The sequence below is a fragment of the Cynocephalus volans genome, chromosome 3, assembly GCF_027409185.1.
Source record: "Cynocephalus volans isolate mCynVol1 chromosome 3, mCynVol1.pri, whole genome shotgun sequence".
Lineage (NCBI taxonomy): Eukaryota > Metazoa > Chordata > Mammalia > Dermoptera > Cynocephalidae > Cynocephalus > Cynocephalus volans.
Window position 1 is genome coordinate 116460716 of NC_084462.1, and position 288358 is coordinate 116749073.

The 288358-nt window shown below is 36.8% G+C and overlaps 2 protein-coding genes and 1 non-coding gene across 6 annotated transcripts; 1 reads left to right on the forward strand and 2 right to left on the reverse strand.

The window, feature by feature from the left end:
* Positions 1-2076: 2076 nt before the first annotated feature.
* On the forward strand, positions 2077-229877 carry NUBPL (NUBP iron-sulfur cluster assembly factor, mitochondrial). Of its 4 annotated transcripts, XM_063090628.1 has the most exons (13): positions 2112-2184; positions 2757-2904; positions 6616-6650; positions 45732-45822; positions 98583-98622; positions 98714-98804; positions 99519-99545; positions 181387-181480; positions 198278-198363; positions 217322-217442; positions 220736-220818; positions 221612-221679; positions 227955-227980. In XM_063090628.1, exons 2-12 carry the CDS (start codon positions 2805-2807, stop codon positions 221633-221635), a joined length of 792 nt encoding a protein of 263 aa, XP_062946698.1. In that variant the 5' UTR covers positions 2112-2184; positions 2757-2804; the 3' UTR covers positions 221636-221679; positions 227955-227980. The 4 variants fall into 4 exon arrangements, with proteins under 4 accessions (XP_062946695.1, XP_062946698.1, XP_062946697.1 ...); XM_063090627.1 differs by lacking the exon at positions 221612-221679 and having other exon boundaries at positions 227955-229877; XM_063090625.1 differs by lacking the exons at positions 99519-99545; positions 221612-221679 and having other exon boundaries at positions 2077-2184; positions 227955-229877.
* LOC134374088 (proteasome maturation protein-like) lies at positions 25295-25738 on the reverse strand. The gene has a single exon (XM_063092288.1). The coding sequence runs from the start codon at positions 25718-25720 to the stop codon at positions 25295-25297; it is 426 nt and encodes a 141-aa protein (XP_062948358.1). The 5' UTR covers positions 25721-25738.
* Positions 80775-80881, reverse strand: LOC134374202 (U6 spliceosomal RNA). The gene has a single exon (XR_010023075.1). It is a non-coding gene; the product is annotated as a U6 spliceosomal RNA (small nuclear RNA).
* Positions 229878-288358: the final 58481 nt, after the last annotated feature.

Consider the following 288358-nt stretch of genomic DNA (forward strand, 5'->3'; position numbering starts at 1 on the left):
CAGACCAGGACTGGTAGAGTAGCATACCTATCCCACCAAGAATTTGTCTTTCTGCTATGCTTCCACTATCTTTAGCTGTTGTCTTTTGTCATCGTGTTTGCCACCATTGTGCTTTTCAGGTTCACAAGATGACTGCCACATCTCCAGGTGTCATACCCATGGTCAAGGTGAGAAAAAGGAGTAGCATCAACTATATTCCACCCCAGCACAAAAGCAAAAGCTTTTTCAGAAGCCCCTCAGAAAATTTTTCCTGCACTACATTACCCAGTAATCATAGTGGTATTTCTAAAACACGAATCTGATCATATTACGTTCCTTCTGTGGTTCCCTCAGGATAAAGTCCAAATTCTCTTACATGATGTATAAAGCCTTTCATGGTCTGGGCAACCTCCATCTTTACAAACCTCCATACTCATCTCTTTCACTCTATCCTCAAACCACACAGATTATTTGCAGTTATTAACAGTCCATTTCTTATCTCTGTACAACAACCCCCTAGCCATTCTCTCAGCTAACTCCTACAAGTTACCCACACTCAAGATTCAACTTAGATGTTACCCCATTCAGAAAACTTCCCTAGTTGAATTGGGTGCCCCATATTTGTACTCCTGTATCACTCAGCACTTTTCTCCTATACTTATCACACTATACTGTAATTATTTGTTAAACTATTCTGTCTTTTGCACTGGATAATAAAGTTCTTGAGTGGAAGGATTATGTCTGGTACCCTAACACTAGTGTGTAGTGCTTGGCACATAGTAGTTGCTCAATAAATATTTGTTAAATGAATGAACTGTAAGTGGAAGTCTGGAAGAACTTGCAAAGCTACCTGGAGAAAAACAGATATTCAGCATTTCTTGTCAAGTGAATGAATTATTTTGACAGTCGTTACCCTTATCCCTATGCTTTGGCTTACAATTTATAAAAACTGAGCAGGAAAAAAATCTAAAAATTAATAAAATTGAGATAACATGCTATAAAGTAACATAAGAAGGTGATATAAAATAATAAGCTAAAAGTGTCAAGCCTACTGTAAGACAAAGAAAACTGATGAAACAATAAGGTTGTGGGACTGGGAGAGAAAAAGCAAGGAACTGAATGCTTTTCAGAGCTTATTAAATGAAATGTATTTTGTCGGTAATATCTCATTTAATCCTTACAATAATTTTTCGTGGTTGATATGTTATGCCTGTATAAAAGATAAGAAAATTAAAGACCAGATCAGAGCAAAATAACTTGTATCTTTGATATATCAAACAACCTACAAATAAGAAGCAAATGAAAGAATTTAAAATCAAACCTAGAAAGTACTATGGAGAACATGAGAGGGTAAACCATCCCACATTCCAAATGATGCTTTTGCTGGGTTTGGCTTCCTATATCAGCTTTTGAGCTTTTTCTCCTAAAGTGATTTCTTTCACGCTCTCATCCGCTTTGGATGTAGAAATACTTCCTTTCTTTCACCAGGATAAATTCCACTTCCTCCCTCAAGCTCTGTCTCACTCAAGTTTTTTCTTGAGCAAAACCTACTTCATTAGACCTGCTTTCTGACTTAACTGGACTTTTTCCAGTCAGGTAAAGCACCCCCACCTCTCTTTCAGGGAACTGTCAGCAATACAAGCAGTGAATACCAGCACAAAGCAGACTACTATTATTGTAGATCACGCAGGAAAAAATAAAATAAAAAGGTAAAGTCCTTAACAGTGGCAGTGTTTAAGTGGCCATATACTGCGCAGTAACAAAACCTGGAGTTCAGGTTCCACCGTTTGAACTTTCTAGGTCTCAGTTTTCTTACTAATGAGAAGGGGATACTAGTAAGAGTCTTCTGCCTACTCCAGGACTTCTGTAAGGATTAAATGAGATGTTGCATGTGAAAACGCTTCGCGAACAGATGGTAAAACGCTGCAAAATGTTTGTAGCTGGCTACAAACAGGACAACGACAAGTTGTGTTTCTGGGCTGAAGGTACCCAAAGGCCGGTCGCTAGGGAGAGGAAGCCGAGCGTTGCCACGTGACGTCATCACCCCGCGCCCGCCGCGACGGTTTCCCAGCAGGACTCAGGGATTCGTTCCGCGCCATGGGGACTTGGCAGCGTCTGCTGCTTTTTGGTGGGGTGTCTCCCGGGAGTGGTGGTGGGGCTGCTGCTCCGCTTGGGGGAATCCGAGCATTGGTTTGCAGGCGCCAGGTCCGTGGTGACACAGGGCAGGGGGAGGAGGGCGGGACGGCCGATGTCGGGCGGCAGATGCGCAGGTGCCCTGGCGTTGCCTCTTCCCGAGGACTGACCTCAGTTTCTCATGGGCCCCGGTCACTTGGCTTAGTGAGACCGCAGTCGGCTAGACGTCCCCGCTTTCCAGGCATACCCCCAGTAGGACCAGGCTGAGGCGTGGCGAGACATGAAACGCATGGTCGGAACGTGGATGTGCGCATTGCACATTGCTTTCTTGGTTTTGGGTTATTTAACAAATAGGTTAAAAAGAAGGAAAACACGTGGAGGATGTAACTCCGTAGAGAGCCATCTTATTTACTTTCCATTTTTCAACGTCAGCGTATTTTGGAAGATAAATTTCAGTTTAAAAATGTGTCTTTATAATTGTGATCAGTAGCAGTGGGTATATTATCACCAAAGGCTGAACTAGTGAAGAGCAGAATTAGAAAAGAAAAAAAGCCCTTGTAATCGCAACCCCCTAATTGTTTTTCCTTTTACAGAGTGACAGTGAAGATGGCTTATTTAAAACGCTTTTTTTTTTTTTTTTAAAGTTATCTGGCGCTGAGAGTGAGTCCCTAAAACAAAGAAGAACACAGATCATGTCCCGAGGACTTCCAAAGCAGAAACCGATAGAAGGTGTTAAACAAACTGTAGTTGTGGCTTCTGGAAAGGGTGGAGTTGGAAAATCAACTACAGCAGGTATTATGGGATATTAATTCTTATCCTGATTAAGAACTTAGGCCAACTGGCAAGTGCACCCTATTAAAATTATAGTTTTGTTTTTAAATAATGTTTAGTATTTGTTAGTTCCTAAAAGCTGGTTCCTTAATTCAGGTATTAGGAGTTGGTAGTGGGTAGGAGCTTAGATTTTGGAGTTAGACAAAACTATGTAGTAACCAGGTCTTCTACAACTTAACTGAAGAAAAGGTGGTGAGATTGCCCAGCAGTTCTTCAGTTTTCTTCGTTGTAAAAAGGGGATGATGACAACCTCTTTCCAAGCATGATTATGCAAATTTAAAAAGTTAACCACTTAGCCCAGTGCCTCTTACATAGTAAGTGCTCAGTAATTGGTTATTATTTTTAAAACATATAGTAACTTTAATACTGAATTATTTTCATTCTTTGATGTTCTTTTCCAGTCTTTATCAATATACATATAGCTATATATTTGCAATGAGGTTGTTTGCGTTGTTGTGCCTTTTTCATTTAACCATAATATAATTTTCACCATTTATAAAGTCAACATGATGTAATATTTGAAAATGCTTGAAAAGATGTAATATTATTTTATTTATTTGAAATGCCATTTAATTTTTGTATCTTTTATATTAATATATTATGAGCAGAAAATTTTCTTGGTGGTGCTTTTTATTGATTATAGATTTCATTAACACTGAAATGCTGCTTTCAGAACCGATAAAAGATGTGCCACCAGAATTAGAAGAGTTAACAGCTTAGACTGATAACCAGATATTCTCTAAAATTTTCAAAAGTAAATTTTGACTTCTGAAAAAATTGTTTCAGTGTAATAATATAAAAGGGAAATTTTTTTCCTCCCAATTCAATCACCACAGGTAACGTGTTATTTTATTTCAGTTTTGTTGAGTTATGATTGACAAATAAAAATTATATATATTCAGGGTATAGAGTATGATGTTTTGATATATGTATACATGGTGAAATGATTTTCACAATCAAGTTAATTAACATATCCATCATCACATACCTTTTGTGTGTGTGTGTTCGTGTGTGTGTTCATGTGTGTGTGTGTTCGTGTGTGTGTGTGTGTGTGTGTGTGTGTGTGTGTGTGGTGAGCAAGAATAGTAAAGATCTATTCTCTTAGAGAATTTCAAATGCACAATATGTTAACTCTAGTCACTTAGCTGTACATTAGGCCTACAGAGCTTATTCATCTTATTACTGAAAGTTTGTACCCTTTGACTTGTGTTATACCCTTGTAACTTGTATTATTAATTTGGAATCATAAAGCACTCATGTCGTATTGTTGCCTCATATTGAATTTTCAATCATTTCACTAGGAGTGGCTGCTAATTCAGATTTTACCCAATCTTTTGTTTTTAAAAGTTGATACTTAAAAAATGATTATCCTTATTATATTTCATTGTGTTAATTTTGGCATAGTTCTAGACTGACAAAAGAGATCTTTTAAATTTTGAGATTTTTTTTCAAACTGTTAACCTAAAATTGGGGCATATATTTATCTTAAAATTTTTTCATTCCATTGAAGTCAATGACATTTTGAAATAAGAAGAGCCAGATACAGAGTTCTGTGAATATCACTAGAGATCTTGTTTGTTGACTTAAAGCCATATTTGGCTCCTTCTCGGTATTTTCAGTTTTATAGCTGTACAACTAGCTACAGTGTTGTTAGCTGCATTTATTCTCATTTTGACTTGAAGGGAATTGTGGAATAGTTTGTCAGATGTTTTGAAGAAATTAAGATTTACCAAATATTATATTTGTGATAAACCCCTAATCTATTACTATTTGACACTATATTATTATTAAAAAATGATTAGTTAATGGTTCTTAATGAATTCATGTGATATCCTATACATTTTTGCTTTCTTTCCTAAGTGCCTACAATCTGTTTGATGTTTTATTTTTAAAATTTAGAACCTCTGAGTCTTTGGTTCTAGAATCTACCTCTTACTGTTTTTTGAAAATTTGGAGTACTCACATGTGTTTTAAGTGGTGTGAATTCTTTTGCATGCTCTGTGATTACTTGGACTGGATAAAGAAGGAAGGTGTTTTTATGGTCATAGCCGTAAGTTCTTTCAGTTTTGTGCAGTGTAATTTGTTGGGTCTCTAGGCTAGCACTTGTTAAAACAGATTGTTTATTGTTTTTAGTTGGAAGATGATCTGTTGCCATGGAATGCACAAGCATTTAATTAGGAAAATGTATGAGAAGGTGTACAGTGTATGACACATAGTAGGTGCTTCAGTAAATGGTCCTTCCTCACTTTTTTTCTCTGTTAACATTATACCATCTGTCCCAAACAGCTACCCCTTGCTTTTCATGACGGCTCTGTCCTCACACCTAAGCCTAAGAAATAGGTTATTTCTATGTACACTCTGTTGATACTGTATTTTCTTTCTCTTATATGTATTGATTCCTGTCCCAAATTATTTCAAAATACTTCTCTTTTGAATATTTATGCTAGAGATATTGTGGATTAGAGACATTTGACTAACATGAACATGCTCTGTGATTCTATTGCATAAATGTAGGAAGAACCTAACATTTTTTGGGGGTAGGGGGTAGGGGGCAGTTGGCCTGTACGGGGATCTGATTCTTTGACCTTATTACCAGTATCATGCTCTGACCAGCAAGCTAACTGCACAGCCCAGGAAGAACCTAACTCTAAGCTGAATTATTTTTTGAAAATTTCTGCTTAAAATTTGGATTATGTTTGAATTTTCCTGTACCTGATATTCAAAGTTATTTTATAATTTATAAAAATGAATTTCTCAAGTTCCATGCCCTAGGCTAAGTACTTTACATACAGTATTTCATTTAAAACTCCCAACAGTTATGAAGTAGGAATTATCCTCATTTTATAGATGAGGAAACAGACTTACTGGATAAAATAACCTACTCAGGGTTATACAATAGAAGGTAATGGAGCTGGGTTGCACCAGATCTACCTTAAAAAGGTGTGCTCTTAACTACTTGACAGGAAACACCCCTGACATAATTCATAATGTTGCTCTGTAAGGAAATGTGATTCACATTATGAGGGTCTGTTTATTTATCAGTCTTGGAAATGTGTTACTTTCGGACCTCTCTTCTCAGATGTAGCATATCCTTTTTGGTGGGCTAAAGCTGGTTTTGGGATTACTGCTTTCCTCCTTTATGTTTCTGGAATTCACTGGCAAAGGCAGTTTTGGGAACACATTTTACCCCCTTATTCTTCCCTTCTCTCTGTGCACAGTGGTCCAGGCTTTCATATACATGAATATTTATGAGTTAGATACTTGGAACTCCTGCAATACCAGCATTTATTTTTAAGACAATTGGATCATATTCACTTTTATTTATCAAAAGATAGAAATTTTTTCTACAGAATATGCTTTTGAAAATAATTAAAGTATATATTCTATTAACATTGTTTTTTAAAAACTAAGTGGATTATTTAAACAAAATTATAACATTATTAATGGATTGTTTAAAATGTTACTTTGGGGGCACTTATCTATTGCTTATGTTAGAAAATTACTTTCTTTTTTACTTTACTTTTTACTTTCTGTGTTCTATCTGTGTCCTTGTTCTTTACAAGTAAGGGAGATATGTTAAGAGTTTTTGTGCATAGGTTATTACATTAAAAGGCAAATTAAATTTGATAGAAGAAAAGTTACTAAATTTAATTATTTTTTTATTTTTTACAGTGAACCTTGCGCTTGCACTAGCAGCGAATGATTCGGTAGGTGTTTATTAACAGAAATATTAATTTATTAGAATGTTATTTAACGTAATGATAAAGAGCATATTCATGTTTTCCATTTACTCTGTCAGAAGCTACGTAGTGTAGTTTTAATCATTTTCATGGCTTTAAGGAACTCGAAATACTGCCAGTGGTACTGGTTACTTTTAATAGTAGTGATGCATTTAAATAGTAACCATATATTGTTTGCAGTATATCCCACAGAAGGCTTTCGTGTTCTTGAACAGAGGTCATATCCTAAACCAGTTTTCCCACTTATGATCTATTATGATCCCATTAATAATTCTAGAGAAGAATTATTCTGAGTTCAACTTTTAAGTGTTAATTTTTTTTCTTTAAAGGTAAAAAATATTCTGAAAGTAGTGTATAGCCATTGAAATAAAATTCAAACAGAAGATGTGTAACATAAAACTAAGGTTCTTACACTCCTTTTCTTCAATAGGATTAACTGTAGCTGTGAATTTATATATATCCTTTCAGTTCTTCCTTTCTCCATACAAAATTGAAAAATAATACATATGTATATACATGCATCTTTCTATACTATACCTCATTCTTAATGGCTGCTGCATTAATGGCGAACCATAATATATTTAATCAATTCCCATTTGATGTAATATTTAGGTTGGGTTGGTTCCCATTATTTCCCCTTATTTTAAATGATGTTGTGGTGTAATTCTTATATAGTATTCCTACGCATTAACTGTTGATATTTTTGTAGGATAGATTCCTGGAAATAAAACTATTAGGTAAAAAGGTATACATACTTTAAATTATACTCCTAAAAGTTTGCTTAATTTTTAATTTCAGGTGTAGTCTATGGGAGTACACCTTTATCATACTTCATTAATGTTAGATGTTATCTATCTTTTTAGATATTTAAAATAAAACTAAAATTTAACATTAAAGATATGCAACTCCATAAATTAATCAGCTAGTTAACAAAAATGCACATACATATTTCAGAGCTGATTTTAATTTCTCCTTCATACCTATTTTATAAAATACAAGAATCATTTAATATGTTTAGCTGTGACTGTGCTTCTAACTTATTTTCTACCATTACTATGCAATTTCAGTTCTTAATAGATAGCACATATGGAAAAATAATATGTGGTATGGTATTAACGTATGGAATCCAGAATCTCCCAGAAATCAGAACTGGGCACATGAAGTTTGTCTTCTGATGCTTGGTTCTATGTTTATTTCTGAAAACTTGAAACTAATAAACAACATTTGTAATATGTTGGTTATGTGAATTTTATTCATTGTAGAACCAAGTGGTGTAAATGAACTTTTAGAGAAGAAAATGTAGTCATGTTTCTCTAAAGTTGTGCTTCTAGAAGGAGAAGATTCCAATGTCAAGGCCAAGTTTTTTCTTTGAAAATTTTTTTCAAGTCTTTTCCTTTTATGGAAGACTTATTTTTTTTGTATCCCATCTTGTCGTCTTTCTTGAATTCTTTTTTTGTTTCTCTGGAGGGCATGTTGAGTCCTTGTGTGGTTTGATGAGCAGAATAACAGCCCACCAAAACGTCCACATTGTAATTCCTGGATCCTGTGCATATGTTACCTTTCATGGCAAAAGGAACTTTGCTGATGTGATTAAATTAACAGTCTTGAGTTGGGAAGATTATCCTGGATTATCTGGTTAGGTCCAGTGTGATCATAAGGATCCTTATAAGTGAAAGAGGGAGGCAGCAGAGTCAGAGTCAGAGTGATTCTATGTAAAGTAGCAATCTATTATTGCTGGCCTTGAAGATGAAAAGGGACCACTGGTCAAGGAATGTTATGTAGGCTCTAGAAGCTAAAAAAGGCAAGGAAGTGGATTCTTCCCTAGAGCCTCTAGAAGGTATTTAATTTCGCCGACACCTTAATTTTAGCTCATTAAGACCCATTTGGACTTCGGTGATAATTTCTTAACAGAGTAAGTAGGAAACTAATACATATAGGTAGTTAATTTGCTTAGTTCATTAATTTCCAAAGTTGCTTTCATATTTTATAGTTTAACTAGGTATACAATTCAAGGTTCAAAATAATTTTCTCTCTTAACTTTGAAATCAACATTCCATTTTTTTCTAGAATGCTAATGAAATGTCTGATGCTAGTCTGATTCATGTTCCTTTGTATTAACATGTGTTTTTTTCCCCCAAAGCTTTTAAGGTTTTCTTTAAGTCTTAAGTTTTAAAGTATCACAAATATGTATCTAGTTGTTGGCTTTAAAAATTTTTAACTGCTTGGAAAATTGGCTCTGCAGTATCGTGGCTTGAGTCTTTTTCAGCTTAGGGAAAATTTCTACTATTAATTGAATACTTTTTTGTGGTGTGTTTCTTCTCCGTACAGAAACCTATTAGGTAGATGTCAACTCTTTATACTTGGTAATTTTTCCTCTCATATTCTCTATCTCTTTGTTTTTTGCTCTGTGTTTTGAAAGATTTCTTAGACTTTTTCACACTGCTATATTAGATTTTAGTTGTTTTTTAGTCCTGAAAAATTTTTTTATTTAGAAATTATATTTTTTCCAATTTTTCAGAACTGCTATTTGTTTACAACTTGCTGTCCCTTAAAAAAAAAGTTTGTACCATTCTCTTGAGTCTCTCTGAGGATGCCAATTAAAAGTAACAAAAAATGTCTATCTTAAACACCTCTGTTGACTTAGGATGATAGTTCCAGTAATGTGGCCCTCTGACCAGCATAATCAGTATTACCTGGGAACTTGTAAAATATATAAAAATCTCAAGCCCTACCCCATCTACTGAATCAGAAACACTCTTTTTTTTTTCTTTTTTCAGGTGGTAGGAATGAGGACAGCTTCATCTTTAATGCTTATGTGTATGACAGGGAAAGTGGCAACAGGAAAGAAACAGCAGTTAGACTACTCTTGAATCACTTCCTTAGAAAGCATTTAGTATCTTAAAGTTTAGTGTTTTTAAACATGTTTGTAAAATCTCCCATAAGAAGATCTGTAGTATTCTGTAGAGGGTGTTTTTTTTTCTTTCATTTTTTGATATTTTGTAGCAAAGTTAGTGCAGAAATCAGGAAGAAAAAAGCCAAGAAATTTGAGCAGCATGTTGTGATAATGCTAAGATAATATGACTTACTACAGTATTTTATGATTGGCTACTATCTTGTCCTCTTTAATAAATATATAATACTTAAGAAAGAGAAATTTAATATAGCATATGTACTTGATTAGTAGTGTTTTTGATTAGGGAGCAGCATGCTTGTCTTAAATGATTTTTCTGAAATATGGTCTGCCAGAGGACTGTCTGAAAATGGAAAAGAGCTATACCAGTTCTGTATGATTTGTGTGTGTCTGGCATGATCCTGTGCTCTGTATTTCCCAACTTACGGTTTTATTATTATATTTATGTAGAGGACATGCCTGGCCTTTGGGAGAAGCTTAGGATTCCTCCTAGCCCTTCTTTTTGCCTGTGCTGATATAGATGGCTTAGGTTCATGGACATTTATAGGGAAGTGGTGCTAGGATGTGATACTTTTAAGGTGTTAATCTCAAGTAAGGGGGGTGTCTTTGGAGGTCTCTAGTGATTCATTACTATGTGAAGTCTTAATTATTCCATGGACCTCCTATTGTGAGAGGGATCTCTGACCTGTTTCTGCTTAAGCCAGTTTTGCTCAAGGCCTTGCTAACTATTTTCTCTCATCTTTTCTATGGGTTGGTGTCTTTTTCAGCATTGGAGTGGGAAGATCTAAGATAAGGCTGTAGGCCTAGGGGAAGCAGGTCCAGGAAGCTATTCATTTTGCTTTTCATGTTGGCCTTAGTAATCTCTGAAGAGGATTGTGTAAACCCCAGGGGGTATGTAAGCCAGTCCATTGGGATTTAGGAGAAATTTTTTTTTTCTATTTGTATTTTTATCTTATCTTTTTATGTTTTTTATGTATGCTTTATAATTTATACAATATTAGTATAGTAGCACTAATATAATTTATAAACAAATAAATGTATTAACATATATTGAGGATGTATGCTCAGATTTTTTTTTTTTTGACCTATTGGGTAAGATCAGAAAAGTGAGTGTCACTGGCCTCAGTAAAGAATTTCTGGGCTGTACGATATACCCAGTTCAGAAGAAGACTACTTTGTGGATTGAGGTAAAGGCCTTATTGGAATAGGGTGCAGATTTCCTCTGCCTTTTGTACTTTCCATTGGGATCATAGCTGGGTAGTATTGCAGATCAGAATTTGGGGATTCTGTGTGCTATGCACCTAAATGTTGCATCTGGTGGTGTGCGGGAGGCAGCTTATACTGGCTTGTGAGAGCTGATTGTTAAATTTTTAGGAAAATTGCAAAACAATTCATATTATGTTATTAGCTTGAAATAGGCCATGGTGGGACTATTTAAACCATGGAAGTTGGCAAACACTGAAAATCAAGCACCCAACCTCATCCTGAGCCAGTTGGTAAAAATTTACTGGTGCTCCACTGATCATACATATTGACAATCATATTTTTTGATTTTTCGTTTTTCTAAACCACCCTTATTATGGAACTCACTGTTTTGCAGTATAATTTGATGCACAGTGTGGAAGAGCACTGAGACTGGGAGAGGGAAACAAAGCCCATCAGAAACTGTTGATAAAAAAAAAAGAAACTGTTGATAAGCTCTGTGAGATTTCTAAGTCAATTCATTTCATTTTAGTTCAACAGATATTTATTGAGCACCTATAACATTCACTGCCAGACATCCTGGGACTAAAAAGAAAAATAAACATGCACTGTGAAAGCTTATAGTCTAAGACTACATTCACAAAAGTGTTTTGTATATATAAATGTGTGTATATATTTATATAAGTGTATTTACATCTGTGTCTATCAATTTCTACCTAACTTTTTTTGGTGGTATATAGCTGAAATTGGTTCAGAAGTATTGTTGGGCTAGGGCCCACAGACCCTTCAAACCTGTTGTATAGACTGGGTCACCAGATCCCTCACATGCCAGGCTGGGTCACCAGACCCCTCACATTGCAGGTCGCAAGCTAGGTAGTTGGGAATATCCTGGGAGCCGTTGGCAGGGTTGACAGGTTCATTTCAACATGAGCTCAGTCTTCAGTCCTCAGCTTCCTCAGCAGCAGCAGCTGCTGCCGCCTCCCTGGGGCCCTCCTGCCCCTCTGCCCTGGGGCATCTCGGGGGTGAGGGGAGTGAGAGGGCACTGTCATCAGAGCTACTCATCTTTTATACTTAAGGCCGATAACCCAGGAACACCTGGGTGCCCACGTGCATCCACAGACAATGGCTAAGGAACACCTGGGCGCACATGCACAGTTATCATTTACATCAAATGCTCGGCAAGATTCTGAACCCCCTGAGGGAGCCTGACCATTTACCTTCACTTTCCCTACAAGTAGTTTCTTCTGTGTTAATTAAAGCAACATTTAATAAGGTTTTATTATGCTTCATAACAGAGTAGACACACTTAGTACTCTTAAAGGTTTTGTGTTAGTGAAGAAAAAATGTGTTAAAATGATGAAATATATCCACGGTCAAATGCAGTAGTAAATCTACCCAAGATGACTAGCTTTTATTCCACAGAAAAAGTCTTTTTTTTTTTTTTCAGAGAGCATTTTTGTGAACATAATTGTATTTGATTTTCAAAGAAACATGTAATGCAATCCACATGGTATTTATCAGTTTTACAGTCTTTATTGATTCTGCCATATCCTTGCTACATTTCATCAGCCAGCAAATGTCCTTGTTTCTATCTCTGCAATATTTTTCTATTATGCATCATTCTATTTCCACTATTCCCACTTTAATAAAGGCTCACATTGCTTCTTTTTGGCTCATTTATTCATTTATACCTCAAATATTTATTGAGTGCCTACTCTGTTTCAAGCACTATGTTAATTTGGAGGATACAGAAATGAATGGGACATACAGTCCCTGCCTGTGAGGAACTCACAGACTAGCAGACTACTGCAATGTCCTCTTACCTACCCATGCTCAGATACTTTCAGTACTTAATGCCAGATTATTCTTACTGTTGGAATCACCTTACTTCTGACTTATCAGAGTCACAGCTGAATGCCTTTGTGGTATTCAAGATCCTCTATCACCTGGCTCCAATTTACTTCTCTAGGTTTATCTTCAGCTATTCTAAATCGTTCCTGTGCTCTAGCTAATCTGGGTTACTTGCCAAAGCCAGCTGGATATGCTACATTCTTGATTACTTACAGTCTTTTTTCTATATTTTTACTGGAATGTCCTCATCACCTTTCTTTGGCTTTTTATATGTTCTGTCTTCCAGGCTGCTCTGTATGGCTGTACTGGTTACATTCTGCACAAGTCGAGGTGCTCGAGTGATGACAGATATCCAGACTACCCTCCTCTTGATGTGCACCTGTGGTCTGCTTTCTGTTTCACACAAAGGCGCTGTATGAGTTAGTCTTGCCCTGAGGGGCAGCTCAGTGAAGTATTCCCTGAAATCCCCTCAAGTGAGAATCCTTCTGTGTTTATTGAAGTCCTGTAGCACTGTTTATTTGTGTTATTGCACTCATCCAGCCATTCTGGTAATTTTTATAACAACAAATAACTAACATTTATTGACCATTTATTATATGTCAAACACTGTTACAAGTGCTCTACCTTGATTATTTTAATCCTCATGACATGGTTCTTAGCTCATTTACTCTCCATAGCAACCATATGGGAATAAGTACTATTATGATCCTCATTGTAGGTGAGGAAGCAGAAGCATCTAGAGGTTAAGTAATTTGCCCATGGTCACCCGGGAAGTAAATGGCATTGCTAAGATTTGAATGCCAACCTAGATACTGTGCTGTTAACCTGCTTGCTATATTGCTCCTATTTTAGCAAGATTCTTATGATTAAGAACTGGGTTCTCTTCATCCTTGACTACCCTCAGCAGCTAGCACAGTGCCTTATGACTTAAGAAATACACAGTAAATGTTTGCTTTGTGGATGAATTGAGTGCATAGACAGATTACACAGTATGTAAGTGCAAAGTTTTATTTTGTTTTGCTTTGTTTTTTGAGGAGTGGTGTGATGGGAAGGGAGCATTTATTGTGATCTTGTGGCCTACACACTTCTTTTCCTGCTTCTTAAAGGATAGTGTGCTCCATGGTTCTACTTGGTGCTCTTCTCATTTTATAGTCTACCAAGTAATCTCATCTTTTGCCATTGCCTCGGTTACTACTCACGTGTCCTTGACTCCAAATGCATCACCAGCCTGATATCTCTCCTGGGTACCAGTCGTGTCTAGTTTTCTGCTGTAGATGTCCACTTAAACACTTTACAAGCACTTCAAACTCAGCATGTGTAAAACCAAACTCTTCTATAACTGTCTTTGTCTTATGGGTGTAGTACAGTTCCCTCCCTTCCCCACTTCAATCACCTGTTACTGCTGCTGCTACCACTTGAAGCTTTATAGAATATGTCCTCTCATTTCGTTCCTTAATGACACTGCCTTATTTGGGCCCTTATTATGGATCTTCTGTGATGCCTTCTCTCACTGTTCTGGCATTAGTTGATCCCTATTTTCTATTTTCTCTGCTATGATGCTTCAAGGAAAGGAATAACACATATTATTTTAGAAGGGATTTTTTATTTATCTCCTCTGCTGGTTTGTGAACCTTTTGGGGACAATGCTTTTGATCTTGTTTTTTTTTTGTTGTTGTTGTTGTTTTTTAATCCTCAGTGCGTAGTCTAGTGATAGCACATAGTAGGCTCATGATAAGTACTGATAAAAAGAGTGGAACATGTTAAGTGAAGAGTGCTTGTGAATAAGTAAATATTTACATATATAAATAATATATACAGCAAATTCCAAGTTTTGGATTAGTTGTGTACAGTTCAGTGTACTTCATGCTTTTTTCCCTGAGCGAATGAAATAATAAAAATCTAAATGGGATAATGTATGTGAAGTGCTCAGCACAATGGTTGACCCATATTAAGTTCTAAGTAAACATTTAGTATTGGTAGCTAAATAAAAGCTTTTGGAAAGTAATATTTCAAAATAAAAGTTGATGTGCATTTATTTAGCAAAACTTACAAGTTCTTGCTTATTTTCTATTGCTAGTATGAATCACTTCCTAGAATTTTAATTGAACTTAATGATGGAAAAGGAAAGCAATATTATCTTCAAAGAGTTTGTTTCTTTGGTTATTTATTTTTTTATTGATGTTTAGCTCAAAATATTTATTTTTTCCCTTGATCACATGTCTTTACACTTATTTTTTCCAGATGTACTGCTTTTTTAACAAATTATTATGAGTGGTACTTTGAACATAATTAAGATTATCTTAAGCCTTTCAAGTTCTGTGATTATGTTAGGGCAGATTAGGAAGTTTTAGTTCAGTATTTAGGTTTTGGTTTTGAGAAGTTCAACAATCTTGGAACAGAGCATATTATGTACTACCACTTATAACACTATGATTTTCTTCATTAGTGGATATGAGTATAGCAGTTAACAGTCTGGCTTTTTGGTATCATACAGATCTGGGCTTGATCTTGGCTCTGCCTTTTGTGAAATGTGTGACTTTTGCTTGTAGCTACCTCATAAGGTTATGAGTATTAAAGGAGATGCTACATATAAAGGGCTTAGCATGGTGTCTTGCATATAGTAAATGCTAATGAGAGCTGTTCTTATTAGCTATTATAGTACTCCAAATGCCAGAGTGTACATATTATTATTACCTGGAATATTATTATGTGAATTTGGACTAAATATGAATGAAACTGTTTCTCACAATTATAAATGGGAAGTCCTGATGTATACCATTTGGTTTAAGTTCATAAGATTGGGGCCTCATCCTTTCTTTAATGCCAGTCTTGTAAAGGCATTATGCTTTGTTAAATTAACCTGTTCTGAATGTATTTTACTATAACTTGGAAGTATAAACAACAGGTATTTCTTATGAAACAACAATTTGTTTCATTATTATGGTTAGCCTTTTTGAAGGAAGGGTACACTATTTGTGTTGAAAATATAGTTATTTAAAAAAAAAATATATATATATATAGTTATTTAAAGCCACATGAGGACTGGGGCAAAAATTCAGATCCAGAAGGAAAAATAGCAAATTCATTATATTTTGCTTTTCGTTTTTCAATTCAAAGATAATTCTTGATAAGAAATGTGTTTTATATTTATGAGTGCATTCAAATGCACAAATTTTTACATATACTGATAGACTCTGAAAATATGTTTGTAATTATAGAGCAAAAAGTCTGTACTGAAAGTAACAATTTCTTTTAGGATAAGAAATGGGAATATTTTATCATCGTTGATGAATTTTCTTATAAATTTTTGATAATTGTGATATCTGCACATACATATTCATACATACAGTCACTGAATGTTTATTGAGGGCCTGTCATCTCCTAGGTGCTCTGCTTGGCATGGGGGATACAAAGTTGAAAAAGCTCTGTGCCTGTCCTCATTTAGTTAATTTATAGCTCTAGTGATTGTTTGAGAGATCGTCATTTCCAGTTTGTGCCAGGCTCTTTGTATGACTTGATTCATTGATTGTCTCCATTCTACTTCTCATTTATCACAGATGTGCTTCCAAATCATTCGAACTCCTCAAAAGTCTTCTATCCTGTTCCAGTTTCTTCATACCCAACACATGGTCTTGCTTCCTATTCCACATGAAAAATGGGCTTTTCATTGGTAGCTTCTTTAACATTCTTTCCCTCTTTCAAGTGTGTCTCTTTCTGTAGTCATCATTACTTCCTTTCTCTCCTGCCTCAGAGAAAGAGATGTCCAGTCCTGAGCCCTATCCAGGGCTCTTGATCCTTTGTTTCCTGCCTCTTCTAGGACTTTGACTCATTAATTCCTTTTTATCTTTGGTTTCTCTTTACTAATTTCTTCCCCTTGGTTTATAGACCTACTCATCTTACTCATACACACTGAGAAATATAAATATGTATTTGCTGGGTGAGTGAGTGGATAAGCAGAACTTCTTTAACCCTGCTTCCCTCTCAAGCTTCTACCCTCTCTGTTACTTTCCTATTTCAGCCATACTTGAGAGCATAGTCTACACTGGCTGTGTCAGTTTACCCAGTTCTTATTCATTTTTCACCTTCTGTAATTTGACTTCTTATCACCATGCTATTGAATTTCTTCTCTCCTAGTTACCAGCAGTCTGCCAAATATATTTGTTCCCTTTCTCTCTTGATTCTGCCTGATTTCCTGCTACATTTGATACTGTCGACCAGCAGTGCTGACACCTTAGAGAATCTTTATCTGCCTGGTTTTCAGATTCTTTCTTGATTCTTCTCTCTCTGACCCACTCAGTTTCCTCTCTAACTTTCCTATTACTCTATACCTATACCTTCTTATTTTTCTCCATCATGCACCCTTTTTTTGTTTTCATATACTGCTTCTTCAGCTTCTACCTCTTTTTAAAATTCCAGACCCTTGATCCTAAGATGGTGGTGGCTGCGGTGGTTGGCGCGGAGTAGCTGAGGTGGAAAAGGCGGCCACTGGGCCTTAGGCAGCCGGGAAACTTGTGGACCTTCCTCTTGCCGTCTCTTAAGGGAGGACCGCTGCTGGTGGCCGGTCGTCGGGGCTGACCGCCACTTTGCCCTTGGCAGGAGAGGCTGCCTCATTTACAGGCAACAGCTTTGAAGTATGGAGCAGGAAAAGAACTGTTTCTTAGCTGCAAAAGCGAGTCTCTAAACAGGGAACACGGTGCCGGGGCTGCTGTTGTCGCTGGCAGGATCCCGGAGGCCAGGGCTGCGCTGAAGGCGGCCAGCTGCCCTATTCAGGATTCGAGGTTTCAGGCCAGCATAAAAGAAGATTCCTGGGAGCTCCCGAGCAGCGCCGCGGGACCGAGTGAGCAGCCCGAGGCAGAGGTGGCCGAGCACGGGGATGGTGATGACGCAGAGGCAGAGAGGGAGCTGCCCGACCCGGCACAGCCCTGTGAGTGATCCCCGGCCCGGCCCGGCCCTGTTCAGGGGGCGGGTGCCTGCCCGGCTTCCGCCTGCCCCACCGGGCCACTCACTTCCCCGGGGCTGCCTCCATTTTCTCAGGTGGTGGCAGTTCTGGCCCAGCTAGGCCAAGCCTGTCCTCCTTGCCCGGCTCGGCTCCTCACTGAGCCTTCCCACTTGCTTGCCCCGGCACGGGGCTTCCCGGGGCCTGCGGGCCGGCCTCCCCTCCCACTCCCTCCGCGGTTCTCTGGCGGGGCTGGTGGTGTGGGGCGTCCCCGGCCAGTGTCGGGAGGGCAAGGAAGTACGGGCTGGGCCGACTGTCACTCCACCGCACCCTGGGCTCCGGCCCCCGGTAAACTTCCTGTTACCGGGAGGCAGATACCATCTCTGCGGCCACCAGTTCGGAAAAACACCTAACCGATTTCTGGTTAGGAATAGTGTGGTCGGAGAGTTCCAGAGTTCGCTTGAACCTGCCGGAGAGCTGACTGCGGGCGGGCACCGGACTCGGTCCACGCCAGGGGGATTCAGAGGTGAACCGTGTGCTGCAGGCTCCTCCCCTGAGGAGCTCACGCTCTGGTGTGGGAGATAAGACAAGTACACAAATAACCGCGATACCAGGAGGAAGGTGATAAGTCCCAAGAAAGATCTACACAGTGCTACAAAGGCACCCAGAGCGACCGGTCGTCTGCGCCTAGCAGAAACCTGGTAGACTTCCTGGGCAAGGCGGTGCCAAGCAGGGTCTTGAAGGCCCAGCTGATAGATGAGGGCTGCAGAAGACACGTCCCAGCCCAGCCCAGTGCGCACAGAGCGGGGAGACGTCCGGCTAGGGAGGCAGAGACTCGACAGAAACCACACACCCTGTGGGGTCGCCACTGCGTGATCCAACAGCCCGGGCCAGAGTGCAGGGAACAGGGAGAAGTCCTGCATGGGAAGTGGAAGCTCAGCAGAGACCACACACCCTGCGGTACCGCCCCGTGATCCAGCAGCCCAGCAGAGTCCAAGCTGACCAGAGAGGTGGCTCCCCGGAGAGGCCCAAGACCCGAGGCAACCACACACACAAGGCACTAGAGGCCAACTGAGCAGTCATGGAGGTAGCCATACCAAATTGGCAACCACAGCAACATCTTAGTTAGTCAGTAGTCTCAAAACGGTGGACTGTGAAACCCCCTGCCACAATGAATAAACATCAAAAAAAAGATACCAGAAATACAAAAAATCAAGAAAGTATACCACCAAAAGTTAATAAATCTCAAACTCTAGATCCTGTAGAACAAGAAGCCCTTGAAATGACTGACAAGGAATTTCGACTGGTAATTCTAAGGAAACTGAATGAGATACAAGAAAACTCAGCTAGATATCTTGATGAAATGAGGAAAAGTATACAGGACCTGAAAGAGGAAATGTAAAAGGGAATCAATGTCCTGAAAAAAAATGTAGCAGAACTTGCTGAACTGAAGAAGTTATTCAGCGAAATAAAAAACACAACAGAGAGTTTGACCAGCAGGCTTGTCGAAGTTGAAGAGAGAACCTCTGAACTTGAAGATGGGCTGTTTGAAATAACACAAGCAGACAAAAAAAAGAAAAAAGAATCAAAGACAATGAAGAAAATCTGAGAGAGATATCAGACAACCTTAAGCACTCAAATATCCAAGTCATGGGTATCCCAGAAGGGGAGGAAAATGGAGATTCCATGGAAAACATATTCAACAAAATAGTGGCAGAAAACTTCCCAGGTATAGGAAAAATCACAGATCTTCAGATCCAGGAAGCTCAACGGTCTCCAAACGTATTCAAACCAAAAGGCCCTCTCCAAGACATGTTATAGTGAAATTGACAAAACTCAGAGACAAAGAGAGAATCTTAAAAGCTGCAAGAGAGAAGCGTCAAATCACCTATAAGGGAGCCCCAATCAGGCTAACATCAGACTTTTCATCACAAACCCTAAAAGCTAGAAAGGAATGGGATGATATATTCAAAATACTAAAAGACAAAGATTGCCAGCCAAGAATACTCTACCCTGCAAGGCTATCCTTCCGAAATGAAGGGCAAATAGTATATTTCTCAGACAAACAAAAACTGCGGGAGTTCACTACCACACGACCACCCTTACAAGAAATCCTCAAGAGAGTACTCGGTTTGGTTCCTGAAAAATAACTACCACTGCCATAAAAACCCAAGAAAAATCAATACCCACTAGTATAATAAAAATGGAATTCATGAAGAGAAAGCAAACAAACAAAAACGCTATCTACAACCTGAGAAAACAACAAACACAGAAACCAAACAGTAAATCAGAAAGCAAGGAACAAAAGACACCTAAGAAAACCAAACAACCAATAAAATGCTAGGAATAAATCAACACCTTTCAATAGCAACTCTTAATGTAAAAGGCTTAAATTCCCCAATCAAAAGACACAGACTGGCTGACTGGATTAAAAAGGAGGACCGAACTATATGCTGCCTACACGAGACCCACCTCACCCATAAAGATTCACATAGACTTAAGAGTGAAAGGATGGAAAAAGATTTACCATGCAAACAGAAAAGAAAAACGAGCTGGATTAGCTATTCTTATATCTGACAAAATAGACTTTAAACTAAAAACCCTAAAAAGAGACAATGAGGGACACTACTTAATGATAAAAGGACTGATCCATCAAGAAGACATAACAATCATAAATATGTACGCACCCAATGTTGGAGCAGCCAGATTTATAAAACAAACTCTATTAGACCTAAAGAAGGAAATAGACACTAATACCATAATAGCAGGGGACCTGAACACCCCACTGTCAATATTAGACAGATCATCTAGGCAAAGAATCAGTAGAGAAACACAAGATCTAAACAAGACTCTAGACCAGTTGGAATTGGCAGATATCTACAGAGCATTCCATCCAACAACCTGAGAATATTCATTCTTCTCATCAGCACATGGATCATTCTCCAGGATAGATCACATATTAGGTCACAAATCAAGTCTCAATAAATTCAAAAGAATTGGAATTATCCCATGTATTTTCTCAGACCACAATGGATTAAAACTAGAAATTAATAACAAACGAAACTCTGGAAACTATACAAACACATGGAAATTAAACAGCATTCTACTTAATGATATATGGGTCCAAGAAGAAATCAAGCAGGAAATCAAAAAATTTCTTGAAACTAATGAAAATAATGATACATCATACCAAAACCTGTGGGATACTGCAAAAGCAGTACTGAGGGGGAAATTTATTGCTTAAATGCTCACCTCAGAAGAATGGAAAGATGGCAAGTGAACAACCTAACACTTCACCTTAAAGAACTAGAAAATCAAGAACAATCCAAACCTAAAGTTAGCAGACAGAAAGAAATCATTAAGATCAGAGCAGAAATGAATGAAATTGAAACCCAAAAGACAATACAAAAGATCAATGAATCAAAAAGTTGGTTTTTTGAAAAGATAAATAAAATTGACAAACCATTAGCATGGCTAACAAAAAAAAAGAAGAGAGAAGATTCAAATAACAAAATTAGAAATGAAAAAGGCGATGTTACAGCTGTTTCATCTGAAATACAAGGAATCATTCGAGACTACTATAAACAACTCTACGCCAACAAATTTGAAAATCTGGAGGAAATGGATAAATTTCTGGACACACACAAGCTCCCAAAACTGAACCATGAAGATGTAGAAAATCTGAACAGACTAATAAAAATAAAGGAGATTGAAGCTGTTATCAGAAGGCTCCCAACAAAGAAAAGCCCAGGACCAGATGGATTCACAGCAGAATTTTACCAAACATTCAAAGAGGAATTGACACCGATTCTTTACAAAGTAGTCCAAAAGATTGAAACAGACGCAAATCTACCAAACTCATTCTATGAAGCAAACATCATCCTGATACCAAAACCAGGTAAAGATATAACCAAAAAAGAAAACTACAGGCCGATATCCTTGATGAATATAGATGCAAAAATCCTCACTAAAATACTAGCAAACAGAATACAGCAACACATACGTAAAATTATTCACCACGATCAAGTGGGATTCATCCCAGGGATGCAAGGTTGGTTCAACATACGCTAATCAATAAATGTGATACACCATATTAATAAAGTCAAACACAAGGACCATATGATCATCTCTATAGATGCTGAAAAAGCATTTGATAAAATTCAGCACTCATTCATGACAAAGACCCTCTATAAGTTAGGTATAGAGGGAAAGTATCTCAACATAATTAAAGCCATATGTGACAAACCCACTGCCAATATCATCCTGAATGGGGAAAAGCTGAAAGCTTTTCCTTTAAGAACAGGAACTAGACAAGGATGCCCACTCTCACCACTCCTATTCAACATATTTTTGGAAGTACTAGCCAGAGCAATCAGAGAAGAGAAGGAAATAAAGGGCATCCAGATTGGGAAAGATGAAGTCAAACTGTTCCTGTTTGCAGATGACATGATCCTATATATCGAACAGCCTAAATCCTCTACAAAAAAACTCTTGGAATTGATAAATGATTTCAGCACAGTAGCAGGATACAAAATCAACACACAAAAATCAGTAGCATTTCTTTTCTCCAATAGTGAACATGCAGAAAGAGAAATCAAGAAAGCCTGCCCATTTACAATAGCCACCAAAAAAATAAAATACTTAGGAATTGAGTTAACCAAGGAGGTGAAAAATCTCTATAATGAGAACTACAAACCACTGCTGAGAGAAATTAGAGAGGATACAAGAAGATGGAAAGATATCCCATGCTCTTGGATTGGAAGAATCAACATTGTGAAAATGTCCATACTACCCAAAGTGATATACAAATTCAGTGCAATCCCCATCAGAATTCCAAAATCATTTTTCTCAGAAATGGAAAGAACTATTCAGACATTTATATGGAACAATAAAAGACCACGAATAGCCAAAGCAATGTTCAGCAAAAAAAATAAAGCTGGAGGCATAACACTACCTGACTTTAAGCTATACTACAAAGCTATAATAACCAAAACAGTATGGTACTGGCATAAAAACAGACACACTGACCAATGGAATAGAATAGAGAATCCAGAAATCAACCCACACACTTACTGCCATCTGATCTTTGACAAAGGCACCAAGCCTGTTCACTGGGGAAGGGACTGCCTCTTCAGCAAATGGTGCTGGGATAACTGGATATCCATATGCAGGAGAATGAAACTAGACCCATACCTCTCACCATATACTAAAATCAACTCAAAATGGATTAAGGATTTAAATATATACCCTGAAACAATAAAACTTCTTAAAACATAGAAGAAACACTTCAGGAAATAGGACTGGACACAGACTTCATGAATACGACCCCAAAAGCATGGGCAACCAAAGGAAAAATAAACAAATGGGATTATATCAAACTAAAAAGCTTCTGCACAGCAAAAGAAACAATTAACAGAGTTAAAAGACAACCAACAGAGTGGGAGAAAATATTTGCAAAATATACATCTGACAAAGGATTAATATCCAGAATATATAAGGAACTCAAACAACTTTACAAGAAAAAAACAAGCAACCCAATTAATAAATGGACAAAAGAGCTAAGTAGGCATTTCTCTAAGGAAGATATACAAATGGCCAACAGACATATGAAAAAATGCTCAACATCACTCAGCATCCGGGAAATGCAAATCAAAACCACACTGAGATACCATCTAACCCCAGTTAGGATGGCTAAAATCCAAAAGACTCTGAAAGATAAATGCTGGTGAGGTTGCGGAGAAAAAGGAACTCTCATACATTGTTGGTGGGACTGCAAAATGGTGCAGCCTCTATGGGAAATGGTATGGAGGTTTCTCAAACAATTGCAGATAGATCTACCATATGACCCAGCTATCCCACTGCTGGGAATATACCCAGAGGAATGGAAATCATCAAGTCGAAGGTATACCTGTTCCCCAATGTTCATTGCATCACTCTTTACAATAGCCAAGAGTTGGAACCAGCCCAAATGTCCATCATCAGATGAGTGGATACGGAAAATGTGGTACATCTACACAATGGAATACTACTCAGGTATAAAAACGAATGAGTTACTGCCTTTTGCAACAAAATGGATGGACCTTGAGAGAATTATATTAAGTGAGACGAGTCAGGCACAGAAAGAGAAATACCACATGTTCTCACTTATTGGTGGGAGCTAAAAATTAATATATAAATTCACACACACAAAAAACCGGGGGTGGGGGGTGGGGAAGAAGATATAACAACCACAATTACTTGAAGTTGATATGACAAGCAAACAGAAAGGACATTGTTGAGGGGGTGGGAGGAGAGGGAGGAGGGAGGGAGGTTTTGGTAAGGGGCAACAATAATCAACCACAATGTATATTGACAAAATAAAAGTTAAAAAAAAAATAAATAAAATTAAAAAAAATAAATAAATAAAATTACAACTGAGAAGGCCCCCGCCCTGGGGAGGATATAAATTCATTTTGTAAGGTCAAATAAAAAAAAAAAAAAAAATCCAGACCCTTATTTTCAGTAGTTTATTCAACATCTCCATTTGGTGTTCTACAGATATGTCAGATTTAAATGATCTAAATGGAACCAGCATAATTTTCTTCCTCTCTAAAGTCTCGTGTTCCTGTATTCCTTAATTGTTCACTTATGTGTTACTACCACCTGTTTCAGTTATTGATAGATGTATAACAGATCCTTAACTTAGTGATGTAAAGCAATAATCATTTTATCATGCTCACAGATTCTGTGGGACAGGAATTTGGCCAGAGCACAGCAGGGATATCTTACCTTTGTTCTGTGATGTTTGGGGCTTCAGTTGGGAAGACTCAAATGGCTAGGGGCTGGAATTAATCTGGAGGCTCTTCACTCACATGCTTGTCACCTGGACTGGGATGACTTGAAGGCTGAGTTCAGCTGGGATTGTGGATTGGAGTACCTTTACATGGCTGCTACATGTTGCATAGGCTTCCTCACAGCATCACAACCTCAATATAGTTGGACTTCTCACTTGGTGGCTGAGATCTCCAAGAGTTAGTGTTCCAGTGAATAAGGAGGAAACTGTATAGCCTTTTGTAAACTAGCGTTGGTAGCCAGGCTGGATTCTTGGTTGAAGTAGTCATGTGCTTTTCCAGATACAAGGAGAAGGGACATAGAGCTCACTACTGATGGGAAGGGTATCAAAAACTTTGAAAGGTTGACATCATCGTTGTCTTTCATCTCTCCCATTCCATTTCACTTCTGTATGTCACCAAGTGCTGGCCTTTTTTATTCAAGAAATATTTTTTTCCCTCCATTATGAGATTTTTATCATCTTTCACTTGAGAGTTTTCTGTAACCTCTTAATTGGCCTATTTAACCTCTCCTGCCTTGAATTAAATGATTGCTCATATTGATTGTAACATAGCTCCTACTGAATACAGGTCTCTGCCCAAATTGTTTAGCTTACTTCTAAAAGGCTGGTGCTACCCAGCTTTCTACTCTGTACATGACTTTGCTGGTGCTGCTCCTTTGCATTGACTGTCCTCTTTGCCTTCTTCACCAGTTCCTCCTCAGGTCTCAGATTGGATGTCACTTCCTCTGTGAAGCCTTCTTAGTGGCCTCAAGTAATGTCACTTCCTTTTCTATTAGTTCATATATTTATTTATTTTTGTTTTTTTTTCATGTGTAAAGTACTTTTAATGTTGAGTACATAAAATGCTGTCCCTCTATATTCATGAACCACACACTGTATTACAGTAAACCGAGTTTATATTCCACCATCAAGTGTGGTTCTCCCATTAGTTCACATTGTGATGGATCATTAAGAATATCTTCAAACCCAATAGTCTCATCATTACCCCTCAAAATATCCAGGGAAAGGTTTGAGCTTGAAAGAAACGGAAGATGCTGAACCTGCTCTCCTGCCTTGAATTCCATTTGTAATTTTAGTGGAGCAGACAGACCCTGGATGTTTCTCAGTGTGGAAAAATTCATTTTATCTTGGTTGAGCTGGAAATTTTTTTCTGATAATTCAAGAGGATGACTAGGCAAAAGTTCATTTTTCATACAAGAAAAACCTTTCTGAAGAAGATTATGACTTTCAAAAGGTCCACTTGCTGAAAGTTCAGTAACTGGAATACTGTCCTTCAGCTGAGATCCAAGTCCTCTGGCATTCATCTTCAACCCTGCTCTGCAAACAGCTTCTCCGTGTGGTTCTTGGTTCATATATTTATAACCTGCCATTGGAGTGACCATGACTTCCATGAAGTCAGAGATTGCGTCTTAAATCATCTGCCACTATTTCTTGGCCCATCATTACATATTCAATAAATGCTTGCTAAGTGATTGAAAACAGATTACACTTTGGTGGAATTTCCCAAAGGTTTGAATGAGTTACTGGGTTTTTAAAAAATGTCCATAAAATTACCAAGGAGTCATTTTTGCCTTGGGAGGATTATGCTTAGAGAAGATTTTTAAATAATAGAGTTTACATGCTATGCTTTAACATTTTTATTTCAGTTAAAACATATACAGCAAAACCCAAAAACTTATGTTTGAAATGTTATTCTTATGTGCAAAAAAATTTAGGGAAGTGGACACGTATCAGACTTACAACAAGCTTTGATAAGATTAAAGGCTATGAGAAAAAAATTGAAATCAGAACAGTATTGCTTTTGGTTGTGACATTTTAAAGCTTTAATTTTGGCCATGAAATATATTTCACATGATAGATTTCATTCCAGCCTTTTTCCTTCTGGTCAGGAACGTGTGATAGTTCACTTTTGGCAGTTACACTGTGTGAAAGGGCTGGGGTCAGCATGGCTGTGCAGAAATGGGTCAATGAGTGTTCAGATGAAAGAGAAAAAACACTTTTAAAGAGCCTTTGTTTATTGTTGGTGTAATAAAACAAAATAATTATAAGCTTGAACCTCTTACCATGTTCTTGCTTCTTCCATCTCTCAAATGCTTTGCCAAATTAACCACATCAACCAATTTAGCGGAAAATGGATTGCTGTTTTAAATAGTTCTTTAGCAATTATTCTTAAGAAGCTTCTTCAGAAAGTCTCTCTCTCTCTTCTTATCTTCCCCAAAGGACATAAGTCTCCCTGGTACTTCTGTAAAAATCTTCAGTGGCTACTTAAAGAGAGCAGGCAGCATGTTCTACTTCAGGGAGTGATAAAGTACAACCACCTATTTTTCAGCGGAGCTGGAAGGAAGAACTCTATCTACTGTTACTTTAAAAGATGATTTTATTACTGTCAGGACAGATAACAAGCTAGGATTTGCTTAGAGCAATAAATGACAAGTTGGATTACTGCCTGTGGCTCTTAAACAATGTCACATTCTTGAATTAAGGGAGGAAATTACTCAGGTAGGTTTTGAAGGCAGTGTAGATCTCCAGCATGGAGATAGGGTTGCTCTCTTTAGATTTTTCTTAATTAGAACAGGAAACACACGCTTTTCAAACTTTGGAACAGCCTTTGCTGTTTGGAACACCCTTTGCCAGTCAGCCCTGGAAATTGACCAACGCACTTCTCCTATCCTTTGGACTGTTTGGGGTGACTTAAATACAAGATGGCTAATGTGTCTAATCCTATTCTCCACATATGCATTTTCTTTAAAAATTATTTAAAATACAGCTAACTTAAGGGAGAATAGGATATTGTATCATGTTTCCATAAGGCTATTTAAAACAGTCTATGCAACTGAAGAGTATCCTGGCCAAGAAACATTAATGCAGATTCTCCTTCCTGATGGACTTAATTCCACTGGTTTGTGATTTTGTTGGTCGGCCTCTGTGCTTATATGCATGCATATTTATACATTATAAATATATTTAGTATTTAGAATAACAAATGCTAAATTTCCATTTACCTTCTTAGTGACGGAGAGGGACTTGTCATAAAAATAAAGGCATGGGAATTATTTTATCATACCATTGCCAAGTGAAATGTGGTCTAAGTGATGGTGTCAAGAGACATAAAGTTAAAAGCATCTGTGAGCAGTTAGGGTAATTAAATATTCAGATATTGCAGACATACTAGCACATCTTTCGAAATGACCAGTCTATGGCTAAAAAGTTCAGGAAGTTTTTATATTTATGGTAATCTTCAGATGTCTGAACCTTGACAGTTCCTCCTCTTCCCTTAGTGAGGAACTAGTGAACAGAGGAGAAAGATCTGAGCAGAAACTATCAGGGGAGTTACCTGGTGCTGATAGAAGAGTGTTTTTTAATTAGTTAATTTAAAAATTGAGGTGAAATTCATATTGGTAGAAGTGTTTTTGTGTTGTGAATGACACCTATTGCATTGTGAAGGGTTTGTTCCACTTTCAAGGTGTGACCATGATTGAAAAGGCAAAATGGGAACTTGGATGATGGAGGTTTCCTCTTGGTTGTTTCAAATAACATGCTTTCCTTTGATGTCCAATAAAGTCTATTTGTATGAAATGAAAATGTGGGCTATAATACTCAGTTCTTCTACACATAAAAGTAATTTTATTCAATCATTACAGAATTTTCTGAGTACTTAGCATGTGCTAGGCACTTTTCTGGATCCTGGAGATGTAGTGATAACAAAAGTCAGTTTCTGTCTTTATAGAGTTTGCAGTCTAGTGGAAGTGATATAATAAACATATACTTTGAAGTAGTAATAAGAGTTATGAAAAATAATAAAGCATTGAGAGGTGCTATTTTAGATAGGGTTGTCAGGGAGGGGATCTCTTGAAGACTTGCTGTTTGAGCAGAGGTCTGAATGCATTGGGAAACTAGGCCATGGGAAGGACAAAAGCCCTGAGGTGGAATCCTTTTGGATTGTTTGAAGAACGGGAGGAAGGTCAGTGGACAAGACTGGACTAGGGGAGAGGTAGGCAGAGGCATGTCATACAGAGCCTTATAAACCATGGTGGAAATGTAGATTTTTTTTTCTGAGTACAGCATAGTGGATTTTTGACCAGGGTAGTGACGTGGTCTAATTTACTCCTTAAAAGGATCCAGCTGTCATGTAGAGATTAGATTATAAGGGAATAGGAATGGAAGCAGAGATTAGCGAGTAGCTAATGCAGGAATCTAGGCTAAAGATGATGGTTTGGACGGCAGTGGTAGAGGGAGTGATAAGTATTTGGGTTCCAAGAATATTTTGAAGATAGAGCCAGTAGGATTTGCTGATGAATTGGATGTGGATGGTGAAGGAAAGAGATAGTTTTGTTTTGTTTTTTGTATAGTAAAATATACATAACAGAAAATTGACCATTTTAACCATTTTTAAGTGAACAGGTCAGTGGCATTAAGTACATTCCTACTGTTGTGTAACCATCACCGCCATCTGTCCTCAGAACTACCCATTCCCCTAACCCCAGCCCCTGGTAACCACCAATCGACTTTCTGTGTCTATAATTTGACTTTTCTAGATACCTCATATAAGTGGAATCATACGAAATTTGTCCTTTTGTGCCTTATTTCACTTAGCAAAATGTTTTTAGGGTTCATTATGTAGCATATATCAGAATTTCATTTGTTTTTGTGTTCTTTGGTTTTGGTTTTAGCAGCTGTGTGAATGGTAGTGAAATTTCCTGAGATGAAGGTTTTTGAAGGAGAGTTGGGTGTTAAAATCAGTTCTTGTACACATGTTACATTTAAAATGCCCAGTAGACACCCAAATGGATATGTTGAGTAAGTCCAAAGCTCAGTGGAGATGTTGGGGCTGGAGATTTAAATTTGGGTGTTGTCAGAGTGGGTATTTAAAGCTATGGAACTGAGTAACATCACCTCAGAAGTAAGAGTAGATTTGAGAAAATGGTCTTTTAACTAGTGATACAGTTGAAAATTGTGGGCCGGCCCTGTGGCTCACTCGGGAGAGTGCAGCGCTTGCAGTGCCGAGGCCACGGGTTCGGATCCTAAATGGGGATGGCCGATGCACTCAGTGGTTGAGTGTGGTGCAGACCACACCAAGCCAAGGGTTATGATCCCCTTACCGGTCAAAAAACAAACAAACAAAAAACCCCAAAACAAACAAAGAAGAAAATTGAAAAATTGACATTGGTTTAAAATGTTCTGATTCGTATAGCACATTGGTCTGAGGCAGTTGTTTGCTTGTTATTTCATTAGCCAATTCCATTATTTTCTTTGGCTTAAAATAGTGGTAACACAGGAGTTTTCTGAGGAATTAAAAAAAAATTTGTGTCAGGGTGAATTGAGTACTGGCTAAAATGTTATTTTCCAAAGCTACACAGAATAGCAACTTTATCATAGTAGGAACAATTTGAAAATTAATAGATGCTGGTGATGATAAGATAGAGGGGATTTGTTTATGAACAGAGTATTTTAGAGAGCAAACAACACCTGCGCATGACTAAGGGTGGCACTTATCCAGGGGAAGGACATTTGGGGGAAAATTTGTGTACTTTTTTTTTTTTTTTTAACTTCAGAGAGGCTTTTTTTTTTTTTTTTTTTTTTTTTTTTTTTTTTTTGTCTTTTTCGTGACCAGCACTCAGCCAGTGAGTGCACTGGTCATTCCTATATAGGATCTGAACCCGCGGCGGGAGCGTCACCGCGCTCCCAGCGCAGCACTCTACTGACTGCGCCACGGGCTCGGCCCAGAGAGGCTTTTTAGTTAGAATACTGATCTCTTTTCTTCTCCAAAGGATTAAGTTCAAAAGAAGGATCAGACCACTTGGTGGGGTGAGGTGGGGGTGGAGGAAATATCTGGAACAAGAGGGATGTTTGCAACGATAATGGGGAAGAACTTTTCCTAGGCACTGTGGTTCATGGGCATTTGACCAAGTACTTCAGAGGCAAATCTTAGTATTACTTGTTTTTTCTCCATTTAATGAGAATTGCTCAGCTTGATTAAATCCCCATTATGTCTTTGCAGTGGACACACCACAGAGCTTGTGAATACCAATTCTTTTAAAAGAATTTTTCCCATTATAGGTACTATTTACACGTTTTGAGTATCAAAAGTAGTGTGATAGTAGGAATTTTTTTTATAATGGAGATTAAATGGGTTTGGTTTCATGTTACTAAAGGATGTTATAATTAATGAAAAGAAAAAGGAAAAGCTGAGAATCTAGAGAGTCTATCAAATGTCATTTTTAAAGGAGGAAATTGAAGTCAGGAAAGAATAGACTTGCTTGGAAGCAAGTCCTATAAATGGAACGTAAGTAGCTGACATCTGCCTCTGACAAAATCCCCTGCAAGGCTGCTACTTTTCCTGATAGTCCTTGAGTTAGAGCTCTGAGATTTTCAAATTTATCACGGAAATGATTGTGATAATATAAATGACGTTTTATTTTTATACATGATTAGATAAGGAAGATGGAATTCAGCTGTTGTTGAAGTGCATGTCTTATGAAACACCACAGGAAATACAACATAGGCAGTAGTAAATCAAAGATGGCAGAGAGGGTATTGCTGAGCCTCATGGAGCAGGGATGGGACAGATAACCTTTCTTGTTTCTTTTGGTGACTGGGTTTTGGCTCTGGAAGAGTTGGGTAGGTAAGCTGATTACATCACATAGCTTGTGGTTTTATAATTTAGTTTGTAAAACTGGAGAACCCAAGACATTCCTTTCAAGTGTGTTTATTAACTACCTAATGGTAGGAATTTTGGATAGAGTGGTGAATAAGACAGTCCAAGTTATTTATTTACATTTGTTAGAAGTGCCACAAAGGAGGAATCCTGTTGTCAGGAGAGCATGTAACAGGATGTTGATCCTAATTTGAGGATTGAGAGAAGACTTTCCCAAGGTAGTAATATTAATTACATCTGCCGTCCTACAACCACCATTACTCTCTATCACATTGCTGTGTTTTTTTAATGGTAATAATTGTTATTGTTCCAAATTCTTATTTACTTATTATTCATCTCCTTCCATGTCTCTTCCTTCCTCCCATTAGAATGAAAGCTGGCAGAGCTGGGACCTTTGTGCCCAGAAAACTGCGTGTAAAGGAGCATGGGGAGGTGCAGGTACCAAAAGAAGACCAATGGGGTAGCAATCAGTGTGAGAGGGAGAGTAGCAGCCTTGGAAGCCATGTCAAGCGTTTTGGAATTTATCCTAAGGGCAATGGGAAGGAATTTTAAAAAGGATTTAGACTTGATCAGATTTGCTTAAAAATTGCTTCGCTATTGCATGGAGAGTGGAGAGGAGATTAGAATGGACACAGGAGACCAGTTTAGGCTATTACAGTAACCTAAGCAGGAGAGCATGGTGATGTCTTGGACTGGGCTGTTGTCACAGGAAATGGGGAAGGACATAAAATTGGTAGGTCTTGGTTATGGATTGGATATGAGAGAGGAGAAGGGTTCAAGGATGACCTCCATTCCAGGTTCTTGATTGTACAACTGAGTTGATGTCAGTTGGATACATTTCCCCAAAACATTTGAAAAATAATATGCATATCTTCAATTTTGATAAACAGAATTGCTTCTGCTTATGAAAATTCACATGTTGAACTTTTTCAGTTATCTTTTGGTCATGTTGGAAAAGCACAATACTTTTCAGCCTGTACTGTTTTACCTGCTAATAAGCAATTTATATCGTTGATCAAGGCTTGCTAATTGTCATAACTGACTGGAGTCCTAGCAGTTTTTTAAAATCATCTTTATTGAGATATAGTTCACACATCATACAATTCATCCATTTGGAGTATACAATTCAGTGGTTTTTAGTATACTTACATTGTTTTGCATCCATCACCATCAATTTCAGAACAATTTTATTACCCCAGAAAGAAACCTCACACTCCTTAGCTGTCACTGCTTAAATCCCCCATGTACCAAGCACTATGCAACTGCTTATCTCCTTTCTGTCTCTATAGATTTGCCTGTTTTGGACATTTCATATAAATAGAATTATATTAGGTTGAGCTGCTATAGCACATTACCGTAGTCTGGGTGGTTTAAACAACAAACATTTATTTCTTACAGTTCTGGAGGCTGGGAAGTCCAAGATCAAGGTGTCTGATTGAGTGCCTGCTTCCTGGTTTGCAGATTGCCTTTCATTGTGTCATCACGTGGTGGAAAGCGAGTGAGAGAGAGCTCTCTGGGGTCCCTTTTGTAAGGTCTCTAATCCTTCTTATGAGGGCTCCACCCTCATGGCCTAATTATATTCCAAAGGCCCTGCATCCTAATAACTTTCACATTGGGGGTTACTATTTCAGCATATGAATTTTTGGGGACACAAATATTCAATCCATAACAGGAATCATATGTGTCTTTTGTGATGGGTTTCTTTCACTTAGCATAATGTTTTCAAGGTTTATCCATGTTATAGTATATTTCAGTATGTCATCTCTTTTGATTGTTGAATAATATTCCATTGTATGGATATACACATTGTATTTATCCATTTCATCATTTGATGGGCATTTGGATTGTTTCCACTTTTTGGCTATTCTGAATAATGCTGTTATGAATACTTGTGTACTAGTTTTTGTATGTATGTATGTTTCAGTTCTCTTGGGTATATACCTAGCAGTGGAAGTGCTTGGTCATATGAAAACTGTATGTTTAACTGTTTGGGGAATTACCAGACTGTTCTCCAAAGTGGCTGCACAACTTCTCATTCCCACTATCCTTGTAGGAGGATTCTAATTTCTCTGCATCCCTGCCAGTACTAATTTTCTGTGTTTTTGGTTATAGTCATCCTCATGGATCCAAAGTGGTATTTTGTATGGCTTTGGTTTACATATCCTAACAGTGTTTCTATTGGACGAACATGATAATGAAATTGAAGCTGGGTCATTTACCGGTTGACAAAGGATTTAAGAAGTCATTTTAACCATGAGGGAGTGGAGATGAATTGACATATTTTAAGCATTTTGTAAGGTTTTACATTGTCTTTGTGGTTCTCATTCGGCAACTAACAAAATATTGTATTTTGTACCTTAAGTTTAGCAAGATTTGAGGTATTGCAAAAATAATTTTCCCAAAACCCCCAAATATTTTTTGTTACAGTTTTTCTTTCCCTTTAAAATACAATGGTCATCCCTTTGACCCCTAAACAACATAGTTTTGAGAATATCTGAGTGATTATGGACAAATTCACTTAACAATCCAAAGATAATCTGTACTATACACTGTGTTTACCCATGGGTGATACTTTCACAAAACCTCCACACTTGTGGGGAAGACAGATATACATATTTATTTACATTTAAGGAAGAATGTGGGCTGCTCGGTTTGCTCAGTTGGTTAGAGCGCAGCCTTGTAACACCAAGGTCAAGGGTTTGGTTCTCCTTATAGGACAGCCACCAAAAAAAAAAAAAAAAACAAAAAAAGGAAGAAATGTGGCAAGTGCAGCAGTTAATGGGTATAAACAGAATATGCTAATACCAGAACAGAAAAATTAATTCTGGTTCTTTAAAGGCAATACTCTGAAGGCTAGGTAGAATTTTGGCAGGAAGAAAAATAGAAAAGAAGAGAATACTAGGTTGAAGGATCTATGTGAATAAAGTCATAGAAGCAGGAACTTATAAGGTGTTTGGAATGAGAAGTAATCTGTATAGCGTATAGGGTATGGTATGTGGGCTAGTGGGGAATCTAGCTGAAGAGTTGGATGCATATGACACGTAAAGGAGTTTGGATTTTGTGCTGTGATCGGTGAGATACCTTAGAAAGTTTTTCAGTAGCGTACAACTCATGATAAAAATGTGCGCTCTTCAAATATAAGATTTATAGTGATGTTGAAGAACAAATTAATCAGATTGGAGGCACGGGAGGCTGTTGAAATAGCCAGAGTGAGAGTTGAATTATTAACTAAAATTAAAATTAAAATAGGGGTTTATTATTTCACATCAAGAACTCTGGAAGTTACAGAGTTGTTTAAAAAGCGGCTCAGCTACATCAGGGCTTTGGGGTGACATTTCTGCATTTCCCTTGGCTTAGTCCTCATGGTCACAAGATAGCTACCTCCCCCAATTGAAAATGGAAAGTGGACGGGTGTGTTCCCTTCCCTTACCTTTTTTTTTTGTTAGGGAAGAAAACTTTCACCAGGCACTCCCTAGCTTCATTGATCAGGATTGGATCTCATGACCATGTTTTAGCTGCAAAGGGAGGCTGGGAAGGTGGAGATTTTCTACTTTTATCGTGCAAAGTGAGCACTGCCTATGAAAATAAGGGGTGGGGAGACGGGTTACTGTTGGGTGGCAACCAACAGTGTCCACAGATGATGTCTTCTAGTTAGTAGTAAAAAAGGCAAAGGAAGAGATAGATTTAAGAGACAGATTAGGAGGGAGGTATTGATTATGACTCCAAGTTTTGGTGGTGAATGAAAAAATGGTAATGCCATTTACCAAAATAACTTTCTAATCTAAAATTGAATTGGGTCCTTACTCAATCATTACCACTTTCTAAACACTAAACCTCATGGAACGTTGAGGAAGGAGTTGGAAGTATGTAGAACAGTGTTTTTAAAATGCTACGCCTAGGACCAGTGCCAGCTTGCTGCATAAAAATCACTTGGGAGCTTGTTCAATCACAATGTCTGGGAATTACTATTCTTAGGTCTGGGATTCGACCTTCAATTTTGTTAACAAGCTCCCCAGGTGATTCTGATACACAGCTAGGTTTGAGTACTTTTGGTAGAAAATACGTGGGTTTTGGATTCAGACAAACCTGAAGTTGATCGCAACTCTTCACATATAAACTGTGTGAACTTGGGCAAGACACTTGACCTCTCAGAGCTCAGGTCCCTCATCTGTTAAATGTGTAGTAATAATAATAACGATAATGGCTGTTTTACAGAGCTTTGTGAAATATAGAGATATTATATATATAATGCCACTAGCATAATGCCTGACATCTAGTTAGGATTCATTAACTGGCTATCACCATGTGTGTTAGCCTTCAGTAAGTACCATGCATTTGATTTAGCATAGAAACACAGATTTCTATACAACTACAGCAAAAAGAAAATTAGCAGGATATAATGAATTGCTTCTCTTGTTGCTTAGTATTCATTGTAATCAATAATTGGTATCCTTTTGGCCCAGCCAAATATTTTCTAGAATTGAGCATATGAGTCTATTTTCCTAACGGCGTATTTGGCTATAACTATTCTGTGTAATCTATGTAAGTATATAACTTAAAAATTGATTAATACACCAAAAACTCTAAATCCTATTTCTGTGAAATATGCTACTTAATACTTAGGAGAGGCTATTTTTCACAGTGATCTCATATGAACCCTTAAACTAGACATGGTTCCTGCTCTTAAAACAGAGAAAAAAGTGTCAATTCAGATAAAAGTAATAAGTGCACGTTAAGATTCATTTTGTTATTCTCAAAGTTTATGTTATGTAGTTGCCTGGGTTAATCATTAGAATGTTATTTTGGATGATTATTTTGTGTTGTAAGTAGCTACTTGTAGACTGTGAAGGTATACTGCCTGGGTTCCTATCCCTTTTCCTGAACTTAAGCTGCTTGAGCTTGGGCAAGTTACTAACCTTTGTGTGCTTTGGTGTCTTCATTGAGAGTTACAGTACACCTACCTCATAGGGTTATTGTGAGGATTAAATAAGTTAACATATGTAATGTGTTTAGAAAGCGCCTGGCACGTAGTACTATGAGGGTACTTCAAAAAGTTCATGGAAATGTTTGTATTGTCTTTTAATTCTATTTTTCCATGAACTTTTTTTTTGAAGTACCCTCACATATAACTGTTAGCTATTCTTTAAGTTTCACAAATTTACACTGCTATATAATTTTCACAAAAGTCCTGTGAAGTAGATTTTTAAAATTTTTGTCTGAAAATGTCTTTTTTTTTTTTTTTTAAGTAGATACCATCTTAATCTTTATTTACAGGTAAGAAAACTGAGGCTTGATGAGATAACTTATCCATTACCACCTGTCTATAAGTGATACAAATACTAGTTTGTCTTCATGAATTCTACTATGCTTTTAATATTATTAAAAAAAAAAATCCTAAAAATAGTAATCACTTATGTGATTCATATGGTATAAAGTAACAATGATTTTCATTTATCAAAAACATTTTTTTTACTACTTGTCAATAGAATTAATAGATTAACTGTTTTTAAACTTCGAGTAAAGTGCTAGTATTTTTTAAAAGTTCTATTATTGACACTTAATTTAAAATATTGCATTAAAGTGTAATTAACAGATATTTAAAAACATACCATATATTGCAATAGCAATTTAATTGAAATTAATTACATAAATATCACTTACCTCGGCTTAAGTAATGATATTTTTATAGCATTATTTTGTGGGTAGTAATCATTATGGTGCTTTGAGGTTTTTTTTAAAATAGTTTTTGAACTTATTTTTAGTTTGATATAGTTGTATAGTTATGTATATATTTGAATACAGTACAGGTTTTTTTTTACTCATGATCTAGATGCCATCTGTGATCAAATAGATTATCAAAATCCTCAAGTTTCATACATTTTATAGAAAACATAAGCAGTATGCTTGCTAATGGAAAACCACTAACATATATTGATAGAATTAATTGACTTGAGATGTGTGTACTTCTATAATGTCTTTTATATAGAATAATTCAGTATACTGAATAAGGAACTTAACATCAAATATTAAGATGAAATATAGTTTTTTAAAAATTAAATGTGTAATAGAGGGATAAGTGTATTAAAATAGATCCTAAAGCCAGTCTTTATGAGGAATTTTTTCTTACCTGCTCTTCCTCCTCCTCCACAAGCACACAGATACACACACCATGTTCACCCAACACCATAAAATAAAATACTGTTAAGATAATCTTCAGATAGGTAAAAATCCCCAAACTGCTTTTCCCCCATATTTTCTGTATGGTTTTAAGTAGAAAGTATTATGCACAACATGCTTTGAGGTTTCTAATTAGAAGCAGTAGTAATTTTGTTTAGAATAGGTCTAAAGAAGCTGTTGGCTGGATGTTTCTTTCTCTGTACCCTTTGGCCTACCTTTTAAATTTCTTTTGGTAAAGTGCAGCTTACTGCCTGTAATTTATTCTCTTACTTTGTTCAAGGAAGTTGCTGAATTTGCTTATGAGTTAGAAAGAAAGCAGTTACCCTAATTTTACATTTAATATATTCTGCCTTAGTTTCCTTTCATTTATAACATATAGGTGGCACAACTATTGTACATCCTTTGAATTTCATTATCTAATTTTAATAAGAATTTATATAGATCTTTCTCACAGAACAATCTCTCTTTTTAAAATTATTCTCCCTCCTTCCTCCCTAAATTGGCTCTCACCAGTTCATTTTTCCTCTCATTTTTTTTTTTTCCCCTCAGTAATTTACTTCCCTTCATCCCATCTCCTTGAATAAGAAGTGCCCTTAATCCTCAGCAGGGCAGTGTTGGAAGGGTCACTGAGAGGAAGAGAACACAGCACATGGAGCCATGGGTTTCAAAACCAGCTGCTTGGCTGCTGTGATTTTGAGTCTGGAGATTGGATCAAGTTCTCTGTTCAAGTCTGATTCCTGTGATTGCTTTTCTTTGGAAGAGCTGCTATCAGAATTGTAAATATTCTTCTCTGCATTGCAGTTTAGTTAAGGACATTCTTAGGAACTGATGATTTTTCAGTGCCTTTGCTGCAATACTTTATCTGTTTTGGGAAAGATTCTTGTTGAGTTAGTTTTCTAGGTCCCCAGGCTTAGATTCTGGCAGCAAAATGACTAGTTGATGTCACAAATAAGTTAACTGTTATTTTTAGGGCTTAGTGTCTATGAGCATCTTTTTCTGTATTTTTCTGAATATCACCATGGTGATAGAAGGCTTTCTAATTATCTCTGTTATTGAAGACTTTATTTACTAAGAGCATCAATGCTTTTATTTGTTTGTTTTTTTTATTATACAGGCCAAGAATTTAAGGTTTTTCTTTTCTCAGTCTTAGGTGTTTTATTCCTAATTTACTTTTCCCTGTTACTTACTAAATTAAAATGTGGTACTTTTGGCAGTTGCTTCTTGTTAAAGAAGATGTTGCTTAGCCTGCTCTCGAAAGAAAAAATAAAAACTAACCAAAACTCTTATGCAGCCTTTTTATATTTGAAACCCTGTTGTACCTAATCTTGCTAGTGAGCAGATTTAAAGTTACTCTTTTTTTCCATTGGCTTTCGTACAATGTTGTGGTTTTAGTTTGCAAGATTTACACAGTTTATCATATTTTTTTTTATAGCAGCCCACCATAGTCATTGTTTGCCCTAGATTTTCTTCCAAGAAGTCCCATTTTTTTGGAGTTGATATCAATAAGAAAATGAAGATGATATTAGATTTTCTTGGGGAAAAGTGTGTTCAGGAATGGACTGCAAGGAAATTTATGACTCCTTCTTTAACACTAGAATAATTTTAAGCTTTCATATATTATTTAATTTTGAGTCCTATAACATAAAAAGTGTAGAAGTATTAGGTGAAGGAATTACTAAAAATCATAGAATGTTAAACCTTAGGGATCATATAGTCACCAATCCTGATACACTACAGAGGAACAAATGGAGGTTTGTTTGTTCATTTATTCATTCATTCATTCAACACATATTTATTTAATTCTTACTGTTCTAGGTGCTTCAGGATATCCCTGCCCTTATGGAGCTTACAGTAAATAGATAATAAATATAGTAAGTAAGTTAAATAGTATGTTAGAAGGTGATAAAGTAGACTGGTATAAGGGGGTGGTGAAGTGCTTGAGAGGGTGAGTGTGGGTTTGCAATGTGAAATAGAATAGGCCCTATTGAGCAAAGACAAGGAGGTGAGAGAGAAGGTTGTGTGACTATCTGAGCGAAGAGTATGTCAGGGACAAGGAAAAGCCAGGACAAAGGTCAGTAGGTGGGAGCCTGCTTCGCTTACTCTTTAAGGGAGAGTAAGAAGGCTAATGTGCTTTTGGAGGAAGAAGTGGAATGAAGTAAAAGGTGATAAAAATTAATAGGGGTGGGAATCAGAAGTTGGTTGGGGGGGCCGGCTCGTGGCTCACTCAGGAGAGTGTGGTGCTGATAACACCAAGGCCATGGGTTCGGATCCCAGGTAGGGATGGCCGGTTCGCTCACTTTGGAGAGTGTGGTGCTGACAACACCAAGTCAAGGGTTAAAATCCCCTTACCGGTCATCTTTAAAAAAAAAAAAAAAAAGAAGGTGGTTGGGGAACTGGCTAGATTATATGGGGTGAGTGGTTGTAACGACTTTGGCTTTTACCGAATGAATTGGGGGAGGTGGCAACGAAGGGTTTTGAAAAGAGGAATAATATGATCTGACTTATGTTTCAGCTGAATCATTTGGCTGCTGTGCTGAGAAGAAATGCTGGGGTAGGGTTACCAGATTTAGCAAATAAAAATATAGGATACTCATTTAAATTTGAATTTCAGATAAACAACAAATAAATTTTTGCGTTCAGATTTATATCCCATGCAGTATTTATTGACTACCCGTATTCACTACCTTTTTTTTTGTTTTAAATCACTTAAAAAAGAACCTCTTCAGTGTTACTGTTGATTACTTATTATTATTGTAACCATGATCCTGCTGGTCCTAAGGTTTTAGGCCCTTATAGCAAATTTTTATCTCTCTTTTCTGTATTATCTTTATTTCTGTTTTTCATATTGTGGTTATCTTATACCCTAGATTATTACACATGTAGTTTGTTGGCCTCAAGCTGAAGCTTAATGAATCAGAATTTCTGCGATGGAAAAAGGAATCTTCATGACTGCTTACTGTTCTAGGTTCTGGGTATACAGTAGTAAACAAAGCATACAAAAATCTTTACCCTTATAGAATTTCCATCCTAGTGGGAAAGACACAATAATCAAATAAGTAAATACATAGTGTCTTGAATACTGATGTAGATTTTAAGAAGAAAGGAAAAGCAGGAAGAGGAATAGGAGATGTGTAGTGTACTGGTGACGGGGTTGTGATTTTAGATAGGTTGGCCAGTGGAGGCCTTACTACATGGTTATGTTTGAGTCAAGACCTGAAGAAAGTGAGGGAGAGATCAGATGAATACTTAGGGGAACAGAATTCAAGATGGAAGGAACAGAACTGCAATAGTCCTAAGGCCAGAGCATGTCTGGTGTGTTTACGAAACTGCAAGGGGCAGTATGTCTGGAGAGGCGTGAAAAGGGGGAGAGTAGGAGATGAGATGATTGTTAGTGTTTAGACTTTATGGTACATTCGAGAGAGAATTAGATTGTAGGCCCACCTGTGGCATTATCTCTGAGCCTCAGTTTTTTCAACACTAAAAAGTGGAGGGAAGGCTAAGATGATTTCTTAGGTTTCTTCCTGCTCTAAAATAGAGTCTTTAATTTGAAATCTATTATTTCTTTCATTTCTTTTTCGGCTCTTTTTCAGACAATTAGTTTATCAATTAGAATTCTTCTATACTTTTTATGAGCTCATTTCTGGTTGTTTTCTGACCAGCCAGGTGAACTTTTTCCTTCATACTGCCCTTGCTCCTCTTTCTTTTCTGACTGAACTTGAAGATTTAGACAGTTCTTTAATAAACAGTAGGAAATTGTTCTCTTACCTTGTTCAACCATTAGTTTTTCTATCAGTCAGATTCTTATTTAATCCTAGCTAATAGAATTAGGAAGCACATATTTTTCTCTACTAAGAGACTGAAATTCTTGTGAATGGCAGCTTGATTTACAGCTAGGCAGAAAGAGAAGAAAGAAGAGGCTTGATTCAGCTCTAAATTGAATAAATATCAATTGCCAGTCCAAGATTAAAATGAATATAATGTGCAGGGAATCATGGGAATCTTGGCTGGGTACTTCTATGGAAAGGATAACCTTTAGGTAGGTCTTAAAGGAGTGTTTACTTAGAAATAATAGGGTGGGAGCACTCTAAGATGTTGTTTTGATGGGTTCTATTAGCAGACAAATGTATAAAAGGAACATGACATGAAACTTTACAGTCCTTTAGCATGAATTCTGTTGGAAGAACAAAGCAGTATCAAAACTGTTGTTGGTGCCTTTGAAAGCCAACACAAAAAAATGGGACTTGCAGGCTCTCAAATTGCAGCTTTCATGTGGTAGTAATGAAACAGTATAATCACTCTGAATCATTCTGCCACCTTTTACAGCTTTCACAGAGTGTTATAAATTATAAAGAAACAAATCCAAAAATCTAAATAGTATCTTAGGGTTATATGTATCTTTTTTTGTCATCTGCTAGGTTTTGAGTACCGTAGGAAAGTCAGAAAAGGAATGTATTGTTAGATACCAACACATTAGGTTAAGTTTATGGTGACATTAAAGATGACAATCACACTTTACAATAATAAGTTTACAGTTATTTTTGCTAGTTATTTTATCTGTTGTGTATTTGGTAAAGCATTTATAGTGATTACTCTTTTGAGCCTGGTTGAAATTAAAGAAAATCCTAATTGTAGCTGTCTTGACTGAATATAATTAAGGGAGGATTGAGGTGGAAAGGATTCATAAACATAGCTAGTTAGACACCCAGATGCATACATTTAATTTAGGCGCCTACCTCACTCATTTACTTTCCTACATTATAAAACTGTTTGGAAGTTTAAATTGAAAGACTTTTTATACACTTAAAATAGGAGCCTATTTAAAAATAATGGAGTAGATTTTGAAAAACAAATTAAGTTTATTTGGCATCTTTTGAAAATTATTGAATTTTAGACATGAAAATCTATTTAAGCTTATTTTTATAGCAGTGGTAATTGTACAGGTCCAATAGCTGTGCCAATTCTAAGTACAATAAGCTTTAATTAATGTAGGATTTGGCTTATCTGTTAATGGACACTGATTTTATTTACAACATATAAAATCTAAGCAAGACATGCTAACTTAGTTCCGGTGAAATAGTATGAAAAGTGTGCTCTTTTTTATTTTAAAAAATTAGCTAATTAAGTATGAGGAAGTAAATCTTTACTGAAATAGCTCTCTGACACTAAAAGTGATGACTATGTCCTGCCCACTTTTGGCTTGACCAAGATTATATTTTTGGATGATTGAATAACTTGGTTATGGAAAAGCTTATTCTCTAAATTGGATGTTGGAAAACTATACCTGTGGACCAAATCCTGTGTGTTATTGTAAAGTTTTATGGGAACACATGCATGCCAATTCACTTACCATTTGTTTATGGATGCTTTGATGCTACAGTGTTAGTGTTGAGTAGTTGTCACAGAGATCATATGATCCCCAAGGCCTAAAATATTTTATGTTTGCCCATTTAAGAAAAAGTGTGCTCTATATCTAAGTCTTTTGTAGTTAGGTCCTGTTAAAATTCTGGTGGAGGTTTATGAGTTTAGTGTTTTCGTGTTTAATTTTCCGTTCTGCTACATTCTAAAATAGAATACTTAAAAAAAAAAAAAAAAACTAGAATTTCGTGAGTTAGTTTCCAGCTTTCTCATCCATAAGTAAGGATAATACCACCTTGCAGTGTTGCTGTGAGGATTAAGTGAGAAATGTAAAATGTTTAGCTGAGTGCTTGGCCCCCAGGAGGAATTCAGGCAATGGGGAAATATCAGGGAAAGTCGGTGTCTGGGTGTTTTAGGATGATATGTTTTTAGAGATTCTGATTTGTCCATAGAACTGGCTGTAGAGGCCTAGTTTATCTGGGGTCTTAATGTAGTATTACTGATTAATTTTCCTGTATCATTTCCTTCCTCCCTTCTTCCCTCCCTTTGCCTTTCTCTCCCTTCCTCTTTCCTCTCTTTCTCTGGATCTTCAAACTTTCCTTCTCTCCATTAGCTTTTTTTTTTTTTTTAAAGATGACCGGTAAGGGGGTCTTAACCCTTGACTTGGTGTTGTCAGCACCACGCTCACCCAGTGAGCTAACCGGTCATCACTGTATAGGGATCCGAACCCATGGCCTTGCTGTTATCAGCACCACACTCTGCCAAGTGAGCCACGGGCTGGCCCTCTGTTTGCTTTTTGATATATGCAAGCGGTGGGACTAAATTTAGGTCAGTTGGAAACTACTCCTAGAGAGAGTATGCGCAGAACCTAAAATGTAGAAGATTCTCAGTTATTGTTAGTTCCATTCTCTAGGAAGCAGAGGAACTCTATAATCTTGTAATCTCCTTTTCATCATGAAAGTATCAAATAACAATCACATATTTTTAGGTGATAATGGGTATTGGAAGCCATTACGTATATGTAAAATCCACTCCTACAACAACAAATGTTAGGGCAGATCTTCAGTTTTTTTTGGCGGGGGGAACCGTGGTGCCAAGGGTGCATCTTTAGGCAGACGTGGTTCTCTTCTAGAAGGCAGGATAGATGATAGATACTCCCTAAAATTTTGAAGGAAACTTGAAAATCTAGTAATGATGAAGTTGAGCCTAGCAGTCTTGTAGTGGTTAGAACACTTAGTTATGTTCTTGTTTCATGAAAAAATAAACTTGCAAGGCTAAATTATTTTATTTGACAGGTATTGTTAGAAGATTAAGTTTGAAACTTGGGAGCTAATCTTTTCAAGTTATTGTAAAATCAACATTGATATAAATGAGAGAACAAGGAAAAAGAATCTTAAAATTTTTTTGTTTTTATTTATTTTGTTTTATTTTGTGGTAGTTTTTAGTTCTTGTAGGTGTCACAAAAGATACAGAAAAGCTAGGATGATAGTTACATCTTTAACAGACCCTTAGTTAATAATGGTAACAACCAGCCACATTTCTAAAGGTTTTAGGCCCCCTCATTTGAGAATCTTGTTATCCATAGTAAATTTAATTCTATTTTAATTCAACTAAGTTCTTTTGTCTGTGGTTTACAAAAAGGGCTAAATGGGTCAAAATTTCTCATTGAATGTTTTCACCTTCTTAAAGCTAATACTTCAATGCATTAAATCTAAATTTTGTATACCACCATTCTATTAAAAGTAAAGTATGCTTCCTGTTTTCTCATTTATTTTACAGTAAGCTGAAATTTTGGTAGAGGCAGATATCAAGCCCATTTTTTTCTTTGAAGGCACTGAGTTACATAGGGATATTAAATGGTTTTCTTAGAACTGTAATTTGATTTAGTATAAAGTTAGGAACATAAATGTTGAATTTATTTTATGTGTTTATAGGAACCAGAAAGCAGGTTTAAAAAGTAATTTTGTATCTGAAACTAGGTAGATGAGGGATTATTTCAGTTTTTAAAAAATTTTTGTTGAGAGGTTAAGTGTTTTATCTTGCCTAGGATATGGGGAGAGTGGTAGGAGAGTTGTAAGATTTGGTGAATTATGACTCTAGGATGTATAGTTAATATTAGCATTCAGTTTACTTGTAGACGAGAAAAACCAATAAGAGTTTGACTTCATCTATTAAAGGAGAGAGAGGAGAGGGGGAGAAGAACAAAAAAAGAGACATATTGGGCCAGCCCGTGGCTCACTTGGGAGAGTGTGGTGCTGATAACACCAAGGCCATGGGTTCGGATCCCTATATAGGTATGGCTGGTTGGCTCACTTGGGGGAGCGTGCTGCTGACAACACCAAGTCAAGGGTTAAGATCCCCTTACCGGTCATCTTAAAAAAAAAGGTGGGGGGTCGTATTTGGGAATAGTGAATTTTGTTTTCCTTTTCTTGGCTAAGCTGCTGATTAAGTAGCAGCTAGCAACGAGGCTGGTGAAGATGTTCTATTCTTTGGTAGCTGGATGGATCATCAAATAAAACAGTTTTAGTTGTTTATAAATCCTCCAGGAGACACTGGGTGTTTAGCTGTGACTTGCATGTAAGACTTTGTCTCTGTATTATGTCTGTCAGTGTCCTTGTTAGCATTTCCATCTCATTTATGCCAGATCTGCATCACAATTTCTCACTTGTTTATTGTGGTCATATTTCCACAATCTTTTTTCATTTTGCATTGTTTGATGTGTTAGATGCGCTTTCCAAAAAATTAATGCTCCATCTTCCTGGTATTTTGTTTGCCATTGTAAGTCATTATTTTAACATTGTTTGCATGTCATTTGTTAGTTCTCAGAATCGCATTCAGAGCAAAAAGTTCTTGGTGTATTTGAGGCTACGTATATGGGAGACCTGAGCATATGTAAAGCACATGAGTGGATTTCTCTAGTTAGTTATCCAGAAGATATTAGTAAATCAATAAAAAGTACTTACCTTAAGTAATTTTTGCTGTTTTATTTACTGTTGCTTTGAAAGTTTAGGATATGATTTTGGGATATTTAGTGAATGTTGTTTTCTGTAGTCAAATTGCTGTTGCTATGTGCTTTATCTTTGACGAAGAGTGGGAATAATCTTATGGTAAATTCTGTTTTCTTACAGTCAAAGGCCATTGGTTTGTTAGATGTAGATGTGTATGGCCCTTCAATTCCAAAGATGATGAATCTGAAAGGAAATCCAGAATTATCACAAAGTAAGTAAAGAAGAGATAAATATTATCATAGTAGTTGCACTTTTATTTAGTACCTACTGTATGTTAGACATTGTGCCAAGTACCATGTGTACTTTATACACAGTGTAGTGTAGTGATTCAGAAATCAGATCGGGTGTCAGACTGTCTGGGTTTGAATCTCAGTTCTGTGTGGTTTTGAGTAAATTGTTTAAATTCCAGTTAATGGGGGGGTGCCTTTGCCCCCTATTTGTAAAATAGGATTACATTTGCTGTGAGGATTAATATAAGTGTAATGCATTTAGCACAGTTCCTGGCACATAGTAAGTGATTAGAAATGTTGGCTCATCTGCATTTTCTCTTTACATTAAATGCATAGATGTTTGGGAATATTTGAATAGAAAATATTTTTGTATTAGTTGAAAATAATTTTCTCTAATCAATTTTTGTCAGATTTGTCTTAAAGTGTTTTAAAAAACCCCAAAACATTAATTTCACTCCCTTCTACCATCAATAGGAAGAAGTGATTTTAAAAAAATTTTTAAAATTTTTATTAAATCAAAATTGATTATACATATATTGGGGGTTCAGCATTGACATATGTTGATTAAATCAATATTACTAGCATATAAATTGTTACAAATCATACTTATTCTTTATGCCTCTTGTCCAATCTCACCCCATTTCCCCTCACCCTTCCCCCCTCTAATTACCCGAGATTTCTTTTCTCCTCCTGAAAGAATAATGGTTACTCTGCTGATTTGTTGCCTAGATGATCTGTCCAATGCTGAGAGGTATGATCAGGTCCCCCAATATTATTGTAGAGCAGATGCTTCTTCTGTCACTCTGGAATGGGCATTGTGGAGAGAAACATCCTCTTCTTTATCTCTGCTGGTGACTCTCCTTGTGTCAATGCACTCCAATGGCTGGCAGACCATCTGCATGGTGGTTGTGGCATCTGGCTGCTTTCACGGCAGCCATGGTTATTGTGGTGGCTGTGGTGGGCCACCCACATGGAGGTGATGTTTTTGGCATGCTCCTTGGCACAGGCAGTGTGCCTGGTTGAGGGAGGGGAGTCCAGTCCCCAGATCCATGCCTCGGGTCCCGGGCGGCCCCCAAGGTGCTGGCGTGGTATGCCTATTTGTGGGAGGATGGTATGGTCCTCTTCTCCATGCCTCAGATCCCCAGGTGGGCCCTGAGGCACTGGTGCGGTGTGCTAGGTTGTGGGAAGGGGGTCCAGTCCTTGGCTCCAAGCCTCAGGTCCCTGGGTGACTCCCCAGGGTCCCTGGGCAGCCCCCCAGGTGCTGGCACAGTGTGCCTGGTTGTGGGAGGTGGATCTGGTACCTGGCTCCATGCCTCATGTCCCAAGGTGGACCTGAGGTGCTGGCGGTGTCTCTGAACCAGAACTAATTCTTTTGTCCTTTGCTTTCTTCTAAAGTGGGGGAACTTCCTGTTGGGACCAGTACTTGAGCTTTGTGGTTTAGCTAAATTGCTGTTTTGCTGCTCCTTCCCTAAGGAAGGCTTTTTGTGCACCGCAGGTTATAATGGTTGATTTTATTTGTACTTCAGGCTCTCCAGAGACTTGGTGCATCAGGGTTGTGTAGAAACTCTGATCTGGGCCCAAGTCTTTTCATCAAACTGCACCCCGTGCAATTCTGTATTCCTGACCAGTCTCCTCTGAGTGGTCCTTTGCTGATTGGGGTTCAGATCAGCTGTCCTTGCTGTGCCCCAATGTTCCCCCGGTGGGCATGTCTCTCCCATTTCCTGTGCTCCAAACACTTCCTGTGGGATGGGGTGTGCACCAGTCCCTTACCATGACTCACTGGCCTCTGAGTGGCTCCATTTTTTTCAGTTCTTGTGGCTCCTCACTCCTGTGTGGGTCCACGGGAACCTTATTAGTGGTCTTGCTGGCCTGGGGGCCCTCTTCTGCCCTTCTGCCTCCAAGCAACTCCATCTGAAGGGCACAGCTGCCGCTTTTGCCGGCTCCTGCTCCATGTACTCAGCAGTTCCAGTCTTAAAGCGGCTGTGGCACGAAATGCTCAGAGCAGTTTTTTCTCTCATCATGGCTTTTCCCACCTACATGAACTCTGTAGATCTCTCGTCCTCTTCCCCTGAGCTCCAGTGTGGTTGTTGTTGCTTTTTTATATAGTTGTAAATTGGTTGATTTCTGGGAGAGAGTGACTCTGGGGACTGTCTATTCTGCCATCTTGACTGGAAGTCAGAAGTAATTTTTTTGAATAAGTCTTTAGTATTTACTGCTCTTGTTACATTTTCTTGTAAAGCTATCTAATATAAAGCTTTAAGAACAAGGAAATGCTATGATCAAAAAATGAAGAATTGGAAGAACTGGTAATTTCTCTTGAAAAATGGTTTTAAGTGAAACTGGTTTATTAAAATTGATTTCTAATTATAGGAGTATAAAAGTAAATAATTTTTTTATGTTTCTTATTGGGTTTTTTACTTTCCATGGGTCTAGGACAAAATGACTTTATTTGCTGATGGATATTTATTGAATTATCTATGTAGGTGATAGAAGTATTATTTTTTGTTGCCATTAAAAGTTAATTAGGCATTGTTTGCTATTTAAGTTGCTTTTGTTTGTGGTTTAGTTGCTGGAGTCAGTTATAATGTTGAGTTCTGGATAATTCTTTATGATACAGTGTTCTCCCTACCGTTTTGAAGAAAACTTGAAGATCTAGTGATATTAAAATTGACCCTGGCAGTTTTATATTGCAGGCACTTATGTAGTTTTCTTGTTTGATGAAAATGTAAACTTAAAAAGCTGTCATTCTATTTTCTTTGTTTTTGTCATTTTAATGGAATACGTACTCAGTTTACAAATACATGACATGAGCCAAGATGTCAAACTTTCACAGAGAAAGAATAATGAATTTGTGTACTTAAATGATAGGTTCATTATGTCTGTCTCTTGATTAAAGTAATGTGAAAACTGGTGCGTGCGGCACATGAATGATGGCAAACTCGAGCCCTCAGTTTCAGTCTTTTCTTAAGTAGTCTCTTCAGTCTCTGCCAACATAAATACTTGAAGTGAACTTTAATTTCTTTCTTCTTGTTTTACTGAAGCTGTAATTTAAAATTTGATGTTTGCAAATTGACTGCCATTAGATAGGCTTTCTGGTAAAGATGAGATACTGAAAATCTTGGAAAGCCTGAAAAAAACCACTTTTTTTTATGTGTTGACAAGCCGATCTGAAGTCTCCCAAGAAATAAACTGAATGATTAAGGCATTCATTTAAAAGAATGTGGATTCTTAAAAACCCAACTTATAAATTGTTTTTTGAATCTTAGAAAAACCTGCCACCATTATACTAATTGGCATCATTTTGACATTTCTACATTTTATCATGTTAATTTATCCTTTTGTACTCTCTATTACAGAAAACACAGTGCAATATAAAATTATCTAATTAACAATAAAGAAATACTATAAAAGACTTGTTTTCAGCAATTCAGGTTTTGGGAGATGGTCCAGTGAACTGAATCCCAACTTTATAGGCTTTCCTCCATTCTTGGACTAAGCTGGACAATGATGGGGGCATTGGGACCTCAGGATTGCCTCTTTCTCTTCAATAGTTAAACAGATGTATGGTAATATAGTTTTCGTCAATTTGTTCATTTTAAAACTCCATGTTAGAGTTGGCAGATCATACATTTGTCCACATTGTTTTCATATCTTTTTTCTTTTAGGGGGAATTATAAAAAAAACCATACTTTTTGCAGTTGTGACATTATAGCCTTGATTATCAAGAAAAATTTTATATTCGATTTTAGAAAAATGAATTCAGTAATTGAAGAAAAATTTAAGGTAGTTTCCAAGTTTCTTAGGCTGAGAATGTTCCTATCTGCTTAAAATGATAAGTGTTTTTCTATGTTATCATGCAAAATTATGGTAATGGGAGTCTAGCCAGTTTGTAGAAGGGTATTATACAAAAACATCAACAAGTTGACATTGTAATAACTGCAAATGGCCAGTTGCTTTGGAAACCTAATGGAATCTGGAATAAAATCTATGTATAGTTGGAGAAATTAGTATCTAAGCACTCTAAGCAGGAATATAATTTTTTTTTAAAAGACCAAATACCAGGTATTTTTCTCCATTTTAACTTTCCAAGTAACATAATACTCAAATTTCATATTTTAGGTATCCAAATTATAGTTCTAGAAATTATTGCCTAGAAGGTTCTCAATTGAAATGGCAAATAAATGTGTTGCTACATTTCACAAATGTGATATTCTTTTTTTGTAACTATGCTGATGGTTCTCAATAAGCTTTCTAAAGTGACTGTTATTGGTAGAAATATCTGCTTTCTTTCATAGTTTTGTGATGATAAATCACTTTCAGAATAGTTGTGAATTTATTCCTATTTAGTTTTACTCAAGACTGTCTTTTAGTGTACTGATTAATAAAGTAGGACATTTTTTAAAATCTGTGGAGAGAGGTTATGAAATGGAAATGGCAAGTATTTTATTGAGGTTGATACAGTATTTATTAATGACTAAAGGTGAGACTGTTTTGAGTAGGATCCACTTGTCTTTTCTATGGTTGTGGGGTAGTAATTTTGTACTCATGTTACAGTTTTCTTCTCTGTCTTATGGTATTAAGCTTTTTTCAAGTTTAGGAATGAGTGTGTGAGTTTATGAGAGAGAAACTGTGGAAATGCAAATCAAAACCACATTGAGATACCATCTCACCCCAGTTAGGATGGCTAATATCCGAAAGACTGTGAACGATAAATTCTGGTGAGGTTGCGGAGAAAAAGGAACTCTCATACATTGTTGGTGGGACTGCAAAATGGTGCAGCCTCTATGGAAAATGGTATGGAGGTTCCTCAAACAATTGCAGATAGATCTACCATATGACCCAGCTATCCCACTGCTGGGAATATACCCAGAGGAATGGAAATCACCAAGTGGAAGGTATACCTGTTCTCTAATGTTCATAGCACCACTCTTTACAATAGCTAAGAGATGGAACCAGCCCAAATGTCCATCATCAGATGAGTGGATACGGAAAATGTGGTACATCTACACAATGGAATACTACTCAGCTATAAAAAAGAATGAAATACTGCCATTTGCAACAACATGGATGGACCTAGAAAGAATTATATTAAGTGAAACAAGTCAGGCAGAGAAAGAGAAATATCACATGTTCTCACTTATTTGTGGGAGCTAAAAATAAATAAATAAATACACACAAAAAACCGGGTCGGGGGGGGGGGGGGGAAGAAGACATAACAATCACAATTCCTTGAAATTGATACGACAAGCAAACAGAAAGGAGATTGTTGGGAGGGAGCGGGGAGAGAGAGGAGGGAGGGAGGTTTCGGTAATGGGCCACAATAATCAACCACATTGTATTTTGACAAAATAAACTAAAATAAAATATATTAAAAAAAAAAATCAGCTTGAGCAAATAACATCTTATAATAGCTTCCATCTTTGGTAAAAACTACAAGGAAGGAACTAAGATTTCTTAAAGATAATTCAAGAGTATAGAGAATGAGAATGACCTTCAGTTATTCCTGAAGTCACCACCTTGCTTCCTTCTAGGGAAGAGATTTAGGGGTGTTGCTGAAATTGTTGACATGCATGGTCACATTCTGACCCAGCAGATGGAGCTTCCAAAGCTTCTTTTGGTTTGATTTATGATTTGCATCTTTTGGTCACTGTCTGTAGACTCTTGGATTTGATCTCATGCTAGATTTCCTCTGATTATCTTTGGGGAAAGTTCTGGAATGTATTACATAATCACAGTGTTACAGAAATAACTTTTTCCTTGCTTTCCTGGATTCTGTTTTATCTCCTCTTTTATACCTAGAATATAAAGATGAGATGATATTCTAATTGTAATGGGGGGTTAAAGGAATCTTAAAAAATTGTTTTGCTCAGACATTAGGCACTTTTACTTCTGAAAGATCTGAGATGAGGTCTATGTTCTTTGAAGAGCCCTCATTCTGGTTTACCAAAATGAAAGTCCATCCATCTCTCTACTTGGCTTGTAGTTTCTTGTATAATTCATTGAGAAGGCCTGAACTAAATACCTGCCTACTGTGGGAAAACCCGTTTCCTTTTTCCTCTGACATTCTTGAGCTGAAGAGGAGCCAACCCCGTTTTGGAGTTTTATTCGCTTTGCTGCGAGTCATCTTAGCTGGGGGTTACAGCAAATAAAGTCGGTGAAGAATGATTTGTTCAAGCACAGAACAACTCAATGTATTTTAGTAGCTACTATCTGTTTGACTGTTTATTTTGGTTTCCTTCATATGATGGCAGCAAATAGGGTTAATCAGATGTATCTGAATATATGTCAAACAGGTCGTACATCTTTGTGTTTATGATTAGCATGGCCACAAGAGAAGATTGGTGTTCTCCTATGCTTCTTTCACATTTTGCATCATATCAGAGGGTTATCCTTGAGGTGTATAGAGTAGTAGTACAGTACATTTGTGATGTTCCCTATTTGTTAAGGCTGTTTGTACTTTACATTTCTCTTTTCCAGTCTAGTCCCAGGTTTAGAAAACACTCCAACTTTTTTCCTTCTTATTTTTTAAACTTTTAATCATTTTTGTTTCTCAAAATCTCAAAATTATTACCAAATTTTCAGAATCTTAGATGAGAAAAACAAAAATGAGCAAATTGAAGGTAGGAGTGGGGGTGATCCATTTTCCTTCTTGACTCTTGCTCTTGATTTTATGTATGTGGTATGCATCCATGCAGGGTACTGGATGAAATGGGATCTTAACAATGTAGGGTTTCTTCAGTAGTATCAGTGGTATTGACCTAATGAATCAATCTGTTCTTTAAAAGGGCAATCATTACAGAACTGAGAGAAAATAGAATAGTGATGTTTCATCTGGAGACTTAGTAAGTTTAGCTATTAGCCTCTAATTTTCAGTTTGGAAACTTCACTGGCCTCCTAGTTGTTATAACTTGTAGCCTTAAATTATATTATCTTTTTTCATCTAATGAAAAGTGAGAGAATTAAAAATCCTAAATGTTATTGTTACCAGTATTACCATTTATAACATTATTCATATTACTAAGCCCCACATGATCTAGTTCTGGCTTCTGCCTACTTCTAGAGCTTCCATTCTGACAAACTTACCATGTTGCTCAGGAGCACCAGTCACAGTGACCTCTGTTTCTCTAACATGCCAACCTCTTGGCTGTTTGAGGACCTTCACATATTTTATTCCTCTGCCTGGAATGCCTTTCACCTCTAATGTCCTCAGCCTCTCTCCCCCCAACCCCCTCACCCAGATAATTTGTACTCAACAGGTCTCAATTTTAAAGTCTTCTTGCATGAGGACTTTTCTGACTTTTCAGTCTCCTATCACAATTGCAGGGATAGAGTTTTTGTGTTATTAATCTGTTTAATTTTTTTTCCTCTCTCTTACTAGATAATACAATGTTCATAGAATGCAGGTTTTTTTGCTTGGTTTATTTCTCTAATGCTTGGTATATAGTATATGTGCAATAAGTCTTAGTTGAAAAAATGAATAATATAGCAACCCCTGCTAAATTTCATGTATGTTACCCACATAATTAATTTTCTGCTTTCTTATATTAGATAATTTGAAACATTCTTTCATGAATAATAAAAGAAGTTTTAAGGCATTATCTTAGTAGTTAATCTTTGTGGTACATCTGAGTGACTGTCTTGTACTCCTTTCTCCCCTCCATTCTTTAAAAAAAAAAAAGGAAAAAAGAAAAATTCTATATGGTTAGTAATTTGACTTTTGAGAATTGAGTTATATGTAGTAAGATGATTTCTCAGATTGTTTCAATATGTTAGGACAGTGCCAACATTGATTTATATCTTAGCTTTGAAATATTCAGCATTGCTCTGCTTACTGATAAGGGGTAGAGTCTTTTGGAGCCTGAATTTGAGCCATGATAGAAAAGGCAGTGTTCAGAATCGCAGCTCTGGGAATACAAACAACCTGGAAAAAGGAAAAAGGAACTGGTGGGTCAGCATATACCTTCATTCTTTCCTCAGACCGTCCTCATTGCCAAGCTAAAATAGTACATGGACACTAATACAAAGACCTCATTTAAGACTTTTTATTCTGGAGACTGGCATTTGTGATAGGTTAGAAGAACTAATAAATGAGGAAGCAGTGACAGTAAGGTATTGATTTTATTCTGCTGTCTCTGAGGTTTTTCAGTTAAGGAAAAGAAAGCAGAAATAGCAACTTGCAATTAAATGGGCTTTGGGATCTCCCTTGCAGTGTACAAACCACAAACTTTTTTTGAGGTGGTACTGTGTCTTAAGCTGGCTTCCCAGAAAGCAGAATCCTAGGAACCACTGATTTATTGGGGAGTGCAAAACCAGAGTAAAGAAGGAAAGGAGAGAGAGCCAATACAAACAAGCCAGTTTGTTATCAAACTGGCTATCACTAAATGTGACAGATTGCTTGACTGCATAGGACTATATAATCTCCATGTCCTTTATGATAGAACACTAATTAATGGAGAAAAGAGAAAGACTTATCTAATAGTGTCTATCTCCTGCTGATCAAAGGCTCACCTCAGGAGATATTAACTTGCCTGCATTTCCAAACTATGTACGTGTGAGTGCCCTACAGGGCCCTATGATATCAGGTTGTGTCCTGTACTTTGGTGTCGACATAGAAGCTTTTGGCTGGGAGGTTAGAGACACATAATGTATAGGACTGAAGTGAGGTGCTGTCATGTAGCCAGCCCCCTCTGTGCAGTTGGTCAGAGCCCATGCAGAGTTTGTTGCCACAGTGGAGGCTGGAATGAGAGACCAGTGAGGCTAAGAGGGTCTGGAGTGGTGCATGTGGGGCTTCTGACACATGGGGATAGGGATGGGAAGCTGAGCTCTTCTAGAACCCAGGTAGCTGTTTAAGTGAATCCCTCTTATATTGACTGATGCTGGGACACAATGGCAGGGAACCAAGAAGATGCAGGATTCTTTCCAAATTTTGATATTCTGAATTTTTAAGAGAATATAGAATGATTTCCCTAATCTGTTAAACTAATACATCTCAAAATTTCATTTTTCAAGGGATTGCACACCTCAAAGGGACATTTGAATAATATTTAGAAATCCACTTTCAAAGTTTACTTCAATAAGATATATGTAAAATAAAATGGCTTGTATTTGATTTTATTCATTTTATTCTTTCAATTTGATAATTTTTGATTTATAAAATATAAAATTTGGTAGTATCAAAGTCTAAACTTGACTCCTTCATGAATGGGGCTTGGGCTTATGGGAGATATATAATGTGGTCAGTTTTAAGTACAGAAGTGTTGTAGGTTTTGGGACTCTAATACAAGGGCTAAGTTTTAACTGCTGGTCATTTGATCCTTCTGTAAACTGTTTTTTTATTTCAAACAAATGATTGCACAATATGATAGTGTATGTTGTTCATTTAACACCGAAGCCTCTCGATAGCAAGAATATTCTTACTGTCAGATTTGGACAAGAATAGTAACTAAAAATTGAAATACCAGTTTTAGTAATCAGGGGGAGCTGAGTTCAGAGGGCTCTGTTTGGATATATTAGTAGGCACCATAGTATTGGAGGAATATTTAGGGCTTTTTTCTTATGTTTTTCACAGATTCTGGGGCTAAAAAAGGCTGTATATATAGTGTGTGTGTGTATATATATATATATATATTTTAAATTTTGTTGTTTGCAGCTTAACACTGGCTTAAAATAAACATGGTTGCTCTTAAAAAGTTAGCTATATATATTTTAAACCTCGTTTTAAAATTTGCAGTTAGATCAAAAGTGAAATGTTGAAGGAGCCATTATTTTTGTTTATTTAGCAAACATTTATTGAATGTCTTCTATGTAGTTAGTAGGCATGAGAAATAGTTGGTTCTTTGGCTATCAGATCAAATAAGATTCGGTCCCTATACTCATGAACTTACAGTAGACACACTAACCAAGGATTATAAGCACCAGTAAATGCTGTAATAGAAATACTCAAATGAGCATGGATCTTTGTGAATCCAGAGATGTAACTCTAACTTAAACTGGAGCTTTGAGAAGATTTCTTGGAGGAAGTGATTCTTGAGATAAGCTTTGAAAAGTGGATAAGCCAGGAAGGAGTCTGTTGTCAGAGGAGTGGAGGATTGAAAGTGAGGAGAGCAGTCCAGGCAGTGAGAGGTGTTAAAGACTGCAGAATGCAAGTTGTTTGGCATGCTTGAAGTGAAAGTCTTTGTGGATGAGTTGCAATAGTGAGAGCAGGGCCAGAAAGGTCATTGAGGGTCCTGTCATAAATATCTTCTTGCACTTGTTTGAAGAATTGAAGTGTGATTTGAAGGCTATGAGAAGCTATCAGGGATTTTAGGTAGGAGAGTGACACTATCAGTTTTGAGTTCTAGGAGGATCACTTTGGTAGCATTGTGGAAGGAAGGTAATAGGATCAGATGGGAAGTAGGGGCCAGTTTAGATGTTATTATAGTGATCCAGGAGATGTGTAATAAGGCCTGACTTAAGTCTGTGGCTGTAGAAATGGAGAAGAGAGGACCTAATTGAGAGGTACTAAAGTGATTGAATGAATAGGGCTTGGTAATTCATTGAATATGTGTGAGAAAAAGGTCTCTAGGATGGCTCTTGGGTTTCTGGGTTGGAAGACTGTGTAAATAGTTGTATCATTCATTAAGATAGAGGAGATAGGAAATAGGAATAAATTTAAGGAAAACAGTGATGAGTTAAGGTTTAGTTAGATATGTTGAATTTGATGTCTACAGAGAGTTGTTAGTCAGCAAGTGGTTGGGTATGTGTTTAGGAGAGAAGTTTGGGCTAAAGATACAGATTTAGGAGTTAGCATTATATAGGTAATACTTGAAGTTGTTAGTTTAGATCAGTTGTTCTCAACCAGGGGGATCTCCCTCACAGATTTCTGTATAACTACAACAAAAAGAAAATTAGCAGGATATAATGAATTGCTTCTCTTGGTGCGTAGTACTCATTATAATCAGTAGCTGTTTTCATTTTGGCCCAGCTAAATATTTTCTGGGCTTGAGCAGATGAGTCTATTTTCTTAACTGCATATTTGGCTATGTGTATTCTGTGTAATCTATGTAGGTTTATAACTGCTATAAACATCTTACAATACACAAGATATCCCCCCAAAACAAATTATTATCTAGTCCAAAAGTGTTAGTTGTGCCAAGGTTGAGAAACCCTGATTTAGACAAGGTAACCCAAAAGAGTTTTAGAGGGAGTCAACTATAGGACTGAGGATAGAACTTTGGGAAATATCAACCTAAGGTAATCAGAGAAAGACTGAGAAGGGAAGACCAGAGAAGTAGAAAGAAGACAAGGAAAGAACTGCACCCTAGAAGCCAAGGAAGGAGGGAGTTTTGGGAAGAAATGGTCAATATTTTCTGAGTGGTGAAATAAGATTAGAATTGAAAATTATATTTTAGATTTGACAATATGTCCATAATTTCAGTTTATGTTACTACTATTTTAAAGACATCTGAGTACAACTTATATTGTGCTTCTTGCAGAGACATGTCTGACCCTTGGGAAATAAATCATTTGGGAATCATTTATTGATTACTGTGCTATCATGTATTATAGTACAATGCTATGCTATAGGGAAGAAAGATGACTAGGACATAAATTCTATTCTTGAAGAGTTCATGGTCCAGTGGGGGAGATGGAAAACATCAGTGCATTAAGTACCATAGTAAATACGAGGTATGAATGGAGGACCATGAAAACAGAGAGAAACTTACACTCTTTTCTGTGATGTAGATCAGTCAAGCCTGGACCCTAGTAAGGCTTGCAATCATAGTGCACAAAAAGGATAAAAACATGTGGGCATATGTTTAGAAAATAGAATAGTTTGGTCAGGGCCCTCGCCTTGGGTCCCACTGGGCGTGGTTCAGCATCCTTTGTATGCAAATTGTGTGTGTGTGTGGAGTTAGTGTGTGTGTGTGGAGTTAGCGCGTGTGCGCACTAATGTATCTTTTTAGTTTTGTTGCTATTCGTGTGTGCTTGAGAGACAGAGACAGAGAGAGAGAGAGAGAGAGGAGAGAAGTTTTAGTGAAGTAGGCCTTGGGCATCCGCCCCACACAGCCATGCTTTCCAACCTATGGCTCCAGGACCTTTTGGCCAGCATGGTTGTGTAGCTAGACAATTGGCATCATGAACAGGATTAAGAGTGCTACGGTTGGTGCTGTGAGTAGGATTCCAGACATTAGCCCAGGGCCTTAGCCTAGCCAGACAGCATATTTAAAAAATATACATATAATGAAAAGATCATGTTTATCTTTTTAACTTTGATGTTAAACAAAAAACTGACAATAAAACTGTGGGTGATATATTCCATCTGTCATGAACGAAATATTTCTGGTGTATTTTATGTCATTTTATACTACCTCCACCCCAAAATAGCCCTTTACCTTTAGAATGAGCTTGAGCTTGGTCATCTCTGTAACTGTCCTCCTTCCTCTCTACCCACTCCTGTTTCTTTGTCATCCCAGGCAGAGACTGGAAATGACAGTAAGTAACCGAGGGCTGTGGCAATCTGGGGTGTATCTGGAGAATCTGTAAATTTGTTTCACAGTTGGCTTTTCCTCTAACCTATCTCTTTCCTCCAAAGCACACCACACCCATCTACCACCTAATCCCAGGTTTGACCTAGAAGTGGGGAGTAAAACTTTATTTTACAAATTTGTATGTTTCTAGGGTTCATAATTTAGATTATAAATTGAGGTTAGTGACATAAAATATTAGAAATGGAGGTCCCTTTAGAGAGATCATCTAGTCCAGATGTGACTATTACCTGAGGCAATAATTTGCTTGGAGTCATCTAATGGTTAGTGACAGAATCAAAGTTGTCTCCTTGAGAACCACTGATGGAGTTTGGATGTGTTGTCCCCTCCAAAACTCATGTGGAAATTTGATCTCCAATGTGGCAGTGCTGGAAACTGATTGAGTCATGGGAGCGGATCCCTCATGAATGGATTAATGTTCTCCCTAGGGGAGGAGGGATAGTGAGTGAGTTCTTGGTCTATTACTTCCCACGAGACCTGATTATTTAAAGGACCCGGGCACCTCCTCTCTCTCTCTCTCCCTCTCCCTCTCTCCCTCCCTCTCCCCTCCCTCTCTCCCTTTCCTTCCCTCCCTCCCTCTCCCTCCCTCCCTCCCTCTCCCTCCCTCTCTCTCCCTCTCCCTCCCTCTCCCTCCCTCTCCCTCCCTCTCCCTCCCTCTCTCTCCCTCTCTCTCCCTCTCTCCCCCTCTCTCCCTCTCTCCCTTTTTTCCTCTCGCCATGTGATCTGCTTGTACCCACTGGCTGCCTGCCACTTTTCGCCATGAGTAGAAGCAGCCTGAGGCCCATGCCAGATGCAGCTGTCCCAGAATCGTAAGCCAAATACACCTCTATTCTTTATAAATCACCCAGTGTCAGGTATTCTGTTATAGCAACACAAAATGGACTAAAACAACCACCTTTCAAGGATGGTGGTTCACAAACATTGTGAAGGGCCTACGTCAGAATCATCCTCAGTGCTTGTTAAACATAACCAATTTCTAGGCTGACCCCAGAGCCACTAAATCAAAAATCTGATAGGAGCTACTGGTAGCTGTTATATAATTAGTAGATAATTCAGAATTGAGTTACACAATTATAAAAAATGTGTTTAGAACAGTATTTAGCCACCAGTCCGTGTTAGTTTTCATTAGTATTTATCAGTATTATTGTACAATCTAAAATGTGGGTGAGAAAAGGGGATTTAAATTGTTTTTTTTCTTCCTTAATTCCCGCCCCATTCCCCCTTTTTTAAACCTTCCCATAAGGGAAAACAAGTAAGTAAAGTTTAAGAGAAGGCATGTAGAAATAAAGAGTGTTACAGATTGATTTTTACTTGCTCAGGAAAAATTTGAATGCTAGTAAAAAGCCTTTCAAGAAAAAACTGCAGTGCATTTCTGCTTACTCTGCTCATCTTCAACTTTCACTGAGTATTTCATTATAGCATAATAGTCGTATACTGTAGTGGTTCTCAAACTCTTTGGACTCTTGCCTTTTATGCTTTTAAAAATTATCAAGGATCTCAAACAGTTTTTGTTAATGTAGTTTATATTTATTGGTATTTATCATATTAGCAATTAAAACTAAAATAAAAAATATTAATTTATTAAATGTAAACTTATAAACTTGTTAACATGAATAATATTTTAATGAAAAATAACTTTTCTGAAATAAAAATTAATGAGAGGAGTAACATTGTTTTATGTTTTTGTAAATCATTTAATGTCTGGTTTAATAGAAGACTGCAAGATTCTCATATCTACTTTTGCATTTCATCTGTTGCAATATGTTGTTTTGGCTAAAGCATATGAAGGAAATCCAGCCTCAAACAGACATGCAGTTGGAAAAAGGGAAGAATACTTTTAATAGTCTTTTCAAATAAGTGTGGATTTTCTTTTTTGATACTACACCAAATTTGACAAGTGGTGGTTTAAAGATTAGCTTCAATGTGAAACCTGAGACCATAATGGTGAACTTTTCAGTCTATTACATTAAAATCTTTTGGTATATCTTATACTTTGAATTAGATCTTATACTCCTGCATGATTTTGTAACATCATGCACTGGCCATGTAGTAATATTAGTTTATTGATTTATGCTGGTCTTCCAAATGTTAACACATCTTAGAAAGACCATAATAAAACATTGAACTTTCAGACGAAGACAACAGACCTATAGTTACTAGAGGTGGGAAAGGGGGAGGGGAAGGGGGGAGAGGGAGTAACTGAGTAAGGGACACAAAAAGTAATTGTGATTTGTAATGATGAACATGCTAATAATATTGATTTGATCATCACATACTGTACACAAATACTGATAGTCAACTCTGTATCCCATAAATATGTATACATAAAGATAATATAGAAAAAAACCCAAATGTTAACATATTTTATTATATAATATTTAAAAATCACATTCGTTAATACCATATTATTACTGATCTCATCTTTGAGATCACTGAAGTAATAGGTTCATTTCACTTTGAATGCCAGATACCCAAGTCTGAAAAGCCATTGTTTGTCTGTTAGTCTGTCTTTCAAGTAAATATGGTACTCTATGAAAAATGCATCTAGTTTGGCTGGCAACTCAAACAGTTGCACAGGTCTTTTTCTCAAGATAGCCATTGTAATTCAGCATGCAGAGGAGGTACTTTACGTTTACTTCCCATTTTGTCACATAGAACATTAAAAAGACCTGTGCTCAAGAGCTGAGATTTAATAAATTAAATAATTTTTACTACTTCATCAGCACATTCTTCAGTGAAACGGACATTTATTTTTACCGTGAATACATGGTGGTGAAAAATATGACTTCCAGTACAGTTTGGTGCTACTGCCTTGATTTATGCTAAGGTGCCAGCAGTTTTTACCTACCGTTGCTCTTGGATCATCAGTGAAAAAGGTCAGCCCAATGAAAAGCCAAATAATATCATCTTTTTTCCAAATAATATCTTAGTATTATTGTAAAAATAGTTTTACCCTCTTGGATCATCTGAAAGGTTCTTGGGGATCTCCAGAGGCCATACTTGCAGAACTGTTTAATGGAAAGGTCTGCAACCAAAAGAAAGAAGTCTTGGTTTGTAGTTTAGTATTGCTTGTTATAGATTTCAGGAAGTTATTGACCTCATTTTTGTTTCTTCTTCCTTTATTAAAGTGATGTGGAAGTGAGTGCTTAATGAAGATGATAGAATTAAATTAGACCTTAATAAAAATGAGGAAATGATAGATGCCAAGGTGCAAAGAGAACATGTCATACTTCTCAATTAATTGTTTCTCTTCGCAAACAAATATCTGTTTCTAATTTCTGTCTTCCTGTCATTCTGTGGTTCAGTACACAATTTTTCTGGTAGTTCTTTCTTTGAACCACTCTGAAGCCTATGATTTGTGCTGTTATTAAGACAGTGTAGGTGTGGTGGAAAGATGTTGGGCTTGGGTATCAGACTGACCAATACCCCAATTCTCAGGGCACATTCCAAAGGCAGTATGAAAATTAAGTGAAATAATACATTTAAAGGTTCTCAATAAATATTAAATGCCTTTTCCCATTACTACAAGTAATGAACAGCAACAGAGAGTGCATTAATTTAGATGATAGTGTGTTTTGATGAAATTTATGTTAGACTGGGAGACCAAAAGACCAAAAGATCAAAAGAGAGGCAATAGGTTTAGTGGTTACCGTGAGCTTTAGAATCAGAGAATCGCTGTCAAATCCTGATTTTCACCTGTATTATTACCATTATGTTTACTTTTGGGAAGTTGACTTAAACTTGTCAAGCTTTAATTTATTTATATAATAAATGGGAATGGTTTGGGGAAGATAGCAGGGTCCCCCCCAAATATTTGTTTCCTCTGTAATCAAATTATGATTTTGTTCAGTCCCGTGGGGGATTTTGATTAGACTAGGCTGATTAATGAATGTTGTTACAGTACTTGGTGACCTAGTCTTTGGTCTAAGAATGGACATTTCTTTTTGCTGACATTTATAGTTCATGAATATCTTGAGGTCCATCTCTATACCTCTTTCAAAGCCTAAAATATTTGCTATCTGGCCCTTTATCGAAAAAGTTTGCCAGTTTCTGTCACATGCAATTAAATGACCTGGAATCCATTTGAATCTTTTGAGGCTTACTTTTAAGCTTTGTTTGGGTGGGTCCAGAGCGGCCTTTAGTCGAGGGTTAATTTATCCCTCTATGAAGGCAATACCTTTCTGAGACTTTTCCTATTTAGCTGATGGGAACATAAACCATTCCCAGTTGTGTGTGATCTCTGGGACAGCTTACACTCTTCAGTGATTCTTTCCCCAGTCTTGGGTAGTTTCTCCTCACTCGTGCGAAAAGCTCAACAGGTTTCCTCTGCAGTTCTGGGGAGTTCTTGTTCTGTGTAGCTCCCTCCTCTCTGGTATTCTGTCCCATAAATTCTAGCTGCCTTGGCTTCTCTTAATTCTTATTTTCTTTTCTCAACTCAGCAAGGTTACTGGGCTGTGTTTGGATTCCCCCTCGCTGTGCTGTAGCCTGGAAGCTGCCTGTAAGGCCATAAACTGGGGTGGTCATAGGGCTCACCTCATTTGTTTCTCTTTTTTCAGGGATTATAGTCCTCCTGCCCATTGTCCTATGTCTGAGTACATAGTTTTACATGTTTTGTTCAGTTTTCTAGTTTTTTGAAGTGTGTGTGTGTGTGTGTGTGTGTGTGTGTGTGTTTGTGTGTGTAGGGGGGTTTAGGGTGCAAATCGTGTTCCTGTCACTCTTTTATGACCAGAAGCAAAGTTCTAGTCTTCGCTTTTACTTCTTCTTTTACCCCCCGTATACTCTCTAGGACACTAAGAAGTCAGATGACTTCATTACCTTTATAATCACCTTGTATTAGTCTGGGTTCTCCAGAGAAATAGAACCAGTAGGAGACACACACACACACACACACACACACACGCACGCACGCACGCACGCACGCACGCACGCACGCATGCAAGCTGGAGACCCAGGAGAGTCAATAGTGTACTTTGTAGTCTGATTTGAAGGCCTGAGAATCAGGAGGGCCTGTGGTGTAAGTTCTATTCTGTTTCTGTGTCCAAAGGCAGAAAACTGATGTCCTAGAAAGACAGGCAGAGAGAGTGAATTCTCCCTTACTCCACCTGTTTGTTTTATTCAGGACTTCAGCGGATTAGATGAAGCCTACCAACATTGGGGAGGCCAGTTTGCTTTACTTAGTCTACCAATTCAAATGTTAACCTCATCTGGAAACACCTTCACAGACATATCCAGAATGTTTAACCAGATATCTGGATACTCCATGGCCCAGTCAAGTTGACACACAAACTTAGCTATCATACCGCTTCATTTTCTAGACTGGCCCTTCATCTAATTTGTGTAATCATGAATCATGATAATGCTAAATACATTCATTACTTGTGGTCCCATTTCCTCAGATTATCTCTGAGTTTCTAGTGTAATCGCAATCGCATTTTGAGTATCAGTTTCCTGGGGCCACTTTTCAACCAAAACACATAGTACATTGAGAATAATTTGAGAGGGACTGTTTACTAAGATGTGGAAGAAGTGTAGGGAAACCACAAGAGATAGCATAGTAACTGGTGAGTAGCAGTGAAGCAGTTACTACCCCTAGGCCTGAAGAGGTGAGGGGAGGGAGCATATCCAGACTTGGAAGGAGATAGATAGTCCTGTAGAGATATCTGCCTTGGGAGGAACAGCAACAATTGGTGGAGGACGCAGAAAGCCAGAGGCCACCCTACGGAGAGGAAGCCGGGAAATTAAATGTTCTGACCTCCCTCTCCTTCCTTTTTCTGATGTCCTGCTTTTGAGGCTGTCCATTCAGGAACCACTGGGACAGAGGACAAGGTGAACTGGAGGGGCAGCTGGCAGATATTCAGCAAAGACAGAGGGCTATGTTGTAGTAGCTGCCTGACCCCTTTCCTTCAGAAACAGATGTTTCAATACACAAACCTAAGATTTGAAATGAGAAATGAAAGGAAATCCAACTTACAGATTGTCATTTTCTTGCCCTTCTTAAGTAGTCTTCTATGTATGCCCTGAAGCAGAGAGAAATAATGTTAGTTTATCCAGAATCAAGTAAACTCATCAGCAGGTTGCTGTTATTTTATGGATAAGGAGAGTAATGTAAAAAAATTAATAAAGTTTGCCCGGGGTAGTAGTAGGACAGTATCTAGGTACTCCACAATCTGCAATGTATTTTAAGAAAATTATCCAGAAGAAAAGAGAAGAAAATATTCATGTATTTCAAAGTGGTTTATTCAAATCTGAAGCATAGTAGTGGCAATTATTTATATGTAAGCTGAATGCCTCTTCTACTTTTAACTTATTAATAGACATGAATAAGCAATTTCAGGTTTAATTCAGTCTTTCTATAAGTCATTAAGAACAAGCTTGGTGTAAGTGAGGCATTCCTTGTTAAAAACAGAGACTTCAATCTTTTAATGAGTGTTATTTGGTAATTATCAACAAATTTGGAACATTAGGGAAAGGTGCTGCTGCTTTGCATCTTTGGCTGTATGTGAAACTCTGGTTGTGGAAGCTCAATCCTGTCTTTTGGTGCATAGTGCATGGCTTTTGGCCTATCTCTGTGTAGCAGTAGCTCTAAGCCACCTCCACCTCTTGCAACTGTGAACTGAGAAAGGTTGCATGGTGCAGTGGTGCTGTTACCACATATTATAACCACAAAGTTATTCTAAAAATAAAGTATTCTAAAAATAAAAGGCTTATTTAATTTTTTATTTCACAAACATATTTGAGCATTTTAAGAACCCTGAGTAGCAGTCATAGTTTCTTAACATTTTAGAGATGGGAGAGATCTTTACAAGTTTATTTTACTGATGAGATTTAGATACAGTTACATTGTTTATTACTGAAGTGCCAACATAAGAACTCAGATCTGCGGATTACTGTCAGTGTTCTTATTATGCTTTGCTGCTCCTCCTTGTAGGTATACAGACTTATGAAATTATAGAACCCACAAGTGCATGGTAAGTGTTGGTCTGGCTTCTGCCTAAACAGTGGTAGTGAGGGAGATTTTGCTGTCTCATGGCAGCTGTCTTTATTAACTGGTTCTTTCTTATTTTGAACAAAAAATTGCTTCCTTATAACTTTCACATGTTCGGTCCTCATGAGAACCACCTAGTCTATTTTTCCTTTGATAACCTCTGGAATATTTGTTCACTATGATCATGGCCTTAAGTTATCTTTCAGTTAAATATCTTCAGGTCTTCAGCTTTTTCTCATATAATGCAGTTTTCAGTACACTTACCATTCTGGTTGTCTTCCTGGCCATGGGTCACTTTGTCAGTATGCCACTTAAATAGGGTTGCCCAGATTTGAGCATTATTTCTGGGCACATTCTGAAGGGATGTAGTGAATGTACTTTTAATCACCCAATTACAAAACGATGAACAATACATTAAAAGAAGAAAAATGACATCATCAGTTCTTTAACTACATTATTTCTTTATGCTTATACTTACTTAACTCCCATAGTTATGAAAGAAAGGAAGGAAGCACCAATTGGGTTAATCTTTTGTTACCTTATTGCTTGTCTCTGATTTTTTTCTCCTAAAATCTGAGTTCCTCAGTTCCAAGGAACAGGCAAACTACAAATCTCTGTGAGTTAATTGAGTTTACACGTTGCAGCTTCATGTAGACATTTCATTTTAAAAAACCCTCACAGTTCTGGCAGTTTGACTATTGTGATACTTATGTTTCCTTTTTGCTACCTAGCTTACTGCTACCCTTTGAAAATGTGCACTGTTTCTTACTTAGCCTTACCAAGATTATCTGATCACCCTTTGAAAAAGATTACCTTTAACCTTTATGGTTAATAAGGCTGTACAAGTAGTCACCCATGAAAATTAAATAATAAATAATGGTAGACAGTTTAAGGTTCTGTTTTATAAACATGGTTTATGTCATACCTAATGGTTGGTTATCATTATGCAAAAGTAACAATAAACTACAAACTCATTTCTCTGTTATATCTTTGTTCTCAATAAAATGAATGTAGCATTGTGGCATTGAGCATGATGAGAGAGACACGGAAAGAAAGCAGAATCCAATTAGTAAAGAGATAAGTTGAATCTGAATATGGTATACAGAATATCATCAATTCAAGGTAGGCGATTAAAAGTTAAGAGGTTGAGTAAAAAATTAAAGGTATGGTTGCCAGAAAAGTCATGAGCTTGAGAAGTCTTAATAGCGTAAGAAGGAACTTCACACGCTTGTCAGGTAGAACTCTCCTGGCAGAAGCCCCTAAGTCCTGTGACCCTGTCTTGACTCACTGACTGATAGTGCACATCCCTACACTATATTTTTGTAAGCATAATACCTTTAGCTATGAAGTAAATCAAATCCATTAGTATTAGCATTTTGTATTGTTTAGGAATAGGTTTTATAATTATTGTGATAATATACTTGAATGTGTGTATTTGTTATTAAAGGTGTTTGAAGATATTAGGAGAAACATGTTAGACAATCTGACATGTTAGCTTTGTGATTTTAATTTGAAATGTTTAATTCAAATTAAACATAGATTATATATTTACTAGGATTATGTTTGGTTGTGAGTGAAAAAAACCCAACACAATAGTAGTTTAAAGAAGATAGTTTATTTTTCTCATACATAAGAGTTTGGAGGCAATTCATTCAGTACTGATAAAACAGTTCTATTCCTCAGGACCACAGGGTTTTTACAGTTCACTGTTACACCATGCCTAGGAAGATTTTAATATGAAATATATAAAATAATTTGGCTAAGTTTCTAAACAGTGTTAGAACATTTAAGATAATTGTATTTATTCCATTTATTAGTTTGACTTACTAAATTTACTAGAGTTGCTTATGTATTTAGAATGATTTTAATTGTTAGGTTTGCAAGGCTACCATGTCACACATTTGAAAGGCTTGAAAGAATCAGATTTATTTGATTTATAAATATAGTTTTAAATGTTTTAGGCAACTTAGTTTAACTAGATTTATTTATTTATTTATTTTTATTTTACTTCTCAAAATACATTGTAGTTGATTTTCATGCCCCTTTACCCATTCCCCCCCCATCATATCTGTTCACTTGACTTAAATAGTTCAAGGAATTTTTGAGGTTATTCTGTCTTCTTCCTCCCCCCCTTTATTTGTTTGTGTGTTTATTTATTTAGCTCCCACAAATAAGTGAGAACATGTGGTATTTCTCTTTCTGTGCCTGACTTGTTTCATTTAATATAATTTTCTCAAAGTCCATCCATGTTGCAAATAGTAGTATGCAATTTCATTCTTTTTTATTGCAGAGTAGTATTCCATTGTGTAGGTATACCACAGTTTCTTTATCCACTCATCAGATGATGGAGATTTGGGTTGGTTCCAGCTCTTGGCTATTGTAAATAGAGCTAGAATAAACATTGGAGTACAGGTATCCCTTCGGCATGATGATTTCCATTCCTCTGGGTATATTCCCAATAGTGGAATCACTGGGTCATATGGTAGATCTATCTGTAATTGTTTGATAGATCAATTGACCATTTTCCATAAAAGCTGCACCATTTTGCAGTCCCACCAACAGTGTATGAGAGTTCCTTTTTCTCTGCAACCTCTCCAGCACTTATCATTCTCAGTCTTTTGGATGTTAGCCATCCTAACTGGAGTGATATGGTATTTCGAAGTAGCCTGATTTGCATTGCCTGGATGCTGAGTGAGGTTAAGTATTTTTTCATGTGTCTGTTGGCTATTCGTATATTCTCCTTTGAGAAATGCCTATTCAGCTCCTTTGCCCATTTTTTAATTGGGTTACTTGTTTTTTGCTGTAAAGTTGTTTGAGTTCTTTGTATATTCTGGATATTAATCCTTTGTCAGATGTATATTTTGCAGATATTTTCCCCACTCTGTTGGTTGTCTTTTTACTCTGTTGATTGTTTCTTTTGCTGTGCAGAAGTTTTTTAGTTTGATATCCCATTTGTTTATTTTTCCTTTAGTTGCCTGTACTTTTTGGGTCCTATTCATGATGTCTGTACCCACTCCTACTTCCTGGAGTGTTTCCCCTATGTTTTCTTTAAGGATTTTTATTGTTTCAGGATGTATATTTAATTCTTTAATCCATTTTGAATTGATTTTGGTATATGGTGAAAGGTATGGGTCTAGTTTCATTCTCCTCCATATGAGTATCCGGTTTTCCCAGCACCACTTATTTTGAAAAGGCCGTCTCTTCCCCAGTATGTAGATGCTGCCTTTGTCAAAGATCATATGGCTGTAGGTGTATGGATTGATTTCTGGGTTCACTACTCTATTCAGTTGATCCATGTGACTATTTTTATGCCAGTACTATGCTGTTTTGGTTATTATAACTTTGTAATATGGTTTAAGGTCAGCTAGTGTTGTGCCTCCAGCTTTATTTTTTTTTGCTCAGGATTGCTTTGGCTATGCATGGTCTTTTGTTGTTCCATATAAATGTCTGGATAGCTTTTTCAACCTCAGAGAAAAATGTCATTAGAATTTTGATGGGTATTGCATTGAATCTGTAGATCACTTTGGGTAATATTGACATTTGCACAATGTTAATTCTTCCAATCCAAGAGCATGGGATATCATTCCATCTTCTTGTGTCCTCTTTAGTTTCTCTTAACAGTGTTTTGTAGTTCTCTTCATAGAGATTTTTTACGTCCTTGTCAGCTTTATTCCTACATATTTTATTTTTTTGGTGGCTATTGTAAATGGATTAGCTTTCTTGATTTCTTTTTCTGCATGTTCACTGTTGGAGTATAGAAATGCTACTGATTTTTGTGTGTTGATTTTGTATCTTGCAACTTTGCTGAAATCATTTATCAACTCTAGGAGTTTTTTTTATAGAGGGTTTAGGCTGTTTAATATATAGGATCATATCATCTGCAAAAAGGGACAGCTTGACTTCATCCTTTCCAATCTGGATGCCCTTTATTTCCCTTTCTTCTCTGATTGCTCTGGCTAGTACTTCCAACACTATGTTGAATAGGAGTGGTGAGAGTGAGCATCCTTGTCTAGTTCCTGTTTTATCCAGGATGATATTGGCAGTGGGCTTATCGTATATGGCTTTAATTATGTTGAGATACTTTCTGTCTATGCCTAACTTGTAGAGAGTCTTTTTCATGAAAGAATGTTGATTTTATCAAATGCTTTTTCAGTTTCTATGAGACAATCATATGGTTTTTGTCTTTGCTTTTATTGATGTGGTGTATCTCATTTATTGATTTGTTTATGTTAAAGCAACCTTGTATCCCTGGGATGAATCCCACTTGATCATGGTGTATAATTTTGTGTATGTGTTGCTGTGTTCTGTTAGCTAGTATTTTATTGAGGATTTTTGCATCTATATTCATCAAGGATATTGGCCTATAGTTTTCTATTTTTGATGCATCTTTGTCTGGTTTTGGTATCAGGGTGATGTTTGCCTTGTAGAATGAGTTTGGGAGAATGGCCGCTGTTTCAGTCTTTTGGAACAGTTTGTAGAGAATTGATATCAGTTCCTCTTTGAAGGTTTGGTAGAACACTGTAGTGAACCCATCTGGTCCTGAGCTTTTCTTTGTTGGGAGCCTTCTGATAACAGCTTCAATCTCCTTTATTGTTTTTGGTCTGTTCAGATTTTCTATATCTTCTTGGCTCAGTTTTGGTAGTTTGTATGCTTCCAGAAATTTATCCATTTCCTCCAGATTTTCAATTTTCTTGGCATATAGTTGTTTATACTAGTCTCTAGTGATTCCTTGTATTTCTGAGGTGTCAGTTGTAATATCACCTTTTTCGTTTCTAATTTTTGTCATTTGGGTCTTCTCACTTATTTTCTTAGTTAATCTTGCTAAAGGTTTGCTGATTTTATTTATCTTTTCAGAAAACCAACATTTTGTTTCATTGATCTTTTGTATCATTTTTCGGGTTTCTATTTCATTTAGTTCTGCTCTGATCTTAATTATTTCTTTCTGTCTACTAACTTTGCATTTGGATTGTTCCTGTTTTTCTAGTTCTTTAAGGTGAAGTGTTAGGTTGTTTATTTGCCATCTTTCCATTCTTCTAAAGTAAGGATTTAATGTGATAAATATCCCCCTTAGTACTGCTTTTGCAGTATCCCATAGGTTTTGGTATGATGTGTCATTATTTTCATTAGTTCAAGAAATTTTTTGATTTCCTGTTTAATTTTTTCTTGGACCCATATGTCATTAAGTAGAATGTTATTTAATTTCCATGTGTTTGTATAGTTTCCAGTGTTTTGTTTGTTATTGATTTCTAATTTTAATCCATTGTGATCTGAAAAAATACATGGAATAATTCTACTGTTTTTGAATTTGTTGAGACTTGCTTTGTGACCTAATACATGGTCTATCCTGTAGAATATTTCATGAGCTGATGAGAAGAATGAATATTCTGAGGTTGTTGGATGGAATGTTCTGTAGATATCTGCCAAGCTCAATAAGTCTAAAGTGTTGTTTAGATCTTGTGTTTCTCTAATGATTTCTTTTCTAGATGATCTGTCCAATGTTGAGAGTTGGGTGTTCAGGTCCCCTGCTATTATGGTGTGAGTGTCTGTCTCATACTTTAGATCTAATAGTGTTTGCTTTATAAATCTGGCTGCCCTAAAACGGGGTGCATATATATTTATGATTGTTACATCTTCTTGATGGATAGATCCTTTTATCATTATATAGTGGCCTTTTTTTATCTCTTTTTATGGTTTTTGCTTTAAAGTCTATTTTATCTGATATAAGAATAGCTACTCCAGCTCGTTTTTCATTTCTACTTGCACAAATTATCTTTTTTCATCCTTTCTCTCTTAGTCTTTGTGTGTCTTTACAGGTCAAGTGAGTCTCTTGAAAACAACATATTGTTGGGCCCATCTTTTTAATCCAGTCAGTCTGTGTCTTTTGAATGGTGAATTTAATCCCTTTATATTTAGAGTTATTATTGAAAGGTGTTGATTTACTCCTAGCATTTTACTGATTTTTGTTTAGATGTCTTAAGTACCTTTTGTTTCTTTCTTTCTAATTTTCTGTTTGTCTTCTGTATTTGTTGGTTTCTTGGGGTGATAGATAAAGTATTCTTTTTCTCTTTTGTTAGCATTTTTGTTTTGCTAGTAGGTATTGTTCTTTCTTGAGTATTCATGGCAGTGATGGTTGTTTTTGTGGTATCAAACTCTCTTCCTTGAGAATTTCTTGTAGATCTGCTTGTGTGGTAGTGAACTCCCACAGTTTTTGTTTGTCTGAGAAATATACTATTTGTCCTTCATTTTGGAAGGATACCCTTGCTGGGTAAAGTATTCTTGGCTGGCAATTGTTGTGCTTTAGTATTTTGAATATATCATCCCATTCTTTTCTGGCTTTTAGGTTTTCTGATGAAAAGTCTGATGTTATTCTGATTGGGGCTCCCTTATAGGTGAGTTGCTGCTTCTGTCTTGCAGCTTTTAAGATTCTCTCTTTGTCTTTGAGTTTTGCCAGTTTGATTATCCCATGTCTTGGAGAGGACCTTTTTGGGTTGAATGTGTTTAGGGATCTTCGAGCTTCCTGAATCTGGAGATCTGTGACTTTCCTATACCTGGGAAGTTTTCTGCTATTATTTTATTGAATATGTTTTCAATGATATTTCCTTTTTCCTCCCCTTCTGGAATGCCCATGATTCAGCTATTTGAGCGCTTAAGGTTGTCTGTTGTCTCTCTTAGATTTCTTCAACATTTTTGATTTTTTTTCTTTTTTCTGGTCTGCCTGTTGTAATTCAAACAGCCTGTCTTCAAGGTCAGAAATTCTCTCTTCTGCTTGTTCAAGTCTGCTGGTTAAACTCTGTGTTGTGTTTTTTATTTCGTTGAATGAATCCTTCAGCTCCACAAGCTCAGCTGCATTCTTTTTCAAGGCATTGATTTCTTTTTACATTTCTTCTTTCAGATCCATTGTATTTTTTCTCATTTCACTGTGTTGTCTAGCTGAGTTTTCTTGTATCTCATTTAGTTTCCTTAGAATTTTTACTCTAAATTCCTTGTCTGTCATTTGAGAGAGTTCCTGTTTATAGGATCTGGCACTTGAGAGTTATTATTTTCCTTTGGTGGTGATGTACTTTCTTGATTGTTCATATTTCTGGTATCTTTCTTTTGGTGTTTTGTCATTGTGGCCAGGGGTATCACAGTCCACTTGTTTCACCCTGATCTGGCTTGGATCCTGAAGGAACTGTCACTTCTGGACAGCAGGAACTAACCTGGGCTGGGGGTCACACTGTGCCTGCCTGTTCTGGGACAGCTGGCTTGGGGTGTGGGGGCCCCAAGGCTCTTAAGTCTTACCTGGGAGTGGGGATCCGCCTGGGCTGGAGGTCCTATCCTGTCTGTCTTCTCCGGCCTGGCTGGCTTGGGGTTAGGGGGTCTGGAGCCTCTTAAGTCTCTCCCAGCAGCAGAGATCGGCCTGACCCAGAAGTCCCGCCCTGCCTGCTTTCTCCGGGACAGCAGGCTTGGGGCGTGTGGGCCCAGAAGCTCTAAAGTCTGTCTATGCAGTGAGGAGCAATGTGAACTGGGGTCCCACGGCGTGTGGCTCGCGCCTGCTCCAGCGCAGATCTTGGGTCCTCCGTCGCTGCTCCTCAATAGCTGCAAATTGGTTGCTCTGTGGGAGAGAGCGATACCAGGAACTGACTACTCCGCCATATTGACTCTTAACTAGATTTATAACTAAAGGTAATTGTTGAAGGGGATTTAATCTCTAATGAGTTGACTGAACATGAATAAAAGAATATGTGGAAGTAATTGCTTTTATTTTTATAGTAAAATTGTAAGTTATATACAATATAGTAAGATTTGTAAGGTTAACTTGAGGGCCTGTAAAAAAAGTTTAAAAATGTACAACTTTCATACCAGCCAGCTGCCAAAAACAAAAGCAACCATACAACTTTAATTAATTAAATGTTAAATACAAATAATTGCATGTAACCATTTTGCATAATAAAGTCTTGCCTAAGTTGCCATGTCAGAAAGTAAACACAGGAGACAGGACATCATGCAGTTGATACTGCCGAAGTTATTTTTTTAATTTTTACGTGTACGTTTTTATGTTGTCAGGGATGGGAAAATATTCTTTTTAATAGTTGCATAATGTCTTTCATTAGACTTTGACAAGCTTAGATCTTTTTATTTAGGAGATTCAAATTATAGATCCACTCTTTCAGAAATGATCATGTTGTCAAAAATATTAGTCATATATGCAGAAGAAGTTAAGACATGAATTAGTTGACATCAGTGTAAGTCCAAATAATTGCATATTTGTGTAAAGATAAAACCTACCTAAGTAAGCTTTTTTTGGGAATGGATTTCATTGAAAAATGCTATCTTCATACTTCATGTTCATTTTCTACTTCTTTGAAGGCCAGATATCATAAAAATTCCTGTTTTTTTGGTGGCTAGTACTGGGAAAAAATGCCTATGTTTAAAAACTGTTTTTTAAATATCAGTACTATTCTAGATCTTTGCATATTTGTTTAAAAAGGTAGATTATTTGTCAAATTTTAACTTAGGTTTTTGTTTGTTTTTAGCGTGAGTGACATTTTTTAGGAAGGGGCTATCTCAGGTATTGAGTAGTAGTATACATTTAAAATTTCCTTCTCTTGTAACCTATGGAATGGGAGAAGATAATTGCATTGCAAACCATACATCTGGTAAGGGGTTAATATCCAAAATATATAAGGAACCCAACTCAGTAGCACTAAAACAAATACCCTGATTGAAAAATGGGCAAATAACCTGAATAGACATTTCTCAAAAAAAGACAAACAAATGGCCAAGAGGTGTATGAAAAAATTCTCAACATCACTAATCATCAGGGAAATGCAAATCAAAACCACGATGAGATATCACTTCACACCTATGAGAGTGGCTATTATTATTTTATTTTATTTTATTGGCGGCTGGCCAGTATGGGGGTTTGAACCCTTGACCTTGGTGGTAGTCAGCAACACTTTTTAATTGAGTGAGCTAACTGGCCAGCCCGAGAAAGCCTATTATTAAAAAGACAAAAGATAAGTGGTAGCAAGGATTTAGAGAAAAGGGAACCTTTGTACACTGTTGGTAGGAATGTAAATTGTACAGCCATTATGGAAAACAGTGTGGAGTTTCCTCAGACTAAAAATAGGATTGCCATGTGATCTGGCAATCCTACTTCTGGGTATGTATCCAAAGGAAATGAAATCAGTATGTTGAAGAGACACCTACCCTCCTGTGTTTATTACAGCACTATTCACAAAAGCCAAGATATGGAATCAACCGAAGTGTCCATCGATGGATGAATGGATGAAGAACACAATGGAATACCACTCAGTCTTAAAAAAGAAGGAAATTCTGTCATATGTGACAACATAGATGAACCTGGAGGACATTATACTGAGTGAAATAAGCGAGGCACAGACAGACAAATACTGCAAGATCTTGCTTATATATGGAATCTGAACATGTTGAACTCATAGCAGTAGAGAGTAGAATGGTGGTTACCAGGGATTGGGGGGCCGGGGGATGGGGGGATGTTGGTCACAAGGTACAAAATTTCAGTGAGACAGGAGAGCTATTGTATCCCATGGTAACTATAGTTAATAATAATGTATCGGATACTTAAAAATTGCTAAGAGCATAGATTTTAAATATTCTCACCACAAAAAATAAGTATGTGAGAAGATGCATATGTTAATTAGCTTGATTAAATTATTCTACAGTGTATACAGATATCAAAACATCACTTTGTATACCATAAATATATACAATTTTTATTTGTTTATTAAAATAAAATATAAAAAGACAGAATTGTTTTTTCTTTAGATAAATGATGGCATTTTTTTCTCTTCAGTAATAATATTTCCAATATCTGTTCCCTGATTTTAAAGACATCAGTGTATAAGAACCAACGTTTATAGACCTGTTAAATTTGCAGGGTGCTTTTTTGAATTATGAAGTTTTCCTTTGAACCAAAGACCGTCGTGATTAGGGCAAGTCCTGTTCTTTCCTTTGTAGGACTAGTTTTGGTTCAGGTTTACATTTGTCTAGTGATTGTGTGGTTAGTATTTGTCTCTCCCATAGACTTTATATTTTATGAGGAAAGATACTGTGTGTTTTTCTTTGTCGTTGTATCCCTAGCACCAAACCATGTGCTTGGTATATAGTAGGCACTCAATAAATATGTCTCATGAGTGAATGAATGGAAAGAATTCTCTTATGTGGTAAGTGTTCATTGAGCCTTTAAGACAAAATTTCATTTTACGGAAATATGATTTATATGTAGTCTATTTTGGGGGTACAGCTATTACATAAGTTGTTAATTAGCTATTATCTCAAAGGGCAAAGAATAGAATCTTTACAGCAGTTACTATTCTAGAAATGCTTTCATGGTAGCCTTGTAACCAAATTCACAAAACTCCCCAACATTCCAAGGTTTAATTACCCTTCTTGACAGCCTCCAGTTTACTGTGGTATCACAGACACCAGTGACTCTCTGCTTCCTATTTCTTCTTTCCTCTGATTTCTAATTTGTATACTCTAATATACGTGGCATTCATATAAGCTTCCAAACCTCTAGTATAACTAAATGGGTAGTATAGTAAAGCTTTTATTGTCTATACAAAACATTTATGGGAAGGAATTTGCATCTGAATATTTGTAAATAAATGTATTATCTTTCATAATTTTTATTATAATTTATGTTTATTTACATTCTGCAGCTTTAACTTTTATTTATTACCTTTTATTATATCATTTTTTGTTATGTTAGATAATTTTTTTTGGTAGTCTTCTTAAAATAATTTTTTAACTAAAATCCTTACTCCTTCTGTTGCTTGCTGTTTAACTTTGGGCAGATAAGTTTAATTTTCTGATCTTCAACTACTGTATGTATGTCGTATGAAGAGTTCATATAGTATATGAAGACTTGTCCTAGGTCACAGCTAGTAAGTGGCTAATTTTATAAAATACATAATATTTTACTGCAGTAAAAATGCCTGATGATTAAATATAGGTGTGGAGGTTTTTAATTTATTTACTTTTTTTTAAATTTATTTTTTGTAATTGAAACATAATTGATTATACATGTTTGTGGGATATAGAGTTGAATATCAATACCTATGTACAATATGTGGTGATCAAATCAGGATAATTAGTATAGTCATCATTATAAAATGTAATCATTCTTTGTGTCCATTAACCAATCTCTTGCTAACCTATCCTCTCCTTCCCCCTTTCCCACCTGTAGTAACCACAGTTCTGTTTTCCCTTTCTGAAAGTTCAGCATATTATTGTGATTGTTCTTTCTTTTTTTTTCTTTCTTTCTTATTTATTTATTTTTTAGCTCCCACTTATGAATGAGGACATGCAATATTTCTCTTTCCGTGCCTGACTTATTTCACTTACGTAATTTTCTCCAAGCCCATTCATGTTGCTGTGAATGGCAGAATTTCATTCTTTTTTTTATGGCTGAGTAGTATTCCATTGTGTGTGGTATGACTTCCATCCTGTCGTCCATTGATGAATGATTAGGTTGGTTCCATGTTTGGGTATTGTAAATAGAACTGCAATGAACATGGACGTGCAGGTATCCCTTTGACATGATAATTTCCATTCCTTTGGTATATACCCAGAAATGGGATTGCTGGATTGATGGTAGTTCTGTCTGTAGCTGTTTGAGAAATATCCATACTGTTTTCTGTAATGGCTGTACAGATTTACAGTTCCACCAATAGTATAGCAGGGTCTTTCTCCACATCCTCACCAGCATTTGTTATTCTCTGTCTTTTTGATAATAGCCAATGATTTGCTTTTCCTTGATATTTAGTGTTGCTGAGCATTTTCATGTTATCTGTTGGCCATTTGTATGTCTTCCTTTGAGATATGTCTGTTAAGCTCCTTTGCCCATTTTTTAATTGTGTTACTTGTTTAATTCGGTCATTCATGCTGCCAGGAGTTCCCAACATCAGGTGCATGGCCACAGAGGCAGCCCCTGAGAAAGGCATGTGGGTTTTCCTACTCCTCTTCAATAGCTATGAATATTGTATGGATGTCCCACCAATGTAGGCAGGGTCACCAGCTATGGGCACCAGACTTGAATAAGCTGCTTTCTGGGACTGGAGGGTGCATGCTCTGACCCCCTTTGTCCTGAGGGTAGCACTCTCACTGCACTGGTCCTTCTGTTGCCAGGGCATAGGGCCAAAGCCAAATCAAGAATGTTAGGACTGATCCTCATCCCAAATTTGCCTCAGCTGTGTGGGACCCAGGGGATGGGGCAGCTCTGTGTACATCCCTCCCCAGGTCAGCGCAGCTCTGTGTGTCTGCAGCAGTTCCTGACAACGAGTGCACTGCCTCAAGGGCAGCACAGAATCCCCTGTGGGTTGAGTTGCTGGTCCACTCACCTTCCTGTGGTCAGAAACTCTGCTCTGGGTTGGGGGATGGGATGGTGGTGGTTGAGAATGTTTCCGTTCTCTTTGTGACTGTGCTGAGTTTCTGCACTCACCAGTGTCTCCTCTGCTTGCTCTACATGTTCCTGCTCACTCCTTTAGTTTTTCTTGGCCAAGTGTAGCTGCACGTTAGATATATTCTCTGTCTTTGTGGGAGAGAAGAGCAATGCCTCCTTCTAGTTGGCCATGATGCTCCTATTTATTTTTGACCTTTAGTTATTTACAAAATTGTTTAGACCATTATGTAGACATATGTTTATAAGCACCTGCTATAGCAAGCAAGCGGAATATAGTATTTAGGTGGTGAGGCAGTATAGAAGCATAAAAAGATAAATAATCATGCAGGATAACATTTGTTAAATTTTAGGTGCTAGAGGAGATTAAAGGGGGGGAGAATTATGGAGAGCTAGATTGGAGGCTGCCATGGAATAAGTGGATTTAGATAAGCAGAGAGGAGGCTAAGGATAGTCTTTCAGTTTGCCCGATTCTAAAAGGGAGATATTACTTGCCTCAGAGGAAATTGTAAAGATTCAGTGAAATAAATTATCTAAAGTGTCTAAAATATCTGCAGTGCTTTGTGACACATAATGTCACTGTTATTATTGTTATTCTTCTGGACTGCGTATAAGTGATTCTTTCTGTTATCTTTTAAAATTTCCCTTCCCAAATGCCTGGCTACTCCTTTACTTTGGAGATGACGCATAGTTTTCATCTTAAATACCAACTGGTTACCTGGAACATAATGTTGAAAAAATTCTGAGACCATACCTGTTTCAGCAGGCAACAATGCTGCGATCAGTTAATGATGCCAGGGCAAATATAAAATAGGCTGGAGGCAGGGAATTGTGGTGTATGGGATGCTGGAGTAATAGTACATAAACCAAGTATTTATCATCCTTGCCTTATTACTATTATCTCCTATTTGTTTGTAGCCCTCCTTTCACTTCTTCCTGTTAAACTCTACAATATAAAATGGCAAGGTTTTAAAAGTAGAATAACAAGTTTATATCTGTACTTCTAGTCATTCCACAGATTAGCCCCAGAGTAGACAAGAATCCGAATATCACCCCTGCTCCAAAATATCCCTTATGCATTCCTCCATTTATATTCTAGTGTACTAACAGTTTCTATTTAGAAAATACTTATATCCTGTTCAAAGCTTAAGGTCTCAATGTGATTTACTTCAGTCAGATTGATTTTCCTAAGAAAACCATCTATGTGAGAAAATGAGTGTTTTGATTGAGGAAGGGATAGGTTGGAAAAGAGGGGCAATTTTTTTATTGTGAAAGAGGTTGGATTGTAAGAAAGATATGCCTGAATGGCCTTCAGCTTTTAGATGGTAGCGTGCCTGGGATGGGATAGTAGGGTTCCAAGGTGGTACAAAAAGGGAAAGTATGCTGAAGACAAGTGAAATTTTAATATTAAGAGTGATAGAAGATGTAAAATTATGAAAAGATTTAAGAATTTTCCCTGTAGTCTTACTTTCTGCTCCCTTCTCTAGTTTTCTACATCTTCCTGTTTTCCTCTTCTAGACACAGTATTATATTTCAGTATTGTATTTTGCATCTATTCCGGCACTCAAATTTTGAGTTTTGACCCATTCTATTCTCCCATGTTTACCTTCTCTCTCTAAAATTTTCTTCTTTTCTTTTAGGTAAACAGGTAGGGTTTTATAAACCTGTCCTGGGTACCGTTATTGAAATTCTCCTGAGAGAATAATAATGGATGTGACTCCTCTTTGCATCTGACTTCTCATAAGAAAGGATGTTGGTTAGTAAATAGTGAGAAAGTGAATTTGTAAAATGTGTACTAGATGCCCTCTTTTACTTTCTGAACATTCTTGTATTATCTTCTCAGTAACATGGATAAAGACTTGTTTTTATAAAACTTTTAATCTTTTTATTTTACTTTATGTTTAAAAATTCTTTAAAATTCATGAAATGAAGTTGTATATTCTTGGTTGTACTCTGTCCTCATTTTAAAAAATGGATTTAATGCCTCTAGTTATATGGCTTCAAATTACAATGTTTTTTCAAACATATATTTCTGAACCTTGGTGTTCAAATATATTTGAAAATTTTCCTTTGTTCCTAGAGTCAGAGAACAGAGTAGAAGGAACAGAGCTTTCTCAGGCTTGTTGCTAATACCAAGTAAATGGTAATGTCTACTACTTAGTTGATTCACGAACAATGGATCCCTACAGAAAGAAGATCTAATTTTAGATCAGAATTATCCTTGGAACATTTAATGATGTCAACTTTAATAGAAAGATTTAAAGCAGCCTTTCTTATGCCTATTTCCTTTTTACCTCGTTATCTGGTTTGACATGGTCACAGTGTCATTCATTCTAGCTTTACAATTAACTTATAAGATAAAAGTAGTCCCTAAATGTGTTTGAAACCCACTGATAACATGCAGTTGATTAATTAAATTCACACCTGTTAGAAATGATAGAAATTTGTTGTAATAGATTGAGGAGGATGTGACAGAATGTCATTCGTTCTATCAATGGCATTATGGCAATTGAAATAGTTTGACTTACAGTTAAAATCTTTCGTGCTTCAGTGCATGAGCTATCGTGAAGTTATGAGGAGGTAGGAAATAATGATTTGTGTCATGACAATTTCTGCTAATGATGGCCACTTCAAAAGGTATTATTCACAGGCAGTGGATTCCAAAGTTTCTGTGTAAACTTTAAACCAGTATTATTTTGTAAGTTTTTCTATTTATGTGGAAAAATTTCTGTACATATTTTAAAAAAGTAAAATTCTAAGGCAAAGAAACTAATTTGTACCTGTAATCACGAGTTCTTGTTCAGAGACTTTCACCATCAATTAATAAATACGGCTTCAGACTATGCCAACATTTCAATTCTGGTAATTTTATTAGCCAATTAAAGTGGAAAGCTTTTAGGCAGTATTGATTTTGTTTACTAATACCTAGGGAAAGATAATAAAGAATGTGCCTGTGACTTTCTTTTTAATGTATATGCTATATATTTTTAGGAGTCCACTGTACATATTCCTTTTTAAATTTTGCCTATCATCCTTGTGCGGGGGCCATGTTAATCTTCTCTTTATCATTCCAATTTTAGTATATATACCGTTGAAGTGAGCACCTAATAAGTTTTGAAGAATCATGGTAATGTAATCTTACATTATGGAGCTTTCGGTGTACAGCTTGTCATTCACTAACTAACAAGTACACATTTTCTCTGGTTTGGGATTTAACATATTGATAAAGTAAGTTAAAGCTTATTTCTGTAGTGTTAGAGATTTTGGTTTTCAATTTTACGAAAAGATTTTTTGACTGTCACAGTTTGAATTTCCAATCTCAGTTTCAACTTCAAGTGATGTTTTGAACAGAGTTAAACTATTTAGATCACCTACTTTACTTCAGATGGGGGTGGGTGGGTAAGTGAATAGGTGATATCTATATTCTCCTATTTTATTTTGGTGTAATTTTTGCCATGTAGTGTTCAGAAATAGATAAGGTTGCCATTGCTACTGCAGGTTTTAGCTAATGTACCTATAATAAGAAAAAGAAATAAGAGGTATTAATAGTGGAAAGGGAAAGACAGAATTGTCATTAATTCCATTTAATGTGTTTGTCTACCTAGAAAATCCAAATAAAATAATCAGAAAACTATTTGAAAAATTGGAAGAGTTCTAAAAGATGTCTCGGGGACTATATGTGTGATACAACATTACTGTATAAAAATCAGCAGCTTTCCACTTTTATTTCTGGCAATGTGGGCAGCTGGGTATTTAGAGAAACCCTTCATGCAATGCATACCTTAAAATATTAGATGAAATATTTTTAAAAAATTACTTTTTCAGTGCATGGCTGAGGTAGTAGGAAATGAAGGGAGTTTCTCAGAACTTAGAAATAACTAGAAAGTATGAGCTCATTGGTATAGGTGTACACTGGAATTGATGTTTGCCTAGGTGTTACCTATAGATGTTTTGTGGCTTACAGCCTATATGTATAGGTGTATGTATGAATGAATGGAGACAAAGTTTGGTGCCTAAGGAGGGAGGAAGGTTCAATGGGGGAATCACCATATAAAAGACGGGACACCCAAAGGGTGACATCCTTAGTAAATGATTTATGAAAGAAATCTTTCCTGCTCTGGTAGTTACTGGGAATATATGCCATACTTGGCTTTGGCTCTGTGTGGAGTGGTAAAATATGGTAAATTTTAAGGGAGACTTTTTAAAACTACAAACTGTGTTCCAATAGAACTTTATTTACAAAAGCAGGTGTTGGGAGGCAGTAGTTTGCCAACTTTTGGTATGAATGAATGAATGAATGAATGAAATTGCTAAACACATGAGCAAACAAGCAATTGTGAGTGAGAACAGTTGAAAAACAACTACTACATCATACTCCTCAAAGAACATACATATTAGAATTTTCAAATATTGAATGTGAAAAAAATATATTTAAAGAGATGGAGCTGGAAATTGAAAATATGTTAAGGAATAAAATACGATCAGAATATATTCAGCAGGTTTGAAAAAGAACCTAATATAACTTCTAGAAATGAAGGTGTAATAATTAAAATTAGAAACTCAGAAGATAGAGGTTTTCAAGATGGCGGCGGCTGCAGCGGCTGGCGCGGAGTAGCTGAGGTGGAAAAGGTGGCCACTGGGCCTCAGGCAGCCGGGAAACTTGTGGACCTTCCTCTGGCCATCTCTTAAGGGAGGACTGCTGCTGCTGGCCGGTCGTGGGGGGTGACTGCCACTTTGCCCCCGGAAGGAGAGGCTGCCTCATTTACAGGCAACAGCTTCGAAGTGTGGAGCCGGAAAAGAACTGATTCTTGGCTGCAAAAGTGAGTCTTGAAACAGGGAACACGGCGCCAGGGCTGCTGTGGATGAAGCCAGGATCCCGGAGGCTGGGGCCGCACTGAAGGCGGCCAGCTGCCCTATTCAGGATTCGAGGTTTCAGGCCGGCATTAAAGAAGATTCCTGGGAGCGCCCGAGCGGCGCCGCGACTGAACAGCCCGAGGCGGCAGCGCCGAGAACACGGAAGGCAACAAACCAGAGACAGAGCGAGCGCCCGACCTGGCACAGCACTGTGAGTGATCCCTGGCACAGCTCTGTTCGGGGGGTGAATGCCCACGCGGCTCCCGCCTGCACCACCAGGCCACTCACTGCCACGGTGCTGCCTCCATTTTCCCAGGTGCGGGCAGCTCTGCCCTGCTCGGCCATCACTGAGCCCATTTGCTTGGCCTGGCGCGGGGCTTTCCGGACCCTGCGGGCCGACCTCCTCTCCCACTCCCTCCGCGGTTCTCTGGCAGGGCTGGGGGTGTGGGGCGTCCCGACCAGTTTTGGGAGGGCTAGGAAGTACGGGCGGGCCGACTGTCACTCCACCACACCCTGGACTCCGGCCCCGGTAAACTTCCTGTTACTGGGAGGCAGATACCATCTCTGCGACCACCAGTTTGGAAAAAAGCCTAACGAATTTCTGGTTGGGAATAGTGTGGTAGGAGAGTTCCCAGGTCCGCTTGAACCTGCCGGAGAGCAGGCTGCAGGCGGGCACTAGACTCGGTTTATACCGGGGGGATACAAAGGTGAACAAGACCCGAGAAAGATCTACACAGTGCTACAAAGGCACCCAGAGAGACCGGTCGTCTGTGCCTAGCAGAAACCTGGTAGACTTCCTGGGCGAGGCGGTGCTGAGCAGGGTCTTGAAAGCCCAGCTGATAGACGAGGGGTGCAGAAGACACGCCCCAGCCCAGCACAGTGTGCACAGAGGGGGGAGACGTGCGGCCAGGGAGGCGGAGACTCGACAGAAACCACACACCCGGTGGGGTCGCCACTGCACGATCTAACAGCCTGGGCCAGAGCACACGGAACGGGGAGAAGTCCTGTACAGAAAGTGAAAGCTCAACAGAGATCACACACCCTGTGGTACGTGATCCACCAGCCCAGCAGAGTACAAGCTGACCAGAAAGGTGGATCCCCGGAGAAGCCCAAGACCCGAGGCAACCACACACACAAGACACTAGAGGCCAACTGAGCAGTCACGGCGGGAGCCATACCAAATTGGCAACCACAGCAACATCCTAGTTAGTCATTAGTCTTAAACCGGTGGACTGTGAAACCCCCTGCCACAATGAATAAACACCAAAAAAAAGACACCAGAAATACAAAAAATCAAGAAAGTACACCACCAAAAGTTAATAAATCTCATACTCTAGATCCTATAGAACAAGAAGCCCTTGAAATAACTGACAAGGAATTTCGAGTGATAATTCTAAGGAAACTGAATGAGATACAAGAAAACTCAGCTAGACATCATGATGAAATGAGGAAAAGTATACAGGATCTGAAAGAGGAAATATACAAGGAAATCAATGTCCTGAAAAAAAATGTAGCAGAACTTGCTGAACTGAAGAAGTTATTCAGCGAAATAAAAAACACAACGGAGAGTTTAACCAGCAGGCTTGTCGAAGTTGAAGAGAGAACCTCTGAACTTGAAGATGGGCTGTTTGAAATAACACAAGCAGACAAAAAGAAAGAAAAAAGAATCAAGGACATGGAAGAAAATCTGAGAGAGATATCAGACAACCTCAAGCGCTCAAATATCCGAGTCATGGGTATTCCAGAAGGGGAGGAAAATGGAGATTCCATTGAAAACATATTCAACAAAATAGTGGCAGAAAACTTCCCAGGTATAGGAAAAATCACAGATCTTCAGATCCAGGAAGCTCAACGATCTCCAAACGTATTCAACCCAAAAAGGCCTTCACCAAGACATGTCATAGTCAAATTGGCAAAACTCAGAGACAAAGAGAGAATCTTAAAAGCTGCAAGAGAGAAGCGTCAAATCACCTATAAGGGAGCCCCAATCAGGTTAACATCAGACTTTTCATCACAAACCCTAAAAGCTAGAAAGGAATGGGATGATATTTTCAAAATACTAAAAGACAAAGATTGCCAACCAAGAATACTCTACCCTGCAAGGCTATCCTTCCGAAATGAGGGGCAAATAGTATATTTCTCAGACAAACAAAAACTGCGGGAGTTCACTACCACACGACCACCCTTACAAGAAATCCTCAAGGGAGTACTGGGTTTGGTTCCTGAAAAATAACTACCACTGCCAGAAAAACCTAAGAAAAATCTAAACCCGCTAGTACAATAAAAATGGCATTCATGAAGAGAAAACAAGCTAACAAAAACACTATCTACAACCTAAGGAACCAACAAACAAAGAAACCAAACAGTAAATCAGAAAGCAAGGAAAAAAAGACACCTAAGACAACTAAACAACCAATAAAATGCTAGGAATAAATCAACACCTTTCAATAACAACTCTTAATGTTAAAGGCTTAAATTCCCCAATTAAAAGACACAGACTGGCTGACTGGATCAAAAAACAGGACCCAACTATATGCTGCCTACAAGAGACCCACCTCACCCATAAAGATTCACACAGACTAAGAGTGAAAGGATGGAAAAAGATTTACCATGCAAACAGAAAAGAAAAACGAGCTGGAGTGGCTATTCTTATATCTGACAAAATAGACTTTAAACTAAAAACCATAAAAAGAGACAATGAGGGACACTACTTAATGATAAAAGGACTGATCCATCAAGAAGACATAACAATCATAAATATGTACGCACCCAATGTTGGAGCAGCCAGATTTATAAAACAAACTCTATTAGACCTAAAGAAGGAAATAGACACTAATACCATAATAGCAGGGGACCTGAACACTCCACTGTCAATATTAGACAGATCATCTAGGCAAAGAATCAGTAGAGAAACACAAGATCTAAACAAGACTCTAGACCAATTGGAATTGGCAGATATCTACAGAACATTCCACCCAACAACCTCAGAATATTCATTCTTCTCAGCAGCACATGGATCATTCTCCAGGATAGATCACATATTAGGTCACAAATCAAGTCTCAATAAATTCAAAAAAATTGGAATTATCCCATGTATCTTCTCAGACCACAATGGATTAAAACTAGAAATTAATAACAAACGAAACTCTGGAAACTATACAAACACATGGAAATTAAACAGCATTCTACTTAATGACATATGGGTCCAAGAAGAAATCAAGCAGGAAATCAAAAAGTTTATTGAAACTAATGAAAACAATGATACATCATACCAAAACCTGTGGGATACTGCAAAAGCAGTATTGAGGGGAAAATTTATTGCATTAAATGCTCACTTCAGAAGAATGGAAAGATGGCAAGTGAACAACCTAACACTTCACCTTAAAGAACTAGAAAAACAAGAACAATCCAATCCTAAAGTTAGCAGACGGAAAGAAATCATTAAGATCAGAGCAGAACTGAATGAAATTGAAAACCAAAAAACAATTCAAAAGATCAACAAATCAAAAAGTTGGTTTTTTGAAAAGATGAATAAAATTGACAAACCATTAGCATGGCTAACAAAAAAAAGAAGAGAGAAGACTCAAATAACAAAAATTAGAAATGAAAAAGGCGATATTACAACTGATTCATCTGAAATACAAGGAATCATTCGAGACTCCTATAAACAACTATACGCCAACAAATTTGAAAATCTGGAGGAAATGGATAAATTTCTGGACACACACAAGCTCCCAAAACTGAACCGTGAAGACGTAGAAAATCTGAACAGACCAATAACAATAAAGGAGATTGAAGCTGTTATCAGAAGGCTCCCAACAAAGAAAAGCCCAGGACCAGATGGATTCACAGCAGAATTTTACCAAACATTCAAAGAGGAATTGACACCGATTCTTTACAAACTATTCCAAAAGATTGAAACGGACGAAAATCTCCCAAACTCATTCTATGAAGCAAACATCATCCTGATACCAAAACCAGGTAAAGATATAACCAAAAAAGAAAACTACAGGCCGATATCCTTGATGAATATAGATGCAAAAATCCTCACTAAAATACTAGCAAACAGAATACAGCAACACATACGAAAAATTATTCATCACGATCAAGTGGGATTCATCCCAGGGATGCAAGGTTGGTTCAACATACGCAAATCAATAAATGTGATACACCATATTAATAAACTCAAACACAAGGACCATATGATCATCTCTATAGATGCTGAAAAAGCATTTGATAAAGTTCAGCACTCATTCATGACAAAGACCCTCTATAAGTTAGGTATAGAGGGAAAGTATCTCAACATAATTAAAGCCATATATGACAAACCCACTGCCAATATCATCCTGAATGGGGAAAAGCTGAAAGCTTTTCCTTTAAGAACAGGCACTAGACAAGGATGCCCACTCTCACCACCCCTATTCAACATAGTGTTGGAAGTACTAGCCAGAGCAATCAGAGAAGAGAAGGAAATAAAGGGCATCCAGATTGGAAAAGATGAAGTCAAACTGTCCCTGTTTGCAGATGACATGATCCTATATATCGAACAGCCTAAAACCTCTACAAAAAAACTGTTGGAATTGATAAATGATTTCAGCACAGTAGCAGGATACAAAATCAACACACAAAAATCAGTAGCATTTCTTTTCTCCAATAGTGAACATGCAGAACGAGAAATCAAGAAAGCCTGCCCATTTACAATAGCCACCAAAAAAATAAAATACATAGGAATTGAGTTAACCAAGGAGGTGAAAAATCTCTATAATGAGAACTACAAACCACTGCTGAGAGAAATTAGAGAGGATACAAGAAGATGGAAAGATATTCCATGCTCTTGGATTGGAAGAATCAACATAGTGAAAATGTCCATACTACCCAAAGTGATATACAAATTCAATGCAATCCCCATCAAAATTCCAAAGACATTTTTCTCAGAAATGGAAAAAACTATTCAGACATTTATATGGAACAATAAAAGACCACGAATAGCCAAAGCAATGCTCAGCAAAAAAAATAAAGCTGGAGGCATAACACTACCTGACTTTAAGCTATACTACAAAGCTATAATAACCAAAACAGTATGGTACTGGCATAAAAACAGACACACTGACCAATGGAATAGAATAGAGAATCCAGAAATCAACCCACACACTTACTGCCATCTGATCTTTGACAAAGGCACCAAGCCTATTCACTGGGGAAGGGACTGCCTCTTCAGCAAGTGGTGCTGGGATAACTGGATATCGATATGCAGGAGAATGAAACTAGATCCATACCTCTCACCGTATACTAAAATCAACTCAAAATGGATTAAGGATTTAAATATACACCCTGAGACAATAAAACTTCTTAAAGAAAACATAGGGGAAACACTTCAGGAAATAGGACTGGGCACAGACTTCATGAATACGACCCCAAAAGCACGGGCAACCAAAGGAAAAATAAACAAATGGGATTATATCAAACTAAAAAGCTTCTGCACAGCAAAAGAAACAATTAAAAGAGTTAAAAGACAACCAACAGAGTGGGAGAAAATATTTGCAAAATATACATCTGACAAAGGATTAATATCCAGAATATATAAGGAACTCAAACAACTTTACAAGAAGAAAACAAGCAACCCAATTAAAAAATGGGCAAAAGAGCTAAGTAGGCATTTCTCTAAGGAAGATATCCAAATGGCCAACAGACATATGAAAAAATGCTCAACATCACTCAGCATCCGGGAAATGCAAATCAAAACCACATTGAGATACCATCTAACCCCAGTTAGGATGGCTAAAATCCAAAAGACTATGAACGATAAATGCTGGCGAGGCTGCGGAGAAAAAGGAACTCTCATACATTGTTGGTGGGACTGCAAAATGGTGCAGCCTCTATGGAAAATGGTATGGAGGTTCCTTAAACAATTGCAAATAGATCTACCATACGACCCAGCCATCCCACTGTTGGGAATATACCCAGAGGAATGGAAATCATCAAGTCGAAGGTATACCTGTTCCCCAATGTTCATCGCAGCACTCTTTACAATAGCCAAGAGTTGGAACCAGCCCAAATGCCCATCATCAGATGAGTGGATACGGAAAATGTGGTACATCTACACAATGGAATACTACTCAGCTATAAAAACGAATGAAATACTGCCATTTGCAACAACATGGATGGACCTTGAGAGAATTATATTAAGTGAAACAAGTCAGGCACAGAAAGAGAAATACCACATGTTCTCACTTATTGGAGGGAGCTAAAAATTAATATATAAATTCACACACACACATACATACATACACACACAAACCGGGGGGGGGGGAGGAAGAAGATATAACAACCACAATTATTTGAAGTTGATACAACAAACAAAAGAAAGGACATTGTTGGGGGGGAGGGGGGGGAGGGAGAAGGGAGGGAGGTTTTGGTGATGGGGAGCATTAATCAGCTACAATGTATATCGACAAAATAAAATTTAAAAAATAAAAAAATTAAAAATTAAAAATAAAAAAAAAATTAAAAAAAAAAAAAAAAAAAAAAAGAAACTCAGAGGATAGATAAAACAACAGTTTAGACATAACTGAGGAAGAAATTAGTTAACTAGAAGGAAGATGAAAAGAAAACACCCAAATGTAGTCCATAGAAAGAGTTCAGGAAAATAATGAAAGCTTGACAGGGCAAGGAGGAAAGCATGAGAAGTTCCCACAGGTCTGTTACAGAGTTCTAGAAGGAGATTATGGAGAAGATATGATGGAGGCAATATTTGAAGAGATAATAGTTGAGAATTATCCAAGAGAGAGCTAAAATTGAAGACAACAGTGGCATATAGGTTGGTCTAGGGTGGTTAGATTTGAAACATTCAAAGGGGAAGGAGGTAGAGGTATTGATAACTTTACACCTGAAATTCATAAATATGTTTTAAAAAATTACTGGGTAATCATTATAAGGGTAGATATGGACTTCATGATTTCCACGCTAAGAAGAAAAAATGTAATGAGAAGAAAAATCGCAATCAGAAAAGAAGGCTACAAAAAAAAAAAAAGGCAAAGAGAAAGTACGATGGTAGAAGTGAATCCAAATATATCATTAATATAAATATAAATATAAAGGTACTTCAAAAAGTTTCTGGAAAAATAGAATTAGAAGAATATGAATCTTCCCATGAACATTTTGAAGACCCTTCGTATATACATACAACTCTCCAGTTAAAACATTAAGATTGTAAGACAAGAGGGAACAAAAACAAAATAAAACAAAATCCAGATAAATAAAAATTAATTATAATAGATACACCCCAAACATAACAATATAGATAGGTTAAAAGTAAAAGGAATGGAAAAGATAAATCAGGCAAAATGGCAGTGGGTGCAGTTATATTACTGTCAGACAAAATAGACTTTAAAGACTTAAAAGCCAAATACTGAAGGTAGAAAGTCTCTCTTTATATAAACTAGCTTCATCTAATGGCTGTATATTGAACATATTTTTCCAGCACACCTGGAATATTTCCTAAAATTGGCCATGTACTAGGCCATAAAGCAAGTTTCAGTGTATTTCAAAGACTGGTGTCATTCAGACCACATTCCCTGAATACCATGCAATTAATTTAGAAATTTATAACAAAGCAGTAACTAAAAATCTACACACTTGGAATTAATAACAATTGAAAGAAGAAATAATATTGGACACGGAAACTTGAGGGATATAGCTAAATAATATTGAGTGATAAATGAATAGCCTTAAATATTTATATTACAAAAGAGGAAAGGCAGAAAATAAATGAGTTAACCACTTAAATTAGAACAATATAGTAAACCCAAAGAAAGTAAAAGGAAGGAAATGAGTAAGCAGAAATTAATAAACTTGAAAGCAAGATACAGTAGAGAAACAGATCAACAGAAGCAAAAATTGTATTTTTGAAAAGACTAATAAATTAGACAAATGCCAGACAAGGTAGATTTAAGAAAAAGGGGGTGGGGTGGGAAGGGAGGGAGGGGAAGAGAAGACCTAAATAAATATGTTGGTAATAAAAAAGGGGAATTTACAAAGCAACATGGATTCCAAATATAAGAAAATATTTGGACCACTCTATAATAATACATTTGAAAATTTTGTAATAGGCACTTCCTACAAAAATATATATCACCAGTGCAGAATTAGGAAGAAATAGAAAATCCAGGTTATTTCATACCTATTAAAGAAATGTAATCAATAGTTAAAAATCTTCCTACCACGAAAGTGCAAGCTAATGCACAAGGAACTATTGGGAATATTATAGTAGTATGCTTGGTATAATGCTTAAACTGTTGCAGACTGAGGTGAATTAGTTAGAAGTTAAATTACAGCAGCATAAGCAGACTATTTGTATTTTTAATTTGACATTCTTTGATAAGAGGCTGGAGGGTAGATGGGGAAAGGGGAGATGTCAGTCAAAGGGCACAAAGTTTCAGTTAGGAAGAATAAATAGGTTCTAGCACAGCATGGTAACTATTGTTAATAAGTGTATTGTGTATTTCAAAATTGCTAAAAGTAGATTTTTAAAAATTTTTTTAATTTTTAAATTTATTTTTTATTTTTTATTTTTATTTTTTAAAAAATTTATTTATTTTTTTATTTTCTTTTAAATTTTATTTTGTCGATATACATTGTGGCTGATTATTGCTCCCCATCACCAAAACCTCCCTCCCTTCTCCCTCCCCTCTCCCCCCCAACAATGTCCTTTCTGTTTGCTTGTCTATCAACTTCAAGTAATTGTGGTTGTTATATCTTCTCCCCCCCCCCCCGGTTTTTTTTTTTTGTGTGTGTGTGTGTGTGTGTGTGTGTGAATTTATATATTAATTTTTAGCTCCCACCAATAAGTGAGAACATGTGGTATTTCTCTTTCTGTGCCTGACTTGTTTCACTTAATATAATTCTCTCAAGGTCCATCCATGTTGTTGCAAATGGCAGTATTTCATTCGTTTTTATAGCTGAGTAGTATTCCATTGTGTAGATGTACCACATTTTCTGTATCCACTCATCTGATGATGGACATTTGGGCTGGTTCCAACTCTTGGCTATTGTAAAGAGTGCTGCGATGAACATTGGGGAACAGGTATACCTTCAACTTGATGATTTCCATTCCTCTGGGTATATTCCCAACAGTGGGATAGCTGGGTCGTATGGTAGATCTATCTGCAGTTGTTTGAGGAACCTCCATACCATTTTCCATAGAGGCTGCACCATTTTGCAGTTCCACCAACAATGTATGAGGGTTCCTTTTTCTCCGCAACCTCGCCAGCATTTATCATTCAGGGTCTTTTGGATTTTAGCCATCCTAACTGGGGTTAGATGGTATCTCAGTGTGGTTTTGATTTGCATTTCCCGGATGCTGAGTGATGTTGAGCATTTTTTCATATGTCTGTTGGCCATTTGTATATCTTCCTTAGAGAAATGCCTACTTAGCTCTTTTGCCCATTTTTTAATTGGGTTGCTTGTTTTCTTCTTGTAAAGTTGTTTGAGTTCCTTATATATTCTGGATATTAATCCTTTGTCAGATGTATATTTTGCAAATATTTTCTCCCACTCTGTTGGTTGACTTTTCACTCTGTTAATTGTTTCTTTTGCTGTGCAGATGCTTTTTAGTTTGATATAATCCCATTTGTTTATTTTTCCTTTGGTTGCCCGTGCTTTTGGGGTAGTATTCATGAAGTCTGTGCCCAGTCCTATTTCCTGAAGTGTTTCTCCTATGTTTTCTTTAAGAAGTTTTATTGTTTCAGGGTGTATATTTAAATCCTTAATCCATTTTGAGTTGATTTTTAAATTTTTTAATTTTTAAGATAATTTATTATACATGCATGTGGGGTACAATGTTGATATTCAGTAGTTGTGTTCAGTGTGTGATGGTTAGATCAGGATAGTTAGCCTATTCATCATTACAATATGCAATCATTCTTTGTGTCCGTTAACCAATTCCTCCTTAGCCCCCCTCCCTGTCCCCCTCCTCCTCCCTTTTCCACCTCTAGTGACAACAGTTCTTTTCTCTCTTTCTAAACGTTCACTGTATTACTGTATTTGTTGTTTCTTTCTCTGTCTCTCTTTATTGTTTACTTGTTTATTTATAGATTCAGCTCCTGGTTATGAGTGAGAACATGTGATATTTTTCTTTCTGTACCTGGTTCGTTTCACTTAGGATGATTTTCTCCAGGCTCATCCACCTTGCTGCAAATGGCAGAATTTTGTTCTTTTTTATGGCCGAGTAGTCTTCCATTGTGTTTATATACCACAATTTCCTTATCCAGTCATCCATCAATGGAAATTTAGGTTGGTTCCATCACCTGGCTATTGTAAATAGAGCTGCAATAACCATGGGAGTGCAGTTATCACTTTGACATGATGATTTCCAATCTTCTGGATACATCCCTGGTAGTGGGATTGCTGGATCACATGGGAGTTCTATCTTAGTTGTTTGAGGAACCTCCATATTGTTTTTCATAATAGCCGTACTAATTTATAGTCCCACCAACAGTGCAGAAGGGTTCCGTTTTCTCCACATCCTTCCCAGCATTTGTTGTTTTCTGTCTTTTTTAAAATAGCCAGTTTGACTGGGTGATATCTCAAAGTAGTTTTGATTTGCTTTTTCTTGATATTTAGTGATGTTGAGAGCTTTTTCATGTACCTGTTGGCTATTTGTATGTCTTCCTTTGAGAAATTTCTGTTCAGCTCCTTTGCCCATTTTTTAATTGGATTATTTTTTTTTTTGCTGTAAAGTTGTTTGAGCTCTTTGCATATTCTAGATATTAATCCCCTGTCAGATGTGTAGTTTGCAAATATTTTCTTCCATTCTGTAGGTTGTCTGTTCACTCTTTTGATTGTTTCCTTTGCTGTGCAGAAGGTTTTTAATTTGATATACTCCCATTTGTTTATTTTTTCTTTTTTTGTCTGTGCTTTTAGGGTGTTATTCATAAAGTTTTTGCCCAGTCCTAAGTCCTGGAATGTTTCCCTTATGCTTTCTTCTAGGAGTTTTAAATTTTCAAGTCTTATATTTAAATCTTTAATCCATTTTGAGTTGATTTTGGTATATGGTGAGAGGTACGAATCAAGTTTCATTCTTCTACGTATGGATATCCAGTTTTCCCAACACCATTTATTGAAGAGGCAGTCTTTTCCCCATTTATTTTCTTGGTGCCCTTGCCAAAGATCAGTTGTCTGTAAATACATGGGTTGATTTCTGGGTTTTCCATTTTGTCCTATTGGTCCATGTGTCTTTTTTTATGCCAGTACCATGCTGTTTTTGTTACTGTTGATTTGTAATATAGTTTGAAGTCAGGAAGTGTAATGCCTCCAACTTTACTTTTTTTGCTCAGAATTGCTTTGGCTATTTGGGGTCTTTCGCTGTGTTGATTCTTCCAATCCATGAACAAGGAATGTCTTTCCATCTTATGGTGTCCTCTTTAATTCCTTTAAGTAGTGATTTGTAATTCTCATTGTAGAGATCCTTCACATCCTTGGTTAGATTTATTCCTAGGTATTTTACCTTTTTGGTGACTATTGTAAATGGGTTTGCTTTCTTGATCTCTTTTTCTAGTAGTTCATGGTTGGAATATAAAAATGATACTGATTTTTGTATATTGATTTTGTATTCTGCAACCTTAGTGAATTTGTTTATCAGCTCAAGAGATTTTTGGAAGAATTAACATTGTGAAAATGTCTATGCTACCCAAAGCGATCTACAGATTCAATGCAATCACCATCAAAATACTGATGACATTCTTCACAGAAATGGAAAAAACAATCTTAACTTTCATATGGAACAGCAAAAGACCCCAAATAGCCAAAGCAATCCTGAGCAAAAAAAATAAAGCCAGTGACATAAAACTACCTGACTTCAAATTATACTACAAAGCTAATGTAACTAAAACAGCATGGTACTGGCATAAAAATATACACTCAGACCAGTGGAGCAGAATTGAGAAGCCAGAAGTCACCCTCAGGCTTATAGTCATCTGATATTGGACAAAGGCAACAAAAATCTACATTGGGGAAAAGAATGCCTCTTCAACAAATGGTGCTAGCCAAATTGGATATCCATATGCAGAGGAATGAAATTAGATAGCACTTCTCACCATATACTAAAATCAACTCAAAATGGATTAAAGACTTAAGTATAAGACCTGAAACTGTAAAATTACTAAGGGAAAATATAGGTGAAACACTTCAGGAATTAGATCTGGGCACAGACTTTATGAATATGAGCCCAAAAGCACAAGCAGCAAAAGAAAAAATAAACAAATGAGACTACATCAAACTAAAAAGATTCTGCACAGCAAAGGAAACAATCAACAGAGTGAAATGACAACCTACAGCATGGGAGAAAATTTTTGCTAACTATGCGTCTGACAGTGGACTAGTATCCATAATATACAAGGAAATCAAGCAATCACACAGTAAAAAAACAAATAACCTAATTAAAAAATGGACAAAGGAGCTGAATAGACATTTTTCAAAGGAAGATATACGAATGACCAATAGGTACATGGAAAAATGCTCAACATCACTAGTCATCAGGGAAATGCAAATTAAAACTGCATTGAGATACTATCTCACCCCAGTTAGACTGGCTATAATAAAAAAGACAGTGAATAACAAATGCTGGTGAGGATGTGGAGAGAAGGAAACACTCCTGCACTGTTGGTGGGACTGTAAATTAGTACAACCACTATGGAAAACAGTATAGAGTTTCCTCAAACAACAACAGATAGATCTTCCATATGATCCAGCAATCACTCTTCTGGGTATATACCCAGAGGAATGGAAATCATCATGTCGAAAGGATACCTGTACTCCCAAGTTCGTCACAGCTCTGTTTATAATAGTGAAGACATGGAACCAACCTAAATGGCTATCAGTGGATAATTGGATAAGGAAAATGTGGCATATATACACCATGGAATACTACTCTGCCGCAAAAAAGAATGAAATTCTCCCATTTGCAACAACATGGATGAGCCTGGAGATACTTACGTTGACTGAAATAAGCAAGGCACAGAGAGATAAATGCTGCCTGTACTCACTCATAAGTGGGAGCTAAGAGAGAAAGAAGGAAGGAGAGGAAGACCACAGTGGTGTGTTGGACTTCCAGAGGAGAGAACATACCTTGGGATACAAAATGGAGGAGGGGGGGAAGGGGGAGGGGAGTGGGGGATAATTGGGTGGGGGCCATGGGATACAAATACAATTTGTGGTAAGGTGCATGTTACCAGTATGGATCTGGCCTTCACATCTTGGGCATAAGGGTTGACAATCAGCTTTGTATCTCATGAATAGTCATAGCCAATTAAAAAAAAAGTTGTTTGGTGGAGTCTCTCAGGTTTTCTATATATAGAATCATGTCACCTGCAAGCAGGGAGAATTTGATTTCATCTTTTGCTATTTGGATGCCCTTTATTTCTTTCTGTTGTCTAATTGCTCTGGCAAGTACTTCCTTTTCAGAGCAGGCATCCTTGTCTTGTTCCTGATCATAAGAGGAAAGCTTTCAGCTTTTTTCCGTTCAGGATGATATTGGCAGTGTATTTATTGAATATGGCCTTTATTGTGTTGAGATACCTTCCTTCTATGCCTAATTTGTTGAGAGTCTTTATCATGAAGGAATGTTGAATTTTATCAAATGCTTTTTCTGTATCTATTGAGATGATCATATGGTTTTTGTTCTTGATTTTGTTGATGTGGTGTATTACATTTATTGATTTGTGTATGTTGAACCATCCTTGCATTCCTGGGATGAATCCCACTTGATCATGGTGTATAATCTTTCTGATGTGCAACTGTATTCTGTTTGCTGGTATTTTGTTGAGGATTTTTGTGTCTAAGTTCATCAAGGATATTGGCTTATAGTTTTTTTTTTGTATCTGTCTGGTTTTGTTATCAGGGTATAGAATGAGTTTGGGAAAATGGTTTCTGTTTAAATTTTTTGGTATAGTTTGGAAAGCATTGGTATTAATTCCGATTTAAAAGTTTGGTTCAATTCAGCAGTGAAGCCATCTGGTCCTGGGCTTTTCTTTGTTGGGAGACTACTGACTACTGCTTCAGTCTTGTTGCTCATTATTGATCTATTCAGTTTTTCTATGTTTTCTTGGTTCAGTCTTAGTAGTCTGTATATGTCCAGAAATTTATCCATTTCCTCCGTATTTGCAAATTTGTTGATGCATAGTTGTTCAGTAATCGCTAATGATTCTGTGTATTTCTGTGGTATCAGTTATGATATCTCCTTTTTCATTTCTGATTTTTGTTATTTAGGTCTTCTTTCTCCTTTTTTTAGTTAGTCTGGCTAGTGGTTTGTCTATTTTATTTATCTTCTCCAAAAAACCACCTTTTTGTCTTATTGATCTTTTGTATTGTATTTTTGATCTTTATTTCATTTAGTTCTGCTCTGATTTTAATTATATCTTTCCTTCTACTAACTTTGGGGTTAGGTTGTTCTTGTTTTTCAAGTTCTTTTGGGTGTAATGTTAGGTTGTTTATTTGAAGTCTTTCTTTTCTTTTGATTTAAGTATTTATTGCAGTAAGCTTTCCTCTTAGTACTGCTTTTGCAATATCACATAGGTTTTGGTATGATGTGTTGTTATTATTGTTAGTTTCAAGAAATTTTTAGATTTCCTGTTTGATTTTGGAGCATGTTGTTTAATTCCATGTGTTTGTGTGATTTCCAAAGTTTTTTTTATTGATTTCTAGTTTTAATTCATTGTGGTCTGATAAAATGGATGAAATGATTTCAGTTTTTAAAAATTTGTTGATACTCGATTTGTGACCTAATATGTCATCTGTCTTGGAGAATGTTCCATGTGCTGATGAGAAGAATGTATATTCTCTAGTTGTTGGGTGAAATGTTCTATATATATCCACCAAGTCCCATCGGTCTAAAGTATAGTTTAAATCCTGTGTTTCCTTTTGGTTTGTTGCCTAGATGATCTGTCCAGTGCTGAGAGGGGTGGGGCTCTTGGGGCTGGTGTAGAGGTGCTCAAGTTGCTCCTGGTGGGAGCTATGTGAGGCGGGGCTCCCGGGGCTCCTGCCTGGCTGCTGGGGCCTCCCCCTGGAAAGTGCTGAGGGGTGGGGTTCTTAGGGCTGGTACCAAGCTACTGAGGCCTTTCCCTGTGGGAGCTGTGAGGGACAGGGCACCCAGAGCATGTGCCGAGTTGCTCCAGTATCTACTGGTGAAAGCCTCAAGGGCAGGGCCTCCTGGGATTGCTGCCTACTGGCTCCAGCCTCCTGTGATAGAAGCTTTGTGGGGTGTTGGCTCTGGAGGCTGCAGCAGGCAGCACAGCATTCTGATGTTTGGGGCTGTTGGCTGCTCAGTGGACATGGCTAGATCTGCCTGGCCTGCAGTTCCAGTGGCTGTGGCTGTAGGTGGTGTGGGTTGTACAGCAGTGTGCACCAGTGGCTGCTGCAGGGAACAAGAGGAACTCCTGTAGGGGGAGAAGGATCCCTGCCCTGGGGCTAGACAATGGCACTGGCATCTTCTGTGGTGGTGAGGGAGGGCTGGGGCAGGAGCAATTGGGGGTTACCACTGGGAAGTGCTCCAGCTGAGTAGACTCTTCTTGTCACAAGGGAGAATTTCTCCTGAGCTGATTTCTGCTGTCCACTCTCTGCTCTGGATCTCTTCAGTGGGAGGACTGCATGCTGGGCACCTCTAGTCTGCCATCTTGACCCTTCTCAATGTAACAGTAGATTTTAAATATTCTTACTGCAAAGAAAGGATAAGTGTATGAGGTGGTAGATATGTTAATTAGCCTGGTTTAATCACTATAATATATATATGTATCATAGCATTACATTGTACCCAATAAACACATATAATTATTACTTGTCGATTAAAAATGATAATGAATAAATTTTTTTTAAAACCCCAAGTCAGTATGTTTATGTATATGTATAGTTATTTATTCTTCTATTTATTCTTCTAAAAGAGATTTTTATTTCTTGTTTCAGGCAACCTAATGAGGCCTCTTTTGAATTATGGCATTGCTTGGTGAGCATATCTTTTTTACTTCATGTTACTTTTTCAAATAATATTGATTAACTTATACAAATTATTTGTATTTTTGGATTACTGTTTTCAGTATGTCTATGGGCTTCCTGGTTGAAGAGACTGCACCAGTTGTTTGGAGAGGCCTTATGGTAATGTCAGCCATTGAGAAACTGTTGAGGCAGGTAAGAAAATTGCATTAAATATTATTTTATTATTGGCAAAGTTGTGGTTAATGTATTTGTTGATTGGAGAGTTGTTAAAATTTGCACTGAGATTTGAGATGTTTTACAAAGGAATCCAGTTGATGTGCTGAATGTATAATGAGTAATGTGGCACCTAATGAGATACGTGGTGCCGAGATCATATTGCACTGTTATATGATTTAATACTTTCTGTTGCTTATGAGTACTAAAAATCCTAGTGTCTTATTTTATATTGTTTTGTTGCTTTGTTGAGTCTACATTGAGAACAGAAGTATTTGATAAGTAATCTGTCCTCTTTAGATTTATGATTAATCTCATTGTAGTCAATATTGAGTTAAAAGGGAAGGGTAGAAATTCCTCATATGTAGAAAAAAATTATATAAACTATGGTACTTGTAGTTTCAAATAGCTTCAAAAAAAGTGAAATTTTGTTTTACTCTGAGTATATATGGTTGTATATTTGCATGTATATTATCTGTCTAATCAACTTTAATTTATCCTTAAGAAAGGAACAGAACATTTGATTGGAAAATCTAAAAATATTATATGGACTGTATGTTATTTATAGTCTCCTTGGAATAAATTTTATTTTTTTCTCAGTAGATGTGAGTTTAGAATTGTCTTCTAGGTAAATATTAAAAGTAATTTGCATTTACTCCTCCAACTTACAACAATTACTCCTTATTTATTCAGATTCTACTTTGGGGCAGGCACCATGCTGTAAGTTGACAAATATAATGATAGATATTCCTATATTCATTTTCAGATGCACAGGTAAATAGATGAAATATGTCTTGAATTCTGAAACTCTTCTTTCTTCATGATAACAGCTATCTTGTCTTTCTACTACTTCTGCTGCTTGAGTTCTGATAAAGATGCTTTTTGGTCTTTGGTCCCAGACTCTTCCTATTCCCTAGACATTTAAGTCTCTTGGCTGCATTTCTTCCTGTTCTATACTCAGATCCTATAGTTTGTTGTTTTAGTTATACTCCGCAAAACACTCCTTCCCCGCCAATTCCTTTGTGACCTTTGTTTGTCTTGATTAATCCAGCCTCTCTGTTCTCTACTGCTGAATACTGTAGGAGAATATAGAATAATTGTGTGAATTGCCTGCATTTTACATTGTTGAATTCTGAGTTTAGTTTAGTCAGCACTTCAGTCATCTGATTTTACTCATTGTTCTCAACATTTATCAAAAGCTCAGCTTAAGAAATATTTACGGAATTTGGTAGTTTGGCAGAGGACCAAGTGGAGATTTAGTGAAAATGAGCTCTCTGACACATAAATTATATAAAAGTCACGGTTTATTCTGGTTAGTGCTGAAGATAAATTTTCAGCAAACGCATTACAAAATATCAGGATGAAAGATGGGTTGAGAAAATGGATCCCTGTCTTATTTTATCAGGATGCTTAGAGGTTACACAGTAACCTGTAGGATGTGAATTAGACTGCATATCTACAGTCTTTTGTAAAGGTTTAATGGCGTTTTAATGGGGCACATTTTAATGCACGTTTTAATGGAGATGAAAAGCTGATATTTTAGGACTATGCTATGATTAGTGCCAGTCATCTGAGCCTGCTAGTATAGGAGTGTTTTTGCTTTTTTTTTTTTTGTTTTGCTTAGAAAGCAGACAAGCATTTGGTAAGTTTAACATCTTTTGTGAAAATTCAGTAGCTGCATAGAAGCTTTGTATAGCAATGGATAGTAGGGGGTACCTGATTTATAGGTTGATTTTAAAAAGAATTGTATATAATATTTATACAGAAGCATATACAGATGAATTACCCAATTAAAGACACCTATACAATGATCATTCAGAATAAGATAAATAAAACAACACAGTGATCCAGAGCCTCTTTTTGTGTCTCCTCCTAGTTACTATTTTTTGAGGAGAGGATAAATTCTGTTGTCAGTCTGCCATCTTGAATTAGAAATTTGGGTTCAAAGTTGTTTTGTTTTGTTTTGTTTTCCCTCTCCCTAACAATATTTTATTGGGCTAAAATTATGCATACAATAGCATGCGTAGAGTTTAAGTATATAGGTCAATGATTTTTTTTTTTTATATAAAGATGACCGGTAAGGGGCTCTTAACCCTTGGTTTGGTGTTATCAGCACCACACTCTCCCAAGTGAGCCACAGGCCGGCCCCTAGGTCAATGATTTTTGACAAATATATATACACCTATATAAATACACCCCAGTTAAGATAGAGAACATTTTCATCCCCCTAGAGAGTTTCCTTGACCCCTCTTCTATTAAATCCCACACCCATAGGCAATCTTTGTTGTGATTTCTATCACTGTGAACAAGTTTTATATGTTCTCAAACTTCAAATAAGTGGAATCATACAGAATGTATCTGGTTTCTTTCGCTTAGCCTAAGGCTTTTGAAATTTATCTTTGTTGTTGCATATAACAGTAGTTGGGTCCTTTTTGCTGCTAAGTAATATTCCATTGTATTAATATAACCAAATATTGTTTATCTGTTCTTCTGTTGATGGACATTGAGGTTGTCTGCAGCTTTTGACTATTAGGAATAATACTGCTGTAAATACTTTTTAGAAGTGTTCATTAGAGTCGCAGTTGCCTCTAATCTTTGTCAACATTTGGGGTTGTCAGTCCCTTTACTTTTAAACATTCCAGTGGGTGTAAAATGGTATCTTGTTAAGGTTTTAATTTGTGTTTCCTTGATGATCAATGACATTGAGCCCCTTTTTGTGTGTACCTTGCTGTATTTTTTTTTGTGAAATGTCTGAGTCTTTCATTTTTTTAATTGGTTAATTTTTCTTTTTATAATTAAGTTGTGGGAGTTTTTCTTTATTCTGGCTATGAGTGCATTGTCAGATATATTTATTGAGAGTATTTATCCCAGACTGTGGCTTGCCTTTTGATGAGCTAAAATTTTAAATTTTAATAAATTCTGATTTATTAATTTTTTTAATTTAATTTTTTAATACTTAGTGCTTTTTGTATCTTAAGAAATCTCTGCCTGACTACCTCAAGATTATCAAGATATTCTCAAGTATTTTTATCTTAAAGTTTTATAGTTTTGGCTTGTACATCTTAAATTAATTTTTATGTGTGAAGTGAGATAAGGGTCAAAGTTTATAATTTTTCATAATTTATTCAGTTCTAGCACCATTTTTAAAAGAGATTTCCCAGATGAAAATCAGTTGAACATATGTGGATGGTCTGTCTCTGGATACTGGATTTTGTTCCATTGATCTGTTTGTTTAATCCTTACAGTAAAACCATAATGTCTTGATTTTTTTGTATCTTAACATCAGGAAGTGTGAGTCTTCCAAATTTGTTCTTTTCAAAGATTGCTTTTGTTACTGGCATCAGGCTTGGTTCGCCCTCTCGCACTAAACAGATGATCCGAAAGTCCAAAAGTTGGTACAAGGACTGGAAGTTTTATTCAGATAACTGGCATCTGGGGGATGACCAGGCTAAAATCATCCTGCCTTCCGATGCCTATTCTGGGATTTATAAAGGGAAAGAGATGGGAAGGCGAGGTAAGGGTTTTGTCCTGCAGGCCAAGGGAAGGCTGGTCAAGGAGTCAGCAGGGGGTCTGAGTGAGATATTGGTGTCATGGAGTCTACAGTTGATGGACTGGTCAGCTTGAAACCCTTGATGTTATTTTGGGGTCAGAGTCCTTATCTCCTAGAGAGAGCTTAAAGACAATAACCTGTCAGGTATCACTGGAACATAAAAATACCTGACTCATACCTCTAACTAATGTGGATGCAATTTTCCTTTAATCAAGAAAGTGAGTTAATAATCAGCTAAGGGTGCTTTGCCTTTCTTTTGGAATTCATTTGCAGTTGATTAGGAAAGGAAAGAAAAACAAGAAAACTTAGTTTCAATTCTTCATTTTAAGTGCGCAACATCTAAAGTAAATCAATATAGAAGGGTATAATGGGAGACAAACAAGAATAAACTTTTGAGAAGAATCCTTTTAGGGCATGATTTAATCTCTGGGCAGTTTCAGCCATATGGTCAGTTTCTCAATTTCTCTGCTAACCTCAAGGAATTGATAATTGTCAGTTCTTAAGTTAATGGCTAACTGAAATTTTCTGGTTGGTCTTAGTTACCCCAAAGATGACCATTTTCTGGCTAAGATTCCTTTCATTTTGGCTACTCTAGGTTCTCTTACATTTCTGTATAAATTTTAGATTCAGCTCATCAATTTGTGCAGAAAAGCATGTTGATACTTTTATTAGGATGGTATTTAATGTATAGATCAATTTTTCGCGAATAAAGATCATGACAACATTGAGTCTTCTAATCCATGATCATAGTATATTTCCACATTTATTTAGATTTTCTTTAATTTCCTGGAGTAACATTTTATAGGTTTCAGTGTATAGGTCTTGTACTTCTTTTGTTAGATTTATCCTTTATGTATTTTATGTTCTTTGATGATCTTATAAGTGGTCTTTTTTGTATTTAATTTCAAATTGTTTGCAGCTGGCGTGTAGAGATATCAACTATTGATTTTTGTATATTAACTTTGAATTCTGTGACTTTGCAAAATTTTTGTATTCTAACAGTTCTTTAGTAGCTTGCCTTGTATCTTGTATGCACATGATTATGTTGTCTGCAAGTAAAACAGCATTTTAATTTCATTTTCTGGTCTTCTTGTTGCACTGGCTAGTACTGCCAAGTATAATGTTTAACAGGAAGGATGAGAGTAGACATCCCTGCTTTCATCCTGATTTTGGTGACGGTGGTGGGGGGAGCATTAAATTTTCATCATTAACAATGATGATAGCTGTGGGTTTTTTGCTGATGCCCTCTATCAGGTGGAGGAAAATCCTTCCTATTTCCTTGTTTGCTGAGGGGTTTTAGTGTGAATGGGTGTCGAATTTTATCAAATGCCCCCCCCTTTAATTGAAATAATCATATAGTTTTCCTTTTTTATTCTGTTAATATGGTGTTTTACATTGATTGCTTTTCTGTTGTTAGACCAACTTTGCGTTACTGGGATAAATTCTTCTTGGTCATAATATTTTAATTACATAAGTAATATTATAATTACTTTTAATATATTGTTGGATTCAGTTTGCCAGTATTTTGTTAAGGCCTTTTGCATCAACATTTATGAGGAATATTAGTTTAGAATCTTTTTTTCCTGTAAAGCCTTTTTCAAGTGTTGTATGAAAGCTATCCTGGCCTCAAAAAATGAGTTGGAAGTACTTCTCTCCTTTTCTATTTAGTGAAAGAGTTTGTGTAAAATTGTTATTAGCTTTGGTTTAAATGTTTAAATGTTTGTATTTGATGGAATTAATCAATGAAATCTGGGTCTGGAGTATTGTGTTTTCTGGGTTGGGAGAATGTTTTTGATGACTAATTCTTTTCAGATTTTAATTTCGTCTTGTTTCAGCTTTGTTAAGTTGTGTTTTGCAGGAATTTGTTTTTTTTACCTGTGTTTTATAATGTATACATGAAGTTTGTTTATAATGTTCCCTTATTACTTTTTAAAATAGGATATAGTATGTGGCAATGTTCCCTCTTTATTCTTTTTTTCTTTTTAATGGTGAAAAATGTATGTTTAGAATTAGCCAGCTGGACTGAGTTTAGATGATCCTAATATTGTTGGTAACATCCAGAGCATCATAATCAGGAGCCAGTCAAACAGATATGCCCTCCTCTATCTATCAGGCATGATCAGGGTGTTGACCTTGGTCACGTCAATGTCATAGAGCTTCTTCACAGCTCTGTTTGATTTGGTGCTTGTTGGCCTTGACATCCACAGTGAACACAAATATGTTGTTGTATTCCTCTTCGTGGCCAACTCAGTGATCAGGGGTTTTTGATGATGGTGTAGTGGTCAAGCTTGTTTCTCCTGGGGGTGCTCTCGTGAGGATATTTGGGGTGCCTCTGGAGCCATGGTGTGTTGGGTCGCCTGGCGATGGACAATGTGAGGGTCTTCTCCTTTTTATGGCTGTGGATGCCTTTCAGCACTGCCTTCTTGGCCTTCAAAGCCTTTGCTTTGGCTTAGGCGTCGCAGGGGAAGGAGGTTCCTTTTTTGCCTTTAATGCCCTCTTGTGAAAAGCTACTTTTTATTCTTTTTGTTTATTTCTCTCTTCTATTCTTAATTGTTCCTGCTAGATGTTTATCAATCTCATTAATTTTTTCAAAGAACAAGTTTTTGGCCTTAAAAATATTCTGTATCTTATGTCTATTTCCTATTTCATTATTTTCTGCATTTATCTTTATTATTTCCTTCCTTTTATTTATTTCAGGCTTAATTTATTCTTTTTTCCTTAGGTTCGTAGGGTAGAAACTTAGATTATTGATTTTAAGCATTTTTTCTTTTTTAGTATAAGTGGTTAAGTCTATAAATTTATCTCTAGGCATTACTTAGAATCCCACAAATTCTGATATGTTGTATTTTCACTGTCATTCAGTTCAAAATAATTTCTAATTTCCTTTTCTTCTTCTACCTATGTATATTTGTATTGTGTCATTTAATTTCCAAACATTTTGGGATCTTCTTAATAACTTAATGGCATTGATTTCTGGGGGTAATTTTGTTTTGGTTAGAGAATACACTTTGTAATATTTCAATGTAAAAAAATTTGTAGTTCCATTTAACACCTCTTGTACTTAGTAAATTGTTGTGATGTATTTTAAATATATATATTATAAATCTCACAACAAAGTGCTATAAAATTTATTTAGTGTTCTTTTAAACTAATTAAGAAAGCAGTCTTTTGTATTTATGCACACATTCGCTATTACAGTGCATTTCAACAGTGCATTTCATTTCTTCTTTAGATCTGAGTTTCATCTGATGTCATTTTTCTTTATCACAAAGAACCTCCTTTAGTATTTATTATGGTGTGGGTCTGCTGGTGATGAATTGTCTCAATTTTCATTTATTGGAAATGTCTTTATTTTTCCCTTATATTTTCACTGCATATAGAATTCTGAGTTGACATTTTTTTCTTTACCTCTTAAAAGATGTGCCTTTGTTTTCTGGCCTTCATTATTTCTGATAAGAGGTCTATTGTAATTTCTATAGTTGCTCCCCTGTAAGTAATGTGTCTTACTTACTTTGGAAGCTTTCATAATTTTCTTTATATCTTTTATTTATTTTTCTTGCATACCCCTTAAATATTGATGTTTTTCAGAATTATGTCTATAGGTTAGTCATTAAGGGCATGGACTCCAGAGCCACATCTGCCTGAGTTTGTTCCCTTCTCCATATCTAATGGCTGTGTGACCTTGGACAAAAAATTCTCTGAGATTTACTTTCCTCACCTGTAAATGGGGTTAATGGTAGCTACCTCATCATGAAGAGTATATGAGTTAATATGTAAAATATGCTTAGAAAACCTAATGTCATATAAATGTGCCCTGTTATTATTGTATTTTATCAATTCTAATACATTCCCCCCCCCCCCCCCCCCCACATTTTAACATTTCTCTAGTCAGGATGCATCTTACAAGTGACGGCTTCTTAAGAGTGCTTTATCCTTAGATTGAGGTGAGTTTCTTTCAGAGAGGTTTTGTGTTGTTTCTCCAGTTACCTGGGGCACTTTCAACCTTAGGCAACTTTCAGTTGAATTTTCTGTTATAGGTTTTTGGGACCACTCTCTTGGTATGAATTCAGGTTGGAAAGCTGCGTGGGTAACAACTTAAGGTTCATATTCTTTTTTTTTTTTTTTTCTAATTTTATTTATATTTATTTTTGTGGGGTACAGGTGTTGTTTCAATACATGTATATCCTGCACAATGATTCACTTGGAACCATAGACAGCATAGTTTTGTCCCCATTAATTCACCCCTCCTCCTTCCCCTCACCCCACCCCTCCTATCCTCTAGTAACCATTATTCTACTCTCTCTCTCTTTTTTTTTTTTCCAAATACACACAAAGATTGACATCCTTATTGCAAAAAGAACTCTTAACAATGAATTAGAAAAATCTAAGCAGAAATTTGGTGAAGGACATAAGCATACATAAGTCATACACTCCAAAGAAAAACACGTGGTTAATAAGTACATTCTAAGATCTGTTTGTAGGCCAGGGCGGGGCTGGCCCAGCCCCCATCTCAGGACCCCAGGCTTGACTGGCTCAGTTGCTTGCCTGGATGTGAGAGTGGGGCCAGTTCATGTTCCTAAAGAAGTGTTTTCACCCCTTTTGCCAAGGCCTAAGTTGAGAAATGCACATTTCCTCCCAATTTCTTTCTAAATTGTGGATTTATATTTCATTTACCTTTAGTTTTAGAGGGTACAGTCTTTTGGAGTTCCAGTTCTGTGCAGGGTTTTCCTATTAGAATCCAACTCAGTTTTTTATCTTTTAGTGCTGCATAAAATAATGAAGCTTTTTACAATCAGTGGGGTATTAGATTTGTTGTTATTAGGTATCATCGTAATTATCATCATCGTCACCACCACCCTCCCTGAGACATCTTTTCTGCTTTCATTGTTTGCATTAATATTGATTATAGTAAGGGAAAAGTGATGGAGTTTGGATGTGTTGTCCCCTCCAAAACTCGTGGAAATTTGATCTCTGATGTGGCAGTGTTGGAAACTGATTGAATCATGGGGGCAGATCCCTCATGAATGGATTAATGCTTTCCCTGGGGGAGGAGGGGTAGTGAGTGAGTTCTGGCTCTATTAGTTCCCGCGAGACCTGGTTGCTTAAAAAGACCCTGGCACCTTCTCTGTCTCTCTTGCTTCTCTCTCCTGCTTGCTCTTGCCATGTGATCTGCTTGTACCCACTGGCTGCCTGCCACTTTCCACCATGAGTAGAAGCAGCCTGAGGACCATGCCAGATGCAACTGTCCCAGAATCATAAGCCAAATAAACCTCTCTTTATAAATCACCCAGTCTCAGGTATCCTGTTATAGCAATACAAAATGGACTAAAACAAAAAGTAATGGGTTGAGGACTTCTCTTACGTTAATACTTGTAATTGGGAGTGGGTGATTTTGTGAGAGGAAAGGAGTAAAGAGAAAAAGAAGTAGTTCAAGAGGTAAGAAAAGAGCTAAGGGATACTAATGTTATTAAGATTGAGTGTTTGGAGCAATGGTTCTCCAACATATCTGCATATTAGAATCATCTAGGGATCTTTTAAAAATTTTAAATTTCAGGTCACACTCCAGGCCAATTAAGTCTCAAACTCTGGATATGTGACACAGGCATCAGCATTTTCGGAGCTCTCTACCTGATTCCAAACTGTAGTCAAGTTTGGGGATTACTGGTTTGGAGAATTTTAAGAATGATAGGTCAGAAAGAATGAAGATTGAGATAGGGCAAGGAGATAATAGGTGTTAGATGGCCATTTGTGAACCATTAGTAGAACAGGGAATGAAAAGAGTGAGATTATAGGGGTTTAAGAATAAATTTACAGCAAGACTATGGAGGTAGAAATGTATTCTGCTTATTAGATGAAATAGGCCATATATGGGTTGAAGGGTAGGTAGTGAGGAAAAAGAAAGGAAAATAGGGTGGTTGTTTAAGGAGGAATGGTATCAAATGAAAGTCCTTTTTGTTTGTTTTCCAAAAGCGGACATCTATACCTTTTCCAAGGTAATAGGATTCAATGAAGAGAGACTGGAGATTGTAGGAAATGAGAAAATTGTTGAAAAAGGAATATTATGAAAGAGGCAAAAGGGAATGATATTAAAGTTCAGATAGATGAATTATTTTTAGAAAGAAGTCTGTAGTTCCAAGTTCAAACTCGGAATAGAAAGAAGGGCAGATAAGGTGACCCCATTGCAACTACCACTAAAAAGAGGTTAACATAGAGGTTATTCTTTTCTTGATCTTTTCAGTGGAAGGAGAAAGCTGGTGAGTTTACTCAATTGGGCAAGAGTTTACAAATTTAAGTTTTCATAAAAATGACCTGGGGAGCTGGCTGAATTATAGTTTATAGTAATTCAGATTTATAGTTCCCCATTCCACACACCCCCCACTCGCCCTGTTCCCCCTCCCCCACCCCAGATTTTCATTCAGTAGGTCCCAGGTATGGCCAAGGAATTGCATTTTAATTGGATTATCCCAGGTGACTCTAAGAATGTTGGTGGTTCTGAGGTCAGGCTTAGGCATACAATGGTACAGAGGCAGGGCTTTTTTAAAACTGCTTTCAGAGGAATAATAATAAAAAAAGAGACGAAGAGATGAATAATAGGATTCCTACGTAGTAGCAAAAGCCTACTGGATGAAAATTTTTAGTTCTACCAAATTTTTGTGATTGTCTTCAGTAACTCGGCTGTCTTCAGTAACTCAGAGAAGCCTGCAAGCCTGCATGGGCAAACCTGTTGTTGGATCTAGGATTAGTAACTGCCATGGCAGAATGTCCAAAGAGGAAGAATATCCAAGGAATTAATGAGGGAAATATTGAAGTCAAGTCCTGGTTTTCAGAAGTACAGGTGGTCAGGAAGGATTAGGAGATGGGGTAAAATTGGAGGAATCAAATAGTTGAAAATCACTTGTGATGTGTAAGAAGTGATTGAGTAGTTGTGCGAGGAAAAGGTGTAAAAAATGACTGATAAGTTGGTTGTGTTCAGAGAAGGAGGGACATTAGAAAAGTTTGCCTTTATTATTTTTTTAAAATAGAATTTGAAAACGAGGTTATGTGAGAAAAATCAAGTCTCATAAAGTGAGAAGATTGTCAAAGATCAAGATATTTCACAGTGGGGTGGTAGTAGCGTTGCCAGATAAACTGTAGGATACCCAACTAAGTTTGAATATCAGATACACAATGAATAATTTGGGATTTACCCATACTAAAAATATATTCATTGTATATCTGATTTTCAGATGTTCTGAGTGAGTTTCCTGTACTTTTATTTGCTAACTCTGGTAGCCCTAGGTGGAAGTGATTTTCACAAGAAAAAGAGAAAAGTGGGTTAGAGTCATACTGGGAGAAGGTAGGCATGTTAGTGGAGTGAGGCTGAGTCGCTTGAGAGTAAGCGTCTGAGGCAATATGAAGGGAACATTATTTACCCCAGAGTAGCAGGCGTGAGTAATTGAAATGAGGAGCATCAGATGCGTGGTGGGGAGAAGAATTATACTGGGACGGATATGCCCCGCTAGGATCTTTCTTTGTAATTTAGTGAAAGAAGATGATTTGTCTACTACTTTGAACATCTTCAGACGGATAACTTATTTTTCTGTATACAGAAGCAGTAGTACAGGGAGTCTCTTGGTTTCTACTTGTGAATGTCTAGTTGATCTGAATAATTTCACCCCACCTCCTTCCAACCTCGTTTGCCAGAAGGAAAGGAAAAGATTGATGAATAAATATATGTTCATGAATGCATTTTACGATGCGTTGTGAAAAAGTGTGTCAGGACATAAAAGTAGAAGTTAAGCTTTAGGATCAAATAGGAAAACTAGGCAGATAAGTATTAGAATGTCATTTTGAGTACTGGATTTATCAGTATGTGTTCCTTTTTACTGTCCTGAGATTTGAAACAATTTTTCTTTATTTTTCATTTGACTTTCATAATTAAAGGCATAAACATCTAGTATATTTCACTCGATGAATAACTAATAGTTTAAAATTTTTCTGTAATTTGTTAAAGTTCTCAAGTAGTGTTTTTTTTCTCCTAAATTGTGTGCAACATAGATATCATTAGTTTAACTCAAATGAGGAAGTCATTTCTTAGAATCTTTGAGTTGGAAAATGTGGAATATTAAAAAAATAATTTTAGTTGTTAGAAAAAGAGTTTCAGAAAGGAAAACTTCAAAGGCTAGAGTGATGTCATCACCTGCTGTGGGCCACAGTGTAAACCCTGGAGATAGGGATTTTGGCAGCAATTTCAGTGCTTTTAGTTCAATCTCCAGTATCCCCAAATGTGAAGCAGATGCCAGTTCTCTTCTCTAGGGTTCTGATAATGGCGTATAATGAGTTGGTTGTTTCCTAGCAACTAAAGAAGCAGCTTCATGTTAGCTGATCCTGCAATAGGAATGAGACATTTTCCCTTGATAGTTGGTATTAGTGATTTCCCTGACAATGGAATTTCACTTTTGAGTAAGGAATGTTCTCAGCCTTTGGTTTCCTAAAGAATTTTGCTATTGAGTTGGGCTAAGCTCTGCTTAATCTTGTATAAAACAAAAAAGAAATCTGAGCACCCTAAATACCTCATATGGGAAGAGCCAAAGGAGTTTGATACCATGGTTTTTTAAGTGGCAAGTGATATATATATATATTACACAAGGAGCTTTAAAAGGTCTATTTTCCCCAGTGATTAACAGAATAATTAACCACCAAATTCTTTTCTGTATTTAATGTTTGCAGCATCAGGGGTTTATCAGGTAATGGCCAATGTATTATGGAAATAAATATGTATAAAATTTTATTGCCAGTACTATTTCAATATAATGTCAACATAACAAAAACATATTTTCTAAACTACAACCCATTTGATTTCAAACAGTATTCTATACTAAAAATCATTATTATACCCAAAGATTTTAAACAGGTTCTTATGGTTCATTTTAAAGTGAATTGTTAAACAATTCAGTGTTTAAATATTAGTAGTTGTAAGGCATCTGTACTTAACTGAATCATACCTAAATTCTTTTCTTATTTGACAATAGTAATAGATCTGGAGATCTTCTGACTCTTAAGTTATATAGAGGATGATAACATTACTTCAAATGGCTCTTTTGGTAGTCATTCATAGTTTAAACAGTTTCTAAGGAAATTATCCATATTTCTTCCTTTCACATTATGTAACTAACATAAATTACTTTCATCATTCAGATTTATAGTATCATATGTTAAGTTTCAGATGTTCCCAGACACTTAGGCAAAGAAATAAAATATTAAATGATGTTTTTAAGATAATTAAGTTAGCTATATCTAAATATACCAAGGAAATTTATTACCTTGCATGGTAAAGGTTCACAGACTGTGCATTAACTATAGGTGAAGTCACTGAATGTCTTTATTGTTAGTTTTGGGCATCTGACTTTATTCATTCCTCTTTGTGATTTTTGCATCATCAGGTACTTTAGCAGGTCTCATATTTAAAAATACTTTATTAGGTCTCCATGAGGCATTAAGGAATGAAGAACATTAATTAATTCAGTTGGACAGGGCAGTGGTCTTTTAGGCACCTAAGACATCATTTTTTTTTAAAAAAGCCTTTAAACATGAGTCAGATTTTTCTATGTAGTATAGCTCAATTACTGCTCTTAGATTTTGGGGGGGAGCTTAATCTGAAGCTAAAGAATTAAGTATGTTAAGCCTAGCTTTGAATTCTCCTCTCCCTTTAAAAATTATACATTAGTAAAGAAGGAAATAAAAATATAACTAAAGTCCAGTTCTTTGAAATATTTTTATAAGGCAGTATTATCTGGTAAGTAGATTAATTTGCTTAATCCAGCAGAAGTTCCTTTTGAGCACCATGCATTTATTCATTCATTTAAAAATTATTTATTGAGCTGGCATCAAATAATTACTGCTGTACTTTTAAAATGTCATTGGACTTTTTATCATGTTTAATAGTAGACACTTATTGGCTACTTACTGTGTTTGGGACATTGGTTAGATGCCGAGAATACAAGGTCATTTAAAACATAGTTCTAGACTTCAAAATTGTAAAATAAAGCTTTTATTTTCTTCGTCCATTTTGTGTTGCTATAATAGAATACCTGAAACTGGGTAATTTATAAAGAAAAGAACTTTATTTGGCTCATGATTCTGGAGAATGAGAAGTCCAAGATCAGGCAGCCCATGTGGTGAGGACCTCATGCTGCTTCAACTCATGGCAGAAAGTGGAAGGGTGAGCAGACCGAATATGAGAGGCAGCCTTGCTTTATAACAACCCATTCTCCCAGTAACCAATCCAGTCCTGCAAGAGTGAGAATTCACTCATTCCTGAGAGACTTCATTAATCCTGTCATGAGGACTCTTATGACCCAAATGGCTCCTAAAGGTTCCACTACCTCTCAACACTGTTACATTGGGCACCAAGCCTCAACATGAGTTTTAGTGGGGACAAAACATATCTAGACCATAGCAGTTACAAATCTGCTTTTGACTTGTAATCATAAGCAAGACATTTAGATATGCTAGAAATTTTGATGATTTTCAAATACTGTTGTACAGTGTTTTATTTAAGGCAGTCAAAGTTGGAACAAAGCTGAGTATCATATAGTGTTGACCATTCAAGTTGGTATTATTAGGATATCAGATTTTGCAGTCTCACGTAGGTTCCATGTCATAGAGGAAATCCTGCCGTCAGCATTGAAAGAGAACAAATTGTTAGAAGGAGTTAGAAACAGCCCATGAGTATTAATTACTGGTTATTTCCTCCTATTTAAAATGCCCTTCTTTTTTGCTAATTATCAGATGACTTACATGAATACCTCCAACTCACTGTAATTACAGACTGGGTACTTATATATGCAATTTTGAACATTATAATATAATGTTCTTTTTTTACATGTTGCTATTATAGATATTTAATACCAAAAGCTAATGCAGTTTTTTAGACAGGCACCAAATGTTCCTAGTTCCCCACCTGCAGTGGTGTGGGTGTTTGTCCCCTCGCAAACTCAGCTTTGAAACTTGGTCCCCAATGTTTGGAGGTAGGGACTAATGAGAGGTGATTGGGTTCTGAGGGTAGAGTTATCATGGGAGTGAGTTAATTATCTCGAAAGTGGATTGTAATTAAGTGAACCTGGTGCCTTGTGCTTTCTCTCTTTCACACATACTCGCTTGCCTTTCTGCCCTTTTGCAATGGGATGATACAGCAAGAAGGCCCTCACCAGATGCTGGCCCTTCAACATTGGACTTCTCAGCCACCAGAACCGTGAGCTAAATAAACATCTATTCTTTATAAATTACCCAGTTTGTGGTAACAGAAAATGGATGAAGACACCACCCAAGTCAGTTATGCCAAATTTTTCAGAGTAGAAATGATCAGTCTCGTTACTTCACCAACCTGCTTTTGTCTTCTGGTCCCTATTGATGCATGTGTAGAGACACTTTTCACTTGATAAAACTACTTAGTGATCTGAAGTTTTAAATGAGTAATTTTATCAAGAAAGCAACCGAAATAAAACAACCAAAGTGTAAAAAATGGAGAGTTATTCTTTTACAGTGTTAGCTAATGGTATTCTCACTTCTTGTTCTATGTAGTTTTGGATTGGAACAATTTGTAAGGCTGCGAGGACCCTGGCTCTTGGAGCTTTTTTTCTACCCAACATCCAGGGAAGTCCTCCTGCTGTAGCCCTCTGATTGTATGTAGTTGAGCTAGATTCTCTTCTGCTTTATATCAGTCATCTGCTTTCTTGGATCAGCCCTAGTTCTTGGCACCTTGGGAAGATGAAGGCACTTTACTCTTCTTGGCCATGAATTCCTTCCTTAGGTTCAAGACCTTTCAGACACGTGTTGCACTTTCCTAGATGCAGGAACTAGCATGTCATTTCCCTTTCTCCCATTCATTATATCACTGGCTGTTTCTTCACACTGGCTCTCTCCTTTGGCAAGGTTAGGCCTCTTTACTCACGTAGTTACATGGCTTTCTTCCCTGTAACTTTTCAATACACCACTAGGTTTCTCATCCCTGTTCTCCCCTTTGCGTCCCAGTTAAAAGTCTGTATTTACTTTGGATATATCCTTTTGCGTAAGTGAAAAACATGTTCTCACCTCATTTGTAGGCTAACCCAAGCCCTAGGAATGATTGAAGCTGTGGGCTCGGGTTACCAGCCTCTGTCATGACTCAGGTGCTTCCTAAGGAGAGAGGTGGACCTTGTTTTGATTTCATCTTTACATATTAATTTTTCATTCTCTGCAAGTGAATGCAGAAAATCAAAATTCTTATTTTCAGAACATAGAACGGGGGGTAAAATTTGACTGTTCAAATGTAAGAGTGTATCAACAGATTTCATTTATGAATTTTCTGACATCTAAATAAAGAAGTAAGGAAAATTAGAGAAAAACAGAGCATCTGGTCTGACTCCAGGCCTGATTCTGAAAAGAGAGCAGGAAAGAAAGTAAGAAGAAAGAGGAGGACAGAAAGGTACTGGGAAGTCAAAGCCATCATTGTGGTTTAAACTTGGGCAGTGTTTCAATGATAAAGCAAAGATGCTTGGCTATTCTTTTGTGTCTGATAACACAGAGAAACTTTTCCCATTTCCTTCTTTGTGTGTCTATCAGAGTGAAGTAATGACATAGAGATCCTGGGGCAGTCTGTTCATGTTAAGGGCAGGCTCTAACTGTGGTCCTGACATCGTGGGAGGCATACAAAATACTGGCTTGTTTATAAGGGAATTGGTAAAATGGCACTGTCTCATTCAGTTGAAAGCCAGCAATCAAAATTAGTGCAAAAGCGAGCACTGTTAGAAAAATGTTCCAGGCCAGTGAAATATATTGATCAAAGAGGGATGAAAGAGGTCAGACACAATTCATTAGCGGCAAAAACCAGGGAGGCTAAAGTAATTTGCCTTTGAAAATGAATAAATTTAAAGGAGGCTAATTGCCAGACCTTTACAATAACCTGTCTATACCTTGAACACTTCCAGAAGAATTCCTAACCTTTTCACTCTTTTCTGTTGTTGATACAGAGTTGGAAGAATAATCTACAATAGTTTGAACTGAGTCTAGGATGAGGATAATTATAAAAGATAGAGTCTTGTCTTCTGCAGTGATAATTAAGAAACCTTAATAAAGGTCATGTAAGATTACTTGCTGAACCTTTAGGAGAATTTCTTAGGGCTGTGGCATCTGTTGGATGGACAAGGGCTTACCCTCCCTATTTAGGTACAGATGGGTGTCCGTGGGGCCAGAGTCAGATGTCAGAAGCCTGCTGGAGCTGTTCAAGCTCCAAGAAGACTTGAAAAGATCCCAAGCAGGCTGTGAAGAGGGTTATGAACATTACTCAGGATTTCATAGGATTGTGATGTCTTTTTACTATTTAGGCAGATACTATATTTTATTGATTTTAGGATACATATTTTTCAAATTTTAATCTCTGAAAGTGGAGTGTATTTTATAATCAGTAACATCTTGGCATTGTGTTAATTTTTTAGCATTTTTTTTTTGCTTTCTTGGTGGTATATAAAATAAGATGTATCTTACAATCTATGGTGTTTTAGATGTAATGAAATACAGTAATTATTTTTCTTGTGATTATTTTAATGCTGATTCAGCTGTATTCATTTTTATCAAAATTAATTCAGAGTAATTTCATGTCATTCATTTGGTCAGTTTTTCTATTATTGAAAGACTGTTTGAAACTGCTGGTGGCAGTTTTGGTAACCTGAACATTCTCTTTCATCCCCTCCTGACTAACTTTGTTTGCCCTCTTACTGCTAACCTAGAGACTGGTAGATTATTCTTTCCAAAGAATAACTCTCATGATGTCAGTCTTTTCAAAGACTATCAGTCTCTCCCTGTTATTTATTTGTTTATTTATATTATACATACACGTGGGGTACAACGTTGATTTTCAGTAACTGTGTACAATGTGTGGTGCTTATTCATCATTACAATACGCCATCATTCTTTGTGTCTGTTGACCAATTCCTCATCAGCCCCTCTCTCTCCCCCTCGCCTTTTCCACCTCTAGTTTTCTAAAAGTTCAATGTATTACTGTGATTGTTTTTTGTTTCTTTCTTTCTCTCTGTCTCTCCTTACTGTTCATTTGTTTTCCCCGTTATTTTTTAAAGCAACCTGCCCCCTAATTTTATTCATTCTCTCAATAATTAGATTTTAGGGATATTGTTGTAAACAAGAAGGACATGAAACCGGCCCCCATAAATTCTTTTGTCCACTGTGAACCTTTACTTATTAGTGTTTTAAAAAATTGTCAGTGCTATGTGATTATTTATAGTTTGAGAATAATGCTATACTATTTATATTCATAGATATTTGTGTGTGTTTAATACTTGTTTTACCTAATATTATTAATTTGGTGTTGGTAAAAAGTCCACCAAAAGAAATGACTCATGGTAATTTAAACATCTTTTTTACTTTTATTTTTTTTTGGTATTTCTTTTTTTCTGTTTATGACAAGCATGTATAACCATAGAAACAAATATGTTAGACTGTATAGTTAGTTTATTTTGGTAAAGTCTAATTCTGGTATATTAGAAAGCATCTGAATATAGAAGCATCAAAGTAAATAGACTGAATTAATGTATTATCCCTAGATTATTCTGGACTACTGAAAATTGCCATCTATTATTGAGTATTTACTATGTGCTAAGCCTTATACTGTTTACCTGTATTATCTCATTTAATCCACATAATTCTGTATAATAGGTACTATTATTATTCTTATTTTACAAGAAACTGAAGCACAAAGAGTTTAAATAACTTGGGCAGGTCCCACAAGTAATTTCCAATTCTCTCGGCCAGGCTTTTAACCAAACTGTACAACTGAAGTTTTATAAGTTTTAAGTTTTTACTTAAAAGAGTGAATACTCTTTAATATCATCCCTGAAATGCTAATTGATATTAATGTATTAAGAGTCTTCCTTTGTAATTTGGCTGCAGAGTCTGTGTTTTATACTTTATATTTTATAAGGCATTTTTGAGACAATATCTTTGTAAATCTCTTCACTCTGGCACTCATTATTTAAGTGCCCCTTTTTCATTATATCTTAATTGTATTTTTATTAATTTAGATAATATATTTTGGCGCAGTTTTTATATGGAGGTGAGTTAAAGTCTTTTTAGCAGTGTTTGGCAATGAAGTTTGACAAATACTTCTATGTTATTATGTCAGTAACTGCAGTAATAGAATTCATTTATTAAATGTAGTAGCTATATGATTAGGTTTTAAATGTTCTCACCACAGAACAATAATAAGCATGTGAGGCAATGTGTATATTAGTTACTTTTATTTCAGCATTCTACAGTGTCAGCATATATCACAACATCACATTGTACCTCATAAATATACAGATGCTCTTCGACTTATGATGGGTTAAGTACCGTGGGTTTATCAGAACTTAACCCTGTTGTAAGTTGAGGAGCATACTGGATGCGTATCACTGTTGCATCATAGTAAAGTCAAAAAAATCATAAGTCGAACCATCATAAGTAGGGGACTATTTATATGTATACAGTTATTATTTGTCAATTAAAAATAATATAAAATTTAGTTAAAATTGTTATGTAGTACTCACTATTTGGATGTGATCACGTTGCACAGAGGTACAATGGCATATCCCAATTATCTAGAACAAGCTGTTACTCAGTAAAGGGGAATTATTTTCTGTTTAGTGATACAGTAAGTGTCTATTTTATCCAGATTAAAACTCAATAGTACTTTTCTTAGTGGTTAATTGTTGAGATTTTGACACTGCTCAGAGGGATTTGTGGAAGCAGATGGCCATTAGTAGTTCAGTAGACTAGTTACCATTCAGTGACAGTTTCAGCTAACCTCAGGTATTAGGTTGTTTTTAAAACATTTTTTCCCCTGTGAACAAATTTAGATTTAGGGAGAATATATATTGCGAAAAGTTTAGGCCAAATAATGAAGTTAGAGGGCATAGACCCCATGAGACTGCCCTCATTTCTGAGGTTTACTGCAGGCTCAGGGGTTTGCAAGATCACCCTTAGGTTCAACAATTTGCTAGAAAGACTCACAGAACTCATTGAAAGCTATTGTATCCATGTTAATGATTTATTACAGGAGAAAGATACAGATTAAAATCAGCCAAGGGAATAAGTGTATAGGGTAGAGTCCGGGGAGTTAACAAATGCGGAGCTTCCATTGTCTTCTCTCTGTAGAGTCAGAGTGGGATTGTTACTCTCCCTGGCATAGATGTATGATATGCATGCAGTATTGCCAATCAGGGAGGCTTACCTGAGCCTTGATGTTCAGAGTTCTTATTGAGGCTCTGTGACATGGGTATGATTAATTGTCCATATGGCTGATCTTAGTCTCTAGTCTCCTGCCCCTCCAGACATGACCCAGAGCCCCCACTCTAAATCACATTGTGTCTATAATGCTAGCTTAAGGCCTGCAGGCAAACAGAGAATTTAGAGATTACTTCCTAAAAGCTGAGGTCAAAGGCCACTTATTTGGGGGCATTTATGGGCAAGGTTAAATTCCTTACTGTACAAAAATAATGCTAATAATATTGGTTTCCAAAATGAATGTATGTCTAAAGCTAAATTTGGATATTAATCTAGCATGTGTGAAATATTGTTACTGAAAACTTCTGGATATTATAACTAAGAACAGGAATTTTTTGAAAGTACAGTTGGTCTGGGCTATAGTGTTCTCCAGTCATAGAGGTTACTAGGACTGATTCTTTTGAATACCTTGAGGCTACTACGTCTATTACATCCAATATTTTTGTCACTCTTGGTAATTGCTCAAATATAAGCCTCTCTGGTTATTTTTTAAAAAAAGTTTTCATCTTTATGTTGTTTAGGACTTCCTCTCTCCTGAATATAAACGTTCCTTCTTTTTCATCTCAGATTTTTGTTTAGTGCTTCTGGACCCCTGATTTATATTAAATAAATTTTCCTTAATATTTTTGGCTGAAAACTGTGATCCCCTGCAGGCATTGCTTTTCATGAAGTCTTCTTAAGTAGATGAAGTTTATTCTTTCACTCACTATCTACCCAATGATTTAGGGTGATGTTGGCATATTCCTTGTTTCCTAGGGCAGCTTCTATGCCAATACTCCTCCATACTTATATTGTTTTTGATAGTTATGATTATTAAAAGTATAATCACCTTCTCCTTCTCTTCTCTGGTCACGTTTTGTTATTTGTTAAGGATGTTGGTACTTCCTTTTCACTCCAGTTTTGTCCATCATCTGGAATGATATCAGAGTCCGTGTAGATGGTCCATTTACTTCAAAGACTTTCAATTTCTTCACCTTTTTAACTCGAGTGCCCTTGAGTGCACTGGGCTGCTGTGTTCTACTTCAGCCACCCATTTTCATGGCACACCATCAGTCTGTCCCCTGGAAGCACTCATCTTATTCATTTTACCACAGTTTGTTTTTTATCTTTCCAGCCTTCTTCTTATGGCCACTACACCTCAGGTTCTTGACTATCCTTCTCTGTCTGCCTTCTCATACCTTTAATTTCTTTTCTAACTAACACAGTTATATATGGCCCATTATTTCACTGGCTTAGTAATAACTTCACCTCCTTTGTACTCTTGTCTTTCTATTGTATCATCCACGCATTGATACATTCCTTTTTCTCTAAACCGATAAACTTCTGTTTGTAATGGATTCAACATTCTACTTTCTCTATTCTTACCCTCAGGCTGGTGGGTGGTGGTAGGGAAGTCCTGTTAGTGACATGTGGGTTGCACTATGAACGAATGTTTTCTAATGTTGCCTAACAATCCCTAGGAAATTTTTTTCCATTTTTTTCTCTCTCTTGCCTAGAAACCTGTTATCCTAGGCAGCCCTCTCTTGCAATCTCTGTAGGAACTATTTAAAGTCTGCTTTGTTATTCTGAAGACCTCTATCCTCGTACACCCCCCTTGACCTTTAATGGGTCATCCCATTTTCTGCCTGACAAAGAATATTAAATTTATGTGGTGCAAACTTTCTCAACTTGCAGCAGCCCCCTTACAAACTTACCTGTATCTGAATTCATTCTTGCCCTCTTTCCTTCTATGTCTTTGTCTTCTTGCTCTTTACTTACTCTCTCCCATCAGCATGCATGTGGCAGACAGTACTGATTGGCTATATGGAAGACCTTCCTAACCCCCCTCTCCTTATTACTTCAAAATAGAGTCTGGAAAGACACATAATCTCCTAGCTGCTCTTATAGCTAAGAGTGGCCACATGACCCAGTTCTAACCAGTGAGATATAAGGGAAAATCTGATGAGGGGGTAAACTCTAGGTAAGCTATTTTGCTTCCTGATTGAGGGGCAAGTTTTGTTCTTCCCCTTTGTTTCTGCTGGGAGTATGTTTTAAGGACATGATGCCTGGGAATGTTAGCTATTTTGTGGCAAAATAGGAGGACAAAAAGAATCTTGGTTTTTGATAACATCTCTGAGATTTTGGGGAAAAAAAAAAAAAGAAACTCAAACCCCAGAGTTGTCTACTTTCAGACTTTTTAAAATGTAAACAATAAATGTCATAATGGTTTAAGCATTGTTAGCTAGGTTTTCTGTTACTTGCAGCTGTAGGCATCTTAACTAATGACACGTAAGTTTCTCCCAATTACAAAACAAAAACAAAACACAGAAACAAGCAACTCTGTCTTGACTTCATGACTTCCACTAGATACCAGTCCAATCATTTTTCTCCCTTGTGCCAAATTTCTTCAAAGAATTTTCTAAATCTGTCTCTCACACCCTCATCTACCATCTATTTCTGTCTATATTTACCTCCACCGTGCTTTAGCTGGGGTCACCAAAGATGCATTTTTAATAAAATCCTGTTTAAACTTTTCAATCCTGATTTTAATTGATATCTCTGCAGTGTTTAATCTACTGATCTTAATCATGAAATACTCTTTTCCATTAATTTCCCAAACACTATATTCTCCTGTGGTTTCTACCTTTTATCTTTTCTTTCTCATGTGCTTTATAATTTCCCTCTTCTCTGCTCATTTCTTAAATATCAGTCCTCAGCATAGGTATAATTATCTCAATTTTATAGGTTTAGAAACTAAATAACTCAACGTCATAGAATTAGTAAATGGTGGAGCTAACATTTGAACAGTCTAAAGCCTCTACAATTCATCTTTAGGAATCTCTTCTGACTCTGTGCTCTTCCTGGGCAACATCATCCAGTCCTGAAGCCCAGTACCTATGTTCATCCCAAATGTCTCTCCAGAGTTATAGATACACCCATCACATATACAACTGCCTAGTGGATAGCTCTGCTTGACTGTCCCATGGATACCTCAAAGTATCCATTACTATTCTATTCCAGATTAGAACCCATCAGTATCTTACATCCCTCCTTCTTTGCTTGTGACAGAGGCTCAGTTATTGGCACCATCTACCTTGCTGTTCAGGTTGAGATCCTGAACTTTGTCTTTGACTTATCTTTCTTCCTCTACTACTGCACATATTCATTGTGTCCTGTTCTCCCATTTCTGCTGCTGTCCTTCCCCCAATATAGTTCACCCTTTTCTGGTCTCTGGTAAAGCTATAACAGGCTCTATACCTATATCCCTGTGTAATCTGAGGTAGTCGGACTAGTCTTTCTAAAATGCAGCTCTCATTGTGTTACATTCTTAATTTAGACCCTTTAGTAGCACCTTGTCATTTTCTGGACAAAAATTCAAAATCTAACTCAGGAAGTAAGGCCCTTCTTGCTTAGTTTGTGGTGCATTTTCCCACTCCCCACCTGTTCTAGCTGTCCTAACCAGTTTGCTATTCCGGAATTCATTTTGCTCTCTCTTGCTTCTAGGCTTTCCCTCCTGCTTTTCCCTCTTGCTGGAATCCTCTGTTGGGAAACTATAGGAAAATGGTCAGGGCCCCTCAGATGTTCAGAATCTTGCTGAGCATTTGCTGTGAATAGGTTGTGTGTTGATGGAGTTAGTGCGCCTGTGCAGCACTGTTGCTTTGGGTGGCCGCTGCCGGTAGGAGCAGCCAGGCTTCCAGGAACCTGTTTGCTGGTTACCTGGCTCATAGACCTGCCTGTGAGTGGTCTGGGGACCTGGCCTAGCATGTGAGGGATCTGGGGACCCAGCCTGGAGTGTGAGGGGTCTGGGGACCCAGTCTGGTGTATGAACGGTTTGTGACCCAGCCTGGCGTGTGAGGGATCTGGTGACCCAGCCTGGTGTATGAAGGGTTTGTGACCCAGTCTGTGAACGGGCTTCAGGGGTCTGTGAGTTCCAGACCCAGCCCTAGCTTGACAGCTGGCCCATTCGGTGCAGGATTACAGGCAGGTAAAAGAGCCCAACAGCTGGCGTAGTCGTGTAGCTTTACAATTGGCATCACGAACAGGATTCAGATATTAGCAATAGCGCCACACCCTCTTCTTCTATAACTCCTTCTCATCCTTCACATCTTAGCTTAGATGTCACCTCCTTTGGGAAAGCCTTCTGTGATAACCCCTCACCTCGCACTAAGTGCTCTTGTGTGCTGGCAGTGCCTTGAAAGGGCCACACACCCTCTCTTATCGGGCAGTTGTATATGCTGCTTCCTCTACCTTCTGTTTCTTCACTTTCTCCACTCTGTTGCTGTTCATTCCAGATAATGCTCTGTGGTAGACCCACATTTCCCCCCATCATAGCAAGAAATTCTTCTGTTTACTTTGTGAAATTTGAAATTATTCTGTTGCATTCTTATGTTTTAGAAATTTAGAATTTGAGCAGTTTACTTTTAATTTGTCTCCTTCCCCCTTACCTTAAGCTTTTAAAGACAAAACAAAGAACCCAAACATGTTCTTTAGCTTTATGCTTTTCCAAGCAAGCTGACATTGCCTAACTTGAGAATTGATTAAGTGCCAGAAGTCAACTGATATTGTTTCTAAAAAAAATGGTATTTTCAGCTTTCAGCCTCAGCCACTGAACCTGACAAGTTCTGACATCTCTTCTCTTGGCTGCCTCTCACTTTTTTTTCTCTGTTTCCATGGAAATGGACATCAGATCACAGAAACATAGTAAGATACTGGTAGCTAATTGCTGTTGCAGATTTCTGAATTCTCTTTGTATGTGGAGTGATTATTTTAGTGACTGTTGCCCACTATGTATGGTAGTTAGCCAAAACATCTAAGGCAGTTTCTGGGTCTGAGAGCTAGATGATGTTTCTCAAGTGTCACTAACTGGTATTCTGAAATGTATTCCATGTTTCATCTCTGAGGGAAAATATATTTTAATTTAAGAACTGTAATCTTGTCAGAGAGGAGCATTAGATTTTAAGCAGGAGACCTGGCCCTAGTCCCAGATCTGCTACTATCTCACTGTTTGACCTCTGTCAATTTTGTTATATTTATTGAATGAGCCAATTGCTGCTACTTAGCCATGGGGCTTATTTACAAGTGTGCTAGAGAAAAGACTGCCTGTCTGCCAAGGTGTTTTAATAGAAAACATAGACATGAGATGTATAACTAATTTTAGTTAAGGAAATCAAGCCATCTTTCTAAACGTCTAAAAAGGAAAAATGCTTTTAATCCCAATCCTTTATTTTCTTCTTCCGTAAAATGATCAGAGTAAGGTTTTGTCATATTGTCAAAATGTTAGTCTAAGATTATCTTTTTAATATATGTGTGGTTTCCCAAGACAAGTATAACCTATCTTACAGCAAAGTAAAGTGATTAAAATTGTAGTTGAAAAATTCTATTTGTTTTCTGTTTAATGAAGGGATTTATTACATTGCTTATCTAATTTTTATTTTATTTACAACCATGATGTATGAAGATTTGCCATAGTCATGTATCTGTGTGGTAGGCTTGTCTATACCAGGTCAGGATTTCTTCATAAATCTAAACTTAGAACTTGGAAAGCCAGGTTTTGTTAAGTGCAAAAAAGATACTGGCGTGAACACATAAAAAATATTAATATTTGCTGAGCTGCTTCTTTGGGATGTAGTGCCTGCTCTATATCAAATGAACCTGAGTAATTGAAATTGAATATGAACAGAATAAATCTCTTTTTTGCATGACTACACAGAAGAGTATATAGGTTTATATCAAGCTCTCAATTGTAGTTCGAGTATACAGACATAAGCCATACATGTTAAGACATTACAAATAAATTAAATGGGAAGCACTCCATTTTATACTTTGTAATTGAGGTAGATTTTTCTAAAGGAAAAAAAACCCCGCCTTATTCAATTTGCTGTGAGTTTAGTCCCCATAAAGAACCTGCAGTAGACTTGGGATCTGGTTATGCCAGTTTCCTCTGTGACACAGCTGCAAGCTTCAGTAGATTCACCACAGGCTCCAGTGCTTTGCCTCAGTATAAATGCTTTAGAGCAAAAGGTTATTTTAGTAAACAAAATATATTCTATACATGTTGTAGTATAATTAGACAATCAGAAAGAAATTATAATAGCCCAGTACCCCATTTTCAAAGTAAGGCACTATTGACTTTTTGGTATATTCCTCCAATTAAAAAAAATCTACCAGTGGAGAAAATGAAATCATGATAATGTTATATATGCTATTTTGTAGCCTACTTATTTCATTTATAATATGAACATTTTGCCTAGCTATTATATATTTTTTAAAATGATTTTAATAGTTATATCGTATGCCATCTTGAATGATTTCTATGAGTTATTTAACTTTTAAGAGCTTATTGGATATTTAGATTGTTTTATTACAACATTAAGCAGGATCATATAAACTTTCTTTGATTCCTTTAGTCAATGTAGGAAATGCATAGATTATATGGTTACCTCATTAGTTTTTACTTTGATTTATTCTTATCTGCAATATCTCGTAGATCTCTAATTTCCAATAATTTTATCTCCAAAATGTCTCCTGAATTTGTTTCTTGATCTCCATTGTCACTGTTATTGCAATAGTTTGAGTTTTCTTCATCTGACTTGGAGTACTGCAATCATCTCATTTATTGCTGGTCATCCTACCCCTGGCCTCTTCTTCTTTCCATGTATTAGTCATCTTATGGTTATTGTCTTTCTAAAACATGGATATGGTCATCTATTCCTGGTTTTAAAGTCTTTGATGTTTTCCTGTTGTCTGTGGCGTAAAGCCTTAGCCTGGGTTTCAGAGGCATTCTTATTTTGGTCTTGTTTACCCCTTTAGCCTCATTATTCTTTTCTCCTTTCCACATTTTACATAGACAGTCTTCACTGAATACATTAAGGTGTTCTCCCAGCACTTTGTGGAGTTTGTGTCCTTTCCATTGCCTAGGATGCACTACCTCTCACTCCTGGTAATTTTTTATTCCCTTCTTTAAGACTCCAGCTCAAATATTACCCATCCTGTAAAGCTCTGCTGTCTAAAACAGTAACTGCTAATCACATGTGGCTATTTAAATTAATAGTAATTAAAATAAAATTAAATTAAAAATTCAGTTTCTCAGTCATCAGCACATTTCACATGTTCAGTGGACATATGTGGCTCGTGGCTATTGTATTAGCACATATTAAAAAACATTTTCATCATTGTAGAAACTTCTGTTTGATAACACTGACCTAAAGCCTTTCCTAAAAAAATTGATTTCCTCCTCGTAGCTTCTGTAACCCTTAAGATTAACCATTAAAGAAGCCCTTGAATTCCTTCATGGTAGATGAGAGACTGAGCCTTGTTCTTTTCATGTCTAGCACCTAGAATAGTATGTGCCATGTAGTAGAGTAGTATTTCACATGTTGGCTGAATGAACAAATGAATAAAAAGTGATAGGAGTAAAAATTCCCTAAAGGGAGTCGTATAGAATAATGTCAGTGTTAGGGGCTTTCAAGTCTAAACAAATGCTGATCCCTTTTTGTAAAGTGCATGGTTATCAGTTTTACTTCATTAGTGACTCACAAAGCTTTAGGCAAATTACTCTTGTTTCTCTGATTCTTTAAATATTGGGGAATTAGGTATGTTTGCCCTATAGAATTTAACATAAGGCCAACATTTATTGAGTTTGTGTCAGATATTATAGACATTCCACAAAAGGATAAAGCATTTTCAGTAGATTCCACTGTTGCCTGAGTTTAAATTTCATGAACTGAGAGAGCAAACTTTTAGAGTGGCTTATTATGTCCCTAGAATTTTCTCTTCTTTTATATCAGTTTTATAATATTTTTATTAGGTAGGGTAATTTTTTTTTTTTTTTCTGTTTTGCAGATGAGGAAACAGAAGCATAGAAAAGCTAAGTAGCTTTCATAAGATCACGTATAGCTGGGAAGGGACTGTTTCTATTACACGTCAGCTACCTCTCATGTAACCTCATTTGAATTGCTAATAAATAGATTTAATGCCTCTGGGTAGTTTTAGTGATTCATATATTTTGTAATTGTTCATGCCAGAGTTATGACTTGGCTTTTGGTTTTAAAAGAGGCCAACAGCATGAAAAAATTTTAAAGAAGGAAATATAATTCCTCATTGTTAATAACATTTTGTGATCAACTACTATGGTCTGGTATTGTACTTGGGCTGATGGGATCTAATCAGATCAGGTTAAAGGAAAAACCATAAATTCTGTAAAGAGTAGAATTCCAGAAGCCTTTTGGATGCACTGTTAATTACTTTATGAGTTACAGTTATCATCTTGTGCCACTAGCTTTGTAGCTAGTTTTCAAAAACTTCCCAAACCCAACATCAGCATATTAAAAACCACACAGTGTAGTGCCTGGCACATAAGTGGTGTTCAATGATAGTTTGTTGAGTGGACGTATGAAAAAATAACAGAATTATTACTATTGGTAGTAGTAATAGCTAACATTGTTTGAATGCTTTTTGTTTGCCAAGCATTGTACTAAGCTCTTTACTTTCATTATTTCTCTTCATTCATTGACTATTGAGCACCTACAGTGTGCTAGGTACCACGTTAAGGACTGGAGATACAGTGGTGAGACAAAGACGCTGCTTTAATGGGCTGTACATTTTGGTGGGAGAGACAAAAATAAACACATGAATAAAAATAATATTGGTTAGTGACCAATGCTATGGAAAAAAAGTTAAGATTAAACAATAGAGAATGATCAGGGAAAGCTTATCTGAGGAGGTGATGTTTAAGCAGAGACTTGAATGGAAGGAAAGGGAGTGAGCCATTCAGGTATTTGGGGGAAGAACACTCAAAGTCAGAGGGAGCAAGGGCAAAGGTTCCAAGTGAGCAAGAAAGCTAGGGGGCTAGATCATCTAGAATCTTATAGGCTATGGTAAGGATTTTAGATTTTATTCCAAATATGATGAAAGCCATTGGAGGTTTTTGGGTAGTGGAGTGACATAATCTGATTTTTGTTTTAAAAGGATCACTTTGGTGGCTTGTGTAGAGAATTGAACTGGGTTGGGTAGGAAGGATAGGGTCAAGAAGAATGGAAATAGGGAGACCAATTAAGAGCCTGTTACAGTACTCCAGCAACTCCATAGGATAGGTTCTGTTATTCTCTCCATTTTTAGGTTAGAACACAAGAGATATTGAGGGGTTAACAGACTTGTTCAGGGCTGTAAATCCAGTCTGTTAATCCCTGTCATTTTATTACGGTGACTGACTCCCAAGAATGAATTTTAAGAATTTTTGGCATTGTATATTATTCCAGTATATAGCTAATAGGTATATAAATTTCAGATGGATGTTGTCTTTCTTAGATTGTTTGCTTAATAGACGACAACTTGTGAAAGCATGTTACATAGAATTTCTTAATCAAACAGAATTCAGTTTATCTATACTGAGCTGTGTAGGTAGGACAGGAATATGCATATTCTTGTTAAAAAGCACTTGATGTTAGAATGCTTTTTTATTTAAACAAGGTTCTTCTGTATGTGAGCATAAACTAGTCTGAGACTTAGCTTCATTGTTGAACTGGTTTCATAGAAATAATGAAAGCTAAATAATTGAATTAAAATGTGAAAAGCAGCACTATTTATAGGCAACATGGTATAGTGAAAGGAGCATTGACTTAGAAACAGGATCTGATCTTGGGAAAATCTCTTTAATCTTTCTGAGCCTTTTATTTTCATGTTTTAAGCAAAGATAGTATTATCTACTTCATAGGATTGTTGTGATAATTAAATGTGATAATACATCTAAAGTGACGAGCCTATTGCTTTGTACATAGGTGTTGGTAAATGTTGTAATTTTTCTCATAAGAATCTATATTGTAGGTTTGAGGATAGTCCAAGAAAATTTATATAGCAATTATTAATTAGTAGTTTAAATTCTTACAGAACCTTAGTATTTTCACTCATTTCCTTCCAGTCTTAAGGATCATTGCCTTACAAAGAGCTGTCCAAACCACTGATAGAATTGTTTTAGCCTGTAGGAGACAAAATTCAGAGATGTATGGTAGCTGTCTTTAAATGTGTAAAGAGGGCTGTCATGCAGAACAGGAATTTGTTCTTTATGACTCAAGAGAGTAGAGTTATGATGCAAGGGTGAGAACTACAGGGAAGGTTATTTTGGCTCATTAAAATAAAGACATTTCCAAAAAAAGAATGAATACTCTATCAATGAAACTGTGCATAGGTATATCAGTTTTCTATAATGTGTCAGGCATCAAAGGTTTTTGATTTAATTTGAAGATTACTTCAACCTGAGATTTACTAAAACATAAGCTACACGAAAGCAGAGATCTTGTCTCTCTTGGGGACCACAGTATCCTCAATGCCTAGCACTGTGCCCGCTACATCTGTCAAATGAATGAATGAATGAGTCAGTTGTTCTTGGAGATCATCTGCATACCTTGCTCTTCCTCTTTGCCTTAATTTCTGGTGATGGTTTGAGTATTTATTTGGGTTAATGATAAGGGAAACTAAGAGAAATTGCTGCTTGCTAAGAAAACAAAGGAGTTAGTAGAACATTTCTCAATAGTGGGGCAATCAATATTTGGGGCCTATGGTTTTTTGTTTTAAGGGGGCTGTCCTGTACATTATAGGATTTTTAGCAGCATTTCTGGCTGCTGAATACTACATTAGATACCTCTAGCAACCCCCAGACACATCAATTGTGGCAATAAAAAATGTCTCCAGACAATAAAAAATGTCCCTTTGGGGGCAAATCGCTCTTTGTTGAGAACCACTGAGAGAGTGAATAACCCACTTGAACCCACCCATGTAAATAGATAAATCCAGCATTTTCATTAGTTAAAATTAAAGAAAATAGTGTTATTTAAGAAAGCTCAGTGTAAATTTTTTATTTTAAGATGAGCTATGCGCTGGTATGAGACATATGTTGAGGCATGCACATAGCTTTATAATGAAGAAGTTGTCTGTGTAATGCTCCTGGATTTCTACTTCGCTTTGAAATATAAATTCAAGTTGATTCTTTAGCTTTAGCTTTTCAATAAATGAAGGCTTACCATATTTCTTTTATGGTGGTAGAATTGTTTATGCTGAGTTTTCAGCCCTAAATTATTTTGGCAACCGTTAATGTTACAGTACAGGTGTGGAGAGTTCACAAGGAGAGGTTGGTGGAAATAGTGATTTGTAACTATCAAAGACAAAGACAGCATGAGAGACAATAGCAGAAAGTGTAGCAGCAGCAGAAAGCTGAGGAGCTGATCAAGGATTCGAGAAGCAGGAGAATTAAGGTGTTTTCTTTGCTTTCCTTCTTTTTTTTCTTAATTACATATATTTTTAAATTTATATTTTGGCCTTAGTCTAGAGGTATGATCATCTGTGATGGATATGGCCTCATAAGTAAATTATGGTATACACTAGCTACATTGGAAGTTAGTTATTTTAGGCCATACCTAGTTTGTACTTCTTGATTCTCACTCGTAGTATTTATGTTGCTATTTCTTCTTGTTTAAATCGAAATGGCAAGCTCTGATAAATCCCTGCTTGCTTTGATAAATCCTTGCTTGAGTTATATTTAACTCAGTATATTTTCTTGTCACATCACACTTTTTTTATAACATATTTTACCGAATTATTCATGGTCCTGATTTAATTATAAGCTAGGCATTGTTGCATTTTAATATATGGCACTTGCATACATATTGGGGTGTAGTCATTTCAAAAATATAGTAGTTTTACCAGACATTATTATAAAGCAGCATCTGTCAGCATTTCCATTATAAACCCTAATTTACTTTTAAGGAGTTTCTGACTTGTCTATTTCCAAGTTACTTTGGGCTGAAACCTAGTATAGAAGTTGTCAGCTGAAATCCAACTTTTGTTATATCATGGGAAGAAAACTTAAGCTAGTATTTTCGACTCTTTTGTGTCACAGCATTTAAAACACTCATATTTTTAGCAGATTCATGTGCTTTTTACTTGATATCTGTTTCCCATCAAGCCAAGTGAGGAAATGGAAACTGACAGCCACTTAAACGGGCTTGTTTCGTTTCCTGTGTTGTGCTGTACAATTTTTGATGGACTTATTTGAAAAGTGTTTACTGAGTAGATGCATTAAGTATAGTTTTTGAACCACCTTATAGTGTGAAAGTGGCTGTATAAAGCCTGTAGGTAACTAGATCCAGGTTTACGGTGAACAGAGAAATTGGTGAAAGTATGAGTTATAATGAGATTCTGGAGACAGCTCTATGGTTGAGAAAGTGAATAGTTATCTAGTGATGAAAAATTGAGGCCTTATTTCCCTTTGCCCCTTCTTTACTGGTATTACTTTGCAGTCACTAACCTAGTTGATTTCTGCCCTCCCCGCTTTTTTGTAAGGTGTCATTGCTATTAGGAGGTGTTTCTCTGATATTTTTTCAAATTGCTTTTAAAACCACTTGAAAACCAAAGTTTTTATTTATTTATTATCTGATTTTGAACCTGAGATTTTGGGATCCTCTTATGAAACCAATATAAAGGAGAACTTCAGTTACTGTAGAACTTCATACAAAATTAAAAGCATTAAGAAGTATAAGCATCAGAAATTGAATGAGTTCATTCATTTATAATTATTCAACAAATATGTATATCTTATCCCCTATTAGCGGGCAGTATGTGCAGAATATATAATGATAAAGAAAACAGGCATGGTCCCTACCCTCTCTAGTAAGGGAGTTAGATAATATGCAAGTAAACAAACATAGAATAAATAGTGCTTATTTATTGTGGTCAAGTTTAATAATATCCCTTACCCTTTTATAAATTATCCATAACACGGAAACCTATATTTAAATGTACAAGGTTTTTTTTAATGTTTATTGGGATGTAAAGATTAAAATGTATTACTTTAGTTACACCTAAACTCTTGTTATTTCCGCATTAATGGAATCTTTTTGCATTTATGTGTGTTTTAATTAGGAATTGATGTCATCTAGGAACTTGATTTTTGTGTATTTTTCTTGTATTTTGCAACTTTAATAGTATTATTTATTCTAATAGCTTTCAAAAGAATTCCTAGGTAGCTGATCCTTTCTTTTGCAGTGTTTATACCTTAATTGTTTTCCTTTTTTAATGGTATTGTCTATCATCACCAGTTTAATTTTGAATTGTAACAGTGATAGTGGACATCCTTGTCTCATGTGTGGTATTGATAGCATTGTTTCTTCTCTTTCACTATTAAGTATGATGTTTGCTGTAGGTTTCTAATAGATCCTTTTAGCAAGTTAAGGATATTTCCTTTTATTCCCAGCTTACAGAGATTTTATAATTTAGAACAAACAAGATTTTGTTTGTATAATGGCAGTTACACTCCTGCCAAGGACAACTAAAGAAACTGGATAAAATAGGAAAAACAGATTCTTATAAGCTATGAGAACCCATAGGAATAAGACTATTCTCTCAAAGCCACTTTTGTTTTAAGGATGTTTGTTTACCATAGTTTACCAGCTTCAAAGCTGATTTATGCTTTCATATGCCTCACAGGACTGAGAAATATGTCAAAATCTCAAGTCTGCCAAGGGTGGGGATTCTACCCCTGTGAGCTGGAATCACAAAAGTCTGTGCCTTCAGGATAGGAGTGAACTAATGCTATCTCAGCCTTCCCAAGAACTTGTAGCACAACTTTTCATCATCTGCTGGATCAGGGAATCTTAAGTCTAGAATTTGGATTAATATGGTCTTGGATTGGTAGCTCTTCCAAGCTCTACAGAAGCAAATGAAAGTTCTCTGTGGACGAGGATGTCATCATCCAGTGCATCAGTTTATTTTTTCAAATACTTTTTTTCAAATACATTGTCCAGCACACAGGTGAAGATAATCAGGCATAGGACAAAAGACACCTTGACCAAGAAGTAACAGATACGACAATAGAAAGACTTATTGAAGATGAGATACTGAAATTATTAGACATAGACTATGACACAACTAAGCTTGCTGTGTTAAAAGAAATAAAGCCGAGAAGAAAATTTAGCAAGGAATTGGATACTAAAAAAAATTACGTAGCAGATTTGAAAAATAACCAAATAACTGTAAGACTGAAAAATATACTATTTAACACTTAGTCATTAGGTTTTGCATCATATTAGAAACAAGTGTAAAGAGAAGTAGTGAACTGGGATATAGGCTAGAATAAACAATCCACAATGCAATATGGTACAGTAAAAAGTGGGAAATCCAAAGAGAATAAGAGACATTCAGTGTGAAGAACCAGAAATCTGGAGCACTACCTTGACTTCCAAATTCCATTCTTAGCTTACATAATAAATTTGACTGGGACATTACTTTTTTGTGCTGCTGGGTTTTATCACCACTTCTAAAATAGGTACTATAGTGTTAATTTGATGTTTTTCTTTTTCTTGTCCTATTGCACTGACTAGGATTTTCAGTACATTGCAGAATAGAAGTGGTGGATTTTCTCATCTTGTTCCTGATCTTAGGGGAAAAGCATTTACTATTTTACCACTAAGTGTAATGTTAGCTATAGTTATTTCATGGATACCATCCATCAGATTCAGATAGTTCTGTTCTTGCTTTTCTGAGAATTGTTATTATGTGTGAATAGATGTTGAATTTTGTCTGCTTTTTCTGCATCTGTTGATATATTCATATAGTTTTTCTGCCTTATTCTGCTAATATATTGCTCTGATTTTCAGAAATTAAACCAACCTGGTATTCCTAAGATTGGATCCCCCTTTGTCATGATGTGTTATTGTTTTTATATTCTGCTGGAATTGTTTTTTTATATTCTGAGTGTTTTCTGTCCATGTTCATGAGGGATGTTGGTCTATAATTTTCTTTGTTGGTCTATAATGTCTTTGTAGTGGCTTATTGTCAAGGTTAAGACTCCAGCTTTTTTGGTTTTGTATTTCATAAATTTCTTCATTTTTAAGTTTCTTTCTTCTACTTTCTCAAGGTTTATTACAGTTATTTTTCAATATTCTAGTTGAATCTTTTTTTGAATCATAAATATACTTAAGTGTTTAACTGTTCCTCTGAGTATTGCCTTGGATACTTCATTTTAAACAGATGTATATTATTTATGACTCAAGATAGGAAATGTTGTAGTAGGAATACTATATGAGAGTACTTCAAAAAGTTCATGGAAAGATTTGTATTATCTTTTAATTCTGTTTTTCTACAAACTTTAAAAATTGCCCTTGCATACCTCAGTCATAGATTATAAGGTCCAATAATGGTTCTGTAGATGTTAAGGGCTTCTGCTAGCCATCCTTCTGTTTGAATCCTTTACAGTCTCTGTAGATATGGACTTGGACTCCCAAGAAGACAAGTCAGGGATGATCCAATTACATACAGTTTTATAGTCCCTGCCATGCTAACTCTAGGTCCAAGTTTTTAAACTTTACTATTGACATTTTGGGCAGGATAATCCTTTGCTGGGAGGAAAAGAGGACTGTCATGTGTACTGGAAGATGTTTAGTAGCATCTCTGGCTTCTATCCACTAAATGTCTGTAGCAGCCCCACTTGTGACAGTTAAAAATGTCTCTAGACATTGCTCTAGACATTGCCAAATGTCCCAGCATGGGGGTGAAGCCAAAATTGCATGTAGTTGACAACCACTGCTCTAGATCAATTTCTTTTTGTCATTTCTATGCAGCTAGTGCCTTTCTATGTAAAATAAATATATTTAATTATATTTAATTTAATATATATTAAATTGCTTTTTCAATTGATAGCAAACCAGAAGGAACATGGCAAAGTCATCTGTTAGCTGCTTCAGCAGTAAGAAAAGTACAGATTAGATACTGTCACCCTGCTGTGGATTGAATGTCTGCCCCCAAACTCATTGAAGCTTGAATTGCATCCCCCAAGTTTTATGTATTAGAAACTTGGCCCTCCTGTGACCATTGAGAGGATGGGAAATCCTATTATTATAATTGAAAGGTAGGGCCTTGAAGAGTTGATGAAACTGTGGGACCATGCCATAGTGAATGGATTAAAAATGGTGGCCATGGGCGTGGTTTGGAGGGCTTTAAAAGGAGAGAGAATGAGGAGGTTAGTCTCAGCTTCCATCATCTCACAATGTGAGACCCCTGGGTCATTGTTGCCACCACCAAGACCCTTGCCAGATGTGTTCCCTGGACTTTGGACTTCCCAGCCTCATAAACTGTAGGCAATAAATTGTGTTTTCTTAAAAATTACCCAGTTCCATGTGTTTTGTTATAAGCAACAGAAATGGACTAATACATACTCCTACCTTATTTGGTATCACGAGTGGTATCTGAACCAGGGACTAATGACACTTTAATGTATTGTTGAAATCACTAGAGTGCAGGGGAACATCTATGTCTGTTGCTTAGGTGTCTTCCACTAATTCTTTTAACTGAGAATCTAAACTTCTTCCCTGGTTTTAAAAATCAGGGTGAATATACATTCATAATCTTGGGCAGGCAGAGAGGCACATTACTTGTTTATCTGTCACTGTGTGAGAAATGTCTGAAGCACACTTCACATACTGCTATGGTGGCGCATTAGCTATATATTTCAGAGTATATGTTACTGAATCTTCCTAACTTTTTTTCCCATTGTTGGAGATACAGTGGAGTATTTTTGGCCTTTTACTGCTCCATTTTGAATAAATATTTGTCTAAAAGTATTTTGTGCATAGAATTTTTTGAATAAAGTCAGGTTTCCTGAAAAAATCAGACAGCCATTTGTAGTGCTGCTTTTCCCTCCATATTTTTCCTGACATTGTTTTTGTCTTCTTTCCCACCACCCTGAGTTAAAAAAACCTTAAATTATTTATTTAACAATAAAGTGTGTAAAGTGCACTAATATTAATCTACTATACCTGCATAACTACTACCCAGTCTAGGTCTAGAACATTTTTAATACCCCGGAGGTTCCCTCTTATGCCTTCACACTCAATGCTCACTCCTAGAGGTAACAAGTATATGATTTCTTTAAATATTTATTTGTTTTGTCTGTCCTTAAACTTCATATAAGTAGAATCTTTTATATCTTCTTTCTCTCATCATAATGCTCTGAGATCCATCCATGTTTTTGCATGAATCCTCAGTGTGTTCTTTTTCATTGCCCTATAGTATTCTGTTATATTGCATACTACAATAGCCATTCTCCCATTGATATATGGGTTGTTTCTGGTTTGGGGATATTATGGATATGTTTTATGGTATACAAATGCACTCATTTCTTTTGGATGTATTTCTTCTATATACCTAGAAGTAGGATTGCTGGATTTTGGCTTAAGTGCATGTTTAGTTTTAGTTGGTTTTGCCAAGCAGCTTTCCAAAATGGATGTACCAATTTGACCTCTAATCATTAGTATATGAGAGTATGAGCTGTTTCATGTCCTTGTTGACACTTGGTATCATTTGTCTCTGTGTGGTTCTGGTGGGTGTATTTGGTATCTCGTTGTGATTTAAAAATGCATTCCGTTGTGAGTGGTGCGTATTGGCTATTTGGATATCCTTCTTTGTGAAGTACCTGTTTGTTTTTTGTCCATTTTAAAATTTCATTGTTTTGTTATTTTCTTATTGATTTATAGGAGTTCATTATATATTTCGGATATGAGCCCTTTGTCAGATATGTTGTAGATATCTTTTCTCAATCTTTGGCTATATTTTCATTCCCTTAATGGTGTCTTTTGACATAAAAAGTTCTTTTTTAACTTAGCCCAGCTTATTAATTTTTTTCTTTTAGATTTATGTGTATTATTTAAGAAATCTTTTCCTACCTTTCTCACAACAAAATTCTCGTATGGTTTCTTCTAGTAACTTGATTATTTCAGCTTTCACATTTAGGTCTACGATCACTCTCAAATTAATTTTTGAATAGTGTGAAATAAAGATCAAGATTAATTAGATCTTCCATATGGATTTCTGGTTGTTCCAGCACTTAATTACAGTGGCATCTCGTTTGTAAATCAAGTGGCTATTTTGTGATCACCACCCTAACCTTTGACAGCCATCTCCATAAGTAGCCTACTTATACATCTTTGCCTTAGAATGTACACAACACTCACTATAATAATGATTAAATAATTCTGTTCATGCTATTTGCACTAAACAGTTGAATCTCTCCTTTCTTCCCTTATGGAAGAGTATAGACAATTTAAACCTACAACCCTTATATCTCTGACTTTTTTGTTTTATTTATCCTTTTTCTGGAAATGCTTTTCATTTTTTATTTGCAAGAACACTTTTTACTTAAATAAAAGTAATCACTCAGTGCTGGTCTTTTACAAATTTTGCATGATTACTTTATATTTAAATATAATACTTGAGAATTTGGGACCTTTTAAATTTTCAGTAACCAACTTTTAAAATAGCTGTTGTCACTGCTTATGTTATAACTCACATATTCTGAATAAAGTATTTATATGTTTAATTTCACTTATATTACTTTAACTTGTTTTACCTTCAGGCCATATCACATGCAGTGGAGCTCTGGAAATTACTTGGGAAAGAATATAATTTGAAAGTCAAGCTATTTGGAGGGCAGAGATAAGAGGTTGCCTCATAAAAGATAAGAAGTTATATGGGTTTTACTGGGATTCTCTTCACCAGAGGCTACAACCTTAGAGAGATGTGATCAGTGGTTTTGTCATGTGAATTTTGCCTTTTTACAGACTAAACTTTGTGAGCCTGGATCTCAGATACAGATGATTGGTGGGCCTTTGACAGTTCCTTTTTTTCCCCCTCAGTTTCATTTTATACTATGTTACTTGGTATCTTCCCAGGTACTTTGAGGAAGAGACTTAAATATTATCTCTCTGTGTACTTTCTTATACGCAAAAGACAATGATAATCTGGACAGCCTAAGGCAGAAATGTGTCACCTAATATCCGAGGAGAGGAATTAACTTCAAATCGCTACATAAAACAAAAGCTTTTGACATCTCTGGTAGCTCTTAAAGTATTTCTTGGTTGATTAGGAATGAGGATTTAAGAATTTCCTGTATGAAGAAATGTTTCTAAAATGAATTAAGTGTTCTGATTTTTCTGTTTCATTAGAGTCCTTCTAGTAGTGATTTATAAGTAGGTATTTTTTGTCTCATAAAATAGGGTTTCAGGGAGAAAATGGGGAAAAGTCCGTTATACAATATAGGATGATTTGTAGGTCAGCTTCAAAATTTTAGAGGCTGGGCAAAGAATATTTCTATTATATATGGATCTGAAATATTAATAAGAAAGGATAGACATATGTAGAGTATTTGAAAATAATAAGTTGGTCAGTAAATAAGTTGGTTAGGCTAGAGAATGGAGTGTGTGTGAGTGCGCATATATGTATGAATACCTTTAAAATTTATTTTTAGATAATTTATTTTTTAGAGCAGTTTGAGGGTCACAGCATAATTGAGCAGAAGGTACAGAGATTTACTATATATCCCCTGTCCCCACACATGCATAGCCTCTCCCACTATCAACATCTTCTACTAGAGTAGGACATTTGTTGCAATCAGTGAGCCTACTTCAACACATCATTATCACACAAAGTTGGTAGTTTACATTAGCCTTCACTCTGGTGTTGTACATTCTATGGGTTTGGTGAAATGTATAATGTATCCACCATGACAGTATCATACAGAATAGTTTGACTGTCTTAAGAACCTTCTGTGCTCTGCCTATTCATCTTTCTCTCTCCCTTGACCCCTGGCAACCACTGTCTTCATAGTTTTGCCTTTTCCAGAATGTCATGGTTAGAACCATATAGTAGGTAGCCTTTTTCAGATTGGCTTTTTTCACTTAGTAACATGCATTTAAGTTTCCTCCATGTCTTTTTATGAGTTGATAGTTTATTTGTTTTTAGTGCTGAATAATATTCCATTGTCTGTACGTACCACAGTTTGTTTATCTGTTCACTCACTGAAGGATGTCTTGGCTGCTTCCAAGTTTTGGTGGTTATGAATAAAGCTGCTATAAACAACTGTGTGTAGATTTTTGTGTAAACATAAATTTTTGACTCCTTTGGGTAAGTACCAAGTAGCATGATTGCTGCATCATACAGCAAGAGTATGTTGAGTTTTGTAAGAAATCACCCCACTGTCTTCCTGAAGTGACTGTACCAAGTTGCTTTTGCACCAGCAAGGAAGGAGAGTTCATGTTGTTCCACATCCTCGTCAGCATTTGGTGTTGTCAGTGTTCTGGATTTTGTCCATTCTAATATGACAGGTCTTCAAAAAGCTCATTGAAAGTTTCATATTATCTTTTGATTCTATTTTTCCACAAACTTTTTGAAGTACCCTGTAGTGGTATCTCATTGTTATTTTAATTTGCATTTTCCTGATGACATATGCGGTGAAGCATCTTTTCATATGCTTATGTGCCATCGATGTATCTTCTTTGGTGAGGTGTTTGTTTAAGGTATTTGGCCAATTTTTAAATCAGGTTGTTCACTTTCTTATTGTTGAGTTTTAAGAGTTCTTTGTGTATTTTGGATAACAGTCCTATATCAGATATATCTTTTGCAAATATGTTCTCCCAGTCTGTGGCTTATCTTCTCAATCTTTTGACAGTGTCTTTTACAGGGCATAGAGTTTTTATTTTAATGAAGTCTAGCTCATCAATTCTTTATTTCATGGATCATGCCTTTAGTGTTGTATCTAAAAAGTCATTGCCAAACTCAAGGTTATCTAGGTTTTCTTATAAGTTATCTTCTAGGAGTTTAATAGTCTTGAATTTTACATTTAGGTCAGTGATCCATTTTGAGTTAATTTTTTCCAACTGTTTATTTTGTGTGTGTTTGGGCAGATTGCTTTCCTTTCATCTAAGTTATCAAATTGGTGGTACAGAGTTGTTAATAGTATTCCTTTTGTATCTTTTGTGTCCGTGGGATTTTTAGCGATGTCCTCTCTTTCATTTCTCATATTAGTAATTTGTGTTCTCTCTTTTATTCTTAGCCTGGCTAGAGGCTTATTGATTTTATTGATCTTTTCAAAGAACCAGCTTTCTGTTGATCACCTGTTTTCAGTTTTATTTCTGATCTAATTTTTATTATTTCTTTTCTTCTGATTACTTTGGATTTAATTTGCTCTTCTTTTTCTACTTTCCTAAGGTGGAAGCTTAGATGATTGATTTTAGATCTTCTTTTTTAATAAATGCATTTAATGCTATAAATTTCTCTTTAAGCATTGCTTTTGTTCCATCCCTCAAACTTATATATGTTATTTTCATTTAGTTCAAAATATTTTTAAGTTTCTCTTGAGATTTCTTCCTTGATCATGTGTTATTTAGAAGTGTGTTGTTTATTTCTTACTTTTATTTATTTTAATTTAATTTTATTTTGGCAGATTAAAACAGCACAAATTTATTATCTCACAGTTCTGTAAATCAGAAGTTTAGGTATTAGTATGGCTCATCAAGTTCCTCTGCTAGAAGTATGTTGTTTAATCTCTACATATTTTGGGATTTTTGAGTTATCTTTCTGTTATTGATTTCTAGTTTAAGATCAGATATTGTGGTCTGAGAGCAGACATTATATGATATCTATTCTATTAAATTTGTTAAGATATGTTTTATGGCCCAGAATGTAGTGAATGTTACACATGAGCATGAGAATGTGTATTCTGTTGTTATTGGATGAAGTAGTCTATAGATGTCAATTACGTACAGTTGATTAATTGTGTTGTTGAGTTCAACTATGTCCTTACTGATTTTCTGCCTGCGGGATCTGTTCATACTGATAGAGGGGTGTTGATGCCTCCGACTATAATAGTGGATTCTTCTGTTTCTCATTGCAAATCTATCAATTTTTGCTTCATGTATTTTGATGCTCTGTTGTTGGATGTGTACACATTGAAGATTGTGTTTTTAGGTTATTGACCCCTTTATCATTATATAATGCCTCTTTCATCCCTGATAACTTTCCTTGCTCTGAAGTCTGCTCTGAATTTAATATAGATATTCCTGCTTTCTTTTCATTAGTATTAGCATGGCATATCTTTCTCCATCCATTTACTTTTAATTTATACGTATGCTTATATTTTAAGTGGAATTCTTGTAGACAACATACAGTTGGCTCTTGTTTTTTGATCACTCTGACAATCTTTGCCCTTTAATTGTCATATTTAGACCATTAGCATTTAAAGTGATTATTGGATTAATATGTATTATATCGTCATTTTCTCTCTTTAGTTAGATCCATGTTTATATCTGTTTTAGGTAGATCCATGATCTATATCATTTTTCTTCTCTCTAAAAAAGTTATTTTGACATTTCTTGCAAGGCAGGGTTTACTGGCAACAAATTCCCTCAATTTTTGTTTGCCTGAGAATGTCTTTATTTCTCCTTCACTTTTGAAGGATAATTTGCAAGGTACAGAATTTTAACTTGGTGAGTTTTTTCCTCTCAACATTTAAAATATTTCCCTTACTCTCTTCTTGCTTGCGCTGTTTCTGACAAGAAGTTGATTTAATTTTTACATTTGCTCCTTTATAGCTAAGCTACTTTTTTTTCCTCTGACTTCTTTTAGCATTTTTTCTTTATCTTTGATTTTCTGTAGTTTGAATATGATATGCCTATGTGTGGGTATTTTTGTTTTTGTTTTTTGTATTCTGCTTGCTGTTCTGATATTAATTTGGTGTCTGATATTAATTTGGTGAAATTGTCAGTCATTATTTCTTCAAATATTCTGTTCCTTTCTCTTTTTTTCTATTATATATTTGTTACAATTACATGTTTATAATTCTATTACATGTTTGTTATACCTTTAGTAGTTGTCCCACAGTTCTTGGATATTCTGTTCTGAGGTTCCCCCCCCACCCCAGTCTTTTGTCTAATTGCTTTCAGTTTTGGAAAGTTTCTTGAGGTATCCTTAAGCTCAGAGTTCTTTCCACAGCCATTTCCCATCTACTAATGCACCCATCAAAGGCATTCTTCATTTCTATTACAGTGTTTTTGTTCTGTAGCATTTCTTTTTGATTTTTTCTTAGAACTTCCATCTCTCTGCTTATATTACCTGTTTGTTCTTGCATGCTATCTACTTTATCTATTAGAGCCCTTAGCATATTAATCCTGGTTTTTAAAAAAATTCCTGGTGTGATAATTCCAACATCTTTGCCATATCTGAGTCTGGTTCTGATGCTTGTTCTATCTCTTCATACTGTGTTGTTTGCTTCTTCGTATGCCTGTACTTTTTTCTTGATAGCCAAACATGATGTATTGGGTAAAAGAAACTGTTATAAATAGGCCTTTAAAAATGTATTGGTAAGATGTAGGAGGAGGGGAAGCATTCTGTAGTCATATGAGTAGGTCTCAGCTTTTTAATGACTCTGGAATGTGAAGTTCACAAGTACTTCTCAGACCCCTGCCCACTGCTCCACCCCACATTAGGTGGGACAGGATGGCTAGAGGGTATTGGAATTGGGTGTTTTCCTTCCCTTAGGTATAAACCCAGAAGTTTATGCTCTTTAAAATAGTTTCTTCTGAGAATACAACTTCTTAAGAAGAGCAGAGTGCTCTGGTGCATTTCAAAATGGCTACTTCCCTCTCTTACTGCCAGAAGCACCAAGAAATTTTTCTCAAATAGTCACTGTAAATACCTGGTTGAGCTTATGGAGGTAAAACTTACAAAAGTGTGGGGCCTCCACTATGACTGAATCACCCTGGAGTTTTTGACTTCAGACCTGTCCACCCTTTGTCAATTACAGTTTAGGTTTTACTACCCTGACACTCAATCCCAGAGAAGTTTCTGCTTGTAGGTTTCTACACCAATAAATTGTGGTTCTCTGTATCTGCCTATCTACCTCTCCAATTTTGGGGCAGCAGTTTGCCCTGTTACCTCACTTCTCTTCTGGATCTAAGAAGAGTTGTTGATTTTGCAGTTTGTTCAGTTTTTTTACTTGTTAGGCCAGAGTGGCAACTCACAACCTCTTTCCACGGCAAACTAAAAACAGGAAGTCCCCAAATTGATTTTTTAAATATCCCCTATCTTTATAAAAGAAATTGGAAGCAACCTAAAATAAAAACATGAGCCCTCTTTCTCACCTCAAAAGCCTAAGACAGATGATAAATCTGAAGAAATGTAGATTAAGGTGATGGAAAACCATATCAAAATTTTAAAGCAATAGACGTGATCCTAATTTACTCTGAATTCTCAAGCTCTAGAGATCATGGGAAACAGACACTTAGAATTTGTCTAATTTTCTACTGGCACTATGAAACAAATTTTCTATGACTGCTGTACAAATTTTATTTCAAGGCTTAGGCCATCAGGCTATCTACTTTCTTTGTTTTTCTGTTATCTATGAAGATGTATACTGATCAAACTCAGACTTGGCTCTGTGTACAGATCACTTGGGTTCTTGTTCAAATGCATATTCTGATTCAGTAGGCCTGGGGTGGGGTCTTAGATTCTACATTTTTTTTTTTTAGCAGAAATTATTTGTGTTCGTTTACTTGGAAAACATAAAATATCAAAACTAAATTTATTTTAAGGAAGTATTTGAAATCACACTGAATAGTACAAGCCCACTTCATCTAAGGTAGTCATTAACTCTACAAAAATTTGATCAATGTCAGTCCTTTTAAGAAGACTGCTTTCTTGTGTATTTATTTTTATTTTTATTTTTATTGGAACATAGTGGATTGCATATGTCTGTGGGGTAAGCATTGAATATCAATACCTGTGTGCAATATGTGATGTTCAAATCAGGATAGTTAGTATATTCAACATTATACAGTGTAATAAATTTTTGTACCCCCCCCCTTCCCCTTTCCCATCTCTGGTAATCTCAGTTCTGTTCTCTTCTTTTGAAAGTTCAGCATGTTATTGAGATTGTTGTGTCTTTCTTTTTTTATTTATTTGGTTTTTTTTTTAGCTCATACTTATAAGTGGGAACATGTGGTTTTTGTCTTTCAGTGCCTGGCTTACTTCACTTAAGATCATTTGTTTACGTGCATCCATGTTGCTGCAAATGGCAGTATTTCATTCTTTTTTATAGCAGACTAGTATTCCATTGTCTATATATACCACATTTTCCTTATCCAGTTGTCCAATGATGGACATTTAGATTGATTCCAACTCTTGGCTGTTGTAAATAGAGCTGCAATAAACATGGGAGTACAGCTGTCCCTTCGACATGATGATTTCCATTCCTTCGCGTATATACCCAGCAGTGGGATTGTTCGATTGTATGGCAGTTCTACCTGTAGTTGTTTGAGGAACCTTCATATCATTTTCCATAATGATTGCACAAATTTATAGTCTCACCAACAGTGTAGGAAGGTTCTCCTTTCTCCGCATCCTTGTCAGCATTTGTTATTCTCTGTCTTTTTGATTGTAACCAGTCTAACTGGGGTGAGATGATAGCTCAAAGTGATTTTGATTTGCATGTCCCTGGTGCTTAGAGATGCTGAACATTTTTTCATGTATCTGTTGGCCATTCGTGTATCTTCCTTTGAGAAATGCCTATTCAGCTCCTGCAGTGGAGTGAATTATGTTCCCCCAAAACTCATTGAAGCTTCAATTGTGTTCCCAAGTTTTATGTATTAGCAACTTAGCCCCCACTGTGACTGTTAAGCGGGTGGGAAATCCTATTATGGTATTTAAAAGGTGGAGCCTTGAAGAAGTGATTAGATTGTAGGATTGTGCAGTAGTGAACGGATTAAAAATGGTGGTCAGAGGTGTGCTTCTGAGGGCTCTAAGAGAAGAGGAGAGTGTTTTTTTGCTCTCTCTGCTGCTCTCTCTGCTTCCACCATCTTGCAGTGTGAGACCGCTGGGTCACTGTTGCCACCACCAGATGGACTTTGGACTTCCCAGCCTCAGAAATTGTAAGCAATAAATTTCATTTTTTATTTATAAATCACCCAGTTTCAGGTATTTTATTATGAGCAACAAAAACAGACTAATACAGCTCCTTTGCCCATTTTTTTAAATCAGCTTATTTGCTTTCTACTAAGTTGTTTGAGTTCCTTGTATATTCTGGATATTAATCCTTTGTGAGATGCATAGTTTGCAGATATTTTCTGCTACTCTGTAGGTTGTCTTTTTGCTGTGTTAATTCTTTCTTTTGCTGTGTATAAGCTTTTAGTTTGATATAATCCCATTTGTTTTTCCTTTTGTTGGCTGTGCTTTTGGGGTCATAAAGTCTTTGCTTAGTCCTACTTCCTGAAGTGTTTCCCTTCTGTTTTCTTCTAGAAGTTTTATAGTTTCAGATATATATTAAAATCTTTAATACATTTTCAGTTGATTTTGGTATATGGCAAGTGGTATAGGTTTAGTTTCATTCTTCTATATATGGATATCCAGTTTTCCCAGCACCATTTATCGAAGAGGCAGTCTTTTCCTCAATTTATGTTCTTGGAGCCTTTGTCAAATGTCAGTTGGCTGAAAGTATGTGGGCTGATTTCTGGGTTTTCTATTCTGTTTCATTGATCCACGTGTCTGTTTTTATGCCAGTACCATGCTGTGTTGGTTACTATAGGTTTGTAGTATAATTTGAAGTCAGCTAGTGTTATGTATCCAGCTTTATTTTTTTTGCTCAGGATTGCATTAGCTATTTGGGGTCTTCTGTTGTTCCGTATGAATGTTAGAATTGTTTTTCCTATTTCTGTGAAAAATGTCATTGGTATTTTGGTGGGGATTACATTGAATCTGTAGATCAGTTTGGATAGTATGGACATTTTCACAATGTTAATTGTTCCAATCCAAGAGCATACATGTCTTTTCATCTTTTTGTGTCCTCTGTAATTGGTTTCAACAGTGATTTGTAGTTTTTTCGTAGAGATCATTCACTTCCTTGGTTAAATTGATTCCTAGGTATTTTATTTTTTGGCAACTATTGTAAATGGGCTAGCTTTCTTGATTTCTTTTTCTGCTAGTTTGTTGCTGGATTATATAAAAATGCTATTGATTTTTGCGTGTTGATTTTGTATCCTGCAGCTTTACTAAAATTGTTTATCAACTGTAAGAGTTTTCTGTAGAGTCTTTATAGGCTTTTCTCTATATAGGATCATATCATTTGCATTTGGGACAGTTTGACTTTATCTTTTCCAATCTGGATGCCCTTTATTTCTTTCTCTTCCTGATTGCTCTGCTGGTACTTCCAATACTCTGTTAAATAGGAGTGGTAAGAATGGGCTTCCTTGTTTCCATTCAGTGTGTTATCATTCAGGATGATATTGGTAGTGGGTTTGTCATATATGGCTTTTATTGTGTTGAGATACTTTTCTTCTATGCATAATTTGCTGAGAGTCTCTATCATGAAGTGATGTTTAATTTTGTCAAATGCTTTTTCTACATCCAGTTGAAATAATCATTTGGTTTTTGTCCTTAATTTTGATGATGTGGTGTAGCACGTTTATTGAATTGCATATGTTGAACCATCTTTGCATCCCTGGGATAAATACCACTTGATCGTGATGTATAATTTTTTTGATGTGTTGCTGTATTCTGACTGCTAATATTTTATTGAGGATTTTTGCATCTATGTTCATCAAAGATATAGGCCTATAGTTCTCTTTTTTTGTTGTATCTTTGTATGGTTTTGTTACCAAGGTGATATTGGCCTCATAGATTCTGAGTTTGTGAGAACAGCCTCTGTTTCAATTTTTGGAATAGTTTAAAGAGAATTGATATTAATTCCTCTTTAAAGGTTTGGTAGAATTCAGCAGTAAAACTGCCCAGTCCTGGGCTTTTCTTTGTTGGGACACTGTAGATTACTGCTTCAATCTTGTGGCTCATTATTCATCTGTTCAGGTTTTCTCTTTCTTCTTTGCTCAGTGTTGGTAGTTTGTATGTGTCCAGAAATTTATCCATTTCCTCCAGGTTTTCAAATTTGTTAGCATACAGTTGTTTGTAATAGTCTCTAGTGATTTTTTTGTATTTCTGTGGTATCAGTTACAATGTCCTCTATGTCATTTCTGATTTTTGTAAGTTGAGTCTTCTCTCTTCTGCTCCCTCCTCCTCCTCTACTTCTTCTTTTGTTTATTTAGCTAATGGTTTGCTATTTTGTTTATCTTCTGAAAAAAACCAAAATTTTCTTTCATTGATCTTTTGTATTGTCTTTTGGGTTTCTATTTCATTTAATTCTGCTCTGATCTTAATTATTTCTTTCCATCTTGTAATTTTGGGAGTGGATTGTTTTCATTTTTCTAGTTCTTTGAGATGCAGCATTAGTTTGTTTATTTGAAATCTTTCTGTTCTTTTTATGTAAGCATTTATGGTGATAAACTTTCCTCTTAGGTCTGCCTTTGCAGTATCCCATAGATTTCTGTTTAATGTGTCTTTATTTTCATTAGTTTTCAGAAACTTTTTGATTTCCTGCTTAATTTCTTCTTGGACCCCCATATGTCATTCAGGAGCACGTTGTTTAATTTCTATGTGTTTGTATAGTTTCCAGAATTTTGCTTGTTATTGATTTCTAGTGTTAGTCCATTGTGTTCTGAAAAGATACTTCAAATAATTTCAAGTTTTAAAAATGTGTTAAGACTTGATTTGTGACCCAACATGTGGTCTATTCTGGAGAATGTTCCATGTGCTGATTAGAAGAATTTATATTCTGTTGTTGATGCATGAAATGTTCTGTAGCTATCTGCCAAGTCCAGTCGGTCTAAAGTGTGGCTTAAGTTCCTTTCTTTGTTGAATTTTTGCCTAGATTATCTGTCCCATGTTGAGAGAGGTGTGTTCAGGTCCCCAAGTATTATTGTATTTGGGTCTATCTCTTTCTTTGGTTCTGACAGTGTTTGCTTTCTATATCTGGGTGCTCCGATGTTGAATGCATATATGTTTATGTTTATTATGTCTTCTTGCTGGATACATCCCTTTATCATTATATAGTTGCCTTCTTTGTCTCTTTTTATGGTTTTTGGTTTAAAGTGTATTTTATCTGATATAAGAATAGCTACTCCTGCTTGTTTTTGTTTCCATTTGCATGGTATATCTTTTTCTATTCTTTTACTCAGTCTATGTGTGTCTTTACAGGTGAAGAGTGTCTCTTGAAGACAGTACATAGTTGAGTCTGTCTTTTAATCCAGTTAGTCAGTTTGTAATTTTTGAGTGGGGAATTTAATCGAATTACATGGAGGGTTATTATTGAAAAGTATTGACTTACTCCTGGCTATTTATTGATTTTTGTTTGGATGTTTTAAATATCTTTTGTTCCTTTCTTTCCTTTTATTGTTTGTTTTCCATATTTTTTTTTTTAGGTGTTTAGATAACGTTTCTTTCTCTTTCTTGTTTGTGTTTTTGTTCTAGTGTTTTTTTTTTTTCTTTCTTTTGTATTCATGGTAGTGATTTTTGTTTTCAGATTCCAGATGCAGGACTCCTTGAGGATTTCTTATACAGCTGTTCATGTGGTGGTGAACGCCTGTAGTTTTTGTTGTCTGGGAAGTACACTATTTCTCCTTCATTTCTGAAGGATTGTCTTGCTGGGTATAGTAATCTCACTGGCACTTTTTTTCTTTTAGTATCTTGAATATATCATCCCACTCTCTTCTGGCTTGTATAGTTTCTATGGAGAAAACCTCTGTTAGTCTGATGTGGACTCTCTTATAGGTGACTTGGTGCTTTTTTCTTGCTATTTTTAAGACTCTGTCTTTGTCAATTTGAGTGTAATGTGCCTCAAAGAGGACCTTTTTGGATTGAATCTGTTTGGGGATCTTACAGCCTACTGGATCTGAAAGTCCTTATCTCTCCCTCTACCTAGGAAGTTTTCCGCTGTTATTTCATTGTATATGTTTTCAGTGCTATTTCCTTTTCCCTCCCATTCAGGATCTCCCATGATTTGGATGTTTGTGCACTTCAGGCTGTCTGCTAATGCTCTTAGATTTTCTTCATTTTCCTTTAATTCTTTTTTTTTTTGTCTGCCTAGGTTATTTCAAAAAGACCATCTTCAAGATCAGAAATACTCTCTCCTGCTTGCTCCAGCCTGCTGTTTAAACTCTCAGTTGTGTTTTTTATCTTGTTGAATGAATTCTTCAGCTCCAAGAGCTCTGCTACATTCCTTTGTAAGGCATTAATCTCTTTGTACATTTCCTCCTTCAGATTGTGGATACTTTTTCTCATTTTGTTGTGTTGTCTGAGTCTTCTTGTATCTCACTGAGTTTCCTTAAGATTCTTGCTCAGAATTCCTTTTCAGTCATTTCAAGTACCTCCTGCTCTATAGGGTCTGGTATTTGAGAATTATTATATTCCTTCAGTGGTATTATATTTTCATTTTTTGGTATTTCTAGTGTCTCTACTTTGGTGTTTATTCATCTTATACTACTTTTTATAGTACTCTGGAGTGGGCTTTGAGGCAAGGAAGTTTTTCTTGTAGATGTGTTTTATAGTGACTGTTGAGTGGAATGTTTTAATATTGGTTTAGGTAGATGCAGTAGTGTAGACTCATTGTGGATACTTCGGCCAAATTCAGTGTTGAAATTTCTTGTGAGTGCCTCCATGGCTTAGTACCTGGGGTGTTTAGTGTTTCCTTGATGAGGGTGGTGACACCATGTTGGTTCTTGATTTCTCGGGGGAAGTACCTTTTTTCCCTGACACTCTTTGGCTGTGGTGGGTGAGCCTGGGTGGAACTATTCCCATCCTGGCTAGCTCCCCATGACCCTGATTGGGTGCACTGGACTATACTGGTGATCCTCAGTTTGAATATTACCCTGGACAGGTTTTCTCTTTCTTTTTTCCCGCAGGCAGATGCTCCTCCTGGGACCTTGCTTCCCATAGTTGGTGGATGGGTTGGTGGTGATTGGGGATTTTCTTCTTTCTCTTTTTGGTTATCCTTGGTTTCTGTTCTCTCAGGGGTTCTGCTTGTGTTTCTCCCTGGATGAAGGCAGACCACTGGGCTGTGCATGTACCTCCCACCCCTAGGTGTGCTACCACATATGGCCCCCATGGTTGGGCCGCTGGGTCATTAGTCTGCACTCTCTCACCTCTTTCCCTGGGATCCACTGGGACTCTCCTTCTGTGAGTGGTCAGCAGACTGCCTGTAAGGCAACAGTGGCTACTGGTATGGCGGTGAGCTGCATTTGTGGTGGCAGTTGCTATGGTGATGGCTGTCACAGACCACTCATTCTGCATTGATGTCTGTGCCAGTGGCAGGGAGTGCTGCTGCCAGTGAGGTGGCTGGCACACTGTTGCCATACTCAGGGCTGGGTGGTTAGTCTGGGTGCTTCCCAGGGGCCAGCAAGGGAGCCGCGTGTGCTGTTGTCATCAGTCGGGCCAGGGTGCCAGGCGGGGCCACTTCCCAGGTGCTGGTGAGCTGGCCAGGCGTACTGCTGGCATCAGATGGGGCCAGGTGGTGGGCAGGGCCACTTCCTGGCTGGGCCAGATTCTACTTTCTTGATAAGCTTCTAGGTGATGCTATTGGATCACAGAGCAAGTATCACCAAGGCTTTAGAGACTAGTTCTCAATATTTATCAAGAGCTTTGGCACCTGGCTTGTAGTCTTTTCACACTGACTAGTGCCATCATCCTGGATCACCTCTTTTAATTTTTCCATCTCAACTTCTATAAATTTTATTTGTACTACATTGTCTTCCAGCAATCCATTGCCAGAATCTCACCAAATTTTGTTATCATTGGAACTCTCCTACCTCTAAATCTTGTAATTCAAAGTCCTCTTCTGAATTTAACCTTCAGCTTTCTTGCTCTCTCACTTGCATGGACCTGGCTCTCTATTTAACCTCAGTGAGACTTCCAGATCCTTACATCTTTACTTTTTCTGAGCTTAACAGTTCTCTCCTTAACTGAACTGAACTGAAGTTCATCTCCACTCTTTAAATGACTTTCTCACTGTTGTCCCCCTTGTCTTTCAGTTACCCATCCTTCATCAGAATTGCAGTTCAACTTTCTATTTCCATAGCCATGTTGTTGAATGTACTTGGCAGAAATCACATACTGTCCAGACTGGTATCATTATGAATTTATGGTACCCATTCTCAGCTGGGCTCTTAAGACTGCTGTTTTCTGATCCAAAGATTTCCTAGGTGAAGAAGGCGTTCTTTTTCATGGATCTGGAAAGTTTACCACTATTGAGAAAATATTTTTGAGGAGCTGAAAGAGATTTTATTGTGTGTGTGAGTTCATAGAGAAATAAGGATTAAATATTCCGGAAAGTAGAAAGTATTGTTTAGTGTGTCATAGCAGTTAATAAATGAAAGAACGCAGACTCCTCAAGTGCCTCTGTGATATCATTCTTCAGGGTGCCCAGAGCTTCAAGAATTAAATGGCAGACAGTTGTTAGTGTCCCTCACCTACTGCAGCACATGTCTGCATATGTCTACCAGTTCTCAAATCCTTGTTCTTTTTCCTACCCAAAGTTGTATTTTGTTTATTTTCATGATTCCCTTTCTTCCTGACTTCTCTAAGATCTTCCTGTGGTTGGTAACCTGCCTTCATTGCTTTGATATTATGAAGGGGAAGAAAGTATAAGAAGCAAAAGTAAGAAAAGTCATTGTCTTAAGTTAATAAGAGTTTACATTTTTTTTTTTAATGGCTGGCTGGTATGACTTTGGTATTATTACCATCATACTCCAACCACCTGTACTAACTGGCTAGCCCTTAGCCTCTACATTCTTTGAGAATCGCTGTGTGATGAATGCCTTCTCATCGTAAAATTTAATTTGCACATATTTTACTGGTTACAGTTTTATCTCCATAAGTGTTATCAATAAATTGATACTTTAACATATAAGTGACAGAATTTAAGGTGTGTATTTGAAAACTGTAAGCTATTGTGAAAGTATATTGAATAAAATAAAAACAGAAGATATTAATGCCTTGCTGAAAGATTTGGAGAGTGAAGTTTCTAGTGATTCTCTAAGGTGGCCTGTGGCCTAAGTAATTAATCGGTGGATATTTTATATGGCTCTCTTAAGTGGGTTAACTCTGAGTACTCTTAACTACAGGTTACAGTGATATCCTCTATCAGGTAACTCCTTTGTTTCAATTTTAAATTTACTATATAATTTAAGATTCTTGAATACTTCTGACAAGAGAGTATCCTCAGTCATTTATGGAAATTCTGGTTTGTTTGGACAGGCATGTATCTTGTGGTAATACATTGTATTCCTGGAACTAATTAACCTCAAACACTGGGAAAAGATTCCCCAGGATCAGATAATCCTTGAAATTCTGGGACTATCTGTACTCATTTAAAGCAGTTAGAGTTACATTCTTACAAACTCCTTATAAGCTACATTACACTAATTCATATAGCTGAGAGTAGGACTAAGCAGAGTATTTTTGAGAGATGGTCAAAGAAATAGCAATTAGGAAGATTAAAGGAATGAAAATATGTCTTGCTACTGTCAGGCTAAGCCATGACTCTTTCTCACCTTACCAATTAGATGGTTGTTGAAGGAACTGTCAGTTATTCATTTTGGGGAAAGCTTAGCGTCTAGATAGGAAAGAATGAGGAAGAAGAGATATAGGGAAACTTTTTACCAAGAGGAAGGCAGTGAGAATGAAGTGCAAATGGGAAAAAATATGATTTCTTAGGTAGGAGAAGGTAATTAGCAAAGGAATTTGAGGCTGAGTCACTCAGCCTTATGTTATATACATGAATGTTAAAGAGCCTATTTTGTATTACAAATAATGTCAGTAGATATATCATTTGGGTTTGTACATTTTGTGTTTAAACAAGCAGTTTGGAAATCTTCTGACTATGCATTTTTGAATAATTGATATTCAGAATACAATTTGTCATCTATAAAGATGTTTGATGGAACAAATTTACATTTAAACATTCATGATGATTCTGAGTAAGGTAAATGCACAGAAACACAAAGCACTTAATTATGTTTCTTTGAAAATAAATGTCAAGGAAAGCATTTAAAAATAAGATAAAATGTAGTGCTTGAAGAACAATTACAGTTAACCCTCTGTCTCTGTGGGTTCTGCATCCATGGATTCAACCATCTTCAGGTTAAAAATATTACCAAAAAAAAAAAAAAAAAATGTATGCATACTGAACATGTACAGACTTTTTTCTTTGTTATTATTCCCTAAACCATACATTATAACAACTATTTACATAGAATTTACGTTGTGTTATTGTAAGTAATCTAGAGATGATCTAAAGTATATGGGAGGACATGCATAGGTTATATGCAAACACCATGCCGTTTTATATCAGTGAGTTGAACATCCCTGGATTTTGGTATCAGTGGGAGGCACCAATTCCTCACAGGTACTGACGTATTAATCTCTTTGTAAATTTCCTCCTTCATATCCTGGATATTTTTTCTTTTTTATTGTGTTCTCTAATTGATTCTTCTCTTGTCCCTTTTAGTTTTCTTAAGATTAGTGCTCAGAATTCCTTTTCAGATATGTCAGGGGTTTCCTATGAAAACCCTTGGGGTATGGTACTTGGGAATTACCATATTCCTTTGGTGGTGTCATATCTTCTCGTTTATTTGTAATTCTGGTATTTGTTTTGTTGATGTTTGGTCATCTGTAGGATACTTGTTTCTTCTATTACTCTGGAGTGGGCTATGAGGGGAAAGACTCCTCCTCTATTTGTAGGCTCTGCTGGTGACTCTTCTTGTATCAGTGTAGTTGAGTGTGTGGTGGGCTGAGTTGGCTCCTGTTCAGTTGGTGGGCGGGCCTTTCCAGGGCTCACACAGGAATGGGTGGGCTTGTTACTGTGTTGTGGGTCAGCACGTGGGACAGGTGCTCACCTGGGCATTGGCACCATGGGTGGGCAGGCCTCTCCAGGTACTGAGGGATAACTGTATATCTCAGAATTAAAAATGTTTTGTAACTGTACACAGGATAATAGAATTACTCTACATATTTAAATGTATGCATTATTTTTGAAAGATGTTATCAGTTTTTTTTAAAATTCAGACATAGCTTAAATATCACTTTTACTTTTAAGCCTTTGTAAATGAGCTCAGCCTCCATTCTTTCATCAGTTCTGTATAGGTCTAGGATATATCTCTAATTATTGAAATCTTTGATCTACATTGGTGGTTTTTGAAATTATATTTGTTCTTATCCTGTTCTCTCACTTTGTAGTTTGTTTTTAGCTGGCAGAACTATTTCTTTTATTTCTCAGGAGTACATCACTAGAGTCCGTTAATAGCAGCAGTGTTAATATTGGGAAATGTAACAAAGAGCTATTATTTAAAAAAGCTATGCACATAAAAAAAGGACATTCTGTCCTGGAACCTAGTTACTATTAAATAAACTATATTTGCACATAAATATAATTATAAGGCCTAATGAAAATCAGTAGGATTTGTTCAACTATTATCCATAATATAATTTGTATATGAATGCTTTATTACATACGAGGAATTTCATCTGTCAGTTGTTTTCTTATGTGTCTTAAACAACTGAACTGAACACTTTTATTTTTTATTTTTTTATTTTTTGGCGGCTGGCTGATACAGAGATCTAACCCTGGACCTTGGTGTTATCAGCACCTTGCTCTAACCAAGTGAGATAACCAGCCAGCCCCCAAATCTCCTTTCTGCCTGTTATAGGCCAAGGTCCTGCATATGTACCTGCCATTCCTGGGAATGGCTATTCTGATTTTCCTGCATCCAAGACTTTCCTGCAGGTCTTAGCTCAAATGTCACCTTCTCAGCAATACCTTCTCTGATCTCTATCCCAATTCTTACTACATTATTGTCTTTATTTTCTTCATCGCAGCTATATCTTATTTATTTGTTTACTGTTGGTCTCCTTCACCAGCATATAAATTCAGAATGTAAATTAAGGCTGTCAAAGCAGAGATAATTTTGTAAAGTTCATTCGGATCTAGTTGTGAAGATCAACCCAGGAAACATCATGAAGACCGAGTCAGAAAAATGTTCCCTCATCTGTCATTTTTACCTCACGTATTAGTAAGATACTCTGTAGATGTATATTATCAAAGTGAGATAACATTCTAAAATTTTGGTATGTAGAAATTATTTGTGACAAGTCTGATATTCTTTTCCCATATGAAAATTTATTAATGTTTCTTTAGAAATCTTGTCATTTAGAAGTAGTATTAATTATTTTTATTATTGATATGTGAGGTTGGTCTCTTTTCTTTTCCTTTTCTCTTAAACCTTTCCACATTTTGTAGGGAGAGGCAAGGGAAACACAACAGGGCAATTTGAATTATTAGTATTCACTTAGAAATGGGAGAATGGAAAATTAGCTTCTAAAAAATGAATTGGAGTTCCCATCTTCTCCAAGAAGTAATTGGTTAATATGAATGAATTGGTTAATATTTTTTACCTCTGTTTCTCCCTTGTTCTGTATTCTGGCTGTTTGTATAGCCTTTTCATTTATGGTTAGCTGATATGAGGGATTGATAGTCAATCTGGGTTAAAATAATATTTATTACTATCATTTAAAATTTTTTACTGAACATATCTTTTAATATATATAGGGGGAAAGGGAGAAAATTATTTATCTGAGAAAAAAAAAAAGAAATTTGTCCTATTTGGCGTTATTTTTATTTCAGCAAAAAGCATTGCTTATAGAAAAATATCTTCTAAAATTGAACTTATTTTTTGGTCAGGATAAAGACCAAAAAACAGTAATAATGATTTTGTAAATATTGATTTAATTTCATCTGTATCATAATGAGATGATTTTGTTTCCTAAATCTGCTTCTTGCTAAGTGTTTCCCGTAAACCATGTTACTCAGGCCAAAAACCTAGGACTCATTCTTGATTTCTTTTTTCTCTTTCCCTGTATTTATAATTTATCAGCAAGTCCTCTAGACTTTACCTTCCAAATATGTCCTGTGTCTGTCTACGTCTGTTCATTTTCTCTACCATTCTAGTACAAGCCACCATCATTTCTTATTTAGGACACTGCAGGAACCTCCCCACTATTCATTCTTGCTTCCTTACGTATCATTGTGTTCCCCAAACAATATCCAGAATGATCTTTAAAGACTTCCCTGTTTAAAACACTCCAGGGTGCTAGGCAACCAACTCGTTCTTAAAAATAAAGTGAATCATGTATTTACTCTGTTTTTCCTATACTCTTAACCAAATAGTTGGTGAGGGAAATTTTTTCTCTACAGAACTATTTTGGCTGATAAGTAAAAAAAAAATACTAGAATTATACTATGATTATTTTGTAAACTTCAATGAAATATTATAACAGAACTGGGCAGTAATTATCACTGACTTCTAATATCACAGAGAGAGAGAAAACACTACCTTATCTGCTTCCTGATGGAAGCATATAACATAAACTATGGAATAGTCTTATCAAAAATTCAAACCTGAATCTGATCAAACCTCTAGATCTACCTACCAATTCAGAGGAAACACATGAAACAGAGGAACATGTTAAATGATGCTATGAGAATGCAATAAGCAAATCTAGAGTATGAAAATCCTATAGGACAAACAATCCAATTTTTTCAACAAATAAATTTCAAGGAAAAAAATAAAGGAAGGATAATCTGTAGGTTGAAAAGATCCTGGTTATATTTACAAGGAGAGTCATTGTCTTTTAGAGATACATACTAACATGTATATATAGGTGAAATAATATGCTGTCTAATGGGCAAATGGGGAATGAGTAAAGGTATAGATTAAACAAGACTGGCCATGAATTGATAATTGTTGAAACTAAGTGGTTAGTAGTACTTGGGGATTCATTTTCCTCTTTTCTCTTCTTTCGTATGTATTTAAACTTCCTGTAATTAAATATAAAAGAAAACTAAAAGCCATTGTGCTTATACCATAACCCAAACTCTTTATCTTATCCTCAAGTTTTACCTAATCTGACCTTTACTTCATCTCTACTATGCTCAACCTTGCTCAGAGTACATTTATTTTCTTCCTTTTCCTCAGATACCCCAAGTTCATTCCCACCTTAAGGCGCATCAACTTAGAGCTGTTCTCTTTATCTGGAAACTCCTTTCTCCAGATTTTTAGTGTCTGTCCCCTCTTGACATTCAGGTCTCATCTTAAATGTCACCTCAGAAGAGCTTGCTATCACTATCAATATCATCTTGTTTTATTTTCATGGGAACATTCATCATGATTTGTCATTTTCTTTTCTATTTGTTTGTTAACAGTTTCCACCCATTAGAGTACAAGTTCTATGAGGATGGTGCTGATTTCTTGAGTATCTCATTCATTGTTAAATTCCTAGCACTTCAAGCAAATACTTGGCAAACATGGTTGGTACTTAATAAATGTTTGTTGAATTAATCAATTAAAAGTTTATAAAGCTGTTGAATTCTCAGAACATAATTAATCTTTTAATATACAACATCAACAATGTATACTACTGTTGCCTAGCAAAAGTATTTAAAATTCAGTTGGCGTTTTCATTACTAATGTTTTCAAAGGATATTGTGTGGGAAAATTAGCTTTATTAGCAACGCTTTAAAAAAATTTAGAAAATTTACAAAGTGTCAAATTTTGTCCTAGCATTTATTTAAAAATATTTGTATTTGGGGTAATTAATGTCATATCTTGTGTAAAAGCTGTTTTTTTTTTTTTTTGTCTAGATAAGTAGAGGTTAAGTTTTGTGATGTGTGTTTATGTATGATATGAAAATTTGGCAAACACTTCTTGACTCTTGTGAATAATAATGAAACACTTATAATTATATCTTTCATCAAGAAGGAACTGAGAAGTACTTTCTAGATAAATGCTTAGAGGAGATAAGACTGTAAAATTATGAGACCTCTTTAAAAAACTGCACAAAACACTATGCATATATTCAAGTAAGTGTTGTCATTCAAAATAACTACTTAGAGAAGTTGTTCATAATGGTTATTGGATAAAATGATTTGTTTCACTGATGAAATAATTTTTTGTCCTAGCATTTATTATTAGAGATACATATGCAATGTGAAGACTGGTGGATTCCCTCCTTCTTCCTGTGTCTTAGAGAAGCTTTTGCTAAACAGGACATTAGGGACTGCAGAGTTGGGCTCATTTTGCTTTGGCCAAGGTGGTTCCTTTCACCATCCTCCATATATGGCATGTAGGAGTCTCAGATCATGACCTTTATGCCAGAATCATGCCACTATCTGCTGCTTTTTCAGTCTCATATTAAGGGCCACAGATCTGGAAACTTCAGATTTGGTTCTTTGTCAAGATAAATTTTATTTTAAGTAGATTTATTTGCTTAGTTTTTGTTAATATTTTTTTCTTTTATTCAATGCAGGTTTATTGTGGCTTGTCCTGTGAAAAACCCTATCTTTGACACTGTAGGGAATAATATAGAGATGAACTAATTTCAGGGATGTTGCTTTTGATAATTTCATTTTGGAACTTCTCTTTTGGAATTGCCTTTAGAGTGAGTTTTTATGTTACATACTCATATTTGTCACATGTACATAGTCCTATCTTTTTTTCTATGTAAGACCACAGTTTTTTTATTTTAAAAATTAATTTATTTTTAATTGACAAAACTCGTACCTATTGTGGTGTGCAGAGTGATGTTTTGATATATGTATACATTGTAGAATGGCTAAATCAATCTAATAAACATATGTATCACCTCACATACTTATTTTTTGTGGAGAGAGCATTTAAAATCTACTCTCAGCCATTTTCAAGTACACAATATATTATTTTTAGCTATAGTCACCATGTTGTAATGTAGACCTCCTGAATTTATTCCTTCTTCATATCTGAAATTTTGTACACTTTGACCAACATCTCCCCAGTCCTCTATCCTTCTAGCCCTGTAACCATCATTCTATTCTCTGCTTTTATGAGTTTGACTCTTCTAGATTCCACATGTAAATGAGATCATATAGGATTTGTTTTTCTGTGTCTGGCCTTTTCACTTAGCGTAAGGTCCTCCAGGTTCATCTATATTGTCACAAATGACATAATTCCCTTAAAAAATGTTTTTTCATAACATCACATAGTTGGGAAGAGTTCTTTCTTTTTTAAAGGATGAATAGTATTCCATTGCGTGTATGTACCACATTTTCTTTATTCATTCATCCATCGATGGACACTTAGGTTAATTCCATATTATGGAATAATATGCTCCTATCTTATATTGATTCAAAACAATATTGGTTTTTTTTGTTTTTTATTTTATTTTGGCAGCTGGCTGGTAAGGGGATCTGAACCCTTGACCTTGATGTTATAACACCATGCTCTAATCAACCAAGCTAACTAGCCAGCCCCCAAAACAGTATTGTTTACCGTATTTCCTATTTGCTAGGTCTGGCTCCGGCTGCTTTTTTGCCTTTTAAAATTCAAATCCATTCTCATAAGATAAAGATTTATTACCAAGATATTTTGAAATATTACAGACTTTGAAAGTAGTTCCAAAAGAGGTATGTGAAAAATGTTTTAAGCATTCACAGCACCATTAAATTATGTATATAGCCTCTCAAGCTTACAACTTTGAAGATAACACTTACTTTTGTAATTACAAAGAAAATGCATATTCTCTATAGAAATTCAAGCAGCAACACTATAGAAATATATAAAATAAAAGAATGAAAGCATCCCACTCCCGACCTTACCTACTCTCTTTATGAGTCTATTATGAGTTATTTGGAGTAATAATTCATAATTGCTTAGTGAGCATTTTCCCAGACTTTTTCTAGGCACATAGAGATATGTGCATGTGTGTATGTATTAGTCTGTTTCTGTTGCTTATAACAGAATAACTGAAATTGAGTAATTGATAAAGAAATAAAATTTATTTCTTACATTTTTGGAGACTGGGAAGTCCAAAGTCCAGGGAACACATCTAGTAAGGGCCTTCTTGGAGGTAGTGACTCTCCACAGAGACACAGGGAATCACATGGTGAATGGGCTGAGCAAGAGAGAGCTAACCTCCTCATTTGCTGTCTTTTTAAAGCCATCAGAACCACACCCATTACCATCCATTAAACCATCAATGGATTAATCCATTCAGGAAGATACAGTCCTCACAATCTAATCACTTCCTAAAAGTTCCACCTTTCAATTACCATAGTAGGGTTTCCCACCCTGTTAATACTGTTATGGTTGAGATTAAGTTTCCAATACATGAAACCTTGGGGGACACATTTAATCCATAGCATCGTGTGTGTGCGTGCACGTGTGTGCATGTGCATGCATGTGTGCTTACCTCTAGTATAATATAGTGAAATCGTAGCAGTCATATAGTTTAGCAACTTGCCTTTTTTCACTTAATAATATATTGTGATTACTACATATATTATATATGAGGGCACTTCAAAAAGTTTGGAAAAATAGAATTAGAAGATAACATAAATCTTCATGAACTTTTTGAAGTATCTTTGTATATCTCACTCTGTTTATCGTTTACTAGTATTGCATAGTGTTGAGTGAGGATAATTTATTTAACCATTCTCATATTAAAGGACACTTAAGTTTGATGGAGTTTTTCTTTATTAAGAATAATGTTACACTGAGTATCCTTTTGTATGGGACAGCTCTGGTTTTGGATGTATAATTTCTGTGTTCATTAAAGAATCTAATAAAGCATAGGCCTTTAGGCAAAGATAATACCTGCTGAATTATTCATATTTCGGGAATTTTCTTATTTAACAGAACTCTGAATTGTTTTTAGCATGTGACAGGACCTATGAAATTGATCAGGGGGAAAAAGAAAACAACTTAGGATGAGTAGTTCTTGAAGGAGGCCAGATACCTTCCTTGTGGCTTCACAGGTAGTTGGTTTTCCCTTCAGTTTGAAGGCCGTCAGTAGACAAATCTGCTTCTCCTGTGGAGATTATACCTAAATAACTTTCTAGTGTAGAACCCAGGTGAACAGCTGTGTTAGATGACACATTTCCATGATGAAAAAAGCAGAGGACAAATTTAGGGGTATTGATAAAAGTTTCATGTGCAGAACTTTACTGCCACAGTTGTTTAGCAATTTAAATGCATCCGAATCTAGTTTTTGAAAGGAGAGTTGGTACTGCGTATGGGCCTACACTGCTCTATGAAGGTGCGAATACCCATCAGGCCTGTATGTTTATAACAAAACATTTTTGTGTTTGCATTTCTGATTTTGGAACACGTGCCTTTTTGATTCAGAGATATTTGCTACAGAGCTTAGCTTATAATGTTTGGCCAAATAATTTCTGTCACAAGCCTAAGATGATTCCTGATTAAGAGAACCTAGCCAAGGAAGTAACTGATCATTCTTGAGTTTTCTTTATAGATCTCTGTGTAGCTTGTTCAACAGTCTTCACAAAACCATGAAAAGGTTGGTTATATTCAGAGCTTTCATCAAGGGTCTATGTAAGAAATACCTATGGCTCTCTTTCTTTTGGAGGGTGATGGAAGATGAATGGGAACAGTGGGACAGAGGTAACTGTTACTGAAAGGCAGTACATTATATGCAAAGAATGTGGGCTTTGGAACCAGAAGGTCAGGAGCTTTGGTGGTAAGAGGATATGGAAAGTCTCTTTTGATTGCCTCTATGTTTTTCAACAAAATAAGACATTTATTGGGTCCATATGTGCCTGGCACAATGCTTGGCAAGAGGATACAAAAGTGAATTAGACTTGTCATTTGCTCTTATAAAGAGAGTTCACAGTCCAATAGGAAGACAGTAGTGTGACTCTATTGTTAGCATATATTTATTCCAATTTTTTTGGTTTGAGCCCAAGTTTTAGCCTTACTTTTCTTAATGTAGGTCTTCCTGCCTCCCCCATGTTTTCATTTGTCATTGATTGGGGAGGTGAAAGAAAGAAAGAAATTGAGACAGAGAGAGACTGACATTAATTGACTGACTCAGACCATTAGCTAACTTACATTTTATTTTGGGAATCTGCATATATTTCTTTGCTCTGATTTATTGTCCTCTATGTTAATATTCAGAATTACTGAAAGTATGCTTGATTCAAGGAATTAATTCCTCACACCCAGATAGTCTTGTTTTTTGAGGCAAAGTATCTTGGTCAGAACTTCAACTTTCAATTTTATCTGCTCATTCATAACTAGTTTGCTGACTTAAATACAAGAATCAAATATCAAATTATATGACTATTTTGATGCAATTTTGCAAAAGTATGTGCTCATCATGTCAAATAAAATTATTTCTTCACCTGGAAGAGAAAAAAAGAATTCTAATGTTAAAATATAACTTACAGTTCTTAAATGATTGACTTTAGTTGATAACAAAGGTTTTTAGACCGACAGTCATGATATTTGAAATAAAAATGACTTATCTGGACATTGGTGCTAAAACTAAGGTAGAGAAAAATATGTTCCAAATAGCACATATTAATCATTTATACGGTAGTTCCCCCTTATCCGCAGTTTCTGTTACCTGAGGTTAACTGTGGTCTGAAAATATTAAATGGAAAATTCCAGAAATTAACAGTTTAAATTGTGTGATTTTCTGAGTAGCATGATGAAATCCCACACCATCTTGCTTCATCCCACCCAGGACGTGAATCATCCCTTTATCCAATGTCTCCATGCTGTAGATGCTCCTTGCCCATTAGTCGCTTAGTAGCCATGTCAGTTATCAGATTTACTGTTGTGGTGTTGCAGTGCTCATGTTCAAGTAACTCTTATTTTACTTAGTAGTGTCCTCAAAGTGCAAGAGTACTGTGCTGTCTTAGCCCATTTTTGTATTGTTACAAATATCTGAGACTGAATAATTTATAAAGGAAAGAGGTTTATTTGTCTCATAATTCTGGGACAATTGCATCTGGCATGGGCCTCAGCCTGCTTCTACTCATGGCAGAAAACAGCAGGGCAACTAGCAGGTGCAAGGAGATCACATGGCAAGAGGAAGCAAGAGAGAGAGAGAGGGAGGGGAGGTGTCAGGTTCCTTTTGACAACCATCTCTTCCTAAAACTAATAGAGTGAGAACTTACTCACTTCCCCCTCTCCCAGTGAGGGCATTAATCTATTCATGAGGGATCTATCTGTCACCATGACCTAAACAGCTCCCAGCACTGCCATATTGGGGATCAGATTTCAACATGAGCTTTGGGGGTGCAAATGTATTGAAACTATATCATGTGCCTAATTTATAAACTAAACTTTATCATAGGTATGTATGTATAGGAAAAAACATAGTATATATAGGGTTTGGTACTATCCGTGGTTTCAGGCATTCACTGGAGGTCTTGGAACATATCCCCCATGGATAAGGGGAGTGGGGAGTGTTACTGTAATTTTGAGAAACCATAGTTTACTAACTTAGCTAGTTAGTTGCTGTATGGAACAAAGGCTTGTACTGAGTCCTATCATGATCCGATTATTTTTCTCCTATATCATGTCATGACTTACACCTCAAACTCTGGACTGCATTCTGTTATGTATATGCCACTGGAGACAGGGATAGATCAGGGAAAATCAGAGTATAAGTCTTCCTGATTTATTGGTCTTTGGCATAATTTTTGTTTGGGAAGGATGTAATGATACTTACATAAGTAATATTAGTTTTCCAGTTTTATAGATAGCAAACTGAGATGACTTTAACCAAGATTACAAGTGATATGCTAGTTGGTTTATTGTTTTCCTATCTCCACTTCATGAGGGCAGGGACTTCAGAGATCTTGTTCATTGCTGTATCCCTAGTGGTTGGCACATGTAAATGTCGGTATTAATTTCTGAGTTAGGATTAAACACCATAATGATTATCCTCTATTTCCAGTTACTTTTACTCTGGCTTTAAGCATGCATATTAATGTGTGATCTGTAATATGAGATAAATGTGAAGATACCAGATACGTATTCAGGCAAGAACAACTTCTAGATACATTTCCACATTCACTCGCTCATTAGGGTACAAGATTATTGTGAGCAAGCCTAGATTTAATGACCAGTGTACTTAAATAGAGTGAAGGAACAGCTGCTTGTTTAATTGGTCTATTAATGAGATGCATGAAATCCAGTCCATTTTTTTATTTCTTTGCAATTTAGTGATCTTAGGTTTCTTAGATGTCTTTTGGGTAGTTCTGAAGTAATTATGTAGTTTAGGAAGTTGCAAAATGCTGAAGTTGATTACATGGGACTAGGTCGTTTTATGTGTTTGTTTTTCCCCCCAGCCCTGTATCTCACCTATATCTGTATCATCTCCATCTCAATTCTCATACATGTGTTCCTTAATCTTTCTCAAAATCTTTTGTGTTAAAAGTAGTTATAAATAAAGGCTGCTGCCTTATTTAGTTCTCACTAGGATGCCACTTAGGACAATAAATTTATTGTTTTCTCTTCAGCTTTGTAGGTGGAAAGTCAACTTAACAGGGGCAAGGTATGGGTCACTGTAATGTAAGAATTTAATAAATGCATTCAAACAGATGTGACTTTTTTTCTGCTCACTTCTTCATTCCTATTTTTAGTCACTTAAGTATTTTAAAATTGTGTTTTGACCAGACGTTTTCATGCTTAGTTTTACTTTAGAGAATTTTACCTTTAATTTTCAAAAACCTATTTAACTCTGCTTAAGTCATCTAGACAATGGAAAAGATATTTTAAAAATTAGTTGCTCAGATCATTTTGGAATGTGATGACCTCACAAATGGACAAGTACTTTCTTAACATTCAATTATAAGAATAAACATGGTATGCTCATTGAGAGAAATTTTAATTATGACTTGCATGATATAACAAGCTTCTCTTTGAAGTAACTTTTTTCACTGTAACGCTACTACTTATTTAGTGCTTTTTTTTCTTTTTTACTTCACAGTCTTATTTCCTCTTCTGAAAAAAACTGTAAAGCAGACAAAGAATGTTTTTATTGTCCCTACTTTGCAGAGTAACTTTTGGGCAAATCATCGGACTTCTGAGTTTCAGTTTCTTTATCTGTGAAATAAAGGCATTGAACCATGCTGTGGACTGAATGTCCCCTCTAAACTTACTGAAGCTTAATCCCCACTGTGTCTGTTGAGGGTATGGAATCCTGTTACGGTTATTGAAAGGTGGAGCCTTGAAGAGGTAATTAGATTGTGACGACCATGCCCTAGAAAATGGATTAATCCATTGATGGTTTAACAGTGGTCATGGGCGTGTCCTGAGGGTTTTTTTTTTTAAAGTAGTGCCAGAGAGGAGGTTAGCCCTTTGTCTACTGCTGCCATATGCCATGTGACACCTTGCTTTGCTATAGTCACAACCCATGAACAAGGCTCTCACCAGGTATGTTGTAAAACTGTAAGCAATAAATATTGTTTCTTTACAGATTACCCAGTTTCAGGTATTTTTTTATAAGCAACAAAAATGGACCAATGCAGACAAGATGGGTCCTTTCCAGCTCTAAAATTCTCTGTTTATACCATTGTAAGATGAGGAGACAAAAGCACAGAAAAGTTAAGCAACTTGGCGAAGATCAAACAGTGAATTAACAGTAAAACCTTGATATCTGGCTTTCTGCTTAGCATGTTTATTGACACTTTCACACAACCCCCTTATGCCTGTTACTGAACCTTTGCTGATTTCTTTTCTTATAAAAATATAGCAGTTTTAAAAAATCATGCTACAGATATGACCCTTTAAAATTTTTTAAAAGCTCAAATATATTTCTACAGTCCAAAGTTAAATCTTTATAATTTAGTAGATGCTTATTCACATTAAAAAAGGTAGGGTCATATAAATAGCAGCTCCTCTAGTAACTACAGACAATAGGAAAACAAAGCATATCAAAGTAAGTTGAAAGTAAACAAATCTGACATGTAGCAAAAAAAAAAAAAGGGGGGAAAGATTCATAAGTGACATTTTCTTCTATCCTTTTGTTGATCCAAGATTGGTATTTAGGTGTGTGGAAAGTACCAGAATGATTTAAGCTTGCTTTTGTTGGCTGAGTATATACCCATCATGAGGGTTTATAGAAAGAAATTTTGTATCTGCTGGAAAACTGGGTTATACCTCTCAACCTTTAAGAGTTTATGATTGAATCCTCTCCCTGCTCCTCACCTGGGGAAGTGGGGCAATCCCCTCAGCAGTTTTTCAGGAATGCATCTATTTTGTAAATTACAACATTTTATATTGCTATAACTCATTATTTCCTAGATGAACTAGAATGAGGTATTTTGGATGGCAGTCAGAATAGATTATAGTTCAATATAAATTTAAATCTGTGTTCTTTGCAAAATTCAGCTAAATTTTCCAAAGGAAATAGCATTCTATAAAATAAATTTGTGAAATGTACCAAGTAGCTTAGAGCTTTCTTGTTCTTATATAAAGTGCTTCCCATCTTTTAAAAAAGCTTGTTTTGTTATTCACATTTCTGCTATGAGCAAATCTCTCATGAATAGTTTTCAATTCATACAAACACATCATAGTCACACTTTTTAAAAAAAAAAGTAATTGGAAGGAACCATAGTAATCAACTAATCTAAAACACTTTATTTTACAGATGAGAACACTAAGGTCCAGAGAGGTTCATTGGCTGGCCTATGACCATGTAGCTAACTTGTGACAAAAATGATTAGAATTTAGATATGCCAGTTTACCAGACCAAAACTCTTTCCTCTATTTGATGATAGATATCTGGATATTTGTCTGTCCCTAGCTAGATTCATGTCTTCATTTTTGTCAAATTTTCCTTTCTAGTGCTATTTTTAAAAAAATCAATTAATGTTTGAATCAGAATTTAAAATCTAGAAGCTAGATAGCTTGTACTCAAAATATAATTACATATGGAGCTGCAATTTCTTACAGTTGGTTCCACATTTGATATGATTTAGATCTTGAAATTTTAAAAATAAAATCTACTAGGCTAGTTTAAAAAATACCATATTCAAAAAGCTGTAGGTATTTAAAAAAAAAATCTTTATTTTATCTGTCCGTAGTCTTTATAGGTTATTTACTTTGATTTAAATGATTATTCCACATAATTTTCTGGGTTGGTAGAATGATACTTAATGATTTAAAACAAAACCTGAATTTAATGGTAGATTATTGAAAGCTAAAATATTCTTCGATAGCACAAAGTCAGAAAATTTACACTCAAGATTTCCACGGTTACTAGGATACTTGCTTAATAATACAAAAGACTGTCAAAGGATCATGTAAGGAAAGAACACTGACATATCATTTAAAAAATACCCAGAAATAAAAGAAACATCATTATAATGAACCAGAAAAAGGAAAAAGTGGAAGGAAAATAAATGATTCTTCTATTTCTAACTTATATTGTATAAGTAAATAATTTTCTGTGAGCTTTCAGACTCTATTTATGTATCTATTTTATCATACACTGTATTAGTTCATTTCTGTTGTTTATAACAAAGTAGCTGAAACTGTGTGATTTATAAAGAAGAATGAAATTTATTGCTTACAGTCTCTGAGGCTGGGATGTACAAAGACCATCCGGTGGTGGTGACAGTGACCCAGGGGTCTCACATTGCAAGATAGTGAAAGCTGAGAGAGCAGGGAGAGGAGATTCTGTCTCTTCTCTCTCTTCTTTTAAAGCCCCCCAGAACCATGCCCCTGACCTCCATTCACTACAGCGTCGTTCTATAATCTAATCACCTCTTCAAGGTTCCACCTTTCAATTACCATAATAGGATTTCCCACCCTCTTAACATCCGCAGTGGGGACCAAGTTTCTAATACATAAAACTTGGGGGACACAATTCAAGCTTCAGTGAATTTTGGAGGGACATAATTCAATCCATTACATACACTGAAAAAGTAATATAATATATTCTTGGGGTTATGAAGTTGTGCTAGCAGAATTCTGCAGGGATTTGGTGAATAGTGATGCTGTACTCCATTCTGTGGGAGACTGGAAACATGACTTGGGTCACAGACCAAGATCCAAATCCCAGCTCCATCACTCACCAATAGTCTGACCTTAGGCAATTTTTGTAACTTCTCTAATTCTCAGTATTCTTATCTGTAAAATAGAGTTATAATGCCTATTTTACAATGTTGTGCAATCACATATATATAAAATATTCCGTACCAACCTTATAATAGGTTCTCAATAATTATTAATTTCCTTCTTCTCTGCTTCACCTGTTACCTGTAGGTCCATTCTCCCACCTCTTCCCTATTCACCAGCCCATTTCCACCTGAGGGACCCTAAGGCTCAAAAGTAGGATGGGACTGCAGTTCACAGATAGCTAGAACTAAGGAATAAACTTGGCTGGGACAGTTCTTCAGATCATCCCTAGAAAGCAGTTTGTTTGGTAGACTGGTCTTCTGGAGCAATAGCGTCCCTCAAGTGCTCTAATGCCTTTAAGAAATATCAAAACTACTGAACAATGGCTGTGAATACTTTTAATGGGGCTCCAGAAAGCAGCTTCTGTGTTGGCTAGAATCTTGCCCCTTTAGGACCTTGAATCCTCCTAAATACAAATATTTTTTCTAAGGATTCTCTAGAAGCATAATATATTTCGTAGGTTGTCTTTCTGCTCTGTTGATTGTTTCCTTTTCTCTGCAGAAGCTTTTTAATTTGATACAGTCCCATTTTTTTATTTTTTCTTTTGTTGTTTGTGCTTTTGGGGTCTTATTCATAAAGTCTTTGCCCAGAGTGTTTCCCCTATGTTTTCCTTTAGTAATGTTAGAAAATTTTTGCAAACTATACATCCAACAAAGGATTAATATCCAGAGTATATAAAGAACTCAAACAACTATACAGCAGAAAAACAAATAATCCAATTAAAAAATGGGCAAAGGAGATGAATAGACATTTTTCAAAGGAAGACATACAAATGGTCTACTGGTATGTAAAAGAATGTTCAGCATCACTAGTCATCAGAGAAATACAGATCAAAACCACATTGAGATATCATCTCACCCCAGTTAGACTGGCCATTATTAAAAAGACCAAGAACCACAAATGCTGGTGAGGATGTGGGGAAAGGGGAACTTTTCTACACTGTTGGTGGGACTGTACATTAGTACAGCCATTACAGAAAACAGTGTGGAGGTTCCTCAAACAACTACAGATAGAACTGCCATACGATCCAGCAATCCCACTACTGGGTATATATCCAAAGGAATGGAAATCATCATGTCGAAGGGATAACTGCACACCCATGTTTATTGTGGCTCTATTTACAATAGCCAAAATATGGAACCAACCTAAGTGTCCATGGACAGATGACTGGATAAGGAAAGTGTGGTATATATACACAATGGAATACTACTCAGCCATAGAAAAGAATGAAATTCTACCATTTGCAGCAACATGGATGTGTCTGGAGAAAATTATGTTAAATGAAATAAGCCAGACAAGGAAAGGGAAATACCACATGTTCTCACTTAATGGGGTGCTAAGAAAGAAAGAGAGACAGAGAGAGAGAGGACCAAAATAATATGTTGAACTTTCAGAAAGGGAAAACAAATCTGAGGATACTAGAGATGGGGGGAAAGGGAGGAGTTGGGGGAGGGTTAGGTATAAAAGGGCATAAAGAAAAATCATGATTTGTAATAATAATATGCTTATAATAAATTTTTAAGAAGCATATTATAGTTTTATAGTTTTCCTTATTAGACTGCTACATGTCTAAACATTTTATAAGCTGTCCCAAATTAGTAAAGTGATTTGTTACTCCTACTGAAAAAAAGCCATGGAAACTTCAGCCTTTTAGGTGTGTAGAGAGGATTTTCTAAAAAATTCTTTTAGTAATTTCTTTAAAATATCTTCATTTTTAAGCAGGTTTGTAATATTTGGGCCTTTTGGTAACAGTCCTGTCCTTTATTAACATTTAATTCCTAGGTTATGAGCATCTATACATATATGCAGTTGACCTAAAGCAGGACTCAAGAGAGATGTTCCTATAATTAATTGAAATAATGTTACTTTTGTGGTAATTATTTTTGTATTTTAAGTTTTACTGTTTCAGCTGTACTATGGATTTACATAGGCATCTGTGGGCTGGCCTGGGAACTGATAATATTTTAAATATTATTTCAGAAAATAGGCTCAGAGTTACCAAAGATTGACCCATGTATCAACCTTTGAATAGCAAGTCCTTTGTGATTTGATGCTGTCTCCAGGTTGTCAGGGCCAGCCTGCTCTATACCTCTGCTAGGAAGACAACTAAAGACATAGAAGATGATGATAAAAGGAAAGATAAGGAATAAAGTTTTCTTTTTTCTCTCTCAAAACATTGTTTGCTGTCATTTGGGTTCATAGTGACTTTGGAAGGATTTATCCAAATAGCTCCTCTTTTCCCTCCCTTTTCCTGTAGAAAGGAAGACATTTGAAAATGGATTAGAGAACTTTATTATATGGAAAAAAATGAAAGGATTAGGGAAGAACATTTATATCATTGTTGCAAATTGAACAATGTACTCATTTTATAAGTGGGTGGGCTCTTATCAGAACAATCTCAAGAATAAGTTTATTATGTTTTGTTGTATAATTTATTTCCACAAATTAGTAGGCCATCAACTGAAGTACAAACCTTTTTGTTATTCAGATTTTTACTGTGGTATTTGTATTTTAATAATTTCTCTTTTGTAGCAATTTTCTTCTTGTAACCAAAGTAAAATGTGGCATGAGTTTATAAACAGGTCACTGGACAGAGCAAAACCCATGGTTCAGATTTAAAGAAAAACACTTTATGTTCCATTTTAGATTTATATTATATGTAAAAGGTACCTCACATGACAAAAATTTTAATATTAATTGTATAATAAAATTGTAAGGTGCAACTTGACTTGTAGAATCATTCAGTGGATGTTGATTGAACACTGGTTAGACATTATGGAGGTGACGGAATGTGCAGGGAGAGTCCAGAGATGCATATAAATGTTCTGTTAGGGAGCATTCATTGTAATTGGGGAGATAGTTATGTATAAAAATATTTAATCCAGAATTCTTAGAGCTGGAAGATCCATTCAAATCCTGTAAATTAGTTAAATGAAAAGTGCTAGGAGTTTGGTAATTTGTCTACAAAATTTGTCCATAGGGCTGCGACCAAATTTAGCTGCCTCTCCTATACCAGTAGTGGCATGATTTTGTGCTCTGGAATTCTGAGTAAAGCATAAATACTGTTGTTTGCTGATAGGGTAGGACTGTGCCTAAGTGAGAATGGAGAATAAGGAATTAGGGACAGACAGCAGGACCTGGTTATAGAATAAAAGTAGCAACAGATTTATAGCCAGAATCAGACACAAGGACACTACCTTGAGATCCACTAATTATGTCAAGTAGGCCTAAAGTCAAAACTGACCAGATGTTCAGACAGGAAGGAAAGAGGCAATGTCTGGCTAATCCTTGCTTCCTTTAAGATGTTGTCCTGTCACTTATGGCATATGTCAAGTACCATATGAGTGGGCTGTCTGGACACAGCCCACTTTTAAATTGTTTAAACCAATCTAGATCTTGTCACATCTCTCCTGCTGCATGATTTCTGTATTTGTTCTTTCGTTATACCTTTTCCTTGCCTTTAGGGTTTTAATTCTTCTTAGCTACTACTTTGGCTCCAGCAGGCTGTGTTTCTGGCTCTCTGTCTTAGTAATGATTTTCCTCTCTGATTCCACATGGTTCAATCAGTGTCCACCCTACTGATGTTATTTTTCACTTGGCTCACATTGGCCTTGCTGAGCAGAGCAAGATGGCTGGGACACTCTACCTTTGCTTTGGAGAAGTGTATATTGACCCGATAGTCCTGGTACTTGGCCTGTGTAGTGCTGATGATGGAAACTGCTACCCTGGAGGCTGAAAGTAGTAAAATGCTGGGGTCATCTGAGAAGCCAAAAATGGAACTGTTGGCCATGCATTCATGGGTCCTTTCCATCAGCACTTAAAACTCAGCCTCTTTGCACTTGTGCTCCCAGCATCTTTTGGAGCAAGGCCTCATTACTGCTGTTTTGGTCTGCTTAATAGAAGTGTCTCTGGAAGAGGGTGATCCCTCTTCTTTTCCCATTCATAGCACCATATTCTTCATAACTGATGTCTTCAAAATGATAGATTACTTTATCCTCCCAAATGTAAGATACAATTTTATCTCTCAGTAATTCCCCAGAAAAGAGAGAGGGAATTGCCTTTATTTGAGTCTTTGAGCCACTCTCAAATTATTAGACATTATTTTGAATATAAAATGAAAGTATTATTTCGTGAAGACATGTTAGCCTAAAATTACCTTAGTCAGTGCTAGTTTGGACTATTTTTTTCTTGATAAGGTTGGTAAAAGAGAAAGGAAAATAATTTAACAGAGGCTTAGTAATTATTCCTGGCGACATAACCTTCAAGTGTTGGATGTTGGATATTTTGACTTTAATAAACAAAGTTAAAGAGCAATTAAAAAAACAATACTAAGGGCCGGCCCGTGGCTCACTCGGGAGAGTGTGATGCTGATAACACCAAGACCACGGGTTCGGATCCTATATAGGGATGGCCGGTTAGCTCACTGGCTGAGCGTGGTGCTGACAACACCAAGCCAAGGTTAAGATCCCCTTACCAGTCATCTTCTAAAAAGAAAACAAAAAACAAACAAACAAACAAAAAAACAATACTACAAGTTGTTATGTTGTGGCGATTGCAAATGCATATATATCTATAGCATTATGGAGATACAGAGGAAAAACCAAGGTCAGTTTCTCCTCTATTCTCCACTCTCACACAGTCGGTCAACACTAGATGTGTAGGGGTTTTTCTCCACACTCCAACTGATTCCCCAGTAGATTCTCCAGCAGACACTAGCTGGTCATCCTCTAATTCAATTCAGGTCAGACACTATTCAGAGACAGCGTTAGATCCCACAGGTTGAGTGAGGGCTCTGTTCCACAAAACTGCCCATCATTTCTGGCCAACAAGGGTATCCCACGACGCTCTCCTTGTGTTTGATTAATGTGCTAGAGCAACTCACAGAATTCGGGAAACACTTTACTTACATTTGCCTATTTATTATTTTTAAAATTTTATTTCTTTTTAACATTTGTACATTTTCATGAGGTACAGTGTGTTGTTTCAATACATGCATATATTGCACAATGATTCGTTTAGGGCAGATAGCATAGTTTTGTACACAATCTTTTGTATTTTTTTTAAATCTCTAATTCTTTTATTTCTGCTTTTATCTTTGTTATTTTTCTCCTTCTACTGATTTTGGGTCTGGTTTGTTCTTGTTTTTCCATCTCCTTGAGATGTAACATTAGGTTGTTTATTTGGAATCTTTCTTCTTTTTTGATGTAGGCATTTATTACTGTAAACTTCCCTCTCAGAACTGCTTTTGTTGTATCCCATAGATTATGGTATGTCGTGTTTTCATTTTCATTGGTCTCCAGTAATTTTTAAATTTCCTTTTGGATTTCTTCTTTGACCCATTCGTTGTTTAGGAGCATATTGCTTATTTTCTATGTATTCATGTGGTGTCTAGTGTCCCTTTTTGTTGTTGATTTCTAGTTTTATTCCATTATGGTTGGACAAGGTAGCTGATATGATTTTGATTTGTTAAAATTTGTTGAGACTTTTTTTGTGTCTGGACATATCGTCTATTTTAGAGAATGTTCTTTGTACTGCTGAGAAGAATGTGTATTCTGTAGATGTTAGATGAAATGTTCTGTAAATGTCCGTTAGGTCAAGTCAGCCTAGAGTAGAGATTAAATCTGATGATTCATGGTTAATTTTCTATCTGGATGATTTGTCCTTTGCTGAAAGTGGGAATATTAAAGCCCCTAATTTTTATTGTGTTGGAGTTTATCTCTCCTGTTAGGTCCAATGGTAATTGCTTTATATAACTGGGTGCTATGGAATCGGGTGCATATATATTTAGAATTATTATATCCTCCTGTTGAATTGATCTTTTTATCAGTATATAATGACCTTCCCTATCTTTTTATACTTTCCTTGGCTTGAAGTCTGTTTTACCTCAGTATAGCTACTCCTACTCTTTTATGGTTTCCATTTGCATGAAATATCTTTTTCCACCCGTTCACTTTCAGAATGTGTGTGTCTTTATAGGTGAAATGAGTTTCTTGTAGGCAGCATATTGTTGGTTCTTTTTTTAATAATCCATTCAGCCACAGTGTACCTTTTAATTGGGGCATTTAATCTTTTTGCATTTAGAGTTATTATTGATATATGGGGACTTGCTACTGCCATTTTGTTACCTTTTTTCTGGTTGTTTTGTTGATCCTTTTTCCTTTTTTCTGGTCTTACTGCCTTCTTTTGTGATTGAGTGGCTTTCTCTAACTTCCCATTTTGCTTTATTGCTATTTATTTTTAGTATGTCTTTTATAAGTTTTTGTGTTATGGTTAACATGAAGCTTACAATAAACATGTTATAGTTATAACAGATTATTTTAGACTAATAACAAATTAACTTTGATATTTTTAAAAAAGAAAAAGCAAATCTTGCTTTAAGCTTTAGCATCACTCCCCCCCCACTTTTTGACATTTGTTGTTTCAAGTTACATCTTTTAATATTACCTGTCTTTTATATGGTTGTTGTATTTGTTGTTGTCTTATTATGTTTATCCTTTAGTCCTCATATGAAGAATATGAATGGTTTATTCACCATTATTACAACACGGGAGTATTTTGAAGTTGTCAGTATACTTACTAAAGTAATGAGTTATGTGCACGCCGGAGACCAGCTCCACAGGATTCGTTGGACCCGAATAGGTGGTGTGGCTTCGGTGAGGAAAGAAAAGACATAGACCATGATGTCCAGTGCATCAGTGGACAACGACCACAAGAATCCTGCTTTATTTATATGTTTTTACTTAATCTTTTACATAATGATTCATCTTTTAATCAAAACATTTCTTATTTTGTTTCGATTGAAAAAGAAAGGTCAAAACATTCCGAGGCACTCATGCTGTGACAAAAACATCTACTCATGTATCAATAGTTCACCCCAAAGCCTGTGGCTTGTGGCCAGGAAACTATACAGTAGCAGCATGCTTGGCTTTAAAGAGCATCAGACTTTTAGTTTAAACTATAATTCTTAACCTTCTTAACTTTCAATTTAACCCCTTTTTAATCTTACTTTTACTTACTGTACTTGATTTTAATAACATTGATTAGTTACAGTTAACAATTTAATATTGCTTATACTCTATATTGATCATTTTAATTTATAATCAAAATCACAATGTTTATACCTTTTATTTCCCTGCCAATAGACTCCGGGAACAGCATAGGGGACAAAGTGAAAAGTTAAATGATCCTACTCAAACTAACAAAAACACACTATACCATTCTTATTATTACTAGGGAAACAACATGTTCTTGGTAAATCAAGTGAAACTGTGGGAATGGGGAAAACAAAGAAATCTGTAACTGGTTAACAATCAATTAGTTGTAAACATCACTGCACTTGGACCCACCATCTCCCTGGGGGATGTGGATAGAAATCCAACATAATAACTTCATTCCACATGTATAAGAGCATGACCACAGCCACAATGGGTCCATGCACATATCACTAATAAGGAAGATTAATAACAAAATTAAATTGAGCCAACCCATACTGGAAACATGCATCAAAAACACCTTTAGTACTGACAATGCCCTTTAAATAAACCAGTTAATTTTGATATATTTTAACATGTCCTTTGAGAAACTCCAGGTAATTTCCCAAAGCCATACTAAGCCAAAAGGTTAGGCTGTTTAATTCTGGGAAGCCTTGTCAAGCAACCAAAGGTGAACAAACAAGAAATTCCATGGAGCCGTGCCACACACATGGGACCCCCTTGTAGCCTGCAGGATGGCTCTTGACATGTGCCTTTAAATGTTTTCTTGCTTCTCATTAGCATTGCCTTCTTTCAGATTGAAGAACTCTCCTAAGCATTTCTTGTAAGGCAGGTCTAGTGTTAGTAAATTCCCTTAGCTTTTGTTTGTCTGGGACAGACTTTATTTCTCCTTCATATTTGATGGTTAGTTTTGCTGGATAGAGAATTCTTGACTGATAGTCTTTTTCCTTCAGAACTCTGAATATATCATCCCATTTTCTTCTGGCCTGTAGGGTTTTTACTGAGAAATCTGTTGAGAGACATATGGGGGCTCCATTGAATGTTATACGTTTCTTTTCTCTTCCTGCTTTTGGTATTCTTTCTTTGTCTTTGGTTTTTGATAATTTGATTATGATGTGCCCTGGTGTGTTCTTCCGTGAATTGAATTTGATTGGTGACCTCTGAGCTTCCTTACCTGGATGCTGTCATCTTTCTCCGTACATGGGACATTTTCAGCCATTATTTTCTTGAATATGCTTTCTATATGTCTTCCTTTTTCTTCTCCTTCGGGTATGCCAGTTATGCAGAGGTTATTTCACTTGAGGGAGTCCTGTATTTTCTGTATTTCTGTTTCTTTTTTTCTTATTCTTTTTTCTTTTCGCTACTGTGATTTGATAATTTCATATGTTCTATCTCAAGCTCACTGATTCTTTCCTCTGTTTGATTAAATCTGCTGTTGGAGCTTCTGTTGAATTTTTTTAGTTCAGACAATGTATTCTTTATTTCTAGAATTTCTGTTGGGTTTTTAAAAAATTGATTCAATTCCTTTGTCAAGTTTTTCATTCTGCTCCTGGATTTTTTCCCAGATATCATTTAATTTTGTATCTGTATTTTCTTGTGACTCCTAAGCATCCTTAAGAGGGTTATTCTGAATTTTCTGTCAGACATTTCATAAATCCACTGTTCCTCTGGTTCCATTGCTGCTGCATTGTTTGTTTCCTTTGTCCTATTTCTCTTTTCTTCCTTGATCTTTGTGTCTTTATGTTGATGCCTGGGCATTTGAGGAGACTGCTACCTCTTCAAGATTTTATAGGTATTCTTTGGTGGTGGTACACCTTTACTGGTTAATATCAGTGCTCTGTCTCTGGTCTGTGGGTTGTTTTTTTTGTTTTTTGTTTTGTTTGTTTGTTTGTTTGTTTGTTTGTTTTTTCCAGTTCCATGGTGGATTATTAGCTACCACCACCAGTTTAACACTGCACTGGAACTAACTTGTTGTCCTTTGATTAATTCCAAACTTGGGGGAACTTCCTGTGGGGACTAGCACTTGAGCTCTGTGGTTAAGCTAAATTGCTACTTTGCTGCTGATTCTCTGGGGAAGGCTCTCTGTGCAGATCAGATTTCAATTTTTGGCCTTTTAATCACTTCTGGGTCTTGTGAAGTCAGGTACACCTGAGCTGTGTGGAAATTCTGGCCTGGGACTGAGTCTTTTCAGCAATCTGCACCCCCCCCTCCAATTCTGTTGCTCTGACCAGTCTCCACTGAGTGAGCCTGTGCTGATCAGAAGGCAGACTGCTGCCCATGCTGTGTCCCAGTGTTCCCCTGGTAGGCCAACCTCCCCCAAGCACTCCAAATGCTTCCTGTGGGGCAGGCTGTGCACGGGTCCCTTTCAGTGACTCACTGGCCTTTGGGTGGCTCCTTTCTTTGGTTGGCTGAGGCCCCTTGCTCCTGTGTAGGTCCATGGGAACCTTGTCAGTGTTATTACTGGTCCGGGGGCTGGCATAATGCAATCTGAAGTCTTCTTCTCGCCTGCAGACTCCAAGCAACTTCATTCAAAGGGTTCAGCTGCAGCTTTTGCTGGCTCAAATGCTCTGTGTGCTTCAGCTTCTGCTCACTCTTCAGTAGGTTGGCCCTGAAGTGATGGGGGCTCAAAAAGGTCAGAGTGGTCCCTTCTCCATATTGCCCCAGCATCTCCTGCCTTCACAAACTTCGCAGGTCTCTCCTTTTCTTCCCCTGAGCTCCAGCGGTCTCAGCAGTCTTTGCTTTTTAATAGTTGTAAATCTGTTGGTTGTGGGAGAGAGTGATGCAAGGGATTGCCTATTTCACCATCTTGATGATGACCTCTTATTGATTTATTATAAAGGATATTACAAAGGATACAGATAAGAAATGCACAGGACGAGGTATGGGGGAGGGGGCACAGAGCTTCCATTCCCTCTTCTGGTGCATCGCCCTCCAGAAACCTCCATGTGTTCAGTTCTCTGAAAGCCCCCAGAACTCAGTCCTTTTGGGTTTTTATGGAAGCTTCATTACTTGGGCATGACTGATTACATGATTGGCCATTGGTTTATCAGCCAACCTTCAGCCTTTCTTTCCTCCTTGGAGGTTGGAGAGTGGGACTGATTTTCTAACTCTCTAATCAGGTGGTTAGTTCCCCTGACAACTAGCCCCCATCCTGAGGCTATCAGAACCCCCAGCTACCAGTCATCTCATTAGCATAAAAAAGACACATCACTCTAGAGAGTACAAGGATTTTAGGATTTTATGTCAGGAAATGGATCAAATGTATATTTCACAATATCACAAAGACAAATGAAAAAACAACTGTTCTAATGTTATACGAATGGCTTTGGACAAAAGCTCAGTGACTGCATTATATTTAGACCCCAAAGTTCTGAAACACTTTAGAGGGGAATAAAGGTCATGTGTTTTTTATATAAAAGGCACAGGACAAGGATGAAGCCTCTCTTGGCAGAGTCAGGTCTGAACTGTTGTCCCTAACCTGCACCTTACGTCATCCTTCTCATCTGTCCTGGCTACTGGCTTTGTTTTTGATTTTCTCATTATGTTGTTTATGTTCCCATTCAGGCTTGATGCACATATTTGACATGTAGCTACATTGCTTCATTTTCTCCTGCAGTGCCACCTCTCTGGGGAATTTCTAGACTATCTTGGTAAATCCACTTCTAGACTGATTCAGTCTGTCCCAATGGGATCCTTTGAATCTGGAGCCTAAGAAGTAACTAAGGTTTTACCAGAGGTGAGATTACTATGAGCCTAATAAAGCTTAAGCTCAGGGGTCCACGTTTGCGTGGAACCCTGTGAGATCCTGGGAGTTGTAGAATGTTCTAGGTGGAGAAAGGAAGCCAGGTATACAATTTGAATGGTCTTCTCTAAGAGTACAAAATTATAAACACAAAATTAAGTACAAAAGTAAATTCTGTATACTTCAAGCCACACAAAATCTGGATGTACCACTGGGTTTTACTAAATGAGATTCCTCTGTGTTTTACGAGTACTTATTTGGCTATACTTACCAAAACATAGTTTATATGAGTAAACAAATACTAAGTAGAATCCAGAGAATCCCTAAATCATTCTAAAATCAATGCTTTTGGTTGCACTTTTACAAGATAATTGGAACTTCCTGAAAGACAGTATATTTCAATGTTTGTATTAGTGAATGCTAGAAAAGTAGATCTCAGATACTGACTTTTGTTCAGTTCATTTCTAATCAGCAAGCCTATACAGAAAGCCTACTATGTGTAATGAAAGTGCTTGGCCAAGTTCTTCTTTCAGGTAGTTTAAATTAAGTATAATAGTCATTTGAAATGAATTAACTGTGAAGTATTTTTAGTTCCTTGGAACCTTAATAGCAGTTCTCTTTAAAGAATTAAGAAGTTGGAGGTAACATAATAAATAAGATTAAATGTCAGGGAACAATAAATTGTTGGCACTAGCCATTTCATGTTCTCTGAAACAGATAGACTTGTCAGTCTGCCAGTGCTAGGAGTTTCAGTGCTGAGGATGTAAAATAAAAAGTATCCTTTATCATTTTTGGAGATCGTTTCATAGATGATTGCCATGGGTAACCTTGTAACTATTTTTCAAGCCAAAGCATCCTCTATTGAAAACGAACAAATTTATGTTCATCATTTCATCATTCTCTTAAAGTATGTTATTATATCAGTATCAAGTACTTGTGTTTGGGAAATAGCATAGGATCCCTAAAAGACAAATCAGTATATAATATCAGTTGCTGATAAATGTTTTGAAGAAAAAAATGTCAAGGAGGGAGAGAGATTGGTGGTTTTGGGGGTGCTATTTTAGAAAGACTATACCAGCTTCCTAGCTACTCCCTGAATGTGCCAAGCACATCCCTGTCTTAGGGCCTGTGCACTTACTATGGCTTCTGCAGGAATGCTTTCATTCATATCTGTGTCGGTTGTTTTCTGACTTCATTCAGCGCTCTGATCACCCTGACTAAAGTAGCACTTTCCACCGTTCTCTTGTTCCTCCCTACTCTACAAATATTCCTAACCATCTGACCTTGGGGATCAAAGAGATTCGAAGAAATTCGTTGATAAATCCTTCACTACCAGAACTCTTGATACTTGCTATCTGAAATTCAGGAGTTGAAGAGGTTTTTAAAACATCTCTTCTCATTTGACGTGGGTATCCAAATCAGGAACTGAGTAATTTTGTACAATAAGGGATACTGGTAGTTTTCTTCATAGCACTTGTTACTCTCTGATTTGTTTGTCTGTCTGTCTTTCTGCATGTCTCCCTCCTAAAATATCACATCCATGGGACTCTGTTTGGTTCATTGCTCCATACCCATCACCTGGAATAATGCCTGGCACCTAATTGAGTCTCAATAAATATGTGTTGAGTAGATGTGTTAGTACATGAATGAATCTGTTTGACCCAACATTATCTAAACTTTATTATTTAAAAAATGTGATTATATGGAAAGGTATATTATGCATTATTAAGTTTTAAGAAGCAGAAGATGGAATTATATACACAATTTCCACTTAGGATAAAAAAAACCAAAACTCAAACCTTTGCATGTGCTCATTTATTTATTCATTCCTTGAAAGAAAACTTAGTAAGCATCTCCTGTATATACATTCTGTGCTAAGGTGTTCTATCTCAGCTTACAGTTTAGAAGAAGACAGATTGTGAAACAACAGTAAATGAATGATACCCTTCTCCTCACTCACTGCTCTCTGGCCATATTAATCTTTCAATTTCTCAAAGCTAATAAGCTCTTTCCTTTGCACATTTTACTGTCTGCACAATGCTTCTTGTATTATGAAACTGGTACTTATATATTTATTTGGATGATTATCTGCTTAATATCTGTTTATATGTTGTAAGTTCTGTGAGGGCAGGGACCATGACATCATTTAATTATTAATACCTAGTTCAATGCCCAATACACAGTAGGTACCCAATAAACATTTCTTGGATGAATGAATGAATGAGTGATTAGGGGAAGTGCATAGTAGGAACACTAACTGTGAAGTATGCATAAAACAAATGCACTTCACAGGGCCTGGTTTTCTAAAGCCTTGCCATTTCAAATATTGACCTTTATCCTAAAAGTGGAAGAGTTTTAAACAAAAAAAGTGTCACTATCAGACTTGCATTTTTAGATGGACTATTTTTCAGTGTTGTTAGGAACAGATTGGAAGGGCATTGCTGAAAGAGAGAGATTGGTTGGAAGACTTTAATAGTAATAGGTGGTAGTGGCCTTACTTGGGTTCTTGGCAGTGGAGAAAGAAAGAAATGGATGCATTTGAGATGGTTTTAGAAGACAAAATAACTGACTGTGGGCAGTGAGGGAAACGGAGGAGTTAAGTATGATTCCAAGTTTCTGCTTTAGGCAACTAAGAGGGTCCTGGGTCATTCACCAGGACAGGGGACTGAGAGGGAAGAACTGTCTGAGGAGAAAAAGAGCCTAAAGACATATTTACATTGAGGCTGAGCATTAAGGACTTGAATTTTCTAGGTATAGATACTTTTAAAAAATGCCTGGAAAGAAATAAACAAAATGTTAGTAGTATGGAGACTCTAGTTATATTTTAAATTTTTTCTTATTAATAAGTTTTGGTCTTCATTATTAGTTTGTTTTATTTTTATGTAGTAAAAATAATAAACTTAAAAAAATTATATTAGTGTAGGAAATGCTATACCAAAAAACCTGAGACAAAAAGCTAAGACCTTCTTAAGCAAAATGCGGGCTATACCCAGTGAAAATAAATGATTGGTCCTGAATAGAAGCCCACTGTGAAATGGGTTCACTGTTGGTATTTGTGTACAGGTCATCTGGAAATTTAAACTTATCATTCAGAGAAGGTCTGCTAGAAGCAGTGAGTGTCACTTATTCATCCATGTATCATCCTTAGCCCTCAGCACAGTGCCTGACACCTACTGATGGGTCAAGTTATAGCGGTTATTTTAGATTTGTTGTTCGCACATTAATCTTATTTACATCACTATTCACTAGAAGTGTTATACAATGATGTTATTTATGTCATCTTGGTTTTTAGGTAGATTGGGGCCAACTGGATTATTTAGTTGTTGACATGCCACCAGGAACCGGAGATGTGCAGTTATCGGTCTCACAGAATATTCCCATTTCAGGTAAATCTTAAAAAATTGGAAGTAATCTGTGCTTTCTTTGATATGTTGCTATTGCTATACAGAAAGACAAACAATGACAGGCAAACATTTTTATCTTAAAATCATCATTTATAAGTTTTTCATTAGAGATCAGAAGCATAAATTGAATTTTTCAAAATATTACCAGAATGAGTATATTTACAAAAACATAAAGACACTTTCAAATGGTGATAATATAAACCTGTGTTCTAGAAGAGCAGTAGCACTTAAGTAGTATTTATGTAGAACACAGCTGTTTGGTTCACTACTGTCCAGCACTTATAGTACTTGTACATGGTAGGTACTTAGTAAATATTTACTGAATGAATATTGAATAAGAGTAAATATTAGGAAAGTTGGTCTGTGAGGAAAAAATACAAAGTGTGTGTTTTTCCTATATTCTTACTTAGTAACAGCACAAAAGACTGACTAACGTGACCAATTGTGAGGATTTCTCCCCACTAGGAAGGAAGTAACCAGTTCTGTGGATACTAGGGGGGGTCCCTTCAATTCAGTTCTGACATTATCTACCTGGAGATAGCATCAGATTCTACAGGTTGAGGGCTCAGTCCCCAAGACTGCCGACCCCACCCCCCAACTTCTGATGCCACACTAAAGCTACAGGTTGTTTTGCCTTGCAGCTGACCAACTGGCTATAAATTGGGGTTCCCAAAAGTCCCTTCTCAGGTTGGATTGATTTGTTGAGCAGCTCATAGAATTCAGGGAAACTCTTACACTTTACCTGTTTATTGCAAAGGATACTTTAAAGGATATAAATAAGCAGTCAAATGAAGAGATACATAGGGCGAGGTCTGGAAGGGTCCGAAGTGCAGGAACTTCTTTCTGTCCCTGTGAAGTTGGGATATGCCACTCTGCCATCAAGTAGAGGCGAAAACCCCCATGTGTTCACTGTCTGGAAGCTCTCCAAACCCAGGCTTCTTGGTTTTTTATGGAAGCTTTAATTACGTAGCAACAATTGATTAAATCATTGGCCATGGTGAGCATTTAACCTTCAGTCCCTCTCCCCTTGCTTGAGGTTGGGGTGGGACTGCCTTGGTCTTTCCTGTGACCAGCCCCTATCCTGAAGGTACCTAGGAGCTGCCAGCCTTCAGTCAACTCATTAGCATACAAAAAGACAGCACTTTGGAGATTCTAAGGATTTTAGAAACTGTTTGTCAGGAGACAAGGACTAGGAGGACCAAATATATACTGTATTTCAAAATATCACAATTGGCTTTTTGGTAAATACAACTATGGGAGAATTTTATATTGTGCTAATTATTTAACGTTAAGGTCAAGAGAGCAATGAACATAATAGCTAACATCAAGTACATAATACTTTAATATGGTAGTGGATATCTTTTTTGTAATTTGGAATTTAATCTGTTTCTAAAGATTTTCTGATCTTTGCAGATCAGTCATTTATTGGTTATCTAAGCGATATCATTGACATCAGCCCTTTCGAAAGGTTTAGAATCTTAAGTTTTTGACAAGATATACATTTTGCTTAGAAATATCAGTATATCCTCATTAATATGAATATTTTTGATGTTTGAGTATATTTGTAACCTTACTGGAGTCTGAGGCTTTTTCTTTGGTGAGGAGGCTATAAAGTATGAGATGGGAGTAAAGTAACATATGAAAATAATCTATCCTTTTTGTAATCACTGTACTGTATAGCCTGCTTTTTCTTTGTTTTAAGTAGTTTTGAAATATTTTATATTGCTTAATTTTTAGCTTATGCTGTACCTTAAATATGTCCCCTTAATTTCATGTGTTAGAAACTGAATCCCCAAATTCATATGTATTTGGAGGAGGGGTCTTTGGGAGGTTATTAGGATTAGATTAGGTCATCAGGGTGGGGTCCCCATGGTGGAACTGGTGGCTTTACAAGAAGAGGAAGAGACCTGAGCTGGCATGGTCTTTCCCTCTCCCCATGTGGTGCCCTTTGCCATGTTATGACACAGTACAAAAGCCCTCACCAGAAGCTGCTACCATGCTCTTGGGCTTGCCAGCCTCCAGAACCATGAGCTAAGTAAATTTCTTTTCTTTTCTTTTTTTTCCTTCTAAATTTTATTTTATTTTGTCAGTATACAATGTGGTTGATTATTGTGGCCAATTACCAAAACCTCCCTCCCTCCTCCCTCTCCCCCCTCCTTCCCAACTATGTCCTTTCTGTTTGCTTGTCGTATCAACTTCAAGGAATTGTAATTGTTATGTCTTCTTCCCTCCCTCCCCCCACCGGTTTTTTTGTGTTTATTTATTTATTTATTTTTAGCTCCCACAAATAAGTGAGAACATGTGGTATTTCTCTTTCTGTGCCTGACTTGTTTCACTTAATATAATTCTCTCAAGGTCCATCCATGTTGTTGCAAATGGCAGTATTTCATTCGTTTTTATAGCTGAGTAGTATTCCATTGTGTAGATATACCACATTTTCTGGATCCACTCATCTGATGATGGACATTTGGGCGGAATTCCAACTCTTGGCTATTGTAAAGAGTGCTGCGATGAACATTGGGGAACAGGTATACCTTCGACTTGATGATTTCCATTCCTCTGGGTATATTCCCAAGAGTGGGATAGCTGGGTCATATGGTAGATCTATCTGCAATTGTTTGAGGAACCTCCATACCATTTTCCATAGAGGCTGCACCATCTTGCAGTTCCACCAACAATGTATGAGAGTTCCTTTTTCTCCGCAACCTTGCCAGCATTTATCGTTCACAGTCTTTTGGATATTAGCCGTCCTAACTAGGGTGAGATGGTATCTCAGTGTGGTTTTGATTTGCATTTCCCGAATGCTGAGTGATGTTGAGCATTTTTTCATATGTCAGTTGGTCGTTCGTATATCTTCCTTTGAGAAATGTCTATTTAGCTCTTTTGCCCGTTTTTTAATTGGGTTGCTTGTTTTTTTCTTGTAAAGTTGTTTGAGTTCCTTGTATATTCTGGATATTAATCCTTTGTCAGATGTATATTTTGCAAATATTTTCTCCCACTCTGTTGGTTGTCTTTTAACTCTGTTAATTGTTTCTTTTGCTGTGCAGAAGCTTTTTAGTTTGATATAATCCCATTTGTTTATTTTTCCTTTGGTTGCCTGTGCTCTTGGGGTCGTATTCATGAAGTCTGTGTCCGGTCCTACTTCCTGAAGTCAGTCTCATAAATTTCTTTTCTTTATAAATTTCCCAGTCTGTGGTATTCTGTTATAGCAACAGAAAATGGACTAAAACACTTAACTAAATGTTTGTTGAATAACATTTACTCCTCATACCTTGAAATGCCTATTGCAGGCTTCCAAAATACTTCTGTTATTCATATGGATAACATGAACAAAATTGGACTAAAGTATCATTTATGCCCTGAGTAGTAGCTTGGTACCTTGAAAGAGTTTAATTTAGTTCACAAAGATAAACTGCTATCCCTGAGCAATTTTTTGTTTCCTTTTGTTTACTCAGGTTATGGTGCCTCTGTATGGACAAGATTTATGATTAAGTTACTCTATTTGAATTTGTATTTACACTTCAAAACCAGCAGCGTATATAGATGGGGTTAAGATTTCTTCCCTTTTCTTTCTTACATCCTTAAAGTTTCTTTCTTATATCCTTAAATGTAACTAGTATATTTATTTATTTCCTCTGATGAATCTGCCCTGTAATAGGTGATTAATATTACATGAGAATAAGACAGCATTTTTTTTGTTGTGATAAAATATACATAACAGTTCAGTAGTATTAACTACATTCACATAGTTGTGCAGTCATCACTAATGTCCATTTCCAGAAGTTTCATCTTCCCAAACTGATACACTGTATCCATTAAACAATAACTCTCCATTGCCCCCTCCCAAGCCCCTGGCAACCACTGTTCAACTTTCAGAAACAGTATTTTTTACATTAAGATTTAGAAGACCAAAGAGGAAAAAATATTTTTAAAGATTGCATTAAACAGAAACCTAAATATGATTTTATTACTTAATTAATAAAATTTTCGATCAACAAAAGTTTATCAATATGTAAGGTAGATGCTAAGCACTGTAGAGGATCCAAGAATAAGTAAATCAGTCTTTCTCCTAGACTAGAGTTCCTTACCTTTTTTTGACTCTCAAACCTTTTTTGAGAATTTGATGAAAGCCATGAATTCTCTCCAGGAAAATGTACTTATATATACAGAAACACTAATTTTATGTATATTTTCAGGAGGTTTACAGTCATCAGGTTAATAGCCCCAGCTCTAGGAGATAGAGCAAAGTAAGGAGCAGGAGAGAGTGGCTAGTAAGAAAAGAACACAGATAGCTATAATCCAGAATATGAAAGTTGCCACATGAGAGATCTAAACCCTATGATATGGAGGTTCAAAGGAAGAAGGGTCTGTGAGTTTGAGGGGAATGTAAAACAACTCATGGAGATGGGACTTAAAGAATAAAAATGATTCTTGTAGCTCATTCACGATAGTACCATACTTTGTTTTATATGCTTTTTTTTTTTTTTTTTTTTTGGCATGAGGAGGAGAAAGCCAAAATAAAACTCCTACTGTTGTATAATTCTACTATAGAAACAACATATATTTCACTTCCCAAGTCTAATCTATTTAAAAAAGAAGTAGGGCCAGTTACTAAAGATGCTTTTGAAAATACACAAACTTAGTTATTTCTAGACTGTGGAATTAAAATTAGTGTTTATCAGTACTTTCTAAATTCTCTATAATGAACATGTAATTTTTATAATTTTTAAAACTTAATTAAAAAAAAATTCTTTAAGGATAGTAGATTTCTGCATGAAATGGTACCATGGTAGTTGCCTGTTGATGATAAACTGCCATTTAATGACAATCTTCCATACTTTAATTTTTGTGTTTAATTATCATAGGTGTTATATTATCCTTATTATCTTATATCTCAGAAGGGTTAAGTAACTTTCTCAAGATCACACAGTTACAGTATATCATAGCTAAGAGTCACATCAGTTCTGATTGAGTTTAAAGCTTATGCTCTTAACATCTGTGTCAAGCTGCCCTAATGTAAATCCCAACAATGTTTGACTCATTGATTTTCTGAGTTCAGTCCTAGTCCATTCAAATCATTTAGGTTGAAATCATTCTAATCTGGGTGATCCCTGATAAAAATAAATTTACCCATTAATATGCCTAAACCTCTGCACCCTTATGTGATGAATATCCAACCAATGTTCTGTATTGGTGCTTACTATATTCAGTAATTTTTTTGAGTCCTGCGAGATTGTTTTGGGCCTCTGTAACTCACACTTTCTGGGAAAGTTCTGGAGGCAGTCTAAAAGCAGTTTCCTTCGGCCTTTATGAGTAGAGCCCCAGGCAATTCTTTGGAAAACCACTATTATCTTTGGGCTGATCCATATCAGTCTTGAGCATTTGGCTAGTTTCTAGACACAGTGGCTCCCTTTATTGAATTGTAGCAGTCAGTGTTAGTGCATTCATATTGTGAGTTATTATGTCTATATTAAAATTGATAACAATGAAAAGACTAGATTTTCTATGGTAAACATGTATTAATTTTATAATTAGAAAAATGGCAAACAAAAATATCTACCAAAAAGGATGTGGGAGGGGAGTTTGGGATGGGGGGACCTGTAATTGTGCCTGTGTGTGTGTGTGTGTATGTGTGTATTTGTTAAAATGTGTTTGTTAAGGGCTTAATGCCTGAGGTTTGGTTTTATTTAGGCCAATGTTATTTCACAACTAACATATCTAAGGAGATACCAAAATTGAACCAGCTTCCAGGATTTAGAGGGAATGACACCAACTGAAGAGTTGCTAGCCTGGCTGAATCATGGCTTTCATTAATTTACATAATTTGGAGTCATGTCTGCCCTTCAAGATTTAACTAAATTATCTGTTCTCTAATTATAAACCTAATTTTCCTTTCCTTTATTATCATTGACTTTAGGGCCCTTTTACGATACTCTGTGTTCTACCTCTTCTTATGTTCCATATCCCATAAAGCACATAAGCTCTTGAGACTCCCATTTGAGGCTCCCCGTGATTTGACTTCCTTCTTATTCTCACTTAAACTCTTTCATGTAACCTGGGATCCCTCCCCCAGAATCCCTGTGTACTCACTGCCTCTCCTTTTTCCCTTTACTTTCCAGAGTCTCTGTCTTTACGTACATTTGAATGTCTTTCCTCCCCAATCAAATCCTGCATAACCTCTGAATGCTTTCTAGTTTAAATGTCTGCTCCATGCCATCTTCCTCAAACCCTCAGTTTGGAATCATTTCTCCCTGTTTGGAATTCACATAGCATTTTATTTGGACCACTCCTATAGCACTTGTGATGTTCTTCATTCAAACCTGCATACCTGTGTTATCTTCCCTAGCAGACTTCCCTCCCAGCCTCTGGAGGGCTAGGATCTGTTTCATTCATTTTTGTATTTCTCACAGTACCAAACTCATTGCCTTTATGTAACTACTCAGGAAATGTTGAATCAGCGTATGAGTGTTTTTTTCTGTGTGTCTGTATTATCTTCCCAAAACGGCTGTAGGCTGCATAAATGCATGAATTTTTTTCTATTTATGCCAGTATCTCTTAGAGTACCTTGGGCATTAGCTTATGCAATTAATATTGACTGAACAAATGACAAAGCTAGTCTGACTAGTTATCAGTGTTTATGTGGAATGGTTTATCTTTTCTTACCATCTTGCTAATTCATTTCTGTGATTGCTGCCCCACCACTGCTTTCACCCAAGAGTTTTTTTCTATGTATCTGTTAAAGGAAGCATTTCTTAAAAACATACATTTTATTTTACTCCCCCTCAAAGAGAAAAATACTTTCATTTTAGGTGTTTATTTATGTTATGTTTTTTACCATACTATATATAATATCCTTTTGGTCAGTTGATACCTTTTAATATTCACTTTGTTTTAGTGTCCGGGGTAATAGTGTGCATTGGGAACTTACTGTTTGGTTGTGTGCAGGCTCTGTGTTAAATTATTAGTGAGAGTTGGTAGCATTGCTCCATCGTAAGATAATAAGAAACTATCTTATGTACTTGCAGTAATGTTTAGCAAGGTGCTAACTACCTCTCTGACTCTTTATCCTTACCTGTGGAGCACCTGCCTATCCCATAGACTTGTAAGGATCAAATGAGGTAATGAATGTAAAAGCTCCATCTAAATGTGTGGTGTTTTTAGAAACTACTTGAACACTTTTTAAAAAGAGTTTTTTGGGGGAAGGGGGTCATGAAATATGAATTAGAATCAATTTTGCATTGCTCTAAGCCATGTTGAGAATAAAATTAAATGTTTTATACTTGGAAAGAGACATTCTTTTGGAAAATTCATAGAGGCAGACTCATAAAAGAAAAAGATCCTCTTTCTGAATGCTAATTAGCAACTCTTTTTATGTGTTCCATTTTGTTCCATGGGATGGTTGACAAGCTCATTATAACAAGAAACTTTAAAGAAAAAAATCATCCTCTTTGTGTTAAAACTGTTGTATAGCAACAACAGAGATAAATGTGTTGACAGCAATATTAGTGGCTAATGATTTAAATTTGAGCTTACATGGACTACCAAATCATTACATAATACAGGTATAAACTAGAACCATACCTAGGAGTTGTAGTAATTGCTAGAGGGAAAGTAGACAGGATAAGGATGGGAGATAACCAGTTAGAGTCCTTGGATTTGTTTTTGTCTTATTGAACTTGCTAAGGGGAGAAGGCAGAGTTGTCAGTGCTGGATCTATTTTATTATTTTTCTTCTCTTTTTGGTTAGCGATATAGTTTGCTGTGTGTTTGCTTATTGTTTGTTTAACTCATAAATCAGTTGTTGCTATATACTGAATTGGGTAGATTCCAGGGTTGCAATCTGTTTTGTTTTTGTTTTTCTTAGTGCATACTGATGCACTCTTAGGAATTTTTGAACACTTAACAGCTTTTCCATAATAGAATAAGATTAATATTTCTTTGAGAAACATTATAATTTCCTTGACAATTTTGAAAATATATGTACTGTTCTGGTATTTTAATTCTAATAGATATTACCTAAAATATTTTTCTTTCTTCCTCTGCTATAATTGAAGTCTTCTATATGACTGTCTGAAGACTGTCTTAATGTGATGTTAGCTCTTGGAATTAAGTGAAGAGTTTATGTATTTTGTTTTTCCGAAGACTGGAGAGTTTAAGTAACTTATTTATATTAAGGTGCTATATTAGTCAGGGTCCTAGCAGGAAACATGTGACACATCTTAAAGGGAATCAACAAAACAGAGTTTAATGAAGGGACTAGTTACAGAGGTGTGGGCAGCATTAAGGAAACCAGCAAGAGATGATGAAGTACCCAGGGACTAGTGGCAATAGAAGTTGTCCTGGAGACTGCTGGAGCTATTAAAAAGGGCTACCTGATGGAAGCCATGGCCACTGCCAGAACTACTGCAAGGTGGGAGGGAATGGCATGCGAGGGAGGTAATGATACTGAAGTTTCTTTCTCCTCGCACAGTCTCATCTCTTCTTGGTACCTCTTAGTGGCAGATCCCCATTAGGAGCCAGAGGGCAAGGAAACTCAGATGATGCAGTGTACAGAAGCCAGCTACTGGGACACTGATCAGGACAGAGAAGGGTGGAGAATGAATCTGGGCAGAGTTTGAGGGGGTCAGGGAGGAATAACCAACATAGCATCTCTTCATGGTCATTATTATGACTGTGAATTAGTGGTTTAAGACAGATGAAATACAAATCAAAGGGACAGGATTTCTGCCTTCTAAAATTTGCAAGCTAATATAGACACCAGTCGTACAGACTAATTAGTGAAAATTCATATGATCACAAGGCAAAATTGTACTGTAATTAACTTATGAACAGAATATTTATATTGTAGATAAGCAGTGATTGCCAGTATGTTTTTTATAGTGGGGAGTAAAGGACAGAAGAGTTTCTTTTGTTAGGGAAGAAAGTTCCCCTTCACTTTATTAAGTAAAGGTTAGTGTACAACTGAAACTTTTGGAAATTGTTCTATAATACAAAGGACAAAGCTGAGTAGTTGAGAGGGCATCCATTATGGTCTCTTCTTTGTTCTATCTTTCTCTTTCTTACAGGGAATGGCAAAAGAGGCACAAAAAACAGCCAGGCAGTTCTAGTGTGGGCCCTGTTTTGATTTCTTATCTCCTGGATAGGGAGAAGTTACTGTGTATGGCAGTGCAGTCAGCTAGTTAATATGCTGAATATCCATGGGCTCAAGAAAAGCTGCACTAACAGTCTGGTGTTATACTATGATAATGAGGTGATATCCTTTCTTCCTGTCTAGGACCCTTCCTGTCTGGACCCTATAGATAGAAGGAAAGCCAGAGGACTTTCTGCTTCTCATTCGTTTAAATAAGATGGGGTAGGAATTTTCAGTTAAGCTACTCTAATATTTCAGTCGTCGTTTAAAGTGAAAGGCATTTACTGCTTGTGAAAGATGTTGAGAATACAGCCACAGTGACTGAACTCCTATTCACTCATCAGAAATTCTTGAGAAAAAACTATGCATGTCCACCCTCATATTTTCCCCCTGTCAGCATCAGATCACTTGGCTTAATCAATTATTTCTTTTATGGTAACACTCTTTAACTGCCAATTTGAAGAGTGGTTTTTGTAATGTGAAAACCTATTGGGGATTGGAGGATCAGAAACTTGTTGTTGCTGCGTTAAATAAGTGAATAACCATAGGCCATTACTTGAAATAGTTTCCTTGATTATCTGGTATTTACTCTTAAAGGAATATAGTGATTTCACTTAGGTAAACTAAAATCTTTTATTTTTTGCCAAATAACTGTTTTTTCTCTTCTTAATTGTTTTCAAATTTACTAGAGTAATTCTTTAAAGACATCTAATGCTAACTTCTTGGAAAACCATTGAAAACTCAAAGAAAAATGTTTGGCTATGTTGGATTTTAGTGCTATGTTTCTCCTACAGTTTTTCATTTTATAACGTCCTCAAACTGTAAAGCTAGAGACATGCTTGCACCTTAAAGGTTGAAGACTTAGGTCATAGTTTTTCCTAGTATTAAGGGATATTCATCTTCATTTATGTTTTTAATTTCTAGAATGGAATATTATAAGAGACAGTCAGTTTTGGAATTCTTCCAGGTGCACCATCTTTCCATGCAAATGTTGGGCAGAGTTATAATTAGTGGATACTTGGGGAGAATTACATTATGTAGAGTTATTCCTTTATTCATCAAATTATAAAAATTCTTTCCAAAATAAACTTGTTTTTTTGTTACACAAATTGTAACCAACTGTTAAAGACTAGAAACTATATTCGGAATTTTATTTTTTAAGGCATTCCTGGTATTTCAGTCCAAAACTTCAGTCCTTGTTAGATTGGGAATCAAATTTATAAAATTAAGTATTATACCATTGGCTAATGAACAACAACATTTCCAGGTGGTCTTCTAGCCTGTGTTTAAATAGGAAGCTTCTCAGATAGTTCATTCAGTTTTGTAGCTTAAGAATTTCTGGACTTTCCTTTTATGATATGCCAGACAGCTAAAATTCCTTAATGTCTTAAAGTTCAATAAGTGGTATAATGACCAGTATGTAGTCAGGTTCATATTAAAAACTACTTTTAAATCCACTAAACATTTATATGTAGAAAAAGTACAAGTCCCACAATCTAAAAAGTTTTTGCACTTGGTCATAGATGTTAAACATGTGATCAGGATCTGAGGTATAGTTCTGAAGAATGTCTTTGCATATTAAATATGACAGTATTTGGAAATAGACTAAAGCTTTCCCTCTATTTCCTGAAATATGCCTGTTTAAATAAAGTTAGGGTTATCAGACAATAACAATTCTCCTCTCTGGAGTTTCTTTTAGAGAAAGAATGTGTATAAAAAGGTATGTGTTCCATTATTAAACAAATAGCCGTTAGTAGTGGCTCACTGCAGTCACGGGCAGGCTGAGCTATACATGCATCTAACAGAATTTGAAATGCAAAATATTAAATCTTAGAGTTCAGCATGAACAGAAACAGAAGAGCAAAAGAGCTTTCTGAATAGTAGAGACATACGTGTGCAACAAGTAGGCTCCCCGAGGTATTTGCTGATCAGCATAAAGATGGATTCAGGATTGGAAAGAAGCAAGGATTTTATCTTAACTTCACCAGAGACATCAGAAGAGGATAGGGGAGATGACAATAAGAGAGAGAAAAAGAGAAAGAGAACATGAACACAGGATAGAACTGCCTGGTTCTATTTAAGCTCTTTAAAATCTGGAAACCTCACTCGTCTCCATTGGTTCCTTAGTGAACTTAGCCTGGATAGCCGTTGTTAATTCTTTGTAGCATCATTAAGGTGCAGTGACTGGAAGCCCATTACCTGTTGACTCCATTATATTGAAGAACCAATCTTTGTCCCTAAACAGCAGATATATATCCAGATTCCTTTGACAGACTTGAATTCTTACAGTTCCAAAGTACACACACTCTTTCTCACCAGAAACTTCGAATTACTGTGGTTTCCAGTATTTATCGTGTTTGATAATTCTTTTTGGCAGCAATTGACATAATTTCCTAAAGCAAAATTCATTTCTGAGATTGATCTTTAAATTAGCAAAACATATCCTCTTCATGACTATAGTCAATTCTCTACTCTGTTGAAAGCAGAGTCCAAACCAATATGACTCATCCAAGAATTATTTATATTTTCTGTTGAAATACAGTCTGTGAGTATGTTTGAGGTGAATTTACCTTTTAAATCATTTTTTTGGTTTTTTTTTTTTTTAAAACGATGATGGGTAAGGGGATCTTAACCCTTGACCTGGTGTTGTCAGCACCACACTCTCCCAAGAGAGCCAACCCGCCATCCCTATTTAGGGATCCGAACCCATGGCCTTGGTGTTATCAGCACCACACTGTCCCAAGTGAGCCACGGGCCAGCCCTAAATCATGTTTTACTTAAGCTGATTGATATTAGTGAGCATTTCTTGATCTTATAGCAAATAATGTTTATAATTCAGGAAGTTTGGGGGTAAGAGATGAGGAAGACAGGTGAGAGCTAAAATATACCAAAGCCAATCTACTTATAGTTAATAAAAAATTATAAATATATTTGGCATTGTTTATGTTAAGCCAGCAGAAATTGAGTGATTATTTTCTTTTGCTACAAATGTATCTCCAAATAAATCAATGAAAATCAGCAGCACTAAATATTAAGAGCACTGTGAACATTAAGAATAGCAGTTAATTTTTTTAAAAGTCATAGTTGACTTTACAATTCTTGAGCACGTCAATATAAGGTGTAGCATTATTCCTCCAGGTATAATTCCAAGCAGGTTTTGTTGTACGTGTTTTTTAAATTACAACACTAAAGTTCACAATCAACTATGGGAATTAGATACAATCTAGGCCCTGGAGACTAGAATGCATAGTTGAGTAGTTCCACACTGATATAATTATGATCAGCCTAACATCTAGAATAATCAGTTTTAAATGTTTCACTACTCTGAATTCTGAACCAAATCCAGATATGCAGTTATAAATAGATTTTCCTCTTAATAGTCTGGAGAATTAACAATTAAGACAATACTCTAAATAATTATTTTGTAAAATGTTTATATATTTGCCAGAGTCTGCCAGACAGTTAACCTTTTATAGTAAATCTCAGCTGATAAAAAATGATTTAAAAAGATCACAAGTTGGGAAATAGCATTTAAACAATATTATTTCATTGTTTGGACTTAGACATTTACTCTAGAAAATGGATAGAGAATTCTCTATGGGATTCTTGAGATAGGCATTTTACCCCCAGAAAATAATTTCATTTATTACAAACTAAACATTCTTTTTGCTGCTGCTGACATTTCCTTATGGTCAGTAGAGGGAGCACAAGTTTTCTAACAAGCTCTCCATCGCAAAACTGAAGTGTCATCAGTGATGGTATAAAGGGAGAAAATTCTAGACCAGTTCATATTAGTTCATGTTTTATGAGCCATGAGAAAAATTACAATTTACCTTGTAGAAAGTTGAAAACCATTAAGATAAAATGTATGATCAGGTTTTGAAGACTGCATTTCAAGCTGAGAGATATATTAACAAGACATAGTTCCTTTAAAATTTAAAAATCTGGGTTAAAATGCATAGATTGGTTAAGATTCAATTTTACTGGAGGTTTTGTTTGTTTGTTTTTTTTTTTGTACTTTATTTTCTTATCAATTCTAAGGGTCATTACAGGGCTGTCTGAAATGATTATTTATATGACGTACAAACAGTCCCTGACTTAGGATGGCTCAACTTTATGACAGTATGAAAGTGGTAAGCATTTTGTAGAAATCATACTTTAAATTTTTATCTTTTTCTGGGCTAGTGGTATGTGGTATGATACTCTGTCAAGATGCCGAACTGTAGGCTAGTGTAAGAGTTCTGAGCACATTTCAGATAGGCAAAGCTAAGCTATGATGTTCGGTAGGTTAGGTGTTTTCAGTGCATTTTCGACTTACAATTCTTTCATCTTATGATGAGTTTATCAGGATGTAACCACATCATACATTAAGGAGCATCCATTTTGGTAGAACAAAAGAAGTAGTGATTTATGTGTGGACCAGTTATGTTTCTGTATTCTTCAAAAAGGAATAGAATTTTTTTTTTTTTAGGACAGTATCCTAAAGGCTGATTGTATTGTGATTAAGGACTTGGTCATTAATTAAGAATATACATTTCAGCCAAAAAAAAAAAAAAAAAAAAAAGATCTTATACTAAAATATCTCACATAAATGTGGCTAGTAGTTCCTTTGGAATGTTTACATGTTTTGTGAGCATTTGATGGGGCATGGAAGATGATAGTCCTTGTCAAAAAGTTATTTTATGTTTGAATGGTGCCATTCATAATACTCTACAAAGAAACTCAGATAGCATGTATGCTTATTTGTGATACTTTGTTAAGGGTAAGAACAAAGGTTAATAGAAAACCAAGTCACTTGAATCTCTCTCTCTGGGATCTTTAGCTATCAAAATAATGTCCCTGACCATTTATAACATGTTCACATTCTCTCTCTCTCTCTTTTTTTTAAGTGGAACAGCTCTTTAAGTTAAATAGGACCAATGGAAATAGGTTCATTTTATAGAGGAGTTAACTGAGATGCATTGAGATTTAGTGAGTTATTCAAGGTGGTATAGTACATTAACACAGTCAACAAAACCAAAATCCAGAGCTCTTGACATGTAATTCAAGGAGTTACCAACTAAAAGTTTATGCTGCAGTAATCTAGGCTAGGTGATTCTGAAAAATACAGGAAAATTGTTTAAGTCACAGATCTTTTGTTAAATGCCTATTTTGTGCAAGGTATTGTGTCATTAGTTTTGTTTGATAAAAAGGTGAGAAAATCATAACGGCCCTCGAAAAGCTATATTGTATAGTGTTGATACACATAGTAGACAGAGTATTTAAAACTAACATGTTTATATCATATGAAAGCTAAGGGTACTTTTCAGAGCCAATACAACAGAGAATGCCCTATATACTAGTGTATAGTTAGGGAGAAGATTTGGAGGAACTAGCCAATGAGGTTCCCTGTTTATTTATGAAGAGAATAGCTCTGAGATTGAGGGTCTATGCTTCTTGGAGAAGGGAGCATTTCACATTCACTTAAATAAGATTACCGGGGCAGTCAGGTTGGGCAGGGATGGTTTTGGAAACTGTAGTTAAGAGGGAATGCTAAATCATATAATCATAGATGAAACCATGGAGACTATCTGGTGGAGTAGTTTTATAGCTAAGGAAACTGAGATCCACAGTGATTCTGAGTTATTTGCCCAAGATTATTCACACAGCTACCTGAGGCCAGAGCTGGAATTAGATCTCTTCCAAATGACTGGATATGAAAAAACAGTAAAACAGATTGATAACAGAATCTAGAAAGTGGAATATTGTAGAAATATATTGGATGTGTTTAGAAAAGTATAATTTTTGCAGAGATGAGATTTCTATCAGTCTTTGAAAGAAGGGAAAGAGAACTGTTGACTAATTTCTGGTTTTTTGGGCAGAGTAAATCAAAATAGAAGGATGTAGCAATCCATGGAACAGTTTGGAAAGTAGGATGAGGTGCCTGATAGCATATAGGAAAATGTTCTTCCCAGCAATTTCTGAGGCATTTTATTAATAATAGTACTAAACATAGTGATGATGATGATGTTATTATTAACAATAGCAACAGCTATCATTTACTGAATGTTAGGCCTCATGTCAAGCTTCTGTGTACAGTAGTTTATTTAATTATTTCAACCCTGTGACCTAAATATTACTATGCCATTTGGTAGATGGAGAACTGAAACTCAGATTGGTTAAGTCATTACCTAGTCACAAAGGTAGTCAGCTGTGGAATCAAAATTTGAATCCTGATCTGTTTGAATTCTAAAGCTAGGGTATCTCAAAGTTGAGTAATGAGTAGACCCTCCTTCTAAAGGAAAAATAATCTCATGCTCCCATACCCCATATTAACTTATTTTTACTGTAAGGTCACTTACAGTGTTATAATTTATAAACATAAATTCATTTATAGCTCTTATGTAATTTAAAAAATCAATAAAATTGAAATTAATGACTAATGAGAAAGAAGAAGTTTTTGCTGAAATGAAAATGCTGATTGCAAGATGAATTTGTAGCTAACTACTATTGCACAGGTTCTTTTGAGTTCGGCATGCCTATATTGCCATGAGCTTTGTGATAACTTAGCTCTCCCACCACTTTTCTCTGTTCTAATTCTTCAAAATATCCTTTCAAACAATACTCTCTAGTATGATTTCACTTTCACTTGGTGTAATCAGTTATTTATTGTTAATCATGCATATGTTTATATTAGCCGTGACAGAGACTGCCACTTGGTACCATTTTAACAGTTTGGGACTCTGAAATGTCATGGCATTGTGTACTTAGAAGGTGATGGCTAGTCATGTGATTTATAATATGTTTATGTCAATTATTTTTCAGATTATCATCTAGAAGTGACCACAAAATTTAAGAAATTCACAGACTCTGCCAGTCATAACCAGGCCTTTGTTGTTTCCACTTAAAAAAAAAAAAAAGTTATTCTACACTTTCTCTCAAAACACTACGCCCTAGTACCATCTGGTTTCTGTAGGGTAGTAGTGGAGATCCAGGAAAGCCACCTCCTTCATTCACTTCAGTGCCACCTTAGTTCAGGCCACCACCATTTTGCATCTGAATTTCTGCCATAGCCCTGTTTTACCCCACCAAACTGTTCTCCACAGTGTAAGTTCTATTTTGAATATAAACTTTTAGGACTCAACTTAGGAACTACCCTTTTCTGAAAAATTTCCCCTATTGCTTCTTAACTCTTGCTTCCCCATATTTGTCATACTTCACCATCCTGCCTTCTTCAATTCGCTTTCCTTCATTTTCCTCCTTTATAATTCTGTAACACCCTGTGCATAATTCTGTTCTAATGCTTATTAGCACATTTTGTTGTACTCCTTGATTTTTTGGTCTCCAAAGTAAATTATTAAATTCTTGAAAGTAAGGCCTGCCTTGTGCATCTAGCACATTGCCTGAATGAGTAGAAAGTTCCAGTGATATAGCCGTGATCCTGAGTCACTGATCAGTCAGTTGTGATTTTAGAAGTGAGGAGTGAAAGGTAGGCAAGAGCAAAGTAGACATTTGCTTGCCTTTCTCATTCATTTATATAAAATTTATATGAAATACTTCAATAGTTAATGTAGTAGACCATTTGAGCATGTAAGCGACATAATGTTGGATGGAGATAATATCTCCATAAAGAATTAAAAGATAGCATCATTTTATTTATCTTTTGGTTAGGTGCTGTGATTGTCTCCACACCTCAGGACATTGCATTGATGGACGCTCACAAGGGTGCTGAGATGTTTCGAAAAGTCAACGTGCCTGTAAGCATTTACAGCTTCGGTATTGAAAGATTTGAAATTCTTCTAACTGAAGAAGCAAGTCATTGAAATATACAATCCAAGTTTTAAATTTATTCCTGTGTGTAACTCTTTATGAAATTCCTAGTTCATCTTTATGGTTACTTTAAAAACATACTTATAGGTGCAAACGTGTACACGTTATATTAATCAGAAGAATTCTAAAACATCCTTCAGGCATGAATTTTTTGAAGAAGTACTACCTCTCTCAGATAATTGCCGCCATCACTGACAAAATAAATAAATAAATAAAAAGTGTTTTAGGAAATTACTTAGATAGAATTGGATAGATCACTTGTGGGGAAACAGGTGAAAAAAAGATTACTTTTTCCCTTCTGTCTCCTACAGTTTAACTCATAGCCCATGGTCTTTAGGAGGTATTTCAGGATTTTCTGCTAAATGTGGCAAAATAAAAAAAAGTTAAAAATATAATGAAAATAGAGAAAGAATAATTAAAATCAGATGGAGTTAGAAGTGAAGTCAGTAAACAAATTGTATGCTCTTAAGGAACTTAAATACATGATAGAGGTATACCATGAATTTTCTAGCAGCCAAGGAGAAAGAAACATGGTAATGTTATAAAACTGTTCATTTCTACAAGGTTAAAAAAAGAGCTGGATGCTCAAGAGGAACAGAGCTGAGACCAGAGAGACATATCCCCTCTAGATTCTCGGAAAGAAGAAGCTGTATGTTATTATTGCCTTCACAGTAAATAGAGTGTTCTTCTTTCTAGTGTGCCTCAACCAAAGCAAGTGAGATTGTGCCTGAGTACAGTTTAGAGCAAGCATTTCAGTACAGGCCAACATGAGGCTTCTATCTGTGTGGCTCTCTAGTAGCCTTGCCTAATTTGAGAATAGATTTTAGAGCGTATAGAGCAGAGCTTTTTAAACTTCAGCCTGTAGATTAGCTTCAGGGGTCTCGTGATTCTGTCTCCCTCACCTCCCCCACCCCTAAATATATGCTCAGTGTGTGTTTGTTTTTGGTATGGAAAGAATGAATAACTTTCATCAGATTCTTCAGTGAGAACACGACACAGGATCAGATCCAATAATATATTAGAATGAATGAACTCTCAAGGAAGCTTTCATAAATGTTTATTTCTCAAAGGAGCTTCTGAAAGTATAAAATAGCATAGTAGTGGTGTCAAGGTGATTCTCCTCAATAAGTACCTCCTCTCCCTTGCCAGTTAGCATTGACAAGCTGTGGAGCTCTGCGTTGCAGAGCTCTTGGGAAAATTGAGAAGCCTGATAAGGAAGATACCTGCATGCTTACCTTCCAGGTGATCTGAGGTTATTTTCACTAGCAGGGGTAAACATTGTAATCAGCAAGTAGTTTAGGGCCAGTGTTCTATGTTGTGAACTTTAGCTTGGAAAAATTTTTAAAGCAGTGATAACCAAATGCCCACCTCAGACAGAAAATTGTCTCTTTAAAGCACTTAGTCTGAGCAATGTGACTTCCTATTGTGCCCTGTAAGATAAACTAGGTACAAGTAATGCTTACCCAGATAACTAAAATAAGGTTACTTAGATATTGGTTTTTAAAATATAAATCAGTAACAAGTTAGAGAGAAGGCTGTCTACCAAAAATTATGACACGGAGTTAACAAGTTATCTATAATCATTTTTGGGGGGCAGAAATTAGATAACAGGGCCAACAATCTGTTAAGACCACTTCAAGGTCAAGATAATAACCATTCTATCTGCATAAAAGTGAATGTTGAACTTCTCATTCTGTAAGGGGAAGATGGAGGTATATGAGTATGTCTAGCTCACTCAAAAGCACCATGAAATCCTTGAGGGAAAAGTTTTAAAAAGAGCAGGAGCCAAACCTTTTTCTTATCCCATCCCTCTCACTCCCTAATAAAAGATCATCTTTTATACCAACAGACCATTTCAACTGATGATGTCATTTGAGGTGACTATGGCTATGGGGCAGGTCCCACGTAGACTTTGCTAGTTGGGAGTCTGATGACCACAGTTAAGAAATTCATCATATATACCTTTAAGTTCTTATGTTATTTTCACTTACCTGGAGCCCTTGACACTGCCTTACAAATAAAGAGACAGTCAGTCTCATATTGTTCTGACAAATTTTTCTGTAGACTCTAAGAAAGAGGGTGGGATAGATAATCCCACAGAGTGGAAGAAAGATGGTCACTAAGTCTAGCTTAGGCTATAGCTTGGTGGATGCCACTGAAGGACAGAAGTTGAGGATATTAGCAAAGAAGTATCAGGAAGAACTATTCCAAGTGAAGTATCATAGACTGCATAAGGCTCATAGACTACTTCAGGGATTAGCTAGGGGCAAAAGAGCTGTTTGGAATCAGAACTTTAATGTTGGAGTTTAAGTTTGCAGATTGGAGCAGTTCTGGGTCATGACAAAGTCCAGGATGTGTTAATGGGTGTGGATTGGAAATGAAAGTCATTGGAACTGTGTAATCCCTCCAAGTTGGAATTAATAGTTCCTTCCTCTGGCTATTTGGACATCTTGTATCTTTATTATAACCCTTCTTTTTCACCCTTATGTTTTAATGATTTGCCCTCTGAACTGCAAAAAATTTTTAAGGAGGTAGAATGTCTTAATCATCTCTTAAACCTGCAAAGCAAGATAGATGTTCAGTAATGCTTGCAAGTGAATGACTGAGAACTTTTCCACCATGGACAGCCATGGTGCAGCTACATCATAAAGGGGGTCTCGGCTGTAAGTGGGAAGTGGATTTGATGACCTCTGAGATCCCTCTGGCTCTTTCTTAAGAGCCTCGGAGTCTAAGTAATGGTAAAGTGTTTGAAATTAGAAAGTGTTCCATAAATGCAAAGGAGATGTTATGCTTTGTTTATACCACTTTATTCCATTTTTTTCCCCTCTTGGTTTTTAGTCTTGCAGTGTTTCCCCGTTCTGAAGTGCATTAGTTACCATAGAAACAATGATGTCATTGGAATTTATTGGTATGGACAGAGTTTAGTAATGTCTGCAAGAATATTTTGAAGTTAATTTAAATGATTTCTTAACACTCACACTCAAGGCTAAGATAGGAGAAGGAAGGAGAGAGGTGAACTATTAAATTCTATGTTTTCTTCCTGAATTGATATCAGCTATGCCAGATTCATGATTATCTCAGTATTTGTAGGTAGACTTTTTAAAAAATAATAATGATGATGAGTAATTTATGTGTTGCGTTATTCTCATCCATTTCTGTTGCCTTCTTATACAAGAGAGTCCCATTCCCAGGCACCCTGATTTGGAACCCTTCCCCTACCATTTGAACTTTTGGAGTCACAGGGATTCCACTATCTAGCCCTTCCTTTTTTGGTAATCTTCTTCCCAGCTCCTGAAAAGTATATTAAAGTTTATATTTCTCTGTTTCCTTCTGCACATAAGGCTTCACCTTGTTAATTTGAATTCAACAAATAGCTATTTATTTATTCCACAAATATATTTTTAATGATATTGAGTGCCTTCTATAAGCAAAGTACTATGATAAGCTTCCACTGGTGATTTAAAAAAAAAAAAAAAAGAAGGATGAAGCCTCTTTCCTCAAGTTCTTGATCATCCTGTAGACTAACTCCATTATGATACAGGGATCCTAAATTCTGAGGGGCATGAAAACACTTTCTCCTGGGACTATCAATGACAACTTCTTGGAAAACCCATGATTTTTTTTTTTGGTTTATGTCCCTATAATTTTGCACATTTTGTTTATGTCCCTATAACTTTGCCTGATAAGTCATTATCTGCTAAAGTAACTCATATTCATTTTTCAAATCTCTGCTCAGTCATTACTTTCTAAAGGAAGCTTTTCTCAATCTTCCAGGAAAAGTTAGTAATCCTTTCTCTGAACTACTTGTACATATATCTAGTTGGCTCTTCTCCCACTACAGGTTTTACCTATCACTTTCCAGAGAAGAATGTGAGTTCCTGGATGGCAAGAAAACATGCCTTAAGCATTCTTAAATGCTGAGTTAGCTGGCACATAGCAGGCATGATAAATATTTTGATCTGGGGTGTAATGCCATCCACAATCTGCTATTCCCTTGCCGCCCAGCTCACAGGCTGCTCTGCCTTGCATTCTCTCTTCCACAGCCAAACTAGTCTTCTTCCACTGCTTTGAGGTTTGCACATACCGTTTCTCTCCTCGGGACCCTTGGCATGCTTGCTGTTTCCCTACCTGAGCACATTTTACCCTCACTTTTCACCTGGTAACTCCTTTTTATCCTTTGGTACTCAGATTAAACAAATGGCTCTTTCTCTGGGAGACTTGCCTTAGCCATATAATTTAGGTATGCTCTTTCTATTTTATGATCCAGTTATATTCTGTTTCCCTTTTGGTAACTGTTTTCACATTTGTTGATACTTTCATATTTACATTACCATACTGTCAGCTCTGTGAGTGCAGGGACCACCTGCCCCCTCTACCTAGAACATGTAGCTGCTCATTAAATATATATGAATGAATGAATGAATGAATGAATGGGGTAGAATTTTCATAGGGACTGAGGAGGGACAGAATTCAATCTGAAAAAGATGAGATAAGCACAAGTTGTATTCAGGTTTATTCAGTTTGTTTGTAGTTGAGGTAATATGTGTGGGGGTGTCTATGCTAGGGCTAGGTTTGATACAGCTTTAAACACCAGGCTAAGGAATTTGAACTTTCTTTGTAAGATTCTAAGAGGAGTCCATAAAGAAATCTGGATAAGAAGTAGACATAATTAAAATGGAGCTTTTAAAAATTTTAATTCGGTAGACATGAATAGAAACGATGGGAGCCAGGAAAACATGGAGGCAATAAGGAAGTGTTTGCAATGGATACCACAGGTTGTGACCCACCAATGGGTCATGAAATCAATACAGTGAGAAATGTGACCTAAGTTTTTAGACAGTATCAGGGTAAATTGCTCTTAGGAAGAGAAAATCTTATTTAATAAAGATTTGGTGTCAGTTATAAACACACATACATGTATATTTGTATTGGATCAAGATGTAAAATATTTCTCATATCAGTAATACAGTTAACAAAGTTGGAAAAACAGTGGTGTAGGTGTTAGGCAGTAAGTGTCTGATTTAGAATAATGACAGTGAAAATGTAAAGGGGAATGCATGTAATTGACATTTTGGAGGAAGAAATGGCAAGCTTGGCAATTGATTGCATAGGGTAGGGAGGTTGGACAAGGCAGAAATCAAAGGAATTTTTAGAGTTATGCTGCCACTAGTAAATCTACCAGAAGCTGATTTTTTGCTCAGGATGACAGTGAACTAGAAATAAGAGGTTAGGTACTCAGTCACAAATCCCTGCCCTTATTCTCTATGAGGGTTATGATTTAATACTGTTTGTCAAGGAAGAGACTGGTAGAGAAAATGATTTGATGCTGGCCTTTTAGCACTATTGACATCATAGAGAAGCAGACTTCTTATCATCTGTATGTTTGTAGCCTCTTATACGCAGATTTTTTTTTTTTTTTTTTTTTGGCACGTATAGAGCTATATTCTTTAATATTCTTTTGAGGTTACAAATTAAATTACTTTCCAAAGGCATTTTATATAGTTGTAAAGAGCATAGATCAGGAGTCTGCATTGTAGAGTTCAGATCCCAGCTCTGTCACTTTGTAACTGTATGATCTGAGTGATTTACTTATTCTGTGCCTCAATTTTCTTATTCATAATATGGATATTGTAGTAGGATTTCCCTCAGGGGGCTGAGATGAGAAATAAATGAGATAATGCACATGAATGGCTTAGTACAGTTTTTGGCACAATCTAAACACTCACTATTAATGTAATATAATATAATTAATGTCATTTATAATTTTTAGAAGGTTATCATGAAACAGATAAATTTATCATTCACAGAGTTTATATATTTGGCCTAGGTACTTTTACTAGTCCCTTTATTTGCTGATAAAAATTTCAGTAAGAAATTTTAAAAAGTGAGCACTGTCTTTGAGATTTTCTTTTTCTTTGAGTATTTTAGTTGAGCCTAAACCATTCTCTTTATATAGATTTATTAAACTGCTTAAGTTATTTACAGTCTAAAATTCTGCATTGTTTTAAAATTTACATTATTTAAGGTAGGCTAATTGCTGTCACAAATAGACCCCAAAATATATAATGATGCAAGTACAGTAGAAGTTTATATCTTGTTCATGTAACAGTACTAGTAGATGAACAGGTAAGCAGGGTGGCCTTCTTCCATGCAGTCATTTAGGCTGTTAGAGCCTCTGTCATTTTCAAATGTGACTTACAAGGTTACCCTTGGGGCGATCTTCATTCTAGCTCATTCTAGCCAGCCAGAAGGGAATGACAGTACAGAGACATGTACGTGGGAGATTTTTATGGGTCGGGCCTGGATGTGGTACACATACTTCTACTCATATTCTGTTAGTTAACACTCAGTCACATGACCACATGTCACATTTCTCAAGGAGCCCAAGAAATGTAGGTTAGTTGTGTGCCGAGGAAGATGAGACCATGGGTTTTTTTTTTTTTTAAAGATGACCGGTAAGGGGCCGAGCCCGTGGCACACTCGGTAGAGTGCTGCGCTGGGAGCGCAGCGACGCTCCCGCCGTGGGTTCGGATCCTATATAGGAATGACCGGTGCACTCACTGGCTGAGTGCCGGTCACGAAAAAAAAAACGACAAAAAAAAAAAAAAAAAAAAATGACCGGTAAGGGGATCTTAACTCTTGACTTGGTGTTGTCAGCACCACGCTCTCCCAAGTGAGCAAACCGGCCATCCCTATATGGGATCCAAACCCGTGGCCTAGGTATTATCAGCACCACACTCTCCCAAGTGAGCCACAGGCTGGCCCAGGACCATGGATTTTGATGAGTGGCTAGTTAGTCGATGCCACAGTTGACCTGGCAACAAATATATAGATTAAAGCCTAATGCTGGTCACTGGACTTATTTCTGAATAAATAATTCTAAAAATTCAGACTTGCAAATATTTATTTATTTTATAAAAGAGAGAGAGAAATTTTACTTTTCCTGCTAAAAACAAAGAAACAAGAAATCCTATTGTACTATTGAGCTTTTTAGTATTTATTTGTAAAAGTTAATGATTATATTGTCTTATAAGAAAAATCGGATAATTGCCGCACCTAAAGTAGATGATTTTTGTGAATGTTTTCTTTGCATTTTCCATAGTTTTCCATTTTCATTAACAAAGACCCTACGAGTTGTTATGTGGAACCCCTTCTTGGTGATGAGGATCACAATTGTGGTCTATTGTTTTTCTCACAAAGAAAGCGTTTATGGCAGTAGTTTAATCATTTGGACCAAGAGTTCACGTCCTCAGCTTTGAATGCCTTCAGAATTCATATGTTCATTATGTCTGTCATAGGACTTTTTCAGCATCTAGTTTGTCCTATTTTGTTTAATACTCTAGTCTAATTTTAAGGTACTTGTATTGCTTTAAAAAACAACTTAGATATAGGTAATCTTATGTGAAAATGGAGGCAAGTGATACATTTTTTCTCTCCTTTTCATACTTGAGCATAGTTTTTCCTCTTTGATCATCAAGTGGTCTCATGTGATTCTGTGGAAAGTTTATTCCCTTTGATGTATTTAAAGAATCTTTCAGTATTGGCTTTGGAGGCCTTGCAAGGTGCTGTTGGCATTCTTTTTAGGAACACATATTAAGTAGTTCACTCATGGCATATCACATGTGGCTTCTTTCACAACTGGGCACCTTTTTAATTTTTAGAAAAATGACTTCAGTAATAACCTTTATAGGACTGGATAGTATTCTTCATCTAAGCCATAATTACACCTCAGAGACTAAAGATGTATGCTCATTTGTGTCTCTCCCCAGGATTTTTCAGAAGTCCATATGTGCTTTAGACCAGAATGCTGTTCTATGTTATTCACATGAATTAAATTCATCTAACGCAACAACCCTGTGAGGTAGAGAACATTATTTTCCCCCTTTTCCAGGTAAGGAAATTGTGGTACAGAAAGGCTAAATAGCTCACATAAGGTTATCCATCTGTTTAGAGGGGTATCTGGGCTCCTATAGCAAGCAGTCTGCTTTACAGAGCCCACATTCTTAGCTACAATGTCTGTGGATAATCTAGAGTTGAGGTTTAGTACTGTGGACATCCCAGGATATCACAGGGTGAGAAATTCTAGGGTATAAGAAGAGTCTTTATCAAATTTGCTTATCATTGAGATTCTGATTGTTCAGGTTAGGCAAGTGAAGCCAGAGGAAACTGTTGGATTGAAAAATGGTGATGAGTTAAGAAGCCATAGGTTCTGTTCACAGTCAAGAGAGATACAGTGAGGGTGGTAAGGGGAAGGGGAGTTCCATACCCAGAATTTTGGAGAAGGGGATGAAGTCTAAGGCTTGACTGTAGTACTGAGTGATAAGGATGGTTCAAATCAGGCCTGCCCTGTAACTGTGCTCTTAATTACTATGGTAAATCACTCTACTAATCTATATTGACTCATCCTTATTTTAAGCCACCTCGTTGCATGCACAAAATCCTCTAGTTCTTTTCCTTGTCATCTTATTTGGTAACTTCCACAGACAAACTGATGACCCAGCTAGTTTGAATTTTGGCTTTGTCATGTATTAACTGTGTGGCCTTAAGCAAATAATTTAGCCTCGTTCACTTTTGTGAAATAGGGATGATAATGGTATTGGTTATTATGGCAGTTAAGTGAGATTATATACACAGTATTTAGCATAACCTTAGTGCATGGTACTATTAAAGGATAACTCTGAATGCTATTGTTATAGTGGTAGACAATCCTTATTTTAGAGATGAAGAATTCAAGATGTAGAGAAGTTGAGTGGCACCTCGTGAACTCACAGCTAATTAGTTGGTCCCTGAGAGAAGCACGGATGCAGGCCTCCCATTTATTATTCCTTCTATGTCAGACTACTTCTGAGAGACAAAACAAGAACACCCACTCATTTTTCAAAATTATAATATCCATACACATGCTTTAAGGAGTATACCAAAAACTGGCTCAAGGCTAATGGAGAACTAAAAAGCACTTATGAATCTAATCTATTTCAGTTATTATTATTCTTTCTCCATTTAACAATGAGTTTTTCCTCCTCACTTTTTCTTGAATCATAGCTTTTAATCCTCATGACAGATTCCAGCCCGTAAGTATTTAAACTGATTGTAACCTTGAGAAATTGGATTATATAGTAGTCTGAAATTCTTGCTTGTTACTTACCTGAATCTGGGTTTAAAATGCCAAGAAGAAATTAAAATTGGGGCCTTTTGAGCCTGCTTAATTCAATACATTGAGACACAAAAATTTAATATTCAGAGCAATGTTGATATTTTAAGAGAGGCAATTTTTTAAAAGTTAGTAAAAGAAGTACCCTTCTGAGCCAATGATGGGTTGGAATAGCATAAGAATAACATAAAATAGCATAGAAGGTTTGTGGTGGCTGATGTTAGGTGTGTAGTGTTTGCTTTCTTTCAGTAAAACTGAGGTAAAAAGAAAAAAGGACTTTATTCTTTGAAGAGGCATTACAAAATGATTGAGCATGCTTACTGCATCTCAATGGCATTATGTAAATTAGGCTATAGCAAAGCATCTGTTTTTTAATGTTTCTGCTTTCAGAGGGTACACGCAATTGCTCTGTAATAAACAGAAACAGCTCAACAATATATATAAAATATTCACAAGATGTAAGGCTTTGGGCAGGGGGATCATGTTATCATGAATTCTTTCCTATTTAAAAGAGAAGAATTTTTTATGAACAAAATTGTAATATGGATATTCAAATATTTTTCCTTATTATGTTAGTTGCTCCCATTCAAAACCTCACTGATTACAGAGGACTGCTTTCAGATGAACTAGAGCAGTGGTTTCTAAGCTTTTTAATACTCAATGCATTCTTTTAAATTTTTCCCCAGCTAACCCTATGTTTTGAAAAAATTGTTTGCCACACAGTGTGCATATGTTAATAACTAATTTCTTTTCTCTTTTTTAATGAATCAAAGATAGAATGTATATAACATATTTATTTATATATATGACTATATACACACACACACAGAGTTATATACGTAACTGTTGTATGAGCTTCTGCGCAGAATGAGGTAGCCCTGCAGAGAGTTATCACACTTGGTTAATGTAATTTCAGCTAAAAGCAAAGAAACTTGATAGTTTATCTATTCTGTGTATTCTTGAAAGTAGATGTTTCATTTCTGTTCAATTTTTTAAAATATTTACAATAATAATCATAAAACCTGATAAAATATTTTTACGCACCTTTAGGGCCTTAAAACATTAGGTAGGACAACTACCAAAATAGATTCTATAGTCAAACTTCAATTGTTTAGAGCACCACTGTCCGATGGGAAAAAAATCTGAGCCACAAATGCAATTTAATTAAATTAATTAATTAATTAATTTATTTTTAAAAGATGACCAGTAATGGGATCTTAACCCTTGACTTGGTGTTGTCAGCACCATACTCTCCTAAGTGAGCTAACCGGCCATCCCTATATAGGGATCTGATCCCATGGCCTTGGTGTTATCAGCACCACACTCTCCCAAGTGAGCTAACCAGCCATCCCTATATAGGGATCTGATCCCATGACCTTGGTGTTATCAGCACCACACTCTCCCAAGTGAGCCACAGGTCAGCCCCTAAATGCAATTTTAAAGATTTTAGTAGCCATATTTTAAAAGGTAAAACAAAGCAAAACAAAAAACATGTGAGGTTAATTTTAATAATATACTTAATGCAGTATATTCAAAATACTTATATTATCATTTCAACATGGAATCCATATAACAATTATTGAGAACCAGTCAAGAAAGGAATTGTGAAAAAAACAACAACTGATAATCAATTGAAAAAATAGGCAAAAGACCTGAACGGGTACTTTACAGAAGAGGATGTACAAATGACTACTAAACATGTAAAATATACTCAGCTTCATTAGTAATTATGACAATGCAAATTAAAACCACAGTAGAAAGGATAGCTGGGCAGTCTGGAGGCATGAGGAGAGAATGGAATGCAACTGCACCTCTGCATGTTTCTTTCACCACCTCTAACTGAAGGAAGCCATTAGAGTGTAATGCCTGAGGTTTCACTTCCAACTTCCAAATCTCGTGCCATTTTACTTTGGATAAAATTTAACCAGGAGCCATGTAGAGAAGAAAAGTCTAAGAAATACAGTTTCCAGTTTAAACAGGTGGACAGTTGAGCAACCCAGCACAATAAGATTCTACTATGGACCCACCATACTTGCTAAAATTAAAAAGGCTAATAGTATCAAATGTCGAGGCTATGGAACAGCTGGATTCTCATACATTGCTGGTGGGAGTGTAAACTGGTAGAACTTTACTGGGAAACTTTGGCTTTTTTTTTTTTTTTTTGTGACTGGTAAGGGGATCACAACCCTCGGCACAGTGCTGTCTGTACCACACTCAGCCAGTGAGCGCACTGGCCATCCCTTTACAGGATCCGAACCCGCGGCCTCAGCGCCACCAGTGCCACACTCTCCGAGTGAGCTACGGGGCCGGCCTTGGCCTTTTTTTTTTTTTTTAACTGAAGTTAAATATGTGTAACTTAATACCCAGCATAAAAAGAAGTGTGAATAAAAACATTCATAGAAGTATTATATACAATAGCCAAAACCTGGAAACAATACAGATGATCCAACAGGACAATGTCCTTATAAAATCCTAGGATTACATGAAAATAAACTATAGATACATGGTTTAGCTGGATGAATCATAGACACAAAAGAATATGTTGCACGAATGGAATCACATCAAGTTCAAATCAAGATAAAATTAATTTATGGTGTTAGAAATCAAGTTAGAGTACAACTTTGGGAAAGTGTTTTGGAGGATATACAAGAAGACTTAATGTTTTATTTCCAAACAGGGTCTTGCTAACATGGGCATACTTTATGACAAGTCCATTCTGCCATACACTTATGATTTGTATGCCTTTTTGTGTGTGTTCACAATATACTTTGATGAAAAAGCTTTAAAATAAATAACTTGTAAACTTAAAAAAATTATCGAGACATTTTTCATTCCTTTGCTTGTACTAAGTCTTAAATATACAGTGTGTATTTTATACTTACACGTCTCAATTCTGAACAGCCACATTTCAAAAGCTCAGTAGCCACGTGTGGCTAATGGCTACCTTATTGGATGTGCGGGTCGATAGCCCACCATTTCAGAGGTTCTCTGGGGTTAGGCTTTTATTTCAGGTCTTTTGTTGGAGTTTTAGTTAGGAAGAATAGGGAATTGTTCCTTCCAAAGAACTCATCTTAATTTTACTACTACCTGTTTGTTTTTATACAAACAAAAAGTTGTTTTTGTGTGCAGGGTCACAAGATGCCTAGTATACTCTTGCTTTGGTTATTTGTTCTCATAGTTTTATTACCATTCTCATGACCACCTTTTTTTTAAAAGTAAGCTTTTTATTGACATATAACATACATTCATAAATGGGCACAAATGATGAGTGTATAGCTCAATGAATTTTTACAACATGAATGTTCCCATTGTTCATATTCCAAAAAACAGAACAATAGAGAGTCTGGAAATAAATCCTCATATTTTCAGTCAGTTGATTTTCAACAGAAGTACCAAGAATACACAATGGGAAAACAGTTTCTTCAATAAATGGTGTTGGGACAACTGGATATCCACATGCAGAAGAATGGAGTTAGACCCTTATTTCACACCATATACAAAAATCAACTCAAAATGGATTAAAAACTTAACAAGACCTGAAATTGTAAAACTGCTAGAAGAAAACATAGGGGAAAAGCTCTATGACATTGGTCTGGACAATGATTTTTTGGATATGAACCCCAAAAGCACAGGTAACAAAAGCAAAAGTGGACAAATGGGATTGCATCAATCTAAAAGTATCCTGCACAGCCAAGGAAACAATGAACAGAGGGAAGAGACAACCTATGGAAGGGGTGAAAATATTTGTAAATCATACATCTGGTGAGGACTTAATATCCAAAATATATCAAGAACTCAAATGACTCCATAGCAAGAGAAGAAATGACCCAATTAAAAAATGGGCAAAGAATCTGAGTGGACGTCTCTCAAAAGATGACATACAAATGGCCAACAGGTATATGAAAAAATGCTAAAAATTGCTAATCATCAGAGAAATGCAAATTAAAACCACAATAATATATTACCTCACACCTGTTAGAATGGCTGTTATCAAAAAGACAAAAGATAAGGGTGGGAGAAGATGTGGAGAAAAGGGAACCCTTGTACATTATTGGTATAAATGTAAATTAGTACAGCCATTGTGGAAAATAATATGGAGTTTCCTCAAGAAATTAAAAATACTACCATATGATCCAACAATCGCACTCCTGGGTATATATCTCCAAAGGAGATATATATATATATATCCATTGGTATGTCTTCTTTTGAGAGATGTCTATTCAGATTCTTTGCCCGTTTTTAAATTGGGTTATTTCTTCTCTTGCCAAGGAGTCATTTGAGTTCCTGATATATTTTGGATATTAACTCCTCACCAGATGTATGATTTGCAAATATTTTCACCCCTTCTGTAGGTTGTATCTTCACTCTGTTCATTGGTTCCATGGCTGTGCAGAAGCCTTTTATATTGATGTCAGAGCGCTACCTGCCGTGGGATAACTCCCAGGTTCATTGCAGCATTATTCACAGTAGCCAAGATATAGAATCATTCTAAGTGTCTGTCAACAGATGAATGGATAAAGGAAATGTGGTGTATATACACAATGGAATACTATTCAGCTTTGAAAAAGAAGGAATCCTGTCATTTGTGACAACATGAATGAACCTGGAGGACACTGTGTTAGGTGGAGTAAGCCAGGCACAGAAAGACAAGTACCTCGTGATCTCAGTTATATGGGGAATCTAAAACAGTTGAACCAGGGATTTGGGGGTGAGGGGAGATTGGGGAGATGTTGGTCAAAGGATACAAAATTTCAAAAAAAGAAAAAGAAATAGAACATTACCAGAACCCTAGAAACTCCTGCCTTGTGTCAACTTGCAGTCACTACCCCAGAATAGAACCCAAATTATCACGATAGATTAGTTTTGCTGTTTGTAATTTTTTTATAAATGGAATGAGATAGTGTGTACTTTGTTTTATCTGGCTTATTTTGCTTGAAATTATGTTTGTGGATTCACTCATACTGTTGATTGTAGCTATGGTTCTTTCATTCTCATTGCTGTGTAGCGTTCTGTCATGCATACCACAATTTGTCCATTTTACTGTTGATGGATAATTAGGTAGTTTTTCATTTTGACTATTATGATTACTGCTGTTATTTTTGTACATGTCTTTTAGTGAATATTGTGTTCACATTTCTGTTGGTACATAACTGAGAGTGGGATTGCTGTGCTGTAGCATAAGCATGTATCAGTTTAAGTAGATACTGCCAGTTTTCCAAAATGGTTGTACCCACTTATACTCAACTGAAACAGTGAGTCTTAGTTGTTCCACATCCTCACTAACATTTGGTTTTTGTTTTTGATTTTTGGTTTGTTTTAGTTATACTGACATTCATATTTTCTAATCCAGTCTTAAGCATAAATTTACTTTGTATATCCTCTTTTGTGGAGTATCTCTTAAGTATCTTGCCCATTTTTTTTATTGTATTGTCTGACTTTTTCCTATTGATTTGTAGGAGTTCTTTATATTCTCTGGGGAAAAGTCCTTTGTCATATGTGTGTATTGTAGATATCATCTCCTGCTCTGTAGCTTGCCTTTTCATTCTCTTAGTGATGTGTTTTGGTTAGTTTCTTATTTTTAATGTAGTCCAATTTAATTTTAAAATTTTCATTTATGTTTAGTACTTCTTTGTATCCTGCCAGGAAAATCTTTGCCTGCCTCCAAGATTATAAGTATGTTTGCCTGTTTTCTTCTAAAAGTGTTATTGTTTTACCTTTCACACTTAGCTCTACAATCCACCTGGAATTAATTTTTGTGTATGGAGTAAGGTAGAAAGTTAAATTCATTATTTTCCATATGGATATCCAATTAACCTGCAGTGTCATGTTGTCTCTATTGTAAATCAGTGACTTTTATGTATGGGTCTTTTCTGGGCTCTCTGTTGCATTCCATTACAACCAGCTTTTTAAAGAAAATCAAGCAAAGTGGCACATGTGTGGGAAGTTCTTAAGATGAGGAAATTCTAGAGTTAAGTGGAATTTGTTTATTCAAGATGACCTATGAAGCAATATTAGGGAATTTATCCTTAAACTGGAAGAAGTTATGTATTATCAGTAATAGAGCCAAGCTTAGTTGTCAGAACCTCTGACTTTCAAACATATAGAAGGTTCTTTATCTCCAAACTTTTTTGATTATACATCCTTATCAGTAAATGATGTCTGAGCATATATCCCAATATATGTATATTTATTTGTCACGTATATGTATATGTAGTATACATATATTGCTACATTAATGTTATTTTCATCATAAAATATACACAAAATTAAAAATTACAAAGGAAATCATGCAGTAGAAATAGAAGTTCTAATATTTTCTTCCTACACCCCTGTATCAGGCTAGATTATGTGTGTTAACAACCCTCAAATTTCAGTGGCTTAAAACAACACCAGTTTATTTCTCTCACGCTACATGTCCATGGTGGTTTGGCTTCAGCAATCTTCTCTGTTGTTCTTACTCTGGCACCCAGAATGACAGAGCAGCCACCATCTGGAGACTTGCTGGTCACCAGGACAGAGGGAAAAACAATGGGGAATTGGCATTTAAAGCTTCGGCCCAGATGTGACACATGGCACTTTTGCTCCCATTTCCTTGGCCAAACAATTTACATGTTCTCACCTAATTGCAGAAAAGGAATATCCTAACCTTGTGCCCAGGAGGAGAACTGGACATATTTTAGGCAGCACTAAAAATGATTACCTCTCCCATGATTGTTTTTAGAGAACACAGTCCTGGATTTGTGTTTATCTCAGAAAATAAACACACAAAGATAAGTCCTTTTAGTTTTTTCCATATTTCATGTTCTTCTTAAAACCCTACAGTCCTGAGTAATGAGTCTGCTACAAATACAGGCATAGTGGCCTCTCTTGCTTAAAACCCTTGAATGGCTTCTCTTTCCACACATTGTATGACCCAGACAACTTATTAAAGCCCTACCTTTCCTGCCTCATCTCACACTACTCATACCACACCTAAAGTGAAATAAGCCAGGCACAGAAGGAGAAATACTGCATGTTCTTGCTCATATGTGGGAGCTAAGATAGATAGATAGATAGATAGATAGATAGATAGATAGATAGATAGATAGATAGATAGATAGATAGATAGATAGATAGATAGATAGATAGTTGAACTTTCAGAAGGAGAGAGTATAACCATGGTTACTAGAGGTGGGAAAGGAGAGGTGGAAGGGGGAATAGTGAGAGATGGACACCAGACTCCATCACCAATTATAGCTAGATAAGAAGAACAAGTTCTGTTGGTGTACAGAACTGTTGAGCTAGGCATCTACAATAATTTACTGCATGTTATCAAATGGCTAGCAGAAAGGTGATCAGATGTCCACATCACAAAAAAATGATTAAGTTTTGCAATGATGAATGTGATAATTACCCTGAGTTGATTATCACACATTGTACACATGTATTGAAATATAACTGTACCCCATAAACATGTATAATCATGTTTCAATAAAAAAATGAAATAAAATAAATTTTAAAAATAAAAAAAAATGGTCTCAGACAAGCCTTTCAATTCCTTGAAGGGAGATACATGCTCCCTACTTTTGTCTTGAATGTTTTTCTTCCCTTTCTTCTTGTTTTTGCCAGTTATTCTGTAAGTTTTAGGTCAAGTGTTTCCTCAAGGAAGCCCTCTCTGACTCCCAGAGTAGATGGAGTCTTTTCTCCTCTACAGTCTCATAATACTCTGTATTTTGCTTCCAGAGAAGTTGTTCCATAAAAAATAAGTATGTTTTTTCACTGCTATTTATTCAATCCATTTTTTCCAATTAGAGTGCAAGCTCCAAGGGGGCAAGGATCAAGTCTGTTTTGTTCACCACTCTATGTCATCCCTTGTGTTTAGCCATTAGTGGCATATAATAAGAGCTCATTAAATACTGCATTTGATCATAGTTTTATATTTTATGTCCATGACATTAATGTAGTCTATAGAGAGCTTGTCTGAGATATTTATATAATCCATAGAGAATAATTCAGTAATAAATAAATCACACAAACTGCAAATATACTCTTGCTCCATGCCTATGTGTGTCTTGGGGAGTCTCAAAGATTCCAAGGTAAGAATGCTTTTCCTGTTCTTCCTGAAATGAAATCACATAGATTTCCATTTTCTTTGTTTTTCCTTTTCTTATTTCTTGAGTTATATTTTTGTGTTTAAGTTGAAAGCCCTACAGTGAGGGGTTATATCACATTTTACAAAAATGGTAGTAAAACTGCCCAAGCAATAAGTATATTATATAGACATAGTGAATATACAAATAAGCTGTGTGATATTAAGCTGTGTTTTCTTTTAGCTTTGTAGAGATAGTTCTCAATTACCAAAACAGAGTATGATTTATTTCTTGTGATACGTTGCATCAGCAAAAGGGCAGATATTAGATGCTTGGAAAGTGCTTTGCTACAAATTTATGTTCTTCACTATTTGTCTTCATTTACATGTGTTGTGGGCAATTTTAGTCTTTCTGTTCCTCTTTTCAGGAAGAATAATGGATTTTATCACCTTGCCTATATATAGTTTCATTGTGGACTGTCAGTGCTATTCTTCATTTAAAATGCAAATGTTCTAATAATCTCCTACAATGGTAATCTTATGGTAAAATAGAATGATACAGATGTTGTTATCTCTAAGCCTCTGATAATAGTGTTCTGCATTTTTATTCTACAAGAGAGCTACTACTTTCATCAGTAAGAAAGTAGGATTAAAAGGAACATGAATAAGGATTATATTTGTAGAGCGTGTCCATTTATTCAACAGTAGTGTTGATTATTAAGTGTCTATTTCATGCCAGAACCTGGGGAAACTCAGAAAGAGGTGGACATTTTCTATGAAACTTTAAAATTTTGTTTCAAACAATAACATTCTGATAAGAGCTGAGTTTCATCTTTTGATAGCACTGTCAGTTTTCTTAGCTATGGAGTGCGGATGATAAAATATGCATCTCATAACGTTCTTGTGAGGAGTAAATAAGATAGTACATTTAAAGCACTTATCCGAGTGCCTGGTATATACTAAGCACTCAGTATATGTAAGCTATTATTTACTATGAGACCTCATCCACAGTTAACCTCTTAAATAATAATTTTCCTCTGTTTCTTCCCTCTTATTTTTCCTCACGTTGTTGTCACAGCTAAATTTCTAAAACACAAATCTGATTGTGTAAAACTACCTCTTTGATACCATCTCAACTTTAAAAACCTGTAATGGTTTCCTGTCTGAAGAAGAAATTCTCAAATACATGGATAGCACTTAGCACCTTATCATCTGACCCTTATCTTCTTTACCAAGCCATCTTCTGCCTTGACCACCCACTGTGCTGCAGCCCAACGAGGCCACACAAAGTTATATTTTGCTGCTGTGGCTTGTGCTTTTCCTTCTGCCTACAGTTCCTGCTGTAGGCTTCAACTCTCTTGTCACCACCAACCGAAGAAACAATTGTCCACGGGCAACTCAAAGATTTCTCTTATTCTTTCTTGGCAGAATTTTTTGGTTCCTGTTTACTCATCTCTCTTTAGCATTTATCACAATATTAAAGTTAATTACTGTACATACACCTCGCTCTTTCACTAGCTTGTGAGTTCTTTGAGAGCAGAGACCATAACTTACTCATCAGAGTATCATTAGAACCTAGTGTGTGCTCAATAAAAACTTGTTGAACTAATGTATTAAGGTCTGGTTTAATTTTGTTTTTATTTCAATATGTTTTTTTTTATTCTAGGTTCTTGGCCTTGTCCAAAACATGAGTGTTTTCCAGTGTCCAAAATGTAAACACAAAACTCATATTTTTGGTGCTGATGGTGCAAGGAAACTAGCACGGACCCTTGATCTTGATGTTCTCGGTAAGACCAAAGGATGCTGTTTTGTAGAAGAAGTTGCAGAAGGGAAAGTGGGGGTGAAGCTTGGTGATAAGCAGTTTCTCAGAAAATGAGATGCATTTGGCTTTGTGTCTTAAGTTAGTATAGTACAGTTCTATGAGCTGAACTTTCTTTGGCTTTTTTGAATGGGTTTGTTCTGCTGACTATAATAATTTCTACTATAGATAAAAAACTGCTTATAACTTAAATTTGAGGAGAGAGTTTTGTAGTCCAGATATTATGATTTGAAGCTGTATTTTAAATGATGGTCATCAGTTTGTTTGCTAAGTTGGGCATACATCTCTCAGTGTAAACGGATGTACATGAAATACCTGTTTAGTATGTTGTAGCAACCTCTGGAAGTGTCAGTTCTTGGTGCTCATGTAAAATGCCTTCCTGATCAGTTCCATATTTATCAGTCTTTCTGCTTTAGAACGCCAATATTTACTATTTTCTGCAATCTTTTTATGTATTTGCCATGCCTGTAAAGTATGGCACCTCAAATTTACATTGTATGCACTGTTTACAACACTGAATTGAATAATTAGTTACTACTATGAGAAGAATTAAAATTGTGTTAAGTGAGCAAAACAGATTGTGGATAAAACATGATTTTTCAAAAATCCACAAACAACTTAATGGACTTTTTAGAAAACATGTTTCGATATTCTAATTGTGAATGAGTTTCTGTTCTGGGCAAAGGCAAATGTTAGATGCTGAATAAAGGAGGCATTGAGTGAATTATTAGTTTTATGTAGTTAAAAATTAAGATCCCTAAGAGATCAAGGAATTTCAAAACATTCTGTTATAATTAAGTTTCTAAAAGTTGATGTTAAATGTATTATTATTATTATGCATTTGCAATATAACAGTCACTAAAATACTAGGTGAATACTAATGATATATTTTGATAGATTGCTATAATTATAATCACTAATTATGTTCTGCAACTGTTTTTCATTTAACTAATGTAGAAAGTTCAATTTTCCAAATCTGCATAATAATGTAACAGATTGACATTTACTTATATACTAAAGTAAATGTGTAATTATAATGGCATTATTGAATTATACTGACAGTATTGTAATTCTCTAACTTACAAATGAGTGGTACAATTTTGTAAGTCAGTTATTTAGAATTTGAAACATTGCAGAGAAAAATGTTCTCACATATGGAAGTTTCATTTTAACCAACAGTTCACAGATGTACAGTTACCCTAAAAAAGTATCAGAAACACTGATTACTGATTATAAAAACTGGATAGACAGTAGACTGCTGTGTCTAACAATGTTATAGGAAAAATCATTTAGAGTTCCAACTCAGGATGCATCTGTTAATGCAGTCATGGGGTCCCAGAGGGGTCTCCCATGAACAGCAGCAGGGAATCCAATTATGAAGAGGTGGGAATTGGGAATGAGAAACTGAAATCAGGGAAAGAGCTCTCTCAGCTGTGGCCTGCTTGGTCGAAGCCTGCAGGAACCCTAATTTGTTTTTTACTGACTCCCTGGCAGCCTCTTAATTTGTTTTCATCCATTGGGTTGTGTTTAAATGATTATTTGGTAAAATGGCTCTTCAGAATCTTATCCATATTTACCTACAGGGACAGTTTATGCATAGTAGTTAAGGTCTCAGACCCTTTCACAGAAAACTCTTTAACCTGTTATGTGTCTGAAATGTGCCTTCACTTCTTTCAAACCAAGCCCTGAAAGGTACTTTTCACACCCAGGCTGCTCCTCTCTAACTCCATACCTTCACTTCTTTTTATCCCTCTCTAGTTAACAACTGTTAACAGCTCATAATTACTACTCTCTCTCGTGACCTATTTTCTAGCAAGGTTTTTTTCTTTCCTGGTCTACTCTTCTGTGTCTGTAGTTAAGATTGTGAATCTCTGGAGGGCAGAAATGATGTCACGAGGTGGCTGTATAAAGAAGGTTTTACTCTTTTTTTCTTCTGTTTCTGCAGTAGAAAATAAATCATTCAGGATTCCTTACTATAATTGCAGTTTATAAATCGAGGAAAAAAACTCTATGGATTTACAAGTATTTTCTATAACTTATTTTTCTCTGCCCGCCCATGACAGTCTTAAATTGATCTATAGAATAGACATCAAATTTTCTGAAAAGCTGATCTTTAAATGGCTCCTGAAATAATCACATATTTTGTATTCATGTATGAGGGCACTTCAAAAAGTTTGTGGAAAAATAGAATTAAAAGATAATATAGATCTTTCCACGAACTTTTTGAGGTACCCTCATATTTGGCTTTGGATATTAAAGAGACTTAAAGAGTACATTAAGCAAAATTTTCTGACATTAGGAGCATGAAATATCTGTTCCTCTGCCATACACTTCATAATATAAATTGTAAAATTGTGTAACTTCTGCTTTATTCACATTGCCTGGCATGGTGCTGAATGACTTGTTTACACAAAACACACACATACACATACACGTTTCAATAACCATTGCATGGATTTGGAATGATTCTGAGAATGCTGAATACCATTCAAGGGCACACAAGTCAACTTTTCTATTTAAGACTCCATTTACTGCATTTTAAATCTCTGCCTTTGAAAGACTTCATTTGTAATGGTGTGAAGAGTATTTTGGATAATGGGTCAGCATTTTGCTCTTAAATCCTGCCAACTCAGAAAACACACACAACCTCTCCAACCTCAGTCAGTATATTGGAGGCTCAAATTATATACTTCCTGAGATCTCATCAAGCTCACAAGTTATATGTAATGCTACACGGATTAGTAAATAAGAGAATAATAATTCTATCTGATAAAAAGGCAGATGGTTGAGATAACAGGTCTGGTCTACTTTTCAACAGTTCCCTTAGCTCACCCGTCTGCCAACATCAGGAAGATTATTTTATTGTACTTTTTGGGGACTACTTTGCCTCCTCATCTTTTCCTCTTCAGTTTCCTCTTATTATGTGGTATTACAGGGAGAAATAATTTACAAATGTTTTCCAAGCCATTCCTTGCTAGGAGACCTCTAGCAAAGAATCCATCAGTCATACCTTGATTGGCTGCCACACAGCTTTCATGTATACATATGCAATCACCGTACTACCCTCAAATGGAATAGTTTGCCCTAATTTTCATTTGAAATTTTTTTTTACAGAGATTTAGCAATTTGAGAATAGTCATAATTTGAGTTGATTTGAATCTGTTTAGTTCAAATTTTGTTTCTTTCCAGAGTTCAAATAGTGAGATTCCAAATGCCTGTAAACTTTTCTGGTACTAATGGATATCTGGTGGGCTCTTCTAGGAGACATTCCTTTACACCTTAATATAAGGGAAGCTTCAGATATAGGCCAGCCAATTGTGTTTTCACAGCCTGAAAGTGATGAGGTAAGTTACATTTTTAAGTATGTATTTTTATTTCTTTTTACTGGATATATACTTTTTAATATACAGAAAAAGTCGAGAAGATTAAGCTTATCTGTTTGCAGTGCATATATATAAACAAGGATTAATTAATTTGTCCAAAGCATCTTGGAATTACTCACTGTTTTATACAGTAGGCTGCCAGTGCTGGCTTCAAACTCTCAGCTGAACAAATTTACCAACAGAGACCAGTTTTCTCCTGAAGAGCATGACCAATGAGCGTTTGTAAAATTCTTATCTTGCTGGCTAGTGATAACTAACTGCTCAAGACTGTATATTTCAGCATGAGAAGTTCAGCTGATTGTCAGAAGAAAGAAACCTAATGTAAGAAAGTATTGAGTTGAATATAGGGTAATTGTATAAACCATGAGAGATGGGATTTTCATTGCATTTATTTTAATAAATATGATTGGAGAGGTGGGATGGAAAGACTAGTAGTTTCATTAGCCAACATCATTGGGGGATACAGCTGATAGATTTTCAAAGTTGCTGAAACATAAACTCTTTTATTTTGACCTTTTTTAGAATAGAAATAAAATCAATCAGATGTATATTTTTTCTAAGTAGTACTTGCTGTTTAACTTAGAAACTATGTCATCATTTGGTACATCAATTTTGATGTAGTTTTTGTGCTCCTTTGCTGAACAGCCCCAGTCGATCTTCTAATAGTTTTTCTTTTCTTTTTTCTTAGCTAATAGGCATAACTTTATAGTACTATTATTTTGTCCATCCATAATTACTACCCCTTTCATTCTAGCTTGCTGCCTCTAATCTTCTGTGAGCTGGAAAATAGAAGAACCAAGTTTGGTTAGAGCTATAAATAAAGTAAGAATAAATTAACAGTTAGAAATCTCGGATAAGTAGAGTCATTTTGAGTTATCAGGGGCCCAGAGGTCCTTTCCCTTTCTTAAGGGTCGGCAGTTATGGTATAGGTGATTGAGTTGCTGACAGTACGATCTCTGAGTAAATATGGTATAACAGTTATCATTGTTTTTCTATTCTCCGTCTTTTTGGTATTAAATGTTAAATTTCCTCTTCAGCCAGTCTTAGAAATCTTTTAGATAAGCAAAAACCATAACCCTTTATCTCTTTCATAATTGAAGTCCAGCAATCCCAACTGTCATACCTGTGCTTAATTCAATAAATGAAAAGTTGTATGAAAATTGAGGGTTTTTAAAAAATCACACACTTTTCTTTTTTCTTCTTTTTGTTTTGTTTTGTTTTTTGGCAGCTGGCTGGTACAGGGATCTGAACCTGTGACCTTGATGTTAAATCTCTAACCAATTGAGTTTACTGGCCAGCCCCAAAATTACAAGCTTTTTAATACCTCCCAAGAACAGGCTATTTAAAGACATTTCATGGCAATTCCTTATGAATGAATAATTACTTATTCATTTATTTAAATTATGAGTTTAGATTTTTAATATATTTTTCACCTGTCCATTACTGCTTTTTTCTTTGAAATTCATTAAAAGTAAGAAACATTTCAACAAAGTTAGAGGAATGTATTATTACAGAGAACATATAGCAGTCACCCAAAGATAATGTGATTTAAAAAAACAGTGTGTGTGGAGATGTTGGAGTTATATGTTTGTTTTTTTTTTTTTTTTTGAGTTATATGTTTTTATAATTCAATCTACATTCACCTAAATATTACACCCATTATTTTGCTGGGTGACATTTATGAGAGTCTTAGGACAGTCTAAACCTTTGTGGTTTGGGCTAGATTTTATTTGGTGTGGTCTCTGAAGAAATGATGAGAATTTCCTGTACCACATTGTTACCTCAAGTATGAAGACTTCTAAGCAATTTTAAGATTTACACACAGCCATAAAAAGGGAGAGATGTGGTGCCTTGTATTTTGCTCTCTTCCCATGGAAAACACTACTTCCTTTTCTTATATTGCAGACATTTGTTATTAATCATCTTCCTAATAATAGTAACAATTACAACATGCCGGACACTGTTAGGCATTTTATTTGTATCGTTTCTATCCTCACAACAACTAAATGTAGATAGTTCCCATATTGCAGCTGAAGAAACTGAAACTCAAAGAAGTTAAATAATTTTCCCAAGGTCACTGAGCTATTAAACAGTAAGATGTGATTAAAAGACAAGTCATTTTTTCTCAAATGTTGGCCTCTTTCCATTATATCACCTTCTGGATCCTCTACTAATAACTACACTTCAATTTCTTCTGAGAGACTGCTACAGTGCTTAGGTGCATTAAACACATTATTTTATTTGATTCTCATAGCATCTTTATGAGGGAGGTATAGCCTCCATTTTTTCAGATGAAGAAGCAGAAGTTCATTTACATTAAGGAACTTGTCCGGAATAGTACTGGAGGCCACTTCCGTACCCAGCTCTGATACCGCAGCCTATGCATTCTCTTCCCGAAGCAGTAACTGCAAGATCAGTTCAGTGTCTTTTTATTATATATATAAGCTCTCTTTCAGTTCACCTCCTTCTCATAATATCACATAGATCTAGAGAAGAGGATGAGTAGACTCTGCCCCTCTGGCTCTATTGTCATGCACAACCACAGGGCATACAGAGGATCTTAATCTGGGTCTAAGAAGCCCCTGAAATTATATCCAGAATGTGTGAAGGTGCATTTTTCTGGAGAATTGGACAAGAGCTTTGTTAGATTTTCAAAGGTGGGGAGGGGGGTTTCTTCATGGAAGGAAAAGCTCTACATCTACGTCAATGTGGGACTTCATTACCAAATTTGACACTTTCTAAGTGTGACCTTAAGCAAGTTCCCTAACGTCTCTCAACCTTTCCCTCCATCTATAAATTGATGTAAAAATGAGGAGGATTAAATGACATAGTACTGTGAAAATATTTTGAAAAATGCCAACTGTTGTAAGGGGCAACAATAATCAACCACAATGTATATCGACAAAATAAAATTAAAAAAAAGAAAAATGCCAACTGTAGAATACAACTGTATTTACTGCCTTTTGAAACTTCCTATATAAAATGTCATGACACCGAATGTCTTTTACCTTTATTTAAAGGGCCAAGTCACACTTATGCCCTTCCCCTTACATAGCATCAAGTAAGTGCCACTCATTGATGGCATTTAAAAACCAGAGTAGCAGAATTTAAATCATGAGATAAGAGTAGAATTCCCAGCTTCAACATTAAAGATATTAAGTTGTAGATATTAGGAAGCCATGATTGAGTTCTAGAATCAGGATCCTTCTGGTTAGTCTTGTGATGAATCTTGCCTCCTGATAACTCTCTTTCCTCTTCCCTTATGAACTCAAATGGAAACGTACTCTCAGAAACTGTCACAACTCTTGCAGCAGATCCTATTGTATTTGTGAAAGCTTAATGCCCATTCTGTCTGCATGTCTTCATTTTACAAATGAAGGGAATATTTATTTTTCAACATGGAAAACTTTGGCAAAAGTTAATGGGATAAAGCCTATAAAATTGGTTATTAATCATTAGCCCCTTAGACTGACACGTTTTGTTTTTTTACTTTTAGGGGTTGACCTACAGGCAACATTATCAATCAGTAAAAGTTTCATCTTTAGCTTTTTGCCTTCCTTCTTACTCCACCATCTCCTCTTCCATCACTCCCTCCCCAACACCAAGTGTAAGAGTTCTCATTCTCTGCCCAAAAAATCCTTTAAAATTAGGCATCGGGAGTTTTACTCTCCCAGTAACATTTAACTTTCAGAAGAGGCAAATGCTAAAAAGGCAGTGATTAATTCAAAGAATTGTAGTGAATTTGAGCTATCATTGGGAAAGTTGGAAGGGGTTACAGTACCAGTTAAAAAGCACTAACAGGCTGCTGCTTGCGCACCCAATGGGCAAAACCTTCATATGTGCACCACTTAGGAAAGGGGAGAAAGTGAAACTCCAAATGTGAGTAATGCAAAGTAGCTAGAGAAAGCAGTGGAAGAAGGAAAAGGCAAGGGATACTTAGAATTCAGAACTCTCAAATTCAGTAACATTGCCTCAGGCTGGTGTGATTATAATTGTTTACTTGACTAAAACTACCTTTTGCCTTTGACTAAGACCAGGACACACGGAATGGACGCTTGAATGATAATTTTGTGGTTTTGTCTTTTTTATCAAGTAAAAATATGCTTAGCATAAAAAAAGATGTGCTGTAAGGTGTTCCTGGTAAAGACTTTCAAATGTAAGTGGAAACTTTATTATCCTATAATTTCTAAACTATCACCTCACAGTCTTAATATGAAATGACTGTGTATGACAACTTAGAACATCAGATCTTTAAAAACAAAGACAAAGGAAAAAAGCTGTCCATAAAACTTCTTGCACTTTGATTACCATTCATTCCTTGTCACTTGTTAATGGTAGAGCAGATGAGTAGGGTCCAGCTGTATTATCTGCGCCTCTAGATGACATAATAGAAAGATCTCGAATAAGAGAGAAGGCTTAGTCTGTGTAGAATTGAGTTGATGAAAGAAGAGAGTATTAATAGAGTGGGAAGGGCTGGCCGGTTAGCTTAGTTAGAGGATGGCTCTGATAACACCAGGTCCAGGGTTCCATTCCTGTACTAGCCAGCTGCCAAAAACAAAACAAAAATTTTCTGTATATAAATTTTCAAGGTCAAGTTCAGATCCCCATTCTGGCCAGCTACCAAAAAAAAAAAAAAGTTTGAGAAATCTCAGTCATATCTTTTATGTGTGATGTGTGTGTATGTGTTAATTTTTTGCTCGTTATGGATCAAACAAAAGTGAGGGAATTTAACTATTCCTCAGGTGGAGAAAGTGCCCAAAGGACATGTTCATGATGTTCATATGTGCTCTTTAATGAGATTGTAAATTTCTTAAGGGCGTAATAAAAATAGCAGCAGCTACAAATATTTATTATTTGCTTCCTTGGTGCCAGCACTTCACATGCCTTTTTCTCACTTACCCTTTCCTGCAAACCCTTTGAGGTGGATATTATTATTATAATCATTTTACACATGTGGAAACTGCGTCCAGAAAGGTTAAGTAACCTGCCCAAAGCTTCACAGCTACTAAGTAATGAAGCCAAGATTCTAAACCTTGTCTACTGGACTTCCTGGCCCCAACTCTTCACCAGAGAGATGTTGTGCCTGTCTCTTGTGTCATAATGATCCACAGATTTCTCAACACGATGCCTTGAATTCAGTAAAAACCAAAGTGTATTTTTTGAAATGATACTGCATTGGCTGAAAAAATTCAGTCTCAACAGTTTCATAGAAATTGAAACTGCTAAACTAAGCACTTTTAGTGATTTCTCTGCAAATGGCAATCTAACCAGTACTTTGAGTATGATATATTGAAAGTCTGAGCTTGAAAACAGACTATTAAAAAGCAAAGGTTAAATGTGGCAAATTTGATTATTCTGGAATCTTTCCGTTTATTTTGTATTCTGATAAGTTTATGTCTTTAATTTAACGTAGACAAGTACTAAAAGATTACAGAATGATGGCCGTGTCTCAGCTGACTCTAGTGAACTTTAAATTTTCTTCACAAAATATTAGGCATAGACACATAGAAAAGCTACTAGGAGATAAAAGGTATTTACAAAGATGTATGGGTGAAAATCAGCACATTAGATTCGAGGGAAACATTTCATTTTAAGTACAAGTTATTTCCATTTCTAAACAAAAACTATTTTTGTTAACTATAGCAGAGAGTGAACACATTTTTAGACTATGCATTATGATTGTAATTACTTGTAGTTCGGGTTTCTGTTTTATAAATGGTGTAGTGGAAAGAACTGGGCTTTAGAATCAGTTGGACCCAGGTTTGAAGCCTGCTGACTTCATGACCTTGAGCAAACAACTCCCAGTTTCTTCATCTAAGTTGAGATGCTTGTTTTACATGATTAAGTGAGACTACTTACATGAAGTACGTGGTATAGTAGGTACTCAGTAAAAAAGTTTAAAGCCTTTTTTATGTTTTGAGAGCTTTTCCTTTTTAAAAGGACCCTCTTAAATAAAATTTTGACACTTTTCTGGAAAATAAAACTATTCAGCTGTTAGTGCTAAAGCTTAGTCTTTAAAAATGAAAACATGCTTAAAGCACTTTATCAAGTCAGGGCAAACAGAACTCAAACATCTCTTTCCAGCATGCAAAGTCTGGGAGTTGGTCAGCCTAGGTTCAAAGCTCAGCTCATCTCCTACAAGTTGTAATGTTTGGACAAGACTGTGCACACTTCTGGGTCTTGGTTTCCTGTCTGTAAAGTGGGAATAATGACAGAATTTACCGCCTAGGGTAACTATGAGGATAAATGAAATAATACTTGGCAAATATTAAGTGCTCAGTAAATTTTAGCCATTATTATTAGTAATAGTAGTAGTATGTACATAATTCTAAGTATATCAATGTAGAAATTAATGGTTTTAGAAAATCTTACTATTATGTTTTACAGTTACTTTTTATGAATAAGATAGGGGAAATAAGTAATATTTGCACTGCAGTTATTTAAAAGATCTCTTTAAATATAAATATCATGACCATTGTTCTAACTAGAACATGTGGGCAGTGGGTTAGTTTGTGGCCTACTCTTGCACTGGGGATCCCAGAGATGAAGAGTTTAACAGCTGAACCAGGAATTCCTCCATGATATACCAAAATTCACCAGGTGAGGGAAGCTGTAGGTGCTGGTATTGCACACATTCTCAGGTAGATGAAAAAAAAAAAGTGCTTTCCAAAAATAAACCATAGGGTAGTAATAAATAGTCCTCCTTAAAATGGCTAACAGCTCTTATGCCAAAGAAGTTCTCGCCATATCTCACTCAGGAAATTAATTTGTCAGAAGAGGAATGTGTAGTTTTTCTGCAACTAGACTGGGTTGTTGGTTTGCTGACGCTGGGATTAGAGTTTGAAAAACAATAGTTGCTGGTACTAAATATTTTTTTAGAAAGTCACCTTCCAAATAATTACCTTCCAAATAATCCTTTTTCCCCTGCCCCACCTGCAATGTACACAGCATTATCTCCTCACTGCTGTCACTACTCATTTCTTCATTTCACTCAGCCTTTTTACCATCAAATACAGTGGGCATCTATGGCAAACAGGTCATATCATTCCATGTCTGCTGGGAAGAATTATAGAACAAATGAGTCTGTTCTTTTCCAGGCCAAAGCTTACCTGAGGATTGCTGTGGAAGTGGTAAGAAGATTGCCACCACCAGAATGATTCCCCAGGTGTCCTGGAAATTTGCCTGGTACTTGTCACTAGGAGGACCTTTGGAAATCAGCAGTGTGGTGGTGGAACCTACAAAAGTAATAGCAATTGTTTTCTTTTATTTCTGAGGAAATAACGTCTTATTTTCAGATTTGATTTGCTAAGTTACGACTCACAAATAAAATTTTTATGTATTAATGCTAACTGATATAGTTAGGAATTTTTTAAAAAGCTGATGTGTACCAACTGCACAGAACTGCATTTTATTTTATTGAACTATTGGAGAATAGTTTCTTTTGAAAAGTCACGAGCTTGTGATGTTACAAGCACAGTTTGGGAGAGAACGGCACTCTTTTTAGAGTTAGTCATTTAAAGGATTTGCCAGATTTGTGTATGTGCATAAGTATGACACCTCCCCACAAGGCAGTTTAGTCTGGATTTAAATCTTGCCTCTAGTTCTATCTTGGACACATTCTCAAAATAGGTGAACTTCAGCTTCTTCACTTGGATCAGACTCTACCCCAGACTGATGAATATGAATCTCCATGGGTGGGGCCTGGACATGTGTGTTTTTAACAAGATCATAATGATTTTGATAATGATGGCAATGATAATAATAATTACAGCTAACATTTATCAAGTGCTTTCTCTGTGTCCTTATAGTTAATCTTCAATTTTTATGAGTGAGGTACTACATAATCTCTATTTTATAGATGAGGAAACTGAGGTATGGGAAAGTTAAGTGTCTTGCTGAGAGTTAATATTTCTAGCAGGTGATAGAGCTGGGATTTGGACTTGGGTAGTTGGATACTGGATTCCTCCTTCTGTATACAAATGTGTGTTTAATTTCAAAAGAGGGATATAGTATCCAGCATTTCCTCAAACTTATTTTGCCATGAAATTCAGCCCCCCTTTTAGGAGCATTTCATGGAGTTCATGTTTCAAAAAACACACATTGGAAAACATGTATCTTGTCTAATTGAAGCTTAGAGAGAGAGTCAAGGACTTTGCAAGGTCAGATAGATAGTTATAAAGCTGCAAGTACAGTAATGTGTTACTTAACAAAGGGGATATGTTCTGTTCTGAGAAACTCGTCATTAGGCAATTTCATCATTGTGCCAGCATCATAGAGTGTACTTTCACAAACCTAGATGGTGTAGCATCTAGGCTATGTGGTATAGCCTATTGCTCTGATCACCGTGATGATGATATATGTCATCCGTTTTTGACTGAAACATTGGACTGTACTGATAAGAGTCATTTGTTAATTGGCAGTTACAAGGAAATGGTCTATGACCTTTGGCAGATATTTTCACATCCTTTGCTCTGTAGTTATCAGCCAGAAAGTTAGGCAAAGAGTTACACATTATTATAAACATGTTTTCACACAAAAACCTGTACATAGATATTTATAGCAGCTTTATGTGTAATAGCCAAAACAACCCATATTTTCTTCAATGGGTAAATGGTTAAACAAATCATGATACATCTGTACCATGAAATACTACTCAGCAGTAAAAAATAAGAAATATGGATACATGCACAACCTGGATGAATTCCAGAGAATTATGCTGAGTTAAAAGGCCAATTTCCAAAATTTATGTACTATAGAATTTCATTTATATACATTCTTGAAATGAAAAGATTGTAGAAATGGAGAACAGATTAGTGGTAGCTGTGTTAAGGAGGGGGTGGGGACAAGAGGGAATTGAGTATGGCTATACAAGGGCAACATGAGGGATCCTTGTGATGATGGAAATGTTCTGTACCATGCCTTTATCAGTGTCAATATCTTGGTTGTGATCTTGTTCTGTAGTTTTGCAAGATGTTACCACTGGGGGGTATTGGATAAAGGGCAGGGAATCTCTATTATTTCTTACAACTGCATGTAAATCTATAATTTTCTTGAAATAAAAATAAAACTTTAATTAAAAAACAAAACAAAATATGTGCTGCTGTATCTGAACTGAAGTTTCCCAGACTAAATTATCCATCCTAATTAATATCATGAATAAAAGTCTTTGTGTACACACAGTAATCATCATTCATCACTCTGAGAAGGAAGTAGTGACTTAAAGTTGAAGATATTTATTTGTGTTTTTATTGTCTATTTAAGAGGGGGGCAGTATACGTGATCATTGAACACTTCTGAACACTGAGATGCCAGTACTTAAACTAATCTTAACTTTACCTGGAAAAGGAAAGACTTAAACAAACTCCAGAGTGCTTAAAGTTGTGTGCCGTAATTTAATACATCTCATGAGGAAATGGGAAAGATAGTCTTTACTCATAAGTACGTGACTTAGAGAAGATCCACATATATCCCTTTCTCCTTCTTCTTCACCTGACTACTTTCTACAGATGGTTGGAGGAAAGCTACTGAAAAAAATGGTGGTTGGAGCATATATGCAGTTTTGGAAGCGGAGGAAGGGAAAGTAGGTGTAAAAGCAAGAACTAAGCTTATTCTAAAATTTTCCCTAGAGCAGCCTTTATTAAGCTTCAAGGAGCTGACTTCAAAGACAGACTCTCAAGCACAGCTAGTCTGCCTGTTGTTAAGAGGTAATATTTATTCCTCATTCTTCTCGCTTCCATAGAGTGTGGAAAATTTCCATTCTATCCGAGAGTAAGTTCCCTCACTCACTCCATTCCAGGAAAGGAGAAGTGACTCATCTTATGGGAAAATTTCTTCCTGAAGCCTTCTACATTTCTTTGATTTCAGCCAAATTCTAAGTTTTCTGAGGCAGGGAAACCTGAAGTTGTCCATCTCTGCCTTGGACTTGGGTGGCAAGTCTATCTAATTTAGGGTTAGGGTATTTGGTAGCCCATTGTGGTCACATATCCTCTAATCCAGCTTTTGTCAGTAATAAAGCTATTTTGCCTTTACCTGAATTCCATGTCTCTCAGTTCCAAAGAGGAGAAAATCCCCCAACCCCTACTCCAATTTAAGAAAACACAAAATACTTTTATAGAATCCTAGAAAATTAGAACTGAAGAGTATATTAGAGTTCAGATAGTACCACCACTACATTTGAAACATGTCTAGTAAAAAATAAGTTCACCAATAGCCAAAAATTCTTTTGGGGGAGGGAGAAAATTGTGAAGTATAATACACACATATATAGTAAAGCACAGAAGACATAAATGTACAGCGTAATTAATTATTCATAAAATGAATAACCATGTAATTACCACCAGATTAAGAAATAGGACACTGCCAGCATCCCAGAAGCCCCAATGTTTTCCTCCTTCCCTTACAAAGTTAACCATGTTCTGATGTATTAACACCTAAGCCTGTGTCCATAAACTTTATAGTTTTGCCTATTTTTTGGAATTTTTATTAAGTGGAATCATACAGTATGCTTTTGCTGTATATTATGTTTCTGAGATCTATGTCTGTTGATGCTTGTAGCTGAGATTTATTCGTGTTCTTTGCTGTAGAATATTCCATTGTTTGGATATACTGTATACAATTTACCCATTCTACTGCACACGGACATTTGGATTGATTCCAGTGTTTTACTATTACAAATAATGCTGCTCTGAACATTCCTGTACATATTTTCTTGGTGTTCATGCACTCGAATTTCTATTGGGTTATATCTAGGAGTGGAATTACTGGTAGTTGTTTAGTGATATCTCACTGTAGTTTTAACTTGCATTTCCTTGATGACTAATGCTGTTGAGCCCCTTTACATGTATTTATTGGCTAATTGGATATCCTCTTTTGGGAAGTGCCTAGTCAGATTTCTTATTTATTTTTCTGTTGTACTGTTGGAGTGCTTCATATATTTTTGTTATGAATCCTTTGTCAGTTCTATGTGTTGCAGATGTCTTTTCCCACACTTCGGCTTGCTTTTCCCCTCTCTTAATGGTGTCTTTTGATATGCAGAAGATCTGAATTTTAGTGTCTTTTTTTTTTTTTGTGCCATACCCCATGTTCAGGAAGGTATTATCCTATAATAACTTTTGAAGGTATAATTGTTTTGCCTTTTACATTTGGTTCTACAATCCACCTGGAATTGTTTGTTTGTTTTGGTTATTAGGTGAGGTAGGCTTTAAGTTATATATTTTTTCCTTGTGGGTATCTAATTATCCCAGTACCACTGGGACTTTCTTTACTTCCACTGTTCTGCAGTATCACCTTTGTTGTAAATTAAATGTCTCTGTTTCTGGGCTAAGTATTGTGTTCCATTGCTTTATTTGTCTGTCTTTGTACCCGTAACTCATTGTCTTGTTTTTCTTGTTGTTATCACCTTGTTGCTCTTCAAAAATATTATGGCAATTTATGATTCTTTGAATTTCCATATAAACTTTAAGGCTAGCTTGTGAAGTCCAAGAACAACAACAACAAATTACTGGGGAGAATTTCAGTTTTTCTTAGGATGGAGATGACTGGAAAGAGTATCATACTCTGACTTACACCAGGAAAAACTGCATGACCTACAAAACCATAACTTTTCTTAAACGCATCAGAGAACTGAAGTTGCAGTACAGCCAAGTAGCTTGAAATCTAAGGAAAGACATGCCCTCCAAGGAGAGACAGGATGCAAGCACTGCCTCACCTCTGGTAAGGCACAGAAGAGATGCCAAGCTCCCTACAAACAAGCAAGAAAAAAATTAAGTGAAAAATTTTAACAAATTGCTAAAAGCTGAGTGTGGGATCAAAGGAGAATCTAGAATTACTGGAAGGAGAGTTTGAACTCACAAGAGTTTGCTCCATTGACCTCATTAGGTGCCTAAGAGAAGAATCGAGTGCAGGACAGGGAACTGGGGAAAGCCTTCCTTAGTGATACAGGTGTGGAGAAAGGGAGCAGCTGCCACTGTGAGAAAAGCACAAGGCCCTGCCGAGACCCTTCTTCCCGAAGAACAAATACCATAAGTTATGGGGGAAGGGCTGCAAACTTGTCCTCAGAGCACAGATAAAGACCCATTATGACTGGAGGAGAGGAAATACAAATATCCTCAACTCCTGGGGGAGAAACAGGAAGCCATCCTAGTCCCAGGCCATTAAAGATATCCTATCACCAAGGAAAGGGTGGGATCTCTGAGAAAACCCAAAAGCTGAGGCTGGTTCAGAACAACAGAGATCCCTGTGCCTCAGGTATCAAGCAACAGCAGTCTGTTGCTGGAAGAGGGGAAAAGAATGTGAATAGAGAGAAGGTCAAAAGCTAAGGGTAGAGCAGGAACATTAAGAAAAAAAAATCCTTTGGCAACCCAGCCTTTGACTTACACACAAAATAATACTAGAGGGATATGAAGCTCTAGTGGTGAACTGAAGGTAACTGTAACAACACCAAAAACTAAATAAGATGAACTCCTGACCAGACTGACTCAGTCCTGCACACTAAAGTTCTAGCAGAAGACAACACATACTCATTTCTAGCTGTAAATGTCATTTTTACTTCAGTCTCTACTGTCCTACACATGATACTCAACATTCAACTAAAAACAAACAAATAAGCAAAAGCAAGCAAAAAAAATTAAGCCCCTGCCAAGAGAACCAGACACAGAGATGACCCACATGTTGGTACTATCATTTAAGGAATTTTAAGTGCCTATAATTAATATGTTAAAGGGCCTAATGGGAAATGTGGACAACACACTTGAGCAGATGTGGAATTACAGCAAGGAGGTGGAAATCATAAGAAAAAGTAAAATTGAAACGCTAGAAATAAAAAAAACAGTAATGGAGATGAAGAATAGCTTTGGGCTTATCAGTAAACTCGACACAGATGAAGAAAGAATCAGTAAACTTGAAGATAGGTAAAGAGAACTACCCACATCGAGGCATAAAGAAACTAAAAAGTTAAAAAAAACAATACACACAGCATGAAAGAGCTGAGGATAAACTGTCATCTCATAAGGAGAAGGGAGGGACTGTGGGGCGGATGAAATATTTAAATAGATAACTGCTAAGAAATAAAATCTCAAAATAAAAGATGTCAAACCACAGAATTCACTAAGCTCAGAGAGCTTTAAGAATCCCCAAGCAGGATTTTTAAAACCTAATTACATTATTTTGAAACTGTTGAAAAACAGAGGGAAAGAGAAAATCTTGAAGTCAGTAAGACAAAAAATGCACACTACATACAAACAAAAATAAGAATTATAGATGATCAGCTGTATGTAAACCATAAGACAATGGAGTGACATCTTTAAAGTGCTAAAATTAACAAACAAAACAAAACTGTCAATCCAGAATTTTATACCAATGAAAATAATTCAAAAAGGAAATTTTTTTTCAGATAAGAGCTGAGAGAATTCATTAACAGCAGACTATACTACAATAAATATTAGAGGAAATTCTTCAGGCAGAAGGAATAGAGTATCAGACAGAAACTTTGATCTGTACAAAGAAATTAAGATCACTAAAAATGGTCAATACAGGTTGAGTTTCCCTTATCCAAAATGCATGGGACTAGATGTGTTTCAGATTTTGGGTTTTTGGATTTTGGGATATTTGTACTATACTTACTGATTGAGCATCCCTAACTCCAGAATCCAAAAATGTTTGAGTGTGACCTCTGAGTGTCATGTCAGCACTCAAAGAGTTTTGGGTTTTGGAGCATTTCAGATTTCAGATTTCTGGATTAGGGATGCTCAACTTTACAAGAAATACTTATTGTCTAATTTTTAATCATTCTAAAAGACAATTGACTATCTAAATAAAAAATAACAATATATTTTGGGTTTATAGAAAGTATAAAAGTAAAATATATGGCAGCAGTAGCAGAAAAGATGAAGGGGATATATTGAGAGTATACTGTTGTAAGATTCTTACACTATAGGAGAAATGGTATATTATTTGAAGGTAGATTGTAAGTAAACCCAAACATTATAAATTATAAAACAACTACTAACTTTAAAAAAAAATGAAGTTAAAAAGCCAGTAATGAAGATAAAGTGGAATTATAAAAAATACTTGATCCAAAAGCAAGCAGCAATAGAGGTACAAAAGGAACAAAAAACAGCAAGATGGAAGATTTTAATCCAAACATATTGGTAATTACAGTGAACATGAATATTCCAAACATACTAAAAGACAGAGATTGTCAGATTGGGGGGAAAAAAGCAAGACCTAACTGTGTACTATCTAAAAGATATCCATTTTAAATATAAAAACATAAATAGATTAAAAGTAAAAGGTGGAAAAGATATAAATGTAAACATTAATCAAAAGAAAGGTGAGGTGGCCATATTATCAGACATCATAGACTTCAGACATTACCAGAGATGAAGAGGGATATTACATAATGACAAAGATGTTAATTAGCCAAAGAGATGTAACAATTCTAGACTTGTATCCACCTAACAAAACAGCTTTGAAATACAAGAAATAAAAAATAAAAGTAAAAGTAAATCAGAAGAATCCACGATTGTAGTTGGAGACTTTAATACTCCTCTCAGTGTCAATGGAAGAAGAACAGATAATCAGTAAGGATGGGAAGACCTGAACAACACTAATCATCAACATTTATAGGCCATCTATCCCCTAATAGCAGAATACACATTTTTAGTGCACATAGGACATTCACCAAGATATAGACCACATTCTGGGCCATAAAACATACTTCAACATATTTATCATAACTGAAATTGTGTAAAATATGTTTTTTTATTGTAATAGAATTAAGTAACAAAAAGTAATCTGGAAATTCCCAAATATTAGAAGATAATACAGTTCTAAATTACCCATGGGTCAAAGAGGAGGGAAGAAAGGAAATTATGAAATATTTTGTACGAAGTAGAAATGAAAATAAAACATATCAAAAATTGTGGGATGCAGCTACAGCAATAATTAGGGGGAAATTTATAGCAGTAAATGCTCATATTAGGAAAGAAGAAAGATCTCATATCAGTGAAGTAATGTTCTACAATAAGAACATAGAGACAGAAGAACAAATGAAACCCAAAGCAGTGGAAGAAGGAACCAATGAAACTGAAAAGAAAAGCAATAGAGAAAATCATGAAATGAAAAGCTGGTGTTTTGAAAAGATAGGGAAAATTGACAAACCTCTAGCCAGACTTCTTAAGAAAAGAGAGAAAGAAGACATAAATCACCAAGTCAGGAATGAAAAGGGGGCATTACTAAGATCTTACATGCATGAAAAGGACAATAGGAACTATTACAAAGAACTTTATGCTCATAAAATTGACAAGTTCAATGAAACAAATGCCTTGAAAGAAATTACCAAAGCTCACTCAAGAAATATATAACCTGAATAGTCATAAATCACTTGAAGAAATGTAATTCATAGTTGAGAACCACCACCAACAACAAAAAACTCCAGGCCCAGATGCCTTCACTGGCAAAATCTGTCCAACATTGAAGAAGAAAGTAATACCAGGTCTACACAAACTTTTCCAGAAAATAGAAGAGGAAGGAACACTTCCCAACTCATTTTATGAATCCAGTATTACCCTGACACCCACACCACACAAAGACAGTAGAAGAAAAAAAAGACTACAGGCAAACATTACTCATTAACATAGACACAAAAATCCTCAGGAAAATCTTACTTAATTGACTCCAGCATTATATAAAAAGGATAATGCATATGACCAAGAGGTCATTTTCCTGGGAATGCAAGTTTGGTTCAGCATTTGCAAATCAACCAGTGTAAACAGCAGATTAAAGAAGAAACAGGCTAAAGCAGAACAGACTTTAGAAAAACAGAAAAAGTTTTTCTTTGAAGAAGAAAACAATATGTTTATCTCAGTAGATACAGACAAAGTAAATGATAAAATTCATTTATTTATGATAAAAATTCTCAGCAAACTGGAAATAGAAGATAACTTTTTCAACCTAATAAAAGGATTCTATAAAAACTACAGCTAACATCCTAGCTAATGGCGAAAAACACTGCAAGGCTGTCCATGCTCATTTTATTCAATATTGTTCTGGAGGTCTTATCCAGTGCAATAGAAAAAATAAATAAAAGCATACATGTTGGAAAGGAAGAAATAAAACTGTCTTTGTTCACAGACAACTTATTGTCCATGAAGAAAATTCCAAAGAATATGCAAAAAAAGCAACTAGAACCAATAAGTGGATTTAGCAGAGTTGCAGTATGCAAGGTAAATATACAAAAATCATTTTTCTGTATACTAGCAATGAACAATTAGAAATTGAATGGAAAAAGTACAATTTACAGTAGCACCCCCAAAAACCCATGAAATATTTACATATAAATCTAGTGAGATATGTAAAAGATCTCTTATGCTGACAGCTAAAATACTAATGAAATAAATCAAAGAAAATATGTAAGTGGTGAGAGATACCATGTTCGTGGTTTGAAAAATTCGATATTAAGATACCTGCTTTCCCCAATTGATCTATATCCAATGTGATCCCAATCAAAACCCTATGAGACTTTTTTTTTTTTTTGAGTTTGACAACTTGGTTCTAAAATTTATGTGGAATAAAGAGGGTCCAGAATAGCCAAAATAATTTTGAAAAAAATTTTAAAATATGGGAGACTTATACCACCTGATTTCAAGACTTATTATAAAGCTACAGTAATCAAAACAGTGTGATGATATTGGTGTAAAGATAGAAATATAGATCCATGGGACAGAAGAGAGAATTTAGAAATAGACATACACAGATATGATAACTTGATTTAAAACAAAGGAGCCAAGTCAGTTCAATGGAGTAATGGGTAATCTTCAGCAGTTGTGTTTGAACAATTAGACATCTTTTGACAAAGAAGTGAAACTCACCCTATGCCTTACACATCTACCAAAAAAAAAAAAAAAAAAAAAAAAAAAAACCATCAAAATGGATCATAGACCTAAATGTAAATCTAATACTATGAAATTTCTAAAAGGAAAATGTAGAGGAAAATGTTCATGATCTTGAGTTATGCAAAAATTTCTTAGGACTCAAAAATCACTACAAAACTATAACAAAAAGTTGATAGCTTGTTCTTTATCCAAACTAAAACTTAGCAATTTGAAAGATACTTATGAAAATTAAAAGGCAAGTTAGAGACTGGGAGAAAACATTTGTAAAATATATATCTGATGAAAAATTTGTATCAAAACTACATAAAGAACTCTCCACTAATAAGACAAATAACCCAATTTAAAAATGGGTGAAGGATTTGAATAGACACTTCACCAAAGAAAAGATATCATTGAAAAATAGTGTGAAAATGCCCCACATTTTTAGTCATTAGGGAAATGCAAATTAAAACCACATGAGATACCACTACAAAGCCACTAAAATGGCTATGCTTAGAAAGATTGACCATACCATGTGTTGGTGACAGTGTGGATCTGCTGGAACTCTCATACACTGTTGGTGGAAATGTAAAATAGTACCACTTTGGAAAACAGTCTAGCACATTCTTAAATAAAGATGCACTTACCATACATTCTAACTGTTCTGCTCCTAGATATTTACCCAAAAGAAATGAAACATATACCCACGTGAAGACTTATATACACATATTCCTAACAGCTTTTTAAATAATATCCAAAAGCCGGAAACCCCTCAAATATGCCTCAAAAAATGATTGGATAAACAGTTTTATATATCTAAACAATAAACGTTTCTCAACAATAACTTGGAATGAATTATTGATACAGTAACATACATGCATCTTAAAATAATAATGCTGAATGAGAGGGGCAGAGAAAAAAAGAGTGTAGCCTGAATAATTCCATTTATATATAGTCCTGGAAAATGCAAACTTAACTACTTGGCATAGTGGACGAGTGGTTGCTTGGAGAGCCTGGAGAGTACTGGGTAAGAAAGGTGGTGGAGAGAGGAATGGGTTAAAAAGGAAATGAGGAAACTTTTCAAAGTGATAGAAATGTCCTTGATTCCAATGTTACTTGATTCTGGTGATGGTTTCGCAGATGTATATATAGGTCAAAACTCACACAATTTCACTCTTTAAATATGTGCAATTTATTGTGCACCAGTTCTACTTCAATAAAGCTATTTTTAAAAAAGGATGCATTAATGCTTTATGGTATTGGATTATACTTTTCAGAATATTTTTATGAGTAGTTGACTCTTTTTAAGTGCCTAAAATGTCACAAATTTACATATATCAAATCCCCTTTTCAAAGTCTCATTTTTTAAAAACTGAAGATACCTTACTGAAAAAAACTAGATGAGCATTCTCTCTTCCTTTTGCTAGTTTGAGTGACTTTTGACATTTGGAGTTCAGGTTGAAACTTGAAGGATAATGAATTTAATTATTTACTTTTTTTCATCTTACTTTGCTACATCCTATTGTGTGATCTGGAACAGCAAATTGTTTTCACATTTTATACTACTTTTAAATAATTTGACTTAAAGTTTCTATAGAGCATAGTAACACTAGAACTTGGACACAGACCACTTTCCTAATCAAAAACTCTTATTTAAATAACATTTAAACCCAATGTTCAATTTAAAGTTCCTAAAAATGCTCTGAAAACTTGTCGAATTCTGAAATTGGATGGCCTGTGTAAATATCGATGTGCCATCCTTTCAACTTTTTAATTGAAAAGTAGCTGACTTTTTCCCCCGTGAATGTTAGATTGGTAACAATGATAACTTGGTTAATAGAAAAAGGATTTTTAATACAAAAGAACGTCCTTTTATTTAAAAAAGAAGACAAAAAGTGGCTGTGGAGTTGAAGATTTTTTCAAACTACCTTTCTACTGTTTATTATTTTTCATCTCATAGATATTTTAAAGTTCTGTAGTTGTTAGTTTTTGTTTCAGCTTATTTATATCCCGTGCCTTTGGTAATTTTTATACTGCAAGTTTGTTTGGGCCTTCAAAATAACATAAGTTGTCTTTTAGAAATTAAATATATCAAGCAATAATGATTTTCATGTTTTATTATTTTAATTGAGAAATAAGTTAGGAACAGTAAATTAGCTATATCTGTTCAAAGCATTAAAAAAACATTTTGAAGAGTATGGGTGTTGCAGCTGTTGAACTGTTGTTTAAACATTGTTTCTCACACTGTGCCTGATGGATTTAATTATGGTTCACACAGTTGTTTCTTTATCATCTCTTCAGATGGAGAACTATACAGATAGATACATTATAAACTATAATGAGAACATGTTATTAGGCTGTCTCTGCTGATGAAGGTATTTTCAAATTATGTTGTAAAAGACTCTTACAAATAAATTCCATTAAACACTGGCTGTCTCTTGTAATTCATTAATCTTAGTTGCTCACCTAGATCCAGTACAACAGAAAGCCAATGTATTCAAACGAAAAGACCTTACTGTGACTGGACCCAAAGGTTGGTAATAGTGACTAGCCTAAAATTTATTTAACATTTAGAGGGAAAAAATGAAAAAATGTCTTCAACTTTTTTGCAGTCCATACTTTCACCTAGGGAGCTTATACTTTAATTGAGGACACCAAACTATCACAAATTAAGTAAAATTAATAATTAGTCACCAAAATCTGACTTGTAGTACATTAGTTGTTTTAGGGAAGCAGACTGGATTTAAAAATTTATATAGGCATGCCCCTACTCAACTGGCAGATTGCAGGAAGTATGCCTGGGACCTCAGCAGCCACAGGCAGCCCTTGCCACTACTGCAGTAACTACCGCCATGCTGGTGGTCTACCACAGCCACTGTCACAGCCACTTCTGCTACAAGGACTGCTTGATGCCATTGCAGCAGCTACCATCACTGTGCAGGCAGCCCACCAACTACTCAACTGCATTGACACAAGGAGAGCACCAGTGAAGCCCAGGGAAAGAGGTGAGAGAGCACAGACCCACAACCCAGTGGCCCAGCCCACAGGGAGAATTACACTGCCACACGTGGTAGCACACCTGGGGGTGGGAGGTATGTGTGTAGCCCATGTGACTGTCTTGATCTGGAGAGAGACACATGTAGAAACCCCCAAGAGTGCAGAACCAGGATACCCAAGTAGAGTAAGGAAAAAAATACCCAATCACCACCAACCCACCACCCAACTGGGGAGACAAGGACCCAGGAGGAGCCTCTGCCTGTAGGAAAGAGGAAAGAGAAACCCCATCCATGGTTACCCATTCAAACTGAGGAGCTCCAGTATACCCCAGTGTGCTCATCAGGGTCATGAGACACTAGCCGGGGTGCCGAGAAGCTCACCTAGGGTCAGCCACCCTAGCCAAAGAGCAACAGGGCACTCAGACGCTTCTCCCAAGAACTTGAGCGCTTGCCCACATCCTCAAAAGATGAACACAGTGTCACTAACCTCAGCAAGGAATCGCTGAGTGCCCAGTGCTTAGGCCACAGATGCACTCACACCCAACTCAAACACTGAATGTAGCTGAAATACACACACAGAGACTACACTGCTGCATCTATCCAGAACCAATACTAAAAAGCCCTACTCAACGAGCAATATAAAAAACATCTACAGGAGGAAGTCTCTCTCCTCAAAGCCTACTCCAGAGTAACAAGCAGCAACTGCTCTACTAGCTGACGTCAACAAAGAGACATGAGAAATACAAAAAAACCAGAAAATATGACACCACCAGAGGAAAATAATAATTCTCAAATACTGGATCCCATACAGCAGGAAACCTTTGCAAGGACTGAAAAGGAATTCCAAGCAACGATCTTAATGAAACTCAATGAGATACAAGAAGACTCAGATGACACAATAAAATGAAAGAAACTATCCAGGATATGAAGAAGGAAATTTACAAAGAGATTAAAACCTTAAAAAAGAATGTAACAGAACTCCTGGAACTGAAGGATTCACTCAACAAAATAAACACAACAAACAGTTTAAGCAGCAGGTTAGAGCAATCAGAAGAAGGAATTTCTGATCTTGAAGATGGTCTTTTCGAAATAACCCAGGCAGACCAAAAAATAAATAAATAAAAGAAGAAAATCTAAGAGAGTTAGAGGACAACGTTAACCACTCAAACATCTGAATCATGGGTGTTCCAGAAAGGGAGGAGAAAGGAAAGGTGTTGAAAACCAATTCAATGAAATAACAGCATAAACCTTTTTCAGGTATAGGGAGAGACAGGTCCCTTCAGATCCAGGAGGTTCAAAAATTCCCAAACAGATTGAATCCAAAAAGGTCCTCTCTGAGATACAATACAGTCAAACTGGCAAGACTCAAAGGCAAAGAGAGAATCTTAAAAACAGCAAAGTGTCAAGTTACCTATAATGGAGTCTCCATGAGACTAACAGCAGAGTTCTCATCAGAAACTTCAGGCCAGAAGAGAATGGGATGATATATTCAGAATATTAAAAAAATTTTAAAAAACCCCTGCCATCCAAGAGTACTCTACCCAGCAAGGTTATCCTTCATAAATGAGGGAGAGATAGTGTATTCCCAAGAAAAACAAAAACTGCAGAGTTTACCACCACACGACCAGCCCTACAAGAAATCCTCAAGGGAGTCCTGCATCTGGAATCCAAAAAGTGATTCACTACCACAAATACACAAGAAAGAACAAACCCACTGGGAAAACAAAAATAAAAATGAGCAAGACAAAGAAACTATATCTTACCACCTCAGAAAAACCCAACAAGTGCAGAAGACAGATAATGAAAGGGGAAAAAAGGAACAAAAGATATTTAAAATATCCAAATGAAAAATGATAAAATGCCAGGAGTAAGACATTACCTTTCAATAACAACCCTAAATTTAAATGGAGTAAATTCCTCACTCCAGAAACAGACTGACTGATTGGATTAAAAAGCTAGACCCAACTCTATGCTGTCTTGAAGAGACCCACCTCCTGTAAAGACACATACAGACTAAAAGTGAAGGGGTGTAAGAAAATATATCACACAAATGGAAACCTAAAATGAGCAGGAGTCACTATTTTTATATAGGATAAAATAGACTTTAAACCAAAAGCCATGGAAAGAGACAAAGAAGGCCTTATATAATGATGAAGGGATCTGTCCAACAAGAAGACATAACATTCAGAAATATATATGCACCCAACACTGGAGCACTCAGATATATAAAGCAAACACTATTAGACCAAAAGAAAGAGACCCCAATATGATAGCAGTTGGGGACTGAAACACCCTTCTCTAAGCATCAGACAGATCATCTCGGCAACAAATCAACAGAGAAACACTGGATTCAAACTATGCTTTAGACCAGTTGGATTTGGCAGACATCTAGAACATTTCATCCAACAACAACAGAATATACATTCTTATCAGCACATGGAGCATTCTCCAGGATAGACCACATGTTAGGTCACACATTAAGTCTCAACAACTTTTAAAAAACTGAAATCATTTCAAATATCTTTTCAGTGGATTAAACTAGAAATGAAATCAGTAACAAGCAAAAGTCTGAAAACTATACAAATACATGGAAATTAAATAACATGCTCCTGAACGATGGGTCCAAGAAGAAATTAAAGAGGAAATCAAAATATTTGTTCAAACTAATGAAAATAAAGACACATCATACCAAAACCTGTAGGATACTGCAAAGGCAGTACTAAAAGGGAAGTTTATTACCATAAATGCTTACATCAAAAGAATAGAAAGATTTCAAATAAATAACTTAATGCTGCACCTCAAAGAACTAGAAAAACAACAATCCAATCCCCAAATTAGTAGACAGAAAGAAATAATTAGGATCACAGCAGAACTAAAAAAAAAAAAAAAGTTGTTTTTTGAGGAGAAAAACTATTAGCTAGGTTAACTAAAAAAAAAAAGAGATGATCCGGATAACAAAACTCCAAAATGAAAAAGGGGTCATTACACCTGATGCCACAGAATTACAAAGAATCATTAGAGACTATTATAGTATAAACAGCTATACACCAACAAATTTGAAAACCTGGAGGAAATGGATAAATTTCTGGACACATACGAACTACCAGCACTGAACCAAGAAGAAAGGGAAAACCTGAAGAGACCAATAGCAAGCAACATGGTTGAAGCAGTAGTCAGCCGTCTCCCAACAGAGAGAAGCCCTGGACCAGATGGCGTTACTGCTGAGTTCTACCAAACCTTAAAGAGGAAGTAATACCAGTCCTCTACAAACTACTCCAAAAAACTGAAACAGAGACCATTCTCCCAAACTCATTCTGTGAGGCGAGCTTCACCCTGATACCAACATCAGATAATAATACAACAAAAAAAGAAAACTACAGACCAATATATGATAAACACAGATTTTAAAATCTTCAACAAAATATTAGCAGTCAGACTACAGCAACACATCAAAAAACGTTATACATCATGCTTAAGTGGGATTCATCCCCAGGGATGCAAGGATGGTGTAACATATGCAAGTGAATAAATGTGATACACCACATGAACAAAACCAAGGACAAAAACCATATGATTATCTCAACTAGATGCAGAGAAAGCACTTGACAAAATTCAACATCTTTACATGATAAAGACTCTCAGCAAAGTAGGTATGGAAGGAGAGTATCTCAGCACAATAAAAACCATATACGACAAACCCCCTACCAACATCATCCTGAATGGGGAAAAACTGAAAGCTTTTCCCTTAAGAACAGGAACAAGACAAGGATGCCCACTCTCACCACTCCTATTCCACATAGTATTGGAAGTACTAGCCAGAGCAATCCAGCAAGAGAAAGAAATAAAGGACATCCAGATTGGAAAAGACAAAGTCATACTGTCCCTGTTTGCAGATGACATGATCCTATGTATAGAAAAACCTAACGACTCTACAAAAACAAACAAGCAAAGAAAACCCTCTTAGAGCTGATAAATGATTACAGTAAAGTTGCAGGATACAAAATCAAGTCACAAAAATCAGTAGATTTTTTTTTCCCCCAAAAGATGACTGGTAAGGGGATCTTAACCCTTGACTTGGCATTGTCAGCACCACGCTCTCCCAAGTGAGCTAACAGGCTATCCCTATATAGGGATCCAACCCGTGGCCTTGGTGTTATCAGCACCACACTCTCCCAAGTGAGCCATGGGCCAGCTCCCAAAATCAGTAGCTTTATTAATGCTCGAATAATGAACTAGCAGAAAAATCAAGAAAGTAAGCCCATTTACAATAGTTGCCAAAAAAAAAAAAAGAAATACCTAGTAATCAATTTAAGCAAGGAGATGAAGGATCTCTAAAATTAGAACTATAAATCACTGCTGAAAGAAATTGAAGAGGACACAAAAAGATGGAAAGACATTCCATGCTCCTGGATTAGAAGAATTCACATTGTGAAAATGTCCATACTACCCAAAATGATCTATAGATTCAATGCAATCTCCATCAAATACCAATGACATTATTCAAAGAAATAGAAAAAACAATTCTAACATTCATATGTAACAACAAAAGACCCTGAATGGCCAATGTAATCCTGAGCAAAAAAAATAAAGCCAGAGTTATAATACTACCTGGCTTCAAATTATTACTACAAAGCTATAATAACAAAAAACAACATACTGAAATTAAAACGGACACTTGGACCATTGGAACAGAATAGAAAACCCAGAAATCCACCCACATACTTACAGCTAACTGATCTTTGACAAAGACAACATGAACATACATTGGGGAAAAGACTGCCTTTTCAACAAGTGGAGCTGGGAAAACTGGACATCCATACGTAGAAGAATGAACCTAGATCTGCCTCTCGCTATATACCAGAATCAACCCCAAATGGATTAAAGACATATATAAGACCCGAAACTATAAAGCTACTAAAAGAAAACATAGGGTAAACACTTCAGGAAGCAGGACTGGTCAAAGACTTTATGAATAAGACAAGACAAGAAAAAAACAAATAGGGTTATATCAAACTAAAAAGCAAAAGAAACAATTAACAGAACAAAAAGACAACCCTACAGAATGGAAGAAAGTATTTGAACACTATGCATTTGGCAGAGGATTAATATCCAGAATATACAAGGAAGTCAAACAACAGCAAAAAGAAAGTAATCCTATTAAAAATGGACAAAGGAGCCAAATAGGCATTTCTCAAAGGAAGATATACAAATGGTCAACAGACATATGAAAAAATGCTCAACATCACTAAGCATCAGAGAAATGCAAATCAAAACCACACTGAGATATCTCACACCAGTTAGATTGGCCAGTATCAAAAAGGGAATAGTAATTGCTGGCGAGGATGTAGAAAAAAGGGAACCCCCCTACACTGTTGATGGGACTATAAATTAGTGTAACCATTATGGAAAAGAGTATGGAGGCTCCTCAAACAACCACAGATAGAACTGCCATATGATCCAGCAATCCCACTGATGGGTGTATACCCAAAGGAATGGGAGTCATCATATTGAAGGGACACCTGCACTCCCATGTTCATTGCAGCTCTGTTTACAATAGCTGAGAGTTGGAACCAACGTAAGTGTCCATCAGCGGATGACTGGATAAGGAAAATGTGGTATATATTCACAACTAAATACTACTCTGCCATAAGAAAGAATGAAATTCTACCATTTGCAGCAATATGGATGAACTTAGAGAAAATCATGTTAAATGAAATAAGCCAGGCACAGAAAAAAATATCGCATGTCCTCACTCATAAGTGGGAGATAAAAAAATAAACAAATAAAAAAAGAAAGATATAACGATCACAATAATTCATTGAAATTTCAGGAGAGAACAGAACTGAGGCCGCCAGAATTGGGAAAGGGAAAGGGGGGATGGGTAGTGAGAAATCAGTAGAGGACCACGAAAAGTGATTACATTGTGTAATGTTGAATATGCGAATTATCCGGATCTGAGCATCATGTATTGCACGCAGGTATTGATACTCAACGCTGTAACCCTCAGACATACACAATTAATTGTGTCAATAAAAATAAATAAAAATTTAAATGAAAAACAAAGATCTGAGAATAGCTGAGAAAATCCAGAAGAAGAAGGCGGGAGGCAGGGGGAGAAGCAGAAAGAGGAGGGGGCGGAGGAAGGCAGCTGCCCTATCAGATATCAAGATTTGCTATAAACCTATAGTAATTAAGACAGTTTGCTGTTGGGACAGGGACAGCAAGTTGAAAAAACCAGCCTAGAAATAGTCCATGCATATTTGGACACTTGATTTATGACAAAATGGGTATTGCAAGTCACTGGGGAAACAGCGCTGGGACAATTGTTGATCCATATGGAAAGCAACAGATTCCTACCTCATGACATACAAAAAAATCAATTTTTAAGGCAAAACTATAAAATTTAGAATGAAATATAGGAGCTTTCTGACCTTGGGAAGGAAGACTTTTAAGCAAGATTTTTAAAAAGACATTAATCATAAAAGAAAAGATTGATAATTTGTCTACAATTAAGAATGTATCTTCAGTAAAAGATATATGACAAGTGAGGAGCCACAAACTGGGAGGACATTTAAAGCACCTAAATCCAACAAAGAACTAGTTATTTGGAATAATTGAAGAACTCCTACAAATCAATAAGGGGGAACAAAAAGATATCTTAATTGAAAACTTGAAAACTAAGCAACAGAAACAGGTATTTCATAGAAGAGAAAATATTAATGACCAATAAACTTAAGAAAAGAAGCTCAGTGCCAGTAGTATTCAGGAAAATGCAAATCAAAACAGGTGAGATGCCATTTTACTAGATTATAAAAATTAAGAAGTCTGATAAAGTGTTGGAAGAGACCTGTCTTAGTCATTGCTGGCAGGGGTGGTAAAGTGGTACAACCATTTTGGAGAACACTTTATTACAATATCACAGTCACGTAACTTGCACTCAGTTTCTGGGTATTTCCTAGAGAATTTCTTGCACATGTGCATCAGAAAACACATAAAAATGTTCATAGCACCACTGTTCAGAGTAGCAAAAACCTGCAAATAACCCAATTGGTGCTATGGTTTGAATGTTTGTCTCCCCAAAATTCATATGGCGACATTCTAACCCCGAGATAGCGGTATCAGGAGGGGGGCCTTTGGGAGGTGATTAGGTCATGAGAGTGGAGCCCTCCTGATTGGGATTAATGCCTTTATGAAATAACCCCAGAGAGCTAGTTTGTCCCTCGCTTCTATCATGTGAGGTTACAGAGAAAATACAAGCTGTCTGAATCAGAAGTGGGCCCTCACCAGACACCTTAATCTTGGACTTCTCAGGCTCTAGACCTGTGAAAAAGAAATTTCTGCTGTTTAAAAGCTACCAAATCTATGGTATTTTGTTATAGCAGCCTTAATAGACTAAGACATCTGGTGACAGACAACAAATAAATTCATCGTAGTATAGTCACACAGTAGAGTAGCACACAGCAGTGATAATGAACTACAGTTACTTTTTAAAAAATGGATGAATCTTAGAACCATAATGTGTGAAAACTGCTTGTTACAGAGACTTTACATTATACCATTTTATAAAGCTCAAAAACAAGCAAAACCAACTTATATGTGGTTTAGCCACATATGTATGATAAAAATTTTTAAAAATCTGTGGGCGTGATAAACATTAAAATCGGGTAGTGATTACTTCTAGGATGTGACACAGGGGCATGCAGCAGGAAAGGGACACGAGGGTGGATACGATATTGGCGAACTTCTATTTGTTTTTTTTCTTTTTTAAGTTGGGAGGTGGGGGGGTCATGGGTATTGTTTTGTTTCTTAACTCATTTGTATGTTCTGTGTATGAAATATAACCTGAAAATATTATTTGGAGAAATAAGTACATCCTCCCTCTCACTCAACCACTGACTTCCCTTCCACGGAAGCTTGTTCAACAAACTATGGAACATCCATACAATGGAGTATAATGCAGCTGTTCAGGAAGAATGTTCTGAAATGGAATGATCACTGGTTATATTGCTAAAAAAAATGTGTGGAATGCTATAATTTGCCTTAAACATGTACATACACATATTTGTGTTTGCCTGCTACAGCTATCTCCGTAAGGTTACCAAGAAATTGGCACTCATAAGTTGTTGACTCTGGACATGGCTTATGGACTCCATATATTTTAGAAAGACAGGTCCAGCTACATGTAGGATATGAAATGGTGGCAGCAGCAGTGGTGGATGGGGGTGGGGCAAGGAGTATTCAGTAACAAAACCAGGGAAAACAGCCAGAAAACCATCACAGCAATACAGCCATGAGGGAACAAGGACCAGGAAAAGGGTGATGGCAGTGGGACTACAATGTAGAGCACAAGGAAGTGAAATATATATTTTGATGCTGTAACTGATTAAACGATTTAGTCTGCCTAATTACTGTTGACAAAACCCAGCAGTCTAAAAAGTCATGTAAAACTACATGTCTAATCTATTAAATGCAATTTATTTTATTATCTTATTAATGGTCTGTTAAATTCAAGGTGTAGTTATGAAATGTCACAACACTGATGGTCTTCAGAAGGCCTTACGGAATCTCCTTTTGCGTTAAAACTACAAAGGGAGAGATCTCTCAGAATCTGAAATTCTTCCTGATTTGCTCTACATAAACTACTTTTTGACCTCCCTCCTGAGAAGGACTTAACTGAGAAGTCTTGGTGGATGTATTAGTCCATTTTTTGTTGCTTATACCAGGATACCTGAAACTGGGTAATTAATAAGAAAATGAAATTTGTTTCTTACAGTTTTGAATGTTGGAAAGTTCAGGGTCAAGGGAGCACATCTGATGAGGGCCTCATTCCCCGAGGATACTCTGCAGAGTCCCAAGGTGGCTCAGGGAATCACATGCGTGAGGGCTAAGATGTTAACTGTGCTCAGTTGCTCTCCTTACAAGGCCACTAATACCACTCCTGTGATAACCCATTTATCCATGAATAGATTAGTCCATTTATGAGGGTAGAGCCCTCATGATCCAATCACCTCCCAAAGGCCCTACCTTTCAAATACTATAGTTAAATTTCCCGCTCTCTGAACACTTGTTACAATGGGTACCAACCTTCAATGAGTTTTGGGGGGACATTCCACCTATGGCAATGGGAGTATAAAAATGTTTGCCTCCTAATGTACCCTAAGTACTAATGCCAAAAATACTCTCCTTACTGGATATTCTAAGTAAAAATACTTTTAAGTTAGAAGGTAGTTGTTATAGGACTTATTCTCTTGACAGCTATAATTAAATTTAATGAAAATGCTATGTCTTAGTCCTTTCAGGCTGCTATAACAAAATACTTTAGACTGGGTGATTTATAAACAAAGGAAATTTATTTCTCGCTCTTCTGGAGACTGGGAAGTTCAAGATTAAGGCACCAACAGGTTCAGTGTCTGGTAAGGGCTTACTCTCTACTTCAGAGATGGTGCCTTCTTGCTGCGTCCTCACATGGCAGAAGGGAAAGGGGTGACCGGGCTTCTTCAGGCCTCTTTTATAAGGGTACTAATCCCATTCATGAGGGTTCTGCCTAATCATCTCTCGAAGGCCCCACCTATTAATACCACATTGGGGATTGGGTTTCAACATAGGAATTTTGGGGGAACACATTCAGACCATAGTGTGCTATATATAACCTTTTTCTTCTATCCAATTGCATCACAGTATGAATTTTTGCATGTTTATACTTTAAATTATTGATTATTCTTAAGTTGTCCCATCAGTATTGACATGCCCATATTTTTATTAATTTTTAGTAGAAACTGCTGACATTCTAACCTGAGTCCTATCCACTTTTTCTTCTTCCCCACCTCTCATCCTTCCTTCCTTCCTTCAGCACTTTTTGTCGTTATTTTTGCCTCTGTTTGCCAAAATGAGGCAGGAGCTAGTTGTGTGCAGACATATTGATTGTCGTGTTGTGTGTGACTCTACTGTCCTATTTTCATGAGCTTTGGATGGAGTCATCCCTCTCCCCAGTACAAATCAATTATTTCTTGTTGGAGTACCTGAGTCTTTGAACATCTGTGGTCCTTTACGTCATTTATGGGACTCAGATTTACTTTAAATTTTTTCTCTCATACCGTAGGGATTTTCTAAAACTAGTGTTATTTCCTGTGGCCCAGAGATTGTTTCATTTTCATGAAAGAGGGAGAAAAAATAATCTAAATGCTTCCTGCGATTGCAAAAAGTTTATTTTAGAGACTAAAATCAGTGATTTTTTTTTTTCCTGTTACACACTATTTTTCTTGCTGAAGAATTTCTAGGGAATAATGGGTGATGTTTACTCCTTTACATCAAGGAAATTATTTTTACTGACTAGAAGGTTTTAAGGTAGGGGGAAAAAAAGTTTTAAGGTAAATATTTTGTGACCCTTTAGTTCAAATTCCAGGCTTGATATATTTTGTGGAGAAGAAACAAAACATCGCTCTGAATCTCTCCTATCATTGTTAGCGTTCAGACTGCTGCTTGAAACGGTTAACATTATCTAGTCTCCCCCTACACTAACCAGTTTTTATAAATAGTGTATATAAAATTACCACTAAACAAAAATATCAAAACCTCTTCTTTATATGTCTTTTTGTGATGAGGAAAGTTTTTACTGTCTTGAATTAACAAGTACTGAAATTGTTTTCTGTTGAATCAGGAAGATCTCTTGTCCTTACTAGGGAAGAATTTTCAGATAAACAGTCTTATTGTGTCTATCTAAGGCTTCTAATTAATTGCAGTTTATTATCAAAAGTGAAAATTCATAATAACCACTTTTTGTTAGTAAAGATAGGACACAGGAGCTCTTTAGTCAAGATACTTTTTATAAAATGAAGTATTGAAAGGATAAGGAAAATGTGCCATCTAAGTGTTTATGCTGGAACCTGTATGATCCACTTTTATTTCTGAATGATGTCTTTATTGCCATGCTTTTTAAGATCCTTTAGTGTCCTGAGCTTTTAGGAACTAATATGTATGTGACTTGCTTGCCCATTTTCTAATAGCATATTTTCTAAATGCAGAATAGATGCTGCCATTTTGGTTTCACTTCACAACTCTGTTAATAAAAATCCTTGCTGCAAATTAATTTTCCTTGACAATTTATAGCAACCATAACATGCTATTATTTTAAGCAATAAATGAAGGAGTTATCAGTTCCCATGTAAATAAGTCACCATCTCCAAAATTGGTTTGAGGAAGAGGGAGGGGGTTGATTTCCTGATGATACGAAGAGACGAAATTGTGGGATTCCTCTTCGTGTAGTTAATTTCTCTGTGCTGAAAAGTACCTTACCAATGTGAATTATTTTCCTTATATTTTTTTCATGTATTGGTAAGCCTAAGGTGCCCATGTTTTCAGGTGAAAGAAACAGTCTTGGAAAGTTCAATAAATTTGCCCAGGTAAGACCATCAAAGGAAAATACAGTCAGGAAATAAAGACAAGCCTTTATTGGCTGGAACAGTCCACAGTGGATATCAATTGATGGGGGTAAGTAAGGTTCTATGCATATTGCCCTATATTACCTATCAGAATTTCCTTGCTTTACTTTCTGGAGTACTAGATATGAATTTGAAAAGAAATTTTAATTCAAATAACTATATTACATACATTAGAATAAATTTAAGTGGCATTCTTGTTGAATTAAACAATCAAGAATATAATTTTGATTTATTTCCTTTATTTACTATTACCCACCTCTGAAACATTTGTTTTATTTTATAGCTTTAAAGAAGTATTTGCTTTTTTCAACCCCATTGCTCTTGCATATGTGGTTTTCGTAATAGTGGTTGGGGAAATTCTCAAGAGAAGTTGGCATCTGGGAGAAAGGAGGAGGTAGTGGAGAGGAAGTGTGGAGTGCTTGAAGTGGTTAAATTTGCTTGGCCATCTGGTCATCAGGGAAAGGCTGAGTTTTCAGTTTCACAGTAAATGAGAAGTTTATTAAGGAAAGAGAGCATTTAATTTAAGGAAGAAAAGAATCATACTTTTTTTCTGCCACAAAGAGCTTCAGCTTGCTTAACTGTAAGAAGGGTCATCTGTGGAAGACTGACTATATGTGGGTGTCGTCTGTATCACCATGGAGAACTTGGAGGCAGTCGTTTGGGAAGATGAACAACCACTCAAGTTAGCCACTCGGAATGGAGTTGCTCCAGTCCCCTAACATCTCTCCCCACCCCCATACAATTTTTATGGAGGGAAGAAAATGAATCAAAGGGGTGGGTTTTTTTCTCAGGCCAAGGAAAGAAATCAGAATGCCTGATTCCTTAAAGTTTACTGCCAGTCTCTGATTCAGGTATCAGTTGGAAATCCATGAATCAAGTATAATTGATTAGCATCAATCCACTTATCTATTTATTGAACTACCTCATGCTTTCAACATTAAAACCAGGCTCATGTTTTATTTACCACTTTTTAAATAAAGCACTAAGTTCAAGATAGGCAGTAGGGAGAAAATCAAGGATAATAAAAGAAATCAAGGCAAAAAGCCATGCAGAGGAGTTAGACGTTAGCTACAGATGATATTGGAGAAGTTTAGTAGGCAGCCCTCCCTGTTTGCTGTTCACTGGCTCGCAATCTTCTCCTGTTCCAAGCCCACGCTCAGGCCACATGCACTACTTCATTGTGCGTGTGGATAGCTCATCCAGCACCCGAGCCTCAAAGGCTTTTTAAACTTCCAGATCCTCTACCTCCACTCCTCTGATTTTGTTCTTATTCAGATCCATTCTGCATCTGAAATCTGGAACTCTCCCAACTCTGAACATAGTAACTTCCATCCTTCCTGTTCCCACATTCCATTACCCTCACTGAACCTGCTTCTCAGGACTTTGCTGCCTTGATGTCCTGTCAAGTAGTCTTTCCCCTCTCTCCTGACTTACCTTCTGTATTAGTCAGGGTTCTTCAGAGAAACAGAACCAATAGGGTGTATATATAAAGAGAGAGGGCTTATTTTAAGCAGTTGGCTCACATGATTTTGGAAGCTGGCAAGTCCAAAATCTGCAGGGTGGGCTTGCAGGCTGGAGACTCCAGGAAATCTGATGTTGAGATTCAAATATAAAGGTGGTCTGTTGGCAGAATTCCTTCTTGGTTGGGGAAGGTCAGTCTTTTGTCCTATTCAGGCCTTCAGCTGATTGGATAAGGCCCACCCCCATGATGGTAGCAATCTGCTTTACTCAAAGTTTCATCCAAAACTACCCTCATGTAAACATCCAGAATTATGTTCGTCCAAATATGTGGGTACTGTGGGCCAGCCAAACTGACACATAAAATTAAGCCTTACACCTTCCTTTCTTTTTCAACCTAGACCTACACAGCAAGCAGTATCACTGGCTTCTTTCTCACTCCTTTACCTTGTCGCGTGAGCACTCCATCTGCTTTGTTAATGCCAAAGCTTGTCTCTCTCCTGTGGTCTGCTGCTTCTCCTTCTAAACCTGCCCAACACTGAAGAAAGCCACAAGCCCACCTGCACGGTGCTTTAGCAAATGTGTGGTCTTCAGCTTCACCTGCGCCCGCAGGGTTGTTGGGAGCTGCTTGTGTGCAGCTCAGTTCTTCTCCCATAGAGGCTATTGCAGATCTATACAGTCCTGTGCAGTCCCTTCCCCTTCCCCATCTGTCTCTCTCTCTCAGCAGATGAAGTTACCTGTTACTGTGCAGTGAAAGTGGTGATCTCAGACACAAACCACCTCAACCTGTTGCTCTTCCTCCGTATCCTAACCACCTGAGTAATTTTGGCATGCCCACATGAGAGAATGTTGGGAGCAGGCAAAAAGCCTGATAGGCATTTGTTGACACTTTGTCTTCAGAATCCATACAGAGCAACTCTGCCTCTTCTCGGTTTCCAGGTGCCTCCATTCTTTGCTCCATTTTCCCATTCTCTGTCTTCTGTTTTCCACCTTATCTCTCCAACCAGTGGCTCAGTTGAACTCAACGTGCTGTCTTTGTCTTTCACACTCCTCAAGGTCACATGTTCTGGAAGCTACTTTACTCAGGGAGGAAATGGGGTTTGGGGGGCAGTGGCTGGAGAGGCCTGCATTCAATTCCTGTATCTGTGGCTTAGCTGGATAACGTGGCCTGTTTACAACTGCGGAGTTCCTAAGGGCTTTGGTGGGTCCACATCTAACGTGACACCCTGCAGTTCTCACTACTGGCCTCTCAGCTCCAGCTAATGCTTGCAGCAATTACAAATCTCCAAGAGGACTCACTGATACTCTTGTGTTCTAAGAAGCTGTACGAAAAAGTATTTCAATCAGTTCTCGTCTCTGTAGAGTGAGAGATGCAGTTTGGATCTCCTTCAGATACACATACACCCCACTTTGGGCCAGAAGTGATTAGCTCACGACCTAGGTCTTTTTTGGGGGTGGGCAGGGGATGGCTGGCTGATAAGGGGATATGAACCCTTGACCTTAATGTAACCAGCATGATGCTCTAACCAAGTGAGCTAACTGGCCAGCCCTAACTAGGTCTTTTTGAAGGACAGAGGCCATTACCATCTGCCTCCTGACTCCACCTGCCCCCTCTGTGGTAGTCTGTTCCATCTTCAACTTGACTCACCTGCTAAATGTCCACTTTGAATTCCTGCGTCTTACCTAACAACTCAGGGTGAGGAATCTAAATAGAATTTAGAAATTCGAGGACATAATGTCTGGATGTGGTTGGGCAGAGGGTCCCAGTCATGGAGAGAGGGCAAGAGGAAGAGCAGGTGTTTCAGGAAGCAGGTGATAGGTGATTGTGGCCAAATTAAGACTGAGGTGCCTGTGGGACATGCAGCCATTGTGACTTCTTGAGGAGCTTTTGTTAGGCCTAGATCATTGCAACCTGACTTATTTCCTTCCCTCCAGACCAAAAGGGTTCACATTTCATCTTGCAGGTTGCTAAAACAAAAGGAACAGTGCTGATCACCTAATCCAAGTCATTTGAACAAGCAAGGATTTGTTCTGTGTAACTGAAAGGACCCTTGTTACAGCAGGAATATCATACACACACATCAGAGCTAAGTCCTAGCTCATGGCAACTTCAGCAATCTATCAGTTTCTTTGTACTGTAATATCTTGCCCTTTTTGCCTAACTGTTGATGGTCTGAAGCTCACCCCAAATGAGGGGACGCAGAAGCTAGGGAGCTAATGGTGAGAGGAAAATGCCTCTAAAGTCACCAACCAACCAGATTTATTATTTGGGTCAAGTGTATAGTTTCTGCAGAATTCTTGAATAAGGTTCCTCAAAAAGACCTCTCTCTGTTTATTCATCAGTTAATCTCAGCATGTGATACCTTTTCTCCTTTAAACGCTAGCCAACAGAGAGAGAGTAATGAAGACAGCACCTAACTGCACTGTAGGCATCTAGTAGGGTGTGGAATTGTCAGTTGCCATTTGCAACACTGGTTGGCATCAGAAACAGACATGGAGATGCACGGACAAATGGAACAGAATAGAGAATCCAGAAATCAACCTATACACGTACAGCCATCTGATCTTTGACAAAAGCACCAAGACTACACACTGGGGAAGAGACTGCCTTTTCAGTAAATGGTGCTGAGAAAATTGGACATCCATATGTAGAAGAATGAAATGAGACCCGTACTTCTCACCATATACCAAAATCAACTCAAAATGGATTAAAAAATTAAGTATACATCCTGAAACAATAAAACTCCTAAAAGAAAACTTAGGGGAAACACTTCAGGAAGTAGGATTGGGCATAGACTTTATGAATATGACCCCCAAAGCACAGGCAACCAAAGGAAAAATAAACAAATGGAATTATATCAAACTAAAAAGCTTCTGCACAGCAAAAGAAACAATTAACGGAGCAAAAAGACAACCAACAGAGTGGGAGAAAATATTTGCAAAACATACATCTGACAAAGGATTAATATCCAGTATATACAAGGAACTCAAACAACTTAACAGCCAAAAAATAAGTAACCCAATTAAAAGATGGGCAAAGGAGCTGAACAGGAGTTCCTCAATGGAAGATATACGAACGGCCAGCAGACACCTGAAAAAATGCTCAACATCACTCAGCATTTGGAAAATGCAAATCAAAACCACTTTGAGATATCTCACCCCAGTTAGGATGGCTAATATCCAAAAGACTGCAAATAATAAATGCTGGTGAGGATGTAGAGAAATAAGACCCCTCCTACACTGTTGGTGGCACTGCAAAATGGTGCAGCCTTTACAGAAAATGGTATGGAGGTTCTTCAAACAATTACATGTAGATCTACCATATGACCCAGCTATTCCACTTTTGGGTATATGCCCACAGGAATGGAAATCATCATATCGAAGGGATACCTGTACTCCCATGTTTATTGCAGCTCTATGTACAATAGCCAAGAGTTGGAACCAGCCTAAATGCCCATCATTGGATGAGTGGATAAGGAAAATGTGGTATATCTACACAATGGAATACTACTCTGCTGTAAAAAAAAAAAAAAAAAAAAAAATACTACTATTCACAGCAACATGGATAGACTTAGAGAAAATTACATTAAGTGAAATACATTACTAATGCAAAGAAAGAGAAATACCACATGTTCTCACTTATATGTGGGAGTTATTAAAAATAAATAAATAAATATTCAGACAAACGAGTGGGAGGGGAAGAAGACATAACAATCACAATAATTCCTGGAACTTGTTAAGTGAACAGATAAGATGTTGATGGGGGGAAGGGGCAAGAGGGAGAGGGGAAAAGGTGGAATTGGTAAAGGGACATGAAAATCAACTACATTGTATATTGATAAAATAGAAAGTAAATAAACAAAAATTTAATTAAAAAAAAAGAAACAAGCATGGAAGAAAATGTGCTGAGACATCTTTCATGTATATGTTTAGGCTGAGAACCTGGCTCATTTTTCACACAAAGGCCTACTCTTAAAAGGCCATTTTATGAAATAATTATGGCAAATACCATGCATGTGCATGTATGTGTGTGTGCATGCGCACATGCATTCGAATACTGAGCTTTTGAAACATGCCTTGCAGACTTCTGAACCATCAGAGTGGTGGTATCAGGAAGGCAGCTCAGCATCCAGGAAGGTCAGAACAGAGGCTGGGCTGCAGACAGAGCTTTGGGAGTCATGACATTGCTTGTGGAGGCTGAAGTATTTTGTTCTTCCTTTGGTACGGTACCTTCTGCTTCCTTTCCATTATCACATAGTTATGAACACCACTGCGATAGGGTATAAATAACCCATATTTAAAAAAATAATAATAAAGGGTGCGAACAATGTGAAGTTAAAAAAGAAGAACATTTTAAAACTATTTTTCCTAATTTCAGAAAGCCTGGAGAGTGAACAGAGGTCCTCTAAATTTCTTACAAGAATGAAATCCTTGAAGAGTTTGCAGTCACCAAAAAGAGTCAATAGAATGCATAGAAACATGGACAAGCCAATTGTCCTACTTTTAAAATAGTACCCTACATCTAAAGGTATACCCAAGTACAAAATTAAAGAGAACTAGCTGCCACAGGAAGTGCCCCAGACTCTCCAGAGCCAGGGTGGTGGGGGGCCTCAGGCCTCAGTCACACACCCCCCAACATGAGCAACCAGCCCAGCAATGACCACTAAGCTGCAGCAAGAGGGGCCCTGGGTTCCTGAGCTGGGGAGGTGGGAGGTGAGGGCTTTTGCCACACCCCACTGACATCTGCACCCCATCTGGCAATGACCAAGCCACTGCTGGAAACCCCCGGTCTCCCTGGTGGGAATGTAGGGGGTGCCACAGGCCTCAACCCCATCCCTCCTCCTTCCTCCTTCTTCCATCCCATTTCCTTCCCCTTTCTCCCCTCACCCTCCCTCCCAACTGCTCTGCAACAACATCCTAGAATGTAAAAAAATAATATTAATAAAAAAAAATTAAAGAGAACTAAATGAATGAATGAATAAATGAATCAGTAACTTTCCTTGAGAATGAATTAAGCTCTTTGGAGTGTCCCTTTCTTCCTTGGCCTGCTTACTAATTAATGTCATGGTGCTCCTTTAGTGCCTGAGGGTGTTTTGTTATTCCTAAACCAAAAGTAAAAAAATGATGGATCTAATATTCCTATTAATTCATTAGTTCACTCTGCATTATTTCATCAAGTGCCACCAAATAATCACTGTCAGTCACTCAGTTTTCTTCTTCTTTTTCTCTGATGTATAAAGCTGCTCAAGATAATGTATGTTTTTCATTCATTCTCTGTGTCAGCTCTTCAAGAGAGGGGGTGTCCCCAAGCCAGAAGACCAAACTTTCAAGGTTGGTGGCAATAGATTTTACATCGATGAAACCAAATATGTTTTGCTGAGAATATTGATAAAGCCATTCATTTTTCCTGAGGGCTGTTCACACTGATAGATGGTGAATACAAGAAGCAAAATAAACATGGATCCTGCGTTACTGCCTCTGACATTTTTTTTATTACTTTAATATTTTTCTATACAGTCTATAGGTATGGATGGGTGTCAGACTGCATTTAGTTTTCTTATATCTCCTGGGATTGCAGGTGTTAGTTTTATGTACTACTTAAAGGAAAAGATATTTTTCTCTATGAAAATGTGGTGCTTTGACTTGATAATATGATTCTTCCTTTCTAAACATGTTTGAGTTTGATTTTAATTAACGGGGATGCATATTTAATGAGATGTATGGATTAATTGAAATATAGAATTATTGAAACCTTCCTAAAATGAAATTTTTATATTTCCCTGCCTTAATAAATTATATTCAGTATAGTCTATTTATCTTCCTTTGATTAATCTGGATTTTGTCATGCTTCAGGATATAAGCAGTCATTTATGCGGAGAAAGTAATTTCACTCTTTATTCCCAGGATCTAGACTCAGAATTGGATTTAAAACAACAACAAATATCCTTTATTTTCATTTGTTTTCTTTTGCTTGCTTCTTTAACCTCAGGGGTAAGTGAGTACTATCCCAAATTCAATTTCATTGGGGATTTAGTTATTTGAGGTTTTAAAATCACTGGTTTTTTTTCTATTTCAGTCATATATTTTAATAAAATATATTTAAGTTGCTGACTAAGCCAAAGAAATAAGAGTCCTCTGAGTTCTACAAAGTAAGTATTTTTAAACAAAATCCTAAATTAGATTATCTTAGATGTGAATTTATCTGCTGGTTGAATGTTATAATCATCTCCAGCCTTTCTCCTAACTCTTCATTCATTATTCAGGCAATGAATATTTATCAGGTGTCTATAATCTGTCAGACAGTGTGTGAGATGCTAGGGAACACACAGATAACAAACTGCAATCTCTACCCTCAATCTACTTATAAGGCTGGTGGGGCATCAGACAAGGATTCTTTTCCAGCATCACTGGCTGATAGAGTCAAGGCTAGATTTCAAGGTCATTATCCTTGGTCAATAAAAAAGCAAAATTTCAGCAGTCTTCCTAGAAAATTCAAGCTTGCCTCTGGCTGCTGAAGTTTGCAAGAGCCTTCAGCAAATGGTTGTTCTAGATCAGTAGTTCTCAAACTCTAACATCCCTGGAATCATTGGAAGACTTGTTAAAACACACATTGCTGGGCCCCACACCAGAAGTTCTGATTCAGGAGGTCTAGGGTTGGAGGGTGGAGGGTGGATTTGCATTTCTAACAAGTCCATAGATAACGCAGATGCTGCTGGTTTGGGGACCACACTTTGAGAACCAGTGGTCTAAATTATCTTGTTCTTTAATAGACTCTCCTTCCAGTGATGACAATGATGTTAATAAAAGTGATGAGGACAGGTCATATTTAGTGAGCTCTTGTGGAGTGTCAGGTATTTTTACCTTTTACATCCATCATTACATTCAATCCTCACAACAACCCAAAAAAATAGGTGTGATTTCTATCCTTATTCTAACAAGTGAGGAAATGAACATTTGGAGAGGTTAATCAAGGTCACAGAGATAGAAGTGACAAAGCCCAGGATTTGAACTTAAATCTTTCTGAAACATGTCTGTGCTCCAACTACCCTGCTCTCTCTCCTGCCTTCCTGTAACAGGCAGTGATGGAACAGAGCAATCAGAATCTCCTTGAGAGACCCCATGGACATCTGTTTGACCTGTGCCTGCTCCTTAAGGGCTTCTGAAGAGATGGCTCTTTAGGCTCTTGTGGCAGAACTTCCCTTACTAATCTATTCTAGTGGCTAATTAGCCTTTGTGATGGGAAATTTTCTTCTTAATTGGATGAAATGTTTCCGTTTTACAGATTTTTAAAAGCCATTAAGTCATCAGAAATTAGATAACCATAGCACAGTACACCCAGTAGAATTGACCACAGCTCTAGATGAAATAGGATTTGACAGTGAAGGCTGGAACAGATCTGTTGCTTTTTCTGGAAAGTCATACACCCCCTTGCCAATCCTCATCCACTTATAACCTTTTTCAAAAGGTGTCTGCAAAGTTACTTTGAGCTTTCCTGATTTGTCTCAAGTAAACTACTTTTTCCATATCTGCTGACATAAAAATAGTAATTATAATTATCTCAGGAGGGTTTAATGATCTTCCTTCCCCACAGCGTGAGGAAAATCAAATAACGTGCTGGGTGGTGCTCCATCAGCCTCCTGGGAAAGGCATCTTGCTTCCTGGTTAGACAACATTGTCTTTGTTGGAGAATTCCTCCCATCTCCTGACCTGGAACCAGACTTTGCTCCTACCCACAAAAGGGGGGATGCCTGAAATTTGAAATTGAATTTGAAATTGATTCCTTTCTTTTTCCTTCCTCTTTTTAATTCACCTTTTTATTTTCTCATTGAAGATCACTAAGCCTTAACCCAATGTATAGGAAATCATGTCATTTCCTTTACCCAGTGGTTGATGAGTGAATGGAATATTCTATCATATTGTTTGTCTTTAGAACCCTGTTTATATGTCTTAGTTGTCTTTAATGGAAATTGAGGGGTCTCAGCTCTGATTATTTATTTGCCAGATGTCAAGCTTTAAAAGTTAATTCTCATCCTAGAGGCCTATTTGGCAGCCAGTCTGATCAAACTACTTTACTAAGCTTCAGGGAGCTTTTTATTATCATCATCATCATCATCATCATCATAAAATAAAGCACAGATACAGAAAATAGCACACAACAATCGTATGTTATAAAGAATTATTCTAAGGTGGACGTTCTTAAAACCATGGCCCAGTCATGAAATAGAACTTTGTGACCCACCCAGAAGCCCCTTGCCAGTGCCCCATTCTAATCACAAGTTCCCTTCCCACAAATGTAACCACATTGTGACTTTATCATAGTAACTTTGTTGCATTTTTATAGTATTATCCTGCATCTCTTCATATCCTTAGCACTGTAATTTAGTCTTGCTCATTAAAAAATGTGCCTGTAAGTCTCTTAATTTACAGATTTCCTCTCTATCCCTTTCTTTTCCTTAAAATTAATATAGAAGAATGTAGGCCATTCGACCTTTAGTTTCCCAAAGTTTAGATTGTGCTGATTGCAGTCTCTTGGTGTAGTACAACACGTTCCCCTGTCCTCTATATTTCCTGAAAATGACAACTGGATCAGACTCATGTTTATTCCCTTTGGCAATATTCTAGGAGGCACATGATATCTGGTTCTCTCTTTTTATGTTAGGAACAGTTTTGATGCTTAATGTTTACATCTATTAATTCATTAAGGTTGCAAAATGGTGCGATTCGAATCCTATCGTTTCTTTTCCATTTATTAATTGGAATATATTTATAAAGTGATACTTCATTTCCTATTGATTTATCATAGTTCATGTAGGGAAAGAAGGATAAATGCTTGATCCTTTCCTTTTACATACTAATTCTCAAGATAATGAATTAGTTTCCCAACATACTTCAAAGGTGACCAATTCCTTTTTAAAAAGATCATTTAAGAACTCATGGATTTAAGCATATTTAACAGGTGTCAATACATTGCATTTATTATGATTACTGAAGCTCAAATGATCACATCTTTAGCCAGTGGAAGCCTCTTCAAAGTGCCTCCTTAGTCCTTTTGACAGGACCTAAGTAGTCTTTGACAGCTTCCTTGCTTTCTGGTATGATGACATATTTTAGGTTTGTCTTATATACTTCCTGCACCACACCTGGAATCTACCATTTCTCTAATAAGCCCCAGGTTCTTTTAGTGAGAAATTGTATTTTAAAGTCATATATGGTGTAGGGGATGCTCTTTGCTACCAGGTGAGTCTTCCTCCCCAGGCCTTTTCAGTGGACAGAACTAGGAAGGGTATATATATGTAGACACATACAAACATACAGATGGGCATGTGTTTTGAATCTGCTCTTTCCCCTGTTTTTCAATAGTTGTACTTGGTCTACATTGTTTCTTAGCCTTCACATAGTCATAGTTCCACAGGTAAAGTATATATTTAATGTTTATCACCAATACTATGTCAATGTCACCCTAGTCATTTTGGTTGTCCAAAGCTCATGCCTCATGAAAGGCTCTTGGGGATAATATTCCCCGAGTCCTTGCGTGTTGATAAGTTTGTCTGTGTCCTTTATACTTGAATAAGTGAGTTTTGCTGGATATAAAATCGCTGCCTCGTTTTTTTCTCGAATATCTTAAATATTACTCTATTCTCTTCTGTCAAAAAGCATTATTGTGAGGGCCAGCCCGTGGCTCACTTGGGAGAGCGTGGTGCTGACAACACCAACTCTCAAGGGTTAAGATCCCCTTCCTGGTCATCTTTTTTATAAAAAATAAAAAAATAATTCAAAAAAGCATTATTGTGGAAAAAACTAAAGGCAATCTAATTTGTTCCCTTATAATTCATGTGTTCTTTTTCTAGGTGCCCGAAAGATCTTCCCTTCTGTTCCATTCCCTTACCACCAGCGGCCCCCCCACCCTCTTTTAACAGCTTAGTTATTTTACTGAAATGTGCCTTGTTATTGGTCATTCTGGGTTGATATTCTCAGCTACATAATGTGTTTTTTTCAATATGTGGTTTCAAATCTTTTCAAAATTTAGAAGAGTTTTTGTAAATTACAGTTTTTATTATTTGTTTTATTCCCTCTGGCTTTTTATTCCCTTTGGCTTTTCTTCTATTACAGACATTATTATCAATAGGTTAGAGCTCCTTTGCATGTCTTTAGTATTTCTCATTTTCTCTTGAATCCTTTTTTATTTCTTTTTGATTTTTAAAATGTTTTCCTTTTGCATATTTTGTTTCTGTTAAGGCATTATCTGTTGTCTATATTTGCTCTTATGTTTCTTTTAGTTTATTCTTCATTTCTGAAATATTTTATTTCTAATTTTTAGGAGTTCTGTCACCTTATTTCTGAGCTTTTCCAATTTTGATTTTTTTCCCGAGTTTTCTATCATTTTCTTATTTTTTAAAAAACTCATTTTAAAGTAGTAGTTTATAGTTGTTTTGTGAACATGTCTTTCCAGCATGCTTTCTTCGCCTATGGGATGCTACTTAACTCCTTATTTTCTTTTTCCTTATAATCACTTTGTGTGGTATCTAGCTTGCTACTTTCCTGTAGTTCATTTTTAGTGAAATTAGTGTTTCTGAACTTTAGAATGAGGCAGGGTTCAGAAGAGCTTTTCTTACTTCACTGAGCTCCCTCTTCTGTTGTTTTTCTGTAGTATTCAAATGTACAGCAGCTTGCTTTCTGAGCTTTTTTGGCTCTGTTTTCTTCCCCCACTATGGTCTGAACTCTGTTTTCTTTGTCTCTGTTGTCCCTTTTCTGCTCAATTTTGATTGCACTCCTGGCAGCTTCTTACCAGCATGGGTCCTGTCCTAGAGGGAGCCCTGATGAGTTGGTTTGGGGAGTTCATAGGGACCCCTTCAGTCCTTCTTACTGCATGTTCCTTGCACTCACTTGCTATTTGAGAGGGCAACACCTCGCAGTTTCAACTGCTGTTCTCAAATTGGTCCTCCATTTTTTCCTGTCAACTATGTTGTGGTTTTTCTGTTCTCAGGTCCAGAAGTCAGAGGCCCCAGAGGTTCCCTCTTCTTCCTCAGGCACAGATGGGCTACCATGCAGGTCTTGTGAGGACTGGCAGTTTGTTTCTACCCACTTATATTTTGGGATTCATGGGGATACCTTTTCATCTAGTCTTGTTATGAATGTTGTCCAAGGGTTTTTGGTTTTGCTATCTTGCTGTTCTGTTTTTGTGTGAGGATTTGGGGAGACTGAAAAAGTATGCTTGCCTCTACTGCTGTTTTCCCAGAATCTTCCCCTGGCGGGGAGCTCTTGCTACACATTCCCCCAGTCTCCTCACTTAGAGCAGGGAGAACAATTTTAGCTTCCATGGTGGAGACCTTTAAAAGAGTTTTGATGGAGAACTCTCTTCTCCTCAGCCTACTCAAGACCCTCTTTCACCTTCCTAATTCTTCTGGGCAGATTTTAGTAGGATGGAGAGGAATATATATGCTTTAGAGCTTAGCAGTGTGACAAGATAGTTGGATCCTTTTCCCTTCTTGCTTTCCTTGGGAATGAACCAAAAGATGAGGGCAAAATGTTTCGGAGATGTTTCTGCCCCACCTAGAGCTTTAGTCATTCATTCTTAAATGGGAGAAAATAATTTGAAGTACAGTTTTCTTGGGGCTGATATTACACTTCCAGGCAGACACCGGCACCACTAGGGGCAGCCAGCTCTGTGACCTGAAAAGCATTTTTAATCCTTGTATTTATGTGGGGAGAATCGGAGAGATCAGTCTTGTGAGTATGTACGTGCAGCAGCACCCCAAGGTGGCTGGCCTCCTCACTTTGGATTCTGGAGGAAGGCGGCCCTGTGACTGAAGTCAGCACCCTTTCCTCCCTGCCTGGTAGGCCGGAGTCCTCCCCAGGTCAGTGAGGGACTGTCAAATCACCTGGCTCTGCAGTTTTTCCATGCAGGTCCTGGACATCCTTGGAAATCCTAGTGCTGTCTTGCTTGGGGCTGTTGCTGACAGCTCGGGCTCCATTTAAGTTTGGACGAGGCCACGAGGCCCCCTTGACTGGCATTTCCTTTATTAGCTGGGAGCCTACAAACAATCAGCCCTTCTGCCTCATGCCAGCATTTGGTGTTTGGCCCGCAAGTGTCTCTTGGTGACCTTTATTTGCATTGGCCTGCAGATAATAGTCAGTTTCCTTAGTGAGGAAGAGGTGGGAGGAGGTAAAGGGCATATGTGAAGCCTAAGCATTAACTGTGAGGACTTAAATATAGGATATGCGGCCGGCTCTGGCAACCTCAGTTCTGCTGCCCTTTATGGAGGGGACAATGACTGTATCATTAGCCACCCTGGCCAAGCACCACCACAGAGGCACTTACAAGTTCAAACGTTTTAGAGATTAAATGCCCAGTGTCTTCCAGAGGTCCCTAAAACAGGAGGCGACACCTGGTAACTATAGAAGGGATCAAACTTTGCCAGATAGGCTGATAGGAGAGGTTGCCAACTGGCAGCCTGCAGATGAGTTTTATGTGGACTTCAGAGAGTTAAAACAGTTTTTAAATTAGTTACCGACATTTAAATATCAGGAGACTGTGAGAAACCAGAGGCCTGGCAACAATTGGCCGGAGCTGAGTGGCAGCTGCCCCCTGCTTTAGGGAACCGTGTGCTCCTTGTCGCCATAGTCCCCACTCTCTCCTCCACCACCATTTTTGCTCTTTTTCCTGGCTTACTCCCTTCAGCATAAAAACCTAATGTTACTTCTCCCTTCTTGAAAACTACAGCCTTTTCTTAAGTCCACTCGCCCTGCCAGCTGTTCCTTCCCATTTCCTTTCTCCTCTTTGCAGCAAAAAAACCCTCAAAAGAGTTGTTCATAGTCAGTCTCCATTCTCTGTTTCCCTTCTCTCTAATAAGCTTTGTGCCCCACGGTGGCATGACGTGTATCACTTTTCCTTGGAGTTGACCTGGGAGCCACCTGTGACACAGTGGCCCCTCCCTCCCTCCAGCACACACTCTTTGCTCACCTGGCCTCAAGGTTCCACACTCCGGAGCTTTCCCTTCTCTCTGACCTCTTAGCTTGGAGAGCCTCAGGCCCCTGCCCTTGGTCCTCATCTCTCCCCACACACCCTTTGTGATCGCCTGCAGTCTCACAGCTTTAAAAAGCCAGCTGAGTCCCAAGGGCGTATCTCCAGCTCAGGCCTCCCTGCGGAACTGCAGTCACAGTTCCGGCTGGCTGCCTGACAAACCCAGGCCTCCTCTTGATGTCTCATGGACCTCTCATATCTGGCACATCCAAACTGAACTCTTGGTCCTTCCCCTTTGCCAGCTAGCTTCTGTGTGTCTCTCCATATCCACTCTCCACCTTCCCCCACTGCATCATTGTCTACCCTGGGGGAGTGACCTGTATGCACCATTATACTCTCTGGCTTCTGGCTGCTGATCCCAGCAGATGGGGAGATAGGAGAGTGAGGCCAGGGTGTTTATTCCTCAGGGCAGCCCAGGGCTGTCCTCTTCCCTCTATCAAAGGTGAGTCAACACAGCCATCTCCACATGATTCTTTTCTTTCTGTGTCTGGTAACTGCCTTTCAGGCCAGGATTGGACATGGTGTCACTCTTTACTAGCCTTGGGGTATCACATTTTTCTACACCCTGCCCACACCTTTGTAAATAGTCTCCTCATTAAAACCTCCGTGAATTATCCTAATTTGAGTATGCCATCTGTTTCCTGCTGGGACCTTGATTGTAGCCCATATTGTCTCCCTTTTTATTTAAAGAGGATGTATTGAGAGTGACCATCCTTTGTGTGAGGACAGTTAGAAAGGCAGATGTGTGTCTATAATTTTCGTGTTACACTTTGATGGTAGCCTGAGGGGAAAGCAGAGCAGCCACATAGTCATTCCAGTAAATATCTGTGACTAGATCTCCCAAGAGGACAGATAACAATTTAGAAGTAAATGCAAATTAGATAAGAGAGCTTTTACCATAGATAATGACTCTGTTGCACAAGTCAGACTCATGTGATCCACTCCAGTGGTGGGACTATAAAATCGTGATTCCTAGAAATCTTCAAAGAAGGCTATGAACTGCATTCCTATGCATTTCCACCCTTTTTTTTTTGCCAAGATACATGTAGTGGAGGAATATTGCATCTCCTTACTCAGAAGAGTGGGCATTGATTTAGCTGCCAGAGACAGGGGAAGCCATTATTAATTTATCTGCAGACACTGACCCAAGCCATTCAGTAAACAGAGGACCCGTGCAAGGATTCTGTTTCATTGATGCCGTTGTTTCCTCTCCTCAGTGTATTTGCATGCTCAGCAAAAACTCAAGTGACATCCCAGTTTGTGAATGCTTCACATCTGATTGATTATTAAAAGAGGAAATGTGCTAGTTCACCTACCAGGGATGGTTGGGACAACAGAAGGGACACTTTCCCTTGATGTGCAATTTTGAGGTAGACAGAAATTTTATTTCTAACTTTACTTCTGCTTCCTGTTTCTTTCTGTCTCCCTCCTCCCCACAGAACTCCTTTTATTTCTAACTTCTAGGGGTTAGATACAGTCCTGTTTTTCTTTTCTGTGAGTGAGTAAAACAGTCTGATAAATGTATTAACCCAAAGTCTTCAGAGATAAGATCTATGGACTTTTCCAAGACCATTTTTGTTTTTAAAATAGCAAGAAAAAAATAGTAAAGAAGCATATAAAACATAAATCAAGATAAAATAAATATCAGTCATTGTATCATTTGGGAAGGTCAAAAATTATTTTTAAAAATTTGGTTTTGAAGAGGTCTGGATAAAGGAAAATGAAAGCAGAAAAGGCAAATAATTAGAGAGGCAAAGATTTATGTACCAGGGGGTTTCTTCTAGAATTATGCTCTCTGAGAGGAGCAACAAAAGTATCCTACAGTAGAGGAATAGTTAGACAAAGTATGAGATATCCATACAATAGTGAGGCAAGTTGTTATATACTCATAAGCGCTCAACTATCATCTTTTCAAAGTATATTTAAACACATAGGAATCTGTTCAAGGTATAATGTGTGGTGAAGAAAGCAAATATATATTTAATATTATTCCTGTTTTGATTATATGTGTATATGTATATGTGTATATGTATATACATATAAGCACACCTAAGTTAATAGATAAAATTGGGAGGGCATATGCCAAAATGCTAGCAATAATTATCTCTGAATGATAGAATTATAGATGATCAATATTTTTTATAAGTTTTGTATTTTATAGAATTTTTGCAATAAATATATAAACATATTCATTTTATAATTAAATGTGGAAAAGTTATTATTTAAAAGAGAAGGCATTGATTTACAGAATGGAATGGTGGAATTTCAGACTGCAAAGACTGGGCATTTTAACATGTGAGAGCCTTCTATTATATTGTACATAATAGACAACAGTAATTAACAACATAGAATAATAAATATGAATCTTTATTGTGAACTTACCATTTGCCAGGCACAATGCATTACACTTTATATTCATTGTTTCTCTTTTAATCCTCTTAACAGCACTATGAAGGTAGGTACTAGAATTATCTGAAGGCATATGAAGTTTAGAGAAGTTAAGTATATGGGTTAGAGTAAAACTGTTGTAACACAAACCTGAAATCTCATTGGGTTAACAAAAAGGAAGATTATTCCTTAATCATGTAAAGGTTGTTTCTTAATCATTGGCAGCACCAGTGGGGCTGGGGGTGAGGTTTCCACTGCATGCACTGAGGGGACCCTGGGGTCTTCAACACGGTTTCCAAGGTTGCCCGGCATGTTCACATCCAGCCAGCAGCCAGGACAACTGAGATAGTGGAGTCCTGTGCATTTTCATGGTCCAGTCCTGGAAGGGGTATGACTTCCACCCACATTCCAATGGCCAGAATGCAATCATGTGGCCACTCCTAACTGTAGGAGAGGCTACTAAAGAGAATCTAGTTGTATCCCTAGAAGGAAATAGAAAAGGATTTGGTGAGTGGCTTGATAATTTCTGCCATGTGAAGTATCTTACTAGAGATCACACGCCAAGTAAGTGACAGAGCCAGGATTTGAATACAAAGCTGACCATCTTAACCACAGTACTATATATTCATACTACCAAGGACTAAAAGTTTAAGAACTGACTCCCTCAGGCATTGACTTATGCAGCAAATTCATTGTCTTTGGAAAGGAGATTTATAAACTTTTGCTTTTGCTTACTTTTAAAAAGAAGGTTTTAACATTCCCCAGAGTGATAAATTTTTTACAGTTGACGAACGGACGTTAACATAGTTTACATTAGAGTTCACTGTTGCTGTACATTCTGTGGGTTTGGACAAATGGATAATGACATGTATTTGTCATTATAGTAGCATTCTGCCTATTTCACTGCCCTAAAAATCCTCTGTGCTCCGTCTATTCTTCATTCCCCCAAACTGATGATGGGGGAGGCTGTCCATGTGTCGGTGCAGAAGGTCTATAGGAACTCTCTGTACCTTCCTTCCAATTCTGCTGTGAACCTAAAACTGTTCAAAAAATATAAAATGTTTTTTATTTTTTAAAGTCCCAGAGAAATTTGTTTTTCCCAAGACTTAGAAAAACTGAAATTTTAATAGTTGAAGTCATTTACTATGATATTTGCTGAGGTATTCAGAATTTTTTATCCACTGCTCTATAATCCAAAGTTATAAAGAATACTATTGATAGAACCTGCCAATATATACCTATTTACATTTATTAAACACCATCACAACACACACACACACACACAAAAGGGAGGAAGTTTCACTTTGTTTTTTATAAGTCAGATTCAGAATGAGAGGAGATGTTGAGGTATGGCCAAGGCTAAATATCCAAGAGTAGAACAAACATCCAAGAATTGTAGCTAGGATGAGCTATGTGGGGGAAAAAAAATGCTTTCAGTCATAATAAGGTAGATTTAAATAGGGTGCATGCAAGAAGAACAGCTTGTTATAAACTGATGACAAAGAAAAAGAAAAATTGATTAACACATGTTCTATCAAGAATAGTCTTCAAATAGGCAATAGCAGAACCAACATAAGAAGGAATTGGAACGGAGTGAGATGCAACTACGAGAGCTCAGTCCCTTTTTTCTACAGTGTGTTTCAGGATACCTGCTTCATGAAGATGGACTAAGTGCACACATCTGCATTCCATTACTCCCAAGATCCAAATAAAATCAAAATATAGAAGTTCAAAAAGGAATAGACCCATAATAGGGAAGAGAATGGAACAGGGACTCACAAGAGCATGAGAGAATTTAACAAGTATCTGGAAGATGGGAAGCCGTTGAACTGACAGATGAGAGGCAGGGAAAAGCAACAGTCTAGCAGCCATTTCAGGGGACAAGGAAGCCACCTGCCCTGTGCAGGAGGCTTTGGGTTGAAAGTCAGGAGTTCGTATGGAAGGCAGGTGTGAGCACTAGAACCAAAAATGGGGGGGGGGCTACATCTATTGAAGTTTTATCTGTTGAAGAATCTATCTATGTAAAAGTCAAAATGTACCCGACACAAGGTGGAATGTGGAAGGGAGCAGGGAAGGTGGGAAATCGAGACAAGATATCAAATTTTATGTAAGAAGAAATAGAAAAACTAAAAAAAAAAAAACATTGGTGGTAGTATAAGTAAAATCTTTGTTTTTCATACCAGGGAGTCCATAAAAATTGTTTGCAACTAGCTAAATTAAGAAATAGAGGTATTTCTTAATTTTATCCAACCAGTTACCTAGAGGAGAAAATTTCTGGAAGAATACAAATAAAATATTAAAGAGTTTGCCTTTGAGTAGTTCCACTAGGGAGTGGAGAAGGGACGAATAGATCGACCACAAAGTCACTTTACTCATTTATAATGAGAAAGTGACTGTCACTTGGGCTAGACATTCAGATTGGCCTGACCAGCATGCTCTCTTCTTATGGTGAAACCTTTTAGAGAACCAAAATAAATCTAGAAAGTTGCTTTGTAGATGTGGAATCAGAGTTTATTGGGTGAATAGAGTGATTGCCCACCACCCATCTCCGTCACTGGATATACGTAGTAGACCAGCTCTTCCCCACTCTAGCTGCACATCACAGTCACAAAGGGAGCTTTTCAAAAGTATAAGCATATGCGCCAGCCTAGATTCGTTGAATCAGAATCTCTGAAGGTGGGGCTCAGGCATTGGGGCTTTTGTTAAAGCTCCACAGGAAATCATAATGTGTAGCCAGAATTGAGAATCATGGTACACGAGTCTGAGACCTCCCTTTTTTGCCCTGGCCCACATGAGAGACAAGCCAATCTGTATCCCAGGGAAATGCCTAATTCCCTGTGGTACCACTTTGATAATTGGTTTCTTAACATGACATGTTCAGGAACTCAATGTTGTCTGTTATACAAGTAAATCCTTGCTTTATGTGTGTTAATTCAGCTAATCATCATAGTAACCCTATAAGATAGGTACTATTATTATCACAGCATTTCATAGATGTGGAAGCTGAGGAAACAAGTAACTTCTCCAAGGTCACAGAGTTGTTAGGAGAGTTGGGATGTGAACCCAGGTGGCCACAGTCTGGACTCTTAAACATTCCATTATATATTTTTATAATCATTGACTTCAACTCCTCCCTGCTTCTCATTCTTGGCTGATGGCCTTGATTCTCACTTCTCTGAGAAAACAAAGCAGTGCCACCAGAAAGGCCTCCCACCTCCTTCCACAACCACGTCTACCAGCCTGCTGCACCCCTGACTATCTTCTTTCTGTTGTGCACTAGATCCCACCTCCTTGCTGACTCAGGGACACTGTTCAGGCACTTAAACCACCAGTCTCCTCATAATCAATTATTTCCTCAGTTGGCTCTTTCTCACTTGCTGTACACATGTTAGCTGTTCCACATATGTTTTATCATCTTTCACGGAGAAAAATCCCTTCCTGGACCCTCCAGCTGCAACCCCATTTTTCTTCTCTCCTCTACAGCACAGTTCCTCAGAAGAGTGGTTCTTGTCTTCACTTCTTCTCCCATCCTACTCCAATCAAACTACACACACACACGCACACACATTAAAGCAGTGCTTAGCCAGTGGCCTCCACACTGCCAACTCTAGAGATCCACTCTGAGCCTCATCTCCACCTATCAGCAGCGTATGTGTGTGTTAATAACCTCTCCTGGAAACTTCTGGGACTCCATCCTCTCAGTTAGGTCTCCTGCTTCCCTTCTGACTGTCTACTCTTTCTCAGTCTCATTTGTCAGTTCCCTTCGCCCCTAACCCCTACTGCACACAAACTGTAACTACACAATAGTGAGAGTGAGATCATTTAAAACATGAGTGAGATCATGTTAATCCTCTGCTAAAAAACTTCCAGTGTTCTAAGGCCCTACAGGCCCTTCTCCTGTCCTGACCTTTTCTCCTGCTACCCTTCTCTGCTCATTCTGCTCCAGCCAGGCTGGCCTCCCTGATGGTGTTTGAACGTACCATGCACGCACCCACCTTAGACCCTTTGCATGTGCATGTCTTCTCTTACATACCTGCAAGGCTAAGCAAATGTCACCTTTCAATGAGGCCTTCCCCCAGTGTCCTTTATAAAATAGCAATATGCACATCCTCCCCACTCCTTTACCTCCCATATCCGTTAATCAGCTTTATTTTTCTCTGTCTGCCTTGTTTTGTTTGTTTTTTTGTGTCCCCAGTTCAATTTATTGGCATGTAATAGGAGCACAATCAACATTTCTTAAATAAATGAATAAATACCCTTGATTAGGTTATACCAAGTGTTTGCTCTTCGACACTGAAAAACTTCCAGTTTCTGTTGCTTCAACAGGAGTTCTGTTCAGTAAAATTATACACCAGGAAAAGTGAAGACAGTAAAAAGTCATGGGCTCCAGCCTCAACTGAGACCCAGTGCAGTGCATCAATTCTCTTGTTGCCCCTCAGCAAGGCCCACTCTCCTATGCTCAGCAGCTGTCTCGGCCCTTCGCCACTCATGTCAAGGCTTCCTTCCTATCAAGGGCTTTGCCTCACCTACCACGTCCTCTCTCACAATGAGTAGATGTTCTTGCCTCCTCCTGGACAAGAAAAAAAAATGAAGATCTGGTGCAAACATCTACATTTAGACTGCTACAGTCATAACTTTTCCTCATTTGTATTCATCCTCACCTCTTGTCTCCCACCTAAGGACTCTATCTTGTCTGGGTTTCTTGGGAATGCCACACTCTCCAGCATCACCAGCCTTTCCTCTCCTCTGCTTTTTCTGATCATCCTGTAGATGTGAGAGCCAGTAAGCACAGTGGTTGTGCGCGTAGCCCTGTAACCAGAATACTCAGAAATGGATCCTGGTGCTCTGCCTCCTACCTCTGTGACCTTGGACAAATTACTTTGTAATCACTTCACCCTTGCTCAGTTTCCTCTTCTGTAAAATAGAGAGAACAATGGTACCTAAATCATAGGGTGGTCGAAAGGATCGTATGAATTAATTAAAATAAAACACTGAGAACAATGCCTGGCATGCAGCAAATTCTCAATAATTGTATGTTATTGTAGGTCATTCTAATGTAAAAAAACACAAAAATTTTATATGTGTCTTCCACTAGCAGCTATTTTATCTCCCTTCCGTTCGCATTGAGGTTTCTTGAAAAGTATAAATAGCCTTTGATATTTTCTCCCTTGCTCTAGTGCTTACTTCTTCCCCTTTGTCAAATGCATAACCCAACTCTCCCATTAATCTGCTTTTGCTTATGTCTTGGGAAAACCCATTTGTATCTTGTGTGTATGTGTGTGTGAGCACGTGTGTGTGTGTGTGCTTATACTGATGACTCTGGGATGTCTAACAGTGAGCCACTTCTTCCTTCAAATCTCTCCCATGGCCTTCCAAGATACCATTTTCTTTTCATTCTCTTATCTCTCTGGCCCAGACTTCACTCTCTTTTCTAGCTTCCTTTATAAATGTTGTTTTCCCCAGGACTCTGTCATCAGCCCTGCCTTCTTTTCAGGCTACACTTTCTCCTGTAAACCTTCTACCCAAGTCTTCAATGTCCACTTACATGGAAGGACTCTTAAACTGAACTCTGAGTTCCAAACTCATCTATCCCAAGGCCTACTTATAATTTTACTTAGTTGTGCCACCAGGCTCCTTAAAATTTGTCATGTCCAGACAAACTATTCATCTCCCCCACCAAACACACTCCCCTTTCCTTATTTTATATACAAGTAAATGGCACCATCATCCACCAGACAAAGCCAGAAAATGGAGTGTCACTCTTGAAAACATCCTACTCACGCTACGCTGTATCTAAACGGTCTGTTTAGATACAGGGTATTAGATTTCTGTTTTCTTATTAGTTCTAAAATCTGTCCCCACCACTTCACTCCTACTGTCCCTTAGCTAATCTCACAATATTCAGTATTTCTCACCAGGATTATTGCAGTTCCCTCCCGATGAAGTCTCTCCACTTTATACTCCCGCTGGACCAATCTACACACGACAGTTCTGCAGAGATGTCTTTTTAACATGCAAATATGCTTATGTTATTTCTTTGCTTACAATTTCCAGTAAGTGCTATGAATAAAACTCAAATTGCTTAGACGGACACAAGGCTCTCATGGACGTGTCCCTGCCTGCCCTTCTGCCCTCACCTTCTAGCACTCCCCTTTGTAAATCCCGTGCAGTTCTCCTCCTTACCTTTCTGGATTTGCCTGGAATGTCTTTTCCTGGTTCTGTTTGACTGAATTATACTTGCCCTTTAGTACTCATCCCAGCATTATCTTCTCCTGGAAACCTTTTCTGACCACCTCCAGCCTGTGTTAAGTATCCCTTTAATTCAGTTAGGAATTAGTCGCAGCTGTCTATTCAGCTAGTGTTTTAAAAAGGTGGGGAGTGGGGAGGATTGGGTGCTTATAAAATTATTGGAAGGGTTAAGGAGCAGGCTGTAGCCTGAGCTTCCAGGGGTGGCTCCCAGATTAACACCGCAGAACTCACCCACCAAGGGATCACTGCCTCTGCCGCGATCAGGATGACAGAAAATGAGGAAGGTGCCACCACGATTCTTAGCTCTCAGTCCACACTGCCTCTGCCAAGATTCATATCAGCATGGTACCCAGGAAGCTGCTGACTAGGCATGGGCACTACCACCACTGAAAAAACAAAAGCCTCTACAGCCGTGTTTATCAGCTTTAACAATGGCAGCAGTGACTTTGGTAGCTGTGGCTCACACCACGCTCTCACACACACTCTCTGGGCTCTTCCCTCCCCAGTACAGTACAGCAGAAATGCCCCACTTCCTTGCCTTTGTGCTAGCTGCCCAAATCAATCCTATTCACCCTTCAAGATCAAACTCCAATGCACTTATTTTACAGGGGTTTTCATTACCTGCTCCTCTTGATCTTGTCACGCATCCCCCCAACATGCCACATCCGATCAGCACATTACTTTCACCCTCTGAAGTTCTAGAGCAATGGTTTTCCTCTGTGTTGCACAGGGCCCTAGGGCTCCATGGGGTGGTTCTAGGGCCTGCAAAGGGCAGAGAGGCAGGTTGAGCAGGTGAGGTTCTGAGCCCCTACACCACCATTTGAACCAGAACAGCTCTGCTTCTGTTTGAGATTATATATTGTGTTTCCTATAAGACTTTGTTGAGAAAAAAGTTTATATTGCTGTGGGAAAGGAAAAAAAAACTTTAAAAAGCTGTTTCTAAAGGACTTTGTACAGTGGGCATAGCAGCCGTCCTCATGTATTCAGTTTAATTGTGTGTGTCTACTACTGCATCGTGCTCATTTTGAATCCTCTGTGTTTAGCCTGGAAGAGGCAGCCAGTAAGCGTTTGTTCTTTTGGACTGAATAGGTACGGCTTAAAGAGATAGTATGATGGACATCAACTTCATGCAGAGCTGTAAAAGAGGAGAGGGCTAGACTTTTTCTGTTTGCCCAGAAAAACAAAAAGTAAGAATGAAACAGTATGTTACAGGGATGGAAGTTTTAGGTCCTTATGAACAACTGTCAGTTTGACCGAAGCAGTGATGGACTACTTTGCAAAAGCCTCCCTGACAATGGAATCATCTGCCAGGAACAACACAGAAGTGATCTCAGTGTGAGGTTGGCTGTCCCACAGAAGACCTTGCAGGTCCCTTTGACTTCTGTGCCTCTCCGATCTTCCATTCTAATTATATGCAGTCCACACTGAGATCCCAGATGGCTCCATATCTGAATTTTTTGAGACTGTGATATCAGCAGTATTTTTTTTTTAACTTGGAAAATGAATTGGCTTGATATTTTTATATTATAGAACTGGTTGTTGTCTGCTTCTGGCTAAAGAAAGTCCCCTAAGGCTATTTTAGAAAGGCAGCCCAGGGCTGAAGTGGTGTCACGTGGGGGAGCCAACACTGTTAACTGAAACAATGTCAGTGTCTTCTGGTCACAGATTTGCTAGGGCAGCACATTTAGAGGAAATTGTATAGCTTCTGCTCTTTGGTAGTAAATGGGAATTCACTTGACTGAGGTAATGAATTGTGAGGGATTCTGTAATTGTCTCTGTGGATAGTCAGCAGCCACTTGAAATCAGCATTAGAAGTCAAGGGTTTACTTTGCTGCCTGTTTTGCCTTATACTTTTACTGCAGTTAGATTGAGTTTTTCCACTTGGAGATTGGATACATTTTATTCCCAGAACAACTAACTTTTTACTAGAAACCAAGAGATTATTGTTTCCATGCCTTGGGATCTTTTGTGTGATGTGTTTTAGAAGATACTGAAAGGGGAGACTAACAATGACTCTGGGGTTGCCACCGTTCTGAGATAATTTTGACACAGTATACTTAAAAACGTTGAAAGAATTTGCTCACTTAACTGTACCAAATACCCATCTTTTCTGGAAATGTTTTGTAAGATGGTGTAGAGCTCTTTTACCTGCCCACAATCCTGCGATGACTGCGCCAATTGTAGAGGTAGGGCTGGGTCTGGAGCTCACAGACCCCTCAAGTCCATTGTCCAGACTGGGTCACAAACCCTTCACACACAGGTCTGCGAGCTTGGTAACTGAAAGAAAGGTCCTTGGAGCCTTGGTTGAAGAAAGAGTAGTCTTTATTTCTATACACACATATCTAGAAGCTAGGCAGTCCAAAGAGAAACTCAGAAACTCAGTTGCTACAGGCAGGGTCCAAAGAAAACCTGAGCAGCTGCCAGCAAAGTAAACATGCTCTTTTTAGATGCGAGCTCTCTGCCATCCAGCAGTTCAGGGCCACTGCTCCACACATTCTCTGAAGAACACAAAAATAGCAACAAAACTAAAAAGATACATTGGCGCGCACACACATTAACTCCACCCACACACACAATTTGTTTACAAAGAATGTGCTGCACCACACCCAACCAGACCTCAGGTGAGGGGGCCTGATTATTCTATTTTCCCAATAGATGGAAAAATACTAGATGTAGCTTGATAATTCTGATTTATTCATATTATTCTAATTAATTCTTGAAGACCTGGCTAATATCCTCAGGGAAGAATGGTTAGCACAATTAATTAATTGTACTTCTTTTTACCTTTCTATTTTCAGAGGTGGTTGTTTAATTAAAAGATTATGACATAGTATTTTTCTTTATTAGGGAAGAATGTTTGATTTCATGAATCTCATGTATTATGTTAAGGAAACATACTCAACAAATATACTTTGAAGAACATATCTTCACATCAAGACAGAATATCCTCCTTGATCAGTTAGCCTTGTGAATAGAAGACTAAACAGAAGTGCAATTTATGAATTATAGACAGTAGATGACATTGACATTCATACTAAATACATGGCTTGCATATAGCATTGTACAATTTGTGATCATCAGAGTATTTTCTTCTGTAAGTTAATCTGTCCTATATCCCTTAGCTTCTTGTACTTCTGTGTTTGCTCCCTATTTCTGTTATGTCACCTTGTTACCTATTTGAAATGCCAGCTCCTGGGATAGGTATTCTTTCATATTCAACTACTGTCCTATAGCTAAAGATCCCCTTTTACATTCTTGCAAAATCATTAGGTGTCTCATTTTCTTAAATCTGATACTTCATTAGCAAGATAGTTTAGTTATTCAGCATTTACAACAAAGTGAATAAGAAAGGAATTAATTGTCCATGGCTTAAGATAACAGGATTAAAAACCCAGATAGTATGGGTTACAAGCATATGGCCCCTTTTCATGACTAATGACTTGAGATGTGTAAATGGTGTCACCATAGAAGCAGAAGAAGGAAATATAAAAATATGTGATATAATTATGTTTCAGAGGAGGAATAACCAATTATATTACACAGGATCAGCTCTAAAGAATCAAGAAACTTCATGTGTGTGGCTAAGGATCAAACAGTGCTTTATTTTATGTGCTCAACAAGTAAGTTCAAAAACCAAAGTCCAGGATTCAAAGGACTGTCATAAGGGATGCAAAATGCTTAGCACAGACATAATCTTTGATGCAAATGTCAGAGTTCTAAAAATCGCCTGGTAGTGCCGGGCAGCCTTTGAAATTTGGTTCATATGTCGAGCTTGTCAATACACTACCCATTCTGCCAGAGGCTTAAAATTGGTTCTTTCTTGGTTCATTTGGGGTGGGGATGAGGGAATGCAAAATTTGTTGCTCATTCATTCTATGTACAAGGCAACATCTGTTCCCGGCTAAGTTTCAGCTGCATTTCTGCCTTCAGAGTATGTTAAGTAACCATTGAAATGAACTTTGTTGTTGAAATTTACTAACCCGTCGGTAGTAATAGATAGGTAGGCACATTACTTGGGTTAACTGTTCAGCTGGGATGCACCAGCTGTTAAAACACTAAACCTTTCTATGTTGGTTGGTAAATAGCTATGATTCTAACACCTCCAAGTGCCATCTGCCTTGGCTGCCCCAGCCCCTCCCTTTCAACCCTCTAGATCTTTTTATAATCCAGCAACTAATGGGATAATGCCTGGCACAGAAAGGGCTCTAGGACACTGCTGAAGCATTATGTTAAATATTTTGAGTAGCACTTTTGCATATTACCGAACTTTCTGGAAAGCAGACTTCTAATAAAAGACTGAAATGTTTCTACCCCTCAATATTGAGCAGTATAGCATTATCAAGTCAGGGTCCAAACAGGAAAGAGATGGTACACTGAAATTAAGATTATCTAATGAGAGTCTATTTATAAGGGAACAGTTTTCAAAGATGTGCACAGGTGGGTGGGTGTGTGGGCAGGGTGAAGGGGTAATGCAGTAACCTAGTGCAGCAAAACTGCCCTCACCCTAGGCCCTAGTGGATGGAAGAGGGTAGCTGTAATATACAGGAAGGCCTCCTTGAGAGAAGTGACCTTAAGTCAAGGACAGTCAACCTGAAGCAACTCTGAAAGCAGGGTTCCCATTAGCTAGGGACAACTTGCAGAGGGGCCCATCTCCCTCAGGTTCCCCATTGGCAGAATCCAACATGAAGCTGGGCAGCACACGGCCTACTGACATAGTCTATAGGTTGTGCCTCCTAGGGCAGTGCTCAGAGGAAAGAGAGTGGAGAATGAATCTGGAAGGGCAAAGGGAAAACAACCAGCCCACCATCTAACTGTTGTCTTCCTATGGAATTTTTCAAAATAGTGCATATCCCACATGAAGTGCTCTGCACTTCACAAGGAGGAAATATTAAAGATTTAGCTTCTTGCTTTAAAGGTATCACATTGGATTAGGAAACATATCGCTTTTTGTTTTAACTAACTTCATTTCTCCATGTTATGCTAATACCAAACCAAAGCCACATCTCTCATTGATTTTTCACAATCAATCGGATTTGCACAAAGTTTCGATATTAGGATGATAAAAAAAAAAAAAAAAAACTAATAGGTGTGCAATTGTTCAGCGAGATTCCTGAAAATAAAGTGATACATTTGGACAGGTGTAATTACTCCTGAGGTAGGGCAGTGTAGGGCAGTGTAATCATTTATTCTCAGTGAGATTCAGTTGAATCCTTGTGATGTCTGCAAGTGTGAAAACACATCTCTGTGGGTAAAAATGTACTATCTGTCTTAGGGAGGTCAAGTTATTTCTGACCAGACTGACTCATGTTCCTTCCCCATGCAAAAACAGATGCTTACTATCTACTTCTTAAAAGATCAAGAGATAGATTGTGGCCAAAGAGAAACTGTGCTTTTTTTTTTTTTTTTCCTTTGTTCCTTTCTAGCCCCACCTCCATAATGTTGAGCACACAGTGGCCTTGGTCAGAGACGGATTCGTGCTGCCTGCTACTCACCCACAGGTTCCCACCGTTTTTCTTCTGCTACGTGCACTCCCTTGGCACTGGGGTGGGGGATGAGGTGCGTAGTGGCCAGTCAGCAGTGAAGGGAATGGCTTCCAAGAGGTGGGACAGCAGAAGGCCTATTGCCCCAATGGCGTAGACACTTTGGGAATATTGCCACTGCCTTAATTCATTAAGGAACTCTGGCCACACTAGAATGCTTGTGCCAGGTACTCGCAGGAGTAACATCCTTATCCCCACAGCTGGTGACAAGGAAGAGCTGAGTTCTAGATTACAGTTAGGCAAACCACTGAACTTCTCGTAAAATGGGATTATATTTGACTTCAAGGGACTTTTGTGAGGACTGTTCAGCACTGGTGTGGCCTGCCCTGGCCTGAGGGTCAGCTTTCCTTTTAGCAAACCTCCTGGAAGCCCATTTTTAGTTCTTTGTCAACTGCAGCTCTTTCACTGCTGGGGATGTTGGCTCTCCTTGACACTTTACTGGGGAAATTATAATGTCCTCACCTCTTGAGGATAAAATATGGTGCAAAGATGTACAAACAGCTCTGTATTTGGCAAAGTGTTCCGTCCAAACAGAAAAGGAAAGGAAATGAGTTTTTAAATTCTCTGAACCTGGAGGTTTTTTTTTTTTTTTTCATCATATGCCTCAGTTGGGTAGCAAGAAGCTTGGATAAAGGAAAAGTTACAGTTAATTCTAAGTCATCAAGCATTTGTTAAGGGCCTACTGAGTGCCCAGCACTGTGCCAACTGCCAGAAGAGTGATAGAGTATAATGTCTAACTTGGCCTCAAGAAGACTATGGTCTCATAGGAGAGCACATTTAGACTTAGGGGTACAGAGTAGAGACTGTGTAGCTGATAAAGAGAGAGTGGAAACAGGAAATTCTTCTTAGAAGAGGTGACATTTGAGCTGGACTTTGAGGGATAAATGCTAAGCAGAAGAAACAACCTAGGCAAAGGCATAGGGTGTGAAAAATGGCATGGTGTGTTTGCAGAAGGCATGATTAGGGAGGATGGGTCTAGAGGGGAGCAGAAACTGTCACAGAGGGCCTGGTGCTAGAAGGTTGGACTTTATCCAGTATGCAGTGGGGAACCATTGCAGTGCTTTGAATTAGGCAGGGTCATGGTCAGTTTGACATTTTAGAACCATCAGTGTCCTATGGGTGTGAGGGATGAAATGAATATTCCTATTCCAAACATTTGTGTTGTACCTTAGTGTATACTAAATAGCTTCTCAGTATTAAGCCCTCCATGACAGTCTCTGCTCCCCTCCAGACAGGAAACAGCAACCAGCCCTAGGGCTACAGGGAAATGGGAAGAGTTCAAAATTATTAAAACTTAAAAGTGTTTGGGGATGGTGGTTGCACACTATGAGGCTGGTACTAAAATCAATTGCAAACTAAAATCAGTTGCTGCTATTGGATGAACTGCCATTGCCAGGGTGAAGAAATGAGACTGGGGCAGTGCTGACAAAAAGGAAGTGACCAGCAAGCAAACAGAGAAAAGCAAGTCCCTTCTTCCTTTCCCAGCCTTGCCATCTCTGTCTAGCACTCCTTGGCAGAGCCCACCAAGGAGCCAGCAGACCAGAGAGTCCCAGCCCAGACCCACAAACCAGAGCATAGAAGTTTAGAGCCGAGAGATCACAGCTTAGTAACTAGCACAATTGCCATTCCCAGAATGGATATCAGTGGATGACAAGAAGTGGGGGGACAGACATCCTAGAAGCTAAAGATTTCCTAAAACATTAGCAGGTAATCGATCACTTTTCAGACTTATTTTCAGGGTTATCTATGGGTGGTACAGCTGTCTTTGTGGCTTCTAATTCTCATTTTCTTTAATGTCTTAGGACTGACTGCTTAGGACTTATTGACATCCCCCACCCCAAGTCTGTTATCCTGCAGACTATGGAACTTTAGGGAAAAAATATGAATGGGCATGCATGTCAAGAGGTCGGCAGTGCCATCTTGAGCTTACAAGCTTGTGCCCTACCTTCTCAGTCATCTTGGACTATCTGAGGCGTATATGTCATTGATAGAAAAGTCTTACTTCCTTTAGTTATTTCTACTTCATTAATGTCCCTGCAAATACTTTGCTTAGAGCCTTTCTCTTTGTAGGCATTTACTTGTGTGTAGAAATCAACTTGGAAGACTTAATCATGTGAATTAAGCATTTGATTATGTACTGCTTGTGTTTTTCTGCAATCGATTTCTGTAAGTCTTGTCTTACCCACGAGATGACAGTCTTCTTGAAGGCAGGTCTGTGTGGTAGGAAAGCATGGATTTAGAGTCAAGAATTAGGTTCAAATCCCAGCTCTGACACTTACTAAGTAACTTAAGCAAGTGACTTAATCTCTCTAAGTCTTAGTTCCTCATCTGCAAAATAGTGGACAGTGTCTATTTTTACTAGGTTGTGATGGCAAAGTGAAATGAAATCCTAACACAGAATCTGATACTTAATAGGTGTTTAATAACCAACTTACCTCCTCCTCCATTTATTTTATATCTCTTTTAACATATTGTGTTAAGAATGCAGTAATATTGGTAACCTGACCTACCAAAATGGAGAAATTGTGGAATCCTTTTAGGAGAGAAATTGAAATATCTTTATATAATTTCCCTCCTCCCCAGGCACCTAGAACATTGGGTACACCAATAACAATTTAAAAATACATATAATGACCGGAAGTTATTTCTAAAGAGGAAGGTCGTCTTCAGTGTATGTAGACGCGAGCTGCCGGATACTCTGTCAGAACAATAGCTATTCATTGTGTTAGTTTCAAAGCTGGCACCAGCAAGCGAGTATTCCAGTGTCATTCCCACACAAACAAATCTCAAGCAAAATTTCCATGACCCAGTGGATTGGTGTAAACAATTCATTGCAAGAGATTTTTACATGTATCCCCATGTCAGTTATTCAATGATTTTCAGGGACTTTTGTAAGCATAGCATAATTATTTCAAAAAAAATAAAAACAAATGCTCATCCGCCCCTACCCTCAGGATTGTGTTTTGTTGCCGAATACACATGGCAAATAGCTTAGTTCCTTCCACTAGAGCTGTAGATGGGAGATGCAGCCATCAGATAACATAGGCTGATGGAAAAGTCCTTTAAAGGTACCAAAGCATTAACAAGCAGGCTGAGGCATGCAGTCTACCAGAGGTCCTGACTCCTGGGCCAAAGAATAATGACAGGCTTTTCATTTTTAAGTAGTAGTTAGCATTTGATAGCACTTCATATTTGCAGTGACCTTTCCAGCTATGGTTATTAGTTATTCCTCCCAGTGGCTCTTTGAACTAAATGACACAACTGTTTTTACTCAACTCCTCCAACTCCTTCTCCTTCCTCTCCAATCACGAGACTGAAGGATTCTCGGCACAGCAAGCTGACATCTGCTTAGGTGTAAGCTCTATTTCCTCATGAGCAGTGATCTCGGTGATATTGTTTTTCAGGTCAAAACAATACTAAATACAGTGCATTTTAATATATTCAACGTAAGTCAGATCATGTCACTTCTCTGCTTAAAGCCCTGCAACTGTTCCCCATCTCACTCAGTGTAAAGCCAATGTCCTGTGACCCCGCCCTCACTGCTGGACCTCAACTCTTACGCCCTCACCCCTCCCTAACCTGCCCTAGTCACACCAGCCTCCTGGCAGGCTCCTGTCCCAGGACTTCACATTGGAGGTTTCCTTGCCTGAAATGTTCTTCCTCCAGATAAAGCTGCTTCCATTACTTTTTTCAGGCCTTTGCTTAGATGTCACCTTCTCAATAAGGTCTCCCCTGCCAACCTAATTTAAAACTGCAGATGTGATCAGGTACTTATTACCTCCTAATCTACTATATCATTTACTCAGCTATTATGTTTACTGTTTATTTTCTCTGTCCCCATAAGACTGTAAAATCCACAAAGGCACGGATCTTTGTCCATTTAGTTCACTGCTATATACCAAGCACCTGGAACAATACGTGTAGAAGGCATGTAATAAATATTTGTGGAATGAACAAATACTACTCCTCTAAAGGTTGTTGTCATGAGATTTGACCTGCAGACTTAGAACGTGTCTTGATACATGGTTTATCTTTGTATTCCTTAACGATACTTCCTAAGCTTTTTTCCACCTATAACAAACAGTTCATTTTGATAGTAATTCTGCAGAGCTAAATGAAACACAGATTCTTAAGGTTGGAAGGAAGTGTGAAATCTCAGTGTTACGGCATAGCAAAGGACTTTATAGGTGTTGCAGTCCAACCACCCATGTATTCTGATCCCATCAAGTGCTTCTGTGTCACCATTTCCATCTTTACAGGGAGCTAGAGGGTGCTGTGCAAACAGGCAGCCCTATCAGGTAACTCTTATTTCACCAATGTCTACTATGTGACCTTAAGCAAGATACTTTAGCCTGTCTCAGTCTCAGTTTCCTCATCTGTAAAATGGTGATAAAAATAGTTCCTACCTCATAGGGTTTTTTTTTTTCCAAATTTTTTTATTGAGGTAAAATACAATTAATGTAAAATTTACTACCTTAACCCATTTTAAGAGTACAGTTCAGTGATATTAAATATATTTATAATGTTTATAACCATTACCACCATACATCTCCATAACTCCTTTCATCTTGTAAGACTGAAACTCTATACCCATTAAACAATAACTCCCCCATTCCTACCTCCCCCCAGCCTGTGGCAACCACCATTCTACTTTCTGTCTCCATACTTTTGTCTGCTATCAGTACTGCATATGAGTGGAATCATACAGTCTTTTTGTGACTGGCTTATTTCACTCAGCATAATGTCTTTGAGGTTCATCCATTTTGTAGCATATGTCAGAACTTCCTTCCTTTCTAAGGTTGAGTAACACTCCATTGTATGTTTATACCAGAATTTGTTTATCCATTTCCCATCCATGGACACTTGGGTTCATTCCACATTCATGGGGTTTGGTGATGATTAATGATCTAAGGCATGTAAAGAGATTGGCTTATAGTAAAGCACTGAATAAATATTAGCTGCTATTATTATTATTATTGTTAGTCCTGATTTTTAGGAAGTCCTTAATGTTGAGCTTAATCAACTCTTATTAAATATATACAACTAGTGTAACCCACTTTAACAGTCTGGGGGTGCACAAACAATAGATAGGTCTTTTTTCCCCATTAGTTGCCAGAACATCTTCCTGTTCATGTTAGCAAGAAGTACAATACCTCTTTATTAAGGCCCTCATCACCTACCCTTTCTTTTAAACATTCAAGATTGCCAAGAACACTCTGCTCTTAATTCATTCCAAAAGAGCCAGGCCCAGTTTCAAATGCAAGCAGAGAAAAAACTGGGGAGTCTGAGTGTTCTGCCAATATAGCTGCTTCTTGCCATGGGGTAATATTGAAAACTGGTTCTGCATAGACCAGCAGCCATTTCCCCACTGCTGTGGAGATTCTTTTATTGACCTAGGTCCTCTGCATGGTTCTGAGTGCTTGGGCTGCAAGATTACAGCTCTTTTAGTTTATGGTGCTCAGTCATTGTTCTCAAATCACAACCATATCCAGGAGGGTTTCTAGTCTCAGCCATAGGCTGCATTGGAACCGGCCTCCCCTAACCCCTGCAACCCTTCACTGTGCTGGTAACCCAAGACCATCAGTCCAGAGCCCTTTTTCTCACAGTGAGTTTCTCCTCCGGAGTCTTTGGTGTCCTTTTCTCCAGAGGGCCTCTCGTGGAGTGTGAGGAAAATGGAGTTAGTTTAGTCAGGCCCTCTTGCTTCATATCCAGAAGGGTACGATTCAGTACATCCTTTGTAAACAAGTTACGTAAGAGTAGTGTTAGTGGCATGTGTGCCCGTGTACCCTTCGGCTCGTTGCCACTATTGTGTACCTTCGGCATGGAAGGCAGTGGCTCTGAACTGCTGGTTGGCGGAACTCGCATCTGAAGAATAAAGCATGTCCACTTTGCTGGTGGCTACTCGGTTTTTCTTTTGCTTACCTGACTCAGGACCTGCACAGGACGGGGTAGAGGGGTCTGTGATCCAGCCCGACATGGGGTCTATCCTAACCCATCAGGGAGATTCTAATAATGTCTCCTCCCAGGAGGCTCCTTGACCTCCTTGCAATTGTTCCATCTCTCAGCAGAGACCAGCTCTGCATAACAAGGGCTATTGGAGGGACAGGCTTTGTCAGGCCACACTTAGCTCTACTAGGCTCTCCCTCCAGGGCAATAGGGCATAAACATCTCACAGCACCATAAGTAAGAATGGCCACTTAATGACTCCTCTCTGAATGAGGAAGATCTGTGTCCACTTAGACAGAAAAGTAATTGACATTACCCAGCTAACTAGTACAGGTTGCATCCTACCAGACACCCTGTTAATTCTTATTTTCATTGGGTCTGATTTTACTTGAAGTCAGTATGAGCCTCTTCCTTCTTCCCTATGGCAGATCTTTGCCAAGGAACTCCTGAGGGCCCTCAAGTTCTTTTCTTTTCCACTGGCTCCCCCACTTACTCACTGGGTGATCTTAGTCACATTTTTTAACAATAATAGCTGATATTTTTTGAACTTACTGTATGCCTGGCACTGTGCTAAATCCTCTAATGTATTAATTAATTTAAACCTCATCTACAAAAAGATCCCCCTTTTGTAGATAAGGGAACTGAGGCTTAGTAGCATGCCCAAGGTTACATAGCTGCTAGGATTTGAACTCAGGCTCCCTAGCTTCAGAGTCCTCACTGGTGCAATGCTGTTTCCCTAACTCAATTCTACAGAGCAGATCTAATACAGTGATCCTCGATATCCGCAGGGATTATACTGATGCTCAAGTCTCCACTATAAAATGGTGTAGTATTTGCATATGAACTATGAACATCCTCTGAATACTTGAAATCATCTCTAGATTACTTATAATACCTAATGCAATGCAAATGCTATATTTGTTAAGCTATATTGTTTAGAGAATAATGACAAGAAAAAAAAGTCTATACATTTTCGATACAGATGCAACCATCCTTTTTTTTTCCCGCAAATATTTTCGATCTACTGTTGGTTGAATCTGCAGATGCAGAACCCACAGATACACAGGGTCAACTGTACTATCTCAGAATGTAATGGTGAGGATTAGATGCAATGAAGTAATGATAACTTCTGTAATCAGGTACTGTTCTAAATGCTTTATACATACTAATTTAGTCTACTTCTTGTAGTGAGGTAGATACAATTATGATCCCAATTTTTAGATGAGGAAATTGAGTCCGAGAGTGTAAGTAACTTCTTTAGCAGCACCAAGTTGTAAGTGGTAGAGCCGAGATTCTAACACAGGCTCTCTGCTTCCACAGCCTGAGCTCTCAACCCTCCGCCACCTCACCAGCTGCCTCCTGGTCTTTCTCCCAGCAGATGTCAGCAAACTTCCTTTATCCTGCAAGTCATGACTGTTCTCTGTATAGAGAGGATCTGAAGACAAGTGCTATTAAAATCTCTCTAAGACTAATATTAACCTGTTCTCCAGTCCTCTTTGCGGATTAGAGTTGAACTACTCTGAGTGCTACACATTGTACTATCATGGAGCCTGCATTTTCCTACTCCTCCACAAAGAGATAGTGCAACTTTGTT

Bases quoted from the DNA above. Each gene is read 5' to 3' on its own strand.
- NUBPL (XM_063090625.1), top strand. From the start codon at position 2,077: ATGGGGACTTGGCAGCGTCTGCTGCTTTTTGGTGGGGTGTCTCCCGGG. The intron at 2,185-2,756 runs GTCCGTGGTGAC...TTTTTTTTAAAG, and splicing joins CATTGGTTTGCAGGCGCCAG to TTATCTGGCGCTGAGAGTGA. The intron at 198,364-217,321 runs GTAAGCATTTAC...TTTTTATTCTAG, and splicing joins TTCGAAAAGTCAACGTGCCT to GTTCTTGGCCTTGTCCAAAA.
- LOC134374088 (XM_063092288.1), bottom strand. From the start codon at position 25,720: ATGAATGCCAGAGGACTTGGATCTCAGCTGAAGGACAGTATTCCAGTT.